This window comes from Pseudorca crassidens, chromosome 12 (genome assembly GCF_039906515.1).
Source record: "Pseudorca crassidens isolate mPseCra1 chromosome 12, mPseCra1.hap1, whole genome shotgun sequence".
Classification (NCBI taxonomy): domain Eukaryota; kingdom Metazoa; phylum Chordata; class Mammalia; order Artiodactyla; family Delphinidae; genus Pseudorca; species Pseudorca crassidens.
The window spans coordinates 1,844,980-2,133,337 of NC_090307.1; positions in this window are offsets into that span (position 1 = coordinate 1,844,980).

The following is a 288,358-nucleotide window of genomic DNA, read 5'->3' on the forward strand; positions in this document are numbered from 1 at the left end:
AGAAAGAAAAATAGTTCCGATTACGTCTCCTTTTGCACTAAAAAGACCTTTTACATTTGTATAAAAATACACAAATTCAGCGTCTCAGGCAGAATTGTATCAGAAAGAAAGTTCTTGAACGTCATGACTCTACACGTGGCTGATTTTACTTCCTAAGATGAAAAGAAACAGATTCTCATACCCGAGGAGATAGAGACGGTTCACCTCCTCGAACATGGAATAAATTCTGTATGTTTTCCTGTGGAAGTTTCCACACTGAAATAATAATTGTTAATATACTTGAGTGAGAACATGCTCTTTCTCGGTAGGCGACGGTCTTTGCAACCCCAAACATTTGAGCAAAGCGATTATCAGCAATGTCCTCTTCAAATTCCTCCACCTTTTGGCAGCAGGGTAAGAACACATGAGAGACAGAAACGGTGTGCGTCTTGCTCTATCTCAGTCGTTCTTCTTGTATCTGAGTGGGGCGCCTTCAGAATTAGAGACACCAGTTTTATTCCACTTCTTAAGGTCGGTTTAATAAATTAACTGACCTGAAATGAACATCTGATCTGATCTGAAATGGACTTTACTTGTGTGAATTGAGGCTGAAACCTGTGCCAGTGTTCTTGGAAACATCTAGAGTACTGACAGCTTGAGAAACTAAATTTTAAACTTAAAGGTTAGAAACCCCTTTTTTCTTTTCCTTCAGTTTTCCAGAGTCTGTACTGGGGCCCTAAGGTCCGCAGTGGAACAGGGGCCCTTCCGCATTTTGCCCACGTGGATGGAGCCTGTCCCCGGTGTTGGGTGTGGCTGCCCACACGCTGTACACTTGACTCCATCCTGTTGGATGCACATTCGATTCACGTGGTCTGCAGGTTTTCCGTGTGTTGCTTGTGTGTCCTGCTTCCCTCTGAGGGCAGCGTGGCTTTGGGGGCCCTACTCCTGTCCCCTCAGGGGACGGCCCAGCCAGAGAGTCTTGGATCGGAGTGTAGAATGGTGTCTAGTACCCAGTAAACACTTCATTAGTGTTACTTATTGCTTTAATTTACTATTATTACTTAACTACAGGTACTCAGGTCTTCCAAACTGAAAACTGAAAACCCTGAAGCTTCCCTAACAGGCAGCACGCAAAATTAATTTTTTACACTTTCTAATATTTTATTCCTTTTATTTTCAGCGATGTTCACCTGGGTCCAACCCTTGATTCCTGGCGTGAGCTCCGTCCGACCAGCAGGATGTGTGTTGGTGTGAAGCCGTCCTGCCCTTCCCAGAACGGGCCCCTATTCAGCTTCTTGCAGGTACGAGGCTAATGGTTCAATTACTTGTGGGGCGAGATCAAAGGACAGGAAATGGCTGTCATGGCCCAGAGGAAATATTTGTAGAAAAAGGGGCCCAGCAGCAAATAAAGCCCTAATTAATGTCCAAGTCCCGCGCTGATAAACGGACCACAGTCAGAGGCAGGGCAAGCATGTGTCCAGGCTGCAGTGGATTTTGTGAATTAGAAGCTCCCTGTTTCCGGGGATTAAGGGCGGGAAGGAGGGGTGGGGTCTCCAGGGGCTGCTGACAAAACCTTCGGAGTTTGCGTTTCACCCTCAGGGAGGATCTTGGAACTCCCTGCCTCCTGGGGGGCTCCTGACCCCTCCAGGAAATGGCACTGTCATTGCTGCTTTCAATTCTGCCTGGGCCCCAGAGCCTGCTGCTTGGGTGGGAAGGATGGCTGTGGTTTTGAACCAAAGGACTCTCACCTTTATTTTACACTTAGCTTAGCGCTTCCTGGAATTTACACGCGAAGAAAAGTTTGCATTTTAAGGGAAAACACAGAACAAGTTGGTGTTTTGCTCTGCTCTGTGTCTTCATTTTATATGGAGGTGGGATGGGCGTGTGGCTGGGATGAGGTCACCAGGAGGTAAGGTGAAGCCTCCTCTTCTATATAATACGCGTTCTGCTTTGCATTCAGATGACCATAAATCAATGCACTTAAATTCAAGCGAAAAGTGGAAAAGATACAGAGTCTGAAAAGCCTGTATTCTTTAAAACCAGGAGATTAATGTGGAAGTTGTCATAGCCGTTCCTGCAGAGCACGGCGACTCCTGCCTTGCAGGAAAGTACACAACCCAGAGAGAAAAAGTGCTGGATGCCGGGCTGTGTCGTGCGCGACCCTTTAATCTGATGCCGTTCCAGGCGGGGTCAGCATAGACCCTGTGAGGAGGACAGGCACCAGTTTGGAATTGGGGAGGGGGAGGTCACACTGGGAAAAGCATCTACGGAGCACAGACTGGAAGGCGGAAAAGATGGTGTCAGCTTCATATCTTTAACTGAGAACTCCTTCCCCCTGTTCGGTGAGAACACACTTCCAGCTCAGTGGAAACACTCACAGCCGTGTCATCACACAGTTGGTACCCGGATCTGACTGAACGTGCTGCTGAAAGAACGGGAAAGTCTCCATTAACCAGGGAATGTCACAGGATCAATTACTTCTGGTGCAGGATCCGGGACTCACATCCTGAGGTGGATTTTTGGGGAGGTACTGATGAGTGAGTGCCAGAAATAATAATCTGACATTAAGCTCTCGTGAATCTGACCAAATGCATGTCTAAGAAGAGAATTTATGGGAAGTCAGATTGTGTGCGAGTTCATGAACGCATTTCTTTTTGAATGTGACAGAAAAACGATTCGTTATACCTTTAATCAAACTGTGAATTGAACAGGTATTGAAAATGCACACAAAATCTATTAAAATGACACCAGAAATATGGCTTCGGTGAACAAGGGGAAAGATGTGCAAAGTGACCCTTGAAAACTTGGACAAAAAGTCTTCCACCGTCGTGCGTCAGGAGGCTCTTAACCACAGAGCGGTTTCGTGTCTGGAGCCCTGGACGTGCCCCAGACCCTCCTGATAGAAAATTACGCCTCGGGAAAGCTATTTTCAGGTAGGGTTTTTCCCGTGATCTGAGTCTTGCAGTGGATTTTGCAGAATAACGTAGGAATAAAGTCTCAGCAAAGACTGTGAAAGCAAATGAGTCAGTGGGTTGCTCAGAGAAGTCTAGGGTGGGAGGGGTCTTTGTGGAGGGGTGGGTGGGAGTGGGGTGCTTTCGTGGAGGGGTGGGGTTCAGTCCTCCCCAGCCCCGAGTGGCTCTCCGTTGGAGCTTCATCACATCTCTGACTTTTTGGGTGAAAGGCATCTCCAGCCCATCTCCCCGCAAGTGCGTCCTGCCTGGAAGGGCCTTTCTCTCTCTCCCGCTGGGAGGCCTCTGTGGCCCAGTGACACTGTGCGGGGGCTTGTCTGTGTGGTCTTCACTGCGGATGCCGGGTAAGGAGCTGCCGTCCCCTCCGCCCGACAGTAGGTGACATTCCTTTCGCTCTGGTTGTTCGTAACCCTAGGTTCCCATCTTGCCAGGCCATCACCAGGTCTGTCCTCATGCTCTTGGTGTTTCAGCAGCTCTGGAGGCGGTGATTGCTCCCCTTCCCGAAACACTTTCCTCCTGGTTTTCCCTCGCGTCCCCTCTCCAGGCCCCGCCCACTCCTCGGCCCCGTCCTCACCAACGGGAGCATCACTTATCAACCCCTTGGCTTTAAACGCTGTGTGTGCACGAGCGTGCGTGTGCGTGCACATAATTTCTCCGGCTCTGCAGATGCAGAAGCAAGGCCCAGAAGCGCTGTGAGTTTTCCGAGGCCACATTCACAGGTCAGCGAGAGGCTGGCCGGGAACCCAGGACCCCTGACTCCTGCCTCAGCCTCTGTCCCCCCTCGCGAGCTTCTCAGATGGGACTTGAGCTGGGGGCGGGAGAGGACAGACAGGGGGCCAACACACCTGGCACTCGGGGCCTGGGCTTCATGGTCTCCGAGGTGGGACAAGGGTGCATGTAGTCCCGGAGACCTTGCCCCGGGGACCTACCTCACCAGCCTCAGGGTCGGTTTGGCAAGTCAGGGGTGGGAGCTCAGGGCCAGTTCTGTGGAATCCTGGGCCTTTATCAGCTCCAGCCGGAACGGGATGGGCTGCACCGCCCCCTAGTTGAACATCCATGGTCCCTGACTTTGATATTTCTCTGTGCAAGGATGCTGCAGCTTCTGCTTGTGGCCCTGCTGGGCCGGGCTTAGGCGGGGGGCAGCCCTGAAGGCCTCTGCCTGCATCTTCCGTCTCGAGCTGGAAGACAGGGCGCTGTGACCTCGTTCCTCTTTCTCTGGGTTCTATGTTCCCTGACTTGCGTTATGTGGCGTTCGGGGCTGTTTGCACCATTTGCTGTGACTGTGGGGCATTTTTCGCAGGGATCTGCCATTCCCGTTTTCTCTGGTGAACTCAGCGTGTGCTCTGAATGGACCAGCATCCTGGACATTATCCACACAGACCCATGACGTGGATGCTGTGAGCTCTCAGCTCAGCGTTGGTGGAAGTCCCCGTGCTGCCTTCCCTCACCGTCCTCTGCATCTCCTAAGATAAAATCTTGTCTAAAGTGTACTTCTCTGTGCCTTCTTTGTCAGTGGTCCCAGCCTCTAAATTTACAGATAATAGATCAACATGACCTCACAGTGTACTTAATTGATAAGAAATAACATTAGAGAATCAAATGGAAATGATTATTGCTTAGATATGTGACGCTGACAGAAGCACAGGACATTTTAAAAAGGACCCTCATGGGTCCTTCTTGGTCGTGGTGAAAACTCATTTGGCTCCAGAAGACGTGTCTGCTGGGGGCTGTGAAGGAGGGTGACGGAGCTGCTCTGGGCAGAAGGAAACCTACGGGAAAGACTTGGGTCCAAGGGACTCCTCTCTGGGAGCGGGGTGGGCGTTCACAGAGAGAAGTGAGAAGATGCGTTCCTGATGTGAAACAGGCAAGTGAACGGAGTGCATTGTAAATAAAGGCAAGCAGGACAAGAATACAAAGAAACCTTCTGCTGGCCTCCAATCAGCTCTGGCACTGTTACGGTTTTTGGAAACTTTCCTCATAAGAGAAGTGGAAAAATAAATTGCATAGGCACCATTTTAAATTGCCACAAAATTTCCCCAGGACGTGGATGAGATGCAGAGGTTACTTTTGTCCTGCGCTGAGTAGGGAGGGCTAAGGCTGAGAGAGGTGCCCCTGGGCCACCGCCAGTCACTCTCTTTGATTTTCAAAACGGGGAGCCCTGTGGAGTCAGGAGACAGCCTCACCTCTAGAGGTCCTGTGGGTTCAGGGTGCTCCATCCCCACGGTGTGTATGGCCTGGTGGGCTCCGAGCACTGGCTTCTGGAGCGGCCCTGAGAGGAGGCCCGAGGACGTGGCCGTAGATGCCTAAAGGCAGCAGTGCCACCACCTGGCCCCAGGAGGACCCGGCACTCGTGCCCCCTTGGGGAGGGAAGCCCATTCTCCAGCCACTGACCACTGCTGTTCAGACCAGTCCTGCGGGCGTCAGGTGACCAGGGACCAGTCCCACTCCCGGGGAGGGTGGCACACGTGAGGACTGTGCCAGATGGCGGCAGTGGGCAGGCTCTTGGGGAGGGGAGCCCGCGGCTGTCTGCCAGGGTCACTGAGGGAGGGGGTGGTCCACCCTGGGCAGTCTGAGTGCAGGTGTCCTGGCGATGCCCTTCGGAAAGTCTAACGGGCTCAGGACACATGATGAGCTGTCCACAGGCCAACCTCCAGCCTGGGGGAGCTGGAGAAGCCAGGCCAACAGACCCACAGGGACAGAGTGACCTCCCCATGACGTCCAGAGGAGCCCGCCAGGCCCCATGCTTGTAACGCCGGGCGCTGCCCCCTGCCCGGAGCCCCTCCCTTTGCACGCTGAGAGCTCAGGCTTCAGGACTTGCTGTCTGTGGGTGAAGAGTACAGCGTGGCCCTCACTTCCTGTTCTCTCAGTGACTGAGCAGACGGGCACGGTTGGTTTTGGTACCGTTTCTACAGAGCCCGGCGATGCTCTCTGCCCGCGTGGGACGAGGACACGCTTGCTCTGAGGCTGAGGAACGGCGAGCTGCTGAGCCTCGACGTTCAGCCTGCTGTCCAGCCTCCCTTAGGCGACGTGTGACGTTGCGAGTCCCTTCCCTGGGGTGTGTCTGCCCGGCCCGGCCCTGGCCCAGATGGAAACGCTCTTGCTGCGGCGCTGGTGCCCTGGGGCCAGGCCGTGCCTGCATAAGGGCCCCTCGCTTTTCCCACCTGCTGGTCGTCTGCTTCCGCGACGCTGAGCACAGTGGGGTCCTGGGTGTGCCCGGGGCGTGTGGCGGGTGCCCCCTGCCCCCCCGAGGCCGCAGCTTCGCACAGGTTGCCTGGCCCCTTCCCTCTTCTCTTTCCTCCTCCTGCTTTCTCTCCCCCAGCTGCCACCCTCTGCAAAGGAAGCTGGCATTTCCCACGTATTCAGCCACTCAGAAAGGCCAGCTCTGTGAATATAAGCTGTGGGCGAGGAGGGCGTTCCGTGTACGCCGGCCATTCGAACCTCGTTCTCCCAGCAGCATAAGGAAACCAGGGGAAATGCCGCGGCTCTTCCGTCTGTTACCAGGGAGCTGGTGCTGTCGTCACGAAGCGCAGGTCAGGGGCTGGTGCAGAAGATAACTAGATGCCACTCAGGGTTAACGGTCGCCGCAAGAGGCCGGAGTCCGCAGCAGCGTGGCCAGGCCGGGGGCCGTCGGAAGGGGGACCGCGTGCAGAGCACAGACTCCACTTATTGATGAAACGGCTCTGAGCTGGGCAGAGTCCTCTGTCTCCTGGTATCTCCTCTTTTACCCGTGAAGCCCTTTTTCCTACCAGATGAGCAACTTTGCAAAACAGCTTTACTGGGGTGTAACTGACATTAATCAACTACACATATTTTAAATGTGCAACTGAGTCAATTTGATCTAAGAATCTGTCTGTGAAGTCATCACCACAGTGAAGACAGGGAAGGTGTTCATTCATCCCAGAGTTTCCTTGTGTCTCTTTGCGATCCCTTTTCCCTGAACCTCCCCCCACGTTCCCGACTCCTGTCCCCAGGCAGTTGCTAATCTAGTTTTAACTTCCTTGAATTTTCTATCAATGGAGTCAGAAAGTATGCACTTTTCATTTTGGCCCTGGATCCCTTTATTTGGCGAGTTATTTAGGTTGGTCGTGCTGTAACCTGCACCCAGACTTACGCCTTTCGTTGGGAGTGGCTTTCCACCCTGCGGATGCACCAGTTTATCTTTCCACCTTCTGATGGACTTGCTGGCTGTTACTGATAAAACTGAAAAGAACATTTGTGTACACGTCTTCGTCTGTACGTGCTTCCACTGCTCTCGGGTGAATACCTAAGGTGCAGAGGACGGGGCATGTGGCAGCTGCACCTTTAACTTCTGAGGATACTGCCAAGCTCTTTTCCAAAGAAGTTGTACTCTTTGATATTCCCATCAGCAAGGAATGAAAGTCCCTTTTTCTCCCTAACCTCAGAAATGGTTTGTTTTTTTTTGTTTTTTTTTTTTTTTTGCTGTGCGCGGGCCTCTCACCGCTGTGGCCTCTCCCGTTGCGGAGCACAGGCTCCGGACGCGCAGGCTCAGCGGCCATGGCTCACGGGCCCAGCCGCTCCGCGGCATGTGGGATCTTCCCAGACCAGGGCACGAACCCGTGTCCCCTGCATCGGCAGGCGGACTCTCAACCACTGTGCCACCAGGGAAGCCCAGCAATGGGGTCTTTTAATTTCCTCATTGCCCAGGTGACACAGGACAGGTGTGAAAAGTGTCTCTTACCTGCTGTCCATGAATAAATGTGGTCACAAGAGCACAATGCTTGGGGGGCACCTGAGACATCCCTGGTGATTCCAGGACTTCAGTCCCCACCCCCAGGTCTCTCTCCCAGTTACTACTGGGGCTTCCAAGGGACGTCTCCACACTTGTGGTCCCCATGGCTGTGGTCCTCGGGACTGTGGTCCTCAGGGGCTGTGGTCCTCGGGACTGTGGTCTCCAGGGCTGTGGTCCTCGGGACTGTGGTCTCCAGGGCTGTGGTCCTCGGGACTGTGGTCTCCAGGGCTGTGGTCCTCAGGACTGTGTTCTCCAGGACTGTGGTCCTCAGGGGCTGTGGTCCTCGGGACTGTGGTCTCCAGGGCTGTGGTCCTCGGGACTGTGGTCCTCGGGACTGTGGTCCTCAGGGGCTGTGTTCTCCAGGGCTGTGTTCTCCAGGACTGTGGTCCTCAGGGGCTGTGTTCTCCAGGGCTGTGTTCTCCAGGGCTGTGGTCCTCGGGACTGTGGTCTCCAGGGCTGTGGTCCTCGGGACTGTGTTCTCCAGGGCTGTGGTCCTCGGGACTGTGGTCTCCATGGCTGTGGTCTCCAGGACTGTGGTCTCCATGGCTGTGGTCTCCAGGACTGTGGTCTTCATGGCTGTGGTCTCCAGGGCTGTGGTCTCCAGGGCTGTGGTCTCTAGGGCTGTGTTCTCCATGGCTATGGTCTCCAGGGCTGTGCTCTCCAGGGCTGTGGTCCTCGGGACTGTGGTCTCCAGGGCTGTGGTCTCCAGGGCTATGGTCTTCATGGCTGTGGTCATCATGGCTGTGGTCTCCGTGGCTGTGGTCTCCAGGAAGCCACATTCTCCTCTTCCTTCTTTGTGTAGACATATTTCCTTCCACTGTTTTCCCCACCCCCGCCAGAAGTACTGTTGGCCAGTAACTCCCCAGCCGCCAATCTGTAGGGAACTAATGGGGTGGTGGCTGAGCCCCTAAATAGAGAAGGCTCCTTCCTTAACAGTGTACCTCACACTATCGCTGGGCCCCCAACCCGACCTCGGATCAGACGACTGAAGATCCAGGTGCCTTAGACTCAGCCTAGGTGGCTCCGTGGCGACTAAGGGCTCCTGCTCTGAAGTTGAACAGCTTGGCCTCAACTCTTGGCTCTGCTGACACACGTGTCTGGCTTTGGCAAGTTAGCCGACCCCCTTCCTCAAGTGTTTCTTATCTCTGATGGGGTTAAAGGGAGAAACAAGCTCTGGGGCGTCATGAGATGATGTTAGCTGCTCAGCACCATTGGCACAGAAATGTTCCATGTGCCGGGGCTCTCAGCCTTTCCAGAGTGACAGCTCCTGGACCCCAGCTCTTCTGCCCCCACCTGGGGACCCCAACCTGGTTCAGGCTGGACAGATGGAGACATAGTGCTGGGCGTCCGGTGTCGAATTCTCTGCTCTTTTATTTCAGCATTCTTGAAACAAACAAGCAAATAAAAAGTGTCCTTCCCCAATAAACAATTTTTAAAAAAGAAATCTATCTGTCCTGTGCATCTGTTCCTCCATATGATGCCGGGAAGTTCTCGGGGTGGCGAGCTGGCATCTTCAGTCCCCCTTGTTCTGGGGGGGGAGCCCGGGATGAGTCAGGGTCAAGGCCACACCAGAGAGTCTGCCAAGGAGATGGAGGACGACAGAGCAGCCTGAGCTGCCGCCCGTGCAGGGGCTGCGGGGAAGGATGGGGACCCTTGCTAACCCACATATAAAACTTAGAACGACAGAGGTGGTCCCTGCAATTGGGGTCCCTGTCCTGGGTTCCAGCCTGTTGAGCCTCCAGGTGTCGGAGTGTTGATTAGAACAACATGTCAAGTGGAAAGGAGCTTGAGGCTTTGCGGGGATGGGAACCACCGGCTTCCAGCCATGTTTTGAGTGCGGGACGCTCAGTAGCTACTGAAACTGGTTAATACTTGCAATGTTCCTTATCTTCTTAGCTGGATCTGCTCAGTCTTTTAAACTCTAGAGCCATTTGGGAGGAGAAAGTGCTGGGCAGAAAAAACATGGCAAAAATGAATGAGCTAGGTCATTCTCTTCAGCAAATTCAAATCGGTGACTCAAAATATATTTCAGCAAAGATGTTTAGGGTCATCCTTCAAAATTGCCTTGCCTTACAAAATGCTGCAAGGTCACATTTTATTGGGCAACTTCCATTGCTGGCTATTGGTCCAAAACTCATGATATAGCAGAATATTACCTGTACAGTAACATCATTCCTCAAAATAAAAGAAGCTAATTATCTTAATTTGGGTATGGACTTAAATTCATTCATCCAGAATGTCCCTAAATGTCAGACTGTTGATTTGAAAATTCATCTACACTCTTACATAACGCAGATTATATCGTATGTAAAGTCTATTGATTAGAGTTGAAAATATGATATTCCAGACCCCACGTAACATATTATTATCATGTATAGACTCCAGGCACTCAAGGGAGGGGTGCAAATCTCCATGATTCGCTTTAATGAAAGAGTGTACGTTCATTTCTTTAAATTAACTGACAGATGTGAAAAAACCATGTAGCCAGACAACTCCCTGATGACTCCACAGCTGCGGGTGCTGAAATGAGTTATTTCCACTGAGGTTGACGTTGACCTTCACTTACAGTAGTTCCTTCTGGACTGAGTTTTTCCTGGGTTATGTAACATACAGCTTTCAAAAGAACATTCCTAGTTATGATCAAAGTTTCAATTTGCACGTGGGGAAAGACGGCACATAGATCGAGGAATTCAGCTTTCTCAGTGGAGGTTCAGGAAGCGGGGCTGAGCATTGGGGCTTCAGGAGGGAGCAGGGAGGGGGAGAACTTGTGCCCTTGGACCGACCTCAGGTGGGGTCAGAGTGGCGGCAGGGGCTGGAGGGGCACTCAGCGTCCCCAGGGCCTCCGGGCACTGGGATTTGGCTCTGTTTGAGGAAAGGAAACCGGACTCCGCCTGGACCCACCCAGACCCACGACCATTCTGGGAATCCTTATTTTCAAACCAGAGTGTGGGTCTCTAGATTGGATCAGAAAGTATTTTGTGTTTTTATGATTTCACATCTAATTGGCGAGTTGTTATGGGAAAAACTCGTTTTTCTGATGCTGCGCATGGAGACAAGTCAGGAAAGAGGGCAGCTATCAAGGAAGATATAAAGTGTTTGAAGCCAGGCATATTTCCAGCGCATGTACAGACTCTGGAGTTGGACTTCCCTCGTATCTTTGCTTCTTCTCCCAGACCCCCAGCCTGCGCGACTGCGGCCAAAGTCTACGAAGACTCAATACTTATTTTAGCCCGAATCCCCTGTCCAGCAGGCTTCGTGCCGAGCCTGCGAGGCCTGGGTCAGGGTGCCGGCGCTCCTGGCTCCGGATGCCCGTGTCCTGTCCTCTGGACTCCGCCCCTGGGTGCCTGGATGGGCAACACCTGTCTCTCTCCATTCGATGTTCCATCATCCCTTCGACAGGTACAGACGGGGGCCCACAGGCCTGCAGCCACGTCCACGGCATCATGTGTGACAGAGATGATGATGATGTGCTGCTCTGGCTAGAGCCCTCCCAGAGCCCAGTGCTCCCCAGCTGATGCGTCCCCGCCGCCCACCTCTCCTTAATCGTCAGCCTTGGCTCTCCCGCCACTTCCCAGCATCTGTCCCATCCGAGATGGGACATCACGTGTCCTGGCACCTGCCCCTGGCTCTTCCTTGCCTGCCCTGCCTTGAGGAACAATGAATTCTTACACTTGAAGCTTGAATTAGGACACAAAGGGTGATATTATTTTTCATTTTGTGAGATTCATGCGGCACTAGGCATCTAATTCATTCACACTTATTGGATGAAGATAATAGGAATTTAGAAGCAGAGATAATATTGATCCTCTGCAAGATGTCTTACCCGAGAATTTTGGAAATAGAAGATTCCGACATGACAGGATGGCTAAGGTGATTGCCTGTAAATATAACCTATATTCGGGATTAATGACACAATATGTAATTTGGAGCAAGTAGTTAATTTGATTGAATCATTTTGTCAGAATTTCTAGGAAAATAATGCTTGAAGTCTTCTTAAACGATCAAAACACTGTAAACTATTTGAGAAGCGGGTTTGCTTTCCTCCATTCCTTTCGTGTGTATACACATGCCGTCGAGTTCGCACTAACCTTGTGAGCGCTATTAAAAACTTAAGTGGAAAGTGAATTATGTAATAGCTATTACTGTCAAACATCACACTTGTTTTGTCAGTCCTAAAAGGTCAAATATGCTTTTTTACCGTCGTTATCATCCCTGCTTTCAGACAAGTAGAAAACTAGAAACTCACTAGTGGAATGTCTACTTTCTCTTATTCTAACTTCCCTGGTATTTCTAAATTCCATTAGAACACCCACTATGATTTCTGCAGCTCATACACCTCTGAAAGGTAGCTTTTCTTTTAACCAGTGATTTATGAAATTGGTTATCTTGTCATTTAATGGAAAGAAGGTGGCCAAGTGCGGTGGGAGCCAGATTCTTGATACGGGAAGTGTACCTGCTGTTTCTTTCCGAGGTGACCAGTGGATGCAGAGGTTGCTGTGTGGTAGCCTGGTGGTCACTCCATGTCCATAACCTGCATTTCTTCAGGTGGGAAGACCAGCTCCTCAAAGGCAGCCTCTCCAGGGGGCTTCCTTGCTCCGCTGATTGTGATGCTACGTTGTTTATACCAGCATCACATTTCAGCGGTGAGTCCGTCGGGCTAAGCTTCAGTTTAAGAGGAGATAGAGTACCTGTTTCTGCAAAGGGCAAGAAAGCTGAGCATTTAGATCAGCGCTGTTTTCCCTTTCAACTTTTCAATGGCTCCTAAGGTCATAAACCGCCTTTGAAACCTTTGTGATTGGTTAATGAATGCTGTGTGGTCAACAGAAAACTTTGTTAATGTCTCACTCATAATTTATAAACAAATTCAGCTACGAGACATATTTTGTTTAACACATGGATGCCAGATACTTGAAGGGTTCTCAGGGATTCTGAACTGGGAACACTTGCTGTGGCTGCTGTGAATGTCAGATCTGTGTGACACTTAGGGTCGGTCCAAACTCTGAAAGTAGGTTTGGCAAGTCCCCTGAGTATCCGCCAGGTGGATTTTTCATGCATGGCAAAAAATTACTCTTCTGTTCTAGCGTTCATCTTCCCCAACTAGTCACCCTGTTATAATCCAGCCCCTCCACATCTGTACCGCCTTCCTGATGGAAACGGACACATTATCTACAGATAGACTAACTGTCTATCTGTCCAGTGCTTGTTAATCACAATAGAAAGAGAAAACAAAACTCTATTTCTGGTCAAAGCTCTCGGACAGAGAGTGGTAATATGAGAAATGATATAGTTCCTCAAATTCCAGTGATATCTGCCTTGTCCACACTTCTGCCAGTCGCCCTGCTTCAGGTCACATCTGGGTGTCCGGCTCAATCAGGGTATATCATTTTGGGGGCAAGGTTGTCCCTTTGGAGGCTGGAACAACATAGAGAAAACAAAGGTGGCACCTGCACGCCATGGTTGGACGAGGCCTAATCATTTACAGACCCACAACTCTCTCATTGGTTGCCAAGTTATCAAATTTCACTGCTGTAGGTAAAGCCGTTACTCCTGAAGACCCTGTTTAAAAACATAACGACTAATTAGTAGAAGCGATAGATTAATCCGCTGGTATCCATCATTACATTAGCATGAAACAGCCCCGAGATCATGAGACTTTGAAGCTTAGGTTTTGCTACAGTTTTATGATGATGATGACAGAATATGAAAGTTTATATCCATTGCTTCCTTGAGATTAAAAACTACAGTGTGTCATTTAGAAATTGTGTTTGGCTATAGCAGAGCAGTAGAGACCCTAAATAACCATGGCTTAGAGAAATTAGGGGTTTGTTTTTCTGGGGATAAGCAGCTCGGGGCTGGCGTGGTAGGTCCATGACGTCCCATGCTCCATTTATCTTTCCGTTCTGCTGTTCTTAGCACATGCGTGCCTCCATTCTCCAAGTTGCCTCATGCTCACAAGATGGCTGCTGATTTCTAGGCATTATTTTTATATCCTAGCTCAGAAGAACGATGTATAGAAAAGCAAAAGAGGCATGAGTCGTTTCCTTTTCTGGAAATTCTACCCAATGACCACAAATTACGTATTGAAAATTCCTCCCTGGGTGCAAGAGAGGCTGGAAATAAAATATAAGGCTGGGCATGTTGCCACTCCAAATGAAATCTGGTGAGAAAGAGGAGATGGGTATTGGGAGCATTTTCTGCCAGGACAGACACATCAACCAAATGGATTTTCAAATGCTTGTAACGACTGGGGGAGGCATCCTATGCAGAGCAGGAGCCGGTGTGGTTCTTCAAAGTGAGTTTATTGAGACCATCACAAAGGACCCTGTGAAAGGAGGCCCTCACGTCTCCTGGAAGATCAGAGGGCTTCCTCTCCTCCGAAGACCAGGAGAGGTGTGCCTAATTCAGCACAACTCACTTCCACTGAAGTTGACATGAGAACGTCGTGAACATCAGCTTGTTGCGGGCCTTGAGGAGGTCGGAACTGACCCGCACCCTCCCTGTGCCCTGGAGCTCTGCCGTTACCATGTGCGCACGATTCTTCCTATCATCTTGCTTTTGATCCTTAGCATTTTGGAATTCTCTCCTTTGCGACCGTCACCGTAGCTTATAAATTCACTGGGAAAACATCCCCGCGACAAAGAGCAGAGAAGAAAAGTCCTCTTAGGCTGAGTTGCTGTGGCCCCGGCCTGCCTTTCCTCTCACAGGCCAACCTCACCCCAGATTTGATGCGCAGGGTGACCCACAATGACACTACCCAGAAGCTTGGATCGCTCAAGACTACTGGAAACGATCAAGTTTTACCCATGAACGCTGCGAGACTACTGCATTTTTTCATTTTAAAATAAAAATGCTGAAGTGAGATTTGGTCTGTCTTTTAAATAGAGTCTGAATGTTCTCAACTGTCTACACTGCACATCTTGCCTTATTAGCCTTGCCAACTGTCTACACTGCAGAGCTCACCCTATTACCCTTGCCAACTGTCTACACTGCACATCTCGCCTTATTAGCCTTGCCAACTGTCTACACTGCAGAGCTCACCCTATTACCCTTGCCAACTGTCTACACTGCAGAGCTCACCCTATTACCCTTGCCAACTGTCTACACTGCAGAGCTCACCCTATTACCCTTGCCAACTGTCTACACTGCAGAGCTCACCCTATTACCCTTGCCAACTGTCTACACTGCAGAGCTCACCCTATTACCCTTGCCAACTGTCTACACTGCAGAGCTCACCCTATTACCCTTGCCAACTGTCTACACTGCAGAGCTCACCCTATTACCCTTGCCAACTGTCTACACTGCAGAGCTCACCCTATTACCCTTGCCAACTGTCTACACTGCAGAGCTCACCCTATTACCCTTGCCAACTGTCTACACTGCAGAGCTCACCCTATTACCCTTGCCAGCTGTCTACACTGCAGAGCTCACCCTATTACCCTTGCCAGCTGTCTACACTGCAGAGCTCACCCTATTACCCTTGCCAGCTGTCTACACTGCAGAGCTCACCCTATTACCCTTGCCAGCTGTCTACACTGCAGAGCTCACCCTATTACCCTTGCCAGCTGTCTACACTGCAGAGCTCACCCTATTACCCTTGCCAGCTGTCTACACTGCAGAGCTCACCCTATTACCCTTGCCAACTGTCTACACTGCAGAGCTCACCCTATTACCCTTGCCAGCTGTCTACACTGCAGAGCTCACCCTATTACCCTTGCCAACTGTCTACACTGCAGAGCTCACCCTATTACCCTTGCCAACTGTCTACACTGCAGAGCTCACCCTATTACCCTTGCCAGCTGTCTACACTGCAGAGCTCACCCTATTACCCTTGCCAGCTGTCTACACTGCAGAGCTCACCCTATTACCCTTGCCAGCTGTCTACACTGCAGAGCTCACCCTATTACCCTTGCCAGCTGTCTACACTGCAGAGCTCACCCTATTACCCTTGCCAGCTGTCTACACTGCAGAGCTCACCCTATTACCCTTGTCAGCTGTCTACACTGCAGGGCTTGCCTTACTACCCAGCAGCCATGCACCCCGACGCACAGGTGAGGTGGTACCTAGGACAACGGCAGGGATGTTCCTGTAAACTAGCTCCCAGGTGGGGTCGAACTCTCTGGAACCATGCAGGTAATCCCTCCCATTTTCCTCCGGACACAGCAAAGTGGGGACTGAAGCAGGGAGTGTGGACTGTGACAGTTGTAGGGGCGTCTGCATAGCAAACCTGGGAAGCCTGCCGGAAGCGGGGGAGGGAGGAGGGGGTGACTGGTGGGAATGAGGGCGGAGAGAACGCAGGGGTCAGGGAAAGCATTCCTGGCGGCTTGTGGCGGCTGCTGCTTGGACCTGTGTGTCCTGGAAAGTGGCCTGTGTCGCTAGCTAGGAGCTTGTCCACGACTCCAAGACTTGAACCGGAGGAGAAGCGGCTCATTGGTCAAGACCAGCCCAGCGACTGGAGGGAGGGCCCTCCAGCTCAGCACCAGGGGCACGGCCCTCTAGCCCTTCAGAACACGTCTGCTCCCCCTCCCAGAGCCAAACCACCTTCCGTCCCCCTCCTTTTGTCAATATCTCATGCCTTACAGCACGTCACATGATTAAAAAGAGAGGAGGAACGTGCAGTGCAAGAGCCCTCTGTGTGGTCTCATAAAATATTAATGGATTCAGAAAGGAAATGCGAAATCAAAATACCCTTGCAAGCTCGGGCCTGGCTGGGCCGGTGTTTGCTGTGAGATCTGCTTTCAGATTTCAGTGTGGGCTGGCCACGTGTGCTCGGGGGCGGAGGGCCCAGAGCTGGTCTGTTACTCAGCTAGGGGACCCGCCCCGCAGAGGATGGGCAGAGAATGTAGCTGGGCGTCATCTCAGATTCGGAAAATTCTCCTGCTCAGTAAGCCCTTCAGTTTCCTGACAGAGACACAGACACCGGGAGTTTCCATCCGCCCGCAGGACGAAGTGGGCGCGTGTCTGGGGACGCTGAGATCTTGCGTCTCATACTCGGAAGGGATTCCCAGAGGCCTTACTGTAGCCCCCGCTCGGTTGAGGGACCCCCGCGAGCACCTCGGGTCCAGCCTCCTCCAGAGCAGATGAGTTTGTTCACTTTCGCTCTGTTCTTTCAGCAGCTATTTGTCTGGTGCCCACGTGGTGTTGGGACGGGAGAAATCACAGGTGAACAGGAACGTTCCTTTCATCCTCATCCCAGACCTCTCTCACTTCAGGTGCCCTCTTGGCTGTTGTCCGTGAGGCCACACGCAGGGAACATGCTGCCTCTTCCTCGGCACGTAGCGTGTTCCCGATTCCGGGGCCCTGACCGCGCTCTCGCTAACTGTCCTCCTAAGGTGATGTTTTAACAGACAGCGCGTTTCTGACACTCGGTAGACACTTAAAATACATTTAAAGGAACCCCAACGGGACTTTTCTTAAAGCCCTTGAAGTAGCAGTTCCTATTTGAGGGTAGTTAGGAAAAACCAACTGAACCTAAAGGAAAAGGTAACCTTCCCCCAGTGAAGACGTGTAGGTTTAGCTCCGGCCCATAGTCGGGGAGAAGCGCACCGACACTTGAAGTGGAACATTTGCGGGCAAAGTGGCCATCCGGGGTGATTACTGAACACCTTGCAAGACGGCAAATTGTGGACTCGAGGTCTCTCCTTATGTTTTGGAGCCAGGCCAGTTTCTGTTGACATGGTGGCCGTGTCAGCCCCTCTGTGGGCGTTTGCAGCAAGGCCGTGATGTGAGATGGACAACCGAACCCTTCATCAATCCCTGCCGCGGCCAACGCGCTGCCTGGTGATTGGTGGAAAATTCCAGTCACCCATCTTACCCCATCGCCTGCTCTCTGCGCTGTCCAGGTAGCTCCAATGTTCCCTCTTACTTGTTCAGTTTGCCCGTCCAGGCAGTAGGGCAGCTGGCCGGCGAGAGGGGCCGGCAGGGACCCCCTGGCCCCTGGAGCTCCCGGGCTGGCCCTTGCAGGACGAGCTCCCTGCCAGGAGCCGAAGCTTCAACACCACCAGAAATGGAGCAAAGCGCCAAGCAAGGTGGGGCGTGAGCTGTCGCCCTAAGCAGAACCTTTAACCAGCAGAAGGAGGTTTGCTTACCCAACGGCAGAAGTCGTTGTTTTGAAGGAAATCATAAATTCCACAACTGAAACAGGGGTCTGCAAGGGGGAGGGAAACTGTTGATTCAGAGATTAAGGAAAAACAAAAGCCACGCAAGTCTTTATTGTCTGCTTTGGGACCAAGGAACTGTACGATGACCTGAAAGTAGTGATGCAATTATAACCTCGACTTTCCAGGCTTCCTCCTTCCTCACACAAAAATCCGCAGCGTCCGTGTCCCTTCAGGGCTAACCTCTGACTCAACGAGGTCAGAGACAGAGTCACTTACGCTAGGAGCTGTGAGTTTCAGGCCTTGCTGACATGACGCCGAGCTGGGGTAGCCCGTGCTCCAGACGGGCTGCTCCAAGGGCAGGTGCGCAGGCGCTGAGCCGGTGGGGATGCTCCTTAGCGAGGGTTTCCGGAGGCCGCGCTCAGCCCCCAGTCCATTCAGCACGGCCCAGCAGGCTCTTTCTTAGGGGGCCTCAAGCAGAGATGTCTGAGCTGTGAAAGGGAGGAAACCCTGAATGCAGAGGAAAGAGCCAGGATGCATCGTGATGTCAAGAAAGAAGCTATGACCTCAAAAAATCTTTATTCTTTTATAGACAGCTTTTCCTTAAAATGTTCCAAGTACTGAACCCTAAGCTGGGTTTCCCTCAGGTGTCAAAGCCTGCCAGCTCTGTGGTTTCCAGTGAGCGAGGCCACTCCACCCCGTGCTGAGGCCCCGACTGTCAGTGCCGCAGGATTCCCGTAGGATTTAGTGCTTCTCTGGCACCGGGGACCACAGGGCCTGGGGGCCGTGGGCGCATCTTTCTGCCGCCACTTGGCCTTTGCCGGGTGTGGACGGGGCGGAGTGGGGAGGACAGAGCTCCCCTCCCGTTCCCCCACCCCCCCCCCCCCCCCGCCGCTGGGGTGTTGCCTCCATCACTGGGAAGGACAGGCTGCCGCTTGGAGGGAAGCCCTCACCTTCCCTGGAACGTCGATAAACCGTCGGGAGGGACAGAGTCATCACTTCCGGTTCAGGAAAAAGATGAGGTTTGTAAAAAGTAATTGAACTGCCATTCCTTCCTTTATGGATGTCCGGGGATCCCGTGGATATGGGCGGATGTGGCCTCCACGGGGCTCTGGGGTCCACGCAGGCGCTGCTGCAGTGGGTCAGCTCCGGGCCTGAGGGAGGAAGACGTGGGCATGGTCCACCCCGGACAGGGCACCGAGGGCTCTGCTCCCTGTGGACAAAGCAGCTTCTTATTTCACATTAAGGGCCACTTCAGGACGCTGCGACACAAAATAAGTCCTAGGATTTAATCAGTAACAGTGTGGAAGGCACACGTGGTCGGCTTGGTCAGACACGGGTGTCGACTTTATCAAAGCTCCACGCCAGCCCCGTCCACTGCGTTTGGGACAGTGAGTCGTGGCAGCCCTGGGTTCTGCGGGTTGGGTCATAGCTGTGCGTGGAGGAGTCCTTCAGCAGCTGAGACGTTTCTGCTTCACTCAGCAAACCTTGCCCTCCTGCGCCTGGGGCACCAGAGCCAGAGCTGCAGACCGAGACCCCGGATTCGGGGCTTCCTGGCCCCCCGTGTGGTTCGTTGGCAGGTTTTCGAGGCTCTGGGGAGTGTGCGGACCCCCGTCCGTAAGTGCTATGTGTTGACTGGACGCTCCAAGGTTGGTTTGCGTCTCGGGTTCCCTGTGAGCCGCCCGTGTCCCTGCCGTGGGGACCTGTGCAGAGAGGGACGCACGTTCCCAGCCAGCTCTCTGATGTGCGGGCCGTGCCCACAAATGTTCACTGACTGGGCGTTTGAAGGGATGACGGAGCCTGAATCACAGAATATGATGATGCGGAAACATGAAGGAAAATACTTTTTATTTTACCAACATTTATTTACAAGCATTCCCGTCAGCCTTTTATGAAAGGGCTAATGCTCCTTTTTATATAACAGTAAAATGTACAAAACGTTCATCTGCTGTCTTACAATCTGATAAGGCCAGTGTCTCGCCCTTCAGGGGCGGGGAAGGAACACGACAAACATTCTGGGACGCGGCCTGAACTTGTGAGGGCAAGAAACTGAACTGTGGAAATTTCCTCCCTAACCTGACCAGAGAATAAAACAGTGCTTCCGAGGTCCCAGGGCTTACTTAAGGATGCACTCATTTAATTAGGGCATTTTAATAATGACATTTATGTTATTATTGGCGTTTTAAGTCGATTTTGGGGAGAGAGTTAAGAAGGGTGGGATGAGAGGACAGCTCTTCCAGCCCCTGGAGAAACATACATATACAGACTTTCCCCGGAAGAGGGGCTCTAGACCCCCTAAGCCTCACCTGGTGGGCACCTACTGCTCCCACTTCACTGCCCTGCCCCTGGGTTGAGGAGGGGCCAGGGTTCGCATAATTGTCCACTAAAAAGGTAAGTCTGTTTGATCATGGTTGGAAATGTCAAATTTGAGCTGCTAGAAACTCGGTCACATCAACAGAGAAATTACACGTTTTGGTCAATACATTTGAATAAAATAATGGGATGATTTATGAAAAATCTGTTAGGCTATGTGGACTTCAGTTGCCTAAAGTATAGAAAGAAGGAGTTGGATACTAAATCAACGTCTAAGTTCCTTTAAACTAAATAATTCTATTCTGTTCTCTTCTATTCCATTCTATTCATGGCCCGGCGCTAAAACCAGAAATACTTTCATGACATGCAGGTCTGCCTTACTGGCATTTCCACAGCACATAAAACGGCATATTTAATGCTTTAGAATTATAGCAAAAATAATCGAAAACGTTCACAGGGAACGGATTCAATTTCCATCAATCTTATTAGAAAGAATCTCCAAGCTGTGGCCACATGTTTACTACTTAATAATTGGTTAGTAATTACTCATTGGGTTCAAAATGGTCAACACACTTGTGCATGTATATATAGCCACATTGATATTTAGGGAAGAATTAGGACAAATGACGTTTCCAGGGAGGGTCATTTTTCCTGCATTGATTTTAGTCCAACATATGCGATAGTTTCCTATATGATGATGATTAATAACACACGTTTGTTCAAAGTGCTGCTGGCTTTAATATTCATGGTCAGATTTGACCCTCACCGTCCCTGGGGGTGTGGACCTGGATCTCCATCTCACGGGCGGCCCCGATGGCCCGCAGACCCAGGAAGCACAGGCTTGGACCAGGCCTCCAGGCGGGCTTCTTAATCTGATGGGCTCCCAATGAAACCGGCAAATACCTGTACTTCTCAGCATTTCTGTTTTACTGGAAGGTGCGGAATGTAGACGTCCCGTGTATTTGGTGGTGACCGCAGTGCTGGTGGCTGTGAGCTGGTGGTCAGTGCTGTGAACTGGCTTAGGTTCCTCCAAACGCCTGTGGCCTTCGAGAAGCCTCCTGGTCTTTCTGAGCCCAGCTTCTTCATTTTCCTTTTAGTTACTATGGAAATGGACGTGCTGTGATTATGAATAAACAGCAAAAACGCCCTTTGCCAGACTCCTTGGTACAAACTTTTGGGTATGTGGGGAAAAATACCCATGAAAATGCCGTAAGGTCTTTGACAGCAAAGAGGTATGTGAGGCAAGGTGGTGGTATCATTATTTCCAGAAAGATGTGATTTTTCAAGCTCCTGTTAGACCAGTGATGATTCCTGCTCAGAGGCGGGCCCTGTGGCCGAGCCCGCGGGGACGATGTGATGTCGTAAGAGGCTGTCCTGAGACAGGTGCAGCCAGGAACAGCTCCTAATGTTAAGGCGGACACGACACTTCCCGAGCTTCATCAGCGTCTAATGGGGGTCATCAGTCCTGTAACTGCCGACGTGGCGTCTGCGTCTCAGTGTCCGTCAGTGTCTTCCTCCGCCAGGGAGCCAGGATTTCAATTTTTATTTATTGTTTCAGGAACCCCCAGGATCAGTCTGAGAGCCTGTTTTTTTTTTTTAGCACTATAGACAACTATACGGACCGTGCCCCCCTCCACAGGAGGGGCGTGGGCGGGAGCCCGGTCGGGCCCTCCGTGGGGCAGCCTGGCCCCCGGGCCGCCTCCGTTGCGCGGTGCGGCTTCACCTCTGTCCCCTGCTCTGTCTGCTGCCCACTCTCGCCTGAGCCCCGACCTCTGGCACTGCCCACCCGCATGACTGCGAGTCTGGACAGCTGGTCTCCCTGCCTCAGGCTGCCTGCTCCGCCTGCCTTGGGGTGTGCTGCTGTGGCCGCGGCGTGCCCCCGATGTCTGTCCGCAAGCTCCTGGAGGCTCTTCATGCCTGGCGCTGGTGCCCTGCACCCCTCCCACCGGGCATCTTCTCACAAGGCGCTCCAGCCCCCTGAGGGACCACGGTCCTCGATGGAAGGATCCCTTCACACCCTGCTGACCTCGAGCTGCCTCTCACTGCTTCCTTGTTAAGAGTGTCTGGGGTCTCCGGAAGGCTTCCTGGGATGCCCTTGGACTCATCCGTCCTCAGCTCCCCTTTGACAGCTGTGGCTCTTGTTCCTGTCCGAGAGCTTCAATCAACAAACCAGAATCTCTGTGCCGGCTTGGGTCCACGACCGCGTTAAAATCCAGCGTCACCGCTGCCTTGTCGGTTCCAAACTATCCAGCGTGGGCGCCTCCCTCGTACCTTCAGGACACGGCCCTGGTCCCCATCACCCCTCGTCTAGGCGTCTCCAAAGTTCAGTTTCTTTCCACCTGCTTGTTTTCTACTCTAGACTGTACACTGTGGTCACGGCTTCCCCGAAACACCCTTGAATCATGTCAGGCTCCAGCTCAAGAACCTTCCGTGGCTCCCTACTGCTACAAAAAGTGGGCCTGGTGTCTGAGGACGTCCACAGCCGGCCTCAGTGCTCACCAGCACGCATCTCCCATTATTCTCCAATTAAACTAGTTTGTGTAATGGGGCTGGCCTTACTGTTCCCCGAGCTCCTGGACAGTTTCACCGAGCCCAGCTCGGAAGGAGGCGTGAGGACAGTTGAAGTCTGTAGCAGAAGGGCTAACAGCGGGACACGTGCCAGGGTGCGCATCCCCGTGTGAGAGTGTGAGGTGGGGGCTTCCGGAGGACGTGGTGTCCACGGCGACGGCCTCACGTGATCCTCGGATGAGGGCAGGTCTAGAGCAAGCAGGGGCTCCTGGGCCCCCAGGTGGAGCGGACCCACGCTGGCAGCCGGCCTGGGACGCCGCTGGGACCCGGCCTGGGACGCCTGGCAGCTGCAGTATGAAGGACGCGGTTTCTTGATGGCCGTCGGACCCCTTCGAGGACCGTCACCGAGGGAAGCTCGGGACTGGTGATGTTTTTCTTGCTGCCTCAGCCATGATCCCTGGGGGACTGGAGGCAACTCCCACCTCCGCCCTACGCAACATCATATTTGTACCCAAATCGGCCGCCATGGGAAGAGTCCCACCATGGGAACCAGCAAACAGTACACATAAGTTTGTGTGTGCACGTGTGACTCTGGGGGATTAGGTCCTAACTAGTCTGGCACGCTAGGTGGAGGACTCGTTTCTAACCTGTTACCAGCACACCAGGGCTCGACACTGTCAGAGGGTCCTGACTGACGATGTCCCAGCTCTAGTCAAGGCATGTGGAGAAGTTCCGGTGAGGGAACCTCCGGGTGACTGAGTTTTCCCCCCCTCATCCCAGGCTCCCGGAGACCCTCCGGGGTGTCCACCCCCAGCAGTACAAATTCCAGCGTCACACTCTGCTGTTTCCTTGGAATATCGTTTCTCGCCAAGTGTGTTTTCCCAGCTGCAGAGTTGAGCCGTTGACTCAAATATGAGCCTTTGTTGCTCGTGAAGGACAGTCCTCACGCGGAAGGTGGAAGGTGGAAGGTGACCAGCTCATCTCTCAGATGGGAAGCTGCCCACGGGGCGTTGAAGATTCAGTGGCCTGATGGACCAGGGCACACGTGTCCCAGGGGCCATGGCTGGAGGATGCCCCCTCCGGGAGCTAACCCCCCATCTGCTTTCCTTCCTCTGTGCTAACTGAGCATCTGTTGCTAGCAAATTTCCCAGAATATTTCCTTCTCCTTTCAAAATATTATCCTATATCGAACCTCAGAAAAGTAACAATAAACGACCAGAAAATGACATTAGAAAAAAACAACACTTTTTGCTGTTGCTTGGGTTCATTTTTGCTTTAGTTTCACCATGTTTAGCAGCCAACCGTGTAATTGCTAATTTTAACAGTTAAATTTACAGTTTTAAACAGTTTTTATGATGCCCAGCTCTGTCAACTTGACAAGTCTACTGTTAAAATAACTGCTTGAACACTGCATTTATAGTCGAAAGCGTTCTTTGTCGCTGCTAAATTGACTCATTTCAACGGCTATTTTTGTCAAAATCATTTTTTCAAATTACAGCATGAGAACAGCAGTTTCTGTAACTTTGAAATCAAGTCGCTCAAACTGCTCGGGATACATAGAAATATGGCATTTTAAACTGCTTCTTTTAAAAAGTGGGAAAATCATATATTGCACTTACAGTGCAAACTATCCAATTGATTTATGGTGAGAATGAAAATGTACTGCATGTGGCGGTCCATCCGGGTGTGAGGGACTGACCTGAAGCTTCCGTGTGGTTTTCCTTCTGTTCCAAACAGTTTCTGGAGAATGTGATGTCTTTATTTTTCTTAAAGATAAGTGGATTTATCTTCAGAGGGGAAAATTCATTATAAAAATTAGCATCGTTGACAGTGACTGTTAAACATTAAGCGTTATGGTGTCATTGAAAATGTTCACATTTAATTCACAGTGATTTACATTATTTGTCTATGTAGGAGGTGAGCAATTTGGAAATTAAAAAATACATATATTTTGTGTGCTCTAAGAAAAATTCAGGATAGTAGCGTCTTTGGTTTTATAACCTATGTTATATAACCTATAATAATATGTTGTATTATTTTATTGCATATGTATAAATATATATAAAACACAAGTTCCAAAATATATATATATTTCTGACACAATATCATTTGTGTGTATACATGTGATTTTCCCTGATCAAGTTTCTTCTAAGAGCTTTTAAAACTTCGAATTACAAAATTATCATTTCATTTCATTTCTTCCCCTGCTTGTCATTTGGTTTTCATTAACCTGTATCTTTGGGGGAGATTCAAAGCAATTATATAGTCTTAACAGCAGAAAATCATTGTTATTGAACAGTATCTTAAATTAATGTGTAATTGATCAAGATGCAAATCATTCTTTTTAGCATTGAAAAGAGGAAATCAGTGTGCTCCTAACTCAGAGCACCCTGATAATCTCAGGGAGAAATAAAAATAAAACAATGTCTGGTGTGGACTGTGGGCATCTGCTGGGTACGCAGAGATGCTCTGAGCACCCTGACAGCGTAGTTTACGCTTGTGTTGGGTTTCTCACCAGCTTAGGTGACCTCTGCCGCTCTGGAATTCAGGGCCTAGGGAACCCTGCAGAGGAGAGAAGGGTGCTAGCCCTTTGTCACCATCTCCCTTGTCATCTCTTTCATAAGGTCTGTGTTAGGCGCTTGGGATTTAACCAGACTGTAACGCACAAAACTCTGAAAGTTTATGTGGTGGAGCTGCAAGCGTGTAGACCAAACTGAGTTAGATGAAGGAGGAAACACACCAGTCCCACGATGAGGCTAAGTTCACTGCAGAAGGGAAGGATGAATCGACATGTAGTGGACAGAAGAGTGGAAAATAGGGATGAGGAAAGTTTCAGAAATTTTTATGGGTGAAACTGGAGCAACTCCTCTAAAGAAAAGTAAGCTTTTTTAGGAAAAGCTGTTGCTTTTTGGTTTTTCTTTTTTTGTTTTTTTTTTTTTGCATTAGAAAGTGGAGAAGTAAGCTTTGAGCGAGTGGCAATTTGTGGATAGTCACACGAACCAATGTGTTTATAGCATGTAGGTGTTCACAATGGTTCTGGAATAGGACACATGTACTCGAGGATGCGTCCCCAGCTGGATCCAATCTCACTGTTAAACACGAAGCACCATACTAGCTTTGCCGTCGGTCTGGCTGCAGGTGTGGACACAGGTGAGGGTGATTATCACTATCACTTCACCAGAAGCGACCGTGAAACTCAGGAGGGTCCCTGTCCTGATGGACGCCCTCCCCACGGTCTGTTCCGAGAGCTGGGACACTTTCCTTAAGCCCTGCCTGGACCCTTTATCAGCGATGCTTCCCTGGGCATCTTCCATCAGACGGTCCTCTCCTCCCCCGAGGCCCCTTGTCACGTGGCCGCCCAGGGCGGGAACCAGGCGGGGATTCTCCCAGCTGGCAGCGCACAGAGTTCGGCCTCGAATGCCAAGGGAGTCCCCATCCCTGGGACACAGCTCGTGGACCTTCCAGACGGGCCTTGGGAGGATTTTAACACTGACCGGCCCTTCTTCCTGTAACACTGGGAGTGTTATTCACACGCATCCCGGGCCTTCCACTCCACCTGCACTGACGCAGTCACCTCCAGGGACACATCAGCAGTCAGAGCAGACTCTCCGCCGGGGCTGCCCACCCACTCATTTCAGAAACAGGAGTTCTGCTTCCCTCGCCCACAGACATACGGCCACTTCAGTGCCTTCTGTCTGACGGTAGCGTTTACTTATTTCATTGGGCCTGGCTGTGTAAAATCTACAGATAAACTCCATTTACGGGTGTATTTTTGAACAAGTATTGGATCGTTACGAACTTTTCAATGCGAGCTAAAACAAAGCAACTCACTAAATATTTCAATTTGCCCACCTGTTCAAATTACTCCCCACAATGGGGTTGCCATTCACACTGATCCCTTCCGCTCCTTCCACGCTATTGTCTCAGTTTAACAATAGATGCGAGTTAATAAAATCCAATGAAAGATGAGGGGAAGCAGTTTGCAATGGTTCAGATAGAGTGTCTGCTCACGAATAATTAGCATAAAGATGCAGACGTTGTTGGGTGAAGAATTTCCAGAAGCATCTGTACCACCGGTGTCTCAAAGGCCGTCCTCAGTCTGGGTGGCCATGGCCTCAGCACAGAAACAGCCGCTTAAAATGTGTCCCTGGACAGAGTCAAATAAAAGTATTAGCCTAGATCCGTATTGCGGTTCACCGTACTTGCTGTGGTTCCCATTTCTCAACCCGTGGACCAATCACTAGCTAGCCGTTTAGCGATCAGGCGGACCCCACCCACGCCCTCCTCAGAATCGATGGCCTTTTTGGTCAGACACCTGGCTGGTGACAAGCCAATTAGTCCAAACGGTGGAATCAGTCAGAGTGTGTAGACACAGCCCGACTCCAGCCGGCAGGATTGGCATTCAGAATTTAGATAATTTCAGACAGACCCGTACACTCTGCCCCTTTGAAGAAATGCCTTCCCCAAACACTTACAGAACTAATTGACCAATTAAAAAATATTCGGAAAGAGTGAGCGGCTGATCTGAAACTTTCTGACAAGTTGCCCGCACTCTCGTTTAATAGGTTTCCAGACATATGCTCGGCACACGTGGTGCGGGGTCTCGGGCCCCTCCAGGGCTCTCCCCACATGCTTGTTTCCGTCCAGCTGCAGAGCTGAGGCCTGCTTCTCGCGTGCCTCGCTGCGCATCCCGCTGGGGGCCCAGATACTTGTGTAATCGGAAGAACCAATATTGTCAAGTGCATGTTTTTCCAATACACACAGTCACGCTCAAAAGTTCTTTCCTGTGAGGTCAGCCCGGGTGACCTCTGCAGGGGGGCCCTCTGTGAAGAATGGCTCCCAGGGGCTTAGTCTGGGAGCTCTGCTTTCCTTCTCACCCCATCCGGGGCAGTGGGCATCCTCTGCGTGAAGCCCGTCTCCTCAGCTGGTTGGCCTAATCCTCCTGCAGTCGGGGGTGGTAATTTAGCTGTTTCATTGCGGCACAAGGGAAACAGAGGTCACCACGATGGGCGTGAGGACCCTGAGCTCGAAGGTCACACCCCAAAGGCCACTTTGGCGGCCCTTCCTCACTTGGCCACACTGCCTCTCCCCCTGGGCGGGGTACGGGCTGCCCTGGGCACACCCTGCTCCGTTGCCACGGTGGGTGCGGCCTGTAGTGAGCGGAATGGCTGAAGGTCACACCCCCTGCGCCCACATGTCATCCTGTCATCTGTGTCCACGCGTGTCCCCTGTTTCCAGGGACGGCCCCGCAGGGGCAGTGACACAGACGAATCCCAGAGTGAAGCCAGCAAAGAAACTGAAAGAAATCCTAGCAAAGACTGCAAGAAAAGAGAGCAAATCAAAGCCAAAAGAGTCGGGCGGGTGAATACCCAGGGCGGCTTGTGGAATTCATTGTCTCTAAAGCAGCAGGGCGTGGGGTGGGGCTCACTGTCCTCCAGTCTTTTCAAGTCCTGGTCCCAGCACCGGACGTCCACCAGGTGCCTTAGATTTGATGAGAGCCTTGACCCCTGAGGTCGTGTCTCGCTGCTGGAACGTTGCCCACCACGATACGCCCTGCGCTCATCTTTCCCGTGGGATAGACTTGGATCCTCTGAGTATTCACTGTTTGGCTGACAGATCCTGTGTCCCTCCCCCCGGGGCCCTGTGTCTGGCGTAACCGCAGCTGGGGATGCGCTGCTTCCTGAGCTCTGTTCACCTGCAGTTCCTCAGAATCACGTCTCTGCCACTCGAGGGGCCCTGTTTGCCCAGGACCAGGGCGCTGGCCGTGGAGCCAGTCGAGGGTCGCCTCCTCCCTGGGGGGCAGCCCGAGCGGCCACTGCTTCCTGCGGGTCCTTCTCCAGGCGACTGGCCCCAGGGCTCGCAGCTTGCTTTAGCTGCTCACAGGGGTCACAGAGCTCTCAGAGGCCTGACTAACCGAGTCCTTCAACGTGTTTAAGTGGATTTTCGAGGTTTATTCCAAACTCCACGTAAATCTTTCTTTAGCACCTGAAAGGCGACCACAGAAGTCCAGCGTCTGAGAAGAAGACGACAGCCATGGCAGCTGCAGACCCCGCCTCCAGGCCTGTCCCTCCCGGCCCACGGTCCACATGCTGGGTCCTTTCCCAGGACCCGTTAGGTAAGGGTCGTACTCTTGTAAATGTTGCTGAGGACGGGATGTTGCTGAGGGTGGGAGGCTCCTGGTGGCCGTCAGAGCACAGGCCGAGGTGCTGCGGGTCAGCAGGCAGCCCAATGGCCCGCGACGTGGTGCTGACTGCCGGCCAGGGCTTCCTTCAGAGGTGATGGCCGCATCCTGGGCTAAACAAGCCCCGTCGGTGGCGGGGGGGGGGGGGGGTGTTAATTGGCGTGGGCACCGCGACGCGCGGGGGGACAGGAAATGCCCCTGAGTTACCGTGTTGTCATTGCTTGGGCCCCTAACAAGGGGCCACGTGTTTCTCTCTCTGAGGCTGGATTTTAGTATTTCGCAAACGTCCTGCAGTGACATGTACACACTACTATATATAAAACAGCTAACCAACAAGGACCTGCTGCACAGCACAGGGAACGCTGCTCAATGTTCTGTAATAACCTAAACGGGAAAAGAATTTGAAAAAGAATAGATACGTGCGTATGTATAACTGAATCGCTGTGCTGTGCACCTGAAACTAACACAACGTTTTTATTCCAATATACTCCAATATAAAGTAAAAATTAAAAAATAAAGAAGGGGCTGAGTCGAACTGAGCTGCTCCTTCCTTCCTGGTTAAACGTCGGCTTTGGTCCGCGTCGCTGTCCCTGGAGACTGGTTCCCAGGGTGAGAAGCAGGCTTCTGTTTAGGTCTTTCTCTTAAGCCCCGTGGCTGCTGGCCTTGGGCGTCAGAGGCTGTGATGGAGGGCTGCGCGTTCCCGCCCCAAGCTGCTTGGGAAAGTGACCCCGAGGTGGAAACCGAGTCCCTCTTCCTGTCCTCCAGACCCTGCTGCCTGACACCCCTCGAATGGGTCCCCTGGGAGCTGAGACCTCCGGGTGAGGGTCCCCTCTCCTTCCTTTCCTTCATCAAGACTTGTATGAGGTTCCGGACCTTTGATTCGTGCTATCGGAGGTGATGAGGACGCAATTCCTGAAGACTCACTTAAAAACATACAATGACCGAACACGGACATGCCCATCAATCACCCGCTAAGAACGCACAGCACGTACTTGGGGTGACGCGGTGACCCGCAGGTGACGCCCTGAGGGCAGGGCTGGCACCTCGTTCACCGTCACAGAAAAGCAAGGACAGGCGAGCCTGGGCTGCTTGCTGTTCTGTGGGGAGGCTGTGAGTGTTTGAAGAAGGATGTTCTCTTTCACCGATGGCGCAAGCGAAATACCAGAGGACTCGCGGCTCCTGTCCCGGCCCTGGAGCGGCACCGGGTCCAAGGTCGAGCAGGGGTCAAGGCTGGGAGGGGACGAGCACCTGCCTGGGCCCTGCTGTCCCGTCCGACCCACCTGGTCACCTAGTCCTGAGTGATGCTGTCCACTCCTGCAGGGACCCATTGAGATGGCTCGCTTCGGGCAGACAGACGAGGCGGCCGCTGGAATGCGCGTCGGGGGAGGAGGGGCGCGCCGCGGGCCCTCACGGAGGACACCTGGACCAGGGGCTCAGGCGGCCCTGAGCCTGGGGCAGGGGCGGTAGAAATACCTCAGGCAGTGAGAGGACTTGGACTTGCACAAAGGGTCACATGTGACCAGGGAAGACATGGGCTATAAGACAAAGGTAGGAATCTCGGCCTCGGGGAGAATGTCAGGCTGCTGAGTGAGGGTTGGGGGACCCGAGGCGTTTCTCAGCACTCCCGGGTGTGACGCGTAGCGCAGAACCTGGGCTGGAGCCGGCCTGCTCTGAGAAGCCTGGAGCCGGGGGCACCAGGCTGAGAAAGGGAGAGCCCTGGGCTCCTGCAGACGGGGGGGGGAGGAGGGATAATGCTCGCGAAGTGGGCGTGCTCAGAAGTGGGTCTCAGAAGACCCCCCGGACTGCGCTCTATAGGTGGGCCGGAGACCCCCGTTCCCCGAGGCCGAGCCTGAGTCACAAGCGTGCACAGCTGGGGACGGAGCCCGCACGGCCGGAGTGGCCAATGGACGCTGTCCTTGCAGCCGGGGCTGGCGCCAGAGCCGGGCGATGAAGAGCTTGGGGTGCTGGCTGCCTTAAGAGCAGACGGTGCTGAGCTACCAGCCAGGGGTCCAGGTTTCCATGACCTTCAAGGAAGTCGGGGCAGCCGAGGGGTCTGCCTGCAGGGAGATGATGGAACATGACGGCCCGGGAGCAAAGAGATGGGTGGCGTGGGGGTGAGGCGTCCTGCTGGCGTGCTCAGTGAGAGGTAAACAGGAGGAGTTGGGGCCGAGTGTGGCCACCCAACAGAAAGTCCAGACCTGCGCCACGTATCAGCTCTGGGACGTGTGGAAGGAAGGGGGGGAAGGTCCCTGCTGCTGGGGCCAGACTCTGTGCTGGGGTGGCAGGGCTCGAGTAGGGACCCGCAGCAGAGGATTACCTGCCGCCTGAGTGCCAGCCCTGGGCGCTGGGGAGCCCTGGGGGTGAGGGGTGGTCGCCACACTGCCCACCACCAGCAGGGAAGGCCTGGACAGTCCAGCAACCCATCACAAGATGGGATGGGATTGAACAGGACTGCGGGGCTCTGGGAGCTCCATGGTCAGGGAACTGACGCCTGTGTCGCTGCACACAACTGGGTCAGCTTGTGTGCAGCACACGTGTGTATCACATGTCAGCATCTACCAGAACGCCTCGCCCACACCAGGGGCTCTAAGCAACACGTGGACCGAAGGACCAGCCCCTGTCCTGGCCACCCCAGAGCTTGTGTGACGGGCACCAGAATGGAGGGCCCAAATTGGGGCCCCTATTTCTCCCCTAAAATGCCCCTCAGGGGTCCCTGTATTCTGAGCTTGGGTACCTTCCTGCATTCATTCAAGAGTTATTTGATGCAGTGCTACGGATCCTGCAGTCACTGTGTGCACTCAGAGAAACATGACTGAGTGAAAGAGCGAACCAATGCATTTGTACGGAATTAGATAAGAGCAAAAGAATTAGGAAAACAACCCATAATATAGACCATGCTCACGTTTATATTATTTTTTAACTCACCTTGTTTTCTTTTCTTGCAGACTAAACCTTGATTTTGGAAAAACTCAGAAGTCCACAACAGTAAACGTGGAAGGTAAGTTTGATAAACTCTCTTACTTAGCATTTCAAACTTGAATACTTAAAAGAAGGCATCTTTTACTGTTGGGAGTTTGCACTTGAAAGGGAATAGAAAAACGCATATGCAGAGTAAGGTCTGTTGTTGCCTGGGGCTGGTTCAAGTGCACTATTTGATTTGCATTTTCCGAGGGCTTGTTTAGTGTCTGTGATTAAAATAGTAACGAGAAATGATCGTTAAGGATGAAACGTATTTTTCCCGAGTGGAAAGTCTTGCACGGACTGATCAGAATGTTTGAAGAGTGAGAAATAACTATTATTCTGTAAAATCATGTGTTACAGAAGGTGGAAACGAGAATGCTCCTCTGTAAAGTTGACTTTGACAGAGATTGATTATGAAAAATCAAATAATACTTGTTAAAATTTGCGGATTATCTTTTGGTCTTATTAGCCCAGGATGAGCTTCTAGGATTTGTTTTGAATCAGATTTTGTCTGTGGGAAGAAGTTACACGTTGGCTCCCAGAGTGAATCCCCTTCTGTCTTCCTTGCTTTTTGTCTTGGTTGTTTGCTGCCTGGAAATGGACAAGCTTCAATAGATGCTGAATATTATTAGCACATTTTTCTTGATTGAGATATAATTCACACACTTAAGGTACACATCTGAGTGAATTTACGGAGTTTTGCAACCATTGCCACTGTTTAACGGCAGAATATTTTCATCACCCCACGAAGAAGCCCTGCTCCATTAGCTGTCACTCCCCACTTCTAGACCTAAACTTTGCCATTGCTTCTTGGAAATTTGCTGAACTTTCTTATTAACTCTAACAGTTATTTTTCTTTCCAGTCTGGATGGCTTTTATTTCTTTTTCCTGCCTTATTTCCCTGGCCAGAACCACTAGTACAATATTGATTAGAAGTGGTGAGTGTGGGCATCCTTGTCTTGTTACAAACTCTTTCACCGTTAAGGATGGTGTTAGCTGTGGGTGTGTTGCAGATGCCTTTATTAAATTGAGAAAATTCCCTTCAATCTCTAGTTTGTTGCATTTTTTTTTTTAAATCATGAAAGGGTGTTAGATTTTGTCAAATGCTTTTTTGTGCCTATTAAGATGATCATGTGTTTTTTGACTTTTATTCTACAAATATGGTATATTGGGTTGGCCAAAAAGTTCATTTGCGTTTTCCATAACATCTTATGGAAAAACCCGAATGAACTTTTTGGTCAACCTGATAATTCATTGATTAGTTTTTGAATGTTGAACCATCCTTGCATTGCTAACACTATTCTGGACGGGTCCTTTTTCAGTAAGTATATTATGACATTGCTGTCGTAGCCTCCCTCTCTCCCACGCCGTTTAACACACTAGTCAAATGCAGTCAGTAAAACAGAGAAAACTACCCATGGATAGATTAATACTAGCTCAGGAAGCAGGTACGTGAGAAGTATACTAACTTCCCACTGGGTTATGAATTTCAGTTGCTCGTGGTTAATTAAAAATTTCACGTCAGCCAGAGTCTCCTTCTGATTTAGAAGCAAATTCTTCCTGGTTGCACAAAATGGAATTAGGAATGAAAATGCAATTTAAAAAATAACATTCAAACATTTATGGAAGTTTTTAATTCATTAAAGAAATCAGTCACTTTGAGATCATGATTTTAATGTTGATTTGACTTTTTCCCCAAAGAACGTATAGGGAATTTTATGATTTTCCCATTATTCATTTTATATGACTGAATGATTAGAATGTTTTTAATGGCAAGTTATAGAAAAACCCAGCTCTAACTGGTTCAAAACATGCAGGGAAGTCCTTGGCTTGTGGGACGTGTCGAGCGCAGTGGTACTCAGTCTAACACGTGGTTTCTTACGGCTCCAACAGCCTCTCTTGACCACTCTTTTCTCAACCCCCCCAGTGTATGTTTGCTTCTTCCCCAGGCGGGCCTTCTGAGTCACTGACCCCTCACTGAGACAAAGGGGCTGAGATGGCCCAGCTAAGGGCCAGCTCTGGGAATGCGATGAAGTCGATCCCACCCAAACCCATAATGGTCTCAACAGAAGCCCCCCGAGCTAGAACATCCAAGTGGAGGGAAGTGCCGTGCCCTGGGGCGTGTCAGTGCAAGAAGACCCCAGACGACCACACCACCTCTGCAGGACTCTCTCACGATCCCTACTCTCGAAAGCAGCCAGGGTCAGGCCTGCGGGGTGTGGCGTCCTCTTCACGCTGCCATTGCTTTTCGGGCAGTGTGCTCAAGTCCTTGGATAGCTAGGTGAATTCTAACTTAGAAGATGCACGCTCTCTTCCTAAGTATCACAATTCGGCCATCCATTTCCTAACGACCCTCTTCAGATGTACGATGATATGAGAAACTTCCTTTGCTCTCCTTTGTCATTACAGTAAAAATCAACTTTTCTTACTCATTTTGTACAAGTTCATGTATTCAAGTGATCAGATGCACACTCTGTGCCAGGGATTATGCCAGGCATGGGAAAATTCAATAAGATATAGACAGTTTCTGTCCTAGCCGATGGATGGGCGTACACTCACATCATTGCTGAAAAATAATTAACCTGGGAAATGGAGATACACGGACGTCAGGTACAGTGTGATGTAAACGTAAAGATGATTTCTCAGCGTGGAGTTCTGGGTGGAGAGCCGGGGTGAGGAAAGGTCTCCCAGGAGAGAAAACCTGGGCAGTTGTTCTGGGCTCATCACCCGATCTGCAGATTTTAAAATCCTTTTGATTCTCCTACTCTGCTCTCTATTTCCTGATGATTAAATTCCTACTAGACATAGGCTGAAAGCATGCAAGAAGCTGAAATACAAATGAAGCACTTGGACGCTGAGTTAAAATGCTGGCTGGATGCTTTCAGAAAATCTGTGGCCTTGATTGGTCTGTGGTCTCCGTCCAGGGACCCCAAGCCTCGTCTTGACCTTGCTTTCCGCTGGGACCTCACATTACCTGCGGGACAGAGAGCCAGTATCCCAGATAACTGTGCTTATTTGGTCTCTGAAACAAAGCCCTTGAGCGGCAAGGGCTGCTTTGTCAGACGCAGGTTGGCTCTGCAGGGGGATCCCGGGTCCTCACGGTGAGCTGATAGGAGAGAAGCTTTGGCAGACGTGGGTTTTCTGTCCCCCCTCCGCCCGCCCCGCGTCCTAGCTTTAGCTGCCCCTTGGTGGCCTCTACCAGTAGGGGGTGTCGAGGGAGGTTTTCCTCTGTATCCCGGGCTGGGTGGTGGTCCTGAGGAGACACCTCTGAAGAGTAATAGGGCCTGGCGGGGTCAGACCCCGCAACTCTGAATTCACGGCACTCCTGGCTCTGCCGTCCAGCTCGTAATAAGCCAGCAGCTTAGCTGCCTCTTTTAAATTGGCTGGGAAGGCAAGCGAGCTTTACAACCCAAACAATCAATTTCAAACTGCCGAACCCAATCAGGCCGGATGGAGAGCGACCCTTTAAATTGCGTGTGAAGTTGGGGGAGGGCTCCCCCGTCCCCCTCAGGGGGTGCGGGCCATCGCTTCCCCTCCGAAGTGGGAACTAGGGTAGTGGCTCGGACCCCACTCAGGCCCTGTGTGCCCAGCCCCGGGCCTGGTCCTGCCGTGGGTCCGAGGAGCAGGGCCCGGGCCGTGGGACCCACAGGGGCACGTGTGACGTCCAGACAGCGCACTTCACGCCCTTAGAAAAGTACGTTGTGTCTCTCGCACGGTCTGATTTTAATTTGGGTAATATTCCCGTTAATAATAACATCTAATTACAGCGTCCATTAAAAGTTAGTAACATTAATTTAGCAGGGAGAAAATCTAATAGAGTTCTTGGAGTGATATTGGCATTTTTCCATTAAATTAATGTTATCAGCTTTTAACAGGATGTCTTAAATGGGCATCGTTAGTGTGGGGTATATTGAACAAATTAAATTCAGGCCCGTAATATGAATCCAGAAAAGATGTCTGTTGGGCTCTTTCATCCACTTGAAATATTCTGCAGCAAGTGTGGGAGGCTGTGCAGGACTTCTGGAAAATTCCTCCAGGGATGGACAAGCCATCTGCCCAGAGTCTGGGCACCTCTGCAGTGAGCAGGGCCTAGAGGGGCCGCAGGGTAACCTTGACACCCTAAAACCCCTCTCGGGACCGCTCCCTTTCCCCGAGTTCTGTGTCCTGGGTCTCGTTGGACAAGCGGTTCACTGGAAGCCAGGACGTTCTCCAGCCAGCGGTGGGTGAGCTCCGCTTCCGGGCAGGGCTCCCGCCGTGTGGTGTCCCTGGCGGAATGGGTGCAGCACGGCCGTTTCAAAACCCAGCTGGATAGGGACGCAGAAGCTCACACGTGCAGATGGAAGGTTCTGGAGAGGGGGTGCAGGGGGCCAGCGGTGGTCGGCCCCCATGGTTGCAGCTCTGCCCGTTCCTGGGAAGTCCGTGCTGTTGCTTGGAGCAGGAAGCTCCGGGTGCCGGTCCTCCTCGAGGAGATGGGATGGAGCTGGGATGCCGGCATTACCGAGTATCGGGGGACTGATGCTGTCTGACATTTACAGATGCAGAGATTTGTGACTGAGATACAATTTCACCGAGACAGTCCCATAAAAGCATACATTACATACATGCTTAAAGGGAGTTTCTCAGACTTCTATAAAAGTTCCGGTGAGAGATGATGCCGTGGAAATGAGCCTTGACGCTTGGCGTGGGATCAGGCGGCCACGTCCTCGTGCTGGTTTCCAGGCTGCCTCTGCCCCTTCCCGTTCACGTGACCAGCAGTCCTCTCCCTCCTTGTTCTTGTCTGGGGGACTCGAGGATGAGGGAAAGTGGTGGTGACTCTTGGGCAGGGGCTGCCCGTGCACCGCCTGTCTGTGATAAGTGTCTTCACCCTTTATGTGTCAGAAGCACAGGCTTTGGGGAGGGAGGGAGGCAGGGAGGGAGGCAGGGTTATGCATCTTCAGGCCCTTATGTGCAGCTGTGGCCACGGGAGCTCTGGGGGGTGAGCTCTGGAGCTGGACATGCCTGGGGTCTACGCCTCAGGGGCTGGAAAGTTTTGAGCAAATCATTCCGCTTCGGTTTCCTCATCTACAGAGCAGGAGGAAAACAGGAGCATCTTGGAGAGGAAGGATCTGCTGTGAAAGTTATAGGAGGGCTTGCTATTCGTTTGGTCTGAGAGCCAGAGAAAGAAAATCAAACCCCAGCCACCTCTGGAGGTCAGGCAGAAGCCCACAGGGCTCGAGGCTTGTGTCCCCAGAGGGCTCTGACTGGCATGTCCCGAAAGGGTGGGGAGGTGGGGGGAGGGTGAGTTTAGGACAGAGGACGGGGAGACCACGGCACAGGGCACCAGACTTGAAGCCAGGAGCACAGGCGTGCGCCCGGCCCTGCCGAGCGGCGGCCACGGGCAGGGGACGGTGGACCGAGGGGGAGGGGCTGCGTGCCCGAGTCCTGTGGCCACGGAGCCGGTCACGACCCCGCTCAGGCCTCACCAGGTACAGACAGGCATCCTCACGTCTGGTGGCCGAGGCAGCGGACGGGCCCTGATGAGGGCTGAAATGAGTTTTTATGGAAAACACATCTTACACAGCAGATACAGAGCCTGGATAGACTGTCCAGTTCATATATGTAAACAGTGTGTACAGTAAGGCTCCACACACCTGGCTACGTTCAGGTGAATCCGGAAAACCAAGGGAAGGGGCACCTTTCCCGGGTGGGACGTGCCCTGCGTGGCATGGGGTTCGGGTGATCATGAGAGTGTGAGGGGCTGTCCTCTGCCGATGTCCTCAGACCTGTTTCCAGTTATTGGAACGGGAGAATGTCAACCAGAAAATACTGCAGCTTCTTACTTACAGGATATGTTATCTTCAAGAAAATGACTGTATTAGTTGAGACTTTTTCTCTATAGAAAGTCTGGTGCAAGGCTCACTGCTGCTTAGGTGACGTGATTCATTTTTATTAGAAGCTCACTATGCACCGCTCAGATGTGACGCAGCTTCTCTGAAAGTCATTCAGCCTTCTGCGCGTCTTCATCATATTTGACTAAATCCAGTGCAAACTGCTTACATGCAGAGATCCTGAATTCTCTTCGAAGGCTTGCCTGTTTTCCAGAGCGATGATTTTATATGCTATATGTGTGCATGCATCCGTGCATGACGTATACATAAATATGCACTTTGTATATATTTTAAGTGACACACGCCTGCAATGGGAACCGTCTATGTCTGGTTTTATGTGTGCCCAACAGTGAAGTCACAGGTTAAGTTATTTTGCTTTAAAAGTGTAGACGTCAGCATAGATTGACTGACCGAGTTCAAATCCACGTCTGCGTCCACCAGCTGTGTGGTTACGTGTTCTCACTTTTTCCGCAGCCTCAGTCTTCTGATCTGTAACGTGGGGGTTATAATAGCCACCCGTAGGGCTAGTCTAGGGATTAGAAATAAAGTCTAAGGCACTTAGCCCACGCCTGCACAGAGGACTTACTAGATACGGAAGCTATTATTTTATGTTTTCCAATATCAACTTAGAAGTAGAGAAATGAGTTGAATGCCTTCTTAAAGGTATTTCTAGATCTAAGGTTTAATGAAATAATACATATTATTGCAACAGAAGAGATCTGTAGTAATTCCTTTGCTGGTCATGTCACAGTTGTTTCTGAGAGACTGAATGAATATTGGACCTACATGCCTACAAAAACGCCGATTGGAGTTAATGTGTTACAAACTGCTCTCCTGTTTTAGGGCTCAGAAATGTAAAATGGGGCCCTTCCCATAGGAAGCTTACACTGCGATGGACAGAGAAGAATTTCACTTGAACAGCAAATGTCGCCCCATATAAAGGGTAAATTTGGTGCCACAAATACGAAATGATTCTGCAACCCAGAGCTGAGTAGTTTGGTGTACCTGCCATTGAATTTGGATTTGGAGAAAAGTTGTTCTCCCAACTAGGTTATGAAGTAAGACTACAGACAGGACAAAATGTGAAAAAGACAAATTAACTTAAGCATCTGTTTCTGAACGGGTTTCGGGAGAACAAACCGTTTCTCTGTCCCTCCTCTGGACAGTGGAGAGAGGGCACCTCTTGGGGCAAAGCCCTGATCTGAGCCTCACCCACCTCCTGGTCAGTTCCCTCCGTGGTGCTAAGCTACTGTTCATGATTTTCATCTGCTTAAATAACTTTGTCCAGAAGGAGTAGGGCTGGCTTAGCTTTTCCTGATCTCAGAAACACTCCCTCTAGCTGGGGGACCTGTCAGCGTTCAGAGGGAAGGTGAATTCCTCCTTCCCAGGAATTCACCCCTTCTTTTGCATCAAACTGACTGCAGTTTGGATTAATACCTGTAAATCTTCTATTATGAAGTGAGAGTATAAAAGTGCTGCTTAAACAAACTACCCCCTCCCAGGCTGAACAAAGGAAGTCTCTAATGCAAATTAGATTAGCTCTAGATTAAATGCCAGGAACTTGGCTGTATCTGGAGTCACCCTTCAGCCCCCTTCCCGACCTGGGAGACTGACTCTTCCTTACATAGCTCATTACAAAGGAAAAATCACTCCTAAGCCCCTAACAATTAAAAATTTAATGAGCAAACATGTGCATAGAAGATACTTCAAGCTCATTCTGTCAAATGCATTTTAATTTCCTTTTTTTTTGTTATGCTCAGTTATTCCAAGATAAGTTTAAGTTTTTAGCTCCCTAGGAGGTAAGATCTAAACATAATGACCACATGTAAGCATCTGGAACTATGGGATCATCTTTCACAGCCTGAACCACATTAATTGTCCAGTTAGGAGGACATGCTGCTCTTCCTGGTACCAAAGTTGATAGAAGTTGTGCCTGAGAGGAGAGGGGTCACTGAATTACGAAAGCCGTGAACTCTCATCTCCATGATATTTCACTAACTCTTATGCCCATGGGGACACTTCTGTCTGTTACGTTTTCTAAAAGCTGCACCTGCAAGTCGGATGTCTTGAGACTCGTCTAAGACGCAGCTCAGATAAACACACAGATTAGGACGTCCTTCAAAGCTCCCTGACTGTTCGTCCTCGGGAAGGAGGGGATTAAGTGATATGGAGACACCCCCAGACGCTTCATGGAACAAAATTCTGACGGAGACTTGCTGGTGGGGTTGGGACCCCTGAACTGTGAGAAGAAGCGATCTTAAAGCAGGTCAGTGAACACTTCACATTTCCAGGTAGCTTTACGGGGTCTGTTTCAGCTTTGAACCACTGTCCAACCTAGGCAGTCATGACGGGTGTGTGTGTGTCCGCATGTGCGTGTCCATTGTGTGTGTGTGTGCCCACATGTGCGTGCCTGTGTGTGTCCACATGATGCGTGTCCGTGTGTGTCCATGTGTGTGTGCACATGTGTGTGTCCGCGTGTGTGTGGACAGAAGAGGACACACCGTGAGGACGCACGGGGACGTGGCGGAGAACGTCACTGTCACTGAACACAGCCCCGGCTCTCCCTTGAGATTCGGACTGGAGTACAATCTCCTTATTAATGCAAGAGAGGGCCTGCCTATTAAGACCAAACAAACAGTACAGGGAAAAACAACTAGTCCCCACCCAACTCACGTGGTAGGATTTACCGTCGCTGTAAATGAATTAAATTATTAGGTATTGAATGCCAGCCATTCACCCAGCAGCAGCAGCAAACGCATCCGAGTGTAGTTTTTAATATAGCTTTTAGTTTGTCTGGGTGTTTCCGTGAGCCATGGCCGCTGAGCCTGCGCATCCGGAGCCTGTGCTCCGCAACGGGAGAGGCCACGGCAGTGAGAGGCCCGCGTACTGCAAAAAAACAAAAAAAACAAAAAAAAAGGTGGTCCGTGAAGAGCCAGCCTCGTTGAGTAACTAACTGGCCTGAGGTCCTAGTGGACCAGAGGAAACACACAGGGATGTGCTTTGTGGCTTCCCTGCGCGGAAGATACAAAGGACAAAATGCATGGCCTTTTTAAGTCAAAAACCATGAAAACAGTATGTTTTGAATTTTCCATTCGGGCTTATCTAAATTCAACTTTCTTTTAAAATATGTAGACAGTAACGAATACTTACGTATCCGTCTACACTTTGGAAATATTGGTCATCGTTACCAGTATCTGGCTTTTTACATTTCCTCCTGGTGGATGTCAGCAGCGTGGTGAACAAGCTACGACCACTAGGAGAACATTATGAGGAACTGGATACATCCACAGCAAACTGGTTGTGCTCAAAATGTATTTTCAGTTTCCTTCTGTGTATATCTTAACATCCAGCATGACACGCTGTGTGCTATAAATAAAAGATCGTGGAATGAATTATATGCCTTAAATTATACCCCTTATAAATGACGACACCGAAAAGAATAGTAGCCAAGCTCATCATTGAATATCCTTTAGGATGTAATGGTATGTTTTGTTTAACTGGTCAGATCAGGCCATCAGTATAACATAAAACATAAATTAGCATCAAGCTCAAACAAATACAGATATTTGTGCATCTTGTTGTGTAATCGGGGCAGGCGGAGCTAGAATGTTGCTCTGCAGAGCTTGTTTTTAATTAAAAGAGCCCCAGATAGAACCATCATGCTTAACATCAGAGAAAAACCTCAACGCAGTCTGCCAAGCAGTCCCCTTGCAACACAACGTTTGCTGTTCCTGTGGGTGGTAACACTCTAGGTCCGGGTAATGCGACTTACTGATTAGCGCTCTAAGCGCTTTCAGCGCTCTTGATAGTTTGGGGAGCACAAACCTCCCGCACCTCTGACCTCCCCTATGTCCTGGGAAATGGGCACACCTGGTTCCTCTCGGCGCGGAAACACTCCTTAGGGAACGGTTGCGGAGAGTAAAGCCTAGTCTTCTAGGAAGTGACTTAATTAGGAGGCGGTTTTACGCTTTTCATGGGTTTCTTGGCAATCTTTACACTTCTGTGAAGATGACTAGGAATTGCTCCTTCCCTGTTCGGCCCTCCGGAGCCGTGGAGACGGCTGTCCTCAGAGCAGTGGTCTTTGCAAGGTCATCAGGGCTCGCTGGGGCTGGGGTGATGGACACGGAGCTCAGAAATCAATCACAATTAGCATGGGCGTGAGCTTCCTGTGTGCAAATGTCGGCGGGAAGGACCCCAGGGCAACGCGCGGTCAGAGAAGCCGGTAGGTTTCAGGACTCGGTCCCTCTGTGGGGCAATCAGAGTCTGATCTCATCATGGTCAACACTGACGTTCCTGGAGACCAGCTTTGGTTGTTTTGGCGGGAAGGGTCGTGGCAGGGAAGTATTTTGCGATCCCTGTAGGTGCAGTCGGCTCTGTAAGAACTGAAATTTGCTTTACACGAAGGCTCGGGGAAAACATCTGGGTAAGATGAAGCTTCACACCAAGTGGTCCCCATCCTAACACATCCCCATCACTGGAGCCCGGCTGCTGTCCTTGCATCCTTTCTCCCCCCAGTACAAACCAGTACCGTCTCCTCTTTTTCTCTGGTTGTTCCCCCACCCCCTGGCCCTGCTTCAATCTCATGACGCCTGGGTCCGTCTCTCCAAATTAATCTCATCCTCTCATCCTTCCTGGTCTAACTCCGAAGTTATTTCTTCCATGAAGGCTGCCCTCCCCGCCCTGTGTATATATCCCTCCTTAGAATTTCTATAGAAGAGATCATGCAGTTTGCTGTCACTTGTTTGTTACAAACGTTAGGTTGGGATTCTCCACTATGCTAGAGAATTCTTTGAGTCCAGGAAACTTACAGTGCCTTGTAGAATTCAAGGGGTAGAGTGGACTGTCCTCAAATACTTGTGGATTGATTGGTAATGTGAGTCCTTCCTGTATTGGACTATAGAGTCCAATATTGACATAAAATTTTTATGAAGGTCAACGGTGATGGCAGACGTCATGATTATGTGAGACAAATCCACACAAAGAAGCCTGTAATGTCACGTACCTGTGAGTGTGTGTGTGTAAACCTTGCCTTTTGTGTGTCAGTCAGAACATGCTAAGTGTAGTGACAGATAGAGGTCATTAAAAGCAAAGGAAAGAGAAATAAGAAAAGAATGAAAACAATAATATTCAGTGACACCAACGTCATGAGAACATGGTCTGTTTACGTTCATACATGTAAGAGTGTGTTAAGTGAAACTGGAAAAAGAAAATTTAAGAATAGACTTTTCAAGCGTCTTAGAGTAGTGGAAGCAGGAAAGAAACGACCAGTGGTGGATGAAGATGCCTTTCACCAGAGAGTGAGGACCGACCAGGGTACAAGGTGGCGTGGGGAGCAGAGGAAGCCTGAAAAGAGGAAATCGTAACAGAATCTTGTGCCAAAGAAATTTATTTTCATTAAGAAATAGGCTTTGTTTCCATAAAGAAATTTATTAGCCAGCTTCAGAAAGAGAGCAGGGTCCCCAGAGAGCGTTTCTCTGCATTGGGAAGACCTGGGAGGCTGTAGGAACTCCCTGACACCACGCGGACCACAGGGACAGCGATCCCCGGTTCCGTGGCCTAAGGGTCCTCTGGAGCCCCAGGGGCTTGCGCCCTAAAATCTGGCCTCGAGGGTTGGGTTGTGGAAGACAGTAAGGACTCCTTGCCGGTGTCAAGGGGAGCGTGTGAAGAAGACAGCGCGCAGTGTGAGGCCGCCCAGTGTGGGGGACGTTTGCCACTTTGCTGTCTGCCCAGTTCACCAGCCAAAGGAAACACGAATATTTACTGTGATTGTTCGAGAGGGACGTGTAAATGGTGGTGCTACGAGAGGACATCCAGGATCATTCCCTGCCTGTGTGCCCGAATGGCTATGAATGTGTGTGTGTGCGCGCACGTGGGTGTGCGCACTTGTGGTGCATTTCTGTGCACGCGTGGTGGCGTGTCTGTGCATGACTGTGCATGCACGTTGCCCTCACCCCAGGCCTCAGCGACGAGCCTGGAAGATTTAAGTGTCCGGTGGGGCAGGCCTCGTGTTTGGAGGAGGCTGACTGACTTGGCGGACAGAGCTTTAGTTGGAGTGTCCTGGCGTGAATTCGCCTGAGCAGGGATTTGCAGTGGGAATTTCTCTGTCCGCCAAGGACGGCAACCTTGCCAGCTCACTGCGTCTGATGGGGCCTCTGTCAGCAACGGCCCCAGCAGAGCTGTGCTGCAGCTGAGTGCTGGCTCTGAGGGCCAGGGGGAGCACAGGGGACCCAGAGCCGGGGCAGCTTGGGCAGACCTGTGGATCAAACGTCCCTCCTGCAGGTACACCCTCACCAACGTGGGGAAGCGGATCAGGGGCCCGAGGAGCTCAGGGCAGCCGTCCTCCGTCCCAGCAGGGAAAAGGAAGGAGCAGAGGGGCCCAGTGCCCAGGGCCCCCCAGCAGGGAAAAGGAGGGAGCAGAGGGGTCCAGTGCCCGGGGCCCCCAGCAGGGAAAAGGAGGGAGCAGAGGGGCCCAGTGCCTGGGGCCCCCCAGCAGGGAAAAGGAGGGAGCAGAGGGGCCCAGTGCCCGGGGCCCCCGAGCGACGGCACAGCCAGGGCCTGCTTGACAGATGCTCGTGGCAGCTCCAATCGCCTGGGCCCACGGCTCAGGGTGACCAGGAAGAGGGAACGTGGCGTCTGGAGGATCCCACCGTGACACGGCCTCGTGGGTGGGCGGAGTCGTCAGCCGGCCTTTGCTGGGCCCAGCTGCTCGGTTCTCTGTAGCCTGTTAGGCACAGAGCTGCGTTTGTCCTGCGCAGCCTCTGGGTGAGTTGGGGTTTGAGCTAATGGGACGGTCAGCAGCTGTGACGTCCAGCCACGTGACTGTGAGCGGCAGGTCCACGTTGGGAACCAGAATGACCTGTCTGCTCTTTAACAGGGTCCCCGAGCGCTCGGGGTTGAAGGCAGGGTTCCCCTTCTTTCTTCCGGGCCTCTGGAGAGCTGAACACAGCTGTTCTCTTCCTTCAGTCCCCGTGCTTCTCACTCGCAGACTGACCCGTCTCTGGGATGCAGGCTCTGAGCAGACTTGTGGGAGACCTTCTCCTTCACCATCTTCTTCATCACCATCAGCATCACCGTCACCACGACTGTCATGACCCATCAGCACCATCGTCATCATCTCCACCATCTTCATCATCATCACCACCTTCATCAATATTATTGCCTCAAAGCACTTTGGAGATAGACTGTCTCAGCATGGACCAGGAGATCGACACCTACCCCTGGTCTTTCACAGGCTCTGCCGTCATCTTCGTGAACTGTGCTGATGGTCTGAGTTTTCTCTAATAGTTCCAGTCGCCTAAATACCAGACGTGAGATTTATCAGCAGGTTTCACGTGTGCTCACTAACAGCAGCCCCAGCTGGAGGTAACGCATCTGTGTTCCGCTCACCGGGTGGTCACAGGGGTGGGCCCAGGATGGAGAGGCGGGCTCTGCAGGCTCTGGGAAATCCATATTTGGAGTCTTCCTGTGAGTCTGGGACACGTGGTGTCTGGAATTAGACATGTTTGCATCTATGACCCTGCTTTGGCCCGAGGTTCAGGGGTCTGATGAGATGCTGGATGGAGGCGGTATCCCTAGCAAGTGTCAGCATCGGTGTTCCCGTGTCCACAGAGGTGACACTCTGGACAGACGCACTGACACAGCTCCAGCGAGGTTCTCCCTTCAGGAGGCAAGGTTTGCTGGGTGAGCAACCCAAGCTGAGGATAATATACTCAATGAGTGGTTTCTTGGAGTTTTAGGGGAGGAGATTTTGATTCAAGCTTTATTTTCACTTTCTCACTCTCTCAGTCACAGAAGAAGTGTTCAGAGGGCCTCCGTTAGTCTCCGCTTCCGTTTGTTGGAGCCCGTGAATCAAAAAGTGAAGAATCCAACCCAGAGAAAGAAGGGAACAAAGCCATGTTCCTAGTGTTTGTACTGTCTTGACATTCTCCACTCTGCTCCCTCCTGTTGGCTGGAGTCTGGGTTTTGAAAGAATACACCTCCTCATTTTCTCAGTTTCTGCTCTGTAAATTTTCAGGTTACATCATGAGACCTTAAAGCCCCAAATCTGGTTGAAAAAAAAAAGGCAAAGGAAAAGAAAGTTATTTTAACCTGTACTGAGTGTACCGAGACCTGTATTTCTTGGTGAGCGGTTCATATAAGCTGTTCAAACACTTAAGCATAGTAACTTCATCCCCACCGCAGACACGGCTATTGTGCTATGATCAGCGTGATTAAACCCTTACGCAGCCCCCATGTGCCCTGGTCCAGGACACGGGAAAGCATCCTTCCTCGTGGGGAATTAACTTCAGATGAAGGTCGGGAGGAGAAGCGGCCAAGGGGAAATGCTGGGGAGAACACAGGCTGATCTGGGAGCAGGAAACCTCTCTGGTCTCCCCTCTTCCCTGGATAGACCTTCTTTTCCAGTGTTTCCTCTGCCCTGAAGACGTGGTCCTACCATAGCTTGAGGGGGTCACAGTCCAACTTGCTGATGCTTTTCTTCCCCTCCTCACAAAGTTTAGCGTTAGAAATGATCCTCTTATCCCAGAAGATGCGTACAGTACAGATGAACGCTGGGTCGTGCGCCTGGTCCCCGAGTTTCGGGAGAATCCTGTCTCGGCCCCTCCCTGCCCCATATCCTGCTCTTTGTCGCTGGTGATGCAGCTGGAGACTTTGCTCCTCACCTGATTTTGTTGTCAGCAGCTTTAAAGATGAACATCATTGCTTCCGTTTTCTGTGTTGCTCTGGCGATGGACCCGGGGGTTGGAATGAAGCAGAGGGACGGGACTCTGGTTTCCAGTTCATTGGTTTGTTTAGTAAATATTTGCAACATTCCAACTGTCAGCAAGGCTGTGTTCTAGGCCTTGTGAATTTAAATAAAGAGAACATGGTCCTTACTCTCCAAGCGGGCTCCGTCTCCTGGAGGAAGAAACCCAGAGACGAAGATGCTACGATCTGCATTAATAAGAGGGGAGGTTTCTAGGGCAGGTAGGGGTGTGTGTGTGTGTGTGTGTGTGTGTGTGTGTGTGTGTGTAGCTGTGCAGATAACAAATGGTTTACAGGTGGCAGCACACCTCCGGTGGACGCATACCTGCGCTGGTATGGATTTGGGGACATTTCATGTGTCTGGGAAGCTGAGACTTCTCTGACTTCCCCACCCCTGCAGCTGTGACCCACCAGTGGGATCTGGACTCCAGAAGTGGAAAAGGAGGGCCTTGGCCACAAGGAAACCTTCAGAAAAGGGGTGGCCCGCTAATGTCCTCGGAGTGACGGTGTCTTTCCTATCATCTCAGGAGCAACGTAGATCGAAGCCTTGGAAAGACATAGTCTCAGGCTGGTTGGCCTTAAGGCACAAGGTTCATGGGAACCTCGGCCACCACCCTCCCACCTGTAAGGATGTGGGAAGGAATGCGACCCACCACCAGCTTCTATTGGCATAAGGACGCTTCTCAATGAGCAAGTTTATCTGGGCCATATTCATCTTCTCCTGGCTGAGGGCAGCAGGTGAAGGGATTTTCCCATCTCTTCATAAACGACTCCCCCATATGGGTCCATATTTAAGGCGTTTCATCAAATCAACATGACATTTTCTTTCCTTTTCAGTAGTTTTCATAATTTTTCCCTTAAACGTATATAGAAAAAAATTCTTAAGTCTGAACTTCTACTTAAACTTTGGGAACATTTTCTGTAGATTGTCTAGTGGTTATGACTTGCAGTTGAGATTGAACTCTATTTTCTAATTCTATTTAAAGTTGTTTTATCCTAACATTTTTTGATACCTTAAGGTTTACAATATATTTATTTAGCAAAATACAAAGGTGAGAGAGTGATGGTGCGATTACTTTTAGCAAGATTGTTTAAAAATTCAAAACCCGCCCCAGAACGCCAATGACGGAGGCTGCCCTGCACACTTAAGTCTCCTCCTGCATATCTTTGCAAACTCATCCTGGAACCCAGAGATCGCACTGAGCGCTTTCATGGCCAGGCTCAGCACAACCCGGGGTAAAAATACATTTTCTATCTGACAAATCCAATGAATGAATAAGCAATTTAAATGCAATTTAAATACTATTATGAGTGAAGCATAATTAAGTGAAAAATCATATTTAAGTGTTTCAAGTCTGTGATCTCCTGGCTCATTTAATGTTAAAAGAGCATCACTAAATCACGGGCTCTGCACGTATGGACACTTTCTCAGTATTTGCGTTTTTAATTTCCTTTCTCTTTTTGAGACCAGAAGATTCTCTGCGTTCACTGTGATCACATCATAAACTATTTAAACACTCCTGTTCACAAAAGCATCTTGCAGAAATGCCAAGATTCTGACTCACTTCTCAGTGGCTTTGTCAAATTCTGTAACTTCAATCCTGACAGACACCGGAAGTTCTTTCTCTCTCTCGTTTTTTCTTCTCTCGTGCTCTCCTCTCATGGAACACCTCCTAATTTTGTTTCATGGAGCTCCTTAAATATAGCACTTGCCATGATGTCTTTATATTTATCCTTGAAAAAAGCTAACGATAAATATAAAAACTTAAATCATTTCATGGAAAAAATATGTAGAGCTACAGTGATGAGTTATCGTTACTCTGTGCACTTATACGGTGCTTCTGTTTAAAAAAAGTTTCCTTGTGGAAAGTGTCAACTTCTGCAGTGAAACCAGGGTAGGAAGACGTTATCTCCATGTTTCTAAATTTGAAAACTGAGACACAGTCTGAACAAGAGATCTGATTATGCAACTTATTATGATGAAATGAGCCCCACTGGAAGATAAAAAATATTTATTGCTTTGAATTTTAGCTCCTAGAATCACTGTGAGTACCAGACATTCAATGCCCATTTTCCAGAGGAGGAAACAGGTTTGGAGAGATTAAGTCACTTAACCGACAGCTGGCAACCAGTACAGGTGCTTATCACCACTAACTCCTCTGGCTTGGTTAACGAGAGAGCGTGTCCCCATTAGAGACGATACAAAGTCTTTTTGTCTTTGTCTAAAGAAAGGGGGATAGTGAATATATACAGTAGTATTCTTCCGCGCCACTCTTTTCTCCTTTGTTCCCCTCATCAGCTCTGTGGAAACACCTGCCACGTGCGCATAACCAGGGGACACTCTCCCTGGTCAGCACCCTTGGGAGAATGGACAGGTGCCACGCTCCCATCCTGGGAATCCAGCTCAGCTCCACAGCGGAGCCGTGCACGGGACAGCCTGCGCTCCTCAGGAGCGGGTCTCAGATGAGCTGATCCGTAGGACTCATCCAGGCTGTGGCCGTGATGCTCGGCCACCGGAAACACACGCCATGCGGACTGCCATCACTGGTCAGCAAGAAGCTGATGACTGGATTTTTAAAAGTATTATGGGAATTCCATTGGAGGTAAAACCTTAGACTCCCATCCCTTACAGGTGAAGAGTCTTCTAGATAGTGGAGGGGACTTGCATAGCGACCCTTAGGAGTCGATTGCTAAAGGAAGCCCATGACGTGTAGATTCGCGGAAAGTCATCCCTTGGCCGTCGTCACTTGGCACAGACCATGATTTCCGAGTGTTTATTAGGGGTCAGGACTCAGCGCACATGCCTCCCAGCGCCCTTCCTAACGAACAGCGGTGACCTCAATTTGTGTCCTTCCGGATTCTCAAGGAAGCAACATGTGCTATTTAGATGCCCCCCCCCGCCCCCCCGCGAGAAGGCGCCTTTCTCCGGGCTCTGTCTGAGCGGGTCCGCGGGTGACTGACGGTCCCCTGCCGCAGGAGTGGTGGCTCGGGCGTCTCCACCCCGTGCCTGGCGCAATGCATTCAGGATACGCGGTGAGATGTTGGTTTAAGGCACACATCTAGTTCAATGTTTGTTTTCTAATCTTTTAGTTGAGGGAATGTTCCGTGCGAGAGCTCTGGGCTCACTCACCAGCTCATCCTACAAATGGAACTTGCTCCTTTGAGCATCAATGCCCTCATCTGAACATTGGGGCTATTAATAGAATCTACCTCCTAGGGTTGTGGAAGGAAAAGAGATAAGCTAAAGTACTCAGTACGTAACTCAATAAACATTTGTCATTTTTTAGTCACGTTTTTCCCGATCACATCTATCTATACACTTTCATTTGATATCAAAACACAGACATGGTGTGTTAGAAGAGCTGTCCCAGTAGCCCCCACACCTGCCCTCTAGTTTGCATTTCTTTTTTAAAATTTTCAAAAATTCAAGTATAGTTGATTTACAATGTTGTGTGAGTTTCTGCTGTACAGCAAAGTGACGCAGTTATACATAGGTATACATTCTTTTTCAGATTCTTTTCCATTATCACAGGGTATTGAATATAGTTCCCTGTGCTATACAGGAGGACTTTATTGTTTATCCATCCTGTATATAATAGTTTGCATTGCATTTCTTAACTGAACACTCTTTTATTATTTCAGAGGTCACGGAAGAACTAACATTTATTGAGAATTTACTAGAAGCCTGTGCATTGTGTTGTCTGATTTAATACACATGAATATCATAAGATGTGATTAGTGTTTTCACTTGTGGATAAGAAAATGATGACTAAGAGATCGAGCACTTTTGTAATGCGATTCAAGGGCCCTTATTTGCCAGCCTCCCTGATGTCACCGGTCCTTGTGGCTTTTGTGTGGCTGACCCCACCGCCCCAGTTCCAGGAAGGAGCACAGAACCCGGCATAGACGGCACAGGTTAACAGCGATGCATTCAGAGGAAGTAAGAGGCCACACAGCACGACTTAACCTAAAGGAGCAAGTTAGCCCCGGGCTTTGTTAAAACCCCTGGGAAACAGACGCTCTTTCTGCTTAAGTCATTAAGCTGATAAAAATGTAAGCTTCCAGGGAATGGGCAGATGCCGTCTGGGAGGAAGGCAGCATAGAGAAGGCTGAGACCAGGCTTGTGGAAGGAGGAGCTCCTGAGGACATGAGCCGTGGTCCAGCGGTGCCTGTGCTTCCGTCTCCTGCATGAACCACAGCTGCACCGTAATTCTTCTGTGATGAGTAGCAGGTCCGGCTCCCTGCGACTTACTGCTACAAGCTTGAAGTTCTCACTCCTGTCTGCTTTCATGGGACCCCACCCACAAGGGAGAGATGGTCTGGACCATCCCTACAGCCTTTGGAGCTGGCCTGGCTCCCATTCAAACCAGCAAGTTCAACCCGAGTGGGTCCACCTTCTCATTTCACTTCCTGCGCCCCCAGGTTTATGCTACAGGGATTTGGTGAGAATGACTGTATGTCGGATCAAAGTCTGCAGTGGCCATTTATTGCTTCCATTACAAATGACAAAAATATTAGTAGTTTCATTCACTAATCTTCATATGGTTTGGGACTTTGGAATCTTATTACCTGAAAGGGAAATGCTTCTCTTAACTTCAGATGTCTACACACATGAGGTCTAGCCCCAATGCGAGCTACTTCATTCTTACAAGAAAGTAAACTTTATAGCAGGAATAACAGACCTGCATCCCTGTGCGTTAACCATATGTAGAATTTTTACTGTGGTGGAACATAGCCCGGGTGAAAATTATGACTTAAATAATTTCTCATAACACGCCACCACAGCCACGTAACTGTTTAGATTCTCCTATTAATCTTCCCTCCCTAATGCGTCTTTTATTTGTTTATTTCCATGTTGGGTTGTTATTTTTATTACCTGACCACTCTGTGTGGCCTCTTGTAGAAAGCAGTTGAAAGACTCTAATTTTAGAATGAATGGCTAGAAGAACTGGCTCTGTGTTCACTTACTTTTCAGTAAACTCTGATTATCCGGGTTGGCGACACCACCAGCATCCCTGTGAATGGGGCCCTTTTGTATAACTTTTATGATGCTTCCTGCCAAGTAAGGTCATGCTTCAGCGTAACCTGATCCTCTTGTGTTAAAACGCCCAAATTAACAAATTCCTGAAAGCTAAGCAAGGAATCCATTTTCAAATGGTTCCTTAGGCATGAAGAGGGTGCACACAAGTTACTAATGAATAGGAAGCGTGTGTTTTAGATCTCGTTGCAAATTTACCACGGGGTCTTCGTAAACGCTTATGACAGTGAAAATAAGGTAAAGGTATTTATAGGTACAGCGACTCTGCGTATTCATACTCAGGGAATGTTACAGGAGAGACATCACCCCGAAGCATCTTCATCTAAAGAACGGGGGTATGTGCACCATGATAAATCTTTACACATCTCTCTCATGAGATTCTTATAGATTCTTTCCAAATCTTTCTTATGGGACATCGCTAATTTGAGAACACGCATAAATGTTGGATTTTTTTCACTTTAAAGAAGAAATGGAGTGTGTTGGCTTGTGTGTCTGATTGGAGCACAGGAATGTCATTGTTTGCTTCATTCACTGGCACAGGGAGCTCTGTGTCCTGTGTCCGGCTGGGGAGAGTCCATGGGAGCCCAGCGGGACCAGACTGTGGTGAGCAGTACCCACTGCCCTCAGAGATGCTGGCTGAAAATCCTTCCACAGCTACTACAAAAGACTTCCCACCGCTCTTCTTGAGAAGAATATATGTATTTAACCTTCTGAGATAAAAAGGTGAGAGGCTAGGCTAAGGGAAATTGCCCGAGAGGCTGGTGACCGAGGTCACGGAGAGTCCCTCACAGGTGCTCTCAGCATAAATATTTAATCTGCTTTGGTCACCCTCCTGCGAACATGTCTTTCCTCTTTAAAGCATCAACCCAGAGTTATTGAAATGCATATCACTCTGATATTTGATCCCTGGTGTCTGGGATCAATTGTTAGCTGACCAGGCTGCTATAGTCCCAGACCTCTCAGGTGGTCTTTGCACCCACCCCAGCTCATCAGTCAAGTGCTAAGGGCAGCACAGAGAAGGAAAGAAACCAGAACTGCTGGCTCCAGAGGCGGACAGCTGGTCTACCTCGGGGGTGTTCTTTCTGCATTGTGGCCTTTCTTTCTTCTGCTTTAAAGGAATGAGAAGCCCTTGCTGGTCCCAGTAGCATTTCCTGGTCCTGCTCTCTACAAATCTGCTGCAGCCTTTCGGCCCCACGTGTCACCTGCTCACCACACTAGAAGAATCTCCAGCCTTAAAATAAAGATAACTCAACGAGGGTCTAATTTGTTCAGGTTTCCTTATTTCAGCCATCCTGGGGGGAGAAGGGGCGAGAAGCCTTTTAGCGTCTGTGTGCTGTTGGATTAGGGTGTTTGTATGAGGGTAACCGGCTTCCTCTCTGGGCTGTGTGTATTTCAGAGCTTGAGGGAAAGTCCTGCCCCGGGAAGTTCAGAAGACTTTTCTGAAAACCTTCTCTGAATGCGAGTTCCATGACTGCCTCTCTTTGAAAAAGTCAGTAGCAGCCGGTCCTAAAACATTAATCCCTCCTGTTGATTTTTGTTATTTTGATGATTATTCTTAGCTTTGCTGAAGAATAGGACGACTTGGCTGGCAGGAGAAATTAGAATCATTTTGTTTCTCACCACGGGCCGAGTAACACTGACAATCTCCTCCATTCGCAGGAAGTCATAATTAGAAATTAGAGCTGCACCAAACTGTTCACTACAGCTGTAAACGCTGGCAGAAGAATGGACGAACACCTCAAAAACCCTGTCAGCGACTGAACTCACTACGTTTTTTAAAATTGTACTTTTGTCTACTGTAAGAACAGTAATCCAAGTGGAATTTTAGATAGGTCTTGAAGCATTTCAGAACGGCCGTCTTTTTAACGGGGAAAAAATTAGTGTCAACTTGCTCTTGAAATCTTTGTTTTTTAGATGTAGACACTCATTGGTTCTTTTATGGTCAAAGCAATGTGTGCTTACAAAATTATGAAGGGTGAAATTTTGAACCAGGCCGCAAGTGTCTCCAGTGCAATCACGCATCTCACGTAGGGGCAGGTAACTAGAACACACTGGGTTTACTAACAGAAAGCTACGCTGTAGCTGATTTGAACTGTCGCCAACAACTTTCTGAATGTGTGTGCAATTTGTCAAAACAGCTCTGAGCCTTGCATGAATACTCGGAGTATGAATGTTCCATGTTCCCAGTCGTCTATTGTTTGACACGTGGCATTTGGGTAGAAGTTTAGTTCATTGTGAGTTTTTAAATTATAGGCTTAGGAAGGTTTTGGATTATTTTTCACCAAGAATTATGTGACTGTAAGCACAGCTTTATAAAGCACCCTACATTTTAAGCATTTATTTGAAAACTCTGTATTTAGTCAAAATAGCTATTTTGGGGTCTGATTTGGAAGATTGCTAAGGCTACAGTAAAACTGTGCTCAGAAGCCGCGTTAGAAAGGACAGTAGGAAAAAGTGCCACAGGTTTCCCAGCCTTCGGAGTCACCCTAGGATTTGAGCCGTTTGGGCCCTGCTCCGGGTCCACCGAGACATGAGGACTTCTGTGCCCTGGATGCCCCGGACCAGCAACCGTCCGCTGGGCACGACGCCCATCCCTTCTGCCTGTTGATTCTTCTCTACTCACAAGACCATCACTCAGGCACAGTCTCCATTTTACAGGTAGGAACACAGGTGTAGACAGAGGAGGGGACTTGCTACTTTCGGGGAGGGATTTCAGAGATGCATCGACCAGGACTCCCAGAGTGCTGGAACTCTCAACCACCAAGAAACGAGTCTATCAACATGGACAGTCCTTGAGAAATAGAATTCCAGTGTCGCATGCCCGATGCAACATCCAACAATCAGAGCTGGGTGGAAGACTGGACCCGCCTGAGGGGACGCAGAACTGCACTTGACCAAGTGCACTTATTCTCCTTAAGACCGAGCATGACCCAGAAACCGGGATCGGGCTGAGCCTACCAGCGTGCAGAGGAGAGCTGGGGGCCCCACTGTGGGAAGGAAAAGGTCAGGCAGCTGGGAAGACTGCTCCTCGTTCCTGAAGAGCCACCTTTAAATTCCTCTTTAGTGACACACAGCTACGATGTCACTGATCCCTTCGGAAGGGGGTGTGGGTGTGAAGGGAGCATCAGGGACTCCTCCTCTAACCAGACGGAGACTGCACGCTGGCTTTGTCTTCATCTCCGAGGGCCTGAGATCATCGGCGTCTTGTTCCAAGTGTCAATTCTTAGGTAGACACCAGGGAGAAAAGGTCATCGTAGGTCCGGGCTAGAACGAGTATCTGAATAGTTACCAAGTGTCTGAGGATGACTTCAGCTGTGGGTTCCCAGCTGTGGTGGGCGTGGCCTGCAAAGGCCTGGGCACTGCCCCCCTCGCCCCCCATCAGTTGGGCTGGGACTGAGATTGGCTCCGGAAGCCTCGGGCATCCATGTGGTCTCCACACTGCCCCGTCTGTTCTCCCGGACGCACTGGTTTCTGCAGCGCAACCTGCACCCAGACTCCATGCCCGCGCGCCCTCATTAACGCCCGTCCCAGGACTGAATCTTGGTCTCTGTCGCCAGCGACTGGCTGGCACCCTGACTTAAGAGGGCAGATAGCAGGAGGCCATCTCTCTCAGCAGCCTGGTACCCCCTACCTCTGCCTCCCGGCCTCCCTCAGGGGTACACCCCTGTTCCTACGCACTCTCTGCCTGCAGCTGAGCAGCTGAGACCCCCAGATCCCCAGTGTCCTCGGCTGGCCTCTCAGTCCAGCGTCCTTGGCTCACCCATCCCCCGCCTTGCTGGGACCTGAGCCCACACCCGGATCACGGGCCTACTGCCCTAGAAAAGCTCTCTGACTTTAATAGAAAGGGTCTTGGGAGATAAGCGGCCACCCCTGGGGCCCAACGTGGGTGCCCCCCTACCGCGCGCCCCCCTTCTGTGCGCCCCCCTACCGAACTCCCCCCCCGCGGCCCCTTGACCAGCCACCCTCGCCGCCTCCACCCTCCTCTCTCCCAGGGCAGCGCCGCTCAGGGCCTCTCGGGCCGTGGGGAGCTAAGCTGGTGGTAAATGACCAGCGCGGCCAGAGATGCTCACACAGGCGGGCAGCGGGGACGGGCTCCCTTTAAATCGGTCTCCTGCGCGTTGCGCAAGAGTGGGTGCCCTGGCTCATCACGCGGGGGTAAGTCCCGATGCACACCCCCTCAGCCCAGCCCAGCAGTGTCACTCTGCACCGCGGCTATTCCAGGAGGGGCGGGGGTGTTTATTGAGCAGCAGCTATGCATAGGGCCCCCTGGCTTCGGTGGGCCTTCCCTGGAACTCACAAAGCAGGCTTTCATGGAGTACTTCAATCTGGGGGTCATTATCCCCATTTGTACAGTAGGAAGAAGACTCTGGAAGGTGGGATGATTTCCCCAAGTTCACACCGTAAGTAAGAGGAGGATTCAGGACCCACACATCGTTATTCTTGCCTGTTTCCCGTGTGTGATGGGTGACCTGATGGGAGGAGCGTTTCTGAGGGAACAAAGTTGACATCTGAGCCACCACACTATTGATTTCACATGGGAGTCCAGTTAATTATTTTCGCTCCTTTCTTTTCTTTATGAATTGAGAGTTATAGCCCTCGTCTGTCAACATCAAGGAACTCCACCCCGATGAGGACACTGCGTGTTAGAGGGACGGGGGTTTGTGGACAGAGAGCAAATCCATATTTTGCGGTCACATTATCGCCTGATCACTGCTCCCATATTCCTCTGTACCTGAGATTCCGAGTGACCAGAGCTGGTGCATGATTTCTCTCCACCCAGGCTGGTTCTTGCCACTGAGCCAGGGCAGAGGCAGGTGCCCGGCAGACCAACGCCAGGCAGAGCCAACCCCGTCCTGGCACCGTCCCGAGTCCGTGACACGGAACGGATGTTTTGTGGATGATGACGTTTGAAAGTTTTACACTAAGATGGTGTGTATTATGGAACAATACCAAACAGGACTGAGCGCCCACGTTGATTCCTTAGGTTGAAGATAATATGCTTTTTCATTGTCTCATGATTAAGCTCAATTTGGAATCTCAGTCAATATGCTATTTAAACTTCAAAACAGAGATCCCCTTGCAGCAAATAATGGGGATTTAGAAGTTCATTGAAAGTCTTGTAGAAATAGAAGGAGGGAGAGATGATATTCCTTACACTGGGTAATATCCCAGCAATGAAAATAAGTAAAAGTCTGATTTGACAAAGGTGCAGAGGGTGCATAATTATTCATTCAACCCACACTGAACACTAGCTGGGTGCCCGGGACCAAAGGTTCTGTACATACTATTTGGACCAGACTCCGCAGGAGGGCAACCCCAGCTTCAACTGAGGGAAAGGGAAGTTTGGTCTCTCAGAGCTTCTTTAACAATATTTCCTGTCTGTACAAATCAGCCTGCTGGAAAGGATGGAGTTGTCCCGCCGGACGCATGACGGTTGGTTCTGATGAAAGGAACGCTGAGGATGTACCCGGGGCATCGCGTGTTGGTTACTCTCTGCCAGGTGGGGACAGAGTCCACGCCCGGGGACGAAGTTGATGCTCCCAGGTCCTGACAGCCAGGAAGCCCTTCTCTTTGTAACTTTGCAAGTAGACAGCACAGGGCAGGCTTGTGAAGAGCCCGGGACGGCCAGCCGGGTTGGCTAGTGGTGGGGGGCAGCCACGTGGGGCACCCCTCTCCGCCGGGCGCTTTCACTACAAACCAGCCACCCTCAAGCTGCAGAGGAGCGTAAACTCACCCGGGCCGCCGACTCTGACCCGCCACCAGCCAGCGGAACTGCTTCCAGAGGCTCCAAAATCAGCCGTGTACATCGCAGGCTTGTTATAACGCGCCTCGGCCATGCTGCCGGTTTACAGGCGCTGCTGGGGTCTGAAGCCTGTGACTGGAAACGTGCAAACTTCCCACATGCAGAACTGGGGTCAGCGTTCAGTCTCCTCCTGAACTGTCACCAGGGGACTGGTCTTCCTGGGAAGGGACCTGGGCCCTGGGCTCACGGGGGAGGACGGGGTGGAGGTCTCGGTGTTTACAAGGTCCCTCTGCTGTGGAGACCGGCATAACTTCACTCGGCGGCTGTCGCCTTCAATAACAGAAGATCACCCACTTCCTGCCGTGTTTTTGAATGTGACACACAGAAAATTCAGGGCATCCAGGAAGCGCTGTACGGAGATGCGGCATCCATCCCAGGCAGGGCTCACAGCGTCCTCGCCCCTTTACCACTGGTAATACAGGTGCTTCCGAACGTGCAGCTTCTTGCTTTGATCTTTGATGTACTGCTTTCAAATGGTCAGACAGAAGCCTTTATGTGTTTAAAGCACTTGATTTTACTTTACTGAGGCGGCGCCTGTCCCAGCAAACAGAGACAGTGAGAGTCACAGACCCCACTCCCCACTTCCCCTTTCTGAGCCGTCTATTCGAACTGTCTCTGTTCTTTCTGACCGTGTGGGCTGTGGCTACGCATGCGCCATTCTGAAAAGTGATTCAGTGACGAGCAGCTAGAAAGTCAACCAGATTGCTTACCTGACTGACTGGACCAGGCCTCATAGACACAGCTGGGTCACCACTAGAAGCACTGGTGTCCACGGGAATCACGAGGCCGTCATCGACACTTAGCCAGAAGGCCGGGTCCGACGTCTACGGAGTCATCTTCGTGCTCCGCACCATTAGGGCTCCTCCCTTGGACGCCCAGCCCGGCCAGGTTCAGGCCTGAAGATGCCGTGAAGCGCTCCAAGGCCTTTTGCTCCTGAAGCTCTGAGGACTGACCGTCTGGCCAGGAGCTGGTAAGACAGCCGTGCGAGGCTGGGTGGCCACTGCCCACCTGAAGCCCACGCTGAGCCCACGAGCTCTGAGCCCCCAGGAGGAGGGGCCGGGCCGCTGGGGGTGAACAGGTCTGCTTCCCTGGCCCCTCACGGATCTGGGGTCCACAGAGGAGCCCATATCTCTGCCCGTATCCTGTTCTAACAGCCCCCATCCTCTTCCCCTGCTCAGTTCATAAAGGCAGAAAAGAAAAGAGTTTAGACACCATATAAACACACATAGGCCTGTTCTGGGGGCAGGGGCAGGTGGTGGTGGGAAGCTGAAAACTGCTCTGCAACAAGTAGAACCGCCACATAAAACGTCACAAGGGAAAGGGAGGCATGCCTACATTTCTAGTGCTTAACTTGCTATGAACACGGCAGAATTTCATGCAATGTTGTGATTTAGAAACGTGTCATTTCTGCCTGAGATATAACGCAAATACACATTTCTACGGCAGCGGACAACTTCCTCCAAAGTAAAGTTTCCAACTTCGGAGGTAGTGATTCACGTCCAGCGTCAAGTTTCCAGACGCAGCTTGGTGGGTTTGGAGGGTAAGAAGGGAGCCTGGCGGTGTTGTCGCCGTGGAGACGGTGTCACGGGGCCCCGCCCAGGCTCCGCCCTGTGCCCCTCCCCCCAGCTTCTCCATGCATCGCCTTCCTTCTCCTGGGTTCAGCTGTTGTCCCTCTCGGTTTTGCTTTGGTCTTGGCTTCTTTCCTCTGCTTAGGTTTCCTCTGCTGCCCCAAAGCAACAGCACTGCCTGGAAGGGTCTTTCCCCAGGCTCCTGACTTGCTGACTGTTTCCTGTGCTACTGTAACAAATATCACATATTTTGTGGCTTTAAAACAGCACAGATTTATTAGCGTCCGGTGAGATTTGCTAGCCTGTGGTCAAGGTGTCTGCGGGCTGGTTTCCCTGGAGGAGAACCCATCTTCTTCCCCTTTCCAGCCCCGGTGGGCACCCACGTTCCTTGCTGCGTGGCCCCTCCTCCATCTGCGAAGCCAGCAGTGGGTGGGGGGCTCTTTGTTACCCGGCGTCTCTCTGACCATGACTCTCCCTCCTCTCCTCCCACATTAGGGGGGACCTTTGCCATTACGTTGGGCCACCCAGGTAATCCAGGCTGTCTCCCTATTTTAAGGTCATCTGGTGAGATGCTTAATTCCATCTGCAGCCTTAATCCCCTTGCTCTGCAACCTAACCTATTCACAGGTTCCACAGATTCAGACATGGACATCTTTGGGACCAATATTCTGCAACTTTGCTCAAAGCAGACAGGCTTTCCATGGTGTGATGGGCGTGGCTCATTCATTCCCAGTTCTCTCCTCCTTCTGGGCGCTGTAGCAGGGGGTGAAGAATCGTGCATTTATAGAGCACCTAATTATCACTTAAATCTTGGTACCTTGCGTATGTTGTTCCAGGATACTCACACTCAGGTACATCATTTTATACATTTTGGAATGGAAGAAAGTAGCTTGTAGGGATTAAGCAGCTGGCTGGTGCTCTCCCAGTTAGGACTGGTAAGAAGCTGGACCCACGCAGAGCTGTTTCTGACCCCAAATCCTGTACTTTGCACAATACCCATTGAAGAAACATCGACATTTCACCAGGAATTAAAACTGTGAAGTGAGCAGAGTAGATGAATCTTTCTTTGATGATGGGGCGTTGGTGATAACTTCCGGGTGGAGGCTGGTCCTTCTCTGATCTGCTTGGAGTCACAGCATCTATGGGTTGAAAGGAACAGCTGAGATCCACCACTCAGCTCTCACGACCAATTCCCTTCCCATTTCCTAGAGGCTGTCATTAAAAATCTAGTTGGAAATTATTTTAAGGCTAATCCCAGCTAACATTACTGAGACCAGGTGTCTGCTGGGTGCTCTACATGCAGGAACTCATTAAATGCCCCCTGAAAGTCCGGAAGGAAGGGCGTGGGCCCCTCCCTGCAGGTGAGGGAACTGGCCTCAGGGAGATGAGTGACCCGCCCGAGCCGGTCAGTGACCGCGGAGGGGATGTTCCTGGAACCAGGCTCCCATTTGTGGGGCCTCTGCCGGTTACTTGCTGGGGGATTTTCCTGGCGGTGCACCACCTGAACAGGTGCATGCCCTTGCTGGACTGCTTATCAAGGAAGCCTACGGCACATACATGTGATCTCTTCCCAACCCGAAAACGCATCCTTTGTTCTAAAAAATGCATGCTTGCCAGTAGCTGCTGCAGCTCAGTTTTGGGAGAAGTTCTCATGAAAATGATGGAAATCTCATCTATGGTAGATAAACGTCACGAGTTAGTAACCGAGGCTAGTTATGGTTACGGAGACCTTGGGAATGAAAATCTCAAGAGTATAGCAGACGTCCTTTCTGCCACAGCTACAACCTTCTCCGTCACACAATCTCCCAGGGCACGGCCAGAGGGGACTTGGGCTTTGTCTACACCCCGTGCTCTGTCCACATTCATGTACAGCATTGTGGTCGAGCATGGCCTCACGGTGGCCACAGATCAAGGGCAGCAGGAAGGAGGTATGGGGGTAGGTAATTAACAAATAATACATGTGTTCCCCAACAACTAACATTCAGTTCATTACATTTCTATTTCCCATATTATTGTCATGACTTCTATTATTGTTTTACTACATATTAAACCATTTTGAAGTGAAAATAGAATTGTAAGTTAATAACAGTTTTTCAAATGGTGTATAGATTCTTCCAGTAATTGATTTTAATGATGTTACAGTTTTTTTTAAAGCATGTATTAAGTTGTAGGTCTTGACTTTTTATGTGCTGGCTGGAGAAAAAAAGAGAGCGGAAACATTAATTTCAGATGCACAATTTGAGTTAATTGCAAAAAGTATTGGGGTTTTTTGAACTTGTATTGCATTAAATACCTACCTACAAGTTACGTTCTCCGAGGCCACCCACAAAGGAGACAGACCACCCGACTTCGTGCTGGGCCAGCTTGCTGGCCCTGGTCGGGTGACTCATACACACACCAACAGTCCAAGACAGACTCTGTTCCCCAGTCACTGTCCCCTGGAACATTGCTTACAAGCTGATTTCATGTTGCAAATCAGTCATTTATTAGGAAAAAGATCCTCACTGAGTGGCAGGAGCATTTAAGGAAAGTCTGTTCATTCTGAACAGATACTACTTACTGTTTTGAGTGGAACGAAACACAAACTCCCTTTAATTTTCTGTTTGGTTGTCATGGTTTACTAACTACTGGCCTTGCCGCTGGTTGGATGGAAAGGTGTGAATGCGATATCTTGCAGAACCTGGTCTTTGCGGATTGGGTTGATTTATGCCACGGAAAAGAAGCCAGTTACTTGCTTTATGTGCTTCTGACGTTTATCTGTTCCTGGTTGTCCAAGTTAAGCTGCCACTTCCTCTGCAGTGTGTTGTGTGGAACAGGTGTCTCTGACTTCAAGTTATTATCTGCCTGTTAATATCAATCCATGAGATGCACAGGTCCACATGCTCTGCATCACCACCAAACTCAGTCTGATGGTGGGAGCAAACCTGTGCACATGCATCTAAAGGGGAGGGAAGCGGGGGACCCCTCAACAGTGCAGAGGATCCCACACTTTGAGTGTGGGAGCATTACTGGACCGTTTCCACCGTGAGAAGCTATGCACGGAGAAGAGTAATCTCTGAGGGGTTTGCATACGCATATTTGTTGATAAAAGTCAGCACGGCTCACGTGGCTGTCAGGGACACACAGCAAAAAGGAGCTAAATCTTGTTTTGGGAGAGCCTGTGGTCAGCACATCATTTCTTTAGCAGGGCACTGATCGCAAACCAATTAGATCGCAAACCTATCGATTGCTTTTGACAGGCACATGCAGCCTGCTCTCCAGACACCTTACCCTGGTCAGGGAATCTGGGAATTCCCAAAGTTATTCACCCATTTCAAGATGATTTCTTAGCATATGCCACGTCCTGCACTGACTGTCTTGTCCCGAATATCACTGTACTGATAAAGTCTTAGCCTCAGGTTATGGGAGGGACTTTGCTGTTACTCAGAAGTTGTACCTGCACCGGCAGATGCGCTTTGAAAAATCTGAATGAGGTGTATTGTCTTTGTCACCAAATACTGAGCTTGGAGTCCCTGGAATTATCTCTGTCTGGGATAAATGTTGATGGTGATAGTTGAAGCTGTCAAAGCTACTGAAGCTGCTGGAGACTTTCAGGCTGGGTAATGATTAGACCAAGGTCACGTCACCACAGATATTTCATGGAGAAACAGAAATCACTCTCTCAAGGTTGGTACCCTGCTAACGCCCTGTGATCCACCACATTCTGAGAAGTGAACAGGAAGTGGCAATGAAGCGGGGTTGAAAGTTTCTGGTTACGTTCTAGTTCTTGATTTTTCTAACATGAAATAAAATCCAGGCTTTATGGTATGACATTATTATTGAAATTGGACCTCACTTTATAATGATGTTTTTATAATTTTTAGTTTTTATAATCACTTTATAATTATATTTCAGAACTTCAAAATCCACCTTTGACTTTCTTAGAGTTTTTTCCTTTCTTTCAGCCCTCTCTAGTCCTACCATGCCTTGAGGTGTTGTCCCCAGAGGGCAACGGGTGTCCAGTCTTTAACCTGCAAGGAAGGAAGGACTGTCTTTGGAAGTGGTAAAACTATTACCTTATCTAGCTTCTATTTTCAACAAAAAATAGAAATTGTATGCCTATCAAAATTATACCAAACCTTAAGCAGAAGGTAGTAATTCTTTATACTCATATATTAAAAGGTAAATATCTACGTAAAATCTGGCGCCATTGTACAAAAAGACTTAATCATATATTTCAACATTTTCATCTTTAATGGTGACATTTCTTTCTTCAATCCCAGCAAATAATTCACCCAGTCAAAACTCTGTTTTGTGTTTTATAGAAATACACAGTTGTTAGGTTTCATTATGTTAAAATCTTTGTGACTCATCCAGCAAATGGAATTTTATAAGAAAAGCCTATAACACATAATTATTTAATCAATTATAGCTTAAAGATGGTTTTAATTCACAACTTACAAAAAATGCACTACTTTGCAAACTTGTTATTTTGAGATAATTGTGCAGTTGTAAGAAATACTACAGAGAGGCCCGGTGTACCCTGCACTCCAGTTACCCCCATGGTCACATCTTGCATGATTACAGAGCAGTGTAACAGCCAGGAAATGGTCGTGGATGCAATCCACCAACCTTAGATTCCACCACTTTTACACACACCATGTGTTTATTGAGTTCCATGCAATTTTGTCACACGTGTGGACGTGTGTGACCACTGCTGCAATGGACAGACAGAAAGTTTCCAGCACAAGGGTCCTTGCTTGTCCCCTTTCACAGCACAGCTCACTCCACACTGCTGACCACTGATCTTTCACACATCTTTATGATCTTGTCATTTCAAAATGATGAATACATGGACTTATACCGTATGCTTATCTTGAGATTGGCTTTTTCCGTGTAACATGATTCCCTTGAGAGCCATCCAGGTTGCCATGTGTATCAACAGTCAGTAGTGTTCCGTGGTATGGAGGGACCCCCATTTGTTTAACTATCCACCCTTTGAAGGACATCTAGGTAGTTTCCAGTTATTGCTTATTACAAATGAAGCTGCTATGAATATTCGTGTACAGATTTAAAAAAAATAGATTTCATTTATTTATTTATTTTTGGCTGCATTGGATCTTTGTTGTGGTGCGTAGGCTTCTCACTGTGGTGGCTTCTCTTGTTGCAGAGCACGGGCTGTAGGCACTCGGGCTTCAGTAGTTGTGACTCATGGGCTGTAGAGCACAGGCTAAGTAGTTGCCATGCATGGGCTTAGCTGCTCCGCGGCATGTGGGATCTTCCCGGACCAGGGATCAAACCCGTGTCCCCTGCATTGGCAGGAGGGTTCTTAACCTCTACACCACCAGGGAAGCCCCATGTACAGACTTTGTGTGAATATAAGTTTTCATATCTCAGCAATTCCTGGGCATAGAGGAAGTCCAGCTTCATATTTTTAAGGAACTTCCAGATTGCTTTCAAGAGTAGCTGCACTATTTCACATTCCCACCAGCAATGTATAGTGATCCTGTTTTTTTCACATCCCACCAGCATTTGATGCTGTCATTGATTTTATTTTATTTTTTCTTAACATGTCTGTAGGGATGTCGCATTGTGGCTTTAATTTGTGTTTCCCTAATGGGTAGCAACATTGCACATCTTTTCACGTGCTTATTTGCTCTCTGAATATCCTCTTCAGTGAAATGACTATTCATGTCTTTTGCCCATTTTCTAATCGGGTTGTTTGGTTTTTTACTATTGCACTTTGAGAATTTTAAAATATTCTAGGTATGGACATTTGTCGGACAAGTGTTTGCAAATATTTCCTCTCAGTCTGCTGCTGGTCTTCATCCTATTCACAAGATCTTTCAAAGAGCAAAAGTTTACAATTTTTTTTTTTTTTACATCCTGATAGAATTAATTTTTCCAGCTTTATTGAGATATAATTGATATAATATTTTGTAAGTTTAAGGTGTACAGTGTGATGATTTGATACACGCATATAATGTGAAATGATTACCATAATAGGGTTAGTTAACACTTCAATCACCTCATGTAATTACTTTTGTGTGTGCGTGTGTGGTGAGAACATTTAAGATGTATTTTCTTAGCAACTTTCAAGTATATAAAGCAGTATTGTTAACTGTAATCTCCATGTTGTATATTAGATCCCCAGAACTTATTTATCCTATAACTGGAAGTTTGTATTCTTTGACCAATAACTGTTTCCCCCACCCCCCAGCCCTGAAAACCACCATTCTCCTGTTTCTACAAGTTCGACAGTTTTTAGGTTCCGCATTTTGATGATGCACAATTCTTCAATTTCTCTTCGATAGATGGTGTTTGATGTTGGGTCAAATAACTCTTTGCCGAGCCATAGATTCAGAATATTTTCTTCTATTTTTTTCCTAAAAGTTTTATAGTTTTACATCTTACATGTAAGTCTGCAATAACCTTTGAGTTAATTTTTGTATAACGTGTGAGGTTTAGATTGGGGTTCATTTGCTTTTGTCCTTTTTGTTCAATTGCTTCAAGCCATTTTGCACCTTTGTCAAAAATCACTTGGCCTATTTATGCAGGAGTATCTGGGTTCTCTGTTCTGTTCCACTAATCAATGTGTCTCTGCTTCTGCTTCAGTGTAAGGCAAGGATGAACATGGGTAATGTGTTCTTCTCACTCTTTGCTTCTTTTTTAAAAAATTGTTTGGTCTATTCTAGGTTCTAGCCCTTTCCATATAAATTTTAGAATATACTTGTCTATGTCTTATCTATAAGAATACCTCATAGGGATTTTTAAAGGGATGACATTAAATATATAGATCAATCTTAGGGCTGTTGACATCTTTGCTGTGTTAACTTTTTCAGCCCATGGACACAAAGCATCCGTCTTTTTATGTAGGTCTCTGGTTTACTTCATCAACATTTTGTAAATATTAGGATATCAATACTGTGCGTGTTGTGTTAGATTTAAGCCTAAGTATTTCCTTTTCTTTGGAGCAATTGTATCTGAATTGCAGTGTCTGTGTTCTCACTTTTGGTTTACAAATGTACAATTGACTTTTGAGCGCTCACCTTGTTTCTATGTCCTGTGAGCTTGCTGAACTCACATGCTAGTTCTCAGAATTTTCTTGCAGTGTCTTTGAGACTTTTTCTGTGTGTAAACAATCATGTCCCTGAAAATGAAGACAGGTGTAATTCTTTCTTTCCCATTCATATGTCTTTTTCCTTTTTCTTGTGTTATTGCATTGGCCAGGACTTATCATACAATGTTGACTAGGAGTGGTGACACAGGACATCCATGTCTTGTTCCCAGTCTGAGGGGAAGAATTTAGTCTGTCACTGTCAGTGTGATGTTAGCAGTAGGTGTTTTTCTAGGTGATCTTTATCAGCTTGGGGAAGTTCCCCTCTATTCCCTAGGAGGGTAAGTGTGTCTAACGTAAATGGTGGATTTTTAAATTTCAAACAAGCCAGGAATATCTGCAATAATATCCATTAGATCATGGTGAATAATTCTTTAAAGCATTATTTGAATCCATTTGCTAATATTATGATGAGGATTTTTATGTCCATATTCATGAGATATATTGGTTTATAGTCGGTGTCCTAGGGCTGGAAGCAGGACCAGGGAGGCTGCAGAGCAGGTGAGGACAGTGCGACCAAGCAGGAGAGGAGAGGGGCGTTCACACCAGTGCATCACCTCCATTTGCAAAACTCCAGGACACAGCAAATCATGCAGAAAGAAGATGAAACAAAAACGCTTCTGGCAACAGCCAGGGAGGACTCGCATTGGGAGAAGCAGGTTAATTCTTGTGGTCTTTTAACAGGTTAGTTACCTTGTTTACCAGCCTAGAGGAGATGGGGAAGCAGTGAACTAGCACAGCAGCAAGTATTAGTGTTATAGAACTAGTTATTACCAGTAGCCTCCCCAACCCCTGTTCCACGACACCACTCCCACCCCCGCCACCCAAAAAAAGAAAAATGAAAGCTGGCAGACAAAAACTGTAAATTGCAAGGCTAGGCTTACTGACGTTATCACTTCGTAACAGCACAATTAAACTACGTTCGGGAGCACCTATTTCGGAAGGCAGGAAAGCACACACCTCATTTTAGATATTCTTCCACAAAGCACCTTTGGGAAAATAAACCCTTAAAGGAATAAATTTAAGCTATCCGGAAAATCGATTTATATCCAGAAACTCATTCTGCTGCAAATAAACGAGTCCTCCTGAGCACACATGCATGAGTACATGTGCAGCCCTGTGTACACATGCACACAGGTGTGCACGACTGCTCAGGGCCATGAGTCATAGAGTACAGCCTGCGGTTCAGGGCTTAATGAGGGGCTGGGAGGGTTACTCACGCAGTGCACACATGCCCGGACCTCTGGGCTTCCATTCAGGGATCGCATTATGCGTCCAGTCTCCCCTGGTCCCCGCTCCTCGAGGAAGCAGGCTTCTTCTGAGATTTGGATGAGGACAAAGTGTTCCTAACAAAGAGCGGAACAGCTCTTCCCTGAGTCAACCCCACAGCGTGGAAGCAGCAGAAACAGCGACGATGCTTCCCGAGGAGCAGAGGGGAAGCCACGTGGCCTCTGGGCCAGCAAGAGCCTGAGGGTGAGACAATTCTAGCTGCTCGAGAAAGAGATGGGAAAGCAATTCATCATGTTAAATCCAGATGCGAGCTTGTCGGGGTGCAACCTCTCTTTGGGGCCTTGGATGTGTTTCCTCCCACCTCTAAGTGAGTACAGATGCTGGCTTAGAAGGAAAATTACGTGATTTTGCTCAAAATGCATTTATTATGAGGGCAAAACCAGGGAAATCGTTACTTATCATCATCATAAAACCAAATGGAAAGGAGAAGTGGAGCCTGGGTCCCGGACAGCGACCATCCTTCTTTTAAGTTTCTGTTTCTTTCCAAGTCGGGGTCCTGGACCAAGAGGCGTCAGCTGATTGGCTGGAGGGACTGAGGGTGGAGGTGGACAGCCAAGGAGCTGTCCAGACATCTGGGGACCACGAGCACACCTCCATCTTTTTTCAGCACCGCTTGTATCATATTTTGGGTCTCAGTCGATGACACGCAGCTTGCCATGGGCTCACTAAGTTGGAGTCAAGCTGCCCTGGACAGCTAGCCATGCATCTCCCTAGGACCTGGGACAGGTCACCTTGTACCAGACGCCTGGCCACCTCGCCTCGGAGGCTCTCATGGTGCCGTGTCCAGTGTGTCGCATCACTGAGTTAATTACTCTCCCTGGGGTGCTCTAAAATCAGATAAAAGGCCCTTCAGATGCCAGTCGTTATCGTTATTATTTAAAAAGTGAGCCTTTCTGCCAAGAAGGTGCCCCAAGCTCGCCCCACTCTGACTAGGGTGCCAATCAGAGCGATTCTGAAGAAGAGGGGCGTGTGCTGCCTCCCTGTCCGCACGGGCCCTCACACAATCGCAGGGACCAGGGGCCCGTGCGCCACGTGGGCACCCTGACTCGCTCCATCCCCGGTCAGCGGGACGTGGCTCCGCCATCTTTGCGTCCACCTTCTCATCTGTCTCGGTGCTGCCAGCGAGGTCGGAGGTCAAACATGAGCCGTGTGGCTGCGGGTGGGTGGATGCGCCGGGGTCGCCACGGGGCCAGGCCTTTGTGGCCGCCGCTCTGTGCACGAACTGCTCTCAATGCACCAGCGTGACACCTACTGGGTTTTTGTTTTCTCCTTGCAGCTGGAACGCGCTGCACAATTTTTCCTTCCTCTCTCCGTGTGGTGCAGGGGGAGCGGAGGATGGTGATGCTTCCAGGTTCCTTTTCTGACCTTGCCAGGCTGACAGCACAGCTGGGAGGTGTGCCCTCCTCCGTGTCCCCTCACCTGCCCAGAGCCCTGGCCGCTGTGGTGCCGGCGGTCTGGAGGGTCCGCCGCCTCTGCCACCTCCCCGTTTGCCAGGGCAGCCTCTGAAGACCGATGCTGGCGGGCCGGTGCCAGTGGAAATGAGCCCCATTCATTTCCTGCCGCTGGCATATGGCATGCCATTGTCCTCGGTCACCGAGGCAGAAGTGATGCAATTTGTTGGCATGTCTTGCCCCAGCACAGCCTACCTACCCCACTGAGCCCCCAAGAAAACAACAGAAGCCGTGAAAGGGCAGCCAAAACCTTCACAGCTTCTTGGTGCACGCACACGCGGCTGGGAGGGAGAAGCTGGCCACCCGACCGCTGCGGCTGCAGAGGAGCGGGGGCGGGGTGGGGGTGGGGGAGGGGAGCGGGGTCCCAGAGCTTCTCCCTCGCTGGCTGCATCTCTGTGTCTCCGTGTGTCCGTCTCTCTAACTACAAAGAACGTCTGGGTCATTGGCACCTAAGGGGAACATTCTCAGAGGTCATCGGATGGCATTCACATGCAGCTCTTCTATTTGTTTCCCGTTCCTTTCGCCAAAACTGGAAAACAAACAAATGATGGGAATTTAAATGCACCCTCAATGATAGGAAGCAAAATCCACCTGAAGTGACTCATATCCAGAAAGGATGGAGGCTTATAAGAGGATCCAGCGACTGTTTCACTAGCCAAGACGTGCGATTGCATCGTGTCGGGCAAACACATCTAGGAAGAGTCGCGATAGAATGCCCCCCCGCAGGGTTTAGGCTCGCATCCCTTTGGAGTGCGGGTTTTACAGAACAAACCACTGCGAGTGTCTGAAGCCAATTTGAAAACAGGGAGAAGTATTTTGCTCTGTATGGTTTGAATTTTCACAACAGAGATAATAACACCCTAAAATTCAGGGCACACGTGATCTGTCGCACAATGGGTCTGAGCAGGGCCTAATGACTCCTGTGCTGTGATGCCACGGATTACCCTGTGTATGTTGCTCTGTTACTGAAGAGGGGGGCTCTTCAGGGGGGCTGGGGCCGGGCTTGACCTGCACGTGGCTTGACGTGGTCCCTCCATGTGAAGGCTGAGTCGGGCCGGGAGGCAGCTGGAAACACAGGCTCAGTAAGGGTCCAGTATTTGCAAATACTGTAAATTTGTCAGGGTTCGATCAAAAGTCACCCAGCACACCCAGGGCCTGTAATGAACAGCCCTGCTAGTCTGACAGAGAGGTTAGGTTATCTCCTGCAGGTGAACAGTTAGGCAGACCTCGGGGCATCCTCACCACGAAACTACGTGGCGGTAAAGAGGGGCAAACACAGCGTCAGCCTGGGTGGATCCCAGGGAACCTGATGCGTGGAAGAGGCATCTCCCAAAGGTTCCATGCATGGGAGTGATTCTGTCTACACACCGTCCTTGGGATGACAGGGGTACCGAGACGGAGACTGACCAGCGGTGGCTGGGTCAGGTCAGGGGGTGGGCCGGGGAGGGATGGAGATGGGCCAGGGAGCCCTGAGGGGGAAGGATGCTCTGTGTCTGGACCGTGTCTGCATGCTGTTTGGGAATTTGGTCTGTGGTTTTGTAAGGAGTCGCCACAGGGGAAGCTGTGTAAAGTGTATTCAGAATCTCTCTGTGCTGTTATTGCAGCTGCATGTAAGTCTACAGGGGTCTCAGCCTAAGCAGGTTCGGGGACCCTGCAGGCTGTCAGATACAGTCGGGCACAGAACAGACACTTCCCTGCCTTCGTAGAGTTTGCTGTCTTGTGGGGATGCAGGTACCACATACGAGGCACATGAATGTGGAACCATGAATTGTGATACGAGCTCTACAAGCCAGCGTTTATAAGGAAGAATAATACTTCAGATGGATGTTCTCGGAGTGGGAGGATGGGAAGGACCAGCAGGGGGACCACGGGTTCAGGAAGTGGTGTAGGCGCCTCAGGTAGAAAGTCCTGAAGGGCAAGGAGGTGGCTGGTCCCGGGTGTGGCGGGATAGTGGCCTGCGGTGTTTGGGGAAGAGGGTCACGAAGGCTTTGTGGACACAGTGAGGGGTTTAATTGGTCAGGGAACCCTTGAAAGGTATAAAGCTTCAGAGTGGCAAGCCCAGATTTATATGTAAGTCAAAATTATGCCAGGGTCTCTTGGGAAGTTGGGTTGAAGAGGGGCAAGCTTGGAAGCTTAATCAGAGGCGTGTCGGTGTGGAGACACAGCAGGGCGTGGGCACGGGTGGGGCGGCAGAGATGCTTAGGTGCGGGACCGATGGAGAAGTGTTGGAGTGGAGATGGGGACGAACGGGATGTGAAGAGGGATTTGCTCGGGGCCCAGCCTCCCAGAAGCTGGAGCACGTCAGACGGGGCGCCGGCCAAGTTCGCTTGGATATTAAAGTGGTGTTGGGACCAGAGTGTTTGGTGACCCGTGTGCTCCTATGTGCTTACAGATGACGCCTAAATATGTTATTCATTTGTCTGTCATGTGATTCGTACATTTATTTTCATCCTGAGGATGGGGTTGGTCTAGTTCTAAAGAATTACCCAAATATAATGAAGTTTGTCGGTATCATATAATTGTATAAAGGTGTATTTTTAGATATATGGTGCTGTTTTGAAGTATTTACCTGAATTATTTTACTGCCTAGAGAATGTCCCCCCTCCCTGAGAGTCTACTCCCTCCCACCCAGACAGGAAGACATAGACCAGCCCCTGTAGAACCAGAAAAAGGCCTGGACACTTGGTTCTCCAGATCAAGGGCCATGGTCCAAGTGTAAGAAGAGCAAATTGGACATATATCCACGGAGAATGTTTCCTCTCCTGCACATCAAAGAAATGATGCTGTTTTTTAGAGAAGAGAGCAGGTGGGCATGGGACCACAGATATGGTTAGGTTGAGCGCCTCCAGCTCCTAGTAACCCAGTGCCAGTTCAGCCCCTGTCGACCCCTATCTGACACCAGTGTCCCATAGCCTGAGACCCTTGTAAGACCTTCTAGTCCTGGAAATATGGCCGGGACACCTGTGAATAGGGGGATCTCATGTCCTGCTCGCCCAGAGCCCAGCCTTACACCTGCTGTTCTGGTGCAATTACTAATAGAATGCCATTCACTCTCAAAAATGTCATGACGGAGGTAACGCTTTACATGGTCACCCTGCAAGGCCACGAAAGGAAAGCGTCTTGCTCTTAATCTGGTGGGAACCAGATCTGGGACAGAGGGGCAACCCTCACGTCCCGCTCTGGGGAATAGCGTAATAATGTACAGATCAGCATTTCCGAGAACTGCAAAACCTTCCTTTTGAGACAATATGCTCCTAATGATTTCTTTTCCCGTTTGTGGAAGTTGACTCAGAAAGTCCAGTGGTGCATCTATTAGGAATACTCTGCCGCCTTGCTTCCTAGCCCACACAAGGCAGCCTTAGATCTTGGTGCCTAGCGGTATACAATAGCGCATCGAAATCCATCCTTTTTTAAAAAAAAGTACACATCGAGTTCTATTTTTCCAGGCAGTGTACTAGGTGCTAGAGACAGCAAGCTGCCTGAGAGTAAATGAGAAACGGGATCTGGGGCAGGAGGTTCAGAGTTAGAACTTGACGACCAAGTGTCTGGTCTGAGAGGCCAGGTCCTGACACACTGGAGGGTGAGAGAGCTGGGTTTGCATCTTGACCGTTCTATTGACTAATGATTTGACCTTCGGCTGTCTTGTTAATATTCTCTGACTCATTTCTCCAACTGTAAACTAGGGACAGTAACAGTCGTTATCTAATCAGTTGTGAAGGACACAGCAGGCCATGCCTCTAAGGTACTTACAGCACAGATAATAGATATGACTATGGTAAGTCTTTAATAAATAACAGCGAGTATTACTATCACTTCTCCCACTCACTTGTTCTTCAACTTTCCTGGGCCTCTATTTCCCAGATTCCTTTACTTTCTCCTTAAATTTTTGTCTCTGTGGCCTTCAGTCCCCTTCAAACTGCACCAAGATTGCAGCACTCAGACCAGTCCTGCCACGGTGCAGCTCTCGACAAGACTCACCCCCGGATCAACTCGTCTACCTGCTCCACGCCTACGCAGGAGCCTCCGGGAGCATCGTGTTAACTACACTGAGGATAGGTTCACAGCTGCCCGGCTCAGTGGGGCCTGGAACTGACCCGGAATCTTCCCATGTTTCTCCAGTCACTTCCCTCCCACCTTTCACTCTTCACCCCACTCCTCACACCTGAGCCTGCCTGGTCGATTGTCACCTGTGCAGACACGACCTCTCCTCACACAGAGGACAGAAAGGACCCAACTTCCAGAGGCACAAACCCATGGCACTGAGGAACTCCATCTGCCCCAGTGCCCCCCTCCATCTTCCCCTGCATCCCCCCCGTATCCCCCCTCCCCCCTCCCCTCCATCCTCCCCTGCATGCCCCCTGATCCCCCCTCCACCCTCCCCTCCACCCTCTCCTCCACCCACCCTGCACCCTCCATCCTCCCCTGCATTCTCCCCTGAATCCTACCCTGCATTCCCCCCCACCCTCCCCTCCATCTTCCCCTCAACCCTCCCCTCCGTCCTCCCCTGCATCCTCTGGGAGAGGAGCTCCTGTCTGAGCCCGACCCAGTCCCTCCATCTCCGCAGGAGCTCATCCCCTCTCTCTGCCTTTATCTTTATTTCTTCCTTTCTGCTGGATTTTCCCCCAGCCCCCCCACCAACAATTAAACATGAACACATCTTTTCTACCTGAAAAATAAATAAATTCAAGATGGAATACCAGGGACCCGGTTTTCCCTCTTGCTGAAACAACTAAAAAAAATGACAAAATATGTGGAAAAAAATGGTACTGAAGACATTGGATGACATGCAACAAAGACAGTGATTCTTTAAAGATGGGAGATGAAAGACGTGGGTGCTGGGATACCCCAGTCTATTGCCTGGAGGAAGTCTCGGAGCCACTGCCCGGGGAGGGGACACCCAGGCACGGCCCTGTGGTCACCCTGGATGGAAGAGGCAGCGCTGGGCATCTAGCCAGACAGGAGCTGGAGCTGCAGGTGGAGCTGAGGTCTCCCTCGAGGGTGCTCTCCGAGGGCCAGAGGACCACGAGTAGTCAGCTCAGCGGTCGTCAGCATCAGCGTGTGCACTTGGAGATCCCTGGGGCTGGAGACAGAGCCACCTGAGAGGGTTCGAGGAGTGACGTCACACCTCCCACGGGGCTGGCAGAGGTCACAGATCGGGGCCTCAGTTCGGCTTCTGAGAAGGGTCTTCCTCAGATGCAGGGAAGCATTACCTGTATACTAATCACAGCTCCGGGACCACCTAACAAATCCATAGCTCATTCTTGATAAAATCCTCATTAACTGCAAGAGGAGCCCTCGACCCGATAAAGGGCATCTGGAAACACCTCAGTGGGTGGGAGACTGAAAGCTTTCCCACGAAGAACGGGTACAATGCAAGGGCATCTCTCTCCGTCGTGCTGGGGTTCTGGCCAGGCCAGGTAGCTTGCAAGGGAGCTAGAAGGCATCTGGACTGGGGAAAAAAAGACGTAAACTATGTCCATTTGCAGATGACATCCTCTTGCACATGGAAAAACCTAAGGAATCCACAAAAACTATAAAAGCTAGTAAACGGTTCAGCAAGGTTGCCAGATACAAGATCAATGTACCAAAATTATCTGTATTTCTGTACATTAACATGAGAATCCAAAAAGGAAGTGAAAACAAGTCCATTTTCCCTGGCAGCAGGGTGTGTGCTGGGGTTAGAGTGTAAGCCCAGGGGCTCCTGGACACAGGGGGAAGTCAGGGAGGGAGGGGCCGGCAGCAGGGGCGGGGGTATGGGGGCTTTGCGGATGTGAGGAGACAGGGGCCCAGGGCACCCACCGCCCAGCATCCAGCATATCTGGTAAGGTGCCATGGAGAAATAAAGCAACGTTTTCCCAGAAAAATACACAGGAAGTGGGAGCTGCTGAGTTATCACGTCAAAACAGTTGCCTCACTTGGTTTTTTAAAGTTTAAGAAAATATTTGAATGATCTTTATCATAGTGAAAAAAAAAAAACAAGTGAAAACTCTCAGCCAGAGTCCAGGGTTCATGTGTTCTTTCGTTGTCTAGATTCTGCTTATCCTTCCTGCTGTTTCACTGAAATTTCCACTTACTAATTATCCTTAACGTAAGTTATTTTCAGTACAATTACTCTATATTCATCATAGAAAAATTTTTTGAAAAACAAAGAAAAAGGAAGAAAAATGACTGGGAATACGCCCTATGCCCTTCAGATACACATTCATGTGTTGAAAAATTACACACTAAGCTTGTCAGTGAGAGGAGCAGGGCTTTTGCTTTTAGTTGAGGGAGATGAAAAATGAAAGGAAAATGAAAAATAAGATATCCAAATAAATAAATAGAAAATGCATATTCAATGTGCCTGTCAATAAATGGACATTTCTTAATTGCCATCCTGTTGCTAAGGGGTTTCGTTTTCTCCTGTCAGTTTGACGCTTTTCAATGTTCACTCACATAAAAAATGCGCCACGGTCCCGACAATATATCAGAAAATGAAGTCGTAATTGCAGTAAAATTCTAAGGGACTGACTGCAAAAGTCCGTTTCTCCAGGGAGGAGAGTAAGTGGCGTCGCGGTCACGCTGGAACGTTCTGGATGATCGTCTTGGTCGGTCCCGCCTGTTTCCGCCTCTTGCCGCTTCTGACACAGGCGCCTCCTCGCGGGGCCCGACCGCGCCCTCAGCTGGCCCTGCCCGCCCTCGGCCCCCCGCCCCCCCGCCCCCGGCTGAGGCCGGCCCCGCGGAGCCTGGAGCACGTGGGCCGGGAAGGAGGAGATTCTGCGGTCGCTGCCGGGGCGGGAGGGAGAGACACGGGTCCGCGCAGCCCATCGGCTGGGTTAGTCGGTCCCTCTGGGTCACAGAGCTGGACGTCAGCTTAGAGACAGAGCACCGGCCACGCTGAGGATGGGGGCACGATGCCGTCAAGGATAATTTTGCTAAATTCTCATCTCTGCGTGGGAAGATGCTTGTGAGCGTCTGCTGCCGTGGGAATCGGGGCCCTTCTCTCCTGGAAGCAAAGGGACCCAATCCCCACCCTCTGAAGGGCTGCACGTCTCCTGTTTGGTGACGTGAAAATACATCCTTCTGGAATCATCACAGGCATGAAACAGAAAGCACCTGGCAGAAGCAACTAGAAGTTTTCTCCCAGTGTCCTCCTGCTGTTCTAGAATAGAACTCAGAGGACGTGCCGTCTGTGCTGTCACAGTGAACGAGAGAAGATCTGATCCCCACTTGTTTGGTGACTCAGGTGTCCGCTCCCTGGCCAGCGTTCTGAAGCCTTCCTTTCCACACATGCAGCAGCTGTCCGGGGCCTGGAAACCCGACAGACTCAGGGCCCAGGGGCACCGTTTCGGTCCATAGAAGGATGCAACGCTCCACGCTCAATACGACACAATAAAAACCCTTTGATTTCTTCTCTGAAACTGTCCCTTTGCCTTTCTTTTAAAGAGAGAAAATGCAAGTAATTAGTCCCTGTTATGTCCAGTTGCATTCTTAACAGCAGGAACTCACCTGAACTCATTCTTTTTCAATATGATGGGAACAGTGCAAAACAGGGCCCCACTTAAATACTAATAATTTAGAAAGGAACAGTTTATACCAAGACAATTATACATTTTAATTACATCTCATAGATAAGGTGGAGTAGCTTATATAAGATACATTTTATTTATTCAAAAGAATTTACAGGGATGAGATTTCTGGAGAATAACCACAACCTGCTCTCAAATTGTATTTTCTCGACCTTTCACAACATTGCACACTTAAAACACTGTTAATAGAACAAAGAAAAGAATAGAACTCCTACTTTCTTTTGTCAGAGAGAGTTTCTCAATAAGAAAAGACCAAATCTGTAAGCACAGACACTGCTCTATCCTAAGTACCCAAGACCAGAAATTTTGCAGGAAAAGTTCTAATATTCAAGTGTGCGTTTTAATATTTATTATTTTTGAACAGAAATTAAAGGTAATTTGAATATGTTTGCCTGAGGTTGTTCCTGACTTTGTGCATTAGTCTAAACTGAAGTTTACTTTGAGTTAAATTTGTGTCTTTTATGTCACCTTAATAATTTCTAAAACCTAAATATTAGGCTGGTAAGAAATTTGCAGTTTCCAAGCATAATTATTGCCCTTTAGCTAAAATATATAAAAAGTGGTATTTACTTAAATGAGGAAAGTATGAAGTTTTATCATGAAAATTGCTTTTACATTTTATCTTTTAATAAAAAAGCCACTAACGGAGCAGAAAAATCTCAAATCTTCCCTCACCCATAAACCTCTCTTTACATATTTTTCTGAATGCCCATTTCAGTGCTTTCCACAGAGAAGTCTCAATAATATTTCTGAGTAAACTTTAGTTTTAGAATAATTTTAGATTTATGGAAAAAAGGGTATGTGAAGGTAGTTCATAGAGTTCCCATATACGCCACACGTGTTTCCCCTATTGGTAGTGTTATATGTTAGTGTAACAACAAATGAGGCAATATCGGTACAGGGTCATTAACTAAAGTCCGTGCTTTAGTCACATTTCCTCAGTTTTTACCTAGTGTCCCTTTTCAGTCCCAGGGCCCCATCCAGGACATCACAATATATTTAGTTATCATGTTTCCCTAGGCTCCTTGAGGCGGTGGCGTTTTCTCAGAATGCCCTTATTTTTGGTGACCTTGACAGTTTTGAGAACAGTGGCCAAGCATTTTGTAGTATATCCCTCAATTTGAGTTTGTCTCATGTTCTTCCTCATGATTAGACTGGGGTTGTGGGTTTTGGGAGGAAGACCAGCAGAGCAAAGTTCCCTTCTCATCAGATCCTATCTACACGACCTATCACTGCCAGTGTGGACCTTGATTGGCACCTGAGCGATTTTTTGGTGCTGTTATAAACGGTGTTTTAGTGTTGTGACTTCCAGGTGCCTTTTGCTTGTTTATGTGACAGACTCGACTTTACCATATTGATCTGGCAGCTTTCTACCTTGCTATTCTTGTTTATTTGTTCTAAGAGTTTTGATTTGTTTTTGCATCTTTGGGATTTTCTACATAGACATGCATGCCATCTGCAAAGGCAACTTTGTTTCTTCCTTCCCAACACATGCCTTTTATTTCTTTGTCTTGTCTTATTGCACTGACCAGGACTTCCACTGTGATGTTGAACAGCTGTGGTGAGAGAGGACATCCTTACCTTCTGCCCAGTCTTAGGGGGAAATCATTACGAATTGTCTTAACTGTGGGTTTTTTGTTCCTGTTTCTTACTAAGTTGAGGAAATTCCCCTCTTGACCTTGTTTTCTAAGAGTTTTTAGCGTGAATGTGTGTTGGATTTTGTCAGATGCTTTTTCTGCTTTAATTGATATGATCGTATGAGCTAAGCTTGCATCCTACCATGAAACATTATTTGTTATCAGACTCTGCAATGATGACAGCTTTGAATTCACTTGCCAGTCTATAGCCAAGTAGACTTTTTGAAAAGTCTTGGCACCAAATATAGTTTAATTTGGATGCCAGGTCTATTTAGGCTGGGTCTATTCTAAAGCTATATTTCTGTTACCAGCTGGAGCTTTGCCAGCTGGAATTCTCCTAGCTGGCACTTTCCAAAGTACACCTCGATGAAAATTTTGCCTCAGTGACATTGTCTATGTGCATACACCAGTGAACAGCAGATGATTAAATTATAGCCAATAGTTTACTCTGCTGGCATCACATCTCTGGTGATACATGGCTTTATGTCTATGGTGCTTCACCAGTTATGTAACTTGACATCTATGATGTTACATTTCTTTGAAAAATTGTCATCCATCTACATTATGTGTGATAATTCACCATAATTTTTGATTCATCAAATGAATTTCTTTTCCCACAAATAGCAAAAAATATATATATAGCAACTTCCTCAGTATGTTAAGTATCTTCTTACCTTTCCTACTATTTTCCCTGCTTTCTTTTGTCCCCTGCAAACATCTGTTCACTGCATTTTTGGTGTTTCTTACAAATGGAAATGAATAATTCAGCTTGACAGTACAGTAGTCAAATGACACCTTTAGGCACTATTTACATCCAGTAAGTAATTCCTTTGGCAAGGTAGATGGTGGAGACAAAACAGCAACTCCGTGGGTCCAAAAATGACTTACAGGTTTCCTATCAGACTAGATCCTAAGGCTAAATTTGACACATGGAAGGAAAGAGGCTGATTAGTTCTATAGACCTTACTTCAGTTCTCAGGAATTTGAACAGTGATCTGATTGTTTCGTGAAATATAGACGTATTGGTGACAGCCACGTGCTTGTCTGTTCTTTTTAATTCCTGGGAACATTGTAAAAGAAAATATATTAAAATAGTTCCTAACAGAGAAATCTTTTAAAACTATTACTGGAGTTGTAAACACGCAAAGAATCCTGTAAGGAACTTACAGCAGGACACATCAAACAAGAATCCAGTTCTCCATCCTTCTCCAGTCGTTTTCTCACGTTGCTTTTTGTCACAGAGTGGAGGACTCACAGAGGCAATAATGCTGTCGACTGATTTCTGGCTCATTCTGTACTTCTGCTTGAAAGTAGAATTTTGAGTAAATCTCTACAGATACCTACGCAGTTTCTAAGTGTATACTTACAGTTTTAATATACCATTGAAAGGAAGTACTGATGACAAGTACCTGTGAATACTTCCTAATTTTAAATGAAATGAACTCCAATCTTTCTGGCATAATTCAAGTTTCCTGAAAGAATAAAACCAGCTTCCAAAGGTGCTGAAGGACACTTTGAGAACAGTGGGTCAGAGAGTTGAGTCATTCTCACCTGCCCCCTCGAAGTTTTGGATTTAATGACAAAGTAGAGTAAAAAATTTAAAAGAAGATTGATGTAGATTCAACAAGTTGTCAAGTCTTTTCGATGAAAAACATTAGATACACATTGAAAAGAGAAATGTGATCTATTATCACCAGGTTTTTGAAAAACAAACAATATTTAAACATTTTTGTTCTTATGGTTCTTATGTCTCTAATGATCAGTGAAAACTTGGTCAGGGGCTGGCTGCAGCATCTCAGGATCAACACAGTTACTTTGTGATTCGTCCTGATAAGTGTGGAGAGAAGGAATCCACAGTGTGCCGAACGACTGGTCTGTGCTGGGAGCTTTGGTGTGTGTGTGTGTCTGTGTGTATCTGTGTGTGTGTCTGTGTGTGTGTGTCTGTGTGTGTCTGTGTGTGTGTGTCTGTGTGTGTGTGTCTGTGTGTGTGTGTCTGTGTGTGAGTGTCTGTGTGTGTGTGTCTGTGTGTGTCTGTGTGTGTGTCTGTGTGTGTCTGTGTGTGTGTCTGTGTGTGTGTCTGTGTGTGTCTGTGTGTGTCTGTGTGTGTCTGTGTGTGTGTCTGTGTGTGTCTGTGTGTGTGTGTCTGTGTATGTGTGTGTCTGTGTGTGTCTGTGTGTCTGTGTCTGTGTGTGTCTGTGTGTGTCTGTGTGTGTGTGTCTGTGTGTGTGTATGTCTGTGTGTGTCTGTGTGTGTGTATGTGTGTGTCTGTGTGTGTCTGTGTGTGTGTGTCTGTGTATGTGTGTGTCTGTGTGTGTCTGTGTGTCTGTGTGTGTGTCTGTGTGTGTGTGTCTGTGTGTGTCTGTGTGTGTGTATGTGTGTGTGTGTGTGTGTGTGTCTGTGTATGTATGTGTGTGTCTGTGTGTGTGTATGTGTGTGTCTGTGTGTCTGTGTGTATGTGTGTGTGTGTGTGTGTGGTCTCATGCAATCCTCTTAGTGCTGACAAGTAAAGAAACCAACTTTCCGAGAGGTTTAGTAACAAGCCCATGTGTGTCTGACTCCAAAGCCTCTGGATTCCACACTCCTGGTGAAGCTTGGATGGTCTGTGCTCTGCAGTGTGGTCCAAAGACAACAGGACCTCAGGGGTTGGGGACTGGCTGGATACACCAGCCACACCAAGTAGAGCGAGCATCAGAATGGTGTACTAGGTTTCAACAGAAACTACACTTTCGAAGTTCAAATTGGAAATAAAATTCCAAGAGTTTAGGGAGGAAAAGGTTGGAAAAAATATGTCTATGGATATATTCTGTGATAACTTTTTGTCAGGAAGCAAAGAGGAGAAGCAGGGTATGTGCTTTAATGGAGATGGGAAAGCGCTTTAGGACGAGAATCCACGGACCAAGGAATCAACTTAGTAACTGGTCTCCCTGCCCCAGTCATTCCCACTCAGACCCACCAAGACACTGACCCAAGGTTTAAGACTCATTCCCAGTTCTTCCCCATCCCTTCTTCCCTATTCCCAATGGATAAAGTCAGAAAGTCCTTACCTAGAATGCAACGTCCCAGCCCCCTCCGTCCAGGCGCCTGTTCCACCTTCTCCCCGTACCTCTCACACCAGCACATCTGAGATCTTTGTGGAGTCACAGCACACGTTCTTAATCACCTCTCCTTCTCTCTGCCTTTATACGTGTGCCTCCTCGCGTTTCTCCAAGCAATGCTAACCCACCCTTCAAATGGCGTCCAGTCACTCCCTACCCAGGACTGTCCTCGGTTTCCCAGGTGCACAGGGGACTTTCTACTGTGCCCCCTGCCCCCACTGTGTGTCCCTCCAGCACTGTAAACTCCCTGAGAGTAATGACACTTACGTACCCCTTCACACAGCTTGACGCTGGTGCAGGGAGTTCCAGAGAAATCGTGTGAGGCCGTGAGTGACTGTCCCTCTGCGGTTGCAGCCAAGAGCAGGGATAATAGGACTTACTTGGTGGAGGAGGAAGACCTTTTGCTTCCTCTCAAAAGGATGGGAAAGAAGAGCCATTCATTCTAGAGAGAAGCGTTCCCCATGAGCTCAGTGACTTCCTATGATACTGAAGTCGCAACATGCACTTCGCATCAGTGCCTTGTATAAGGAAAACGGTGTAAGTGTGAGTGACTGCTGAGCAAGAAGCCGCAAAGCTCAGTGACGTGGGGAACGTGACGGGTGATGCTGGCTTTCCCTGGGATAGAACACCTGCCCCCTGTGCGTTCATGGCCTTCAGACTGAGTGGCAATCCTGGTCGAGAGGGTCAGCAGTGTGCTAGGTTGGGCTGGGTCTTCCAGAGCCAGGGACGGGAAGTTGGGTGGATCTGACTTGTGCCTAAGGGGTGGGGAAAATGAAGACTGAATTTGTATCTAGGGGTTAAATGTGGTCAAGAACCATGAAGAAAGAGCCACAGAGAGTCACCAGGACCCTGCAGTGAGGCAAAGCCCGGGTCCAAGGCAAACTGAGGCTGGGTTCAGCAGGGGGCGGGGCTGGGGCCCAGTGGAGGCTGGAGGTGACGCTTGAACGGACTCCATGAAGGTCAGGGGTGCAGTCACACCCCGTGTGTGTGGGGAGGGAGATGCCTTCAGACCAAGCCCTTAGCGTTGGCAGAGCTGGGACTGGGCTCCAGGGCTGCTGCAATGGCCAGGGGTCCACTGTGTGCTGCCCACCACCCCTGCACCACACTGATTGCGGGTCTGTTGCAGGCTCTCTGACCCTAGCTTCCCCTTGTCTTCATTTCTGTGTGACCTCGGGAGAGCGGAAACCATCACAGTGATTTCATCTCCTTGGGTCTAACTCACTGAACCGTAATTGCAGACCTGGTTTACCTCGACATGCAGGGGGCCTCCCTTCTTAACTTCCTGCATTTACTTGTCCCTTCTTGACTGCAGTGGGAACCGATTGTGTGTAGATCAGGAGAAGCTCGCGTCCTGCCGCGTGGAGTTGACTTTAATGCCCAAGGTCAGGAGCAAGTTTGGAAATACCATTGAGCCAAACTTTCCAGTCCAGTTCAACTTTCTCCCCAAAGGATTGGGAATGAAATTAACAGAATTATAGCTGATCCCTGAAAGGGAAAGGCGTAACTCAGAAAATAAAGCCAACTGTTATCAGTTTCCATAACACTTGAAAATCGTCTCAGAGGGGAAACTCCAAGCTTCCTCGCTTCATGCAAATTAGCGCTGGGACTTCTTCCTTTCGTAGCTGCGTTAGCCTCTTCGTAAAACACCAGGGACTGTTAAAGTAGAGACTATGGCTTTATCAACCTTTTCTTATCCATAAATGTGTTGCAGTTATTTTCCCTGCAATACCTGCATTTTTCTAAGTTTAGTAAGTACAGATTCACATGTATTGCTCTCAGCTATTGGAGAATTAGAAAATTAGGGCTCAATTTCATAAATATATTTTTTGATGAATACGATTATTTCTTAGGCAAGTGGTCAATGTGAAAAGGAGGGGTAGGGCTTCCCTGGTGGTGCAGTGGTTGAGAGTCCGCCTGCCGATGCAGGGGACACGGGTTCGTGCCCCGGTCCGGGAGGATCCCACATGCCGCGGAGCGGCTGGGCCCGTGAGCCATGGCCGCTGAGCCTGCGCGTCCGAAGGCTGTGCTCCGCAACGGGAGAGGCCACAACAGTGAGAGGCCCGCGTACCGCAAAAAACAAACAAAACAAAAAAACACCTGAGGCCAGTGTTTGTTTATTGACACAGGATACCTGCACCATATATTGCTGAACGAACAAGTCAGGTGTAGAGTGTCCACTCTGCATGTGTGTAGGTTGTGTGTCTGTGCATCTGAGCATCTGTCCATGTGTCTAGCGATCATCTCTCTATCATCTATCTCCTACACATTACAGGCAAATAGAAAAAAAATCTGAAGACTATACAACCAAATGCTCAAAATGGTAACAGTATACACCTCTGGTGACACAAAATCATTTTTAATAACTTTCCCACGGCTTGGCTTTTTACCCGGCTCATTTGTAAATAAGCAACGATGATGATTTTGTTCAGGATGTTTTCCTGTTTCCTCAGAAGTCCGAGGCCACACTTGTCTCATGCCCCTGCTCCTGCCTCAGGGTCCACCACTGTGCCCTTCACAGCCCGACCTGGCCCGGGCGCCCGTCTGGAAACGTCTGTGCTATTGACCACGTCTGCTGGTTATAGCACAAGGGGGAAGAACCAGAGGGGACAAGTCACCCAACTGTACTGTCTAGACTTTCCCAGCAAGAACCCATGATCCAATGAAGGTATGGAGGTGGCACTAGGAACACGTTTGTAAACACACGTGTTGCACAGATTTACGTCACTTAGTTTTAACTTGGCACAGCGCGGGGGCATAATGAATATTATAACATATTGCGAGGAGTACATACAGCCATATGTTCATATCCAGAGAACGACGACGCGAACCTAAGTGTGCAAAGAACGGCCCCAGCAGAGACAGCTCAGATGAGAAGCAGCCACACTCGGGGCCTCGTCCCAGCCCTGACAACGGTCCAGTTGCCCACCCCCCGTCCAGCTTCCCTGGCCCCTCGCACACAACAGCTCTGGTCAAGCTTCCTGCAGCTCAGCTTTGGAGGGAACTGAGGAACCCCAGGAGCTGAACGGGTAAATCATCTGTTACTCAGTGTCCTGAACCCAGAGGAAACTGTACTTCTTGAAAACATGAAGCTTGTTTTCCAACATAAACCCTGGAAGTCCTCTACTCCATATTACACAAATAAGAAGCTTCACTGCCAGAGAGGACAAGGAAGGATGTTGAAAGGGGTAGTTTTTTGTCAAGCCGTCAAAGATTTCCTCTAAGCTGAACTGAGCTGCCAATTCCTTGGCTGTGATGGGTCTCCCACCGCCTCCATCTCCCCCTCTCCTCATATTCAATTTAGCAAAACTCTCCAGCAGAACCATTCTTTGCTTGGCTTTGCAGAAAATCGAGGAAGACACTGTGTTGCTAGACGGTGCTCAGCTCACTAATAATAGATGGTCACCTTTCACATCACCTGACCTTATTTTGCTTGCGTTTTATCTTCTCGAAACAATTCTTTTTAGATTAGCAGTCACTCAGATGAACAATCACAAGCTCGCAGTGCAGTTTATCAAACTTGGAAAAGGTTTCCCCACGAACAGACTTGTTTTTGTAGAGCCAGACTCCATTTAGAGAAGCACCTTCCCTGCCCCCACCCCCGCCCGTGAACTTGGGTCATCTGGTCCTGGCTCCTGTCGTGACCACCAGGAACGTGCTGGGCGGCCCAGGCTGATCTTGGGACCCTGCCTGCAAGCTGGGCTGTTGGGATTAAGGATCTTCTGGTGTTTCTAGGTATAAACTCCTTGAGTAATAATACAAAAAAAGCCCCATCTTGCCCTGTAACTTCTGTGTGGTTCTCCATCTCAGTAAATCACAGAGTTTTGGTTCCTATGATAATTGCTTCATTGACCTGTGAAAAGTCTTGAAGGAAACTTGGCATTTGTATCTGAAGTGGATGTATCAGATCTAGGCTAATCTTTTAGATTTCCCAGCTGTCTAGTGTTAAAAAACAATTTCTAAAAAAAAAAAAAATTAAGAGTTAACAGTATTATTTCAGAGCTCAGTGTCAAAATAAGGAAACAAAAACGTTTCCAAGTCCTGCCACATGGGGTTTTCATTTGGAAGTGAAGCAGCCAGTATCTGTACTTTTAGAGAAAAACCTCTAGCGTTTGTGTTTTGACATTCATTTTTACGCTTTTTCAAACTTTTTTTCCTTGCTTTGAAAGCCGACCACAGGCTCCCTTAGTGGTGCCAGGGCAGGGGGCCTGGGACAGCTGATCCCATCTCAGAGGACACATCATCTGAGTCTGAAGAATTTCAGGGTGAGAAGCCACTGGACTGGCTCTTTTTTTTTTTTTTTTTGCGATACGCGGCCTCTCACTGTTGTGGCCTCTCCCGTTGCGGAGCACAGGCTCCGGATGCGCAGGCTCAGCGGCCATGGCTCACGAGCCTAGCCGCTCCGCGGCATGTGGGATCCTCCCGGACCGGGACACGAACCTGCGTCCCCTGCATCGGCAGGCGGACTCTCAACCACTGCGCCACCAGGGAAGCCCTATTGGACAGTTTTGAGCAGAGGAGTGAAAGGAGTGAAATTACAGAATTCTCCAGGTTGTGGTGTTTTGGTGCTATGAATAGTCTGAGGAGGGTTAAGGGCAGAATCAGAGAGACAAATTAGGAGTCTACGGCAAAAGATGATGTTGGGGGGCTTCCCTGCTGGCACAGCAGTTGAGAGTCCGCCTGCCGATGCAGGGGACACGGGTTCGTGCCCCGGTCCGGGAGGATCCCACATGCCGTGGAGCGGCTGGGCCCGTGAGCCATGGCTGCTGAGCCTGCGCATCCGGAGCCTGTGCTCCGCAATGGGAGAGGCCACAGCAGTGAGAGGCCCGCGTACCGCAAAAAATAAAGGGGGGGGGGCTCTGTTTCTTGTAGTAGGTATTTTGTGGGGATATGTTTGATCTCATCCTTCAAAAGAATTACTGCAAGAAATCCTGCAGGAAAAGTATTTATTTGTTTTTTGTTTTTTTAGACTAAATATGTCCCTACGGAATAGTTACTGCAAGAACCAGGAACACACCTGACGATGTATACTCATCTCACCCACACACGATATAAAGCAAGCTCAAGCCAGCTTCTTCTAGGATGTTCACGAGCTTTAACAGTGACTGGACAAGTGCCCAAGGAAACTAGGTGAAGCCAGTGACAGTGGGATGGGCACCGGCCAGAACCCAAGCGCTGATTTGCTGCGTCACTTTGCTTAAGGGTGAAACCCAGGAGAGATACCTATGCTAAGAGGCTACAGGTTAGAAGAACCAAGAAATGGCTTAAGTAAATGCTCCCTGTCTACTAACTAAAAAGTTTTTTAAGTATCGAAAATAATTTTCACGCTTTGGCTATTTCTTCCGAGTCGATAGCAATCAACACTGAAATCAGCAGAAGCTGATGACGTGGAGATCCACGCAAAGACTTCCTTTTCCCTCTGCAGCTGTGACTACAGCCTCCGGCCAAGACACTTATAAGTGGAATCTAAAAAGAAATTATACAAACAAACGTACTTACAAAACAGAAACAGATTCACAGACTTAGAGAAAGAACTTATGGTTACGGGGGGAAAGGTTGAGGGGAGGCATAAGTAGGGAGTTTGGGATTGACATGTACACACTGCTGTATTTGAAATGGATAACCAGCAAGGACCTACTGTATAGCACAGGGAACTCTACTCAATATTATACAAAAAGAATTTGAAAAAGAATAGATACGTGTGTATGTATAACTGAATCACTTTGCTGTATACCTGAAGCTCTCACAACATTGTTAATCAATGATACTCCAGTATAAAATAAAAAAAGTTTAAAAAAATGCTTGGGCCATAATTCCCTGTGCTATACAATATATCCTTGTTGCTTTTTAAATGGAGTGTAATCTGTAAACATAATCTATGAATCACTATGCTGTACACCTGAAATTAATATAATATTGAAAATCAACTCTACTTCAATTAAAAAATGCTTGGGCTAATTAAAAAACAGAGTTTACTAAAAACCACTTTTCAATCCATTGGGTGGTCTCCTTTCACTGTGAACTCAGTGGTGGCCCACAGCTCAGCTCCGCACTTCTAGCTTCAGATTTTCAAATTTTTTAATAGTTTGGGATTTACATTTTAAATCAAATTTTGTTTTATTATCATATAAAATATTCACTCAGTTCGAAAGTAATATTGATAATTCAAAGTACAGTTCCTCGACCCAGCCAGGGTTAGGGGTGCTGACCCTCAAGGTCAAAAATCTACATATAAACTTGGGGTTGGCCCTCCGTGTCTACGGTTCTGCAGCTGCAGATACAACCAAGTGCGGGCCGTGTACACATGCACATTCACTGAGAAAAAAACACTTAGAAGTGGACCCACACAGTTCAAACCCATTGTGTTCAAGAGTCTGCTGTGTATCCCCCTTACTGTTTCTATTTTGTGGTCCATCCTTCCATTTTTGTTTTATGAATAAAAGTATTTATTAACATATACCTGTTTTCTTAGACAAACAACAATACACTATATGCACTTTTTCCATTTTTGTGGAAACTAAGTGCATTGTTTCAATTTTGGCTAAGCATGTGAAATAATTTGCATAGTGATGACATAATATTATTGAGACTATTTGATTAAATCAATAATTGTTCTTATTTCTTCATGAATACGGACTTAAATGGATCAGTAGTTTGTCTCATTAAATTCTAACAAAGCTGACATAGATATTGTGTCTTGGTAACACAATTTTCATTTATATTTACTCTGAAATTGGGCTTTCCAGAGTCAACATTTAAATTTTGATTTAAAAACTGCAAAAGATTGTTTTATCAACCACATCTCATTCTGTTAACATGAAGGAGGGACTGTAATCAGTTTTTGGAGCTCTGAGTTTTTATTTTTTATGATTTATTTATTTATTTTTTTTTTTGCGGTACGCAGGCCTCTCACTGCTGTGGCCTCTCCCGTTGCGGAGCACAGGCTCCGGACGCGCAGGCTCAGCGGCCATGGCTCACGGGCCCAGCCGCTCCGTGGCATGTGGGATCTTCCCGGACTGGGGCACGAACCCATGTCCCCTGCATCGGCAGGCGGACTCTCAACCACTGCGCCACCAGGGAAGCCCTCTGATTTTTTTAAAATTCTGTGTTCAACTTGGGAATCTTTTTTTCTGTTGTTTTTTTTTAAAATCAGCATGCCGTTTAGTAAATAAATATACAGAGGATGCATGAATCAGTTCGTGACAGTAAAGGGACTTTCAACAGGCCAATGACAGGTTGTTAATTCGCGTCCTGCGCTCTTCGGGAAGTTGTCCAATGAGATGCGTGTTACGATTAAGACTCTGATGCGCTTGGTGATCAAATGAGGCTTCAGCACCAAACAGCGTCACCCTTGCAGCAGTTGTAGCTGATCCATCACGAAGGGGAAGAAGCATCTCTGAGACCTTGTTGGTGAACATATGGCAGGCTCTGATTCCCTCACTAAATCAGATGGTATTACTAGAAGTGGGTCATTATGCACACATTGTAATCTATCGTTAAGCCCAACAAAGTAATATTTAGCTAGTGCTTTAATTATGCTACTGGGATTTATCTGTGCTTTTCAAAGAAAAAAAAAAAAAGACAAGCAGAAGGAAATAGGGAGAAGCAGTGAATTGTCCATTTTGAGAAGAGAGATAGTCATTTCTGACAAACGACTCTGAGCAGTCACTCAGTCCAATGAGGGTGGAATCCCAGTGTTGCTGGGTTGCCACCTGCAGGAATATCTATTCGGAAGGGCTGCCTTTGCAGCCCCCACTGTAGTTTCTGTACGTCAGGTTACACAGCAAAGCGTGACTCAGGTCAGCCTAACGGGGTTGGAGTCTATACCACCTTTTCTATTGAAAATAAATGTGTTCAACGTATATTCCAGTCAATCGTTCATTCTTCAGCCCTTTCCTGTAAGCACTCTTTTCCCTCCAATAGTTTGTCAGTCGTCCTTTCCTCATTATTTGTAGTTGGGAATAAAGTCATTACAAATTTGTAGACTATGGTGACACATTGTGCTCTGCGTTGGTGACCATCACCTCATGCTTACCCCTGCCTACTTTAGGATTCCTTCCCCCACACTGGAAGGTCAACGGTGCTGTAGAAATAGCAAGCTTCTTAGACTGAACAATCCTATGCTTTTCTTTGGAATTAGCCTGCATCAGACATTATCACCTGCTCCCTGGAAGCTTGTACCAAGTTGTCACCCCCCACAGGCCAGCAGGGGTGAGCCAGGAGTGGTTACCATCTCTCAGGTATCTTTCAGGTACGGTGGGACATGCTCTGCTGCCAGAGGGGCACACGGAGAAGTCGTGACCTTCATGCTGGCAGACCCACTAGACAGGTTCCTTTGCAACGTGTTAGGAGAAGTATCCATACCAATTCAGGCTCCGTCTCCAACAGCTGGAGATAAAGAACCTGTTTTCTATTCTGTCTGGGTTAATAAAACAAACAACTTAATAAATAGCATTTTGACAAACACAGTGAATCTCGCAGTGATGTGGAAGGACCCCTGAGGAGGACACTGCATGACTGACTTTGGATTCCCAGCTGAGCTAGATGCGACATCCTTTCTCCCACTGCCCAGCCCCAGCTCTGGTGCAGGCCCAGGGCCCCGGGTCCATCTCATGACTCAGGCTGGTCACCATGGGGAGGTGCTGACTACCATGGGGAGCCCAGGTGAGTCCAGGACATAATCAGACTGCCTTGTCACAGGGCGCGCCCCAGATGGACAGAGGGGCATGCACACCCAGATACATCTGCTCAAACATTCAAAGTCATACTTTAAAGAACCTTAAGTACATATACTATGCTGCTATCTTTTGAATACGTGATATGAAAAGAAAAGAAAAAAGAGATAGCTGTGGAAAAAGTAGGAAGTGATTTACATTTGCCAGAGGTTAAGGATGGAGCAAAGGAAGAATGGAAGCTGGTCTGCTACCCAAGGCTATGGTAGGACCGGGTCTGTGCTGAGAAGAAACCAGACAAAACGTTTACATCCTTTACGAAGGAAACATGCTCCACAGTGTAATCTAGACCCAGCATTTCACCTCCTCAGGATGCACTGGGATTGGTTCCTATGTTAACAGATCGTTAATGACTCCAAGAGGGCTGGTAAGCACAGAAATATTTTCAGGGTAAGGGCTTCTCTAGTTTAGCTGGAAAGTAGACATCAGGTTCTGATGACACAGATTATGGAATATTTCCAGAATTCTCGAAGCTCTGTCAAGAGGGTCGCTCTGCAGCTTACTTTTGTTTGGAAGGTTTTAGGAACATAAACTCAAGGAAATGAGATTGATGGCCTGTTGGATCCATCGTGCCTTAGCTTTGAGCAGGACAGGGATGTAGAAGTGCACATAGGACCTTCCGCCTGGACTCCTGTGTGGTGAGAAGCGGGTGTTACATGCTGTTTGCCAACAGGCTCATCATTAGTGACGGGCTCTGTTACGATTATCTCGGGATTTTTGTGTGGAGCAAAGGTGGATGCACCACAAGCTGCTCACTCACCTGGGACAGTTTCTCCGTGGTCCTCAGATAGTCATGGCAGCACTTCTCTGATGCCTGAAAGCTTTAACAGAGCATAATGTGTACTAAGAGAAGAAACTTAGTCTCCAGTAAATGATATCATTCACGATTTATCATTTTTAGGAAATCTCCAGCTCTACTGAAGCCTTTCCCACAGTTCTTTCTTAAATTCAAACCACATTAGTTTATATTTGAGAGTTTCAGAAGTTTCATTTATTGTCACCAGCTATGGAACAGGTTCTAATCTTGGTGATTTATATGTGTCATTTCATTTAACCCCGAGAACAGTCCTGAGAAGTGGGTATTAGGTATGTCTTGATATATAGAGAGTTAGGTTAACGTTTAATTGAGAATTAAACCTAAATTTTTAACTCTGCTGCTCCTAGAAATAAATTTGAAATAGGCATATAATCCTATTCATATTATATTTCTTATTATTCATCTTATTTCTTCTTGGAAATCTGTTTCAGTTTTCCCATCCATTTCCAGAGAATACAGCCTTTATCTATTGATATATTTCTAAACTTTTGCAATTTCTGTCTGTTCAGTAACACAAATCTCTTTGAAGAATTCAGCCCTGTAAAAGGCTAACCATTTTCCCCCAAGAAAATAGCTTTTCATTTGCTTTGGGACACAGACAAACTCTGGTTGATTTTTTTTTTTTTTTTTGCTTTGAAACCAAGTTTGAAATTTAAAGAAAAGGAAAAAAAAGAAAGGCTGAAACCACCTCTCTTTGTTGCTAACCTCTTATGTGTCAAGATGAGCATATTTTCCAGAAGGTGACTTGCTGATTCTAGTTTAATCTATACTTAATTAAGAGGAATAGATCTTGTTTTCTCCTTCTGAGCAATCACAGCCTGCTTCCCAGGCTGCCCGGACTCCGAGTTAGGACTCGTCAACCTGCTCCCGACTCCAGTCACCGTCACCGTGCGGGCGGAGGCGTGGCGGATACTTGCTACATTGCGTTCTGCGCTCCTGGGCCTCTCTGCACTTGCACAGTTGGGCTGAAGAAACATCCACATTTACCAAAGTCACCTCCTCCAAAAGGAAACCTGGCAGTGACGTGTTAATAGCACCGTTTTATACGGCCCAGCAAATGTTGATGTATTCTGCTTCTCCTACACGATGCTCATCGGCTTGGCGTTTAATTTGCAGCTTGTTAGCCATTACTCATGTTGTTTGCCAATTTCTCTTCTGTGTTTCACACCATTGTCAGATTAACTTTTTACTGGAATATGCCTGGAAAAGGTAGATGCAGCTCAGAATAAACTGGTTTATCATTTGAATTTCTCTTTGCCTGAGTGGTTTCCAGAACTTTGGCATTTTATAGACTGTAAGTCAAATGAATGTGTAGGAAGATTTACTGCCGCAGCTATGAAGCAGTCTTTCTATCGATCTATCATCTATCTATCATCTATTATCTATCTATCTATGATCTCTATCATCTACTTAATCTTTGTATATACATACACATACTTAAACACACAAATAGTAATTGATAGAAAGGGTCTTCTATGCTTCAGAGCAATAATTAATTATCCAAATATCCTTTTATTTTAGCAGGGAAGAGAAAGTGAGGGGCAAGGACAAAGTAGATGTCATGATTCTATTTAATTTTAAACTAATATTAGATCTTGGTCAAAGGGTACAAACTTTTAGTTATGATCCAGTTCTGGAAATATAATGTATAGCATGGTGATTGTAGTTAATAATAATGTATAGTGTACTTGAAATGTGCTAAGAGAGTAGATCTCAAATGTTCTCACAACACACACACACACACGGTAACTATGTGAGGTGATGAATGTGTTAGTTCATTGTGGTAATCATTTCAGAATGTATACACAAAACATCATGTTGTACACATAAATATGCATAATTTTTTATTTGTCAATTGTATCTCAGTTAATCTGGAAAAAATTAAGAAGATAAAAACTGTGTGAAACTATGGTATTTGAAAAGTTCCTTTAGTGGCAAAATTAAAATGCATAGCCCTCATCCGTATGCATTTTTTTAACTTACTGGTCTCTAAGTTCAGAGATGGTAACCACACAGATATTTCGCATTTTTTAGAGAAGCTGCTAAATGTGTGTGCGTTCGTGTGTTTTGTGTGTGTATTTATGTGTGTTTGCGTGTGCATCTGGTGTGTGTGTTTGGTGGTGCGTGTGTGTGTGCATGTCTGGAGGGGCTGGTGGTGGCAGGGGAAAGGAAGGAAGTGGAGTGCGGGGGGATTTGCACACGTCACCCTGTACACTGTAGCTGCTGTCCAACTGCAGACGTTCTGAGCGGAGTGTATGAAGGCGCACAGCGGGTGACGAGGAGGTGATTTCGAGGGAGGTGGGCACCTGGCGGGCAGGCTGATGGACTCCACTCTCAGCTGATCCCTGGACGGGACCCGCTTAGGTTATGCCACCCCCTCCGTGAAGCGAAGGTGTTCGTGCTCCCTCATCTTCTCTCGTTCCTCTCTGGGACTCTCTGAAAATTTGTGAACAAAAAAGGGATTCCTATTTTTCTAGCTTTTCTTCCAGATGAATACAGCAGGGCAGCGGCTGGCTGCATTGGCCTCCTGGTGTTGCCACCTGCTGTGGCTCTAGGAGACCATCCTGGGATGCCTGGGGCTCCCTTTCCCCAGAGGAGTGGCCTTCTTTATTGGACTTGAGGGTTGTGTGAGAATGACTTGCTGGGTTTTAATGTTGCAGAGACAGATGGTCAGAGGCAGCCCAGAGTAGAGGGAAAGGAAAAATAGCTGTGTGTTCAGGTGTCACAACAGTGACAACCCTTAGGGACAGCAGTTCTTCTTGGTGGGCTTTGTAAAATTTACAGATACTGTTCAGAGTTGCATAGCTACCTGCATCTCTCTGTCCATAGCCACGTGTTTATCTACATCTCTACCTCTATCACCTGAGCTTATGTCTACATGTATCTATACCATCCATATCAGCTACACCTGTATGTACATCGATCATTTGTGTCTCTGTGTCATCTATACATATATCCATATCATCTATGCATATTATCTCTATGACTACTTCTGTATCTATATCTGAATCATCTATACTTATAGCTACATCTATACTTACACCCATACCCATATCCGTACGTATATATATTTTTCAGACAGGAGCGTGACTTTATTTCCACTCTTAATAATAAACTTCAATTGACAACAACACAAGAGACTGCGCAGGTCAACTTTTTTTTTTTTTTTTTTTTGTGGTACGCCAGCCTCTCACTGCTGTGGCCTCTCCTGTTTCAGAGCACAGGCTCCGGACGCGCAGGCTCAGCGGCCATGGCTCACGGGCCCAGCCGCTCCGCGGCATGTGGGATCTTCCCAGACCGGGGCACGAACCCGTGCCCCCTGCATCGGCAGGTGGACTCTCAACCACTGAGCCACCAGGGAAGCCCAGGTCAACTTTTTATTAAAAACAAAACAAAACAAAACAAAACAGAATACGCGCAGTGCATGCCGCGATTGCCTCTGAACTAATACAACAAGCAATGACTAAAGCTGCAGAGAGGTTCAGTCTTTACATTGAGCAAGTGTGAATCCACTCTTACGTGATTTTTGGAACTTGTTGATGGAAAATATTGCCAGGAAGCCCTGCTAAGTGTTGTTCCTGAATGGGCAAGTCACCGAATAGGCCAATTCAGCAAAAACAAGCACCTATTTGAGGGTTGCAGTGGCCAGAATTCGCCGAAAATCTGTCTCTACGTCTGTATCTGTGTTTATTCATAGCATCTCTACCTGCATCTATACGTATATCTACACCCAGACCCAAACCTCCCTCCCCATCTCCATCTCCATCCCCAAACCCACCCCACCCCGACCCCCATCCCCACCCCTACCTCCACCCGCATCCGCATCTTCATCTCCATCTCCATCTCTATCATGTGTACCCAGACCCTAACCCAAACCCAAACCTCCATCTCCGTCCCCCTCCCCACCCACACCCCCACCTCCATCCTCATCTTCATCTCCATCTCTGTCTCCATCATCTAGTCCCATACCCTAACCCAAATCTAAACTCATACCCATATCCGTCTTCCGGCTCACCTGGGAGATATTTCTGGTCTACTTCCAGACCACCACAATAAAGTGAACATTGAAATAGTGAATCACACAGTTTTTTTGGTTTTCCAGGGCATATAAAAGTTATGTTTACACTATACTATGGTCTATTAAGTGTGTAATAGCTTTATGTCTGAAGAAACAATGTACATGCCTTCATTAGAAATACTTTGTTACTCAAAAGTGTTAACCATCATCTGAGCCTTCGGTGAGTTTTAATCTTCGTGCAATAGTTAACATCAAAATCACTGATCACAGATCCCCAGAACAATTATAATAATGGTGAGCAAGTGTGAACATTGCGAGAATTACCAAAATGTGACACAGAGACATGGAGTGACCAGATGCTGTTGGGAAAATGGCGCTGGTGGGCTTGCTGGACACAAGGCTGCCACAGACCTTCAGTTTGTAACAGATGCAGTATCTGCAAAGTGCAAAAGCAAATTGCAGTAAAATGAGGTGTGCCTGTGTCTTCATCTCTACCGACATCACTATGCACACCTACACCTATATCTGCACCTGCGTCCACATCTGTATCTGTCTATGTCATCTCTCTTCATGTTTATGTCTAATCCTCTGCATCTATGCTATATGGATATCTATAAAACCAGCTTATGCTGGAACCAACAGGCATCCACTCAGCCTGAATTCTCTCTATCAGCTGCCACTGTGTTACGAGCTGGTTGCAATTAAGAAATCTATTAATAACCATGGGAGAATTTTACTCAGGTGCAGAGACAAATAAATTGAGGGTGAAATTAGATTATAGATGACAGATTATGATGGGTAAGATATTTCTCTTCTTACCAAAGAGAAGTACATTAAATGAATACTTTGGGAACAGAGAAGCCCAATTCATTAAAATGTTCAGCCCCCATTTTTAGGCTGCCTCTACGACACCCCATGAGATGTTCACTATAGAATATTTCTTAGGCTTTCAGACACTGGAAGGACTGTTTTATATGTTTTCTTTTCTGTATGGATTGAAATGCCAGACTAAAATTGGTCATTCGTAGTTTGTTTTTTCCCTGACTTTGATATTTTAATTGAAACCTGTTGTCTTCAACACATGAGATTTCAGAGGCGACCACTAAATTCAACAAAGCCCACTAATTGGTTATTTAAACTGAAAATTTCTTAAGGAACATTAGAACTGGTTCAGTCCAGTTTTGCATCCTCATCACAGCTTTATGCATCCTTGACATGGAGAAGCAATTGTAGCAGCATTCTCCCAGCATTCTAGAACTTTCTGGAGATTGTCACCTCTTGCTTTCTGGTTTCCTCCCACGGTCCTCCTGCAGGTGCAGTGTGCTCAGCCTGAAACCCCCCCCCTCTGGAGCCTCCGTCTGCCCCGTTTCTTTGCCTGCAGAAGCTCCCTCATTTTCTTCTGGTAAAGGGCAGGTATTCCAGACAGGAGTTAACACTTACGAAGAACCTTCTCTGTACCCAGCTCTTTGATCCTTGTCAACCATGTCATAGCTCCCCGGGAAGTATTGTTCCCTGTTTGTTAGCTGCGTTTCAGGCACATTCAGGGTGGTCCCCCTGGGAGGCTCTTTCCTGGGATGACTCCGCTCCCGGGAGAGTTGCTGCCCCAAACCTGAAGCTGGTGGGAGCCTCGGCCCGGGAACACTGATGGGGCAGCACCGGGCGTCCTCCAGCGTTCGCTTATTCTGGAGTCAAAAATGACTCTGATGTAGTTTTATCTGAGCAAAGGCATGTGCCTCTGATGGCTTTAGACATTTCTACAGCTTTGAACCCACAGGAAATTCTCCAGCATTTACCGCTTTCCCTTTCCCTCACCCCAACACAGCCAGTCCAAGCCTGGCCATTCACTCCTCTGTCCCCAGCCACCTCCCCGTCCCCACAGCTATTTTATGTCCCAGGAAAGAGCCTCCCAGGGGGCCGCCCACTGAATATGCCTGAAATGTGCCTCCAGCCCTGGGGTCTCTGGCCTCCTCCCCAGGCTGATCTCTCGTATTTGTCCTTAAAATGTTTTTCTGTGAATAGGTAACCCATGGCCATGGTACAAATTTAAAGATGGAATGAAAATAAGTCTTCCATCGTGGCCCCCAGTACCCTTTCAGCTTCCCAAAGTCAAAACCTGTTAGCCCTCTTGTGTGTCCTTCGGGAGATATTCTGCGCCTCTGCCAGCCTTGAATGGTTGCATTCATTCGTGACACATCCCCCTGCGATGCGTTATTTAGAGTGTTTCCCCGTCTTGTGCTGCTGGATAGCAAAACTACCTCGGAGATCTTCCTACATGTTCCCTGGAGTCATACACAAGTAGGTGACCGTAGGAAGCTCTTCTGCAGGTAGGATTGTTGGGTCCAAGAGCTTGTAGGTTTTAAATATTGAAGCACATTCCAAAGTCTGATAGCTTTACTAGGTTACCTGTAGAGCTTCTATCGATAACCTCATTATTTGAGTGACTGATGACAGACCGTCGTCCTCAAGTCTGACATCTGAGTGTGAGCAAACGTCATGTGTTTGTCAATCTGATAGATGAAAAACTGTATCCCCGCTGTTTTAGTTTGCATTTCTCATAATGAGTAAGGTAGAGCGTCGTCCACACGTTTGGGGGCTATTTCTACCTCTTTCGCATTTCCCGTTTCTTCACACATTCTGCCCATATTGCTATCATGTCATCGCTCTTTCTCGTATCGATTTGTAGAAGCTCTTTAAATTAAGGGAAGCAGTTTTCTCTGTGATGCATGTTGTAAACAGGCTGCCTGTTTATTTCCTTTTTTGCCTGTTTGGTGGAGCTCTGCCATCGGAAAACTCCTATTTTTACACAGTTAAATTCATCACCTGTCTTCTACAGCCTCTGGATTTTTGTTTCTCCCAGAGAGGAGCTCTCCCTCACTCAGTGACTAGGAACATTTTCCAGTATTTTCTTCTAGTATTCTATTTTGTTTTTATTTTGTGGTTAACACTTCATTCGATATGGAACTCATTCTGATGTCGGTAGAAAGATAGGAATTAAACTTTGTGTTTTTCAGGTTGCCGCTTGTCCCTGGAGCACTTATTGGACCTTCCTTTTCTCCGTGATATGAAATGACACCTTTATTATATACTAAATCCCTGATGTAGGTATTTGGACCTATCTCTGGGTTCCTTATTCTATCCCATTGATTCATCTGTCCGCTCGGTTCAACTGCTGTGACACTGACGTCATGGTATGTTTTGGCATCAGCTATGAATAGTCCCTCTAATCACTTTTTTTCCCACAGCAATATTATTGGTATTATTTATATGGTTTTTCCCTTATGGATGTTTTATCAGGATCTCATGATATTTTAAAAGCAGAATTGATATCTTCACGATATGGACTTATATCTAAAAGTAAAGTGTGACTTTTAATACAGAAAACTTTTCTTTTGGAGCACTCAGTTATTCCAAAGGTGTCTTTGTACGTATCCTGTAGGTATCTTGTTAACTTTATTTTTCCCATCATATTGCTCATGTGATCATTGATCCCATATGGAATGGTCATGATCTGGTGTTTTCCTTTTTACCTAGATACCTTCCTGAATTATTTTATAATTCATAACACTTTCAGGTGATTTTTTGTATTTTCCAGATGTACGATCCTCTCACCTGCAAATGATGCGTGATGCTCCGTGGTCTTGGTTCTGTACCATCTGTACCACCAGCCCTTCCCTGTCTATAGATGTGCTTCAGTCAGCACCAAACTCTTATAAGATCTTCCCTAACTTACTTCAATTCCATCTTTCCTTTCTTATCATAATCAACACGTTTCTACTTTCTCAGCATCTTAGACTTGTAGTTTCCTTCGCTGTTTGTACATTAATATAAATTAACTATATTAATTTATATTAATTAATTAGAGGTAATTAATATAAATACCTTAGAGCAGCTGATGGGAGTCAGGGACCACACTGGGCCCTAGGGACAGAAAGGAGAGGGCAGGGTCCTCATACCCGGTGAGGTCCTCCCATGGCCTCAAGTCCACATACCATCTGCCCATCGAATGGCTGTTCTCTGCTGCCTCACAGTCCTCCACTTCTCTCCTTTTTCTTCCACTTCTCAACTTGACTCGTCACATTTGCTCACCCGGACTTGGCCCTCACCCCAGTGCAAGGCCTGTCCCATCGACTTTCCGGTAAAACTCCTTCTGCCCTGACTCCAGACCTATTGCCCACCGGCAGCTCCCCAGAAACCCCACGGCATCTGCAGACCCTCTCCTTCCCTCCCTCAGTTCTCCTGCCCACTGCCCACCTGGCTGCCCAGCCGGAGACAGGAGGAGCTTAAACCCTTCTCTTTCCAACATCCTACCTTCGACCTCCTATCAAGGCTACTCATTCCAATCCCAGCCGCTGTCGTCTCAGTGCTGACTTCGTGCCAGGCTTTGCCTGGACGTTTTGTGTCTGGCCCAGTCGTGACAAAAATCCGCACACAATACTTAGTGTTAAATTTACTTTACTTCACTGTTTCTTAATTATTTGCCTACAGAGCTGTGCCCTGACACCTGAGCTTCAGTTTTTCGAGCAAAGACTAAGGATTACAGTATCTGGCTTGTTCTTAAGTACTCAGTAAGTGTTTTATTATTAAATGAAAACGTTAGGTATTACTTTGCTGCCGGTCCTTGCAAAGCATAACTGAGAGCTCTGGATAGAACACAGTGCTATATCTGTTTCGCTTATTCACGGTGGATCTAATCCTCACGTAATTTTCAGATTTCTTTCCCTCCTCTTCCAGAGCACTGACTCGCTGTTTTGGTGGTGGGCATTCCACGTTCTACAACGGCAGTTAACTCTGTGCTCTCAGATCACTGTTGAGGACATAGAGTGACAACTCAGTGTCATCAGTTTCCAGTAACTCATTGTGGACTCTTGGGGGGAAGATCTCAGGGAGAACCACCATGGTAATGACTTTAATGAATATGCTTAATTCTACAAATGTAAACTGAAACGTTCATGTGTCCCAGACGCTGTGGTAGGCGCTAAGGTTCTAATCACAATGACAGTCATGAAAGGTTCACGTGAGTTTGGGCTTATGCTAAGTACTTGAAAGCTTAACATCCTGTAGATCTCAAAATGACCCTCTGAGATAGGTACTTGTCTGGCATCAGTTTTCTGAGGATGACGCCCTGTTGCCAGGGTGCCCATTGCAGGGTGAGCGTGGAGGCTGCTGGCTCTCAGGGCTGTGTCCATCTTGCTGCAGAACCCCGTCCGTGGGCCGTGGATTCCATATCCATGGGGCCCGGGGGATGCTCCCAGATGGCAGGTCCCTGCTCTGTGGAGCTTACGCGGTCCTTGGAAGATTATGTGCCCTGTTATGTGCTCTGACCGTCTCCTCCACAGAGGTTCTCTGAAGCTGGAACCCATATCTGTCATTTTTATCATTGCAGCTCAGTTGTCTAGCAGATACCCTGGTGTATACTGTAGGGGTGAAAACTGTTTTGCTGAATTGATTTAAGTCACAGTAAAATCCTGACTCAGAAAAATTAAAGTATTGGTCTACAAACATTACCTACTATCCCATGGGATAGAGGTACTTTTTTTTTGAGTGCTAATTTTGGAAAAGTTTTCGTCACTCATAGCTCACTGCTGTGAAGTGGTGAGTCTATGTTTGTGTGTGTGTGTGTGTGTGTGTGTGTGTGTGTGGTGTTATTTCCTTTTGTGGCGAGAGGTGAACATTTCTTCGCTCTATAAAAGCCCGTCCATTTCTACCGTGTGCTTGGAACACTGCAGTCTAGGACTTTACTGGAAAATCAATTGGTGGCAACAGAGATGAATTTAAGACCTTGCTTGAGTAGATGATGAACCACTGACCGTGGGACTGTCCACCCAAGAGTAACCGACGGGAGGAAATTCTAACTGCAGAGAGATGGCCTAAAACCAAAGACAATATCCTGATAATTTTATCTTTCAGTGTGGGGACTGGATAGTCAAGAAAACCAGTGACCTCATAGCCCATTTCCTGTGGTGGATTTATGTAAATAGCGGCAACCGGGAGCTTACTCTGTCCTCCTGGCCTGGGGGATATTTATCTTAGGTCCAGACCTAGGCCTGTTGAGCACAAGCTTCGTCTGAACCGAGTACCCAACAAAAGCAGGACTTTCCCATGTTCATGAGCTACTGTCTCTAAAGGGAAACAATGTCAATGCAAGCGAATGGACCTCGAGACAAAAACTGTTTTCAAATGTCGTTTTCAACGTGTCAAAATGCTGCCACAGGGGCACCAACTCCTTTAGGATTTGAACCTGGAGGTTGTCACATGGCCATTCCTGCACCTCATACTGAGTCCCAGAAAACAGAATTGGGTCAACAGTCTCTGGAGACGGTGTATCCCTTCCACTAAATGGCATTAAATTAGAGGAGGAGTGTCTCAGCCTGACTCTGAAGAGTGGGCTCCACTGACGCAGCCGCTGTAATTTGTTCATCCCCGAGACGCCCGTGACACTGGCATGTAGATTTGGTACAAAGCTCTGGGGCCTGGCTTGACTGTACAATGCGTTAATACGTTTGAGAATCAAGAGCTTCTCTGGAGAGAATTTTATAAGAAATTTTGATTCCACATGTAAGCGATGTCACATGATATTCGTCTTTCTCTGTCTGACTGACTTCACTTAGTACGATCATCTCCAGGTCCATCCATGTTGCTGCAAATGCAAATGAATTTATTTCCAAAACAGAAAGAGACTCACTGACATAGAAAACAAACTTAATAGTTACCAAGGGGGAAAAGGGGAAGGGATAAATTAGGAAGTTGGGATTAACAGATACACACTACTATATATAAAATAGATAACCAACAAGGACTTACTGTGTAGCACAGGGAACTCTACTTAATATTTTGTAATAACCTAGAAGGGAAAATAATCTGAAAAAGAATATATATATATACATATATATATATATACACACACACACACACACACACACACATATATATATATAAATAACCGAATCACTGTGTTGTACACCTGAAACTAATCCATTGTAAGTCAACTATACTTCAATAAAAAATAAGAAATAAATAAAATTTTAAAAAGAAATATCAGTATTGGAAAACTTCCTTGAGAAGAAGGAAGCGTCCACATTTGAGCAGTTATATCCACTCCAGAGGAAGTCTGTCTTGCAGCACCCATGTGTCAACGTGTGTTAGAGGCCGCAGGTCACAGAGGCAGCTGCACAAACACCTTGGGCAGCGTGCTGTGAGGGAGGTGGCCAGGGAGCGATGGGGCTGTGTCGCGGGACCCTCCTCACGGCCCCCTGTGTCCTCGCGCTCTGTCCTAATCAGCTCCCAACGACTCTTCCAGACTCTCCCCTCACCCTCACAGCTCAGCTCTGTACCAGCCAACCTATCCTTATTTTCTTTTTCTAATAGATTGCTTTGCTCATTTTCTGCTGAGAAGAGATGACTTCCAACAGTTAGGTGGTGTGAATATGAAGGGAAAATGGCCAACTTACTGAGAACCCAAAGGTCACTCAACCGCAGTGACCAGGAGCCGGTGATGCCACCTGTGCCTGACTCTGAAGGGGAGGAGGTGCTTGTTCTCTGCCTCAGAAGGTGATGGGTTTTCTTCTCAAAGGGGCCGGGTGTGTGCTTGGACAAAGGGGCTGGGGTGCACTGACCTCCCCTGCAAAGCAGAGGCAGAGGATGGGGGATTTTTGCAGCCGTGAGGGAAGAGGTTAAGTCTCCCTCCAGGAGGGAGGTGGCTGAAGGTGAGATGGTGCAGAAAAGGTGCTGAAGGGCATGCGGGAGGGATGGGCAGGAAACAAGATGCTTCCCGGAGGAAAGCAGTTGCTGAAAACCCCAATCGATCTGAGGAGCATCTCGTATTCCACCTGCTTCAGCTGGATCCCTGCGACCCAGCTCCCCGCCCCTCCAATCCCCATGCGGGTCTGGCACACCCTCGCCCTTTGGAGGTTTCTGTCCTTGGTGTGGTGGCTCTGCTCTGCGGTGTCACTGGAGAGATGAGCGTGATGGGGCCGGTGAGAGATGTGCTCCTGCCTGGAACCAGGGTGCCAGCTGAGAGGAGACCCCGCTGGCCTCCTCATCCAGGACGATGGGCTTTGGGTCGCTCTGCTGCCCACGTGTTCCAGCTCATCTCACGAGACGAGGGTCACAGCGCCCAGCTGACCCCAGCTTGCTTGGGGTTTCAAGGGAAGGCAGCTCTAGAAGTAATGTTTACTGGTTGCCATTTAAAAAGCAGGAAGGAGAGAAGCCAGGCTGCCCCAGTGGGCTGAGGGACCAGCCTGTCTCAGAGCCGCCTGGACAGTGAAATGTGTGAGAAAGCAATTCGCGGGAAATTCTCATATGCATATGAAAAATCACGGGATGAAAGGGGTGCGGGATTAGGACAAGATAAATTTATACCAGCTTTGCACATTCCATTGACAAATCTGCTGTTTTTGCGTTGTTGCCCCCGACCTCCCGGTTACCGAGGGGATGACATTAAAGTGGAGAAAATGGCTTATTCTGTGCGATAAATTCAAACAGAGATGACGCACGTTGCCCACCAAGTATATCTAAGAAATTGTGGGGAAATGTCAAGCGTTTCAAGGGAAAGCTGCTGTAAATTCTGAGGCCGGAGACTTTTCACAATTTCTGCCGAGGAGAAAAGGCTCTTTGTTTGTGCTGGGCTGACACTCAGCGTGTGGAATATTACGAGATGGGGTCACAGGGAAGCTGATGGGGAAGAAAGAGAAGTAGGGGTGTGACCAGACTCAGGCCCCAGAGGCTGAGCTGCAGAGGTCAGGGTGTTTGGGGTGGACAGAGCAGATGCCCCCAGGCTCTGCCCCCTGCCCACCCTCCCAGCTCCTTCCTCCTGCTGGGCACCCTACCCAGACCTGGGGGAACACCCACCGCAGGGGCCCCGGGGCCTCTCCAGAGCGCTGTCACTGCGCCACCGCTGCACATGGACCGTTTTCTGTGGGACGCATGCAGCGTAAGTTCTGTTATTCTAGAAACCGGGAATCAGAGGAGAGGAAAGAACTCCATCCTGCAGGTTCTGGGAATTTGTCCGGTTTGGATTACATTTCATTTGGGGAAATAAAGGAAAGAAAAAGAAAAAGAAATACGAAAAACACCCCAACTTGAAAACACAGTAAACCCACACCCTGGCGCTGAGGACACGTGCAGGACGAGAAGTGGTCTCAGTCACGGTCACCCTGATGCGAGTCGGGTGAGGGGTATGGGTGGCGGGCGAGGGGAGAACGGAGCCTGCCCCCCGACTGGGGGGTCCACACTGGACAGTGCTTTCCTCACCGTCTGGGCCTCTGAAGGGAGGGGGGCTAGTGACCGCAGAGACTGTTTCTCCAGTCGGTGGGCAGGACCTCAGCCTCACAGGCAGGTGAGGGGCAGACCGCTGCCCTCTGTGCCCCATGCCCTGCAGCCTCTGCACCCATCTTTCTGGCCACTGGCCCCATGCGTGGCCCCTGTCCCGCCAGGGAATCCGCCGGCAGGCAGGCCAGTGCTGCTGCAGACCTGTAAGTCGGCTTCAACTTTAAGCCCTTCCCCAGTCTCCCCGTCTGCACCTGCGCTTCATCTCTGGGTCCAGATGCCGGATCACCCACCCGTCGGAAGAGGTTGCTGATAATCACTGTGACACAGGTGCTACTGGCCTTTTTTAATGAGAGATAAAGATTCTCCCGTGTGATGACAGAAAGACAATGAGCGCGTCCAGCTGGACCACGGTCAATACGCTCTCCTTCGAGGGCAGCGGCATCAAAGTTTCATTACGCAGCCGGGGTTGGGGGGTGCTTACGAGGAACCCGAATATCGTGTCGTTCACCTCAGGTCTGCAGAGGAGGACACTGGGTGCCCGACGGTGAGGGGCCCACCTCGGGAGGCAGTTCAAGGTGTCCACGCAGCTCCCGTCCTAGGGGCGCTGTGCCCCCTGCTAGTCTCACAGTCGAGGAAACGCCAGTTCCACGGAACAGAATTACTACCAGGTGATCTGAAGGCAAACGGTCAGCTTAGGGTCAGCGCTGGGGCATCTCTGGGAACCCAGCGGTGTGGGGACCATGTCAGCTGGGCTGCTCCAGGAAGCTTCTCGGAAAGACGTCTCGTGCTGCTGCTTCGTAGGAAGGACACCCGGTCTCGGTGGGGCGGAACAAGTGAGGAGTAGATGGGGAGTTGTGTCCCTGAGACCCTCACACGAGGGGGTGCCGGGACATGGCTGAGAGGACAGGATGCCCGGTGGGGGGATGGTTCTGCACCGTGGTGACCCTCGGGTTACCTTGGGAGCCTTTAAAACTGATGCTAGGACGCTGCACCCGCACAGATGGAGTGAGAGTCTCTGGTCTCTTCCAAGGTGGAATTAGTGGGTTTGGGTGGCAGGAACCTGGTGGAAAGAAGGCTGGGACGGGACTAAGGATGCTGTGGGAGGTGGTGGTGGGGCTTCTGATCCCTGGCGACCTCTCCAATGGGGAACGGAGGTCAAGACTCAGGTCCTAGTGATGGAACTTCCCGTCTCATGAAATCCCTACCAGAGCCAGGAGCTCCCCTGGACCTTCTGCGCCGCCCTTGGAGCCCCCCCGCTTCCCGTAGAACACGTCCCCACTGCTGTCTGCTCGGCCGAGATGGTGAGACCCATCTGCCATCTCTCTGGATGCAATTTCCCTGAAAACCTTCTGGCTGGGCCGAACCCTTGTATGGTATTTGTGCCCTGTGGCCACTGTAACAAAAATGTCACAAACGTGATGGCTTGAAACAGCAAATCGTACTGTCTTACCGTTCACGGCTCGGAAGTTTCCCTGGGCTGAGGTCCAGGTGCTAGCAGGGCCTTGCTGCTCCAGGAGATTCCGGGGGAAAAGAGGTTTCATTGTGTGTTTGGCTTCCGGTGGCTGCTGGTGACCCTTGACAGCACCACTCCGACCTCGGCCTCTGTGGCCACGTGGCCGTTTCCTCTTTCGTACGCTCCCCTGCAAGAGAGCCTGCATAGAGCCCCCCAGAGGAGCCATGTAGTCCCCCTTCTGAAAGCCCTTGATCTGATCAAACCCGCAAGACCCTTTTCCATAGACGTCACCGTTTACAGATTCCAGGATCGGGACCTGACACTCTGGGGGCTGCCGCGGCGCTGAGCTCAGCCCACATCCGTCTCTGCTCCTTTCTGAGCCCCGTTTCCTCTGGGGGACATTCCCCGCCCCCTGGGCCTCTCAGTGGAGCCTGGCCCAGTGCTCTCAGCTCTTGTGCCGGGACCCCTGTGGCCCCTGCCCTGGCTCGCTGGGCCATGCACTGGCCTCGACAGGGATGAACTCAGGGGAGCTCGCTCTGATACTTGCACAGCAGCCCTTGAGCTCTGCCCTGCGGGCTCTGTGGCCTTGAATCGATTTCCGGAACTTCCTGCATTTTGCCTTCTTACCTGCAGGGCGGGTGTGCTTTACAGCCTTCCTCGTGAGGTTCCACGAGGCTGAGCGTGTGGGTTCCTTGCATCACGCCTGGAGCCCAGGGGAGATGCACACGTATCAGCTGCAGACGGTGGTCAGGGCCGTGCGATTCTAGATTCCACGGGTTTCTGGAGGGAAGCGCTCTCTCTGAGGACGACGCATGTGCTCCTAAGATAGATACAAATACGGTCGGGCAGCTCGTCCTTCAAGACCGCCCCCCCCCCCCGCCCCAACGGGAGCTGGTGTCTCGCGGAGACTCAGGGTGAGTCCCCGCGGCTGAAGGACGAGCTGACCAAGGTCGGCACTCTCAGCCCGGCCGACACCCCCGGCACCTGGACTGACAGCCGCCGTCTGTCCAGCCCGACGGTGCCCCAGCCAGATGCAGGGCGGCCACCTCCGTACTTGCCGCCTGGTGTCCGCGCACCTCCCGTCCCGTGGGTCTGGACGTAATTTGTTGAGCTTTAACGCGCATCCCTTTGTTTACCTGAGGCCAGCGACACGGGGGTCTGAGGACCGGGCTCTGCGGGGCCTCAGCGGGGCCTTTGGGGGTCTGGTGGCGGGTGTGCAGGGCGTGAAGGTCGGGCCAGGCTCCGTCCTCCGGGCCCAGGTGTGAGCCGCGGAAAGGGGCCTCCTCCCGCCTTCGTGGGACCAGGCAGGGCCGGGGCTGTGTGGCAGGGCGTGAGAGGTCTTCCTCCAGAAACCATCTGGCCTTTTCTTCAGGCAGCCTCTCGCTGCCTTTCAGCGAGGCAGAAACAGCGCTTTGAGAAAGCTGACCGCACAGGCTTCCCTGGAGGAGCGGCAGCCCTGCCACGGGCGCCAGGGGCATCCAGGCCTCTGCGTGCAGCCCCGCGGCCCACGGGCTGAGCGCACAGACCCGTCCCCGGCAGCTCTGGCCCTGCCCCCACGAAGCCGCAGCCAGTCCCTCCTCTGTCCTCTTGGCCACGCGGGCTGAGGCCGCAGGGACCCACCGGGGCGAGGCTGGGAGACGCAGGACCCCCGCCCCGTGCTGCACAGTGAAAATGGAGCCCCACTGTGTCCGCCCGAGGAAGGGGAGGTCATAGAATTAAGGTCTGTGCTCCGCCAGCTTGGTGTCCCACCCCTCGACGGCAGCGCCTCAGAGAGACAGGGCCGGGGATGCGGACTCACAGGCTGCGGGAGCCTGGCCGACGCTGGTGATGAGAACTGTAGCCGTTCGGAAGCTCTGCTGGAGGCCGGACTCGGGCTTCACCTGTGAGGCTCTGAGCCAACGCCCGGTCACGGCGGTGTCCGCAGCCCCGGCCGCCGCGGCCTTGAAGCCCCTGACAGCCTGTCTATGGGAGACCCCACTTGCGAGGGATTTATAACTCAGCCACAAAAATCCACTCTGAGCTTACGGTTGGTGATGAGACCTGGGCTCAGGAGTAAATTAATTCACGAACTTGTCCTTTCTTCGCCCATTTGACCGCCGCCGTCAAACAGGCCTCCCCGGAGACGCGGTCTCAGCAGGTCCCATAAACGGCAAGCTTGAGGCCCAGCCAAGCCTCCGAGGGAGAACGTGGGGCCCCAGGACGCGGGACACGTGCGGGCGGCAGGCAGAGTTCTGGGGCCGCCGGAGGCCGGGACGGCGCTGCCCGAGGGCAGGAGGCCTGCGAGTGGGCCCCCGACCTCCGCAAGGCCCGCCTGCACCCCACAGCCTGTTCTGTCTCATGAAACGAGTATCAGCCTTGCCGGGCTCCTCCCTGCCGTCCAACGGGAGCAGCTGCCATCTCTGGAGCAGGAGAGGGACCTGCCCCTGCTTCCCCTGTTCCCTCCGCGGCGGAGCTGCCGTCGGCCAGCAGGGCAGCTGCGGGGACACCGGCCTAGGCTCCCCTGGCACTGAGGCCCTGGACCCAGCTCTCCCCGGCAGCAGCCCAGGGTCATGAGAATTTGTCCCTGAGTCCAGGGTGCATTTCCAGCCCCGCTGGCCTCGAGCGTGTAGAGAAACTGGGGGCAGGGCCGAGTGGTCAGACTCGTGCAAACCCTGCCCAGGTGGGATGACACCCTGATCGCTTGACCTGCTTAGATGAGGGAAACTCGAATGCAGGCTCAGTGCCCCCGGGAGAGGCCAGTCGTCAGGAAGTGCAGTGCTGGTCTGGGGCCTGGAGACATCTTCACAGCCGGGTGGCCGCTGGATCCCTCAGGGCCCCATGCCATCCAGCTGCACCTTCGTGAGGGAGCACAGCAGGCCTGCAGTCTCCCTGATCTGCTGGCCACCTGAGGACAAGGCTGGGGAAAGGGCGAGAAGGTCTGGTCAGAGGCCCTCGATGAGGGTAACTGCATCAGGAGAGCTACAGGCAGGAAGGGGAGTCGGGCCCCAGGGGCAGCGGCGCATGTCCCACGGCCCAGAGCCGAGGTGCTGCTCGTCCCATCCCCCAAACGTGGGCCAGCCTCAGCGCTGAAGGGAGTGGAGGGCGTCCTGCAGGGGCTCCCTGAGGACAGCTGCACCGGATATGGGAGGGGAACCGGACCACCCTGTGGACAACCCCCACCCCCCCGGGGTCGCTGCCCCTGAGGCAGCGGTTGGGAAAGGGCCATGGCTTCCTGCTGGGATCTGGGATTAGAGGAGATAAATATGACCAGAGTCCGACAGTCGGGGCGGAGGTTTGTCCTGAGGAGCTGACAGCATCCTCCGTGGGGCACGGACGGGGATCTGGTCAGCAGTTCCCTCCAGAAGCAGTGAGGGGCGTGCACCGCCCACCCTTAGGGAAGTGGCCCATCTCATCCCTCTGTCCACCTCCCCTCGCGGGCTAGGGAAGGGTGTGGGTCGGGGGGCGTGAATGCCCATCGGGGGTAGGCGGGGGGGAGGGGTCTTGGCACATTCCCCGGAGCTCCGCCGCTTGGTTCTGCACCCCGGCTCTGCACCTACCGACCTAACATTAAAGTGTTACCCACCCAGATTGGTCTCATGTGTCACGTATTCCGTGGTCAGGGGTGTCCACTGTTGGGCCGAGGCCTCCCTGGCCAAGCCCCACAGTCGTGTCCTGATATCGGAGGAGAGGACTTGACAGCATCTCCTTTCGGCTGCTGTGAAAGTTCACCCTGATGGTCTGGGGCTCCGGCCGCCCACTGCGCAGTGCTGTAGAGACAAGGCTGTCCCCCCACCCCTCCCACGGTGAGTAGATTTTCCTGAAAATCCCTGGGACACGGAGGACAAAGACGTGTTCTCCTCATATGATAAATCTCTACAACAATCACTACCCTCTTTGCTCTGTCAGCTGATTCAGACAACGGAACAGGAGCCCTTTAGAGGGGAAAATGAAGCAGCTAAGCATCTGAGTGTCTGAAACCCTGGTCTCTGCACAGTGTCTGAGGCCACCGCCCAGGGCTGGAGATGGCGTCCTTGTCTTCTCTCTAAATGAAAATCTTCTTTTTCTAATGAAATTTACCTTCAATTAGGGCACACCAAAAGATGATTACTTTTGCATCTTGTGTTTGGATAACTAAAAAAAGAAACCCAAACACAAACGAAATCAAACCAAAGTGAAAAGCAACCAAGGAACAAAACAAGCAACTAAAACTAAAAAGGAAAAAAAAAACAAACACATTCAAGAAGCCAAGAAGCTGGGGCTTCCCTGGTGGCGCAGTGGTTGGGAGTCCGCCTGCCGATGCAGGGGACACGGGTTTTTGCCCCGATCCGGGAAGATCCCACATGCCGTGGAGTGGCTGGGCCCGTGAGCCATGGCCGCTGAGCCTGCGCGTCCGGAGCCTGTGCTCCGCAACGGGAGAGGCCACAACAGTGAGAGGCCCGCGTACCGCAAAAAAAAAAAAAGAAGCCAAGAAGTCATGGCTTAAAAACAACCCCGAAGTTCATTCGTACTATATGGTTACTTATGACCCATGTTTCTCACCAGGTGACTTGTCACTGTAATCGTCAATGATTAAAGTAGAGCTCAGATCCTGAGTCAAGACCACAGTTCCTATTCGAGCCAACGGCAGAGACTGCAGAGGTCCCTGCAGTGGTCAGTGATCTCCAACCTCATCAGAGCCAGCCTGTTGGCCTGTTGGGTGAGATCATGAAACACGTGAGAGGAAAAGCAACCACGTGACGCAGGAAGATGCAAGCAGAAGCCACGAGACAAGAGGAACCAGAGTCCACAGGCTCCTGAGGTAGAGCGGAGAGAGGTGGGAAAGACAGAGACAGAGAGATGGAGAAACAGGGACAGAGAGAGAGAGAGAGAGAGAGAGAGAGAGACTAAAAGTTTATTGTTGGGTGAAATGGAAACCACTAAGAGAAACTCACACGGAGGCCACAGTTTGGCTGCACCCTGGACCAGACACCCATAGTCATGTAACCAAAACTTAAACCTGTCCTGACTCCCTCGAAATGCTGACTCTGACTTCAAACAAAACTAAAGCTTTCTTCACGTCGGTGTAAACTTACAGCCTCCTAGCCGATCAACTATAAGCAAATAAGCTTATCCAGTGCTACCTAAAAAAACGTACGTTTCTGGCAGCCAATTGAGATTAAAATCCATGTACCCCTCATTCGTGCTTTATAAACTGAGCCGTGAAGTCCGAGAACCAAGATTCTCACCACTTCTGGTCTGAAATCTCTCTGTTAGCAAACATTTTGTTTCCTGCTCAAAAAAAATTTCATATCATAGCTCTCTGAATTTACGTTGGGTGAAAAATTTAACCCAGGCAATTGCCTTGCCAGTGAGTCTTTTTCAAGCCAAGTTCTCTCTGAACTCAGCAGGGTAGTTTTCCCTTTTGGCATGAAATTATACTTGTTCACATCTGTAAGTCAAAAGTACTACCAGTGACTATACTTTCACAGTGAGTTCATCTCACTCCTGGTCATTTTCAGCTTCATGTTGGATGATCTTGCTGGCTGTGCCTTTTTATCCATCCAGCTGGACAACCACGGGACAGACCAGCCCACGTTACCTCGTCTCAAGTCTGAGGATGTTCTGGGTGGAGGAGGGGCCATCCCGCGATCGTTGTGGCTGAGGCCAGCCCATGGGAAAGCCATTAGAGGGTCACAGGGGGGTTTTAGGGACCAGGGTGAAGCCTTCGCTTACTCTCCACGTCTAGACCACCAGCGAGGGGGGCTGAGAACCTGGGGTGACCAGCTGACAGCTTCGTCTTGTAAATCATGGGTGTTCTGAGGGGTATGACAGCCTCAAACATAATACAGAAACAGGGAGGTGAGAGTGGGATCAACCGTTACAGTGATGTGCAGAGCAAATTCAAATCCAAACTTTAATAAGGATTCTTTAAATTAAGAATAAGAAGAACACTGTGATCCTTGGACTCAGTTCTAGGTACTAGGATTTGCATCCAGGAAGGGTACGTTTCGGCTGGTATATCCGCTCGTTCACTCCTGCATTCTGGTGTTTGATGCACAGTAATATTTAATAAACATCTGTTAGCACAGTGACCGGAAACTGTGAGCAAAGAAGATTAAGAAAAGTGAAATGTTTGCCCATTTTATTTGATAAAATTTTCCTAATGTTGTGAAATACTATTTTTTTGTTTCCTTTTTTTCCCTTTCTTTTTCCTAAATAATTGTTTATATAGGGACCTGTTTTACGAGCCAGGAGAAAGATGCAACACTTTCAGACCAGATCCAGAAAGTCAAAGTCATATTAAAAGAAAGTAGATAGCAAGTGAAGATTACGTCACAGCACTTGATAAAATTCGTAACAACTTCCAGACAAATCCTAAGAAAAAAGGAAACTCAAGCAACAGAGCTTCAGATAAAGAACAGACACAATCAATAATATATTTACCAACGTCACACTAGATAAAATCACATCTTAAAAATTGTTTTTAAGTAACTTCTTATAGCTTACAATCTTTTATTTACAATAGTAAGTACAGACCATACAAAGAGCAGGTGTGTAACAATAGTCAGCTTTTCACAATTTATATTTTATTTCAGCCTTATGTTTTAGACCAGTAAGCTTTGCACCATATTTTAGCATCAAGATGGTCTCTGGTATTTTTTCCATAGCATCTCATCGTTAGATTCCCTTGAAAACTGTATATCAACGGATGCAAATCTTTGTATTTGGGGAAATTGTTTTCTGTTTGAATGTCAAATAGGAAGTATGTTTATGATGAAATGATGTTATTGGGTAGGGTTATGACTATGAGAAGCGCTTCTAATCTGTTTTGTTCAGAGAATGTTACCAGATCCCTCAAAGTGCTCCCAGGGGACTGGCATTTTCTCACCCAGAAGGTATATTGCAAAACAAAAGGAAGCGCTCAATTAGCCATTTATCTATTGTTCCATTCATTCAACACCTGCCTCCTCTGGGCCAAAGGGGGCTTAGAAAGCTTGCAGAGGAGGGAAAATGCGGCTTAGCCTGAAAATAGAGGTGGGGGGTGGCGAAGAGGAGGGCTCTGGACCAGAATGACACGTGCTTGAGCCTTGAAGTGTGTCCAGGAGATCCTAAGTGTGTGGTTACTGCGCAGGTGCCAATTGGGTGTTCAGGGAAGTTGTACACGTGATGAGGTGAGACCCGGGCAGCTGGGTGTACATGTGGCTTTGGGACGTGAAGGACATTCCAGCTGCAGCTGGAAAGACGGAAAGATTTGTGGGACCGCTGTGCTTGTCCCCAAAGAAGTAAGGACGGGAGGCAGTGATAATGACTTTGGGCCCAGGAGGCTGTATTTCAAAACAGTATGACAGAACATATCGAGCCAGCAAGACTCGAGGTTGCTGGGAGAAGGCGTGTGATGGGGAAAGGCAAACACAGGATGACGGCGTGGTCTTGGCTTTGGAGACTGGGTAGGAAGTGTTGGTGTCATCAATTGGGATAAAGATAGCGGGTAGAAAAGGAGATTAGAGACACAGTGGAAGGGGGACGAGAGAACAGAATCTGCAGTTCCAAACATGTCGGGTTTTAGGGGTTTTAGGGGTTTTAGGGTCTGCAGGGGTCTGCAGGGGTCTGCAGGCTTTCCAGTAGAAGCAGGAGTTCACACAACGGCAAGTCACACGAAGACACGTCACCTGTGATTATTCTCACGATGACGGATAAATCACAGTAGAATAGATAGCGCTGTAATAGTTCACACCACAATAGCTCACCCTACGGTAAACCACACCAGATGGTTCACACCAAGACAGACCACACCAGGACAGACCACAGTAGGATGGACCACACCAGGAAAGACCACATCAGTACAGATCACACCTGGACAGATCACACCAGGACAGACCACACCAGAGAGTTTGCACCAGGACAGACCACGCCAGGACATCACGCCAGGACAGACCACGCCAGGACAGACCACAGTAGGATGGACCACACCAGGAAAGACCACATCAGTACAGATCACACCTGGACAGATCACACCAGGACAGACCACACCAGATAGTTTGCACCAGGACAGACCACGCCAGGACAGACCACAGTAGGATGGACCACATGCAGCAGTTAACACTCTGCTAGAACGCCCTAGGAGAGTCACACTAGGGTGTTTTACTCCAGGGCAGCTCACACTGTGGTGGCTCCCACCATGACTGTTTATACTAGGACAGTTCACACCGTAATTCGGTCTTTGTTTTCACTTCTTGGTTTGTTTTTGCATTAACCCTTGAAATTACGAAGACCGACATTTACCTTGGTCACTGATGACACTGGTGCGTTTTTTTGCTGTTGGTGAAAACAATGACATGCACGGGCACACACATGTGCATGGGAGGCCCCCTCCACTAGCGGCTCCTCTTCCTCTGGTGCTTCTGACTCCTCATACAAAGATCCTGCTCTTCCCCCTTTCTTCTCAACCCGTTTTCTTCCTGTCGCTGTTACCTGGCAGGTCCCTGCCCTCCCCTCTCTGCCGGGTGTGGCCTCAGGACTGAAGGACTCACAGACAGACCCTGCTGTAAGGGGCCCATTCCCCCCAGGTGTTCGGAACAGTGACTTTATCAAATCCCACGGCCTCCACTCCCGTCTATGTGCTGACACCCCCAAATCTACCCACAGTAGAACCAGGTATCTGTGGGATGAATGGACAAAGAGTCATGCACAGGAGCAATTGTTGCCGAATATATTTGTGTGTATCGTTATGGGCCAATTGGGTCTCCCCCGAATTCATACTTTGGGGCCCTAAGGCCCAGGACCCCAGAATGCAGCTGCATTTGGGGAGAGGACCTTTACAGAGGCGATTAAGGTGAAATGAGGTCAGGAGGGTGGGCCCTGACCCAGTATGACTGTGTCCTCATAAGATCAGGACCTAGCGGCCCACAGAAGGGAGAAAACTGCATCCACACTCCAGTGAGAGGGGCCTCGGGAGAAACCGACCTGCCGACCCCTGGATCTTGAACTCCCAGCCTCCGGGACCTAGAGGTGAACTGTCTGCTGTGTAAGCCCTGCCTGCGGTACTTGGTTACTGCAGCCCCAGCAAACTAGTCGAGACACAGGTGGGTAAGCTGTGGAGAAGAGTTTCCAAACTCTGGAACCCTCATCTCTGTGGAGTGACAGCACCCTTTGGGTGAGCTGAGAGTTTGGGGAGCTTGCAAATCAGTCACTGGATCACTACGGACTCAGCTCAGCAGGCGTCAAGGTCACGTTCGCCTCTGCGGTTGTTCAAGGTGGTGTTGAGCGTTTGCTGAGTGGGAGGAACGACCAGGTTTTTGGCACATGGGACAAGCAGCTGGTCCCCGGGAGGCTGGCGGCCACGGACAGGCTGCCCGGCGCCCTCCTTCCTCCACAGTCCTCACTGTTCAGGACCTGGTTCCTGGAGCCCAAAAGACTTGGGTTTGTGCAGACACCACAAGGCTGCCCTCTGGGTTCCGTTCCTGCTCCGGTATTCCTTGCTATCCCTCCAGCCAAGAACACAGGACACCCTCTGTGTCTCACTCTCTGGGCATCACTGAGGTCTGTGCTCAGCAGGTGTGGGACGGGATGGGCTGTGTCCTGTGTCCAGGGACCTTGTCACACCACGTGGATGGAGGCCACCCCATTGTCCTGTCGGCGTCCACGAGGCCACTCGGCAGGCCCGTGCTTCTTCCCTCCCCTCCTGGGTCTCCAGCACCCAACACTGGGCAGGCAGGGTCAGGGCCAAGGCTGGGCCGCCTGGGGCCTTCCCCGGCATCTCCCAGGGAGTGGGCGGCAGGGTCCTCCTCGCCTTGCCCCGGCGTCCGCAGCAACTCCCGTGCCAGCACGCTTCTCCTCCAAGTGCAGGGCTGAGCTGTCGTCCGCTTCCCAGAGCCCCTGGTTCCCAGGAAGGGGACATTCAGCTGCCCCCCCTCCGAGGCACCCACTCTTCCCGAGGCGTCCGAATGGCCCATGTGGCCTGTTCTCAGATTCTATGAGTGTATCCTATTACATTCTCCTTCCGAATTATTTCATAGAAAATCAGAGGCAATGGGTCCTACAAATATATTTCTCTTACGACCAATCATGAGTGAAATATATTTAAAAAGGGAACATTTAAAAAATAAGACTACTTTGGGGAAAAAAATGTTTACATTAACCTCTTTTGAAGGATTAAAAAAAATAGCATCGTACGGATATCATTCTAACATATTTGCAATCTTTCTCTCCACGTAGATTTATAATCAGCTGAAGTATGTCCCAGAAATAAAGTAAAATTCATGTGTAGAGGTTCCTACCCCTACCTTCCGCATTATCCATTAGTCTAAGAAATTGTCTTAAAAGCAGCATGTCATTATTTTAGAGTTAAACAGTTTAACGTTTTACGCAGGAACATCAAAACCATATATGCTTCAAACACCAAACCTTTTTTTAATGGCTTTCAGATAAAACAATTTATTTATGCAATTAACAACAACATGCAATTTCTAATAATTAGCAGATAATAGTTATCTGCAAAGTACTTTATAAAATTGCCTTTGAACTGCATTCGTTCTGTAGGGAATCACTGAAAATTGGACTATAAAATTACCGGAAAATGTACTGCATTAACAAGAATTCTCTGTATTCAGTTTCTCTTCAAATTTACGGGCCTGAATATTTGTAAACATTTGGTTTCACAGACAGAAACCCTATCACCTCACCTCTCTGAAAGGGGAAAAAACACATTTTAGTATATTTGGTTATTACAGGATTTTTATTTTCTTTATTTTAACTTTGCTTTCTCCTCTTTCCCACCCACCCCCATAATGAGGACGTTATTTTGTTATTATTTCTTCTTTGAGAATTAAAAAAATAAATCCCTCATATGCCATTTTTATTGGTATACATCAGTTCTTTCTAATTCCCTCTTATAAACAATATTATACATTCAGCAATTGTAAAACATCTCTATTACTCTGAGCTGTCTTTGAAGAAAGGACAATAAAAAACATTAAAGAAATATGTTGAACACACATCAAGAGACAGTGAATGTGCAAAGGGTATTTTCTGCCCCTTCTTAGTTCTTTAGGAGAAATTCCGATTTTGTCATCCACGAGCCGCTCAACATCGTTCCATGGTGTTGGAAAATGTCATTATTTAGAGGCATATTTTCATCTTGTTTCCAACAGAACGTTCTTTGTTAATGCGCTGCCGTAACCATTAAAGCCACAAATCCAGGTTCGTTTGTGCCAAGAGGAGAACATAAAGCCTGGAAGGTTTGTCGCCGCGGCTGGTGGCCTGAGCTGGCTGAGACCCCCAGGGGCCACGCGGCCATCGAGACGCCCAGACCCAGGCAGCTCGGTGTGGCCCCTGGGCACCTGGCAGCCTGGACGCAGAGCAGAGCCCCAGGCCGGGCCTCTGAGGGGCGGCCGTTCTCATGTCCCATCTGCCAAGGCCAGTTGCCGACTTGAATCAGGAAAATGACCCCTGTGTGACAAGGGAGGTGGCATTCGGGAGGGGGGCTAGCAGGGGGTGGTTCTCGGGGGCCCCTCCCTGGTGATGTGGCACCTTCGTGCCCTCCAGGGAAGCAGCTGGGAGAGACGGGAGGGGATGCGGGATGCGATTCAAAGAGAAAAATAAAGGAGATGAGTTCTCAGAGCTCAGGACGGTGGTTTCTTCTTGGAGGAGGGGAGGGAGCTGCCCAGCGGCCCCCCTCTCCCCGTGGCCGTGCCCTCGTACACCCAGAACGTCCCAGCCTCCAACGCCCACCGGGTTCCAGATGCGCGAGAAGTGACCAGAGCGGCTTGTTCACTTCCTGCCACGAGCTGAGCCCAGAGGCAAAGGGCAGAGAAAGGAGGTCAGCAGGTACCGCAGCGTGAGAGCGGCAGTGCAGGCCCCTCTGTGCCCAGGAGCTTCCCCTCCTGGACAGCTGGCCGCCCGGTTCCCCTGCACGGGATCCTGTCCTTGTGTCTCCGATGAGGTCGCACGGGCGGGGGACTGGCTGGAAGGCTGGGTGACATCAGGGATGACCCCCAGGTTCCTGCCGGCCTTGTGGCCTGGGCTGGCCATTCCCCCTGCCCAGCCCTTGGACGCTGGGTGAACAGTGTCTCCCTCCAAGTCCCCATCTACCCAGAACCTCAGCATGCGACCTTGCGTGGAAAGAGGTCCAAACGTGCAATGCAGTTAGTGAAGAGCAGGCAGACTGTGCTGGGTGGGCCCAGGCCGATGGCTGCATCCACGTGGGGTCAGACACACAGGGATAGAGACCCGAGACCCGCAGCTGCCAACCAGCAAAGACCAGGATGGCGGCCACTGCAGGGGGCCGGCAGGGGCAGGAAGGACCCTCCCCGGAGCCTCTGCAGGGAGCAAGCCCTGCCGGCACCTGACCTTGGACTTCTGGCCTCAGGACGGTGAGCGGACGCATTTCTGTTGTCTGAGCCCCAGTTGGCGGTGCTGCGATGGGCCCAGGACTCCCGCAGCCTGCTCCCCCTGCCCTGCTGCCTCCGCTTTCTAACTCGGAGCGGTTCCAGCTGCCCCCCTCCGTCCTCCCTCCCCTCTGTGACCGAGGCGGGGATGGGCCCGGTCTTCCCAGCTCCAGGGTCTTGTGATTTCCGAGGGTCCCCGCATCGACGGTCCTGATTCTGCGGTCGCCGTCTGTTTCCTGTCGGCCCTCTCTTTTCCTTGCCTTTTCTTCTAATCTTCTCCTAAACACTCCCCCATTGTTATTTTCATTGTCCTGATTTTCCTCACCTGTCACTATGACCTCTAGTCTCCTTGAATGTATCTATCTTTGTATGCCCCCCCACCCCCGACTCGGGACCACCAGAGCGAGGACCTCAGGGGGCTCCCTGCTGATTTGGGGACACTGTGCAGAAATGGCTTCCATTACCCCCTCGTAGGCAGGCAGGAACTGGGGTTCTGCTGAGGACTTAATATTTAAAGCGTGAGACGTGTGTGTGTGTTAATTTATTCAGCATTTTGAGCTTTATAAGTAATCAATGAAATCAACAAGCCAGGACAGAACGTCCAAGGAAGCAGAAATTGATGGTGACAATAAGAGGTCATTGTGCAGAACCACAGCTTTTCCATGTCCTGCTGTCCTGCTGTCCAGCACACTCCCGTAATGCCCGGCTCTGAAGCCAGCACCTCCCAGAGACCCAACCCTCCCCTTGCTCAGCACCAGTATTTAGATGGGGGGGCATTTTGCCTGCCTCAGTTTCCCTTGCTAAGTAAGGGGTGGGGCAGGACAACTTTGAGACTGCCCCCAATACATGAGGGGGCAGACCACAGATTTGGGGGATCACATTGAAGGCAGAGGGAAGGAAAGTGGGGAAAATATGTCCATGCTTAAGTGTGCTGGCCATGCGCAGACATGTGGGAACACCCCCAGGATTCTCAGGCAGAAATCTCAATGCCCTTTTCTCTTCCCAGACCCCCAAATAAAATCCTGAATTAATAGTGATGAGAAAAGCAGCAGACTGAATTCAAAATGGCTTGGAAGAGACTAACCTGCTCTTTAAAAACATATATAAAATCCTTTATGTTTGTGAAATACTCAAGCTAGAAATTTAAAATTTTGCATAAAATGCAAGATATCGCTCGGCAGTTTCAGTAAAACTCCATGCTGTATATTTTGCAAGTTCTTCATAGCAATGAGCTTTGGTGAAGACGTCGTTTGGCAAAATGGTCCATCAGTAAATCTGTTCTGCTAGCTGGCTTTCCGAGGTGGGTTTGGATCTATGAATTTGCGTGTCAGTGGGTTGATATTCCCCAAATTGATTTGTGATGAATTGACCCAAAGTTCAGTCTTTTACTAGAATTTTTTAAATTCAACTTTTCATTTTGAGACAATTTACAGGCAGTTGTAAGAAATAACACAGGGAGATCCCGCAGACACTTCGACCTCGTTCTCTCAATGGCAGCATCTCACAAAACTGCAGCTAATCTTGAGCCAGGATGCCGACACTGACATGGTCCTGACGCAGAGCTTCCATCCTCGCCAGGGCCCCCCGACCTGTCTCTAACCCTCCCAGCCCCACCTTTAAACCTAACGCAGCAACCACTGGTCTGTTCTCTGTCCCTGTACCCCTGTCATTCCACAAATGGTGTATAAGTAAGATCCTATACTATTTAACCTTTTGGCATTGACATTTTGTTTTTTCTTTCAGTGCATAATTCTCTGGATACCTGTTCAAGTTGTTGCATACATCAACAGTTCCTTCTTTTTCATTGCCAAGCAGTATTCCATGAGATTCCATAGTTTATCCATTCACCTGTTAAAATACGTCTGCGCTGATTCCAGTTTTTGGCTGTAACATTTCTGGAAACATTCACGTACAGATTTTTGCATGAGAATAACCTTCTCTTTCTCTGGGATAAATGCCCACAAGTGCAATTGCTGGATTGTACGATAGTTTCACGTTTAGTTTTAGAAGAAACTGCCACTTTTCCAGAGTAGCTGAACCATTTTACCTTCCCAACAGCATGTGTGAGGGATCCAGTCTCTCTGATTCTCCTCAGCATTTGATGTTGTCCTGGTTTTTGTTTTAATCATTTTGATGTGTGTGTCATGGTACTTTACTGCAATTGAACTTGCATCTCCCTAATGGATGATGTTGAAAATATTTTCATGGGCTTATTTGCCATCTGAGCATCTTCTTTAGTAGAGTGTCTGCTCATGACTTTCGCGCATTTTCTAGTTGGCTTTTTTAAAATGTAGCGTTTTGAGAGTTCTTGGAATATTCTGCATACTAGTGCTGAGGTAGCTGTGTGGTTTGCAAACATTTTATCCCAGTGTGTGGTTTGGATTTTTCCTACATTTAATAGGATCACTCACAAACAAAACTTTTAAAAAAACTTTGAAGAGTACAATTTACCAAATTTTCCTTTTATGGGTCATGCTTTTGGTATCAAGTCTATGAAATCTTTGCTCAGTTCTAGGTCATGAAGATTTCCTTTGATCTTTTTTCTTAAAGTTTCATAGCTTTACACTTGAGTCTCATGATCCATTTTGAGTACACTTTTGTACAAAGTGTGAGGTTTGGGTTGAGGTTTATTTTTTTGTCTGTGGATGTTCAATTGCTCCAATACTGTTTTGTAGAAAGGCTGTCCTTCCATTAAATTGCCTTTTCATCTTTGTCAATAATTAATTGGGCATATTTGTGTGAGTCTGTTTCCTTGTTCTCTATTCTATTTCATTGATCTGTATGTCAAACTCAATATCACAATGCCAATACTCAAACCAAAATCACACAGTCAAAATTATTCTAGTTATAGAGTAAGCCTCAATGTTAAAGTTGAATGATTGCCCACTCTTTAGTCTCCTTTAGAGAGATTGTTTTCACTCTTCCAGTGTTTGTGCCTTCCCATACAAATTTTAGGAAAAGCTCATCTATGTCTACAAAAGCTTGCAGCTTTTAATAGGAACTGTATTAAACCTATAGGTCAACATCTATGGGAAGATGAATATCTTTTCTGTGTTAGACCTTCCAATCCAAGGACGTGATCTGTCTCTCTATTTATTCAGACCTTTGATTTATTTAATAAACATATTGAATTTTCAGCTTACAGATACTGTACACCTCTTAAGTTTTTATCTAAGTGATTAATTTTCTTTAGCGTGATTATAAATGGCATTGTGTTTTTGCTTTTAATTTCTACATATTCATTGTTAGTATATAGACCTGTGTTTGATTTTTGTGTGTTGACCTTGTGCCCTGCAACTTTGCTGGACTCACTTATTAATTTTAGTGTTTTTTTTTCTTTAGAGATTTCTTGGGAACTCTACACAGACAGCTGTAAATGGGCAAAGTTGTATTTCCTCCTTTTAATTTGTGCACTTTTTACTTCTCTGTCTTCCTTAATCGCATTGGCTAGATTTTCCAGTATTCTATTGAATAGGAATGGTGAAGGCAGCTATCCTGGTCTTGCTCCCAGTCTCAGAGAAAGTGTTCATTTGTGCAACATTCAGTGTGCTGCTAGCTGTAGGATTTTTGTAAATACTCTTTATCAAATTTACTTAGTTCCCCTCTATTCCTCAATTCCTGAAAAATTTTTTTATCCTGAATGAGCGTTAGATTGCGTGAAATGTTTTTTCTGCATAAATTGATACGATCAATCATATGCTTTTTCATCTTTAGTCTGTTGATATGGTGCATTACATAGACCTATTTTCAAATATTGAATACCTGGAGTAAATCTCACATGGTCATGGTATCAAATTCTTTTCATACACTGTTGGATCAGATTTGCTAATATTTTGTTGAGGATTTTTGTGTGTAATTCATGAGTGATAGGGCTCTGTAGTCTTCCTTTGTGTGCTTTTTTGTCTAGTTTTGGTATCGGCACAACAGTGCATTCATAAAATGTGTTGGGAAGTGCTTCATTCACTTCTAATTTCTGAAAACCATTGAGCAAACTAGTTAATTCTTTAAAAAAAATGTTTGGTAGTACTCTTCAGTAAAACCATTCACACCTAGAGACTTCTTTTTTGGGGGAGGTTTTACGTTATGAATTCAGTGTTTGTAATGCTTAGATTATTCAGATTAGCTCTCTTATCTTGACTGAGTTTGGTAGCTTCTGGTTTTCAAAGAATGTCTCTTACTTCTAAAATGATGAATTCATGAGTCTAAAGTGCTCATAATTTTCCCTTATTTTTTTTTTAAGTATGCTGGATCTGTAATTATATCTTTTGTTTCATTCCTGATATTGGTGATTTATGTCTTCTCTTTTGTATTTTCATCAATCTTGTTAGAGTCTTATGAATTTTATTGATTTTTTTCAAGTTATGAGCTTTTTGTTTGGTTGATTTTCTCTACTGCTTTCCTGTTTTAAATTCTATTGGTTTCTGTTCTTATCTTTATTATTTCCTTACTTCTGCCTGTTCAGAATTTATTTTGCTCAACTTTTGTCCCAGTTTTTTTGAGGTAGAACTTATTGATTTGAGAACTCTCCTCTTTATTCTGCCTTTCTAATATATAGTGTTATAAATTTTCCTCTTTTAGCTGCATCCATATATTTTGATATATTTTTTAATTTTTATAAATTCTATATATTTTTTATTTACTTCAAGGCATCTTCTTAGATCCATTGATTATTTAGAAGTATATTATTAATTTCCAAGTGTTTGAGACTTTCCTATTGTCTTTCTCTTATTGGTTTTTAATTTGATTCCATTGTGGTCAGAAAACTTAGTATGGCATTGATTCTCTTGTACTGGTTGAGGTTTGATTCTGGTCTAGGATATGTTCAATCTTGGTGAATATTCCATGAATGCTTGGACAAAACCTATGTATCCTACTGTTGTTGTAAATGCTTTATAGATGCAATTAGATCCTGCTGGTTAATTGTATTGTTTGGCTTTTCTATATTCTTACTGATTTTGTGTCTAATAGTTCTATCAGTTGCTTATGGGGGGCAGGAAGCACTGAAGTATCCTAATATAATTGTGGATTTGTCTCTTTCTAATTTCAGGTCTACCATTTTACTTCTTGTATTTTGAAGCTGTGGATACATTTAGGATCATTATGTCTTCCTGCTGGGTTGATCCTTTTATCATTATGTAATGTCTTTCTTTGTCTCTAGTAATTTTCTTGGCTCTGAAGTCTCCTTTTTTGGATATTAATATAGGAACTCATGCTTTGTTGCTGTTGTTTTTAATATTTGTATGGTTTTTCTTTTTTCATCCTTTCATTTTCACCATAACTGCAATGCTGAATTTGAAGTGAAATTTTTGGAAACAACATATAGTTGGGGTATGTTTTTTAAATCTACTCTGCCAATCTCTGCATTTTAATTGGTGTATTTGTATCATTTACATTTAAGATAATAATTGATATGTTAGGGCTTAAGTCTACCATTTTACTATTTTATGTTTTGTATGTTTCTTGTTCTTCTCATTCTCTTTTTGTGGGTCACCTGACCACTTTGAAGGATTTTATTTTGATTTATTTATAGGATTTTTGGTAATATTTCTTTGTATATTGTCTCACTGGTTGCTCTGCCATTAGACTATACCTATGTGCCTTGTCACACTTTAACTGATATCAACTGAAGTGTAGAAAACTTACTTCCATTTAGTTCCATTTATTCTTCCCACTCTTAAACATGGGGGTTGGATCCCAGAGCTTCAGTATAATTGATTATGGCTATCTAGGACAAGGGGTCAGATGTGGCTGGAAAGAGATCTATGGGCCAGACCATGTACCTACGCATAGGTATGCCTGATAAGGAAGTCAAATGTTTACATCATGCTTTAGAATCTCTTGCTTTGTTTGTTGTTTTTATCTAGGAGACAGGAGGGCTTGAGGCAAGGAAGATGCACTGGAGTGTGTTTGACCAGTTATGGAAAGAAAATATACAAGGAATAATAAGAAATACATATTTTGGGTCACTGAACTAAATCATGACCTTTTAATTCATGTCCAGTTGTATAATTTCACATAGTTGCAAGACATTTCAAGATCCTACAGAGTTAACTGCATGGAGAAAGCATGTTGAAAAAACACTTGCCCAAAGATACTGAAAAACCCCAAGAAAACAAAAAAATGTATTTATACCACATCAATCATTTATATCTTCTGCATTAGAGGATATCCCTTTTCTATGTCATTTCACTGGTGGCTGGAGGAGTGAACCTTGGTTCTGAAACATCACCGCCCCCACTATCCCCACTGAGATGACAGCTCTATGACCTGTCCCCTCTCCTTTCTCTCCCCCCTGGTTGTCCTCCCACGGAGAACGGAAGGCAGCCCTCGGGCTTTGGGCACAGGGGGTGAGTACTTGACACGTATGAAAACTAAACAAGGTACGCTTTTTCTTGTTATCACCTTCTGATGTCACCCTTTTCTCATAGTAACACAAGTAGTTGTTTGAAAAGGGATCTGGACACTGCACATTAGAGTATTTCAAATAATAGAATTTAAATCACAAAGACGAATTAATACAGTGCATGCTGATGGAGAAGAGGACGTGGAAAAATAAAGCTGTAGAATTCCCTTATAAAGTAATAGGTAGCAAGCGAATCTGTTCTAAGACTGCGGGCTACTCGTTTATGCTTTTTTTTTTTTTTTTTTTTTTTTTTTGCGTTACGCGGGCCTCTTTCTATTGTGGTCTCCCCTGTTGCGGAGCACAGGCTCCAGACGCGCAGGCTCAGCAGCCATGGCTCACGGGCCCAGCCGCTCCGCGGCATATGGTATCTTCCCGGACCGGGGCACGAACCCGTGTCCCCTGCATTGGCAGGCGGACTCTCAACCACTGTGCCACCAGGGAAGCCCTCGTTTATGTGTTTTTAATGGTTCTGCATGTGCACTGCCACTGCGTGATTGTAAGGAGCGGGCTGGACAGATAAGGATGTGGACCGACTTTCAGAATTGCCTCTCGCTGGGACCGGGCTTGGGGAAGAAGGTTAGAGGTGGGAGATGTGGGTGTGAGGGCGCCTTCCTCACATGGGCTGTTCAACTCTGGCCATGATACTTAGCCTCTCAGAGCTTCTTTTTCATCATCTTTAAAGCATCTGCCTGCTAACCTCACAGAACTGCACACGTTACCTTTAAGCTGTATATCTCTGTATCTACATATATCTGCATGTATTACATTTAAAATGTAAAACTGCATAAGGGGGGCTTTCATGGTGGCGCAGTGGTTAAGTACCTGCCTGCCATGGCAGGGGACACGGGTATGAGCTGTGGTCTGGGAAGATCCCACATGCCATGGAGCAAGTAAACCTGTGCGCCACAACTACTGAGCCCATGTGTCACAACTACTTACACCAGTGCACCCTAGAGCCCCATGCTTTGCAGCAAGAGAAGCCGCCACAACGAGAAGCCTGCGCACCACAATGAAGAGCAGCCTCTGCTCGCTGCAACTAGAGAAAGCCCACGCGAAGCAACAAAGACCCAACGCAGCCAAAACTAAATAAATAATTGCATATGGGTATGAATATTAATATCATCCTTGAACATTACATAACAATCAACATAATACAGGACTAAGCACCAACATGGAATCTGTATGTTTTGGAAGCAACAATGAACTGGACTAACAGAAGACTGAGTGACTTTAGGCCAGTTTTGTGATCTTAGGCAAATAGCGAACCACCTGAACCCTCAGTTCCCTTGTTTGTAATGTGAAGGTTTTGGGTTATACGTTCCTTTCATGTCAGTGACCCTCTGAATGGTGAGGGCTGTAAGCTGTGTGGGAGTTCAAAGAAAAAGAAATTAATAATGTGAGAATAATATGAGGAAAAAGGGGATAAAAACTGTCGTGCAGAAAATAGAAAATAAAAGAACGCAATGAAGTGCATTAGAACACAAAGAAGGAGAACCAAATCAGGCTGAAAGAAAGGTGATATCCAGGTTAAGACGGTGAAGGCTCGGCCTGTTTGCAACCTCCCTTTATACTGATGGAACACACGCCAAAAGGCCCGGCGGATTCTCAGGACCGCCAACTGGAACAGGGTGGGCTCTGAAACCCCACATCAGCGTCGGAGGGAAAACAGACAGTTGGAGAACTTCAAACTCTTCTCTCCCTCACAAGCAGTGTTCTCACTGACAAAAGGCTGCCAAGGTGAGGATGCTGCTTCCTCCTCATGGCCGCCCAGCAGCCCTTACTCCTGGGCCTTATTCTCCCACGTACGTCCAGAGATACCCCAGCATCAAAGCCTGCTCTGTGATGGAGTTGGCCAGGTGGCATGTTCCATCCTGGAAGTTTTATTGGACATCTATACAGGCAATTATGTTACATTTCAAGAAACACATCTTTCTATTTTTTCCAGAGAAGACAAAATATGAGTTTTTTTAGTCCTAATTCATTTTGCAAAGCCTACATAACCCCGATTGCAAAATCTGACAAAACACACGCAGGAAAAGGAATTCAAAGACCAATTTCAATCACGGACTGCAAAACTTAAACAGGAGAAAATAAAAACCTAGAGTATACGGAATGAGAAAATCTACTATGGTCCATTTTTATTTCGGGAATGTAAGGGCTTTTGAAAATGAAGAAATGGGTTAATGTGATTTGCACATCAAAAGTTTGGCTTGAAACACCCTGCGACCCTCTCCATAGAAGTTAAAAAAATTCAGCGTCTGATTCGTGGTAAACTAGGAATAGAAGGGCATGTAGGAGCGGAAGGATACTGGGGACAGAAGGAACGATGTTTTTAAAGCCAAAGCAATCTTTGACGCTACAGCGCTGGTAAGTTTGGACACATTGGCGGTGTCAGTGAAGGACACTTTTCTGAAAGCAGGGTCTCCAACCCCGGCGCTATGGGGTACTTTGGGCTGGAAAATCCTTTGTAGCTGGGGGCTGTGATGTGCATTGCGGGACCCTGAGCAGCCCTCCCCCCCGCCCGGCCCCCATCAGGTGCCAGCAGCAGCCCCCGCCCCGGTGTGGCAGTCCAAATGCCTCCAGACATGGCAAGTGGGCCCAGGCAAATCATCCCAGGGGCACCCCCAGCAGGGCAATACCTGTGAGTGTGTGAAACCGTAAAGGGTCTAGAGCAGCAATGACAGAAACCTTGAGCGCTGAAATGAATCCAGTGTGACTGGGACCAAAGGTCAACAGTATTTAATTTTGATTAATTTAGATTCCGGTGACGCCCCTGTGGCTCATGGTCACCCTATGGGGCAGAGTGAGTTTATGATGTTTGACCCAGGGCTCCACTTAGAATATTATACTAAAGCGACGATCGGAGGTTTGTCCAAAGACCTGTGTCTCTGGCGCTGTGACCTTTAGTAATGACAAAATAAAACTGATTTCAGGACAGCAGCAGGACCTAGTGTGGTTCTCATCAAGGTGTTGTTACAAATATGTCAGTTTTGAGGGGTGTTGGGGAAGCAGGGGCGTTTGTGCGTCTCACGTCTGCCGAGTACCACCACCAGGCAGGGTCCACATCCGGGAAAGGGCGTGATGAGCTTTTCTTGACTTTATCTGTTTTGTGCTGGTTTTAAGCTTCCCACGACGACACCCCTTTGCTCAGAATGGCAAACATCCCACTGCATAAAATCAATTGCATATTTTTTAAGTGCTTCTGTGAATTTAATTTAATTTAACATCACATTATTCCAAATGAATCGAAACTAGACTGAGAATTGGGTGAGCAGAATAAAGGTAAAAATGTTTAGAGAAAGGATTACTTCCCATTCTTCTAGGACGCAACCTTTATGTTCCATGAGCAAACGTTATCTGAGAACCACTCAAAGGTAACAAATAACTTATTTACTCTGCTGATACTTTTCTGGGAGCGTTGACAGGTGTATCTGTGGACTCTGGAGGACGTCCCAATTCTGAGATTCCTCTTTAGAATATGTTTCCCAAACCATCATCATCCACTGTCACCATTCTACCTTCTGTAAGAAGTAGCGTAAACCACAGTGCAATCCTGAGTGTCCCTGGGTCACAGAAAACAGAGGTAGACGGTCAGGATCAACACCCTCTGGCCCCCTCCTGTCTACCAACTCCACCAGCTGGATGACACAAGTGATCCATCTTAGGGGGACAGGAAGTCATCCCGGGAGAACCAAGTGCAGGTGTGTCCTCCACTGGAAGGACCACATAACGGATTAGGTCCATCTGATAGGCTACTTGTGGAAGTCCCCACTTCTCTGGGACACAGTGCGTGCGAAGGCAATGGCTCAGAATCCATTCTAATAACAGAATCTCAATCAGCCCTTGAGTTAAGAATCTTAAGCACAGAAATATTTTCCCAAAGCAGCGTGCTTCTTCTTCTGCATATAACATACCTTGTTATTTATGACGGTCTTCCCAAATAAGGGAAAAATATAGGAAAGGGGATCTGAGTGACAGAACTCTACAGAAGGGGACAATTACAAGATAATGGCCTTGGTGTTGCCGCCTCGTGAATTTGCAAACTTTTCAGAGCTGGTATTTGTTTCAGACTTCTTTGTACCATCTCAGAGATGGATGGCTACAAGGCACGTTGATCTGTTTAATCACTTTTTCTTCATATTATTTAGAAAAAAGCAGTTCGTTTTTCTGGTCTGTTTTAAAAACTCTTAGGTACTTAAATCGAGCAAATGGGCCCGGGAGCGTTCATGAGAGATTTAGTTCTGTCTGCTTTCTTCTCCTTTCCTCCCTCCCTTCTTTCCTGCCTCCCTCCCTTATTCCTGCTTTCTGATTTTCCTTTTATCCTAAACTTCTCATACCTGAGCTTTAAAAATCAGTGTCCTTCTTCCTTTCATAGGAAAAATTCACAATACAGTGAAGGATTCGGTTGGATAGGTTTTCTCTTAAGACATGTAGAATAGTCTGCACTGAAAGCTGTGGTTTACTGCATGTTCCATTAAGGAGTCAAATCAATAGATGCAACCTTGACTATGTACACAATGGCTTGACTTCAAGATTCAAGTAAAAATTTTGAATATCGGTCTTGCCACCTTGTTTGCCCGTTTTAATGGCTATTGGATTTTTATAAAAATTAGGCAACTAGACAAAAGTGTATTTTAAAAAGCTTTATGTAGATTCATTTTGTATTAATTAATTACAGATTAGAAATTGAAACAAAAATCATCAAACTACAAACAGTGATAAGACGATTCTTGCTAGAATAGGAAGAGATAACTACAACGATGGTTCAAATATAGTGCTAGATATAATTTCAATTTTTCTACCAATGTTTTGAGAGAAATTCTAAGAAAAGAACCATCTCTTACTTTTGAATGTGCATTATGTCCCATCCGAATTAGAGCTTTGATTTATTAAATAATGGGGTCGTCATATAACCTTTTGTTTCACTGAAGGCATTCAATTACTAACTGTTCTCCCAAATAATGTCATTTTAACATTTAACATTTTTTCCCTATTTCTACCAAATTCTCCAACTGTACTTACAGCTTGTTATAAAACATTTTCTGTCCAACTCTGAAATTAAACCCTGATGTCATCACGCCTCACGTGATCAATTGCGTGGCGCACCCACCTCTCCGTCGGAATCAGAATCAGTCCTCGTGGACGCAGGAGTTTGCCTGATGGTGCTTTTGAGGAAAGGTCCTCTTTCCATTTTTGTTTTTAATTTTTATTGGAGTATAGTTGCTTTACAATGTTGTGTTAGCCTCCACTGCACAACAAAATGAATCAGCCGTACACATACAGATATCCCCTCCCTTTTGGACTTCCCTCCCATTTAGGTCACCACAGTGCATTAGGTAGAGTTCCCTGTGCTCTGCAGTGTGTTCCCATCAGTTGCCTATTTTATACATAGTAGAAAGGTCCTCTTTCTTCACTCACTCCAGACTCGTGTGAGCACGCCCTTGAGGGGAGGCCAAGAGGGTGTGAAAACAATGGTATTTCCTGTTAATTGTTCACCACTGCTCTCATCCTCCAGCTCCGATGTCCTTCTAAGTTTAAGACAATGAAGAGGAAAGTTGTGGGATCTGTTCTATGTGCAGAGGAGAGCTGCTCTCTGTTGGGTGGACTCCTTGCCAAGTGCAAGTTAGCCGTGTGTAGGTTTCAAGGAGATGGAAGGGTTTCCTGTGCTCTTTACACATGAGCATTTCCTGGTGATGGGAGAGAATTCGTCTTACAGTTACTTGTATCAATACCTTCCAATGTCTCTTAAATTTGAATATGTGAACTGACCCATCTTTAACAAAGCCTTTAGAGTATGTTTTACTTTGCTAAGAAATTTTCTCATCTGTTGCTCAAGTCATAAGACAGCCTCCTATACTCTTAGTAAAGCAGTCATCAAGCAGTGCTTTCTTTCTCCTCCTCAGAGCTTCTCCTCCTCATTTTCACCCCTTTGGCACAAATATTTTTCGTTAGAGCAGTTGCTTTACCGTGAGGGATCTTTTCTCATTTATCTTTGTTGTCATTTAGTCATATCACTTTTTCTTAGTTTTCTGTATAGACTTATGCTTCTTTTTTTAAAAAAGCTGTCCCTAAGTGTACAATGAGGTAAGCAGAGGGATTTGATTGAACACGATGCCTCAGTGAAGTTCCCAAAGAGAATCCTGGCTGGACACCACGGGCCTCCCAGGTCAGGAGGCAATGACCTGGGCGAGAAGAGACCGCAGGACCAGGAAATGAAACACACTCTCTCCAGGGACCAGAAGAAACCTCGAATCATTCACTCACTCATTCAACAATATTTTATGCTTCCACTGTCGCCAGGCAGTGGAAAGAGAATGGAAGACATCAGCTTCCTCAGGGGAGCGCGTTGGCCAGTCAGATGGGAGGCAACTGATCTCATCTCTGAAAAGTCAAACTTGCCATTTTAGCCATTTGAGTACAGAAGCCAAATACTCTTCTCCTGAGAGGTCATTTGAATAGTTCAAAACCTGTAACACATTCATTTATCCAGGTGGGAAGTGTTTGTAAAACTCAGCTTTTAAACATATTTGAGAAAAGTGAATGATTTGGCAGGTAAACAATAAAATTATCTGTGTGTTTAATTTCCAATGTCTTTAGGAGATGAAAGAAGACAGAGCAATGCCCCTTCAGTGGGTTAGTCTTACGGCTTAATCATCTTTAAAAAATACACTGGCCCAACATCGAATGTTTGTTTAAAAAAATACAATCGTATGGAATGTTTGTTTGTTGTTTTGAGGTTTGGTGAGTACAAACCAAAATTCATTTTTAAATTGATGTTTTATCTCATGTTCATACACATAAAGGTACATACAAACAGCGTTTTGGAGAAAGGCAAAGACGATGCCAGTAATGGGACGCAGATAACAAGCAGCGTTTGTGTGGCAGTTGATCATTTATAAAGTGGTTTTACATGCAGTGGTCAGTATGTACATAACAAATATTACTACTGTTTCCACTCTATGTATGAAGGAACTGAAAACCAGGGAGTTGAAATAATTTTAAGAAAGAGGTTGAAAGACTTAAATACAAAGAGAAAGAGTAGGGGAAGCAAACAAACATTTCTGGAAGGTGGGCTGTTAGGTGTGTTGGACACTCTTCCTTTTCACCTTCATGGCCACCTAACAAGAGGCAGTGATCACCCAGACCCCAAAGTCATGTCCTGGGGACCTAGTTCAGGTGCAGCCCATGTCCAAGGTCAGCCATTCCTGACACCCCCAGCCTCATCTCCCACTGGCCCACGATGACCGAATGTCTGTGATGGAAATTGTGCGATGATTACCAGCGTGGCTATTGCCTGTGGTCCTGAGATTTATAGTTTCCCCAAATCAGGGCACACACTGGGAAAACATACATCCATTGTATGTGCTAATGGGCAGTACAGATGAAAACTCCCCATCACACTGGCTAATCACGGGCCGTAGAGAACGCGCACAGAAATGCACGGAAGACATGAGGGAGTTGGATGTGCGAGCACTAATTTTGTTTTCTTCCCCATTCTACTGCTTGATCTGTGGAGGTAGTCACCCAACACAGGTAAGGCAGCTAAACCGCATCAGCAACGTGCTTGAGTTTGCCTGGTGTATTAGCTACTTCTCAGGACTGTGCTCCGTGAGATGCTGGGCTCCTCTCTCCGCAGGTTATTGACATGTGTTCTTAGGATTGTGGGATGTTTTATTGACTTCATAATTATTCTGTGTGTGTGGCTAGTTTGGTTTATATCTATGTGTAAGATTATTTTATGCTCTTTAAAATGTAATAAAACTAAATTATATATGATTCTCCGAGAGTAGAGAGGGTCTTGGCGAAGAGGGAAGAATTCTGACTCCCGTTGTCTTGAGTTATTCGGTAAAAAGAAAAAGGTGAGTCCCCTCTGTATGCCGGATGCTGTATTAAGAACGCAGCAGACAAGCCCTGCCTTCAGATAGTCTACGGTTTGGTAGGAAAGGTGAGGAACATAAATGATCTATATTTCATCAGTCAAGAGCAGTGCCAGAAGGAGGTGCACTAGCACAGAAGTTCAGGGGCAAGACCAGAATTTTCTGATTCAGATTCAGGAAGTTTTTAGGAAAGTGGTATTTAACCAGATTTTGAAGGATATGAACAATTTTGAGAAGCAGAAAAAAAGCGAATATTCCTGAGGAAAGGAAAAAAAAAAGGAGAAAGGAACTTTTCTTTGTGGTGGGGGGTTGCTGTGCTATGCGATGAATTAATGAAGGAACAAAGTTAGAGCCCCAGGCAGAGGAGGGTGGAGACGGAGGCCAACTGCCTTCACCAGGAAGGCTTCCATCTCCCCGGAGTCACAAAACCCCGGTCTGAATGCTTATTCTCCTGTGGAGAGAGTGGTCTCTTCTATTCCTGATGCAAACCTCAGCCCCCTGATCTGTGAAGTGGGGTGAAGATGGCTGCCATCGCAGAGGGTCGTTGAGAGAACTGAGTACAAACACGTACGTGAGGTGCCCAGCATACTTCCCGGCATCCAGTAAGTGGTCGCTGAGTGTGAACTGTGTTCATTAAAGATGAAAACATCACAGAAATGGGGAGTTGTTGAGGTCACCAACGGGGGGTGTGGGGGGGGGAGAAAATAGGGGGACACAGAGCACGGAGAAATGAAAGGGGAAGAAAGGGAGACCAGTGAAGAATACAGCGGATAACCCGTCATGGACAGGAAGGAACGAAAGCGGTGTGTAGGCTCCTTGGGTCCAGGACAGCTGAACATTCCAAGGGACGCCGCTTAGGAATGTCAACCACTGTGGGAGAGTCAAGACGGGGGCGGACTGAGAAAATTTCCCTAGGTTGGCATTCAGAAGTGGCTTTTAAGAGGGTAGATTTTATAGAAATAGGAGAAGAAGAGCCAATTGTAAACAGGTCAGTGAGTTGGTGGCAGGGAAGTAACGTCCAGGAGGGAGGATGCTTGAGAACTTGGGTCGTTAGTGGCAAACAAACCAACCACAGCATGAAATGGTGGAAACAGCAAAGTCCAGAGGGAATGTCTGTAATGAAGGGGACCCCGGGGGACTGAGATAAGGTGAAAGGCAGCCAGGCCAGTCCAGGAGGAGGCCGTTGTCAAGCCAGAAGTTATGGAGGGGGGAGGGGCAGGAGAGGCCTGGACGGGCAGAGGTTAGGGACATGGGCAGAGGAGGGAGAGTCGGGGAAGGAGGAGAGAAGCGCTGCAGACACAGCAATTCTGAGGGGCAGGGAGTTTCACCCAGCGGCAGATGGACTGCGCAGGGGCCCGGAGAACCGAGTTTTAATCGCAGAGGCTCGACCACCTTCCTGGCCTTGGACACAGCTCTCGTGTTCTTACTGGAAAATACAGAATTTAAACAATCTTCAAGACCCTTTCTAACGTGAACTCGCTATGTTTCTTGACAGACAGTTTTTCATTTTCCTGTAACTGTGGTTGGAGGGATGATTGTTTCATACACAGTTTTGAATTTTTCTTAATGCTGTAGTTGAATAAGTATTACCTTGATGTGCAGGGGTAGAGGCTTGTGTTTTCAAGTTTATGACTTGGGTTTTCAAAGCAAGCCATTTCAAATTTGCAATAACGTTACAGAAAGCAGGAAGCGGCCAGCAGAGCTCTTTTGACCGTTCTCTGGCCTCTCCTCAGCCGTGGGCTTCTCCTGCCTGCCTCTGATGTCTGCAGATGCTGGGATGCTCTGGGCCGCGCCTCTGCCTGCAGAGCCCCTGCTGCCCCCAGGCTGCTGGAGTGGGGACCCCCAGGAGGGAAAGGGGCCAGATGTGCTGGCTGGCAGGAAGGGTGCCCAGGAGTGTGTCTGAAAGTGGGCGTCCATCTGGGAAGTCTCTTGACCCTGTTGGTCAACACCTACTTTGCAACAAGACCAAGGTGTGTTTCCAGAGTCCCCTCCTGAGTTTGGCGGAGTGACTGGGGAGCTGGTGAGGGGAGGGGACGTGCCAGGAGAGAGGCTGCCCCACTGCTGCTCCCCAGGGGCTGGGTTCTTTCCGCGGAGCTGGAAGGGCTGCCCCTCAGGGACAGGGGTGCTGGGACCAGCCTTCTGGTGAGTAAGGACTGTGTGTCCTCAAGAAGCCACACTGCTCCACCAGCAGCCAGCATGGGGTTTGATGTTTTGTTTCATTCTTTTAAAAAGTTTTCTAACACAAGATATTTTTTATTAAGGAGAATTTAAGGTCTGTAAGGTAGAGAAAATGACCAATTGTGCCACCCACACATGCCAACTGTCAACATCTTATTGTGAGATCCCTCTAGTCATTTCTGAGCGTGGATTTTTGGTATGTTTCTGTCCTTATAATCCTACCACATTAATGCTTTTGTTTCCCGTTTTGTACGTAACACACGCACATTCTTCTGTGTCATCGGTGATCTAACGTGTCCTCAGCAGAGAACTCACTGCGTGGTGGGTGATGACGTCCAGCAGAGGATGAAGGAGGCATTCCCTGTCCAGCAGGGACCGTGCAGGGGGCCGGGGGTGGGGGTGGGGGTGCGCAGGGTGTGGGCCCAGAGCACTCAGCTACTGTCAGAACTTCCAAAGCACAGAGCCGGCAGCTGGCAGATTGAAATTGGCTCTTGGACATTCGATCAAAGTCAGTTAAAAATGAGTTGATCTGAGAAACCGGAAAGTACCTAGAAATGAAGAGCCACTTAGGTGTAAATTTGGGTCGTGTGGATGTAAATGCACCGGCAGAAAAGCCATTGCAGAAACTAAATGGAGAAGGTCGAGCCAGCTCTGGAGTTTCCATTGCCCCCGTTGTCTAAACACTTAGTAAATGAAATCGATGGGTCTGAACAACGAAATCGATGTCTGGATGGACCAACAAATTGAAGCCCAGCACGAGGCTGAATTCCACACCAGACCCACAAGAGGACCTTGGACGATCCTGCAAGAGAACAGGAATCTTGTCTTCCCTGTAGTAGCGCATTAACGTTTTCATAAAAATAAGATTATCCCATACACTGGGGATAAAATAGCCTTTAAATGAAAGTTGCATAAGACTTCACAGAAGACAAACAAAATGATATATTTCATATTTGGGGGGCATTGCAAAGTTAAATAGGTACATATTCATGGATTAAGTATATTCTAAAGTTTTTCTAAAATGCAATCTAAATTTGATATTTTAAGAAATTAGAGAATTATTCTGATAGAACCATAAACACTTTGTGATGGAGGAAGAAGAACAATTCATTATATGACTTGCAGTATCATACATTCAGCATAATTTTTTGTAGAAAACAAAATCATCCTTTTAGTCTGCTCAAATATGGTTTCCAAAAGGAATGGGGTTGATTCTACAGAGGTACCTACAGAACCTATGGGTGCGGGACCGCCAGCGAATTCGCTAATGGGAGTTATTTATAAAGGTTCATGAAGGTGCTGCTTCCAGCTGCCACCTGGCCTTGTCCGGGTGGAGGTCGGGGGCGTTGTGTGCTACTGCGAGGACCTCCCTCACTTCGCACAAAAGCTTCAAGTTTGGGGTCCCCAGCTGGACCCCGGACCAGCTGGCTGCCCATCCGGGGGGTTCTCACAGTTCCCCTCAGGATTGACAATTCTCCAGAACAATTCACAGAGCTCAGGAAAGAGCTGGCGTATAACCACGGTTCCATTAAAGCAAAAAGAAGCAAGTCTGGACTGGCCAAAGGGAGAGAGTCACAGGGCAGAATCTGGGAAGGTTCCTGACGAGAAGGTTTTGTCACCTTCAGGATCGAGATACCCTCCCGGCACCATGTGTGGCTTCATGCTCAGTGTCTGCGTTCTGGGACGTCTCTGTCCAGAGTTTTTACTGGTGTTTTGTTACGTAGCCGTGGTCGATCGAATCATTGGCCACTTGTTTGGACTCCGTCTCCAGCCTCAACCAATTAGTCGAATTCATTAAGGGCAAAGGCTGAGGCTTCCTGGAGAAGAAGGACTCTCCTCAGGACCGCAGTACTGACCTCTGAGTCTCCAGCTGGACGGTCTGACCTACATAATCTGGACTCTTGCCAGACTCCACAATCACATAAGCCGATTCCTCATATATATGTATACACCCTTATATACATTTTATAAGGACGCATATATATTTACATAATATACCTATATACACACACGTATCCCATGGATAGCTATGTATATAAAATATAATCCCATATAGGTTCATGGAGGTATATTTCAAATATATATATTCCAGAGAAATAGAACCAACAGAAGGTTATGTATAATTGGCACAGACGGACTCTTATGCCTAGACTACTTAGAGGATAACCAAGATCTTTGCCTGCAAATGGGGTGGTGCTGTCACAAACACCTGAAAACACGGAGGTGGATTTGGAATCGGACCGTTATGGGAGGCTGGAAGAATGCTGGGGGGCGGGCACAGTAGAACAAGTGTAGATGTGCTGAGCAGACTATCTGTAGAAACATGGACTTTGAGGACATGGCCAGTCAGGGCTCCCAGATCACTTGTAGAGATCTGAAGAGGAGAGGGGTGTCCGGGAGGGCTTAGGAGGAGGTCAGGGAGGAAGGGAGGGCTTTGCCATACAGGGGCCAAAGCCCAGCGGAATTGTGTCCTGCCGCTACGTGGCACACACAGCTTGTAAACCGTAAAACTGGTCCCTTAGCTGAAGAGACTTCCAAGCAAAGTGTTGAGTGTACAGCCTAGTGTCTCCTTGGTGCTTATTGTAAAATGCAAGAAGAAAAAGATAAGTTGAGGGAAGAACTGTGTAATAAAAAGATGCTTTGGGGAATTCTCAGCCTATCCAGATTACAAAACACGCTAAATTAAGAGATTTACTAACAGGAAGGTGTGCTCTAGAGGAAAAGCTGAGGGTATGGCTGTACCATCGTTTGTTAATACCCTGGAAAGATCAAAAGGTCAGAGTAGGCAGTCACGCAGAGAAACCTCTTCGAAGAGATGAAGGATGTAGCTTAGAGATGCCTTCAATAGCACCGAGAACACCTAGGAAGCCTAAAGCAAAAGCAAAAGCCAGAAGTAGGGATGGGGCTATGTAGGAAACTCTGTGGATGACCTTCTGGTCTAATGCAGTGAGTCCCTGTGACATACATGGGCGACCCACAGGGTCTCAAGAATTTTGTATCAGCAGAAACACTGCCAGCTTGGTCCAAAAGGAACAGAGAGCGTATGAAATGAAAGCAGGCTGTCAGGTCCCCCAAATTCGACAGACAGGAAGCAGACTAATCCAGCTGCTCAGTAGAAAGCAAGTGCTGTCTTTCATGAGAAAAGAAAAATGGCTCAGAAGGCAGAGCCTTCTAAAGAGGTAGAGGAGGGCTTCCCTGGTGGCGCAGTGGTTGGGAGTCCGCCTGCCGATGCAGGGGACACGGGTTCGTGCCCCGGTCCGGGAGGATCCCGCGTGCCGCGGAGCGCCTGGGCCCGTGAGCCATGGCCGCTGAGCCTGCGCGTCCGGAGCCTGTGCTCCGCAAAGGGAGAGGCCGCGGCAGTGAGAGGCCCGCGTACCGCAAAAAATAAAATAAAAAAATAAAGAGGTAGAGGATTGGCCCCAGACCTTGCAATTTTGAAACTGAAGTGTTGACATTGCTTGGGATCAGTGGCTCCTTTTTTTCCTTTCATTTTCTCCCTTTTGAACCAAAATGTCTATAATACTCATCACATCATTGTATGCATCATGTCATGGTATTTTGAGGGTGGATAACTTGCTTTCTAGTTTCACAGGTCCACATATCAGGGGGATTTTGCCCCAGATTCCCATCCATATCTGATTTAGATTATGATTAATAGAAAACTGATACAATATTTTAGGAAAAGAAAATGCAACCTAGGATCATGAACTGCCATTTCTGTTCAATAGACACTCAACAGACTTTCTTATATGCTTATTCAAAACACTGTACTTAATTACACAGCTATGTTATTTATTTATAGGTAGTAGCGGCCACTATGACTTTTAAAGGCCAATATAGATGCAAGTCCAACATGACAATCTTTATGAAGTTTCATTTTCTTTTTGGAATAAAAATGAGAATCATGATAATTCTTTCCATAAAAGATAATGTCATAATCCCACATTTTACTAAAGTTATTCTTATCACCAATTAGCAGAAAGTCATTTACATATAAATTTTAGACTAGTAAAGTCCCATAGGGGCTTTGGGAGGTAAAATGAATCAAGCAATATTATCTCATTTCATAGAAGAGAAGATACGTGGAGGAGAGAAAAGCTTTCGTAAGGAAACACTGCAAGTTAGTGACCGGCTCGGGAGCAGAACACAAGTTTGCTGAGTTTGAGCTCTTGCCTTGCGTATCAGCTATGGCCAGATTTTTCTCTCATGACCTTGAGTGACACTGTGACGGGTCCCCACCCTCCAGGGAATCGGCACTGAAATGTTGGAAATTTTTCATTACACAGAACATCTCCATTAGGTACTGAAACAATAAAACTCTAGACTTATTATATGATACTGTACCCACAGATGGCATAATTACAAACCAATCCCTAATTTGAGAATTCCAGAGAGTTCAAAGGGGTCGAATGTTTAACTGAAATGGAAGATTAAACTAAATTGCTAGGGCACTGCTTCAATATTATGAAGTACTAATAAATACATTCAAAGACTGTTAGCAAGAGTACTTCCTGCTGAAGAATGATCATCCCAGGAAGACCGTTAGCTCGTTTTGTAATATACAGAGAACGTTGTTTTTAGCTAATTAAATGCCATGCATTTTTGATAGCACTTAACAATATGTGGTTAATTATTATTATGCAGGGTTTTTTCTATAGTATTGATTATGATGAACTCATTTGGCTTTTATAAGGATGGGAAATGTGTTGGTTTGGGGGAGGTACAGCACTTATGGTGTTCTATTGTAATTTAGATTTAAATTAATAAACTTTGGAAATTGATATGAAAGACAAAGTTTTCTAAATAGGGTCTAACATTGAGACAAAATAATAGTTAAGGGAAGAATCTTTGTAGGTTTGACATCTTGATAAAGCTGAGTTTATTCTACACTAAAAAGCATCATCTTTATGCAAATCACTGTAAGAACTGCATAAATGAATTGATCTCACCACCTGGACTCAAGGACCCTGTTAACAGAGTCATTTGAAGAATTTCTGATTCCTGAATCATGCTCCCACGACTTAGTCACCCTGGGACTTGGCTCTTATGTCTCTAAGTGGTCTCAGGGCTTCCTCTCCCATCAGGATGGTTCCCCAAATGGGGTCCAGCTCAAGTTCCCTGCGGAGGTGTTAGAACACACCGTGTCAGGATCCAGCCCCACACACCATGACTCCGGTCCTCCAAGTGGGCCTGGACGGCGTACTTTTCCAAGTGGCCGAGTGCCTGGGCTGGCGGTGGGGCTGGGGAGTGATGGCAGACGAGCTCGGGGTCTCTTTTCGGGGCTGAGGTCGTCCTGGGCTTGGGCGGCAGTGACTGCATGCCTCTGTGCATTTAGTGAGAGTCATTGACTTGGACGCTTGGAAAGGGCACAGGTGGTGGTTTGTGAATTGCCCCCGGACACGGGGCTTAGAAGAAGATCCGGCAGTGGGGCCTGGCCTCGCACGTGTGTCTCCTCTCAGGCCGGGAAGGGGACCCTTCAGACCTGACGGGACACACCGGACTGTGAGGGCGCCAGGCTCCCTGGCTGCAGGTGTGCACACCTGCGCTGACAGGCTGGCTGCAGGTGGAAAGGTGGTGGATTTCACCCAGTCCTCGTTCGTGTATCTTTCACACGGTGCACACGTGTCATTAAAGCTAGCATTTCCGGCAAAGTGCAGAGCACGCGTCTCAACCAAATGCAGCCTGGATACTGAGCAGGGACTCTCCCAGGAGCCTCGGGTCGGGCCAGCTCGCCGCCCCTGCGCAGCCAGTGTGAGCAGACACACCAGGACAGGCCCTAAGTCTAAAGGAACCACGTCTCTGACGGGCCCCCGACTACTGGGAGAAACGTGCCCTGGGTGGCGGGGAGGGCGCACGGTCAGCTCCTGGGTCACCAGGCCTCACACCTCCGTCTGCAGCTTAGGCTGAGGAAAGACGCCTGCCCTCTTCACTCCGGTGTGAGGCTCTGGGGCCGCGAGGGGTCTTGCATGGGGGACAGGGGGACTTAAGGTTCCAGGGTCATTTCCGAACGTCTTAACTCACAGTGATTTTAATGAAGTGTGCCGAAGAAGCTACTCTGTAGGTAATAGGAGGGCATTTTATTAGAAGGAAGACTTGTTTTAACTCAAAACACTTAAAATAATATCTTCTGTGAACTTGGATCTGAGGCCATCTGCAGGTTGGGGTCTTACCTCACCATGTGTTGGCAAAAGCAGGAGGATGGGACGGGGACCTGGCCGTGCAGGGCTGGAGCCTCTGCCCTGGTGCAGCCAGAGGAGCTGGACGGGCGGTCGGGCAGGGCAGGTCCCAGAGCAGGACGATGACACCACCTGTGTCCTGTGCTTTCATTTCCTTGTTTGCAGCCCTTGTCACCTGCTCTTTGAACGTCCCTCTGACAGCTTCCAGGCAAGCGTTGTTTGCCCCATTTTATGGATTTGGAACGAGGGCTGGGTGGGTCGTATGTGAAGGTTAAAGTCAGGGTCACGGTGAGGGTTCGGGACAGGAAACTGCACCCAGCAGCCGGGGTGTCCAGAGGGCAGGGCTCAAACTCCTCCTTCCCTGCAGGAGGGGTTATTGCAAAGTGAAGGGGACGGCACACGTAGGAGCATCTCGGTGCCGGAGCCCTCTCCTCGCTCACCCTTCACCTCTCAGAAGCCTCCTTATTGTTTATCAATTGTACGCACTTCTACGTTATTTTAAGGCAGAATAAAGAAAGGAGGGAAGGAAGATAAATAGGGTATGAGGTGAGGATTGCCATCCCACGTGGCTCCCAGGAACGTGAAGATCACCGGGTTTGAGGTCTGATTCACCTGATTCCACCAGTTCCCAGTCCTGGGACGTTGAGAAGTCAATCTCTCTGAGTTTAAGTTTTCACATCTGGGACAGGGTTCATTATTGCCCGGTTGAGTTTTTGCGATGATCAAACATGGTAAAGTGTAAAATGCTTGGCCACAATGCAAAAAGGGGACCTGAGCTGCCGGGGAGGTGCTGTCCTGACCCCCCTGCGCCGCATCGTCTGCCTTTCTTCCTCCAAGCTTGGCCTGGCTGACTTGTTCACGTGGCAATGAGGTCGGTTCCTCTTGTTGCATAAATTGGGTTTGCTTTGTGTTAATCCCTGTGTTCAGCAGCAGTACTTCACTTAAACGGGAGCCGCGCTAAAACAGCTTATGTGAGCGTAGACTGTTTCCTGATGGCTCAGGGATATCACGGAAAGTTCTTTTTCTGTACCCGGTATGGTTAGAAGAAATTAACGCCATCAGACAGCGGCGCAGGTACACAGCAGCGTGCGGCAGAAATGAACATCAGCTGGGAAAACACGATCATTCAATAGTCTGACACAGTTGGAAATTTCCATTCATGGATAAGTTCTTAAAATTAGCAGAAGAATCAGGTTTTTACTGTGTCTGATAATGTGATGTTGTTACTCAAATTCAGATTTACTTCTCAACTATTAATAGCTAACTCAGACCCATCCCCTCTAGTGCTAATTACCAGCAGAGAAAGGAGGAAAAAAACCAATTTAGATGAGTATATTAGTCTTTCTGAATACGTTAGTAGAACAAAGGCGTCTCCCGCGAACATTTTATGAAATGTCCAGTGTTCTTCTCGTCTCTGCTCTGTAGATGTGGACTCTGGGAAAGAGAGCAAAGGACGCTAGTTTTTAAAAATGTTTAAAATTCTAATGACTATAGGTAATATAATTTTATATTAGAGTTAGAATGGCAATTAAGAGTATATTCTTTTTAAACGTTTCAAGAAAAATATCACACGAGTTGCACTGTCATTGTTTTCATAGAGAGCCGGTGATATAAGATATTAATTAAGATAAAGCGCAAATACGGCTTGAGATTTGAGCTTTCCATTTGAGATGGAAGTGAAGCACTACAAAAGCTCAAAAGGCTTTGTTTGATGACTTTCTGAGTGAGAACTGTTTCCATTATTTTGCTCTTTCTCAGAATGTATCAGCCAGAAGCAGCTTTGTCACCGCGGCCTGAAAACATGCAAACACCTTCAGACGTGGGTCAGCATGTTGTTTAGATTTAAGCAAAACTTGCTGAGGCACAGACACAGTTTCATACCCTTTGGTGTTTGAATAAAAAGCATCTGGGCGATCACAGAGCCATCTATATTTTGTGTTTTCGTTGCTTCGAAATAGTAATTCACGATACCTCTCGGGGGGCTTGAGGATACAAGCTCAAGGGAGAGGTTACGCAACAGCACTGGGGAGCCTCCTTTCTGAGCCCCTGCATTTCAGGCTGCAGAGGGAACCAATGGCCTTCATTATTACAACCGATGGCTTCTCAGCACAAGCGTGGGAAGTACCTACGTTTACATGCCGCTTATTGTGAATGATCAGAAGCGGAGGAGACTGTGAGAGGCCACAGTGGACGTTTGGAGCCTAAAGGCAGAGGAGGTGAGAGCGATTCTTTTGGAACAACATGAGCCTGGCCAGGTCCCTGCGAACCATCTCCAGGGATGCTTTGCCCCACGTGTCCACCCGGTGGGTGGAGCCACACGCACCTGCCTTTCCTAATGAGTGAATGATGATGGTGTCTGTTCAGTAGGACATGGCCTTTGTCGGGATGACGACTGATGTGTCCCTATTTAGAGCTGCCATAACAAAACACCACCAATCTCTCACTGTTCTGGAGGCCAGAGGTGTGGAATCAAGGCGTCAGGGGCGCCCACGTGGGAGTCCCGCCTCGTCCCACCCCAGCCTCTGGCCCGTTTGCTGGTGATGCTGTGTCCTCCGGCCCGCAGCTGCCTGACGCCAACCTTTGTTTCCAGCACAGTTGGCTCTTTCCCTGCCTGTGTCTTCTAAAAGGAGACCAGCCATGTTGTATCGGGGACCCGCCCATCTCCACCATGACCTCACCTTAACAGATTACATCTGCGATGACCCTATTTCCAAATAAGGTCATGTTCTGAGGTATTTGAGTTTAGGACTTCCACCGGTCTCTCTTCTGGGACAATTCAACTCCTAAAACATAGGAAAGTGACAATTAGCTCTCAAATGAGTGGCTAAACATTCAACTAAGGAAAGTCCTCCCAAATATTTTTTTCTGAGATGCCATAAGCTAACTATCTGGATGGGGAAGTCGTGGGTTGACTTAACAGCTGGTTACAGAAAACAAATCCTTTTCCAGGGAAAGAAAACAGCAAAGAAAGAGGTAAATTGGGACAGGCATGTATTTGGAAAGCATGCTTGACATATGAGAAAGACTTCTGGGAACAAACAGACGCTCAGTTTATGGAAGAGAAGACGCAAGGAGTGCGAGCTCCAGCCTTGAAAGGGCGTGCTAGGGGAGAGGAATCAGACTCGTGTTCTCACAGGGGGCGGCATGGGGGCAAAGCAGGGGGCGTATGCATTCTGGCTGAAGGTAGAAGCTTTACTGACCCTGGAAGGAAGGCCCGTCCCTGCTGGCAACTCCCCAGGCCAGCCTCAGCTGATTCTCCAGGCAGACGAGCGCACCTGGGCTTTCTCTTTCCAGCAGCATCCTGGGTCCCAGCATGTTCTGGCTTCTCCACATTGGAAATACATTTGCTTTGCTGGTCAACTCACGGCACACCTGGTACAAGCCTGAGATCAGTGAGAATCATTGCTTTACCTGTGGGCATGGAACGACACGGCCACCGCATCCTGTGGGTACCTGGTGGTCTGGTACGCGGGCGTGCGATTCCTGATGTCCACCCCTGATCCCGTGTGGTTGGATTGCATCCCCCAAAGCTATGTCCGCATCCTGACTCCCCAGTGCCTGCGGACGTGGCCTTGCTTGGAAATAGGGTCTCTGTCGATGCTGGCAAGCTACATGAGTTCCTACTGGGTTATGGTGGGCATAACCATAACCGGTCACTGTTCATGTCAGGAGGCAAGTCTGGACCCAGACACAAGGGAGAGCGCTCCCTGGAGGAGAAGGAGAGGGACTGCACCCCCTGAGGACACGTGTTCAGGGCCTGGGCTTGCAGAGACCCTGCACTTTCAATGTGCTGCTGTCAGGTCTCCAAACTCTTAATAGCCTTGGTAGAGGGGCCCCCAATTCTGCATCCAAGCCCGGGGTGGGGTGTCAAACTCTTCCCATTCCTGAGGCATTTCCCTCTGTCCCTGCTCTGTGGCTATCCTGCCACCAAGCCCGGGGGCCCAGCTGACGTCTTCTCTTGGCCTTGGCTGCCCCGTAGCTGCTGGCCCATCGTCAGCATGGCTGCTGCAGCTCGTGTCCTGCTCTCCCTTCCCTGCTCTGCGTCTCTTCACATTCTGTGGCGACCACGAATCCCTGTGTCTCTCGGCATCTGACACCGGAACATCCTCTGTGCCTGTGGCCTGTTGGAGAGGTTAGTTAAACTCTGTCTGCCTTCGGGGACAGATGCCCCCTGGGTCCACAGTGGCTGGGCGGGTGGCTCAGGGCTCCCCGAAGGCCGATCGGAGACCTGGCACTCACCCTGGCCGCTGCCCCAGCCTGGATATCTGACCCTGGTGAAGACTCGCCCTCTGCGGACGAGACTGTCCTGAGCTGGCCTGGCCCTGGTGTTCATTCACACTCCAGCCCCTGTCAGCATCCTTCCGCCTCCGTGGTTCCATGCTATCACTATTATCTCCTATTCGGAGAAAGTGACTTCTTTTAGTTTTGAAAGTTTTGTTTTGTTGCTGAAAAGAAGCAACACACGTATATAAATTAGAACATTCTGTCTTTATTATCCAGGCATAAAACATCTTGTATGGCCTGTTTGGGTTGGCATCAAAAATATTATTTTTCCCTGAGTATCGGGGCATTATATCTTCTTACCATATAATCCTTCACAGATAATCCAACCACTTCTTTTTAATTGTCAAACAGAAAATATGAATGACATTATTTCCTTTTATCTGCTGGCACAACAGAAAACCGCAGGATTTTTTCCTTCCCTCTTAGGAAAATACAAGTGTCTGCAGACTATCTCTTAGGAGATGCTTGGGTTGTTTTCAGGGCTCCTTAATTTTCATCTGTTGCAAGTAGTTTTCCCCAGCCACCGTACCCACTTTTTTTTCCATATGAGCCTGTTTATAGGTAGACACTTGAAGCGGTATCTACAATTGCAATCATTAGAATGTAGCACTTCATAAATATCCCTTTAAGATGCTATTTGATACCTTCTATAGTCTTGGAGGAAACAGGCTGGATACTCCTGTTTCCAAAGCAGCTAAATGTATTACAATAAATTTGCTTTCTCTGTGCTGTGGAATTGGAAACCTATAAGATGTTGAGTAAGAAAACTGATACCACTGCTTATCTGTCCAAAAGCTAGTGGTGTTAGGAAGCCCAGTAATTGAAAAATGGATAGCATTGATATTTGAACCTTTTTATATAACCTTTGAAGTGTAAGCCTTTTGGGGAATAAATTGCTTTTTGTAACAAGAACAATGTCAGATCCCATATTTAGAAACCGTGCACTTAATTCATTTTCAGACAGAGAAACTCATGTTGTCTTGTTGGGAAAAACATTGCAAAATGGATTAAGCTTCACCCTGGAGAGATGATAACCTAATATAAATAACTGTGGGCTGATCTTTATTAGTTACTGAGCAAATATTGCCAGATAGGACAGGCGACCTTCAATGGTGATTGATCTGGGATAAGTCATCGGCTTCCTGGTCTTTGGAGAATAACTTTGGGGCATTTGGGGATCTTTAGTCTCTTCTTATTTGAGGGGATGCAGTGAAGCTGATGGTCAGGAAGGGTAAATTCGTCTTCTTTCATGGAGAGGATTAGCGTTCGTGCCAGGTAATGACATCCGATTCCAGGTTGGGCCAAGGGCTCGATGTTGGGTGAACTGGTCAGACCTGCGGGACAAGGCACACACTCGGTTGAGGACCCATAGCTGACAGGCCTCTGAACTCCAGGGCGTCCACCTGAGCTCCTCATCTCCTCAGTTCCGTAAATGATGAATAATTCACTCAACGCGCATCGGGTAACGGGACCATCACACTATGGACGTGTATCACAGCTCAGAAAGAGGGAAGGGGGGAAGGGTGGGGGAGGTGTCAGTCATGTCCACATTATACCGAGAAGTCCGTCCATTCAAAGAGGAGGGAAGACCAGTCAAAGACATTGTTATTATAAGAATAAAATATAATTAAAAGGAAGCAGTTATGGACTCAGAGGTGTCCCCGATTTTCACTTCTCAGACACTTGACTCATGAAAAGAACAGCTACATTCTTCCATTTTCCATCCATCCTCTTAAAACTTGTGTTTGAAACATAAAATGTCCACATTTCAGGAGCTTTGGTGATGCCTTCCTGTTCCTCAGTCTTACTCACTCAAAACGGTTGGACCAAAATGACACATTGTTACACATTATGTGTGTAACCTACATGGACGCCTGTCCTGTTTTATAAGCTGCACCCCACGCACACCCCAGAGCGGGCATCTGGGGAGCAGGGAGGGCCCTGGGTCAGCACACAGGATTTCCACAGAGGCTACTTTTCTGAGATAGTGATGGTTGTTTGTCATCCTAAAATGCTTCCTTCTTCTGCACTTTCATCAGACGACCCAGCTGCCCAAGTCTCCCCCATCCACGCCAGGGCGGCAGGGACTGAGGATGCAGAGGTGGGCTGAGCAGGGATGCACGCTCTTGTTTGGAAGGAAGAGGCCTTGATCAAGGGCTCCCCAGGCCCCCGTCCTAGCCCCACCTCCAGCCGAACCTGAACACAAGGCAGTCTCGCAGACAAGACCCCTCCTGGGGGCATGAGGAGTGGTGTGTGCAGGACGGCCTGGAGGCTTGTTCAGGTGCCTGGGCAGGTCTGTGTTCTGCTCATCTCTTCATGTGGAAGCAGGTCATTTTTAGGTAAAGTGGAAAGCTCACCTTTCTCCATTACCAATTAAAAATGTGGGTCATCCTGGAGACTCCATTAGTTCAGGGTGAAATTCAGTATTTAAGTTTATAAAAATAACCTTTTTATTTTAGAATATTCTTAGTCACAGAAGAATTGCAAAGATGGGACAGAGAGTTCCTGTTGTTAACAGTTACGTCATCAGGGCACATCGGCTAGGGTTGGTGAACCAATAGTGACACAGTTACTAACTAGAGTCTGTACTTTACTTACAGCTCCATGGCTGTTACCTGAAATCTTTTCTTCTGTCCCAGGGTCCCATGCAGGACCCCCCAGGACAGTTAGTTTTCACACCTCCTCAGGCTCCCCTGGGCTGAGACAAGTTCTCAGGTTTCCTTGTGTTTGATGACCCTGATGGTTTTGAAAGGGACGGGCCAGGTCGTTGGCGAATGTCCCCCTCTTGGGATTTGCCTGCTGGTCCCCTCACGATGAGACAGAGGTAAAGTGCCCCGTTCTCCTCTCACATCAAGGGTGATGTTCTCAACACGACGATCCTGTTGGTGTCGACCTTGGTCACCTGGCTGCGGTGTCTGTCGGGCTCCCGGCTGTAGAGTCGCCCTGATTCTCCCCGATTTCCGTACCGTGTTCTTTGGAAGGAAGTTGTGTGCTGCCCGCGTGGAGGAGTGAAGAAATGAGTCTCCGGCGCCTCGAGGACAGAGCACCTAGAGACATGGTTTGGGATTCTGCACGGATTTGCTGTTCTCTCCACCAGCGCCCTCATTCCGTCATCTGTTTCTATCAGAATGGATCCGTGGGTATCTAGTACATGTGTTAGCCTATAACCCAGGACTCTGTTTATTTTGTTACTCAGGTTGTTCCAGCTCTTTCCCTTGGTTCCTTTGCCCCTTTGACGTCTCCTACCCACAGCATTTTGTAAACACGTCCCTGTTTTCTTTTTTTACAATTTATTTTATTTATTTATTTTTGGCTGCGTTGGGTCTTCGTTGCTGCGTGCCGGCTTTCTCTAGTGGCGGCGAGCGGGGGCTACTCTTCGTTGCGGTGCGCGGGCTTCTCACTGCGGTGGCTTCTCTTGTCGCGGAGCACGGGCTCTAGGCGCACGGGCTTCAGTAGTTGTGGCGCATAGGCTTAGTTGCTCCGCAGCATGCGGGATCTTCCCGGACCAGGGCTCGAACCCGTGTCCCCTGCATCGGCAGGCAGATTCTTAACCACTGCGCCACCAGGGAAGCCCCCACTTCCCTGTGTTCTAATACTCCAGCTCATCTCGCCCCGGCCCTACTACCAGCCATTTCTCCCCGGAGTCCTGGTTCGTTTTGTTGGAGAATACTATCAGAACCCAAGATCCGGTGCCAGGTGAACGGTTCTGTTTTAACTGGAAAACAAAGAAACAAACACGTAGGGGCGGGCGGCTGGTGGTGCGCTTCAGCCGTGTGCGCGGGTGTGACTGCAGCTTTGTGACTCAGCTTCCTCGTCGCTAGACTGGAAATAGCAGCAGCACGGGCTCCCGGGGCTGCTTTGAGGGCGGAAGGAAATCAAGCCCGTGCTGCTCTCGCCACAGGGGCAGGCGCTCAGCGAGCGCCTAACAGATGCCAGCTCATCCCCTGTCGTGTCTCAGCCCCACGCCCGCCCCGGCTGTCCTGCCCGCCGCTGCTGGCTGGGGGCCGGAAATTCCCTCACCTGGTTCTTGCCACGTGGCTGCTTTTCAGGAGGCCACTCAAGAGGAGCCGCTGGTGGGAGCCCAGGGGGCAGGAGGAGGGGAGGGGCTTCCTGCCTCTGCCACCGGTGGGCAGGGCCGGCCGTGCGCACGGCCGTACAGGGGTGGTGGGAATCCAGAGTCCACAGGGAGGGCGGTGGCAGGGGATGTTTTCAGTGCCCGGTGGTTGGAAGTCGCTCCTCTTCTGGCACAAAGCGCTTAGCGGGCAGCGTGCCCAGCAGCAGGTGCCGGCGGAGCCCATGCAGGGCAACCGCATTCTCTGCAGCCCGTTCATTACAGACATTGTAACTCCCGGCAGACGGCCTCCTGTGTCATATCCCGTGTCTCTCATGTAGCTAGAGAAGTGCTTGTTTCCCTGGCTCGTACATCATCATCATTATTATTTTTTACTTTATTGTTACTACTAATAGATAATTAAGAGAGAAAAGCAGTTTTTGCATCTGTCCACTTGTGTTGGCATACTGTCCATCCAGTTTAGCCATCTTACACCTGGCCCCCAGGGCTGTCTCCAGGGTGGCAGAACATTTCTGAATTTTTTGGATGTCCCCAGATTAGAAGTCACCTAACAAGATGTAAATGACAGTAAAATGCCAAGAAGACAGATCCATCACCCCTTGTATAAAATCCAAGGTGCACACATGTTCTCTTACAAGGCTGGTGTTTCGGGAATCCGGAGAGCTGCCCACCACCGGCTCTGCCTCTGAGGGCAGCTGTGGGTTTGAGAAGCCTGTGCCGTCGCTGGAACTACCTCTTGGCCTGTGCCACTTTCCTTAGGAAGCATCCAGGAAGCTCCTTTGCCCAGCAGCTGTGTCCAGCTACTTGAAGGTCCTTCCAGAAGAAAGAGTGTGTCTTACACAGAGAAAGACACTGGGTGGGAGAGTAACTATGGGGCACAGCTCATCTTTCTGAGTTTGGCAAAGATCCATGATGCTCCTTCTATCTTTTTATGCCTCGGAAATAAATCTCACTGAGGTCTTCCAGACGGTGCTGAGGATAAATCCTACGTGAACACTTTTCTGTGTGTGTTCCAGGCTGTCTCGACATCACTATCACAACCAGTTAAAACTTGCCTTGGTTTTTCTTTTTATTGGATTGTACAATGCCAAAAAAGTTTGATTTTTTTACCTCATTGAGACTTTTGTCGAACTGGTGAAATAAATCCATCATTTCAGTTCTGTCAACTTACAGTATTTGTTCCTCAAAATACATTCCAGGGTTTTCATTTCCATGAAAAGAAAAGGAAATGACTTTAGTGTAAGGAAGCTGAAGGGTAAATACTCCCAGTGCATCCGGATTTGAATCCCAGCCTTACCGCTTGCAGAAACGTCTAGGAGTTTCCTCATCTGCAAAAACGAGGAGGAAGCAGAGTCCGCTTCACATACTGTTTGAGGACTAAACTGGTCAGTAATGTAAAGATAGAACATGCCCCGGAGGCTGGGTGCTGTGGACGTGGTAAGTCTCCCTCTTGTCTCCAAGTTTCCTTATTTTGTGAATCACATCATCTCTCTATGCCTCAGTTTCTCCATCTGAAAACTGGGGTAGATGAGCAGCTCCCTCCAGAGTTAAGATTTTGCTGAAGTTCTAAAAACATTGTTCGGTGAACCCACCTAATTACGATTTAATCCCATTTTTCTTTTCAATATATATATATCTTGGCCACGGCATGTAGGATCTTAGTTCCCCGACCAGTGATTGAACCCACGCCCCCTGCATTGGGAGTGCGGAGTCTTAACCACTGGACCACCAGGGAAGTCCCTCAATATTTTTTAAATTGCAGTATAGTTGATTTACAATGTTGTGTTAATTTCTGCTGTACCACAAAGAGATTCAATTATACATATGTATACATTCTTTTTCATTTTCTTTTCCATTATGGTTTATCAAGGATATTGAATAAAGTTCCATGTGCTATACGGGAGGACCTTGTTGTTTATCCATCCTATATATAATAGTTTGCATCTGCTAATCCCAAACTCCCAATCTTTCCCTCCCCCACTCCCTTCCCCCTTGGCAACCACAAGTCTGTTCTCTATGCCGGTGAGTCTGTTTCTGTTTCATAGATAAGTTCATTTGTATCATATTTTAGATTCCACATACAAGTGACATCATATGGTATTTGTCTTTCTCTGACTTACTTCACTTAGTGTGACAATCTCTAGTTGCATCTAGGTAGCTTCAAACGACATTATTTCATTCTTTTTTATGGCTGAGTAGTATCCTATTGTTTATATGTACCACATCTTCTTCATCCATTCATCTGTCGATGGACGTTTAGGTTGTTTCCATGTCTTGGCTATAGTGAATAGTGCTGCTATGAACTTAGTGGGTGCATGTATCTTTTGGAATCAGAGTTTTGTCTAGATATATGCCCAGGAGTGGGATTGCTGGATACATGATCAGTTTTATAAGTATTCTGTATGTGCCTGAAAAGAATGTGTATTTTTCCAAGTATTGTGGACAGTGTTCTAGGTATGCCCATCAAATCAAGTTTGATAAATGTGTTTATATCTTCTCGATAAATTCCATTTTTTGGTCTATTGCATCTATCAATTATCAACAAAAAAGTGTTAAATTATGCCACTATGATTACAGATTTTTCAATGGTTTCTTGTAATTCTATTGTTTTTCTTTATATATTTGAAGTTATTATGTAATTGAAACTTTAAAATTATGTCATCTTTCTAGTGAAGTGTTTCATTATCGTTAGATTGTGACCATTTAAAAAAGTTTTCTTCCTCCCCTAGCTTTATTGAGATATAACATACACATAACATTGTGTAAGTTTAAGGTGTACAAACATGTTGCTTTGATACACTTATCAAGTACAAAACGATTATCATCAAAGCATTAGCTACCACCATTTTTTAATATCAATATCTGTTGCCTATTAATACAGTCCACAAGCTTTTTTTAAAATTAGAATTTCTTGTCCATGATCTCTTTCTCCATTATATTTCCAAGATAATATAGTGTATAAAGATGTATTATCTTTATACATTATGTTTTTATTTGTTTAGTGGTGTACCATAAATGTTTCAGAAGCACTCCTGACTCAACCGCTTCAGTATTAGCAATACTTCCACTTCCTCTCATCAATGTGAATCCTCAGAATTCTTTAACTCTGATCAGCCCTCTGGCGCTAGACCTTATTACTGACTAGTATTTTAGTTCTTATGCTCTGAAATTAGTCATCATGATTGTCATATTGTTTCATAGTTAGAGCTTACCAAGATGAACCCGTACATTTATGAATATTTTTTGATCACCATTCTATTTTTAAACCTTATTTTATTACCTTGGAATCAATTTTTTTTTCCATAAAATATATCCTTTGGGAGTTTTCTCCTTTGGGAGTGTGTTACTGGTAAACTGTCTCAGTCCTACCAGGCATACGAACTTTGGGCAATTATTTAAGGCCTTTGTAGTTAAATTTTGTTGTCTGTAGGGTGGGGACATGAATAATGCCTCTCTCATTGGGGTTCTTGTGAGGATTAAAAGATTTCATATGTGTGAACACTTGGGACAGTGTCTGCACATTCAAAGCATATTGTAAATGTTGTAAGTATTAATATTGTCATGATTCACCCTTGCTTGTGAATGGTAATTCAGCAGGTAATTCCAGGTGCATGATGGTACATTTTTCTCAGCATTTTGAAAATGCCGTCCACCCGTTTTCTGCTTTTATCGTTGCCGTTGAGAACTCAGCCCTATGTCAAATATTGTTCCTGTGCAGGACATCCTCTTTTTCTCATGTTGCTTTGAGGACCATCTCTTGGTCTTTGGTGTCCTGTGGCATCACTGTGACAAGCTCAGTGTAGACTTATTTTCAGGGAATGTCCCTCCAAATTCTCAACCAGTGTAACTGGCGAGGTACCCTGATTCATATAAATTAATATACCCTGATTAATATAAATTAATATAAGTTCATTAGCTTATATATGTATGTATTATGTATGTATAAATTCATACACTCCATGTGACGTGAACTCGGTCCCCAAGGAACATGTGCTGCAGTTACAAGTTCCAAACAAAAGCTCTCTACCAGTGCTGGATGGCTGGATTTCTTTTGTACACACAAATATTAAGGAATTAGTCCTTTTTGAACCGTAGTTCCACCTGTACCTCCTGACCCACCTGTACCTCCTGACCCACCTGTACATGTCCTGTCACTCCCAAGCCTCTCTTCCCTTGCCTGCCACCCCCCTGACACACGCAGAGCTCATTGCATGCTTACCCTCGAGGGTCCAGTAGACTCTTTATCTCCTGATATCACCACCTTGCATGCAGGTGGGTCATTTGTGCACAGGCAGGTTGGCCCTTTTATCCGGCGTGCTTAGATGTTTGTGGAGGTGTATCTTCACCTTACCTGGTGCCGCGCCGTGGGAAGGGGAGGTCCACCTCCCACTCCGCAGGTGACTGTAGGTGAGATGCAGGCAACGTGCTAAACGCACTCAATCTAAGTAACCTGAGGACATAAAAGAATGATCAGAGGTTCTTTTTCAAACAAGGAAAAGTACCTTTGATAGCGAGAAATGTCCCCTGAGTAGTTAATGATTTTTTAGACAATGAAACACTTCAGACACTTCTCTCTTCCCTGAGAAGGTACAGTAAAGCTTAAACCCACTGTGTAAACACAACCAGACACGCAGTTCTGTTCCACCTGAAGTAAATAGCTGAGTGTCGTAGGCAAAACGTAACGGGACACGATGTAAGTCTGAAAAGGAAAATATACTTCAAAATAAGGCAGCACCCGAGCAGCTGTTGGAGTCCCTGCAGCAACTGACACGGCAACATGGTGTCAGCGTGGCCGGTAGGGGGTGGACAGCCTTTCTGCCCTCACTGACCCTTAGAGTTTGATAACAGTGTCCAGAGAAGAACCTGGGAATGACCAGTCCATGTCACTTTTACCTTAACTCGGTGGTTTAAATTATGTGAAGGATGAGAATATGGACTGTGGCTTTCTTTGTTCTGCGAAAAAAAAAAAAAAAAGAAAATTACATTAGCCACTGAACTGCATGGACACAGTTGTGACTCCAAGGAAAAAATATTACCTCGTCCAAAATCACATGACTGTCTCTCAGGGGCAGAGTACTTTACATGCACTTTGCAGGAAACGATGGAGTGATGTTTGCAGTGACGTTTGCTCTGGTGGCACAAAGCCCAAGGGAAGACAAAGCCAGAACAGGAATCCCACAGAAGCTTTTGCCAGAATGTCTCCTTTTCCAGTGAATAGTCAAAACTAGCCGTCACAAAGGCCATTGCTGTCAAAGTAGTGCTGCCTGGTGGTACTTGTATTATGGTGTAACGTTCAAACTGCCCATCTGTCAGAATAACTGGCCACATACCGGCCTGGTGATTTTATCATTTAGTTTTTCATACCAAAGTTGGTCGATTTTCTCAGTGCTAAAAATGATGTGACTAGTTCAAGTAGGAGGAAACATTACTAAGGTTTTTGTCCTGATTCGAGTGTCCCCTTGATGACCATCCCAGTGCCCACCACATGCAGGGGAGACGGGTCGCCTGAGCTGGCGGCGCTCAGGCAGGCACCCTTCGTGGGGAGGTCCGGCGAGCTGGGCTCTGCAAGGCACCGTCCACGTCTTCAGCTGCAGACAAGGTGCTGTGAATAAAACTAAAGCTGTGATTTCAGATTCAATCTGTAAACCGGTTTTCACTTATGTTGGTGACTATCTCATAATTTTACAAGATGCATTTGAAAAGTACTGCCCTTCAAACACGACTTAAGTTCATTTGGGCTTCCCTCTAGTTCTCTCTAAATGGACCGACCAGCACTTATTCTGGAAGGTGTATAGTCAGTCCTGAAACATCACCAAGTAATGAAGGAGAAGTTCAAAGATGCTTTTCAGATTTAGTAATGTTAGTTGAAGACTGATTTGAGATTGTAAACCAAGCTGGCGAAACAACATAAAATACTTTTGCCACTAGCAAGGACTTATCTTTATGGACCTCAGTTTATTTTTGTTATTGCTTTTGTCTTTGTGCACTAAAGACAAAATCCAGCAAGTCTGAGGAAGACATAAGACTGCAATTGTGTCTCCATGGCTTCAATTCAAATTTTATATTTACCGTGATAGTCACGTTCTTTTTGTAATAAACATAGCAGACAATAATGATTACAAAATTAAACACAAAATATAAAGTAAAATAAAAACTAAAAATACAAAGTACGACTCGCTTGGAAAGTTGATTGTCTGCTTTTAAAAAAAAGCTGCAGGTCTCTTTAAGTCTCTCCCTCCCACGTGTCTCCAGACGGGACAATGGAAAGGTGAGCATTTTGTTCCTGGGTGACGAGTTCACATGCCTTGAACTAAGCATTGAGGACTTTGAGTTTTCTCTTGTAAGAACACTTATTTATTTGGTCACTAAATCTGGAAGTTCCTGACAGTTCTTCTAACAGCCATTGAATTTTCAAATGTTTCAGATACTTCATGTTACATATACATACTGCATGCGCACGCGCACACGCACACGTACACACACATGCATGTGAAACCACACAGTCCTGTGTGTGCTCGTGCTATACCCCATAGAGTAACTACAGAAGTAGAAGCTGCCTGGTCGGCTGCGGTTAAACTATCGGCTTAGGAGGCCTGGGGTGAAGCTACGAGCAGGACTTTTCACACACTTTTACCCTGAATCCAGGTGGACGCACTCTCTCCATAAGAGTGATGGGCTGGCCATAAAGACCTGTCAGAGCCAGGATGAATATGAGGTTCCTTTGTGCTAACAGAGACCCCAGTGCTTCAGGAGGAGGCCGGCTTAGTGAGAGCTCATCACCCGGCCAGCCTTGAGCATCACACAGGGGTCAGGAGGCTGCACGTGTGCCTCCTGCGTGTGTGTGCACACGTGTGCATGCGTGTGCACAGGGGCTTGGCAGTGTGGGTGTGGTGGCCGTAAGTCCACTTGCGGAGAATAGATAAAAACTTGTCTTACTAGATACACTGGTGGCCACCTAATGATGAAAAAAATGAACAATCCCCGGTCCTTATAAGACGCCTGCATCACCTAAGTGTCCACAATCAGGATCGCCGGCTCTTCCCAGCCCCATCTGAGACATAGGCTGCGATTCACCTTCAAGAACGGACTCATTTCACTGTTTCTTCAAGACCGGCATTTCATTTTTTAGGAGGTTGACGTTGCCGGAAAAAGTCAGGGTGACTGTTTAGTGGGGGAAGTTGTATTTGCTAGGACCTCATTGGTTCTCTTGCAGAAATCTGCCTTGTTTACGACATAAGGCCTTTTAGGCCGTTGATAGGAGCTAGTTCTCTTCTACGACGCTTCTTCCTTGGAGTAAAATTGTGCCATGAATGACACTGACAGTGTCACGCAGCACTACTGTATTTTTTGTATGTTGTAAAACTTTGCTACTTTACGGTCAAACAAAGTAAACTTGTGACTGTCGGCTTCTCAGAAAAATGCATCAGGGCCTTTCAAGTCCTGAAGAACGTGTTTAACGGAGTAATATATGGAGGAGGGGGTCCCATAAAAAAAGGAGTAACCCAAGCTCTTATTTTTATGTTTCCTTCTAGATATGGAATGAGTTTGGGGTCAGATTCCATGTTCCAGGCTGTGAACATCCAGGGTCGTCCCAGTTTCCTTTCTGCTCTCAGTTATGGTTCACGGCGTCCAGACTCGGAGTCGTCCAGGCCTCCCCTTGGCGTGAGGTCTGAGCTAACTAGTTTCTCAATCCACTCAGTCAGATGTAGTGCCACCCTCGGCTGGACAGCGGCTACCGGAAAGGCCTGTGGCTTCTGACTCAAGGAGGGGACATGGCTTCTTAAGCTCCCCTGGGCTTTTCCCATCAATACCTGCACTTTGGGTCCACAGGGGCCAGGCTTCCCTCCAAGGTCAACATCGGCCCAGGATGGCACTCGTGCCGATCGGAGCAGGTCCTGCAGGCCCGACGGGGCCTCTCGGACTCAGCTTTCGTCTGTTTACCAGCACACAAGGAGCTCCTTTCAGTAAATAGCTTTGTGCTGGTTCGTGCGTTCTCAGCTTCCTGGTCTGAGGTGAACACGAAACGGGCACGGGGACGAGAAGCCCAGTAACGACCAGCAGTCATCGTAGCAGTGATTGCATTCGCGTCGCAGCTAATGCTTTTCACAGGGGTTCAAATAATCGTGTCTACACTTCAAAATCTTCACCACAAATTCGGGAAAAAGACAGACGGGGAAGGTGTGATCGTCTCCATGTTTTAGTTGAGTAAACAGCCTTACGGGTTGCGGGGCATCCCCGGGACCATGTCGGAGCAGGACAGAGGCCGGGGGACCTGGGCCTGAGTCCACCTGTTGCCGCCCGGCCACGGTCGGCGGCGCCTGCTGTTTGAGCTTCCGAAGGGTGCGGGCCTGCCCGCAAACTGCCCTGGGGGCTGTGGCTGGCGGCCTCTAACCTTTAACCTGCGGGGAACTACGGCAACGCGCAGATGACGAGGTGGGCAGTGGGAAGGTACTTCTTTCCTTTGTGTTTGGAACAAATAAGGTGACTTCTCTGAGCCAATAAAAAATCTGAGGATATCACTCAGCCGTAGAAAAGAACGAAAGAATGCCGTCTGCAGCGACATGGCTGGGCCTGGAGATTACCACACTAAGTGTGGTAGGTCCGACAGAGAAAGACAGATACCATATGACATCACTCATAGGTGGAATCTAATAAAATGGTACAAATGAACCTATTTACAAAACAGAAATAGAGTCACAGGTGTAGGAAACAAACTTATGGTTACCAAAGAGGAAAGTGGGGGGGGAGGGATAAATTGGGAGATTGGGATTGACATATAGACACCATTATATATAAAATAGATAATCAACAAGGACCTACTGTATAGCACAGGGAACTCGACTCAATACGCTGTAATTGTAATGGCCTATATAGGAAAGGAATCTAAAAAGGAGTGGATATATGTATTTGTATGACTGAATCACTTTGCTTTACAACTGAAACTAACACAACATGGTAAATTAACTCTACTTTAATATAAAATAAAAATTAAATTTAAAAAATCTGAGGCAGATTGGACATCACAGCCATAACTGATACTTGCACATCCTCTGTGTGAGGAATGGGGCGTCTATCATGTTAGAGACATCACCGTGCGTGGAGCTCCTCACAGCCCTGCGAGACTGTTACCACTCAGGGACCCATTTTGCTGTGGAAAAAACTGAGATCCAGAGAAACCGGGTGGCCAGGTTAGGAGGTTTCTTGGTGGCTGGACTCAGGAGAAGCTATATGGTTTGGAGAGGTGTCTGCAAGACACCTGGAAAGACTGCCACCTCTGCAAATCCATGAATGAATAATTTGACACGTTAGCGTCATGGTCGGTCACCTTCTGGCCTTTATTCACACATGGCTTCATCCTGGAGGCGTGTGCATGTGTGGTCCTTCTAGGCAGGAATTGGTTCTGTCTGGGCCTAGACTATTCGTTTTGAAGCTCCCTGAGAACCCTTGTCTCTCTGTGAGTACAGCCTTGGTGACGTCCTTCCAACCGGCCAGGGCTCCCCCGTCAAAACCTCCTCTCCGATGGGTCAGTTCTGAGTACCTGGCCTGATGCCCGCGGTCCTGAGAGGCTCCCTGATGATGCAGATGTGCACCAAAGTGACACCTTACTTTTCTCAAAGAAGGAATGGAAGTTTGCATTCATAGTCTCGGAGAGCTTACTGAGGTAGTAATGTCTTGGTTTTAATTGTAATGATAACTCAAAATGGCAATCTCTGGTCTCTTGCTGGTAGTAAGAGAGCATCCGCAATTGTACATCTTTGCTTCATAGAATGGAGAAACCGAATGAAATTTTCGTTAATAAATATGGTTGGTTGGGTAGACAAAGTTTCCAAAATTGTGAAAACCTCTGTGGGTTGCAGCGTTTTGAACCTACCAGCATTCAGATTTCTTAGAACATATGCAGTCAGAGTTTGAACGCAGTTTCTTCTGGAAGGAAACTTACTCAGAACTGAGTGCCCTGATTTCTACCCAGGAAGGACGTGAGGTTGGCCATGGGCTTGTTCCCAAGCTGCCCTCTGCCACCAAGGAGCAGGTTCGAGCTGCTGGTTGGCTTCCCTTCCTGAGTCTCACTTTCCACGGGAGTTTCATGGAAATACATGACTGCATGTTTTTGAAGAGGATTAAATGAAACGATGGATGTAAAAGCCATGATTGGCTGAAGCAAGGCGGTCCCCTTCCCCTCCTGGGAGGGCCCCACCGCAGATGTATACAGCTGGCGTATACAGCAGGTGCTCGGAGGCGCAGAGGTGTGTTCACACCCAGCCCTTCCGCAAGCTCTTAAGCATCTGGGGGAGTTAGGGGACACCTGTGTTGCTGTGTCTGCCCACCTGTGCGTCAGGGCAGTGACACTGCCCACCTGTGGGGGGCCGGTCAGGCCTCAGGAGCTGATCTCAGCGGTACGTCTGGAACCGTGTCTGGCACATAATTAAACCTCGGTGAACGTCAGCTGTTATTCTCTGCAGTCAATAGGGAATCTTTACACTGATTTTCCTCTGCCATGAATTTACAGGCAGAAGCTTTAGTCTTGTTCTGCTAAGGAATAGTATGAATTTATTTTCCTAGGAATTTCTGTTGGATCAGCGTTTCCACTTGTCCCTTATCATCCATTTAATAACGTAGCCCAAAAAATGTATGTAGCAGGCATAGGTGTGCAGACCGTGAACTGTGTGAGAGAGACATGGTGGGGATGGACAAAAACTAAATAAACCTTGGAAGAGTGCATGGCCAACGTTTATACCCATGGAGGTACTCGCAGCAGGTCCTCAGTGACACGCATCCATGGGGACAGGGACGTGGGTGGGGAAGGGAGGGCAGAGGGGACCTGGGAGCCCTCAGCCACGCTCCGGCTGCGGTTCCTCAGGGGCCCGACTGGGGCTGCTGCGTCCTCCTGCATCTGTTTACACTCCTGCTCTACGCTGAGTCCTTGCTTAGAAGAAGCCTTCATCTCAAAGGTTCCCAAAACCTTTCCAGGAAAGGTACCACTGCACATCAGAGTAAGGCTCTTTGCCTGTGCGATTTGCTTCCCCTCCCAGAGAGCCGACACTTTGGGGAGCCCCGGGGTGCGCACTGCCGACATTGGGACACCTTTCCCACCTCTGTCCCTTCGCTGTGTGTCTCTGGCTCCCCTAGTCTCGTGGCGCAGGAAGGACCTGCTGGAACTCTGCACCCAGGCTCCTTCTGATTTTTTATTTCCTGTGTTTCAGTGCATTTTTAAATGGTGACGTCAGCTTTTTAAGTAAAACGGTATTTCCAATTCTAAAAAGTCACATGTGGGGTTAGGGGACATTTTGTAATACAAAATGCTAAGGCTTTTTTAGCTATGAAAAATAAAACAGTGACAGAGCTTCTGCATGCCCATTGCTTGTCAATATTTTCGAAATGGACATTATTGTCTAAATTTAATATGCAGCAATACATAAGTTCTCGCTTTGCAAATGTCTTCAGGTGTTTGTTCCAACATAGCTCAGGGGATAGACTGCGTGATGTAGGTTTGCTGAAGTTGGGGAGAGATGAGCTCTTATCCCACACGCCATCGCTCAGCACACGACAGGGTAGATTGCTTGGCAGGAGTCTTTCCACCAGAAGGTGATGATACCGAGCCTGGTATGACCAGGCACAGTCCATGGAAAAATGATGTTTTTGCCTCCCAGGCCTGGATAGCGGAGATGTTGGCCCTGCCTTCTCCAGCAGTGACATATGCGTGTGTGTGTGTGTGTGTGTGTGCGCACACACACGTCTGGGTCCCAGGGACTCCAGGGCAGGAGTGCTTTTTGAGTTCTTCCAGTTAGCCCTGCTGAGATGACCTGGGTACCAAGTAAAGCTGAGGCGGGAGCTGTGTGTCCCTCAAGAAGCAGATGGGGTGAGGCAGCGTCCCCGGACAGAAAGAAGGAGGCTGATGAAGAGAAGAGAGACAGAGATGGAGACAGGGGGGTGGAGAGAGACAGAGATGGAGATGGGGGGGTGGAGAGAGACAGAGATGGAGATGGGGGGTGGAGAGAGACAGAGATGGAGATGGGGAGGTGGAGAGAGACAGAGATGGAGATGGCGGGTGGAGAGAGACAGCGGTAACCCCCACCACCACTGGCTCCCTCTCCTCCAGGGCGGGAAGAGAACACAGAGAGAAGCTTCCACAGGAGGTGGCGTCTCTCTTCTAGAACCTGCCCTCTCTCCCTGAGGAGGCCAGCTCCACTTTCCTCTTCCACTGCTCGGTTTCACCCTCCCCTCCTTGGTGTAGACAGGGCCTCGACGTTGCGGCTGGGTGCCCGTGGTGTGGGGATGCTGGGATGCGGGGATGCTGGGATGCAGGGATGCTGGGATGAGGGGATGCGGGGATGAGGGGTTGCAGGGATGTGGGGATGCTGGGATGAGGGGATGTGGGGATGCCAGGATGCTGGGATGAGGAGATGAAGGGATGCTGGGATGCTGGAATGAGGGGATGCAGGGATGCCGGGATGCTGGGATGAGGGGATGCGGGGATGCTGGGATGAGGGGATGCAGGGATGCCGGGATGCTGGGATGAGGGGATGCAGGGATGCCGGGATGCTGGGATGCGGGGATGCTGGGATGTGGGGATGTGGGGATGTGGGGATGCTGGTATGAGGAAATGTGGAGATGTGGGGATGCTGGGATGCAGGGATGCGGGGATGAGGGGATGCCGGGATGCGGGGATGCTGGTATAAGGAAATGTGGAGATGTGGGGATGCTGGGGTGTGGGGATGTGGGGATGCTGGTATGAGGAAATGTGGAGATGTGGGGATGCTGGGATGCGGGGATGCGGGGATGAGGGGATGCCGGGATGCAGGGATGCGGGGGTGCCGGGATGCGGGGATGCCGGCCGGGCACTGCTGTGGAGCCAGGCGGTGGCGGTGCAATGCGCTAATGGCTGCTGCTCATTTCCAGCCTCCCTGAGAGACCCAGTGGCAGATTGCAGACTCAATTACTCTCCTGTCAGGTGATTATCCCAGGTCTTAATGTAATCTTCTGCTCACACACACCATATTTCAATTACGGCGGCGATGAAACAAGCTGTGTATTCAAATCGCCAATCACCTTATCACTGCTGAGCAATGTCAACTGTAAAAAACGCCAGCTGAAGGCAATTACACATGTGTTGAGAACCGATTATGATGACTCTCTGTGGTATTTGTGATGAGCTGGGGAATGTTCTGAAAATTTAATTTAATGACAATATGCTTGCTGTACAATCCATAATACCTCCTGAATCCAGCATGGGGCTATTAAAACTGATAGGAGCGTATTATCCCTGCGCTGAGAGGCTGGGCCGGGACGGCGGCTGGATGCCTCTACAGGGAACGTGCGGTAATTTCTCCACACGTTTCTAACGGCCGGGCCGACAAGCTTCCCGTTCCAGCTGCACTCTGAAGGGGGTCCCGCGCTGAGTTAAGGTGTTTTCTCTGTCACCGCAGCTCCCGGGCACGGAGGAGATTCCCTGCCCGACATGCGCCCCAAGAAGCCCCCGGGTTGGCTGCCTTGCCCCCCGGGGGGACAGGCGGGCCACGTGGAAGAGGCCCAGACTGCCACCCTCCCACTGCCCCGGTGCAGGGTCTCGGGACGCCCCCTTCTTCCTGTCAAGCCCACCCCACAATGGTGTTTGCGGTCCGCATGCCACACCTGGGACAACCACACAGAGCAATTGCCCGGCCGGGGGTCCCTGGCAGTGGTGGCCAGAGAATGGCTTCCACGGCCTACGTTTATGTGGCCGATCGCAAAGGCCCATCAGAGGTGTCCACATAGGGGGAGGGACATCCTGTCTGGGAACCAACCAGGCTGGGGCCTTCTCTCTGATCAGATCCGGCGTTACCTGCAGACAGGTTTGGTTCCAGAGCCTCAGGACCGTGCGCTGCAGGGCTGGGCGAGGGGAGCGGGGGTGAGCAGAGGGGACCAGCTGGGGTGGGAGGAGCGGGGAGGGGAAGATGGACCCCAGGGCTAGGGCGGCAGAGCCATAGGGCCACAGCGAAGGGGATCGCCTGCCTTCTGAGGTTCCCGTGAGGCGGCCGGCCTGCCAGCGAGCAGGGCTGTGCCCGTGACCCCGCGAAGATACTGAACGGGGCTGCCGGGGGCCACCTCCCCGGGGGCCTGCAGGCCTTGCTCCTGACTGCATGCAAAGCCCCAGTCTTCTGTGTCCTTTGCAGCCAGGCGAGCGTCCCACCTGAGTCGGGCTATTGATGGAGGGCACAGAGAAGGTGGAGACACAAAGGGTTTGTGTGAAGTTGAAGATTCTTGAAAGTGAGGTTATTAATTGAAGAATAAACCTATTACCTGTCTCTGTTCCGTTGTCAGCGTGACTCATCAGGCCAGTTTTAGTTACGTGCTATTATAAATGGGTGAACACCTTTTCAACACTTGTACTTCTTTAACGGGAAGTACACTTCAATTCGAGGGTTCTATTATTTCGTTCCTCTAATGAGACCCTCGCTGTGACAACCGACAGGCCCAATCTCTAACTCTCTTCCCTGCCCGGGATTTCTCTAAGTATTGACAGTATTATCTCCATCTAATATTGTAAATATTTTCCTTATTTATTCTGTTTATCATTTGTCTCCTTTTATCAGAATTTAAGCAGCATGAAGACAGGTATTTTTGTCTGTTTTTTATTATTGAGCTATAGACATTCAATGAAAGTTTGGAGAAAGGACTGTGAATCTTAACCTTTAAGTACCTGTTGTTTACTTAGCACTATCTTTGTATTTTGGCGTATGCCATGAAAACTGGCCTGGTATTAGATTTTCCAATTACTAACTGTTCTTGGTAATATACAAGTCATTCTGACTGTAGTTCTATTCAAACAAACTCACTCCCATTCTAAAACCTGCTGGGATGGAAGTAACTAGTACTCCAGTTCCTCACTGAGTTCATCTGCAGAGCTGGGAATGGAGGCGCCGGGGACCCACAGACGGGGATGGACTCTGATCTTAGGGTCACGATCTGAGCCGCGGAGGCTGGCCAGCCTCCCAAGGGGGTGCAGGTGGCAAGGGTGCCGGTTCCGGGGCTGCTTGTGCTCCGGGCTCCTTGGTTCCGAGTCAGGCATTTCTCACTCCCCAGCATCAACTAGGGAGCAACCTGATTGCACGGCACTGCCGCTGTTCGCTGGCCCTCAGCCCGACCCCCTGGCCGCTGTCCGTGTTGAGTGACATCAAGGGAGGCCCGGCTGCTTCACACAGCGTCGGGGGTGAAAGGTCAGACACTTGGCGGAAGGCGTTTCTTAGATTGAGGGACCTGTCACTGAGCTTCACCGGGATGAGTGTGGTCTGCTGCTGTTAGAACAGTTTCATAGCAATTAATAGAGTGAGGGATGTTCTCCTTTTTGAAATTCTGTAACAGGTTCCTTGGACAGATCAACTGAACACAAGCCAACCTGGATCGATTGGGCTGTATTTGAAGTTTATAAAGTATAAGTGAAATCATTCATGCAGACCTAGAGGGGACGCTAGGAAAGCGTTACGGAACTGCAGGCTTCCTTCTTAAACGCCACTGGCAACAGTCCTTGCCCTGCACGGGGGGCACGGGTTTTTTGGGGAGCAGGACTGCTGAGCTGGTAAGTCCAAAGGGCTTCCTGTAGAGCAGAGGCCCCAGTGGGGCGATTCCCCGCCCCGGGACGCTGGCGGCTGCTAGAGCTTTTCGGTTGTTAGCGCTCGGGAAGGGTGTGCTTCTGGCATCTGGGGCGTGGAGGGCGGGGACACTGCCGAGCACCCGTGTTGCACACGACAGCCCCCTAAAATGTGCCCAGGCTGATAAACCTGGCCAGAGAGACAGGTGAGCCTGGCTATCAGGAGAGGAAACGCCTAGAGGATATTGAGTCGACAGAGCTGCTTCCAGGAAAAGTGGAAAAGATCTTCATCCTCCCCAGGCTTCAGAATTTTCCTTCAGTGACTTATATTTGCTCATCTGTTGCCCACTTTCCTTGCCTTCCGTGCTGTCACACAGGCAGGCAGGGGGCCCTTCGTCTTATTTGTCACAAACGTGGTCGGTGCGGCCTCCCGCCATGTGACCCTTCTCCAAGGGCCCCTGCTCATCAGAGAGCTTTCTCATCACGACGGGGGGATGAGTGCTGACGCGTGATGTTTCCCCCGTTATCCCCAGCTCAGGGGAAAGTGGAGCCCGAAGGCCACGAAGGGAGCCTCTGATGGCGTGAAAGTTGACATCAGTGCTACTGAAACGTGTCTCCCCCAGGGGAGCCCAGCGGGTGGGGCGCCCAGCCTCCTGGTGGCCTCACTCTGCTGACGCTGGCCCCCTCGCACCGGTCAGCCACCGGCCACAGGGATCTGTGGGCCGATGTCTGCAGAACAAGCCGCCGGGGCTCAAACGTCCATTACACTTCAACCTGAGAGTAACTTCGGGTGTCTAAACACTTATCACTAATTCACCGTGCAGTATTCCGTGGAGAATATGTAAACAGTGTTCTTTTTTAAACCTATGTATTAATGAACATTGCCCTGGCTTATTGCTGACCTAAAATTAATCACAGGACATTTTATACTACTTTTCAGTAATATTCTTGAGAATACTTTGATAGAAAAAAAAGCAGAACCCAACGAATTCAAGAAAGTGTGCTTCCTGGACACTGTATTCTTTTTCTTTTTCTTTAAAAAAATGCATCATATAAAGATACCAAGGACTTCCCTGGTGGCACAGTAGTTAGAAATCCGCCCGCCAATGCAGGGGACACAGGTTTGAGCCCTGATCCGGGAAGATCCCAGTTGCTGCGGAGTAACAGCCTGCGCACCACAGCTACTGAGCTTGTGCTCTAGAGCCCGCGAACCACAACTATTGAGCCCATGAGCCACAACTACTGAAGCCCGTGCACCTAGAGCCCGTGCTCCGCAACAGGAGAAGCCACCGCACTGAGAAGCCTGCACACCGCAACGAAGAGTAGCCCCTGCTCACTCCAACTAGAGAAAGCCCACGCCCAGCAAGGAAGACCCAATGTAGCCAAAAATAAATAAATAAATAAACCAAAAGCAAGCACTTGATTTCTGCATCATTTGGATTTGCCAATTTTATTGTCTTCAAAATTTTGTTGCAAGCATTAACTCTACTGTTTATATATTTTTACAGATGTAAAAGAAAAAGCATGCTGTCTTCATATCTATGTTAGGTTAGCTATTAACCTTTTTGAATAAAATACATAAACTGTGTTAATGACATGTATATGGAGTGCAATAACTGTCCTTATTTGTGTGTCTTTCAATCACATATAAAGAAAACAGGCGTTTGCACTCAAGTATGATTATATTTTCAAAGACAAGCAGTTGAACCGCCAAATAAATGTGGGACCTTCAGACCAGGCTGTACTGCTGGCTGTTTTTCTTCCTGTATAATTCTTCACTGGGAAAAAATGCTATCTGATTACAAATTGTGTACCTATTCTTACTTCTTTTACCCCAGGCGGCAGTTAATTTTTGCCATAGGTCATAGAGGATAAAGCCCCAAAGATCTGGGCGCTTCTTAATTGCATTGCATGCAACTAGCTGTCGCCAGGCATCTCAAAGGAGTTATTGCACCTTGTAGATAATGCCCTTTCCCTGCAAGCAATGAAATAGATTCTTCCTCTTGCTATATTAATTAGACTTCAAGGATGTTAGAAAAATTATAGCTTAAGCTCCTGCTCAAAAAATTTAGGCAATATTATAGGAGAAACCGTGCCAGAACTTACAGGGAAACGAATTAACCTTGAGGCTTTTTTGTTTGTTTGCTTCAGGAAGAAAAGGAGAAAAAGAATGCCGACAGCTCCCAGCCCGAGGCTGCTCACAACCATAGGTAAGTTTTGATAGAATTCCAGGTTAAGCCTGTCAATTCTGATGTTGTAAAAACAGAATGAATTGGCACGCCCTGTGGAAATCCCAGGAAGCACTGGACCTTTCCTCTGCGGGCTGCAGACCAAGCATACGGTGAGGAAGGGAAGACAGAGAGCAGCAGAAGGGCGAAAGGCGAAATGGTTCGTGTCCATTTAAGAAAAAATCAATAATAGCATAAAATTGATTTAGTGCTTGTCATAAAACATAAGGAAGTGCTAGAAAATAGAGAAAATTGAGTCTCGGTTTAATCTGCACAAAAGCCGCACTGTACAGATGAAGTGGCCCGGTTGGGGTGAGGGTTACATAAGCCTAAAGACAGATACTTAATTGTCATATTAAAGGCTCTTTGCTGGCTGCAGCGTGGAGGGTAGGGCCCATTAATCATGTGGATAAGGGGCATTGAAATCAAATCTCAATTAAAATCTGTTCAATAATGTCTCTAATATGTTTTTCAAGCATTAATTTTTTCCCATCGATTCCACACCCCATAAATCAGATATGTTGCCGTGCGTGTAATAGTTTATGGGGGAGAGGATTATGGCTTTATGAAGTTAATGCAGCAGAACCGTTTAATTTACACAGGCTAAAGTTTTATGTCTGTTGTTCATTTCTATTATTTTCTTCAGCTAAAAATTATTTGGGCTATAAAACTAAAATCCAAGTTCATCTTTTTCTCCCAAATGTCTATATATTTAGCAATCAGATTCCAGGTCCTTTTGGCCAAATTTAGCCTGAGAAATGACACTTGGAAATGCAGAAAGCTGAGTTCTCTGTGGGCAGAGGTTTGACAAGGAGATGGTTATGCGGAGGAGAAGGGTTTTCTGTGCACATACCTACAGTGCATGCTTCAAAGAGATTTCGTAGAAACTCCTGAAAACACAAGCTTCTTCATCTTTGCTTTTGAATGTTCTCAGGAATCTGTGAAAACTTTATACCTTCTGAGCAAAAAGCCATACTGACTTCCATAGCAGTTCTATTGCCAGGTGGTTGGTGATTGAGAGTAGAAACAAAGGTGATTTTGTTTTGAAACCAATTACGTAGATTCCTCGTGGTCACCAACAGATTCATGGAGGAGGTGGAGCTCTTCAGAAAGCAAGGTGATGATTTCTTAATTTTCTGTAACCTTGGTATCATATTAAAACCCTATTCAAAATTACAAGTGGCGGGCTTCCCTGGTGGCGCAGTGGTTGAGAGTCCGCCTGCCGATGCAGGGGACATGGGTTCGTGCCCCGGTCCGGGAAGATCCCACATGCCGCAGAGCGGTTGGGCCCGTGAACCATGGCCGCTGAGCCTGCGCATCCGGAACCTGTGCTCCGCAACGGGAGAGGCCACAACGGTGAGAGGCCCGCGTACCGCAAAAAAAAAAAAAAAAAAAAAATTACAAGTGGCTTAAAGAATATGAAAAAAAGGAAGGGATTTCCGAGATGTTGGATGTTGGGACATGAGAGGGGAGCGTGTCCAGACTGTGAGCGTTCAGCTCCCCCTACCTGGCCGTGTAACAATGAACCACAGTCTTCTCACCTGTAAGTCAGGGGTTTGAGCTAATTAATGGTCTCCAAGGGGGCTCCGGGCACACGGCATCTGAGAAATGATTCCATGAATTCTTACCACCATACCTTCCTGAAGACATCCAAAAATTCATTCTGAACGTTTGCATTTTTGCTTGATCTTATCCCTACATTTTATACCACGGTGATTTTGCATTTAAGTCATACCGTCCTGAACAAGGAAGCATATGCACCCGAATGGTTTTCTTCTAAATCCTTCTTCAGACCGTTTGCCGAGATGGGAACCTGAGGCGCGGAGGGCTTCAGCCTTGTCCGCTGAAAGCCCCTGACACAAGCTGGTGCCAGTTCAGGGTCTGACAGTGCAGCCTGAGAGGGGGTCCTGGCTTCTACCCACCTGAGCCCCAATCCATCCCGCACTCCACTGTCAGGGCTTCCTGGTGGGTTATTTTTATCATGTTGATCTGCTCAAAATTCCTACTGCCCAAACCTCTTTACCTAGTATAGGAGGCCCTCCATGTGTCCTAGAGCTAACTTAAATTTTTTTTTTTTTTATTTTTAGAATAATTCTAGCTTGACAGAAACAGTGGGAGAAGTGCAGAGTACAGCCCTGCATGTTGTTACCATCTTACATTATGTGGTTCATCGGTCCCAGTTAAGGCATCAATGTTGATACGTTATTGTGAACTAAAGACCATGCTTTATTCAAATTTCCATATTTTTTACCTAATATCCTTTCTTTCTGTCCCAGGATCCTGCCCAGAACTCCACACTCTTTTGCTCTGTGACAGTTTCTCAGAATTTCCTTATTTTTGCTGTTGACGGTAACATCAAATAATAGTGGTCAGGAATTTGGTACAGTATTTTTCTCATGATTAGGCTGGGGATTCTGGGTAGAAGACACAGAGGTCAAGTGTCATTCAAGCCACATCATGCCCGGGCACATCCTGCCAAGGTGACCTTCACTGTTGCTGTGCCATTGACTGCCGCTGGAGGTGGTGTGAAAGCAGAGCAAACCTGCTTGAGGCCTGAGGCTGGGCCCTTCCTCCTGAGAGCAGAGTGTCTGCGTCAGTTACACGGAGTTCTTCTGCCTGGGACATCTGTCTCTTCTCCTCCATTTTTTTAAATTCAATCATTTATTTTAATCAGTATGACTCACGGGTATTTATTTGTTGAGTGGTAATCCAACAGTATTTTATTTATTTTCTAGTTCAAATTGTTCTGGCTTTGAAAGGAGACATGCAGAAGGCCAACAGGCACATAAAAAGATGCTTAACATTGCTAATGATTAGAGAGAAACGCAAATCAAAACTACAACGAGGTATCGCCTCACACCGGTCAGAACGGCCATCACCAAAAAACTACAAATAACAAACGCTGGAGAGGGTGTGGAGGAAAGGGTACCCTCCTGCACTGTTGGTGGGAATGTAAATTGATACAGCTACTATGGAAAACAGTATGGAGGTTCCTTAAAAACTAAAAATAGAGTTACCCTATGATCCAGCAATCCCACTCCTGGGATATATCCAGAGAAAACCATAATTTGGAAAGGTACATGCACCTCTTTGTTCATAGCAGCACTATTCACAATAGCCAGGACATGGAAGCAACCTAAATGTCCATCAACAGATGAATGGATAAAGAAGATGTGGTCCATATATACAACGGAATATTACTCAGCCATAAAAAGAGTGAAATAATGCCACTTGCAGCAACACAGATGGACCAAGAGATTGTCATACTAAATGAAGTAAGTCAGAACGAGAAAGACAAATACCATATCACTTACATGAGGCATCTAAAAATACAACAGAAATGAACATACCTAAGAAAGAGAAGCAGACTCACAGACATAGAAAACAGATGGTGGTTGCCAAGGGGGAGGGAAGGATTGGGAGTTTGGGGATAGTAGATGCAAACTATTACACATAGGTTCTGTGCACAATAAACTATTACACAGGATGTGCCCAGGCATGATGTGGCTTGAATGACACTTTACCCCTGTGTCTTCTACCCAGAATCCCCAGCCTAATCTATGTGTAAAATATTCCATGTGTAAACTATTACACATAGAATAAACAACAAGGTTAGTAGATGCAAACTATTACACACAGAATAAACAACAATAACAACAAGGTCCATAGAATAAACAACAAGGTCTCTGTATATCACAGAGAAGTACATTCAGCATCCTGTAATAAACCATAAGGAAAAAGAATATATATATATATATATATATATATATATATATATATATCTGAATCACTTTGCTGTAAAACGGAAACTAATACAACGTTGTAAATCAACTATAATAAAATAAATTTTAAAAATTGTTGCGCTTTGGCCGTTGGGATTCCCTTCAGTCACTCCTCGTGCCCTTGACGTACCCTATGGTGGGCTTTGGTTTTGAGCACATCTGTACTTTGTGGTCTTACAAGCTGCTCCAGGACGTCCTGAGCTTTTCCTGCCCCAGTTCTGGGATGAGCCACGTCTCGACAACACTGGTGCCTTTTGCTGGATAATCCTATCAGAAAGCCAGGTCTGGCACCTGGTGTGTCATCGCTTCCAGGCCCTCTCAGGGACGACTCTGGTGCTGCCATACGGTATACGGGGCTGGGGGGTGGCTGGGGCCAGGTCCCCATGTTGGAGTGACGGTGCGGTGGCAGATCAAGTTTCAGACACGGGTGTGAAGCCCGTGGACGCAGATGGACACACACAGAAGTGGTCACGGATACCGACACGCATGGGTCCTTGTATGTCAGCTGACCCTACGTCCGGTGACTGGTTCCTCTTCTGCACCAAATTAACCCGAGAAGCCAAGGGTCTCATGGTGGGACATGCGAAGCCAGTGGATATGAAGGAAATATGGCAATGTTTACTGCTGGACGAGGGGCGGAGAGGGGCTGGGAGACGGACAGCGCCAGGGCCAGCCATCACGCGAAGGCACCTGAGGTGCCCGGAGCGCCCTCAGCCGGCAGCCTGGCCCCGCGCATGGGGCTGCCTTCTTGTGGCTTCGACAGTTTTCCAGGTGACCTCCCTCCTGCTCAGCGTCTCCACATCCCTCAGAGCCCCCAAAGCAAAGACGAGATGGCTTCATCCCAACATTTGAAGGAGCATTTGAAGGTGCAATCATTTCACCAAGAATTCTGTACTGAATCCTTTGCTTGTCACACTCCATCTACTGAGCTACTCCCGTGTGCTATTTCACCGTCCTCACAAAGAGCGTCAAGGTGGGTCTGCACCCGCCCTGGGAGCTTGACAACAGGGAGGGCCTGCCCTGTATCACGGGGTGGTGGCGGGGCCCTTCACCCGCACGGGCCAGATGACTGCGGACAAGAGGAGGCATAGAACCTGGCTTTGCCCAAGTCAGGCGCACTCGTGGGACGGGGGGTGGGCACAGTGACAAGGCCTCAGCACAGCGGTCCTGCAGCTCAGGCGTCCTGGAGACAGTGGGCACAGGGGAATGAGTTCTGTGTCTACGGCTGGGACCCTGGTAGACAATGACTCCAGGCCCACCTGCAGTGAAGACACCGGATCAGAATCCCACTTATGTGGCCCAGGGCCATCCATCGCTGACTGGGAGCCTGGGAACCTAAACTTAGTAGGAAAAAGAGAATTCAGCGATCCAGGTCAACATTTGGGCATTTGGGTCAAGGCAGTCTGGTTCTGGGTCCCCGGGAACGGCTCAAACACCTCATGGGCACCCCTTCGCTCCCATAACCGGCCCAGCTGAGCCAAGCACGTAGCCCGCAGCCCACTTCTCGCTGCTCCTTCAATAAAGCTCCACTGTCCTGGCGTCATCGCAATAAAACCAATCACAATGGAATCGTTTGATGTGTGTGTGACTCACAAATATAGTTCCCCAGGCCACTGTTCTAAATTAGTAGTAGTTAAGCACCCATTGATGGGAGCTTAAAATAAAGTGGTACCCAGCGGGTCCCCCCCTTGAGCCCCGCATTAGCCCAGAAAGCTGGGAGACATTCAGAGAACGAGGTGTGCACTGCATCAATTGGGAGCTTTGCCAGAAATATTTGGGGGACCTATTCATCTTTTTCCTTCCTGCAATGATATAATGATGTCTGTCACAAGGGCATTTTTATGCCAACAAATCCCAGTGTCACACGCGGGCCTTATAGAAGCTGGAGGTTTTTTTTTTTTTTTCTTCCTTCTTTCTTTTCTTCTCTGAGTCTTTTCAGACTGGAATACTGAAGTCTGAATTAGATGCAAACGGATTCTTTCAGACCTTCTCCGTGACAATGGGAGCTTGAAAGGAACATATCTGAAAGCTTGAACTGCTCCAGTTTTCTTGCAAAAAGACTTAGGTCCCCTGAGTCGGCCAATTATAAATTATAGTGTAGGTGAACCCTTTCTCTCCCATTCACTGGAGCTGATTCTGTGTCATTAATGTTACTATGCTGATACCTTGCAAGTAGAGAAAAGGCTTTTCATATCTCATTAACATTACAGAGAACCGAGATGAATTATGTGATGGATGAGAGCTACGTCGTAGGTAGAGCTAATTCGGTTCCTACATTTTAATAAGCGCCGTGCCAGACCTCTCCTGTTCCAAAGAGCCTGCTAATCCTCTGCGCTGCTTTGCACTGACCTCATTGGCACAAAGATGCCATTGGCCGAGATTCCGGCACCGTTACACTTGAATCAGCTGGTGTGAAATTCTAGCAGTGCTCTCTCTGTGCCAAAATCAGGCTTCGTGCTCTCACCCTTTCATCACCCAAATGGTGAACAGCATCATGGAAATTGCTGGTAGACTCGGAAGCTACAGGCAGAACGTCGGAAATCTTCGAGGGAAACATGAAGATCTACACCTAGCACGGCGTCAGATCTGTTTCTATAACTTCTTTCCAAAAACACATAATAAGTAATAAATAAGCCAAAACAACACCCATTCATCTCAAAGATAATTTATTTCCAAGATTTTAGAAATTCGATGGCCACCTACCAGTACCCCATCCTTAGGCTGGAAATACATAAATTGTCACAACTAGAAAGAGAGTCAGACTAACTTTGAGACTGACCTTGAAAACAGTTAAATCTGCCCTCCTTTTAGGATGAGAATGCAGTTGTTGTGTACTATTTTGTAAATTATTAGCTGGATTAATCACTCTCAGTGAATACTATTTGCTTCCATTAGGTGTGGCTAGTTATTAATTATTTTTTATTTATTTATTTATTTTTGTGGTATGTGGGTCTCTCACTGTTGTGGCCTCTCCCGTTGCGGAGCACAGGCTCCAGACGCACAGGCCCAGCAGCCATGGCTCACGGGCCCAGCCGCTCCACGGCATGTGGGATCTTCCCAGACCGGGGCACGAACCCGTGTCCCCTGCATCGGCAGGTGGACTCTTAACCAATTGTGCCACTAGGGAAGCCCTAGTTATTAATTATTTACTGTGAATGAATCAAAGAGGCTGAGAGGTGGATGTTTAAGCCTTAAATTAAAATTCATATCACAATAGTACCCACAATTGTTCAGCTAATTAGATAAGAAATGATCAAACGAACCCCCCCCCCCAAAAAAATAAACCAAATAAACCTTATGACTCTCCAGTAAGCAATAATCATAGCTTTTGAATCCAGGTAATTTTAAAAGGTCATCGTTTACTTCACGTGATTAGTGCCAAGATGTCATCGCTTGGAAACCAGCAGGGGAAATATGTCCCTAAGATCTCACGGCAGCTGTCCTATCAGGACGGGGGCCTGTCTTGTCATGGCTGTACCCACAGATGCCAAGCGGTTTCTCTCTGTTGAGGTTTGATTAGTTAAATCAGAGGTGTGCCCCCTCTACACTCGCGTCAGCCTGTTGCGTCAGCGACGTCTCCTCGGTCTCGGGTCCCCAGCCTGCCCGCCGCCCTGCCCCCTGCAGCCCACACGGCCTGGGCTCCTTCTGCAAGGGGACCCTTGCTCCACACACATCCATACGCTGTGGCCAAACACACCACATGCCAAGGAAGCGCTGAGGTGCAGACATCACTGATGGGACGTCAAACTCGTGTCTTCTCAACAGAGCGTCAAAACAGAAACTTGTTTTTAAGGTTTTGATTATCAGACAGATTTGTTATAGAATCTAAATTCTGCCTTACTGGAACCTTCTGCTCCACCAAACAGAATTTCTTCAGCATTAACTTGAATGTTTTGTTTATACATGGGAGTCACAGGAATTTTTTTTAAGCTACATTGTCTTCTCTGTGCAGGAAGAGGATTAACAATGATCTTGAAGTCATCCAGTTCCCAAAATACATTTTGAGGTCGGCAGTTCCACAGGAGGGGTGAGGTTTTGAAAATCTTCTATTCACAGCTAACACTTTCCTTTAATAAATCCTTACAGGAACCCAGAACATCACAAACGAGTAAAGGCTGTTATTTACCAGTGTAAGTTGTACAGCCGCTTGGACTTCTTACTGTTTGAACGAGTAGGAAGATCGGGCCTGTTGTCAGCAGGGCGGTGGGGGGATGCGGGAAAGAAGCCACTTTCTGGTACAGAAGTTCAAACATGTAATGGTGACTGAAGTCGAGGCAGGGCTGGCAGCATGGTAGCCCTGCTACGTTACTGCTAAAAACTCCAGATCTTAACAGTCTTTTTAAATGCATGGTTGGGGGATCAGAAAAGGGAAATCCTCAGAGGCCAGAAATGAGAAGAAAGAGGAAATCCACAGGGATGAGAGACCTTGATTCCCTGCCCGCAGGGTTGGATGTTGAACCACGCGGAGGCTGTGCGGGGAAAACTCTGCCGCTGCTGAGCGGGGCGGCCCCACTGGGGTCTGGGATAAAATCCACAGAACTGTGGGACAAATTTCAAGCTAAAAATTTTGTTTTTAATTGTCTTGGTGTGGTAGTGAGAAGAAGTGGACATTTTCTCGGGGAATAAACTTGGACTGAGGCTTCCGTAACTTTGCACAGAAGTAGTTCTGAGAAACACGGATCCAGAACCAAAGTCACTCTGCACCGTAGAACTCGGCACTGTGGGCAACAGCCAGCAGAACCGTGAAGGTGAAGACCCAGCAAGAACACAGGTATTGGAATTATCAAGTACAGACTACAAAGTGAGTGCGGTTAGTACGTTTAAAAAAAAAAAATTGAGTCCTAAAAAAAAAAGAAGCAACGAGAGGCTGATGAAATGGACAAAGCAGTTTTGAAAAAAAATCAGATAAAACTCATAAGATAGAATTTAAATTAGAAACTCATTCGTGGATTAAATGAATGAGCAATTAAAGAGCAAGTAACCAAATCTGAAGAGAGAAGTGAGCTGGAAGATGGAGCTGAAAGCAACAGAAAGGGAAAAAGAAATTTTAAAAAAATAGAGAATATGCAAGACAGATTTAAAAACATGGACTAGCATAGAGTGAGAAAGTTAAATACATGCCTGATGAAAATTCCAGGAGGAGAATACAGAGAAAACGAGAGAGAGGCAATAATCCGAGAGACACAGCTAAAATTTCCCTGAATTAATGAAAGACACCAATCCTCAGATTTGAGAGGCCCAGTGAATTCCAAACAGGACATATCAGAAGAAACATGCATTTACCTGTATTGTAATCAAAGTGCAGAAGCTTTGAAAAGCAGCTGCAGAGAAGAGAAAGCTTTCATACTTTGAACTAAGACGTTCAGCCCAGAGCTGAACCACAGCACAGAAGAGAGCGGAAACTTCTGGGGGCAGAGAGCTGTCCTCACCTGCTGTCTGCCAGGATGAAGGGCGGAATGATGATGATGTTTGCAGAAAGATAAAAACTGAAATCCTCTACTACCTTCGGATACTCACAAATACTAAGTTATTTTCTTTTTTCCTGGAGGAACCCAGGAAAAAATCCTAAGCGTTTTGTTTTGTTTTGTTTTGTTTTTGGTAAAAATCGAAAAGCTTATTCTTAAATTCATATGAAAATGCAAGGGACCTAGAATAACCAACCAAACCATTTTTTAAAAAAGACCAACAAAGTTGGAGAACTTTGATACTACCTGATTTCAAGATGTGTTGTAAAACTACCATAATCAAGATAGTATTGCACTGCATAGAGAAAGAAATTCAGATCCTTGGAACAGAATAGTACAGAATAAACTGACATGTGTAGGACCAACTGATCTTTGCCAAAGGTACCCAGTCAATTTAATGAGAAAAGGATGCTCTTTTGGTCAAATGGTACTGCAGCAATTGGTTATCTTTATAAAAATATATACTAATAGGTAATATACATTACATATAATATAAATGTAACATATATTTTTTGTATACAATATGTGTGTAATATATTATGTATACTATATATTACATATTTGATCCTTACCTCATATTATACAAAAGTATACTGAAAATGCTCACAATGGGTCCAGAACCTAATATTAAAGATAAAAATGTAAAGTTCTAGAAAAAATTAGGAGAAAATCTTAAAAACTTTAAGCAAAGATTAGACACAACTTTCTTAAATAAGGCACACAGTTCACAAATTATGAAAGAAAAAAAGAAATTGGATTTTATCCAAATTAAAAACTTTAAAAAAAAAAAAACAGTTAAGAAAACCAAAAGGCAATTTGAAGTCTAGGAGAAAATGTTTTTCAAAAATGGATCTGAAAAAGCACTTGGACCTAGAATTATAAAAGAACAAAACCAAAAAGCCAATGAAAGCACGAGTAAACAATGTAACATAAGCAACAACGTGATAGAAGTACATGAAAAGATGTTTAGCATCACGAGATATCAGGGGAAGGCAAATCAAAACCACAAGGACACCACCACACAGCCTCCAGAATGGTGAGTACAAAAGACTGACCCTACCAAGCGCTGGTGAGAACACGGGGCCACCACTGCTCTCGCACTGCTGGTGAGGGTGCAAGATGGTGTCTCCGTTTGGGAAGATGGCTTGTTATTAACTGAAATAGATACTTTCACATGATACAGAAATGCCATTCTTAGGTATTTACCCCAAAGAAATAAACATATTTGGCCACAAAGCCCAAATAGTCATCAAACAACGAGTGTGTCAACTAGAAAACTGATGAGCAAAGTTTGGTATACCCATACCATGGAATACTATTTGGCAACAAAGAGGAAAGAAAATCCCTGACATATGCAACAGCGTGCATCATGTTTAGTGAAAGAGGCCAGAAAGATTACTTATCATGAAATTCCAGTAAAGACAAAGCTTCGGCCTAGGCAGTGAGGACCCCAGGATCGAGGGGGTTTGGGGGGAGGGGTGGACATTTTCTCTGCTTGGGAGGGAGGGCTGCATAGCCCTTTCCACTTGTCAGAAATCATCGGATTCTATGCTTTAAATTCGTGCTTTTATGGTCTTATTGCACGCAACTTATACATCCATAAAACTGAGTAAAACTAAGGGGCACCACATCCAGAGACACTGGAGTGAGAGCGAGAAGAGAGAGGATGAAGCCAATTCCTCTTAAAAGTCTCAGTGTGAGGAAAAGCAGAGGCGGGAGCACATCCCTGGGAGCTACGCAGCGTGTGAGCGTGTGTGCGCGCGTGTGTGCACACGCGTGTGTGTGAGCCTGGGCGTCTCCCGGCCGCGTCCTGGTTCACGTGCTAACCCTCCTGTTTCTGGTCCTTCCTCCTCCACATCTGCAGACCACGGCCCACGGGGTCTCCTAACCGCCCGCGTCCATCGCCCCACTCTCCCACAAAAGGCAAGGTCTGCTGTGTTCGGGAATACGGCGGCTACAGGGACGGGGACCTCCGCCCTCTGAGGCTCCAGCCTGAAGTCACACACCAGCCCTGCCCAATGCAGGGCTACGTGCCCCAGGGCCTGGGCCTCAGAGGATGCCCGGGGCTGCCGTGAGTGTGTGTGAGGCCGACCCCCTGAGTTCAGGAGGCAATTGTCGGCACCGTGACCAGGTGGGCGAAACTCTGGTCATGAGGACAGCAGGGCAGGAAGGGGACCATCCATCCATCAAAGGTGAGCACTTAGAATGGGACCTCGTTTTGTTGTCATCGAAGGGCAGGAATCACAAAAACAGCATCGCAGGGGCTGCGTGCAGAAGCCTGGACGTTGTTTGGAATCATCTGTCCACATTCTGAATAAGACGGGTTAGGCTGATAAACATAAGACCGAAGGGAAGTCAAACACCCAGCCAGGGACCACGGAACGCATTCTGTGAGCCAGGGAAACAGTCTCTGAAAATTAAGGGTTTGAGATGAAAAGGGCTTCTTTTCAGAAGCTGATGCTAATATTAAGACTGCCAGAGAGACTGATTCGGGGGCCACTGAAGAGTCCAAGGTAGACGGTTCTAGAAAGGCACAGACGTCCTGTGAGCGCGTGTTGTGTATCACGAGCCCTCCAAGATCACCACACTGCTTACGCTGTGTTGAAGGGCGTGTTGCAGGTTCACACCTTGAGTTCAAATTTCAACGAAGGGTAAAATAAATCCTTAGAGCTTTAATGCTCTGCATGTCGTCTTTAAGGAGAGCAGTGCACGGACAGCCATGAAAGTGGCAGGCTGTTGACACAAGGGTGAATTCCGGTTACAACAAGAGCAACCAGAAAGCTCGCTTCTGCCGTGACACCTGCATGAACCCACACATACGTGATTAGACGCTGGACCTGTTGCCGGAGGTGACGCAGACGTCTCGTTCCGGCAATGATGTGCAAACGGACATTTGAGTCCAGCTTGTAGGCAGTCCCCACCTGCCTCCACCACAGCCATCATGCTAGCTCTTCAGAAATCTGTATTTATAAATCATGTGTGATGATAAAAATAAAGAGTTCTGATTCAGCTGGGAAGACTATTTGCGGACATGAGATGCAGAGGGTTCCATTAGGACGATTCACTCTTAGATTATTATTTTCTGTAAGCTTTAGTGTTCTAAAAAGATTTTATTTTCATGTAAAGTGCCTGATTCTGCAGTCTTCAGTCAGGCAATAAATTTTCATTAACTTCATTTTTCATTTTTATCTTTCTTTGAGTGTTGCAGAACACAGCGTATGATTTTGAATGTCATGTAATAACAACTCTCTAAAATTATCTGCCCTTACTTCCATTTGACACTAATATTGATATGTTAAGTTAAGCAGATCTGCAAATGTGGGTCTATATCATTTTGCCTCGGGTGACAGTAACTGTCAGTTTTACATTTTCTCATTGAATTCGTGTGGATAATGACCTACTGATTTTTTTAATTAAAAAAGTTTGTGTGTGTGTGTTGAGAGAGAGACGGAGAAGGGGAGAGAAAGAATTTCAACTGGCACCAAAAAAAGAAAAAGCAGTGTTTCATATTTTTGATTTGTTTAAATGATTTAGATTTTGAAGATGGGATTAAAAGTGGCTTCCAATTTAAAACAGTCTGCTGACTTACTTCCATTGTAAAAATTAGTGTGGCTTCAAAATAAAAGTTTCATGCATTTAAAAATGTGTATATTGTTTAATCGTGTTGAAGCAATGTCTGTACATGGCTTGGTAGATTAAATAGTAAGAGAAGGACATAATGAGAAAAAGAGCCCCAACTCCTTCTATGCCTCGTCTGCTCCCGAAGGAGCCACTCTGAAGCTTACGTTAAGATTTTAATATATGACGTATGGAATTACTGGTTGATTTGCCCTTTTTGACGTTGGGGATGGTTTTTCTGCTATGACCTTCCCACCGTGGTTACAGCACTTCCTTTGTAACCCTGTGGAATGCGTGTCTTCATCCATTTCCTGTTTTCTCAGTGATGGACTGCCTACTTCATAAGAAAGGGGTCTCAGAACCCTTGTTCTTCTCTGTCATCCATCCCTACTTCTGCTCCCTAACTTCTATCCTCTGTTAGTTTACCTTTAAGTTGTAAGGGTTGACAACATTCATTTACGCTTTTCCCTCTGACTGCATTTGAAGTTTCTAATCTTTGTTGATAGATGGGTTCTAAAGGTTGAAATCGGTGGAAAGCTTTCATGCTGTGGATGTGCAGTGCCGCTCTGGGCAGCGTGAGGCGGCACCCACCCCAGCTCGGTGGGTTTCCTGGAGTTGCAGCTGCTCTGGTCACGTGTCTGCTCTGGTTACCCGTGCACAGACCACCCTTGGCCTGGGACCCCCAGAGCAATGGGCTCTCTACCTAATTGCCTTCCTTCTTTTGAATTCACTTTGTACTGTCACGTGAGCCTCTTTCCCCTCTCCCTCTTTCTTTCCAAAGTCTCCATCGGCATCCCCCGCTCCTCTGAGCACACCTCTGTTGTTCAAGGTTCTCCTCAAAGGCTCTGGCCCCTGCCCTGATCCGGCCCGTTCTCTGGGCCTGTGACGATGCCATCCTGGGCCAGATCCATCCTTAGCGACCGTCTGAGTGTTCTTCTTTGTTTCTCCGTTGCCCTGTTTTCCTGGCGCGGGAAGGTGTACACTCCTGGATGTCCTCCTGAGGAGTCGCCTTACAGAGTTTTCCTCTTTGTTTCTCTGTTGCCCTGTTTTCCTGGAGCGGGAAGGTGTGCACTCCTGGGTGTCCTTTCTCCATTGCCCTGTTTTCCTGGAGCGGGAAGGTGTGCACTCCTGGATGTCCCTTCTCCGTTGCCCTGTTTTCCTGGAGCGGGAAGGTGTGCACTCCTGGGTGTCCTTTCTCCATTGCCCTGTTTTCCTGGAGCGGGAAGGTGTGCACTCCTGGATGTCCCTTCTCCGTTGCCCTGTTTTCCTGGAGCGGGAAGGTGTGCACTCCTGGGTATCCTTTCTCCATTGCCCTGTTTTCCTGGAGCGGGAAGGTGTGCACCCCTGGATGTCCTTTCTCCATTGCCCTGTTTTCCTGGAGCGGGAAGGTGTGCACTCCTGGGTGTCCTTTCTCCATTGCCCTGTTTTCCTGGAGCGGGAAGGTGTGCACTCCTGGGTGTCCTTTCTCCATTGCCCTGTTTTCCCAGAGCGGGAAGGTGTGCACTCCTGGATGTCCTCCTGAGGAGTCGCCTTACCCTGGATGGATAGTTCAGCTGGGTATGAGGCTCTCGGTTGAAAGCACGTCTCTTCTAGAATTTTGAAAGCAGTTACCTAAGATTTTGTTTATGAAGAGAAATTGAATGATGGTCTGATTCATTCCTTTGTAGAGACCATTTTCTCTTTTTCTTGAGGAGCTCTTGGACTCTATTCTTGTACTGAATTTCGAAATATTTTGATTACTTGTTTCTTTGAACACCCACATGGAGGGCCAACACGTCACAGTCCCTTTCCAAATAGGGGTACACATACATCAGCTGGAGGAGTTATTCCCACTACTCTCTGATTATTTCCTTTCCTCTACAAATACGTGGTAATGCTTTCCTGCCTGTTCATTAAGAGCACAGAGCAAGTGGAAAAGCGGGCTGAGGGCTCTATGTACATGCACGGGCGTCCCCACTGGGAATCTTCGCTTCCATGCTTTAGAACTTCTAGATGCCGGAAGTGCATCTCCAGACAGAGTGTGTTCTATTTATTTGAAGGTTTTTTCCCCTGGGGAGTAGATGCCTGGCTACTGAGTGGGTGTGTGAGGCCCCTTAGAGCTCTTCCTGCGAATCCTGGAGCCTGGGATAGTATTCCTGTTAATCCTGGGACCTACTATAGTGTCCCCACTAATCTTGGAGCTGGGAGGAGTGGCGTTATGTGCAAAGGGATGCAGAGGTGTGACTAGGGATCTGGACTTCCAGATGCTGAGCTGTCTGGATGAGCCGGGGTGGGGGGCCCAATGGAGTCCCCTGGGCCCTTACAAGTGGCAGGGGGTGGAGGGGTCAGCCAGGTGAGGGGGAGGGGGAGGCAGGAGAGGTGCTTGGTTTCAGCAGGACTCACCTGCTGTCACCAGATTTCAGGAGTAAGGGGGCCACGCACCAGGGGCACAGGTGAGAGTGACCCCCAGAGACAGGCGGCAAGGAAACAGAACCCCCAGTCCTACACCCACAACGCGCATCCTGCTGACAGCCTGCATCAGCCGGGAAGCCGACTCCCCAGGAGCCTCCAGGTGGAAGCAGACCCCTGGCTATGGGCCCACGGGGACCCGGAGCAGCTCCAAAGAAGCAGGACTGCCGGTCTTCTGAGCGGTGACCTTGAGCTGATAACTGAGCACAACGGAAAGGGGCTGGGTGTGTGCAGAGCTGCTGCGCTGGGTGTGAGAAGCGGATGGGATGCCAGAGAGAAACCCCACCTGCAGACATTGTGTCTCCCTCCTCCTTGGGAGCCGGGGCCACTCCGGAGCTCGGGTGGCTCCCCGCCTGCTGCCGCCCTGCTTGCGCCCCTGTGTCCTCCACCCAAGCCCCGCTTCCTGAGCTCCTGGGGACTCTTTCAACACCCAGGTCTCCTGTTCTCTCTGAGGGAGCTTGAAATGCACTTTTATGTGCTTTCGACCAATTTAATACGGGTTTCCGGAGGGAAGGGAGTAAATGCCTGTGCTCACGCCATCTTCTCGACCCCAAGTCCAAACGACACGTTTTAAAATTTTGCCAATGAGGCTAAGTGTGCCGGGTTGGAATAATCCTGTTATACTCAAAAAATAATAGGGTGCAGGGTGAGATCTCTGTCCTTAGAATTCAATGTGAATTTCTCAGCTCTGCACACTCTCAGCTCTGGGACTCGCTTTGTGGTCCACATGGGGCGGACAGACGTTTAGTCCGCAGGGCTCTGTGGGGAGTAACGTGCCCTGATGTCAGCTGAGAGGTGAACAGAAAATAAGCATGTGATGGGCCAGCCCTCCCTGGCCACTGGCATCGCCCTGCAGGTGGCCCAGGCGCCAAGGGACGCCTGTTTACTTGGCTGGATCGGTGTTGGCGTGACACCGCGTCACGTAGATCTGACATCAGAATGGCTGTGTGTCACTCTGGAGACGCTCTCGTCTCGAACACAAAACAAGGTATTTGAGGAGATAAGCGTGTGTTTCCAAGGGCTCCCTCCTTCTCTCCCTGGGGGGGAGGGGAGGAAGGAGATTCCAACCAGATAAGACTGTCTCAGGAGGAGGCCGGCCCCACCCCTCCTCCCAGCTGTGAGCTCTCTGTCTGTCTGTCTTCTCTGTCTGTCTGTCTCTCTCATACACACACACACACACACACACACACACACACACACACACACACATGCCTCTTGTGAAGATGTCACAGGGCCCCAGCCGCCTTCTTTGTGGTGATAACAGGAGTCTGGCCCAGGCTGGGACCCAGGGCTGGCTTCTGTGCCCGTGACGCACACACACTTGGTGGTACTTAGTACGACAGCCGTAGGAGTTGGGTGTGAGCGTCACCTCTGGGCCGACGGGAGGGGACGCTGGCCAGTGCCCTTCACTAGGAGGGGCTGGAGCTGAGCTCCGCAGCCTGGCCGCCACTCTGCGCCCCGCCCTGCCCTCGGCCGCAGGGTGTGCGGCCAAGCTGGCAGCTGGCGGTCACCCCACAGCCAGTGTCCGCTGCTGGTCTGCTTTCCTCACGCCTGCGGCCCTGTGCGCCTTGGTGGCATCCTTACCCTCGGGGACCTCAGATTCTTCACGTGCAGAAGTGGGACAAGACCCCCATAACGCCTGGTCCAGTCGACAGCCAGCGAAGGCAACTCCATCCCCTCTCCCCACCTGCGCTCCTGACTCGCCAAGCAGGGCCGCTGCCCGCCCGAGCCGCATGTGCCCCACCCTCTGGCTCCATCCTGCTTCCCTTCCTGGTCCCTGAAGGGGCTTGGGAGCAAAGGTTGACATTAGAATAGGCTCAGGTCTGTTTAGAGTTCATGGCTTCAAATCCCTGGGGGTGCTGCTGGTACCCAGAGTCAGTTCACACTCCCTGCTCCAGAAAGGAGCCGGGCAATAAGCCTATAAACACGCACAAACATCCGAGCAATCACGTGCGTGTGTGCATGTATATGTGTGTACGTATATGCACGTGTATGTACATCTGTGTATATATGTGTGTATATGCAGGTGTACATACATGTATGTTTATGTGTATGTGTGTATGAGTATGTGCATATGTGTGTATTTATGTGTGTATGTGTGTAAGTATATGTGTGTACCTCTGTGTATGTATATCTCTGTGTGTGTATGTGGCATATGTACGTGTGTGTAGGCATTTGTGTGTGTGTACATGTGTCTGTGTACACGCGTCTGTTTATAAATGTATATATGTAGGCACCTCTATTTCAGTGAGTTTTTTCCTCCGTATAGATTTCAAGGTTTTGGTTTTGGTGTGGAGAAAGGCACCAGGCGTGATAAACCCCTTTCACTAACAGACAGAAATAAATACTTCCCACAAAGCGAATCATGAAGTATATTTTTCCCAGGGAGCTCCATTATTTTAAAAACAGTTGTTTTTTTTTTTCATTTTTATTCCAAGGGCCAGGCCAGCCAAGCTCCCGCCACAGGCTCAGCTGTGTGTGACGGCCGTCCCGTGCCATCACTCATTCCCAGCGGGTGAGGGGGAGCGACCGGGAGCACCACATCATCGTCAAGCCACGCAGCCCGGACGCTGTAAAGGGGAGGTGGGTAGGCGGTTGTCTCCCACGGAAAATATCCGCCCAGCGGCTTCCCTTCATACCAGATTGCTTCTGTTTCTTTCCTTTTTCTTCTTTTTTCTTTTCTGTCTTAAATGGGAATGGTGCAATGGCCCATATTTCTTGAGAGTCACCATTTGGTGGCAGGTTTCCCCGAGAGGGGTCCAACGCGGAGGTCGAAGGACTCTCATTCAGTACTTAAACCTGCAGGGGTATAGCTGCAAGAAGCTGCCGTGATCCCACATGGATACGTGTTTGTTAGGTCATGTGGTGTGAGGTCAAGGACACAGATGAGTCCGATCGGCCTCTAGTCCTGATGTTCTGATGTGAATCTCGCCCAAGGGGACACGGAGTCAAGTTACTTGCTGGCCGTGGTAAGGGGTGCTGCCTCTGCACTAATCCTGTGAAATGGGTGCATCGATCCTTTAAAAGAAACAGGAAACAGCCTGGCGCCTTCTGAAGAAACAGGCTGATGGTGGAGCTCCCTTCACGCACTCCGTGCAGGACGTCGTGATACATTACCGCAAACCAAGGGGCTTCACCCCACAGACGTCTTTTCTCTTGCAGCTCCGTAGGCCAGAAGTCTGAGATCAAGGCACTGATGGGGCTGCCTCCCTCCAAGTTTCTAGGGGAGGATCCTCCAGGCTCTCCAGCTTCCAGGGCTCCCGACATCCTTTGCCTTGTGGCGGCGTGGCTGCAACACCTCCCTCCCTCATCACACCGTCACGTGTATGTCTCCAAATTTCCTGCTTCTAATAAAGACTCAGACATTGGATTTAGGGCCCTAGGAACCCAAAAGGATCTCAGCTTCACTCGATTATTTGCAAAAACCCTATTCCAAATAAACTCACATTCATAAGAACTGGGGTTGAGACATCAACATGCTTTTTTTGGGGACACACTTCAACCCACTGCACCCGCAATCCTGAGCAAACACAATTCTCTGTCTTGACTCACATGTTCAAGTATTGACTGATGCATACGCTTCCTCTGCACCCACTCTTTCAGCCACACGGATCTTTACAGTCCTGAGTTCTCTCAGAAACATGCACCCTGCCTGGTGCCCAGTGCCAGGGGCTCGAGCCTCCTCCGGGACTTCCCAATTAGCTGTAATCAGCTGAAAAAATGACACTCCTCCGTCTGCTTTAGATCAATACCTGTCTTGTTTCCCTTGCTTAGCAAAGCTTCTCTGTTCTTTGACATCATTTCTAGTTACCCCAGACCCGGTCCAATACCTCTTTGGTACATATGTGCAGAACCCAGCACTATTACTTTGGGAAACCCACTGCTGACACCCATCTGATTCTTAATAGTCTTGTTAGTTTCCCATCCCGGAATCAATGAAATTCACCTAAACCCAGGGTTGGCTCATACCTGTTTCTGTAACATCTGTGCTCTGCTGCGACAAAGCTGGCCACTGGTCACTCACGTCCACTCCCAGGGCTGCACTGAAACTGTGTCCCACGAGTGTGGAGGAAACCAGCCGGACAGGTAGCAGCGATGGGAAGGGGAAACTGTATTTATCGTATAGAATAGTGCAAGTCTGACACAAAATTGGTCACTTACACTTACTCTTTCCTCAAGTCTTACCAGAAAATGACCGACCCCAGTTCAGGTTTCTTCTGGATGGAGAACAGCAGCGTGTCCTTGAAGCTTCCGTTTTCATTTGCATCCAGGCATCCTCACCACCCAGCACGAGGCCAGCACGAAAGGGTGCTCACTAAAGGCCAGTGTAACTTATGGATTAATTTTTGTGTTGCAAAGACCAAGATGAGGCCCTTCTCATGAGTCTTAAAGTCCCCGATATTCCCAGACAGCCACATTTCTCCCTGGAGGCTGGTTTGGGAAGTACCCTTCCATGAGGTGGCAGATATCAGGCAGAAGTCCTGCTGACTCGCTTCCTGTTCTGATGCAAACACGGTGATTCCCCGAGGGTCCTGTCTGGGCGGCAGCTGGTTACTGACCCGCTGGTGACGAGTCCGTCCTGTCTCTGTGGTCAATGGTATCCCTGTGACCAGCCTGGGTCTGAAGTGAGGACGGTCATCACTGGTTGCCAGGGTGCATTCTCCTCTGAGGGCTTTGAGGGTCATGCTTTTAGTGAGGCTGTGATGCTATTTATTCTATAGGTTCTGGGAAGCTTAAAACAATGTAAAGGGAGGACAGGACAGCCGGTTGCCCCCTGTGTCATGCACTGTACCCTGAGCTCTGCAGGCTCCTCCCTCCATCTTCCCCTCAGAAGACCCTGAGGTTGAGGATGGAGGCTTGGACAAGCCCACCACCCGCTCCAGGGCCAAGCGGTAGGATGAACCGTATCGGAGCTGGGCTTCCAGGGTGCCCTGCCCTGGGGGCTCGGCACACAGTGGCTTCACAAGAAATGCTACTTCCCATCTTTATTTCCACTGTAACTGTGCCCTGTGGATTCTGACTCCGCCTGCAAATCAGCTCTTTTCTGGGTCTCCAACCTGCCGGCCTGTCCCACAGATTGCAGGCTTCCAGCCTCCACGGTCTTCTCCCTCTCCATCTCTGTCTATCTAGCTGTCTCTCCTTTTATATATGTAGCTTTTATACACACACGTACGTACGTACACCCTACTGGTTCTCTTTCTCTGGACAACACTGGCTGATACAGGAATCCCAGGGGCTCAGAGGATGGGAGAGCTGCTCCCACCTCTGTGAGGTCAGTGACTGCACCCCGGGCCAAGCCAACCAGAGCTCAAGGGGCAGGTAGGGGATCCACCTGGGTCCAGCTAAGCCCAAGGCTGCAGAAAAGGGACGAGGACCCCATGCTGGCTGACAGCTGGACACTCCCTGCGCAGGACCCTGTGAAGTGCTCTCCATCTGCCAGGCACTCAGGGGACATAGGGGTTTGGGGGAGTGAGGCAGACCCGGCCCTGCCTCGAGGGGACCCTGTGCATCTCCCCCAAGAGCTCCTGGGTTGCAGAGAGCCATGTAGCCAGGAGACCCGGGCGGGTTGCGGCGGGCAGGGAAGTGTTGCCATCTTGACATCCCCTAGAGCGAGCGCTGCTGGCTGCGTGTGAGCTCCATCGTGGCAGCTCAGGAAAGCCCACAGGAAAGCCAGGGCTTAATCTTCAGGTTTTGGACCTGTAAGTCCATTCCCAGAGCGCAGGGCATGTCCAAAATCCTACCTGACTCCAGAAGGGTGAAGAGGACGCGAAACGTTAAGATCCAGCTCCTCGGGAGTTCACTCCGCCTCTTCCTCAGTCTTTCTATAATTCAAGTCAGCACAACTTTCCCACGTCCGACGTTCGCATCTGACTGGTTCTCTTGCGATCAAGTCTCCCTGCCCGGTGAGCGGCCGTAGGAGCCGGGCACCTCAGCCTTCTCTTGGTAGCATCACCCAGGGTGGACACAGGTGGCTGCACCCTCCCGCCCGGGGCCCGTGAAGTCACCTAGGAGTTGACTCGCTCCCACGTGCCCGGCAGAGAGGGTCTGGGTGGCCAGGAGCCCTGGCAGCGCGGCCTCGGTCAGAAACTGTAATCCAGGTCTCCAGCCCGGGACTCTCTTGCGGCGCGATTCCATGGAGGCGCTGAGCCATCGGCCCCTGCCTTTGCGCCTTGTACCTTCCCTGCCCCGGGATGAGCCCTGCTCGCTCCTGGAGGATGTGGCGCTTTTCCTGCCAGGGTCTCTTGCATAGCTCTGAATGTTAAATACAACAAATAAACCTGCCTTAGGTAAGTCGATGGGGATTATTTCATCACCGTGGGGACCACAAGGGGGATCAGCAAAGGCAGTTCCCCAAATCTGCTGATTTCTTCCACGTTTTCCTGTCCCCTGGAGAGGCGCTGGGGACGCAGCTGGTGACAGCCCAGCTCTATGCATCGCTGACTTTTTCTGCTCTGTCCTTTCGCCAGGGTTTCCTGCTCAAGCTCAGTGAGGACCGCTCCAGGCCTTTGCTGTGACTGCGGAGTACCAGAGGCCGGAAGGCGGCGGACGCGGGTGGAGAACTTGGGAGCCACCGGCCCTGCTCCTGCTGTGGGCCTGGCTTCCTGGGCGGTGCCGACTGTGCTGGAGCCGGGATCCTGTTTCATCCACAGACGATGCTTCTCTGATGATGCCTGGTTCCTTCCAGGGACGTCCCGCAGTCAGTGATTTTCCCGGGAGCCCCACTCCTCCCGGGTCCCCTGTGAGTGCCCACCAGCCGCCCTGCCGGAGTAAGAAGGGCTGCAGGGTCCCCACCCCGTGCTCCTGTGGCCGTTCTGTCCCGGTGCTGGTCTCAGGCTGCTGGCAGTGCCACCCTGACGAGCCCACCTTTCCACTGCCCTGGAGTCGTGCGGAGCCCCTACACCCCGGCCTCCTGGTGCCAGATTCTCGGGACCTGGGGAGCGTCCATGCTTCGGTGCCTCATTCTTCTCGTGGAAAGCTTGCTGGGTTTTCTTTAGGACTTGGGTGCATGGGGCGGGGCTGGGGGGCCCAGTCACCTTCCTTTCCTTAAAATGTCTACCCCCTTTACGTGGTGCATTGCTAAAGAGACCCCTCTTCTCTCAGGACACAAGACACCTTCCGTAAACAGACTCTCAAAGGGGCGATTAGACGACACCCCAGACACAATGAGACAGACCCAGGCTTTAGCAGTCCTCAGTTTGGTGTGTCTTTCAAAGCTCCGTAATGCGTGGCCCTTCCCTGACTCAGCCAGAGAAGTATTATAAAAAGAAGGCAAAGAGCAAACAGGATAAACTTCTAGCTGATTTTTCCTAGAGCTACAGTCATCTCTTTAAATGAAAAGGGACGCTTCTGAGGAAAAGGAAGACTAAGCATGAGGCCATAACCTTGACGGGAAGAGATGACTTCTCTCTGTCCCAGGAGCCTGGAGAGAAGTCTGCCCCTGGGTTTTGGGGGGAGAGGAACAGAGTGTTCATGGCAAGGATGCGGATTCAAGAGGACAGGGTCTCATGTTGGGGGAAGGATGGGGCCACACGGCTGGGGACCATCCCTTCTGGGTCCAGCCGATGCCTGAGCCCGTCCACCGTGGCTTAAGAAACGAACACTACATCCCTTGTGAACTGTGACCAGGTGTCCCATTCCTGTGCTCTCGTTTCTGTCAAATCATGACCTTCGATTGCAGGCTGACCCCATGCGGCTTGTGGGTCACAGGGTCACTCCTTGCCTCACCTTGACACTCTGTTGAGTCCCATCTTAAACCCCACCTCTCCAGCTGGGGGGGGGGGCTTCCATCGCCCTAGCCTGCCACCTGTCACCTGCAGAGACCTTGTGGAATTGTCTAATTACCCCTCTGTCCCCATGTGCTCTGAGTTCCCTGGGGGCAGGGACAATGTCTTACGCATCACCACATGCCGGTCCTAATGGGGTCGCACACAACAGGTGCCCGGGGGGTGTTTATGGGGTGAAAGAGTGCACGGCCGCCCACAGCTAATGGGACAGCTGAGGTGCAGGTACTTCTTGGACATAATTCTTGGGACATTAACTCAACATGAAAGAAAAGTGTTTATTATATGATTGGACCTAGGTGTGGAATTTCTATTTTTCCCTGCACTTTGGTTTTTCTTTTAATCCTATGAGATCAAACAAACTCTCTTTTAAAATAAAATTAACAACAGGGTGCAGAGAGCTTGGTTTGTCCTTGTTGGTTCCTCTTGATCTCAGCACCCCTCGGATGTGGAAAGCTGGAATCACCACAGAACAAGAATAGTTGCTTGGTCCACGTGGCCTTTGACTAGTAAGCAAACCCCATGTTGAGGGAACAGAGCCGGATGTAAGATGCAGCGTGAAGACTCGTGCTGGTGAATTCATCATTGCCATGAAACTATATGACTACCTTGGTATTTAACAAACTCACTTGGTAAATTTCAGTATATGCCTCCGTTAAAAAAATAACTCTATAGGTTGTGAATAGAAAAATACTCCCTTAAAATGAGTTTTAGAAATCAGTATCAAACTAAATCACAGATGTCAGATTATAAAGGACATTAGGTCAGGTGCCCATGTACTGTAGCATCACACAGAAAAACGACCACCATGGTTTAAAATCAGACTCACCTGCTTTGCCTCAGAGACCACACTTCATTTGTTCTCGAAATCAAATCTCTTTAAAAATATTTATTATACAGTATTGGCTGTATGAATGCAAACCTAACTTTGGAAAATCTTTGAAGAAGAAGCCATCTGTATTTTTGTTGGTATGTGAAGTGTTTTGCTGTATTCCAGAGGCAAGCCATACTTTCTAGTCAAAAGTACATTGTAGTACTCTACAAGGGCATAGGGACAAAAAAGATATTTTTGCAGAAATTAATGGATATACACAACTGAATTTCCATGAAAGGAATTAATTATATAATGGAAATATTGCTAAAACTTAAAGGAAATAGAGGACTTTTTCCTTTTTTTAAAAGCAGTAATAATTTAAAGAATGTTTAATGAAACCAAATCACATCTTAAACCCGAAGAGAATGTTGTCTTTTTAAATTAAATACCACCCAGAAAATTTTAAGGCATGAATGAAAATATTGACACAGTTCACCAAATTTATACCAAACATGATTAGAATCCTACAGCTTCTCATGCCATCTGAACAACCATCTCTTTGTCAAAAATGTGCCAGAGAACTGGAAGATAATTTCCCAATTATTTGGAAGTCTGTTCTTGATTTCCATTCAATGTCAAAAGTCTCTTCTTATAATAATTATGTCCTTTAATTATTCAATTTTAGAAGTATGCTGCACAATTGATTTTCCATGTTTTAACATATGGAAATTAGTTGGAAATGCCAGCTCAGGGAGCTTAGTTCCATCACATATACTAATTGGTGGCTGAAAGTTTAGACTTGATTGGAACAAAAATTGGATTTCAGTTTGTCAGAAAGTACACAACTTGTCCTGTTTACCAAACCTGGAGCATCAGGTAGGGAGTTGTACATTTTGCTTGGCTGTGCGTGTTTTCTTTTTTTTAATATACTTTTTAAACTTTTTATTTTATGTTGGAGTATAGTTGATTAACAATGTTGTGTTAGTTTCAGGTGTACAGCAAAGTGATTCAGTTATACATATTCATATACAAATATCTATTCTTTTTCAAGTTCTTTTCCCATGTAGGTTGTTACCAAATATCGAGGTGCTCCCTGTGCTATACAGTAGGTCCTTGTTGTATCCATTTCAGATACAACAGTGTGTACATGTCAATCCCAAACTCCCTAACCATCCCTCTGCCCTCCCTTCCCCCCTGGTAACCAGAAGTTGGTTCTCTAAGTCTGTGAGTCTGTTTCTGTTTTGTAAATAAGTTCATTTGTATCATTTTTTTTTAGATTCTGCATATAAGTGATATCATACGATATTTCTGTTTCTCTGTCTGACTTACTTCACTCAGTATGACAGTCTCTAGGATGTGCATTTATTCTTAGATGGTAGAGGCGGGCGTGTCGCCTCTGGGGTCTAGTGGATGCTGCCTGGGCTGCCCTGGGCCCCCTGTGTGTAACGGGCCCTCCATCTGCAGAAGGAATGTGTCCATGACAAGCGATGCCCCCTGTTGGAGGTGACCCTTTCCCTCCTACGGACTGTGGTTGGTGCTCCCAGGTATCCCAGGGCAGGTAGGATGTGTACAATTGAAATAAAAAGGCAGCATAAAATAGCAGTAGCTGTTTAAAAGTGGGCAGATTAAGGGCTCTCTGTGTCCTCTAATGTCCAGAGCTCAGAGAGCTCTTTAGGGCATGATGTATTTACAGACATCAAGGTTATTTTTCAAGTGTGATCTCTTCCAAGCGCAGTCATGTCATCTTTAATGAATGCATTTTGGGTTTGATTTTGAAACATAGATTTACAACTGAATATAGACTTACGGCCAACCTCAGGTGTTACACACTTGCGTGGTCAGGACCCCACTGAGATCAAGGCCCAGAGGGAAGCTGTGGGGCAGAGGCCAGACTCAGCTCCGTACTGGTTCCAGCCTGGAATTAAGGTTGCTCCCAGGAACCACATCTTTTGATAGAATTTGTCCACCAGACAGCATATGCTAAATAATAGTCTAGTTTTATGAATAGCATACAAATATATAATATTACAGAAGTGTGTGTATTCACCATCTTCCCATCAACCTGAAATAACTGTGCGATAAAACGGAGTTGGTGAAATCCTGGTGGAGGCGTTTCCTTTTCCCCTTCTCATGCCCTTCCTTCCTTCCGGGACTTTTCACTCCAAAGTCCAAAGTTGAGCGCAAGCGTGGTAGGAGTCTGAGCAGGGTCGGGGATGGGCTGAGGCGGTCCAGCTTGGGGTCCGGCTTGGTGGTTCTGTGCTTGGCGGGTTGAGGGGTTGAGGGAGCATCCCCAAGGGCAGGGGGGTGCCTCACAGTTGCTTCATGCAGCAGCTCACACTGCACATCCAGGCGACTGTCTAGGGCAACTGTCCTCCAAGTGGGACCCAGCGTAGACGGCTTGGTCCTGGGGTTTCCCCTCTCCACGTGCACTGTCCCTTCCACAGAGGGACTAGACAAGCAGGATACTGCCCTGACTTTTCAATGCCTCTGCCTGCTAGTGACACGTCATTTCTGCCTGCCTTTCATTGGCCAAAGCAGGTCGTACCTGCCCTCAATTCCAGGAGGGATATAGCCAAACATACCTGTGCACCCAGAAGGGAGCAAAGGACCAGAGAAGCTGACGAACTCTAGCAGCACCCACCTTGTGCTCCAGGGTGTGTAGGAGACGATATGAGACAATCACCTGACAGCAGAGGGAAATCGTCGTTTACGCGGACGAGTAAACTAGCGTGTGCTCGATCAAATAACTAGAAAATTCCAGAGTCAGCCCTCAAAAACAGTCTTTTTACCCCCAAGGTCAACACTCCTGTCATAAAGGATGCTGCCTCTCGTGGTGGTTAGATGCCAGCACAGCACCGTGGAGAAGAACCCGGGGGCACGGCACGGAGCAAAGTCAGCAGAGTCAGGGCATGAGAACACCAGGTCACAGTGAAGGTAGGTGGAAACCTCAAGGAAACACTGCTTTTTCGGGAAGAGCTGGCCTGATAAAGCAAGGAGAGGGTAAAGCGTAAATAGATGGGGAGGTAAGGTAGTGGGAGGTTTGCTTTATTTGGTTTCATTATGTTTTTAACATGGCAGACAGTTGGACTTGTGTATATTGAGAATGATAGCCTGTGGTTCTGAGGTCTTTTTAGCTCTGAAACGTTAATAGTGAGGAGAAGTGATCAGCCGTCTGTAATGACACGGGAAGTGTGGGGCTTCATCAGTTCTGCTAGCCTTTTGTCTTTGGGCGAACAGCAGAGTAATAACCCTGTCCCCTGGGAGTGGCTGACTCTGCAGAGTGAGTCAGGGATGTTAGACCGGCACCTTGAGCTGAAAAGCTCGAATACGATCCCAGGATGCAGCCTGAACCTGGTACCCCAGGGCCTGGCGATCAGCAAGGAGATGAATACACAGATGAAGGAATGACACCTCTGCACAGTGACAAACATATGCACAAGCCACAGGAAGCCAGAGGGGAGAAGCAGCTCCTCTTCCCTGCCTTGCACGGCGACCATAGTGTGAGGAAGCTCAAGCAGCGGTGGAGAGGCTCCCACAGGGGGGGATTGAGGCCGCCAGCCAGGACCCCCTTTCCAGCCGCGTGCAGAGGCTGCCTTGCAGATGCAGGCGGGCAGCCCCTCCCGACGCCCTCAGAGAGCATATGCCTCTGGGCTGTGCCGAATTACAAAATCGTGAGCAAAGTAATGATTATTATGGTTTGAGGGCACTAAGTTTGGAAGGGATCCGACTTGCAGTCATAAGTGACCAAAACAGACCTCACTCGTCTTTTCTTTCCTACAACAAATGGGTACTGAGTAATTCCTATGGAAAGGCAAGCGTGTAGGCATCAGGGCTCGGTCTCTCCTCTTGCAGATTTTCCGTCTGGTTGCGAGGACAGGGAGAAGGCAGAGCTAAGGCTGTTACTAATAGTTGAATTTGTGCACCAAGAGTCTGCCCCCCTTCACTCTGCCTTCCTGCGTCCCATTGCCCCACGGGCTTCACCAAGAGGGCAACTCGATCCTCACTCCCGACCCCTTGTTGGCCCAGGTCCCCTGTTCATCTCCAGGACCGTCTTCCCCGCACGTCCTGCTGAGCTCTGGTCCGGCATCAGCCGCTCAGGCCACAGTCCCTTTACTGATGCATCCGCTCTCCCCCCGCCTGGAACTGGAGTGCAGGGCAGACCCTCTGGACAAATAAAGTGCTCTGCCGTCTCCGAGTCTGGCTCTCCTTCTTGGTCTGGCCGCTTCCTCTTCCTTCACAAAGCTGTCCCTCGGGCCGAAATGCCATCGTTTGGGAACGGCTTGCAGTGTACACAGCCAGCTTGTCTCATCCAGGTACACATTCATCTGAAAGCCTCGTGGCCAGTTCAGAAGGAGTCCAGTCAAAATGGCAACCCTCGGATTCTGGCCCGTAAGCCCACAAGCGCCTCTCTGTCCCCCAGTTATTGCCCAGAATTCCAGCAGCCCCTTGCTCAGTCCCTGGTCACCTCGGCCTTGCCCTCCCCTCATCCCTGTCATCCAGTCCCTCCGCAGGTCTGGCCGATTCCACCCAAAAGCCCGGCTGGAGCCCCCGCCTCATGCCTTCCGTCCACAGGGTCCGAGTCTGCCCGGCGCATCCCCACTCACGATACTCTGCTTTGGCTGCCCTGCAATCTCGAGTCCACGTGGCAGGCAGTAGGGCTCCGTTTCTCAACACGCATCGGATGAGGGACGTGGCCCCCTGGGACCATCTCAGCAGCTCCGCACACTTCTCTCTGCGGCGCGAAGGGACCCGGCCCTGTGATCAGCCTCCCCCTGCGTTCTTGACGCCTCCTCCACGCGGACCACCAGCGTTTCCTTGATCTCGCCCTGGGAAATAATGATTGACTCAGCTAGTGTTGGTCGTGCATGTGGGTCTGCTCTACGTGTTGGGGACTCACAGGACTGCTGTCCTGGGTGTTTCCAGGAAGAGTTTTCTCCCTGCGCCCACACTTTCTTGGAAAACAGAAAAGATGATGACATGCCTGGCCACAGCGGTTCGGTAGCATCAGGATCCCTGCCGTCACATTGTTTCATTGTGGGGTGACACAGACCACGCACTGCCTGCTTTCCTTGGGGGGTTCTGCCTCTCACAAGGGTTAGGAGGTGAAAATGAAAGAATGACTGTTCGGCGTCAGAAATGGGAATCGGGGCCTGGCTGGTTAGGATATGGGGCAGGGACAGGCCTCGAGGGGCCCCAGTCACGCCACGTGGGGAATGACCACCTTACCCCGCCCCCAGCGGGCGTCAGAGGCAACGTGTCCCCCTGTGCCCTGAGCTGCTCCGTGAGCCTCAGTTTTCCATTCACAGTGAAGGGGCGTTAATTTCTTGCGCGCTCACGTGTGTGTATGAGCGTGTTCACCCACGTGTGTGAAGAATGAATGAAACGCAACAGTAAGGGGTCAATCCATCATAGCCGTCTTTCAGAATAGACGCGATTCCTCCTCCCCCCCCCCAACCCCCGCAGACGACCACTCTGACCGCACCGAGTTCTTCTCACCCGGCAAGTACCTGTCAGAGAACTAAACACGCAGAGGCCCCTGCCCCTGGGATCCAGCTACACGTGTTCTATGTAAATGCATTCAAGCTTCCTGCGGATTGCAAATCACCAGCCTGGTCCTCTGCCCTTTTATCTATCGGGGGCTCCTTTCTGGGGGCTGGGCTTACAGGCAGCCTGTCCTTTTCTCACACATAGAGATTTTCTGGCCCAGTAGCCTGCCCGCGACATTGCACTACTAAATTTGCGTGACAGTCATGAAACGTTCCTATAATCAGTGACGCGGGATGATTTTCCGCTCCTGACAAGCCTGTGTATTGAGTATGATGACGGTTACTCTGTCTTCATCCTCCACTGGAGAATAATATCAATCCATTTGATGGTCCAGCCAAGGAAGCCCCGCACTTCTGTATCAATCTTCATAGAGCGCTGCCTGTTAAGAAAAAGGCTGAAATGAAATCATTCCATCACTCTCTGTGGCCATGATGCTCTCCTGCAGGACCCTGGCTCCCTGTCACTTTCCTGCCTCGGCACTGAGAAGCGGGGATGCAAATCACAACATAAACGCCTAAATGCCCTCAGAACGGAGCCAACTGACACACCATACACAGGAAGAAAGAAGAAGCACAGTCCATTCATGGTACTCACTAGTTAAAAATAAAAACTAGGGGGTGTTTTTCATTTACTAACATTCTCCAAATAGCTTCTGCTGGGGACATATTATGCTGTTTCTTGGATGGATGTTTACTGTCATACAGCGCTTCTCAGAAGTGTTTAAATAGGGAACCCATTTCTGGGCTGGATGAGCAACTGCCCTGTGAGTATCTTCTTGAGTTTCCCCTAAATTAAAACCAAAATAAAAATGCTTTATAAATCTGGAAACAAAATAAGAAGAAATGCATCGTATCTGAAGTCTGCAGCGGTTGTGTCGGAGGGGCCCAATGCATCTGTACATGTGCTGTGGCACCTGCGTATTTAAATCATCCTAACAGTCGGAAGAGAGAGAAAAAAGCCAGTGTCTGTGCCACACCCTTCCTGCTCCATCTTGAGAAGTTTTACCTCCCATGAGGGTGAGTTTCTCTGTGTAGTCAAAGAAAACCATGACCAAAATGATACCTGAACCATCTAGACACTTTTTCTCCAACAAGACTGGGGGAGATGGGGTTCTGCACAGAGACGTGGAAATCAATTTCAGGACCATGGTTGTAAATCTACCGAAAGTGTCTGAGGGACGTCTCCATGTTGTTCAAAATGGAAATCTTTTCAGCTTTTAGATTTACTGAAAAATTTCAGTTTCCTATGAATGCAACAGGATTGGTTTTAAGAACTAAGAGAGTCCCAGGTGATGGTTAGTTTACGACTGGGATTTCCACTGACCTCCAGCGCCCTTGGGTCCAGCTCCACACCAGCTGCATGGGAAATTGCTACGTCATCCCTATGCCTACATCACAGCTCTGCCTTTGAGAGGAAGGGCATATTATTACAGCCATTCTTCTGAAGTACTCCAGGCATCGCTCATGATGACGTGGGATATGAAGAAACTTCGTCATTTTCAGGTGATGTCCTGTCCCTGCTGGCCAGGTGCCAAGAAACATGTTAATTATTTCCCTTAATACCAAACCCTTAGGTTTTAAATCCAGTCTCTCAGAACCCTGGAAATAGATGTTCGGCAGTATAATGCACGTGAAGAGCCCAATCTGATATTATTTAGGTGTGCCGATGGGAATTCCGATATTATTTAGGTGTGCCGATGGGAATTCCGGTATTATTTAGGTGTGCCGATAGGAATTCCGATATCATTTAGGTGTGCCTATGGGAATTCCGGGGGTGCCAGTTGTGCGTAACAGGGCCTTTTGGCACATCTGTGGCTTAGGATTGACCCCTACTTGGCTTTTCATGCATTTGTTTGTCTCTTACTTGTAAGCAGCACAGGAAAAACAATGTTCCGAATTATTTCTTCCTGATTGAATTGGCTACAGTTTTTACACACACACACACACAGACACACACACAAGTTCTTGGTGCAATATAAGAAAGACAGAAAGTGATATTAAAACTCACAGAATGTATACCGTCTAGGTGTAAGTCAGAGAGAAGACGCAGGAATCATTTTCCTGTTTTCAAGAATTACTTGCATTTTTGATGACATTAGAACCAAGGTGCGTGTCAGTCCATCAGGTTTTTTTAAAAGGTAAGAGACCACGAGTAGCAAATACATTAACAATGGATTCGTAAAGCACTTCTGCTTTCTATAAAAGATACGTGAACCAAACTAACGTTGCTTCTAATCCATGCTGTTCCTTTAGGTCCCTGAGGAGTAAGCGTCCCTCCGCTCCTGAAAATCTGATGACCAGTTTTTCAATGTCACCAATTTTTTTCAATCATCCAAATACCACCAATTTAGTTAAGCTCATAAACTCGTGGCCCCAGTCCTTCTGGACGTGCAGCTCCATCCGGGCAGAGGGGATGAAGCTGAGCTGTCCCCGTGAGATATGGTTCAATCAACAGCCAAAGTTTTACGTGTCAGTTTTGATATATCCCATAATAGCTGCAGGTTGTTTTGCAATGTCCAGTGTTCTGTGAAGATGGGCTTTTCATATTCTTTATTGTGTTTTACTGACAAAACGTTGCCTGGACTTTTGCAGTTTTGTGAAATGGAACAACAGAAAAAAACAGTATATAATTTTGCCCCCATACACCTAAGTGGGCTTCCCTTCCCGTGGCTAGTTTTGGTCAGGATGTAATGAGTTCCTGTTCATTGATCTGTCATAAGCAGGCTTGGTGATTGAACACAACCCTCCAACCCAAACACCACAACTCACTCAGGCAGCACGCGGATGCGCACGCAACATCCCATGCAGCTGGGCCTCCGTAATTATCCCTCACTGCCTCTCAGGGTGAGCGGACAGAAGAAGAATAAAAATGGGTCTTTCCAAACGGGGTAAAGTCTGCTGTGGCTTTTACTCATCTGGTGGACGGTGTGTTTATACTGCAGGAGACTTGTTTCTTCAGTACGAAGCCTAATTCCTTCCTTTTTCAGTCTTTTCTTTTTCTCCCCTTTTATCTGGAGACGTTATCACACAAGGTGTTGGTACACAAGTTAGCAAGTTCAGGTACTCGTGAGCCAGCCCTCACCACCACTTCCCGAGGGACACACACACGGGTGTGCACACAGGTAGACACGTGCGCACAGACACACACAGGTACACACACAGACATAGACACAGACTCAGTATGTGGCACAGACATATACATGTAGACACACACACATTGACATGTGCACACACAGACACAGATGCACACACCGACGTGCACACAGTTGTTTATGTGCTCCGATGGAAGAAGTGTGCGTGCACATTTGTACGCTTGTGTGTCTATCACATTTGTGATCGTGCATTCACCATCATTACACACACACTCTGTTTATTGTCTTAGTTTTTTGGTAAATGACATGGTTCCATGACTGTGACAATTATTTAAGACCTAGAGTCACTCCAGCACACTGCAAGGACTATAATCAGTGGGTAAATGGCTTCCCGCTGGTGCAAAGGCCCTACAACGGGCATTACTGATGTTTTTGTCTGTCGTTTCCCCTAGCAGCTCACAGATGTGAATTGGTGTTTGTGAGTGCAGAAGTCCCTCCCTGTGGCCCTTCATTCTAGACCCATCTCACTTCATCATATCAGATTTCCTGGAAATTCTTCCCTCTGTGCATATTGAAAATTTTGTGACATAAAAAATACTTCTTTTGGAATGGATTTTATGTACAAAGATATTCCAGGTTGCTAATTAGGAACATGTATAATTCCTCAGAAGTAAGAAAAATATTCTTAGATATTCCACTCTCTTTTTGGTGGAGGGGGGTAAACCAAAATTTTGACGGTAATGAAGAAAGGCAAGGATGATGTGAGAAGGTTTTCTAGGGGGAAGAGGATGCAGTCGCTGATAAGGGTGGGGTATGGGCAGCAGAAGCCACTGAGGTACCTCTGAGGTTGCGACCCCAGATGTGGGACACGGGGCGTCAGTAACGACCAGGGGCTGGTGAGGGCAGAGGGCAGCTTTGACCTGGGGCTTGTTTGAGGCCCCTGCACCAGGGGTGTTGACCAAAATATTTACACTCTGTCCTTGGGTAGAAATTAGAGATGGAGAAATAGGGAGTCACTGGCATAAACTGTGAGCTAAGAACACCAGTAGAGATCTTTCAGAAAGAGAGGAAGAAGGCTCAGAGAAAACCTTTGAGGAAACCCTCCAGATAAGGGCGGAGGGGAAGAGAAACCAGTAAGTGACTAAAGCAGGTTGGGGGAGAGAGGACGGGGGAGGGGAGAGCCGCTCCCCTGCCGGGCGGGTCTGAGGCTCTTCAGTGCTTTCCAGCTCGTGGTTCCCATGCGTTCATTTCTTTTCTCATTCTGTTAGTTCCAGATGCTTCTGCACTTGGACTTGCACCATGTCGGCTGTCTGGAACATTCTCCCCCGTCTCTCTAACCCTCCCATCCTGCGGGCTCTTCCATCTCCTCTAACCAGCACGTGGGAAATCTGTAGTCAGGTCCAGGGAACATTTACCCTGTGCACAGGGCTGTTCACTGCAAATAGCCTGTATTTCCCCGATTTCAAGAACTCACAGAACTTTGCAAGATCTATGTTCAGAGAAGAGACAAACCGTTTTCTGGGTAAATGACGAAATGATTGAATGAATGACCCTTAGATGGAAATACTTCCATGTGCCGTCATAGTTGGCTGAGGGCGGAAGGGCCTGTCTTCAGCGCTGGACATCCACCAACTGGACTTGGTGTATCCACACCTGTTTACAGACGATGGATGGTGAATAGCCCAGAACTGCCACCCCTGAGGGCGACACGCAAACTGCCCCACGCTGCCTGGAGTCTATCTGAGCCTCAGCACAGTGAAGGGAAACCGAGCAAAGCAGATTCTGCTCAGCGTTGAGGAGGCAGAGCCCTGAGTTCGCAGGGCTGAGGACTGTGGAACTGGCAGGGCCAGGGCTTGGAGAGAGCAGAGTTACGCAGAGAAAGAGCTTGAGAAATTGTATGGGGCCCCTTGAGATTCTGCTGACAACCACTGCTTCATACGCCCAGGAATGAGCCCCGTGAGGCTGGGGTGGGGACACTGGACATTCCCAGCGTTTACACAGGGCAGGAGGGACTCTGGGTCCAACCAGCATGGTAGAAACTACTTGCTGATCACTAGGACGTACAGTAGACACCCAAGGACACTCTCACCTTAGCATTAAGGGTACACTATGCCCAGAACAAGGGCTGCTCTAACAAATCCACAGGTAATTAGCTGCCCAACTAAGTAGAAGCAAAGCTGACCATCTTTTAAAGAGCTGGCAAACTGTGGCCCCATGGCTAAATCTGGCCCACCACCTGGCTTTGTAAATAAAGCTTTATTAGCACACACAACACCCATTTGTGTGCCCATCGTCCGTGGCTGATTTTCCACAATGAGACTGAGACCACCTGGCCCACAGAGTCTAAAATATTTACCATCTGACCCCTTTACAGGAAAGGTCAGCTTCAAAGGAAGAAAACAAACCCAGACACCCAAAAACAACATTCACAAGTTCCAGGATCTAAACAAAATGATCAACAAAGAAGCAGGAAATGTGATAGGAAGTAGGAAAAACAGGAGTAACCCATAAAAACAGACTCAAAAATGTTTCTGATGAAATTGGTAGTGATATTAATAAATGTAATATTTTCATATTGAATGGGGTCTATGTTTGGAAAATAACATAAAATCATGGGGAGAAAATCCATTCCAAGCGCAAGAGAGACCAGCAGTGTTCAATGTATGAGGCGTTCATCGCTCTGGTTTTAGATTCCATCTTCCAAGCAATCTTTAAGAAATTAACATTTACTGAGTTTTGGCATATTATCAAAGAAAGATATGCACAATTATCTGAAAAGTTATTAAAATATTTCTCTCTTTCCAACTGCATATCTGTGAGTCTGCCAAAAAACATATTAAAAGCAGAAGCCAAGATGTACCTCCTATTAAGCCAGATATTAGATTTGCAAAAATGTAAAACAAGGTCACTCTTGTAATCATTTATTCTTTGTTTTTGAGAAATAATTTTTTTCTTTTTTTTTTGCGGTACGTGGGCCTCTCACTGTTGTGGCCCCTCCCGTTGTGGAGCACAGGCTCCGGACGCGCAGGCTCAGCGGCCATGGCTCACGGGCCCAGCCGCTCCGCAGCATGTGGGATCCTCCCGGACCGGGGCACGAACCCGTGTCCCCTGCATCGGCAGGCGGACTCCCAACCACTGCGCCACCAGGGAAGCCCGAGAAATAATTATTTTTATAAAGATGGTAATTATGGTAACAGCTAATAGGTTCATTGTTGTTATTTTAAAATGAGTTACTAAGTACTTAAAATGTATGAGTTTTAATTTCTAGCATGGCAAATATAGATACATGAAGCATAATACAATCCCTTTGAAGTACTCAGTAACTGTCAAGAGTGCAAAGGGAGGTCAAGACCAAAAAGTTTAAGAGCCATTGAATTGCAAGAAGAGTGACCAGAAGGTGAGGAGGTTGAAGACTTAAATTCATTACCTCTGGCTCTTGGGAAATTTGTCTGAGGGGATGAGAGAAACAGGTGGATATCAGGAGATGCAGGATCAAGGAACTATTTATTCTTTTTTCCTCTACTGGGGGATTTCAACATGTACATGATCTCTCTGTTTAATGAGGAGGTGCCGTTGAGGCATGCGATTGGGTTGTGTGATGAATCTCACAGTAGGAGCAGCAGTGAAGTGCTGGAGGACCAGAGGCAGGACCCTTCATGCGTGAGATGCCTGAAGGCCTCCTACAGGCAGTACTGCATTTACTAGGGTCTCATAATATGTGGAGGTGAACACTCACACCAAGTTCACACCTGATGTGCATACTAGTTGGTAAGATGCTATGAAAATATTATATTATTTGTCTTGCTTAAAGTTTCATGGGTGCTCCCTTTATTATTACTTGTTATATAAAACATATGTTTATGCACCTTTTTAATATAAATGTCATCTTTCCCAATTAAATAATATAAAATGCCAGTCTTTTGATCACTGGACTTCAATGCAAGAATTACTGTCAGAGATGAAAAGAACAATGAAGTCACCAACACATTTTCTTTTGGAGGGGAGATAGTAGGATGATCTTTATAAACTAACATTTCTTATGTTGTCAAAACAAGATTTTCTCATTTTTGAAAATACAGAAATGCCATAAAAGTGAAAAAAAGCCGAAAAAAATCCATAATTACGTTATCTTGACAAATCTACTCTTACCATTTGAAGTGTTCCTTTTTGTCTTTTCTATGCAGTTGTTTTTACTCACATTTTGCTCTTTTCAAGTAGTATTATGTACTGTAACAAACATTGTCTTATGCCAATAAGAACTGTCATAAATGTGTCTACAATGGTTTCTAATAACTTTTCACAAGAACATATATAATTTATGTTATTATCTCTGGAAAAGTGCAATTTTCACTTTTTTACAATTATCAATTTTGTTGAAGTGAATATCTATCTCTATGTATCATCTATCTACCCATCTACCTATCTGCCTACCTACCTATCATCCCTCCATTCATCCATCCACCCACCCCTCCATCAACCCACTCATCCATCCATCCCTCCACCCATCCATCCATCCATCCATCCCTCCCTCCATCCATCCCCCCTTCCTCCTTCCCTCTCTCCCTCCATTCATTCATCACCTCTATCTCTATTTATTAATCTATCTCTCTACTCCTCAGTATAGCTGCATAACTAGAATGTGAATCACTTTTTTAAAAGCCTTATTCAAATCCCTAGCATGCCTGTTTTCTTAAACTTTACTGATTAAGTGTTAGATTAGTTTTTAATCCAATAGGTGAAAAATGCTTTCTTAAAAAATTTTAGCTGTCATTTCTTTCACTATTTGTGAGAATGAACACTTTTCAGATATTTTATTCCAGTTAACTTTTCACTTCATCTAATTATCTGTTTATATCTTTAGAATTTAGTTTTAAGTGTTTTTATTTGTGAATCATTTGTCATGTTTGTAATAAGTATCAATGTATTCTTTAGTCTCTTTTTATTTTTTGGTCTATAAATGTTTCATAACCTTTTTAGTAGATTAGTTCCTACAAATCAGAAAAATAGAGGATATTCTGGTTCTATTTGAAAAACTGGTGACAGCTGTACTTGTGTTTTTTATGAAATTTTGGAACCTTCAGTCAAGTGGCTAACTTATTGTAATAAATTATTATTGTGCTAGAAATGTGCTTTCAATTTATATGTTATTCTGAAGAAATATGGAAAGCTCATAAGGAGTTTCAAGGATTATATTAAACTAAAAAAAAAAAAAAAAAAAAACTAAGGGAAAATTCTGTCACAAAGTGGTACTGCAGGGTATTCCCAATGCAGCACTATTCAAAATATTTTTAAAATGTCCAAGGGTAGAGCAATAGTTAGGCAAATAATAATATACCCAAAAAATAGATGTGTAGAGCAGCTATAAAATAAAGTCTGCATACTTGTACTATTAGTTTTCAACTGCGCAATATTACACATTGCATTAGTGAAGATAGGAAGGAAACATGAGAATAGAAAAATGGGTGATTTTCTAGGATATGGGCATATTTTTTCTAATTCCATTTATTTTTCTAATCCCATGACTAGTGTTCTAAATTTTTCCTAATAAAATCTAAATAAAAAATAACTCAAAAAACAAAACAAACAGGAATTAAAACTGAAACTAAAATTATTTTGGAAGAGATTTTTTAGACTGTTGAAGGCTGGTCTCCTTAGTACATGTGGAGGTGTAGACGTTTTCGAGTTGCGTTCGTCAGTGTGTGGTGGGGCAGCTGTGTTGTTACAGACGTCGCCATGTGGTTACTGTGAGAGCGCTGATCTGGCCAAACTGAGTGTATTCCTAGAGTTATTACTTTCGTTAGATCGACACCATCTGGTTGATACCACACCCACAGTGAATTAAAGGAAAATCCCTACTTTCAAGGAGCTTACTACTTCAAGGTGTAAAGCTGTAAGAAATAAACGTACTCAAAATAAAAGAATCCGTCCATATCACCCAAAGTAGCTGAAAGTTCTGATTAGACCTTTAAACAGAGAGTCAATGTGACCGGGATGTGAAGTGCGTTTCAGTTACTGTTACAATTAGAACATTGGCATTTGCATTTACTGACTGCTTTGTGCTCAAATTTGTAATCTTTACTTTAACGAGCTTTTGTGTTTCATTTCTTCTCCAATTTTTGAAATAACAGAAAGAAACAGACGGTACTTAATAGCGTTTGCATTTAAATCACCTGTGTGGGCTGGGAAGTTACCACCTCACGGGGTGGAGTAGAGGGAGGGAGGGAACACACACTTTTGCTGCTGGAGGTGTCTTTCTACCTTCACAGCAGCAGATTGGATTTTGTTCTGTTGTCTGAAAATCTGCAACAGAAAACCAACCAGGAGACATAAATTTCTAAAACGTTTTGTACTTGACAAGAAAGGGACGAGACTGCAAACACTGGAGTGAAAATATTAAAATAGTACTTCTTCTCTCGATCAAAAAACACTTTTAGAAATTGTAGAGGTGTTTTATTGTTGAGCTACCGATGGTGATGGAATTGGATTGGACCAAGATATTCCAGCCCACGTGCACCTGGTATTACGAGAATCTCAACCACAGCGTCCGACCGACCAGTCTCCAGGAAGGGCCAGTGGACCAGATCAGGCTGAGTTGATAGCTGGGCTGCTCTGGCTCTACGGATCTCGAGAGCCTCAGCCCAGGAGTGCGACCTGGCTGGCGGCACTGACACCAGAGTCCAACAGGGGGCTCCTGGGTCAAGCCGCCCCGAGGATGTGGATCTGGGGCAGGCGGGGCCTCGCCAGGTGAAGGGTGAAGCCTCTCATTTGAGTCTCCACTTTCGGCCCTCCCTCCTTTCTCCACTTAACCCTACATTCTCTTGGGCATCACAGAGCCTAGAGGGGTAGGGGGCAGCCCCACTCCTGTGTTGATGCTGCTTCTCGAAATTTGGTCCCTAACAGAGCTAACGTGACAGCTGCCACTCACAGCAGTGGACACATTCGGGGTCCCATCGGGCCAGCCCAGGGGCCAGGGCTCACCGTAGAGTGTGGGACATGGCCTCTGCTGGCCGGACCTCGGGCTCTAACGTGATAGGGATTTGGCAGGAGAATCAGGCAGAAAGATGGGGGAGGAGACGTGTGTGCCGCGTGAGATCCTTACTGTGCTTGGTCTAGTAATGCAGATGGTCCCACACAGAGTTAGTGAGCTCTAGTTAAGGTCTTAGAAAGGCTACTAGTTTCTGAATGTGTGAGACGGAAATGCTTCTGCCAGAACCTGTCTCTGGGAAGGATGATCCCGGGCTTCACGCTGCACGAATGGGTGTCAGCCCCGGGGCTCCTACTGCTGGGGATTTGCTTCTGCCACTATCCTGTGATGGGCTCATTTGTCTGGTAGCGTCTAAGGTGGTTTCCATTGGTGCTTTTCGGGAGAGCTCAAGCAGGCCCTGGGTGGATTCCTGCAAAGAAGAGGGGCGTTGACTCCTCAGGCACAAGCCCAGGTCGGCCCTCTGTGGTTCCTTAAGGGCCCGGCCTTGGAGAAGGGTCAGTTCCAGGACCTTCACGCCTCTTCCTTGTGAAAATAATGGTGGTTCCTGCCCTTGCATGAGGCTCTGCAGAGGTACAACATTAAAAGAGCTTTAGAAAATATAACCTATTACTACTCTATGCCATCAGATGAACTTACAGAGCTGTTGTGTGGGATGGTTGGGCCCTGCCGGGACAGCTTCGGGAAGTACCGACTGGTCTGGTTTTGCACAACCCAGAGCACGGAGCTGGGACGTGAGCCCAGGGCTCCGGCACCTGGCCCTTCCTGCCTCCTGCTTCAGATCCTGCAACGTTTTAACTGATAGAAGAGACAGAGTGATTTACTGTATTTTGTTCTAAATTAAGCAAAAGTAGGTTTTTAAGAGGAGTAGAGGTTTCAGGGGAATATTAGGTTTTCATTTTAGAAGGGGACCTTGAACCGTATTAAATTTCAGGTTAGATACTTTTGTATCTAATCTGAAGTATCTATTCTAATCTAAGCTGAAGTATCGTATCTGTATGTGTATGTGTATATGTACACTCCATCATGCTTACAATTTTTGGTGTTTTAGATTTTTAGTATGCAACTTCTGTACCTAACTGTAATCTTAACATGCTGCATCCACACAGCTTTCGATATTAGATATTACATTTTCCAGTAATGTCACCTAATTGCTCTCGTCTGGCTACACTGTCTTCATAACCATCGTTTTTAAGAACACATACCATTTTGTAGCTCTATCATTGTCCAGCTTTTTTGGTATTTAAGTTGATCACCATTTGGAACTAATATAATTAATGCTTCAAACAACTTTTATATATTTTATACTAAATTTGAAAAACTGATTTTGTAAGTTAGATTAGATTTTAAGTAAAAAATTTTAAATCGGACCTAAGGATGATTTTTAAATATCTAGGTGTTCAGTTGAGACAATCTCAGCTTCTTAACGGTGGTGTTTAATCAACTGTGTTTAACAAATATTCATCCAGTTTTGAATGGATTGGCTTTAAATATTGATGCTTGTTTCACTATTTTTTTTTTTAATCAACTCAGCACAGATTATGAGACACTGAAATCCCATGAAATCCCTGCAGTAGCCAGAAGACGCATCACCATGAAAACACTGATGGTCGCTGGTCAACTTTCTCGCTCAGGCATCCAGTTGTCACTTAGGCATCAAGTTGTCACTTAGGCATCAACGTTGTCCCTGACCGTTTCCCAAAAGTTCCTGGGTCAAGGCTGTCGTTGGAAAATAGCCAGGTCTGATTTATCACTTTCTTCTGGGATCTTCAATCGGTACTTAATGTGAACTAATGCGAGATGCGTGTGAAGACACCTTACCCAGGGTGGCAGATCTCTGGGTAAATTATCCGTGGTATTGGGAACTCACAGGCCGTTGACTATCCCAACTTAATTTGGGCAGGACAGGACATTTCTAATAATTAATACTGTAATAACACTTAATGATCTGCACTCATGCAATCTGAAAATCCAGCTAATGGTGCAGTTTTTAGTGATTGCACAAACAGCAAGTTTTAAATGTGTCAGATGCTGCTATTTCAGCATCCCAGTGCCATGCAGGAGACCCTGCCCGTGGGGCTCCCACTGACCCCCGACCCAGAGCCTAGACACAGATGTGACAAGAGATGGGCTTGGGCTCCAGGGAGGGGCTGCTTGTTTGGAATTAGATCTGAGACAGAAGAATTCGAGGGAGCCATTGTTTCCTCCAGACGGAAGTACATTTCAAAGCTCTGATGAGTCGCTGGAAATACGAACAAGATTGCGAAGAGTCTTCTACCAACTTCATTACAGAGGAATTAATATCTTGGAGGCCTGCCCAGCAGATAGTGATGCATTCATTACCCTTCGCCAATCTCACTGATCTGTCTGGCACGATACAAACCTCCCTTCTGAAAGCCCTTGTATGGACACAGACGCTCAAGATTTTTCTGGAAACTCCCCCTTTCTGGATCTAAAGTTGATAACTTTATGTTTTGTTGAGGGCTGTGGTGTTGTTTTGTTTTCATTTTCTTTTTTTTGTTGTTGTTGGGGAAGATACTAAATGGTATACCACCCATTATTTTCATAAGAACAGAAAATAGTAAAATGGAATTTTTTAAAACGTAGTTGAAATAATTATGGTAGTTGTTAGCACCGTAATAATTAAATTTTGCTCTTCTATTTTGCACACCCTTACTAATGCCTCCATTTCGGGATTCTCATCACCAATCGTTATTAAAAACTTAGGAAAGCAATCATAAAGGAATGTGTGAGGAAACGTCACTGTAACTCCAGACCACTTAAAGTCCTCTTTCCCTGCTTTGCAATGACCCTGGGATGCAGGAGATCTGATAATTCCCAGGCTGAGTTTCTCTTCTCATTATACCACGTAGATGGGATTCTATCCGTTATCAGCCAGTGGTGTGGCTCTACCGGCAAAGATGTGTTGATTCATGTAGTGTTTTAAAGCCTCAAGTATTTAAAACACTCATTGACGAATATCACTCATTCAAAACTTCATTTAAGTATTTTAAAATTCACTTTAGTTTATATTCTGCTTGTACACAAAAGGAGCACGAGATCTTTTCAGGAGAGAATGATTTGTAGTTACGACTAATGCTGTGAATTTTCAGATTTCGCTTTTTGTTTCTACTTTAACTCCAGAATATTTATGCTGCATTTTTGTCGTTGTTTGGTTGGAATTGGATCAGTTCCTGGACTAGAAACTTTTGCACAGTGATTGGCATGAGTAGAGTCCATTAAAGAAGTCTGTGGGCTCAGAACATGAGGAAGACACAGACGAGGCCTCACTCACTGAGTGAAGTAACGGAGAAGGGAGAATCGAAAAATCCATGCTCTGGCGCAGACGCCCCAAGTGGTACCAGTTCTAACTTTTCCAGAAAGTTCTGTCCCTCTCTTGGAAGTCCCTTTGCCTCCTCATCCTCTGCCTCAGGCCTGCACACTTGGCTTGCATAAGAGGCAGGATTTCATGAACAGCAAGAATTAAATTAACTCCTTAAAAAAGTCAACTCCACTAAAATAACATTAAAGTTGGTTCCACACCCAGGAGCTTAGAAATTCAGTGCCAGGGCTCAAACCCTAAACTTGCCTTCAGGTGATCAGACGTGGCACTCCAATGCCAGCTTTGTCTACGTAGGGCTTTCCAGAAACATCGCCTAAAGGATTCCACACGACCCTACAGTGACTTGGGTGAGATTAACCCCATTTTACAGATGGCTAAACCAAGTTAACAGAAATAGTTATGCATTCACACAGCCCCAAAAGGGAACCAGCATCTGGGAACTATCCCAATGCAGCCCTGAATCTTCAATGTTCACACCCCAGCTGGGAAAAGGGGCTATTCCAGGATCACAAACACAATCACAGCAGCAGTATGCACAGTCCTGGGGGGATTGATAAGGACCAGCATCAAGAATTCTGTGCAAAGCAAATCTTCAACACCTAGCCACTGAGTATTGCATCTAAACTGGTTTCCTAGGTGTTAAATATATGTCTGGGGAGAAACACCGGGACCTCTATGCCATGCAGAGGATCGTGGACTTCCCTGCAACATCACTGGTGATGAGGCTCACTGAGGATAAGCACCCCTGAGGGGAGCATCACTGGTGCACTTCAGGGCTTTTCCCTCTCAAGGACCACCAGGTGGTCCCTCCACCACAGATCAAGCTGGTAGAAGTCAATGTAGGAAACGTGATGAGTTTTTCTGTCCTTTAAGGGAATGTGCCCTTCCAAATGCATACGTGTACATGTAAGGAAACTACCAAAGTGGCCCAGAGATCAACCCTTTGCGGTGTAGATACATTGATGACTTAAATTAATTCAAGATGCTAAGAACACACTGTGTGTGAGGCCTGTACGGGGGCAGGAGGGAGAGGCAGAGATGAGTAGAGCATGACATTGCTCCTGGGAGGTTTGCAAGCTTCCCAGTGACTGCATCATAGACCTGAGACAGCGACGGGCATAGGACAGACAGCACGGGAGGAAAGTGTGAGATGAGGCCCTTTGTCCAGCGTGATGAGCCCAGAAACCTGTCAGATGGACTCAGCTCTCCTCCGTGGCTCCGAAGCTTCCCCCCTCCGCCACCCGCAGTCTCCGCCCACGAAGGGGCTTCCTAGTGTGTGGAAACCTTTCCTCCTTCACGACTCCCTCCCACTGGTGCAGGTCCCATCCCTATTCTTTTGCCTCTGTTTATTCTTTTTTCTTTTGCCCTACCCAGGTACGTGGGGACTTTCTTGCCTTTTGGGAGGTCTGAGGTCTTCCGCCAGCGTTCAATAGGTGTTCTCTAGGAGCTGTTCCTCGTGTAGATGTATTTCTGATGTGTTTGTGGGGAGGAAGGTGATCTCCACGTCTTACTCCTCCACCATCTTGAAGGTTCCCCCTTCTTTTTTTTTAATTGAAGTATAGTTGATTTACAATGTGTGCCAGTCTCTTCTGTACAGCAAAGTGAGTCAGTTATACACGTACATACATTCTTTTTTCCTATTCTTTTCCATTATGGTTTATCCCAGGAAATTGGATATAGTTCCCTGATATCCTTCTGTGTTGGCAAAACTTACTGTCTGCCATCAGAGATGGAATACCGCTGTGCCTGAATTAACTGGCCCACAGATGGAGGGGCCGCAAGCAGGCTGTTAGGGAGCACGTGTAGGCAGGTCAAGGGCAGACATCCACCAGGTCTAATGCAACGCCTTCTAGACAATGTGGTTTAGTGACCCTAACGGCCAATGCTTTGAGCGTGTGCAGCTGCAGACTCCATTTGGCCCATCGATCACAGAGCCGTCCCACTAGGCAGGCATCCCATCATCCAATGCTACAGATGGGGAAAAGTGAGGCTGGGACAGCTAAGTAGGTCAGCAAGGAGCAAACTGGTTATGGCCTACCTGAACCAAGGACCTGCTCTTGACCCCTCCACCCCTTTAGAAATGGAACAAAAATTCATAAACCTGAACAAAAGCAACAACGATAACGAAAACATCAGAACCGTTGGTTTCCCCTCTGTCCGGACCCTGACAGCTAACGTTGAGAGTTACTCTGGCCCAGAAACAGTGGGATTCCGTTTACTTACACAAGACACCTTTGCTAACTTTTAGTGTTAATGTTCAGTTCTGCTATATAGTTAAGTACACACATGGCCCATCCAGCTACTTTCCTCTGCTTCCAGCTGATGCTGGGCACCCGGGGAGGGGACCCTGCTGGCTTCCCGCTGACTGTGCCCCCAGGGAGAGTGAGGGACTGGCCTTGGAGTCAGAGGACCATGGTTTTCCCACTCACATCCCAAGGCTGTAAAGGATGTGTTCACAAGAGACAGAAAAGTGGCTCTGTGTTTGTGGATTTCAGTTTTAAATGGAAACACTAGACAATTGAAAATGAATTTTGAAAAGGTTGACCTTGAAAACAAGCAACTGAGTTGCTCTTTATAGACAGTTGTCCCAACACCAATACCTTTTCTAGAAATTCATGGCTCTGCACTCGTGGCTTTCTCTGCCTTGGCCCAAACTTTCCATCTGAAAGAGGATAATGGACCCACTTCTGCCCAGTCTGGACCACGGTTGTGATCTCTGTCATCAACAGCCTACGCTCGCTGCCTGGACAGTCCTGAAGGTTCTTCCAGCCTGAGGGCTGCACAGGGTGCCCTGGGGCGTAAATGAGGAAGGCTCTTCCCAGCTCTCATCTCGTAGAAGAGATGTCCAACTCTAGCAAAAAATCGATGAGCTGAAGTCCTACGAATACATATCTTGAGCCTCAATTTGCAGACCAGAGAACTGGGCCGTGTCATAAGTTTTGGAAGCGTGTTTCAGTTGACATCCCAGGTCTGTGTCAATTGCAGTAAAGAATTTAAAGCATCTGAATGATTGACTGATGTGCTGCTTCACCAGAATCACGAGCAGATGTTTTGCTAAAACACAGAACACATTCGTGGCTGAGGTGTCCAGGTGGCTGTCCCGGGAAGGTTGTCACTGTATAAAATGGGTCCAAAATGAAAGCACAGAGACATGCTTCATGAAATGAGAGGATGCGTTTATAGGTTTCAGGCATACAGGAGAATACTTTTATAGATTTCTAAAAGAAGTAGATACTGGTTTTCTTTTGCTGTTAAAATACAAATACAATATTTGAAACGGTGTACCTACTTTAAATCTCAGAATTAGCTCATTTACAAAATAAGCTACTCTGCTTTGACAAAACATAATATCTTTAGATCCCAGAAAACTGAGAGAAATCATAATGCATTTCTAGTATAGGTATCTTTTCATAGATAGTATAATTTAAAATTTTAAATTTGCAACTCTAGAGTCTAACCAATTAAATATCAATATGTTTCATAGAATTTCTTGCATTAAGAAGCTCATTGATTTGTGTTAACATTTCCGTAATGTATTGATATCTTTAAAATTCTTCCTTTAAGTAGATTTATTTACACACAAATTGATATTGTCATGCCCACTACGCTCACACATTTGTATCACTGCAGCCTCAAAGAGCTGTATTAAAAACGTTAGTTCATGCTATTCTAGTTAGGCTATTTTCTTTCTCTTCTTAAGGGTGATTTATCCATGGTTTTATTAGAATAGAGCGTGAAATGTTCAGTAACTGTAAAATCTGAGAGCAAAGAAGTAATTCTCATCAGAAGCAACATGCCCAGGACAGATTCTTCTCTCTTTTTCTTGTTTTTTCCTTTTCTGAAAAATTCCTTTCATATCCTACCTCTCCCAAACATGAGATTCTGTATGCCAAAGAGAAGTATACTCATCAAAAATAACACATAAATGGAAGATAAGAAGCCTCGTGGACAAATAAACGTGTAGACTGGCTGGTTCGTCAATCTGGTTTCTGAGAATAAACAATAACTATTTCTATAGAATAAACTATCGGCACAGGCATGGATTTAGTATTCTTTGGATTAAAAGATCTACTTGTCACCCTATTGATTTTCCATGCATTTATAAGCTGTTTCCCATTTTATCTTAACATTAAAATACAAAGTTTCAAATGCTTGCTGGAGTTAATTTATTTGGGAGAACTATATTTTGCAGACCTCATGCGCAAACAAAAAAGGTGCAAGAGTCTTCCGGCTTTCACATTAGGAGCCGCTTATAACGATTGCCTTCATGTAAGCTTATTTTTAGGTAACACTTTAAGCATTTTTAAGGGAAGTTCAGTCTTGGATGAATTCCCCTGCCTGGGGGAGCCACGTTACAAAGAAGAAAGTTATCCTTAAAAGACCGACAAACTCAGCTACGGGGCTTTAGGAATAATCTCTCTTCTAAAAAGGACTTCAGTTCACGTCAAGCCTCTTTTCCATTGTTTTCAGATTCTTTTCAAGGTTAGGTCAGAACATTAGTAATTATAGTTAAAACTAATAACGGGAACGTGTCAGATTCTGTCGAAGAGACCCTTGGAAGTGGATAATTTCAGAGCTCCTTTGTAGAAAAGATTAAACAACAGTGGTTTTTCCCCGTAGTGTTTACCTGCTAAAAACAATGTCTTGAGAACCAATGAAAGATTCATAATGTAAACATAATGAACCTCAATATTGTTGGGGAGTGTCCACAGGAAGTTGGTGATTCTGACTGTCCTTTAGACCACGTGCTGGCTTTTTCTTTGAACGTTGACATTTTGCCCCATATTTTCTCCACGTAGACTTTCATTCCTTGCTGTTTACCAACACAGACATCTTTACAGTTTCAAATTTCTCAGATTAAGATTTTGGTGCATGTTCAATACAAAATTTCTGTGAATGTATACTGGGGGCCTAGCTTAGCCTGGGAAAGCGATTGTGATTTACTTGTAATTTACAATTAAATTATTAGTTAATTTGTTTTAGCTAATTCTGGGCTTTTCGCGGCCGTGATTTTTCGCCTGGTGTGTTGACCAGCTTTGACACCCCCGTTTGCAAGTGAGAAGGTTTGTATTAAGCTGTGTGTAGGGTGTCAGGCTCGTTAAACTGGCCACACTGACTGCACAGGAGGGACACGCAGACGCGCCGGGAGGCAGCCCTAGGTCTCAGGGTCCTGGTGGTGTGCCTTCCCATTGATGATGCACAGCCCACTCTCCCAGGCCTCCTGGGGCCCGTCCCTCACGCCAGAGAGGAAGAGCCAGGGTTCCCTGCCACGGGCACAGAGGAGAGTGTGCCTGTCCTTGACCATCACCTGGCCAGTGCCCGCTGCTCCCACACCATGGAGCATGGGAATGACGGTGCCATGACCACTCCTCCAGGCAGGTGTAGGGGACTCGGTCAGGTCCCCTATCTAGGTACCTGTGGGGCCCTTGCCCTTGGGACTCTGGGGACCCGTGTTTCTGAGACAAACATATCCTTGCTCATCTGTCTACACCCCGGGGCTGAGGAGCTAACAAGGAACCCCGGGATGATGGTTCCATTTTACGTGAGAGAGAAAAAGGGGTGAATCTCCCCATTGATTGATAGACCGGAGAACAAAGGTATCTCCGGATTGGTGTGTTCTGATCTCTAGAAGCACTGTGCCCTTGAGAGGTACAGCTTGTATCAGAGTTTGGCCTCAGGGTTGCTTAATCCGGACGATGCTGAATCTGGCTCATTTTTCCGATGAGAAAACTTGAGGCCCCACAGGCCCTTGGTCCTGCTTTGCCCTTTAGTCTCGGAGTGAAGACTATGATGCAAGTTTCCTGCCTTGCAGCAGGATCTGTGACTGCTTTACAGCTGGCTTTGCTCACCAAAACGCAGGACCGCAGGAACTGCGGGAAACCTTTCTTCCTTGGCCTCTTCGCTTCTTTCCTCATGTTTCCATCACAGATACTGATTTCTTGTTTTACCTTGTAGTTTGGGGAAAACCACACTGTGATCGTAACTGGGGTGTTTCTCAGGAGGATTCTGCCACCGTGTGTGTAGGTGTCAGACTGTCTCTGTTTGAACGTGTGCGTCCTGGGCAAGGCCTGGCTGGGATGTGCGCACACAGCACATGAAGTTAGCTCCCGATGCCGCGGCCGCCATCACGGGCAGGGTCTAGGGAGGCTGAGACCCACGCGAGAGCTGGGCTGCCCGTGACCTTTGGTCAAGGTGAGCCCTCTGTCTTCAGGATCCGTTAGCTTCTTATTTTTACGTCATCTAAGATCTCTGACTGTGATTAATCTTCCCTTCAAACTGGGCAACGTTCAAAAGTAATGTCTCCATCAGTTCTGTTCGCAGGCGTCCTCATGACTCTAATGAGTTTAGGGTCCGTTACCGTATTCCTCGTTTTCCATACCAATCACTGACGTCGGCCCAGAACCCCAGAAGCCCAAACCCTTGACATCCATAGGTTTCGCTGCGTAGAGGCTGATCATTTTTCATAACCCTTGTTTCCTTGACAGCGTGTCACGGCCAGTAAACAGCTGCTGGCTCTGTGTGCGCGTGTAAATCTCTTCTCGGCTTCACCTCGCTGCTATTTAAGGCCACATTGCTCGGGCACTGCACGCAGGAGCTAAAACACCTCGTGTTGCAGGGAACGCAGGCTTATTATGATTATAGAGGAGTTTGTGTGAGATTTCCCCCAGCACGGGCTGACAAGCCGCCTGGCACATTGTCATTTGTCATTGTACACCAGCTCTGTCAACGAGAGAAACAAGTTCAATAAAAAAATTCTGCATGAAATGACTTTGCCGGAGAACAAACTGCTTCTGCCTTTTGTGTGTACTGCTCTGTGTCTCTGTGTCATTTTGTGTGTGTGTTCTTTTTTTCTTCTTGTTCTTTTTTCTTTTTTAATTTTGGCTGTGAAAGGTACTTAATGTACCAAAAACAATTTGTACAGACATTATTTTACCAATTGAAAGTGTGTACGCCTTGCTGAGGTCCCCTTATCTAACTGTTGCTAATACATTTTCATGCTGTGCTCTTACGGCTTCATTTTACAGTTGAGGAGATCACCCACTCCATGCTGTGTTGGAAATGGGACCCTCGTCACTCGGGTCCACAGAGTGCAGTGAACACGGGAACAACAAGCGGCCGGAAGACGGAGCGTGAGAGCATCTTCATTCCCTCATGCTTCTCGCTGCAGGCATGGCTTGTTTGATCTCTGGTGTCTCTGGAGTGCGAGGTGCAGTCACTGTGAGCAACAGGGATGCTGCATGTTTGGGAAAGGCTGGGATGCTGGCTGCACGGCAGCCTCTACACAGCCAGCGTCACGCAGGTGCTCGGGCCTGAGCTCGCTGCCCTCTCTGCTCTGCAGAGAAGACACAGGTAATTTCTGCAGTTCACCGACAAGCCCTACTCGCCCTTACGTGGGTTTGGTTTCTCGTGTGAGGCCAGTAACGAGGGAAGGCCGCGAGGCCCACAGTCGGTAGAACCAGCTGCAGCAATAATTGCTGTGAAATGACGTCCTGGACGGCTGAGTGGGAGAGACCAGCCTCCGTGGCCCTTGTTTTCCACCCTGTCAGGTTTTTACCCAGCTATGGATTTGCTGTCATGGGCTCCTGACGCTGCTGGTGACACCCCTGTCAGAAAATGAATTTCTCACTCCCCACTTGGTTGGTTCCATTCTTAGGGTGGAACTCTGTCAATGAGTGTTGCTCTCAAGCCCTCTCACTCATTCGCTTGCGGTCCCTAGACCTTCTGGAACCATCCTGCTGGGTCCGCATCCCTCTGTTCATGCCATGAGTGGTCTTCCATGCGGAGCCAGTGAGAGGGGTTGATCCCCCTGTGCTTCTAATTCAATTAGAATTAAAAACAGCCACGGCAACCATCAGAATCCCTGCAGAATGCAAAATATTTATATAAAAGAACAATCAAGCCTTGACCAAAAGATGGAGTTGGATATCAATCTTATTTCTGTGCACCTGGAATGGTTTTTAAGTCTGTGAAATACATTTGCCTCACCTATAACATCTAATTGACTCCTCATGCAAAACTAACGGAGGCCAAGCAGCAAGGCCACGGTAGAAACCCATCAATAGTAAAGACCAGGAAACATACTTCACGATATACAGTCCCCACGCGTTTTCTGGATTTATACAACGGGAACAAAAACCTTAGCCTGTAATCGCTGTATATAATCGCTTGTTATCAAACAAATTTGCTGCTCTACAGTATGTGTTGGGTGTAGTGATAGGTCCATCAATGCATAGAGACTGGGAACGCAGTTATAAACAGTCAAAATAGCCCAGGGGCGAGCAGACTTTATGTTGCGTCTGATTTAACACTGAGCCACGTGGGAGGACAGCGGTGAAGGCTCACGAGAGACGGATGTCATGGGAGATGCCCCGTGCAGGATGCAGAGAGCTGCGTCACTCATCCCAAAGATGCCTGCAGAGGGACCACTACATGCCAGGTGACGTCAAGGCTGGAGGATGAGAAGCAACCAGGACAGAGTCCCTACAACAAGGGGCTGATGGCCGCCAACAACCAGAGCCCAGGCTGAGGTTTCCCAAACATCAGCACACCTACGGACCACCTGCAGATGTTGAAATGAGACTTCTAACTCGGCAGGTCTGGACTCCAGGCTGGGATTTTGCTTTTCTCCACAATCTTCCAGGTCATGATGATGCTTTCTCTCCATGAGCCCCCGTTAAATTGGCAAGAGTTTAGGTACTGCCATTCCAAAATTATGCATTTTATTTTCAGTTGGTCTGGCTGGGCACTGATTAGATATCTTAGATATAAGCTTTATCCAATGGTCAGTCATTTAAAAATAAGACAAGATCAAAACAAGATAATTCTGGAGCTTGTTAAGAACGCTGACGCCTCTCTCTTGCCTGCTTTCTTTCCAGACCCCACTTGCAATAGTCTGGTATTTCGTGAACTGTCATCTGTAGAAGTTCCACAGGGTGTTAATTATATTCTTCCTTAATTATTTCATTCTACAATGCAACGGGTGTCTACTGAACAGAGACCCTGTACCAGCCTCGTGCAAGATCCTGAGGATTGGATGATGAACAACATAGACAACGTCCTTATGTTGTGGACAAATATGACAAAAGTTTAAAAGGATTTTAAGTTTCAGCAAGTGCATGAACCAGAACGTGGGCCGAGAGCACAGAATGAGAGGACCCGTGTGGTCTGGGTGAGCCATGCTAGAAGAAGCGACATTGGAATGTCCTCCTCGAGGTGGTCCCAAGACTACCTCTTTCTTGTCCTTTCTAGTTACTGTTTATAAGAACCTTTTCTGGAGTCACATGTGGTGCTTTGTGGCTGCTAGAGCCCAGTCTGCCGCCTGCATGGTTGGCACCATCCCTCACTACCATTCTCAGGCTCTTCATCCCAGAGGTCTGGTCTGCTCACCCCTCAGCTCAGGGCCACGGAAACCAAGCAGCTTGCCCACCATCCCTGGGAATCGTGCTAACAAGACTCGGGGGAGGTTCAAGCACTAACACCCGAGGATGATTTCTGAAGCTGGAGCAGCACAGGGTTTAAGATCTGAATCCAGCACAGGGTTTAAGAACAACGCCAAGTCCAAATGCAAAATAGTCCATGCAGACATTGAGCTGATGAACTCCATAACCTGGAGGCAGCACTGAATCCAGCAGGGTAGCGGCTGTGGACTGGGCTGCGTGCACAGGCAGGGGTTCCAGAGTTGGCAGGAAGACGGGCCCCACGCTGGAGGTTGTGTGTTTGTCTGTTTGTGCCATGAACCTAGTTCCTATGCAGACCTGCAGGCCCGAAAACCATGTTCTACTTACCCAGCGTTTGGCTCGGGGCATAACCGATTCTGTGACGTGAACGTAGAATGATGAGTCAAAACCCAAGATGAAAATATCTGGGCTTGAAATCAGATCTGGGCAGAAGGATGGAACTTAGTAATGAGCCAACCTTCATAAAAAGCTCCTTTACGCATTCCTTTTATGATCAGAATTGGTCTCAGAATCTAGAAGGTTCTAATATGTAACTTGAACCGGTTATACGCAGATAGGGCGGGAATAAAGGCACAAGGATTCAGCTTCTCTCTAACAGCTATTCTGGTCTCTGCTAAGCTGTTTGCTCAAATTACATCTACCAGATGCAGAATAACATATAATTAAAGGACTTGTATAGACTCTGCTGTCCTGAAAATTCAATAGATTTCTTTTTACAGTTTTCTCATTAAAATTTGTGAAAAAAATAATGCTGAAAGTATAAAATAATAAGAAAAAAGAAAATAACAATCATTCAATCCCTACCATCCAGAACTAACTACTGTTTATATATGTATATATTTACTTCCAGTCTTCTGTTTCCTTAAGGAAAACACCCTATTGTTTTTATAGAAAGCATGCACGCACGTAGTTATAAACAGTTCAAATAAGGCATACCAGCATATAAGTGTAACAAAATGCTTAAAATTGTAATCAGAAGTAAACTTTATAAACACTCGTGATGATTCCAGATATCATTCCCTGGATACAAAGAGAAAGATGAATGGTGATGCTTTTATGAAAGTAAGACGATACCATAGGTATTTTAATAAATGAAAAAATTAATTTTATTTGAATAAATTTAAATAAATGGAAGTAAGACAAAGAATATAGTAGATTCATATAAATATTTTCACTACAAGAAAGGATTAAAAAAAAGGAGAAAACAAACTACAAAACACAGTAAAACAAAATGATACAGAACATTGATTGCCTTGTTTTGAAGTAAAGAAACAAGCATTTTTTTTTTTTTTTTTTTTTTTTGCGGTACGCGGGCCTCTCACTGTTGTGGCCTCTCCCGTCGCGGAGCACAGGCTCCGGACGTGCAGGCTCAGCGGCCATGGCTCACGGGCCCAGCCGCTCCGCGGCATGTGGGATCTTCCCAGACCGGGGCACAAACCCACGTCCCCTGCATCGGCAGGCAGACTCTCCACCACTGCGCCACCAGGGAAGCCCCGAAACAAGCATTTTTAGATGACTTCCCATTCAAATTTCTCCTATCTTCTAACTTCAGGGGTTATAATATTATATTATATTATACAATATATTATATTATTACATTATCTTGTTATGTTAGATTATATCATATTATATTACATTATGCGATATATTACGTTTTGTTACATTACATTACGTACATTGTATTCTATTATGTTATGCAGATCTCACTCACATTCTATTCTGTGTGTGTCCATTCTCATCATTTTATATTGGCTTTTTAAGTGCACTCATTCACTGTTCATCTCCGTCTGTCCTTTAACAGCCGTTTCCAGTCTCAATCACCTCTACATTGAACCCCACGTTTACTGCTGGACAGACTGTTCTGTGTCCACCTCCTTCCATCACACTGTCAGGTTCTCGCTCTTCCCCAGAAAATCTCATGTCTGCTGCAGCAGCCTCATGGCCTGTGGTGCCATTCCTACTCTCCTTCTTCCCAGAGCTTGGTAGAGGTTGCTGCATCCTCTTCTGGTACTTGAGGCATCTGGGGAGCCCCGAGCCCCAGTGGGGTCCCCGGTGACCATGATTTGCTGCTGTCTGGTCTGGGGCTTGCAGAAATCTTTGCTTTTCCTCGGCCCTCCTGGCTTAAGTAAGGTGTGTCCACTGACTGCACATTGGGTGTCCTTTAAATCCAAAATATTCTTTTCCTTCAGTCCAAGCAAAGAAAAATATCTCATATGAATTTTAAAAAATGAATTTAGATTTTATTTGTTCTCCAAGGAATACATATGCATGTTATTAAAATTCTGACAGTTTTAAAGATCGATAATAAAAACAGAGCAGACCCCACAGCCTCCTTTCCCCACGCCTCTCACGGCTATCGGGGGAAGGGTCAGCAAACTCTCCCGAGGGCCAAGTCCAGACCACTGTCTGATTTTGCAAACAGTGTTCTCTGGGAAAGCAGAGATGGCCGTTCTTTTTTGTATTAGCTACGGCTGCTTTCGTGCTCTAGGGCCAGAATCGACTGCTTGGCACAAAGTCTACAACATTTACTATCTCGCTCTTCACAGAAAAGTTTGCCAACCTCTGAGCTAAAGGAAACCACTTGCAAATAGTGTAGTAGCTGTTTCATCTCATCTTTACCTCCTTATATTTAAATGATATTCTTATACTGTCCTGTGTTCGTAGTTTAGATATTATCAATCGACACTCTATGAAGGAAGAAACTCTAGTTGTCTTAAATCTTCCCACAAACACAAAAGCACATATGCCTTCCCTTCAGCCTCCAAACACATTTCTATGATATTTTTGTTACATCAGAATCAACGTGAACATCGTAATGCAGTTCTACATGTTTATTCCCTCCCGAATCACCCGGTACTGCTGCTTTTCTGTGCAACTATCTTTTACTCCTGGAAATTGTAATTATCTTTTCGTTACCTCAGTTTTCCACGTACTTATCAATAACGCAGCGCTCGCATTCTGACAAGCCCGTGTGTCTTCTCGATATGGTCAAACTGGTAGTGGCACATCAGTGCCTTTGAAATAAAATTTTTTTAATTATTTACTCCTCTGACCTCTGACCTCCGGCACCAGGCTTGTTGCACTGCAGCCATCCTGATTCTGGAACTCTCTCGTACCGTTTTGTTGAGAATTCTCTTTGCCTCTCTTCTGGGTTCAGAGCCCTATTTCATTCCCTTTTGGGTTTACCCTGAAGGTGCACAGAAGTTTAGTGAAGCATCCTATGCTCGTTTGAGCTGGGTATAAAATTCTAAGCTTTCAATCATTTTTCTTTGAGAATTCTGAAGGATCGCTCCACGTTCTTTTAGCTTCTGCTCTTCCCTTAGAGACATTTGACTTCATGGCAGCCCTTCATCCTTCTTCCTCTGGATGTCTCCTCTTGTCACCCCTGGTGACAGGCACTCTGTGATGGTGTGCGTTGCTGTGCATCTTTTATACTTCATTCTCCTGGGTGGCCCATGTGATCTCTTCAGTTCTAGGAGATTCCCTTACCCTTTTTTTTGGTGAATTTTCACTATTTTACTGCCCTTCCTCTCTTGATTTTAAAAGTTGCAAGCTTTTGCATTTTCACAGAACACGCAAGCTCTGCTTTTATTGCACACTTTTCAGGACACTGAGGTGGAGGTGCTTGGTGACGTGGGGGCCAGGGGCACACGCAGCCTCCGGGGCCACACCGTCCTGCCGCTCCCCCAGGCGTGCGGCTCTCAGATGCCGCTGGGGCCTCCACTGGGAGCGTTCTGCCTGGGCGGCTTTACTGTGGCTTCTTGCAGTGCCCACAGCTGGGGTTTTGCTTCACTCTTGGTCTCTCGCCTTGGCCCCAGGCCCTGAGCCCACACCCCCGCCCCGGGCACCCTGCTTCCGGCCAGTTTTCTGGGCATCCTCGTGATAAAAACAGGTGCTGAAGAGCAAGAGGCACAGACTGTGTGGCTGGCAGGACCCCAAGGGAAGGGGTCCCATGAAGAAAATAACTGTTTTTTAAATTACCCTAAAAATATTCCGCTTAGAGAAACATCATTTCATTAAAAGCTCAGGAAGATGAACACTACTGTGTTCTATATTATTTTATTTTGAAAAGGCATTTTCTTTTCTGTTTTCCTACGTTCTTCTTAAACTTCAAAGCAACTATGGGGTGACATTCATCATAAATAAAAAACAGAGCTGAATATAAAATGCAGTTTACAAGCCTTAAGTGAAGCAAGTGTTTTAATTCTCTTGTTTTAACTCAATTACTCTGCTCTTTCGCTTTCAATAATACATGAATTAAGCTTCATTTCCTTTTCCTTTTTATTGTGCAGTGAAATCTGTATTTGGAGAGATGGGAGGTGTAATGGAGAAAGACCGGGAGTCGTGTCTCTCCTGGCTGCTCACGTCTCTGGACTATCTTTGCCGTGTCCCTTGTTGGTTGTTCTGAACAGTGGGTCCCTGGTTGTTAAACCCACCCAAAGTGTGTTAATTAATGGTTTTTGGCTAACTTAGAAGGAAGGCTCTAATTTTGTCCTTTTGAGCTCTATCCTCAGCCCTGACTTATTAAAAATATATACAAATTTATTAGAAATCAAAAGATGTGTTCATCAGATTTGTAGACGGTGCCCAGACTGGAGGTGGCTAGTATCACAAACAATGATTTCAGTTTTTTAAATTGTCTCCACAGACCATAACAGTGTATTGAGGGTGAAAATGAAAATACCTGAAATAGATAAAATAATACTTAAAACGAACAAATTTGGGAGATTGAAACTACCTGACATTAAGACTTATGGTAAGACACACACGTTAGAGCAGGATGAAATTACCTGACATTAAGACTTACGGTAAGACACACACGTTAGAGTAGGATGGTAGGTGGGAAACCGGCCACAGCAGCAGCTGTTACTGGAGGGCTAACTCGGCCCCATCACAGCGGCAATGCCACGTTCCGCTTTATCGCTAGGCTCCTCCGCTCTGCCTGGCGGGACAGCTAACTCTTCCAGCCCTGTGTTTGCTACAGTCCCTGTTCCCCCTGCTCTCTGGGGGGCTTTCTCAGTCCTGGGAATTTTCCTTCCATGCACGCTGTGCTCAGCCCTCAGGTGAGGATGAGTGGTACCCTCTCAGTGAAACGGAACAACCAAAGAACTTTTAAATTCTTATGTAAAGGCAGCTTTCTATCTGGAGTGCTTACCAGGGTTTTTTTGGCATCAATAGATGAGTTTCAGAGAGTCTGTAAACTTTCTGAAATTATACACAAGATTTGCATATGTGGTCATAAATGTAGTTTTCCAGGTTTGAGGCTCCAAAGATTTTTATTATATTCTTATAAGGCATGTGGACCCAGTGATGTTAAACACTAGTCCCCTCTGTCCTACGTGTTTATTTCTCTGGTTCCATACATTGACTCTCTTCCAATATTTGTAAACCCATGACTCTGGATCCTACCGGCACTGCTGCTCAGATGCTGTAACTGGATCTGAAAAGCAACCCTATGTGGCATTTGAGAAGGAAACATTTTACCCCCAAACATGAGAAGACCTCCCTTCTCAGTGTGGATTTAGGTACAACTTCCCTTCTAGACCACACATGAATAATTTCAAAGACGCAAACAACCGTAAAAAATACGTTTCTTCAGGGCTTGAAACTCCAGTCTTATCCTCAAATATTGAGTCAGGTCTGTGGAATTATTCTCTTTATAAGTGCAAATATTGTCTTATGCCTGCAGAAGTGTCTTGTACTTCATTAGCCCAGAAAAATGTACCATAAACAAGCATTTAAGGAATAAGGGAGAATTCCGCGGGTTAGAAAAAAGTCTTTAATATGAACAATATATGTGTCATTACAGTGCATCTGTTAGGACAAGAAGCATCATGATCATCTTACCAGCCTTCTCTGGAATTATCTTTTGAATGATTTCATATAAAAGACAGTTTCTGATAAATCTGGCTCAACAATTAATACGCAGTGCAAGTTGTGATTAGAGGGGTTGAATTGGAAGTAATGAAGGTTTAAAAATAGAAAACAGATGTAATACTTTAAATGACATTTTCTTGGTACTGTATTTATTTCCCCCTTTCAGTAATTAGTAAAATGTTTTCAGTTTTTTTAAAACAGCTTATCACTGTGAACACAATAAACCCATATGTGTGAAAAACAAATAAAAACCTGTGAGAAACAGATGATACATACTTTGGGTTGTGTGGATAAAGAGAAATAGTGGAAAAATAGAGTATCACAAAAATATAGGGCTGAAAATATAAATAATTCAAACCAAAAGAACCAATATTCAAGCAATTCTGTGAATCTGTCATTTGAGCAGTTTTAATTTAATGAGCATAAATAATTTATGTTATGGAGAGGAAGGTTATAAATCAGTAAATAAATTTTATTAGGCATTTAAAAAAATGTGTACAATTTAAATTTTGAAAAAAATCATCTACGCTCTTGTCCCTTCTCTCCCATGATGGCGTTCCTTAAAGAGTCCAACACGGATGGCTGGAAACTCAAAGCCAGCAAACAGAGTGTGTTTGGAACTATTTAGAGCCGTTGGAAGTGGAAACCTACTTCTTTATCCCTGGAGGCACCTGTGGTGACCGGAGGGTGTTCAGATTGACGACGGTTACAGAGGTCACTGGGCTGGCCGGAAGCCCTCGAGCTTCGAGATGTCTGTAAGAACAAAAGAGCCTCCGTGTATCTTCTGAGTCCGAGACTTTTCTGGAACTCTCCACTGGGTAAATTTCAGAGCCAAGTTATTGATATGTTTAAAAAATAAACGACATCGCTAACTTTGCTGTAAGATGTCAGCTTGAATTGTTTTGTTTTTTGGTTTCATCTGTGAGTTTTGGTTCCAGCAAGCGAGGTTTTGCTTCAAGCCAATTATAGCCCTAAAAACCAATGAAAGGTAATTACCTTTTTATTGACACATTAAAGGAAAATAAATAGTAGAGTCAGTAGTTATACTCTTTTCTAAAGGTGTTAGTATTACCAGGCAAACCTGGGGCTGGTGTGGACAGGAATGTGTGTGGTGGGAGGGCTGGCCCGGCTGAAGCAAGGGACAGAGCACAGGAGAAGCAAAGGTATCCCCAACACAAATTATTTACAAAATTAGAGAAGTGCAGGTCCTTGACTGAAACATGTTTGGGGGTAAAATGTTTCCTTCTCAAATGCCACATAGGGTTGCTTTTCAGATCCAGTTACAGCATCTGAGCAGCAGTGACACGGCTGCCCAGGCGTCACCACGAGTCCCCGCGTGTTACAATCTTCATCACGATGTAGAACCAGGGTGCTCCCTGGATCTGGGCCCACGGGAGAGGCGTCACACAGCAGGCAGAGCTTGGGCCGTGGGGACACATGTGCCATGCAAACCCAGGGGCAGGTGACTCCCATCCTCACGGGGCATAACTGGGGGTGAGGAGACAGGACGGGTCCCCCACGCTGACGCTCTGTGACCCGGGACTGAAGGGGGACAGAGCAGTGAGGCCCCTGCAGTCACCACGCCCGGCGATGGGGCCGCCATTCCCGAGGATCCCCCCTTACGGCACTGAGTGACGCTCGTGTAATTGTCACCCCCATGTCTGGGGCAGGTGCTCTGGCCCAGGCCACAGGGGAGCAGACAGCCGGAACAGGACACGGACAGAGCCCTGTGTGGTGGTCACGAGCTGGGCACCAAGAGCAAGACTTGTGGTCTGTGCTCCCTCACTGCAGTCCCTGTCACAGGAAGACTGTGACGAAGGGCTGCCCAAGAGGCCCCTTCTTCAGGAGATCTCTGTTCCATGACGGACAGGTACCGATGACTTAAGGCAAAAGACTCAGTTTGCCCATGGCCGACAGAGAAGACAGAGACACCTGGCCTCAGCTGGGCCGGGCGGGGCCTCCTGCATCCCCTCCCCCTACACGCCAGCCTGCAAGTCACAGCGCACATCTTATTCCTTGGAGCAGTTTTGGTTGCCCATAAATCTCACTGAACAGGCAGATGATGTTGGTAGTATTGGCCGCAGATTTTTCTGATAAAACTTCCCTTTTGTGCTCTCCTTCCTGGAGAGGGTGTAAAAAGCTTAGGACAGGGGCTGGCAATGAGGGTGACCACAGGACAGTGCCCTGAAGAGAACAGTACATGGCAGCACAAGCCTGGAATCTCATACTGGACAGAGACAACCTACCAGCCCCTAACTGGGGTGGGGAGCACAGCACGTCTAGAAATGAGGTACGACAGTGCTTTAGAGTGAAACACTGAAGTTCTTAGAAAGTGTTTTTTCCTTTAAAACCTTATATTTATTTAAAATTAAGTCAGGACCAATATCTTTGCTGTGCTGACTTTGAGGCTCTGTCTGGTAATTACAGTAAAATGATCTTAATCGAAGCATGAAATGTGGATTTCATGACAATTCAAATTCACATCGAGAGGGAATCTTGTTTAATTCCTTTAAAAACGTGTTTGATAAGAATCTCCTGGGTACAAGCTCCCGCCAAGCGCTGAGGGGCTGCGAGAGAATGGACACGTGGCTTCTGGTCTCGTCTACCTAAAAAATTCAGAGAAACTGAAATAATTAGAAATTTAAAATTTGTGATACATTATTAAGTGTTTAATTTCCAGTAATTGAGCTCATATTTAATCTTATTAACAGCTATACTCTATAGTTATATATCTTTTAATATCCAAGAATAAAGCAGCTCGTCACCGTTTTATATGATGTTAGGTGTATAAGTTGTAATTGATGGTTTTCACTCTCATTTCCACTAGATATCAGTGTGGACCTTAATGATAAGGATCATACTACTTGAGGTATTCATGATTAAACACAATTAATATTAGTGGTTATCCCAAAAGTTGTCTTAAAAATCCTGCCCATTCATTTTAGGAGATAAAGTTTCATACATATAATGCCAATAGCTCTGGAATTTTCATGAATATGACAATCTATTTGATAAGCTCTATAAAGTCACAGCGATACATCAGTTAGATCGCTCATGTTTCCAAAAAAAAGTATTGTGGGGTTTTGAGAAATGTAGTGAAGTCTACAGTAACTGGTTACTACCAGGAATTAGGAATCAAGTAGGAACCATTTCAAGTTTATCAGCAAATATGAATAATCTGACCAAATTTAGAGGGTCCAGAAAGTGTATCAAATAGTAATAATGTAACAAAGGATGTATATCAAATACTTACTAGGTGCGAGTCACTGTTCTTAACACTTCATTTTTATTAATGCATATATTCTTATTAATGATCCTAAGATGTAGGTACTGTTAAAATCACCATGTCAAGGCTAGGATCCTGAGGAAAAGGCCATGGAGTATCCCCCATGGTCACATAGCAGTAAAGGGAGGAGCCTGGATTCAAACCCAGGATCATCTGTCTCCTGACAGGTGCTCTTAGACTCTGTCTATACTTGCTTATAACAAATAATCTATCCAGTTTTTGATATATTACTGTATGAAGTTTTAAGTTAAAACGTGCCATGAGGGACTTCCCTGGTAGCACGGTGGTTAAGAATCTGCCTGCCAGGGCTTCCCTGGTGGCGCAGTGGTTGAGAGTCTGCCTGCCGATGCAGGGGACACGGGTTCATGCCCCGGTCTGGGAAGATCTCACATGCCGCGGAGCGGCTAGGCCCATGAGCCATGGCCGCTGAGCCTGCACGTCCGGAGCCTGTGCTCCACAACGGGAGAGGCCACAACAGTGAGAGGCCTGTGTACCGAGAAAAAAAAACAACCCCCTCCAAAACCCCCCAAAAACAAACAAACAAACAAAATCTGCCTGCCAATGCGGGGGACACGGGTTCAATCCCTGGTCTGGGAAGATCCCACATGCCGCGGAGCAAATAAGCCCGTGCACCACAACTACTGAGCTTGTGCTTTAGAGCCCACGAGCCACAAGTACTGAGCCTGCATGCCACAACTACTGAAGCCCATGTGCCTAGAGCCCATGCTCCGCAACAAGAGAAGCCACCACAATGAGAAGCCCATGCGCAGCAACAAAGGGTAGCCCCTGCTCGCTGCAACTAGAGAAAGCCCGCACGTAGCAACGAAGACACAATGCAGCCAAAAATAAATAAATTTATTTAAAAACAAAAATGTGCCATGAAACCTTTTGGAAAAGAATGTACCAAGGATTTTAAAACTATAACATTAAGCTATTGCTGAATTCAAAACCATCAAAAATGCACACATTAATATGTATACTAACAGGATTAAATGAATATATAAGAAAAAAATAAAGATCTAAAATTGCTAACACTATCTTCCCCCTTTAGGAAACTAGACAAAAAGGAGCAATAAGGCTGAAACCAAGCAGAGGAGAATAAATAATAAAAGTTAAAACAGATAACAATGAAATTAAAAACAAAAATACAGTGGAGAAAATCAATGGAAAAAAGACAAAAGTCAGGTCTAGGCAAAAATCTATAAAATTGATAAACCTCTGGCCAGGCTCACCTAGAAAGACAGAGAGAGAGAGAGAGAGAGAGAGAGAGGGAGAGAGAGAAAGAACACGAATTACCAATATCAGAAACCAAGAGGACACCACTAGTGATCTCATGGACATTAACAAGATAGCAAAAGAATAATGTGGGGCTTCCCTGGTGGCGCAGTGGTTGAGAGTCCGCCTGCCGATGCAGGGGACACGGGTTCGTGCCCCGGTCCAGGAGGATCCCACGTGCCGCGGAGCGGCTGGGCCCATGAGCCATGGCTGCTGAGCCTGTGCGTCCGGAGCCTGTGCTCCGCAACAGGAGAGGCCACAGCAGTGAGAGTCCCGCGTACCGCAAAAACAAAACAACAACAACAACAACAAAAAATGAATGATATGAACTACTCTATGCCCACACATTTGTTAATACAGATGAAATCAACCAATTGTTTAAAGAAAAAAACTACCAGCTACCAAAATTCACACTGGGAGAAATAAATAACCTGAATGGCCTTATATTTATTATAAAATTAAATCAAAAATTACATTAAAAAAGAAGGTACCAAGACCTATGATTTCATGGGTGAATTCTATGGAATATTTAAGGGAAAATGATGCCTATTTCCCATAATCTTTCCCAGAAAGTAGAAGCAGAGGAAGCATTCCCTCCTCATTGTATGAGGCCCCCAATACCAAAACCGGGTAAAGACATTAAAGAAATGAAAACCATAGACCAATATTTGTAAGGAATATAGATGTAAAAATCCTCAGCAAAATATTATCAACATTGTATAAAGAGAACTTTACGCCATGACCATGTGGGATTTATTCCAGGTGTTCAGGGCAGATTATAATTTAGAAATCAACCACATCAAGAGACAAAAAGTAGAAAAAACATGTGATCACATCCATTGAGGTAGAAAAAGTGTTTGACACCATTTAACAATTATTCATGATAAAGTGTCTCAGAAAGCTAGAAAGAGATGGGAACTCTCCTAGGTTAATAATGGATATTCACAAAAACCCCACAGCTGACATCACACTACATGGTAAGTTTTGAGTGTGTTATGGGCATTAAAAGGTATACAGAGTGTGTACTCTGGATTCCATTATATTCCTCTGAAGAGTATTGTTTTAAGTACCTAGGTCAACTACTGACTGAACGCTATGCACTTGTGTAGGCTTGGTCTTAGGACTTGTTAGGGCAGAGCTGTAGAAAGCCCAAGGTTTCCCAAACCCCTCTGATTTGTCATTTCTCAACCAACTCTGAGCCTTTTGTGGTTCTTGTCAGAATGTTCTTTTATTCTAGTGAGTTAGGGTAGAATAAAATAGGCCTTTCTCTAAGACACGATCCGTACTTTCAAGGCTCAGCATTTCCCAGCTGGAAGCTGCTGTTACAGGGGTTGAGGAGGGCTCCCCGTTCTAAACGGACCAGGGTTTCAGCACCTCCACACCTTCTCATCTCCAGAATCTCTGCTTCTCTCTACTCCAGAGCAGCTGCTCAGTCCAGGCTCTGGAGCAAATGCAGCCACCTCCCCTCCGTGGTCCCACCTGAAGACGCCGGCCCATTCACCCACCCCCAGTTGTGGCCCCTTGCTTCTCGGCTCAGTGGTCAGTGTGCTGTCCCGGGTCTCCAGCTCACAGCGGGTCAAAGCATTCACTAGGCTCACGTTGAGGTTTCTCTCTTCTCTCGTTCATGTTGTCTGACCCCTGAACACCGAACATATCCAGTTTTCCTGCTGCTTGCAGGCAGGTCTCCAGCAACCTTGTCATGGCTGCAAACCGTATCTGGAAGTTGCTGAAACAGAATAAAATCTGTCTTTCAGATGCAAAAGTGAGGGAAGAGATGGTTTCAGACACAGACAAGCTGAAAAAAACTTGTCGCTACAGAACTGCACTGTGAAAAGTAAGAAAGGAATAAAATGATCCCCGCTGGAAACATAAGACCTGAAAGAAGGAATAGCGATCACTGAAAAGACAGAATTTATAGAAATTTTGACACACTTACTCCAGATTCTACAGGAATACTTATAGACTTACTTCCTCAAAAGCTCTTCGTACCTTTCATGTGTAATTACATTATGGACCTATTGTTAACTACACTGAAGCAATAAAAATTTAGAGTTTCACGCACCTGCACTTGCCACAGTGGAGGTGGTCTCATCAGCAGCTTTGAACAAACACTTGGTACTCTGCAACCTTCACAGAAGTTAGAAACTTCAACCTTCAAAGACCTGGAACTGTCATGAAGTCATCGACTGTATCCCGCTGCTAAAGCAGTAACAGAGAGAATGATTTTACTCCACAAATAAATCAGAATTGGAGGGGAGCGGCGGCTTGAACTCACGTGCACTTGGCCGACTCTCTGAGTGATTAACACCCTTCATCTCTCTGTGATCCGTCCTGCCTTGGACTCATGACACATGGATTCTTGAGCTAGTTGGCTTTCCTTCTTGTGCGACCCTTTTCCACGGGGGAGGAACCTAGGGAGCTGCCCTGTAGCTGGGGTTGAAGCAGTGAACTCGTTGAAAGGTGCTTGTTTGGAAAAGGAAGCCCCCGATACTACAGCAGAAGATATGTACTGGGTGTTAATATTACTGCAACATTATTTAGTAATATTTTCAAGTTAAGATGAACAGTTAACAGTAATTTATATTTGTTTCACATTTGACGTTTTCTTTCAAATATGACTTACTTAAAGCAAAGTTAACTTACAAAATCAATTTTTGAAAACTATCAAATAACATATAGCAATTTAACAATGCAGCATTTTCATTGATGGTTGAGAGAACACCCCGTCTTCTTCTGTTTATGTTATAATAAGACTGACTGCAGACAAGGAGGACAGTGCATTTGTGAAACTGTGTGGTGCTTTGGAAGAATGAAAACCCTTGAGCTAAGATGTTATATTTCCAGATAACTGGAAGTTTGGCTTAATCACCGCTATATATCTCTTCTACTCACCCTAGGCGTCCTGGGGTCCCCAGGTTCTTGGAAATTAAATGTTAAGCAGTGGTAACAAGAGGTGTACTAGACTTACAATACAGGTTCAATCTCAGTACTCTCTGGTTCTGTTCAAATCCCAGTGGGAAATCAGGTAATCTTCCCCACAAGCTATGGGGGGCGCAGTTCAGGTGTTCAATTCATGAGGACGTTGCTTGAAAATGATAGTCTGGAATTCACTCAACACCAAATTATCAACCTGCAGCCCAAGGACCATAATGTGGGTAGAGGCTGGAGGTGGGATGGCAGCATCTCACCAAAGTGATGGATAGGGAGGAAAGAAATGGACCAATTGTTCCATCTTTTCTAAAAGTAATGCTCTTTGCAAATGTGAAAACGGGATATGAGTAAAATGTAACAGGACAGAGCGATGTGGGAATACACTTGCAGAGAGCCCTGCAGCCAGTGGCTGGGCTTGTTTTTTTTTCCTGCATCACAATGTACTAACACGAGGTCCACATGCCATAGGCACAGGTGGAAGTGTGAGCATGAGGGCCATTGGGCCGTGAATTTTCCCAACCAACTACAATTACGGAACCGTGCTGCATAATTTGAGGCAGATTCATAGCTAAAGAATTCTTGAAGGAATGCCTACAATTACACCTGTGCCTCATTAGCTAAATTGATATTTGCCACATTGGAAGGAGAGCAAAATAGACTTGAAAGTTTCTTCCCTTAGAATCCAAAAAGAGCACAGAGAACACTAGTCAGACTGGGGGAAACGTTCCAAATTCTCTCAAGCAGCATAAAACCGAAGAACAAAGACACAGGCTAGTTTGAACCCGGGAGTCTCCGAATCACAAACAATTGAATTTTATTAAAAGTCATGTGCGTGCCCTTCCCGTGCGAGTGAGCGTGATTGTGAGAAACGATGATCCATGTGGTTTCCATCATTTCACACCCAAGATACGTTTGCACATCTTTTTTTTTTTTTTTGCGGTACGCGGGCCTCTCACTGTTGTGGCCTCTCCCGCTGCGGAGCACAGGCTCCGGACGCGCAGGCTCAGCGGCCATGGCTCACGGGCCCAGCCGCTCCACGGCATGTGGGATCTTCCCGGACCGGGGCACGAACCCGCGTCCCCTGCATCGGCAGGCGGACTCTCAACCACGGCACCACCAGGGAAGCCCACGTTTGCACATCTTAAACCTCTGTGTGTGTAAGTGTATTCACTCTTTGTTTTCAAGTACCAAAAATCATGTCCCTTTTCTAAATTTGAAAGTTTAATAGCAGACTGGCTGAGGTTTGACAAAGGCTAATAAAAAGAGCCCAGTAGTCCACTAGGGATTAAAAAACAAATATCGTATATTAATGCATATATGTGGACTCTAGAAAAATGGTAGAGATGGACTTATTTGCAGGGCAGGAATAGAAAGGCAGACATAGAGAACGAATGTGTGGACATGGGGGGGAAGGAGAGGGTGGGATGAACTGGGAGATTAGATTTAACATAAATACACTACCGTGTGTAAAATAGAGAGCTAGTGGGAACCTGCTGTGTAGCACAGGGGGCTCAGCTCGGTGCTCTGTGGTGACCTAGAAGGGTGGGATGGTGGGGGGGGAAGAGAGGCTTAAGAGGGAGGGGATATATGTATACATATAGCTGACTCGCTTCACTGTACAGCAGAAACGAACACAACATTGTAAAGCAATTATACTCCAAAAACAAAAATGGTCATTAGAGATTAGTTGGTAGCTCCTTATACTACTAACTTTTGCTATCACCTTTTCAGGTAAGTGTCATGCAGAAGGGATGAAAACATACTTCCTGAGCTGGGACCTTTCAAAAACTGAAGGAACTCCATCTCTCAGAATATTATATGTAGAAAACTTTTACTTTCCTTCAAATACATTATTGCATCATTGCTTAAACATGCCATCTGCTGTCTTTCACGAATACTAGATTTACTCATTTTGTGTATGGAGAACAGAACTGTTGAGAAGTCATTTCTGTAGTTAGTCTTAGTCTGTTCAGGCTGCTGTAACGAGTTACCATAGATCAGGGGGCTTACAAACAACAGACGTTCACTGCTCACAGCTCTGGAGGCAGGAAGTCAAGGAGCTTCTGGATTTGGTGTTGGTGAGAGCCCTCCTCCTGGTCGTATGCAGCGTCTTCTCGCCGTGTCCTCACGTGGAGGAGGGGAGAGGGAGCTCTCTGGGGTCTCTGTTATGAGGACACTAGTCCCATCATGGCGGCTCCACCCTCATGACCTCATCTCCTCCCACAGGCCCTACCCTCTTAACACCATCCCATTGGGCGTTATGGTTTTAATATATGAATTTCGTGGAGAGACATTTAGTCTATAGAAATCATTAAAATAAATTGTGTTATTTGGGGACTTCCCTGGCGGTCCAGTGATTAAGACTCAGTGCTTCCACTGCAGGGGACATGGGTTCCATCCCTGGTCGTGGAACTAGGGTCCCACATGCCACGAGGTGCAGCCAAAAAACTAAAAAAAAAAAAAAAAAAATTATATTATTTAGAAAACATTTAAAAACTACGTAGTAAATGGCGTCTGCTGTGTACGTAGCAAACTGAAGCTAGGTCTGTTAATATAACAGTGTAAAATGTGATTTTATCTTTTGGCAGCTGTGACCCACTGGGTTAGTTTCCATAGGCAGCCCATCCTGTCAAGGTGGTGGCAATGTAAGCTACGACAACAGGGGTTTGGGCAGAAGCGGTGACAAGAGGAGGGCTCGGTGCTGACCCACCCGGCCCCACCTCCTGCCGGTCTCTGAGCTCTGTCCCTGCTGTCTGGGCTTCGGCGTGATTTCCCCACTGGACACGCTGGCCCCTGCCCTGACTGTTGTCTCTGCCACAGTGCCCGGCCCACCTTGCGCTTTGCTCCGCTGTGTCCAGGCAGCACTTGAGGGAAGAGTCACATCTTGCTGCTCCTGAGCTCTGTGAGCGTGGAGGTGACTGAACCTCCTTGCCTGTTTATGGTCCATCTTCCTAGAGGCCAAGACAGCAGCCCTTCCCTGGCAGCCTCCTCGTTTCTTTGTCCTTCATCCACAGCCAGCCCATCTCTAGCCAGAGGGAAGCCCATCTCTTGGGTCTGCTTCTTCCAGACCTTGGCCTCCCTGGTTCTCTAGATCCTCCTCGGCGGTCTCTGTAACGAGAAACCATCCTGAGGACTTGCCTGCCATCTGTGGTAGGGGTCCTGCCCTGGGCAGTGCCCGCAAACACATACCTCCTCACCTAGGAGAAAAGACAGGGGACAATGACAAAATCAGTATTTCCCTGCCGGGTCTGCACAGTCCTTGGCAGTCTCTACACTGGGCCCACGACAGTGCAGGGGCCGCTTCCCCCTGCCTGAGGCCGGGCTGCCCCACTTACCCTGCAGCCTGGCCTTAGCGAGCAGCAGGTGGGGAAAGGCAGTGGGCTTAAAGAGAAGCAATACGAAATAGAAGGACACGTGGCTCACGTTTCGAAAAAGAAAATAGGGCCACTCCATTTGCGTGCCCCCTTATGACTTCTATTTTAAGGGATGGCTGTATTTTTAAACTGAGATATGATTGACATATAATACTGTATTAACTCTCGGTGTATAGCATAATGATTTGCGGAGATTGTTATATCTTTAACAGCTTGGTTGAGGTATAGTTGACATAGCGTCCACTTTGTGATACATGTACACACTGGTGAAACCGTCATCACAGTGAACAAGTGGACACAGCCCTGTAGCCACTGTCCCCCAGAACTTCCTGTCTCTGCTGTCACCCCTCCTCCACTCCCCGTCTGTCTTCATCCCTATCACCAGGGAACTTTCTCTTACCATAGATTAGTTTTTAATTTTCTGGAAACTTATATACATGGAATCACACTAAAGGTACTCCTTTCTGTCTGGCTTCTTACCTGACTGTGCTCTCAACATAATTATTTTGAGATTCCTTCATGCTGTCGCACTTACCAACAGGTGATGCATTTTTATTGCTGAGCAGTGTTTCATGGTAAGGATGTATCCACTAGGCTTTCCATTCCCTTTTGGACTGGGCTGTCTCCAATTCTGTCCATAACAACAAATCATCTACAAACATGGGTAGGGGCACATGTTTTTCTCTCTTGGATAAGTAGAAATTAGTTCTGCAGAGAAGATCCATGGATGGCAAATAAACACATGAAAAGATACTCAAAATCACTAGTCATTATGGAAACAAAAGTCACAGTGAGTCACCACTACACGTTTATGAAAATGTGTAAAGTTAGAAAGGCTGACCAGCCTAAGTGCTGTTGAGGAGATCATCTCTGGATGAGAAAACAGTTGACAAAGAGACACGCCTGCTTCTTTATCTGGAACCATCAGATCCTCGCAAGCCCCTGAGTGTGAGTGCATTTGCAGGTGAAGGCAGGTGGGGGGCAATGCAAGAGGAGGTGGGAAGGAGGCCACTCATCAAGGTGGCTGTAAAATGACCTTCCCCCTTTCTATGTGGTAATAATTCAAATTAATCAGCTTATGAGTATTTCTTGATCAAGTCCAGGTGGGAGCAAGATAAGAAAAAGTGGAATCACAAATGGGAAAAGGGAGAGAAAACTAATGTTTATTGATCCTGTGAAGCAAGAAATGAGTCAAGATCTAGGTGGGGTGTAAAAGATAATGAGACATGACAGATCCAGGAAATCTTAAAGACCTTAAAATGGACCAGTCCTGTTACAGACACACGCCATTGTTGCATGATTGCAATGTGCAGGCCCCTGAGCTAAGCATTTTCCATGTAGAATTTAACCCTCATAATAACCCTGAACTGTTGAAGCTGTGGTACAAGCTACTGTGGGTAACTCAGTATTTCTTCCTCATTTCCCCACCGTAAGGACAAAAGTTTACTCATTGCTGCCATCCTACAAGGTAGACACGTAACTAGCCACAACCAAGAGGCAAATAAGCGTGCCCGGTCCTAATAACATCACTCAGAATGAGAATACCTCTGGGTAGAAGCAGCACCTGAAGAGGAGGTGGGGTCAGGTGAGCCCAAGAGGGCAGGGCCCTGTGATCTATCAATATTTTATAGGATGCTTGGGGTTCAGTCTTCATATCTGTGCTACAAATGTCTATCTGTTGAGTTATTTTTATGGAGAATGGAAAGACAAAAGAAAATGATGCCAGCAATGAATGACCCAGAGAGTAGAGGAATGATAAGAATTTACATGAGTTGTTGGCAACCTGCAACTTGTTTCTGGGGATGCTGTGTAAAAGGAGATAATCTCTTTAAAGCATCAGCTGGGACAAAGCAAGAAATTCTTTCTGATTTCTAGTTTGTTCTCAAACTGTGAGGTAAATTCTTCATCTCCACTGGAAAAGAGGGAGCCTGATCTTACATCAAGCTCTCTTCCCTTTTTGCTTTTCATTCTCAGCTGGAAATGAAAAGGGAAAAGGAGTTTCCTGACTGGAAATTGGTAAAGAACACACAAACAGAATCATCTGGAAGGTTCAGCCCTGACTGCATCCTTTCGACATTTTTGAATATGTGGAAAAAAATTCACTGTCAAAAATGTCTCAGTCTCACAACACTGACAAAAACCAGACTATCTGGTCAACATCCCAAACTTCCTCCTGGGAAGTGAGGTCTTACAATTAGATAGCAAAAAGGAAAACCCATTTTTCCCAAGTCTGAGATAGCACTGAGAAGCTGGAGAGTGGCTGCACGTTCATCTCACTCTCCTCCGTGTCACGCTTGTTGGGCGTCTGTGCTGGGAGTGGTCCCAGGATTACAGTTAACTGTGGTGCACAGGATACAGAGATGGACCAGATTGCGTTTCCTGGGACCCATTCTTCTTTCTGACTGCTGCTCAGATACAAGAGTGACAGCTGGACTCCATCACTTGGATGAATGGGTTAAAACTTGACATCTTTTTAGTATTTTAGGTTTTATTTTCTTTATCAGCTTGACTCTCATGCTCAGAGCGCTCTTGCCACAATATTCCCTTAAAAGTACACTTGTCAGGCTCCATTTGCCACCAGCCCCTTTGATGGTGACATCGGCTGTGCCTGTGGTTTACCTTTTGACCTTCTAGAGGCAGCAGATGGGTCCAGTAATAAATTCCGATTATTAGTGAAGGAGCCAATAGCTTGGAAAGGCAGAAATAAAAGTCGGGCAGGTTTACACTGCGATTCTTGTTATCTGCCCTGACATGGAGTTGTGAGCCCTGTTGGGGGGGCTGATGGGAGACTCAGACTGCTAGTCCTTTTTCCCTCCACCGCCCTCCCCCACTCCCCTTCCCCCTCCTATCTTTTTCCTGTCCCCTCCCCCTCCCCCTCCCTCTACTGCTTTCTTCCTTCCTTAGTTACACATTTGACAGGTGCCTGATATCTTCGCACGACTTTACAAATCCACCTGGAATTCAGTTCCTACCAAACTTCTACTGCTGTGCTGTGTGACCTTGCCAAATCCCATGACTTCTCTGTGCCTTCTGCCTGCATGTATTACGTTGTTTTAAGAAACGTAAGAAGCCTTTCTTGCTATTTCCCTTTTGTGGGTGGGGCACCAAGAGGATCCTGAAATGGTTTAAAAGTCAGAAGCTGGGGCTTCACGCCTGTAGCTGACAGCTCTTCAGACAGTAGTATGTGGAAAGGAGAAGGTCTGGACTTCAGCTAGCAGACAGGATTCTTATCTAAACATTTCTAGATATGAACATTCTACACTTCCAGGAAATAGTAAATATGTTGCTATGCATGTTTATGAATTTTGAAATTCAATATTTTATATAAAAGTTCAGAAGTCTCAAATTTCCTTTGACAAATGAACAACAGGTGGCGAAACATTAAGACATATTACTGACGTGTCAGATTTTTTTTTCCTGAAGAGGGTTCCAGATTGTCCTGACTTCATAGGGAAATTCAGTCTGTGTTCTTCCTTTTGAAACTTTCATTTAAAGGATTACCCAAAAAAGTATATTTTCAGAGGATTTTGGAAATGCGTGAAATAAGCACCGTTTCTGTGAAAGTCTTTTCACTGTTGAACTCCTTACTGGGCCAAGATAAAAGCTTTGCTGTCATATTTATAAAACTATTTTTATTTTAGCAATCTAGGCTTTGAAAGGTACATCGCAAATATAATAATAAGTCTATGTAAGAACGGGCCTTTTGGGAGTAAAATGGCAAATGATGAGTTTACTACTGTTCTTTAGTAAAGCGATAAATATATCCCTAGGACAAGAAAATGTCATTTTGCAAGTACAAACTGGAATCATACCTAGAAAAAAGGTGCCTGTCACAAAATTAAAGTTAGTTTTCCTCCTTAATAGAAAGTTTACTTCTAGATTAAAAAATAAACAAAACAGGTAGAGTATTATCTTTAGTGTCACAAGTTGTCTTGTGATTTGTTCACAAAATATTTTTTGCAGTGCATCGTCATCACCCTCTTCCTTTCCTGGTTCTAAAAGGTAGCCAGGGGTCACATTGTTTCCTTCATGATCACATCAAGAAGCCTTGTTATAAGACCTGGTGTGAATATTAAGTTAATAAATCAATAGATGCAGTTGAGCCAATGAATAATCCCACGATGATGCTTCATAACTGAAACAGTGGCAGAAACTTGTCATTGTGAGATGGAAGGAGCGGGTCCTAATAAAGTGAAACATGAAAACAGAAAACTTGGTTATGTATTATTAAGTGTGTGTGAGAGCTGTTTCAGTGGGAAATTGATACAGTGTAAAATTACTGTTTTTACTTTACCAGTATAGAGTTGCATAAATTATTTCAGTTCCCCTGTAGAAGTCAGGCGTTGGCTGGTTGGAACAAAGGAGTGTGTGTATGTGTGTTGGTGCATTGTGTTAACATGACAGTGTGTGTGTGTGTGTGTTTAAATTGTGTGTGCTTTTGGTGTAAATACCAAGGTTTTAGTTTCATTAAAAAAAATATATCCAGGTGTTTCGTTTTGTTTTTGACCCTTTGCAGAAACAAAAATAGCAAACAACCCGGGGGCTAATGCACTAATTATCAGTGGCTGCACAAGCCTCCCCAAAGCATCGCCTCTATCACCTCTGGAAAAATTCTGACATATTATAAACTGTTTGAATTAGCGTCAATCAGTAAACAGAGAATTGGTGTCACCGGATCACAGAGAAGCGAGACGCATTCTAAGTGACTTGGTGTAGTGACACCCCGAGCACACAGCATCGTGCGTTCCAGTCACCTTGAAAACATCCAGGAGCTCCCAGGGTGTGGGGCACCGAGAAGTGGTTCGGGGGTGATGGGTAAAGCAAGGTGCCTCCCGGGTCCCATGTCTAGTCTGTGTATGTGCAGACGTATGTGCCTCAGATCTAACAAAAATGCATGAATAAGCACAAAGACAGACAACTACAAGGGGTACAAACAAAGCCATCGTGTTTCACTTATTTTTTTTTATCATGTTTAGGAATAAGCGTTCTGACTAAAGCACACATATGGTCAAGCTACAGTTACTTACAATAAACAACCTTCTGCCTTATACAGGGCAATTAGTAACTAAATAAACATTCATATTCATAAAACACACCTACATTTCTCTCTAAAAACATTTTTCCTCAAAATTTAAACCTACTTTGATGCTGAAACTTTCTCTTACTAGTAACAAAAGCATTCGAAGGAATATCCATTTTTTATGCCCCCCAGCCTCACATACATTTCAAATTATTTCTGATAAATGCAATTTGGTTTAAATATCTCTTGAAAGATTCAACTATGTGATAACCTACGATAGTTTTAATATCACTCACCAAGTTTTGTTCATAATTAGGTTGCCATTGTCTAAAACACGGTGGCTGCTTGATCAGTTGCATGGTATAGTCATATTTTTAATTTTGGGGATGAAATATGGAAAAGGAAAGAAATATTTTCTAACTCTCAGATAAGTTTACAGGGAGGATAATTCAATGCTCTTGATCATTTCAGGCCTCTTCTAAATGTAAAACTCTTTGATGTCAACAGAAACTGTTCTGATTTTTTTGTCTTTTCTATTAAATTAGCACAATGCTGGACAATGGGAAAAGTTCAGAAAAATGTTCACTAAGTGAGAATTTACAAATGAATGGGTAAGTATCCCAAGCCTTAAATGAACATAATCTGCAAAAAAAAAAAAAAAAAAAAAGATGGGAGAATGTTTCTTAAGATAAAATCATTAAGTTCCTTTGTTAAAAGAATTTTGATATTTATAAAATAAAACCTTTTCTCTTTTAAAAGACTTGGAAAACTGTGACTGTCACAGAAGAGAAAGAATCCACTGGTTCTCTGGAATCCACAGGGTCTGTACCTCTGTAAAGATTTGTGGTACTTAAGAGATGATGGTGCCAGACATATGGTTTAATCATGATGTATTCAAGCTTTTGCTTATCTGCTTAAGAATTGATTTTGCCTCTAAATCCATTCATTGTTATTCTAATTTGAGTCATAGTTTGTTTTTCCTAAAAGGAAAAAAATATATATATTAATATTAATATAGCAAATGGAATTTTTTAAAGGCCCCAAATGAGAGCATAGACTGTCTGATGGGCTTTGAGCAGAGATTGTCCATTTTTGACACCGTGTTGACACTGGTGTCCGTGGGCAGAGCCTCCACAGTAATCCGTAAAGGAAGATAATGAAACGGCAGAAGGACTCTGTGATTTATATCTTGACGTTATTATGTTTGTGTCAGTTCAGTTCTCTTCATTTCTCTAAAACTCTGCCTTTATCATCAGTCCTGACAAGTCTCTTATTTTTAGAATAGATTGAGGTGAGTGATAAGAGCTTGGAGGGACAGGGTCGTAAGCTGTTTCACCACATTCCTATTGTTTTGAGTATTAGCAGGATCTCTTTCATAAATGTAAACTCTGTGGATACAGATGGTGACAACCCCAGCCAGGAGCAGAGATGGAAAAGCATCTCGAAAACCAACACAGCTCAGCGCAAGGAACCAGGTTCACCTGCTAACAAAATTGTGCACCTTCAAGGAAAGAAGCCAAAGGTTGTTTTATTCCCAAGTGTAATGACTGTCTGCAAACAGGACAACTAACTGGGTAATCCCACGGGAAAGGCAGTTTCCTACGTGGGTGTCAGTTAGAAGACCCAAAGCAGTGGTGTTGCTGGGGAGTGGACTGTCGCTTCTAAGAGCTGCAACTTGTGAAACTGCTGATACTCTGATACGATATTGCTGACCATCTCCAACCTGAAAAAGCAGCTGTTTCTGTGGTTCAGCCTAACAGGTGAAAAAACTTACAGTTCAGCAGTGCAGGGTTTTCTAGCTCAAAAATACAATGTCAAGCACTGTTTCCCTCCTTCTGGTGCTTGCCAGCTTTGGAGGGAAGGGACCAGGCGGGGTTTCCTTTGAGGCGCAGAGTGTGTGATGCCGGTGAGAGGTTCTCCAGAGCGGCTCTCTGGTTTCTGCCTTGGGATTGAGGCCCTGGCACAAGCCATCAGGTTCTGGAAACGCTGAGGGAAGGGGGCCTGCAGGGAGGAGACACTGGGGGACCTTCGGCCGGGGTTGGCCACAGAGCCAGGGACCCTTGGCAAGACAGTGGCTGTGAAACCGGGGCGGGGGTGTCCCTGGGGCAGCCCGAGGCAGCTGTGTTGGCAGGAAGAGCCATGGACTGAGGATGGATATTTAGGGACCGGCGTTTATAACACAGGAGGAAGAATGGTCCTAACTGGAGACTGTGAGGGGAGCACGCCTTCCCTGTCCACCAGCCTCGCCACTGGCCCTCACGTACGAAGTCTGCATAAGCTAGAGGTTTGATCAAAAGATTCCAAGGCTAAAAATACAAATGTTGAAGACGGTTGGGCCTCCACCATTAAACGTCAACCATTGCGGTACTGGCCCTGCCCTTGTCCTGACCGGCCTGCCTCCTGCCCTCTCCAGGCTGCCCTTGACCCCCAACCCCGCTGCCCTTCCTGAGTGCGACCCCTCTGTCTGGCTGATTGCAGAGGCCCATCGAGAAGGTCCTGCATCTCTGCACGGTCTTACCTGACTTCCAGACTGATTTAGGAATTCTCCATGCTCCTTTATCAATAGTATTATTCTATAACTACGAGTTGCTTGTACTGGTCCCACAAGCCAAGAGTTTGTGGGACCCACATCTTTCAAGTGACACGCCCTTCAAATGGCCATGGTAGTGTCAACAGCAGCTCAGGCTACCTCTTCTCGCTGTTCTGGGACTGAGCAAAGGGCTTCACTCATATTAATGCCCTTAATCAATACCTGATTAATTTCAGCACTTGGTAAATGCAGTACCTGAGGCTAGAGGATATTCAGGGCATTTATTTTTCAAGTGAGGTGTAATTGACATATAACAGTATCTTAGTTTCAAGTGTACAACGTAACAACTTAGTGTTTGTATATACGGATCTTCCTTGACTTATGATGAAGCTCTGTCCAAATCAACCCACCATACGTTGAAAATACACTAAGTTGAAAATGTATTTTGACACCTGACCACGGTTTAGCCTCGCCCACCTGAAACCTGCTCAGAACACAGCAGGACGGAGTCATCTGACACAAAGCCTCTCTTATAATGAAGTGTTGCTACTTCACATAATCTGTTGAATTCTGCACTGAAAGTGAAAAACAGAACGTCTGTCGAGTGCAGAGTGGTTGTCAGTGTATCGGTGGTTCACCCTTGTGATCACGGGGTGCCTGGGAGTGCTGTCCACCCCCAGCATCACTAGCCCAAGAGATCAAAATGCCAAAGGCTAAGTGCGGTTACTACTCACTAGGTAGCACTTTCACACTATCCCGAAGTCCAAAAATCTAAATTGAACTATTGTTAAGTCAGGAACCTTTTGTGTCGCAAGATGATCACAATAGGTCTAGTTAACATCCATTACCATACACAGTTACAACTTTTTTCTGTAAAATGATTATTGAATGAATGCTGGCACAAAATAATTAGATCCAAGAAGGGCTTGTGAAATTTAAAGGTGCTAGCTCTTGGGTTTACATGAAGAAAGAAAGAAACAAAAACACCTGCAAAATAGATACCGTCTCATTTCACAAAAGTTAAATATATAAAAATGGAAGTCCAAACAATTTCAGGCAGAATTAGCAGACATTGGAAATCACCCCCTAGCATGAAACACCTAGAATATGTGTGTGCGTACCTGTGTGGGGGTTGTGTGCAGGCAGGTAGGTAGTTGCACACACATGCACACACACATTAAGAAACACATAGTAGAAGTAAGAAAAGGGTACTTACCCAGAGACAATCAGTAGGGATGCTGAGCTCTAGAGGCCCACACGGTACCAGGACAGGATGGGTACCCAGGACTGGGCTGATGGTACCACTGCTGCCCAGGTGGCCCTTGAGGTTGCATCTCCTGCAGGACAGATGCGAGGAAGCCAGAGAGGGGACAGAAATGCACCTAAATAAACAGACCCTATAACAGGCATTAACGAGGGGGACGACCTGAGTAAGAATAAAATAGCTATTTCTAAATTAAAACTGTTGTGGATGTTTCAGCAACGTGAGCTTCACTTAGCTATTAATCCTGGCAGAAACTTTTCTTCTCTAAAATAGCATAAATGTCTTCAACATTTACGCTTTCATAAAGAAGCAAGTTAAAGTGTTATAAAGAGACCCATGAGGTGAGGCCAGCTCAGGAGATGCGGACAATCACAGGTCAGTCAAGAATTAGAAGCAAATCTAACCAAGTGTTTATTCATCTCTCCCCCAGCTCAGAGCATCTCCTTACTATGCAAATACATTATGGACTGGATGTATTATTTATATCTTTCACCATCAACGTTTTCAATAAATTTCCTCCCTTTTACAAAGAGCTCTAGAGTTTATGAGGCAAAATAGATGTAATGAAAATATCTGACACGTTGGCCTTTCCTCGCGGACAAAGTAGCTTAAAGAAAATATGTGTGCCTGTTCGCAAAGAGGGAAGGGAAGGGAAGTAGGAAGGGAAGTTCAAGTGGCTCAGCTGTGCAGCTCAGCAGACAATCCCTGAGTTCAAAGCCAGGGCTTCCGCAGATGGGTGACAGACAGGAGCCCCCTGCTGGCCAAGTAGGACCCTGGACCCTGGGGGCACCACCAGCCCCCTGCATTCAGCTCCACAGGTACCAAAGTGTCCTCTGGAGGGACAGCTATGACCAAGGTATTGTCTGAACCCTCTGAATTCTAAGAGAGAAAGAAATAACTCTTGACGACAGTGGCTTGAGAAACTCCAGACGATACAGACTGTTGAGTCCATAATAGAAGGCAAGCAGTGTGCCCTCTGTCTCCTTCAGCTGAATCACAGTTTATCATACTTACATCTTCTTAAGTGGTTTCAGTATTGACCGATTGATTTCAAACTCATTTTATGGAAATCTTGCTGTTTAATTAGATTGCTTTCTAGTGCCTGACAGTCCTGCTTTTCATTAATAACAAGTGCTGTCCTGGTCATCGGAGAGGCTGTTATAAGTTTTAAAAGCCTACTTCATATATAGTCGATCAAAAGCTGGAGACAGCCCATCCCAGGGCCGCTGGATCCGCACGCATGGCCACCTCATCAATTAAGAGCAAATGGCCGAGAAAAGATGTATTCTTAGCATCTGAGTAAATAATGGAGAGGGATAAATGAAATTTACTAAATCAAGATGAAATACATTTCTGAGCCTGTGTCAGCCTTGCTCTCAATTGGAGGATGGAAACACAATTGATCTCTGACCACGACGCAGGAGCAGAGGTCTCTATCGGAGGCTACTTATACTTTCGTTAATGGCATGTTTTAAAATGACGGGACTAGAGCAGTATTATCTCCTCTGTATCACTCGAGTTATTTTCAGCTCTTGACTGGTTCCCCTCTCTCTCTCTCTCTCTCTCTCTCTCTCTCTCTCTCTGTCTCTCTCTCTCTGTCTCTCTCTCTCTCTCCTTCTCTTTCTTCTGACAATATGCTGAAAGTCAGGCTGGACTCAAGTTCAAGGTTTTTTTAAAGTTCCCTAAGACATCTCACAAATAATCTTGGATGGGCTCAAAACAAAAAATTCTTCTCCTCCTGCAGTGCTTGCCTTCTGCACCCATGATCTGACGTGTGGACACGTGCCCATCTCCAGAGACGTGAGCACACAGGCGGAGAACAAAGACCGACTGCAGGGCTGCCTCGGCGTGGCAACTCCAACTCCAAAAACCCCAGAGGCTCTGAAGCTTCATGCGCACTTTCCAGCAAAAAATTGTTTTCTGTATCTCCCTAAATTGAGATCTCTTGATGGCAAGAAAAAGAGCAAATGAGGGCAACCCTCTGAACACTTTGAGGAAGCCTGAGTGTGGGCTAGTGGCTCCTGGTGTGTATTTCTGCTGACACTCAAGACAGGGCATCACGTAAGCGCTGCAGGTTGTTTATTTATTCCACGCCCCAATCCGGGGCATAACCACCCCAGCTCTGCAGATGAGGAAACCGAGGTGATAACTGTCCAAATCCTCCTGCTTTGTCATTTTTATTGTTACACTCGTTTTCAGGATCATCGTCATCTTCTAAGTTGGTGTGGAAGGGTGAGGGGAAGGTGGAGTCCAAAGGATTCTTGATGAAGAAGCCGGCTCTGCGGAGGATATTACAGAAGCAGCTGGCACGTCTGTGCCCAAGATGACCGACCCCACCATCTTGCCAGCCCTGCGAGCGGTGCAGGGGCCGGCAGGCGTTCTAGAAGGAAGCAAGGTGGGGGAGGGGGGGAGGGAGGATGGAGAGTAAATGCATGATGTCCGCGTAGAAATGACCTTCAAAACCTTGTTCCTCCATTGACCGGCTGTGACCTTGGAGAGCTATGAACTTCTAAAAATCTTAGTTTCATGTCACAAAGATCAGAACAGCATTTCACTCATTCCGATGGGACCGGTAAACCAAAGGATGACTGTCCAGTTCATATACCCTCATGCGCCTTTCCCCTTCCTTCTCCACCTATCTTTTCCCGTTGATGTGTTGAACAGGGGCTCGCGACCAGCACCTGTAGGATGAGGATGGACCCACCTTCCCTGGGAGGCAGGGATGACAGCCTAGACCTCGTCGCTAAGTAAGCTGTTCTGCCGCTGCGAAGGTCTAACCCCAACTCTTGATTGTTGGCGACGGGAGATCATAGAAATTGGTGTCATGAGTACATCCCTCAAATTAGCTGCAGGGTGAATGCCTTGGGATGCGTGCCCTGGGATACGTGCCACTACGGGGACGCAGACACTTAGGCTGAAAACACCTGAAGTTCTAGGTGGCAAGTTAATAAAACACAGTGCTTAAGATAGCTGGTTTCCTTTAAATATTATTTAAACAAAAATACACCTTTCCATATACTGGGCGGTGTCTCTATTTAGAAAACAATTGAACCCTTTAGCAGCCCCACTCTGGGTAACATTTTCATGCCCCAAATATCAGAGAACTAAGCCTTATGCCATTTTCTGATGTTACATTCAGCTTCCAACATGTAAAAGGCAAAAAGAAAGAGTGTTTTCAACTTATCTGAACTTCTTTAATCCAGACTTTGGACACAGTCTTCTCAGAAGGTGTGGATGTAGAAAATAAGCCATATCCATGGGGAGAAACGTGCATGGCTTTTATGAGGTGGCCTAGGGACACTTCCCGAGTTTACCCCAGTGTGTCAAAGGGAGCTGGGAAAGCCGTACGAGGCTAAGAGCCTGCTCTGCCCCTCACAGCCCTGCTGGCCACGCCCAGTGACGCCCAGGCCACAGCGAGTGACAGAAAGAAGCCCTCCGGAAGCAGGTAGTAGCACCCATCGCCAGGTTGCCCTGCCACTTATTAAATGTTTTAACCAGAAAGGAACTTTAAAGGGGACTTCAGTTTAGGAACACAACTGAAAAACCTCTAAGAGAAGAAATGTCTTACTAATTCATTAAGTCAGACGGCTGGTATCTACACTCGTATGACTGGAATTATGCTTCATTAACTTCATTTCTTTATATGAGTTAATTAGCTCAGAGGAGGCCAGAAATTAATTACCAGCTTATATAGTTTGTGCAGAATGGCATTCTGTTTATTTAGTTTCTCCTATTAACTTTTAATCTCTTCAAACAATAAAAGAGGTAATTAGTATTTTATAAACAAAAATGAACGCCACAAAGGCAACTAATTTCCCCAATACTGAAGCTCCTGTGAGGACCCTGAGAGTTGGGTGGTTGAAGTTAGAGACCTTTTCAGCATTAAGTACGGGCAGAAGGAGAAAGGGCGGGTGGGGAGTCCTGAGGTGGACGCCCATCACCCACCAGGAGACAAGGGACCCTCAGAGACGCGTCCTGGAGCCCAAACGCAAGCCTTCAAGTGGCTCCTGCTGTTGGAAAATAATCGCCCATGTTCTCAACTACAGTCTCTGTGTAAACTCTCCGAAGACATTCAGACGCTTACAGGAGAGAAAAGGCACGCAGCTGCACTCTGCTTAAATATGGGATGCTCTTAACAATGTCTTTACTCTGTTGCCATCGAGACTTAAAAATCACAGGCTGTGCATCTCATTACCTGGAATATATTAGTTAATCTAATTGCCTGAGACGTATCATAGAGTGTGTGATGTCTCGAAAAAGCCAAAATGACCCCAAAGTAAAATTGTGACATATTGAAACTGATCTTTCGCAACGAGTAAGAGTTGTCGGCATTTCATAAGAACAAACGTACAGGACTGACAAAAATTAATTTTCAGTGAAATGTGTTCTCTGAATTTACAATTATCCTATCATTTTGAAACTTCCAAGGGGATTTTCACGGTATGTATGTTGAGCTACTTTCTAGCAAGATGTTTAATGAACTACAGGAGTTATTGCATCAGTGTATTTTGTTAGCGCAACATTAATAGTAATTAAATGTTCATTAAAAACATTGTATCCTGAAGAGCCTCAAACCAAGAGCTCCGAGTGCACTGCTGCTGACGCCTCCCTTAAAGCGGGAGCTTCCTCCCTGGGAAGCTTTGTCAGACAAACTTATGCTAGTAGAAAATATCCTACAAGTTCTTTGAACAAACATGATTTCCTACAAAATAATAACTTGAACTGAAAAGGTCTACTGCGTTTGACTTCCCCTACGCTGAAAATGTTCACATTTCCTCCATCTCAGGAGATCAGCTTTGCTGGATTGTACATATGTCTACTAAATCCCGTCAGATAATGGAAGGAAGAAAAAAAATCAGTGTATCACATCTTTTCAGTCTATAAATAATGTCAAAAAGAAAACCCTGACTCTATCCTTTCACCCCCCGCCCGGGAGGAACAAAAAACAAAATCAGGACTTAATAAAGGAAAATGTTAACTTAGAGGAATACTGTAAGGGTTTTCCCCTTTTATTGGTTGAAGAATCCCAGAAGAAAAGGGTTTGCAAAGACAGTCAATGTATGCACTGAATCGCAGAGCCGATTGCATCAATACCTCTGGCCTGAAACATTGTATTTTTCACCGGCTATGTGGGGAGCATTAAATTCTTCATTGGAAGGGTTTGAATCATCAGAATTGATTTTAACCTGGGACAAAATGGAATTTTCCTCCCCGAGCTCTGCCCTGCACCTTCCTCCGTTCTTGTCTGTGATGTGAAACAGCTGCCGTCTTCCCCCGATTCACAGACAGGGGTGGGGACTTTATTGGCCACATTAGTCTCCGAGCAGAAACCACGGAGCGCCGAGGAGGCGACAGAGCACCTGTCTGCTCGCCGTCACCTCGGTTTCCAGCAGCCGGGGACCTGAGAGAGGACGGGCTTCCGGATGCGTAGGGCCCAAACCCTGGGGGGACCCCGCGTGAACATCGTGGAAACTCCACAGCGCAGTATTTTCTTACATTAAAACAAAATAAAAACTTCCCAAGCGTGTGTGTGTTGGGAGGGCCAGACTGAGGGAGCCGGGTTCTGTCTGGATGAGACCTGGTCCCTGTCCAGAGAAAGAGCTAATACCTCCCTACATGGAATAAGAAAAAGTGCCACTGTGCCCTTGTCCCTAAGGTGACTGTGTCAGCCGCGTCCCCTGTGCAGACAAGCATTAAAGGCAAAGGAAGGTGCGCACAGATACCCCAGGGACGCCTCCTCACGCCGTGTCATCACTTTGCAGGTAACGGCTCCACCCCCGCAGTTTCCGTGCAAGGTGGGCACGCCCCCCGTCTTGAAGCCTCCTTCCTTTCCCACTGTTCTCAGCTTTGGGGCGTGAAGGGAAGTCTTGGGGACTTGCACTTCCTTTGCTGGGTCTGTCGTTCGGTGGCTGAAAGAGCCACACGTGTCCCTACGCTGTCCACCGCCTTCTCAGCTCTTTTTTTTTTTTTTTTTTTGTCTTTCTTATTTATTCTTCTGAAAAAATAATGGTGTTTTCTCACTATTTCTTAAATTTATTCATCCTTAAGGTAAACGTGCCCTCATGCTTCAGTTATCTGAGGGGCCCTGTCCCTCCTTTTCTTGTCTGGGCCTTCAAGACAGACAGACGTCACAGAATGAGATCAAAGAAAGAAGAAAACAGAATTTCTCCTAGAACCACTTTACGTCTGTGCGGATTTATTCCCTCTGGAGAGGAAAACACCTGGTGACTAGTCATTGTTCCTGGGTTATTCCACGTAAGGCCACTTTCAAAGGTGAAAACATTTTTAACTTGAAAACCTCAGTCCAGCATGGAAGCAACCTAAGTGTCCATTGACAGATGAATGGATAAAGAAGATGTGGCACATATATACAATGGAATATTACTCAGCCACGGAAAGAAACGAAACTGAGTTATTTGTAGTGAGGTGGATGGACCTAGAGTCTGTCATACAGAGTGAAGTAAGTCAGAAAGAGAAAAACAAATACCGTATGATAACACATATATATGGAATCTAAAAAAAAAAAAAATGGTTCTGAAGAACCTGGGGCAGGACAGGAATAAAGACACAGACGTAGAGAATGGACTTGAGGACACAGGGAGGGGGAAGGGTAAGCTGGGACGAAGTGAGAGAGTAGCATGGACTTATATATACTAGCAAATGTAAAATAGAGAGCTAGTGGGAAGCAGCCGCATAGCACAGGGAGATCAGCTCCGTGCTTTGTGACCACCTAGAGGGGTGGGATAGGGAGGGTGGGAGGGAGATGCAAGAGGGAGGGGATATGGGGATATATGTATATGTATAGCTGGTTCACTTTGTTATAAAACAGAAACTAACACACCATTGTAAAGCAATTATACTCCAGTAAAGTCGTTAAAAAAAAAAAAACACCTCAGTCCAGGAGAGGTGATGAAAAATAAGGCCATGTGGATACAGGTGTGTTTCAATCGAATTCCCTCTGAGTCACTGTAATTTTGGGGTGAAGTAGTAAATCAATAATTTTGTGTGATAATTTATGCTCTGAGATTTTTCCAAATTCACAAATACCCCTAAAGCATAGTCTGTTCCCCGAGTAGAGAAGGGGTTGGGAGTCAGACCAGGTTTATTTGCTGCTGAGGGAGATGGTCTTGTAGCCCTGGTCCCGGCCCCTCATTCCTGCCCAGAACACTCCATCCAACTGCCTGATGCACCCCTGGGCCACCAGACACCAGGGGAAACTGTCGAGTGAACTCACCAGGCCTAGTGACCCCACAAAACAGAACCAAATGGCCAAAGACCTGTGCCTGGGACTGACACACAGCGGGGTGTACCAGAAGGACTCTGTCATCCCAACCTGAGCAGCCTGGGGTCCCCCAGCTGGGACTTCTTGGACTGACAACAAGCCTTCCTGACGGCCCTTGGTTTTCCCAGGAGACCTTGCTACACACACACCTCTTAGTGACGGCACCATCGTCACCCACATACCTCTACAAACAGGTGTAGTTCAGGGTCCCCTGGTCACCACATGCAGGTCACAGAGCAGTTCCAGGTCTTTGGGCCCTGACAGCCTAATGCTGCCTAGGGTGGTCACCCTAGAAGGGTGTCAGTGGGGAGGACCCAGAGGCCTGTGTGTTCCCCAAACCCTAGTTATTCTGGCCTTGCAGTCAGGAGACAGTGGGATTCCTGTGGGCACTTTGTAGGCAGATGGTTAGTCCAGCTGCTCTGACTTTTGGAAATACCCATGGTTTTTACATGTAGCAAAGAGGTTTTGAGCAATGGTGTAAATGTCAACTTTTCTCCCCACCTTGAGGTTTCAAAAGAATGATATTTTCTTAGGAATATTGGAAAATCAGTAATTCAGTGAGCATAAGTCACTGTGATATTCATATTCATTTGAAGCTCACTATTAGAAAAAACCCAAAGCGGACAAAAATTAACGAGGGCCTGAAACTGCACGTCTTGCTGACACGAAGTCTTTATATTTTCCTACAGAAGTAACTCCAGGAACCTCTCTGTGAAGGTCAAGAAGGCGAAGACGGAGGGAGGGGACATCCAGGTCTGAGCACATCCCAGGTAAGGAGACAAAGGGGTTTTAAGACAATTCCACTGTTGTGAAATTTTAATTTATCCCAAGCCTTAAAAGAGGTTACAATCCACAACAGCACATTCTGAATGCTTCTCCTAAGATGACGGACAGTGCTCTCAGGCAGAACCCGAAGAGGATGACCTGAGTGGCCTCAAGTCACGAGACCCGATCTACTTGCTACACTCAAGTGAATATAGGATCAATTGAGGGTGTACAGGAGTGAAAAAAAGTGTCGCATGGAGCACACTTCGCTTAGCCGTTTCCAATTACGTAGACCTTGATGCGTATTTTAAATGAAATTGAACGAGATGGTGTATTTCTTTACACGGATATGGTGGCACGTGGTGGGCACTCGGTCAGTGCTGTCCCGCATTATCCTTATAGTGAAATAGATCGGTCCCTTCTCTGACCTCCGACCTTCCATTTCTCCCAGTTGTCACACGGCTCATCCTACTGTGCATCTTGGAATCTTGAGTTTCCTTCATTGACTTATGAAATTATTCCTTTCAAGGAAAACACCATTTTTCCGTGTGTTCTACTTTGAGTTTTGTGCTTTTCTATTCTCTCTCCCTGTGGTCTGCAGAATAATGACTTTCAAAGATGTCCATGTCTGAATCCGTGGAACCTGTGAATAGGTTACGTTGCTGGGCAAGGGGATTAAGGCTGCAGATGGAACTAAGCAACTCACCAGATGACCTTAAAATAGGGAGAGAGCCTGGATTACCTGGATGGCCCAACGCAATGGCAAAGGTCCCCCCTAATGTGGGAGGAGAGGAGGGAGAATCATGGTCAGAGAGACGCCGGGTAACAAAGAGCCCCCCACCCACTGCTGGCTTCGCAGATGGAGGAGGGGCCACGCAGCAAGGAACGTGACGTTGCCTCTAGAAGCTGGAAGGTAAGGAGTGGATTCTCCCCTGACATCTACAGAAGGGGCCCAGCACTTCATACACCTTGACAGCAGCCCAGCGAGACCCACATGGGGCCTCTGAGCTGCAGAACTGCTTATTAAGTGCTTGCTACCGGAAACCACCAAGTGTGGTGTTGATGGCAGTATTAGGCTATGAAGGCACCGCCTCTATGTCAGCTGTTTCTGGATTACCTGTAATCATTTTCACTACTCTAATTCTTTTTCAGGCTCAATTCTCTTGAATCCGTCTGTATATATTTAAGTTAATATTTTAAAACACTTTGCTAATATGCAATGTTCACAGACCGGCAGTGACCTCCCGTGGACTCTCAGTACGGTGAAAACGTCTTTTTTCGTAAGAGGCGCCTGCTTAACTTAACGTGAACCCCTATGGCTCCACCGAAAAGTCTATTCTTGTCCATAGACACACTTCGCCCTCTGCCTCGCCCTCATCGGTGAGTCCGGACCATGGGATCCCTGCTCCGCGATAACTAACTCACCTGTCAAGTCCCGTTTAAACCCCTTGCTCTTCCATGAAGCATCTCTGACTTCTCCGACCCAAAGAGTTGGGCTATTTGTGCATCCACATGTATAGGCACACTTGTAAGTAGTTGGGAAAAAAACACGTTTTCTAGGGTCTAAGCCCAAACTGCATTGATAGTAAGATTCATTTAATTGAGTCAAACGCTATGACTTCAGTTGAATGTGTTTTGCATCCTTTGGTGACCACAATTTTGAAAACATAACGATAACCAAGTGCATCTGATTTATTTCACTCTGTTTCACTTTACCATATTATACACACATCACTTTAGGTACACAGACTTGTACGGCATAGCAATAGTATATATTTTGTATATCCAGCTGGTGACCAGAGCAATCAGGCACCTCAATAGGGCAGAACTGTCCACGCCTCCCATAACGAGGCTGTCCTCACGGGTCCCCATCCGGTGCTCGGCCATCCTCATTCCCTCCTCGCGACGTAACGGTGTGCACACCAAGGCAATGGACACCGGTAGGTCCCTACCTGCGAATGCAGGAAATGATCCCTTTTCTTTAGTCTCACTCTTGACCAAGGTTACTCTCTTTATCATGTGCAGATTTTATTGAGTGGTACCACGTGAGATGAATAGAAGCGAATAATGACAGTGCCGCGGCGACGCAGCGCGGGACCGGGGTCGCCCAGGCTTTACACGGAGCAAATTGAGTCCCATCTACCGCTCATCCATTATTTAGGGGTGATTGGCCAGGCTTGGCTTCTATAGGTTTGATCATCATTCAGATGTCCATATTTAATATGGAACATAAATTTCTCATTTGGATGTCAATGGCTTGTCACCACAGAACAACAATGCATAAAAGGAGAGGTAATGTATGGATTCTCAGAAATATTTGACATGAATAAATATGTAAAAGGGAGATAATAAAATCTGTTTCTGTCTGCCTGCCAGCGAGCCTTCATGTCAGACTGGACAGCTCCATCTAATACGGTGGTTTTATGCAGCTGGATCCTATGAATATTGGCCTGCACACTGGAGATTAAGGCACAGCAGATGTTTCTCTGCAGGCTAACAAATATATCACCCCTGATAACGGATGACAAATGTTGTTCCGTATTGTGTCAGACAAAACCAGGGCTCTTGTAAAACAAGTGTTACAGCTGGAATAGGGTCTTGTAACGCAGTTACCGAAGGAGAAGGCGCACAGACCGTCGCCTATTCCAAAGGTACCTGCACACCCAGCGGCAGTGATGGCCTCTCCGCCAGGCCGGAGGAAGGACGTGTAGCTCTGAAAGTGCTGGTAATTGAGAGCAGGGCTCTGTTCCGAGTCCCCCCCACCCCACCCAGAGCCGACAGGCCCGAGTTCGGAGCGAGCTCCCCATGAGTCACCAGTGTTTTTCTTTCCACGAGGGCCCAACAGCACAGACAGAAAGTGCACGAGGCAAGGTGGGGAGGGGCGTGAGGACAGTAGCCCAGAGATGCTCAGAGCTGCTCATCTCTTATTCACTCTGCCGGTCCCGTGGCAGCGGCTAGATTTACGAGCGACCGGCGGAGAGTTAAATGTCACCGGGAGACGACAGAAAAAGTAATGCCGCCTGTTTATGAAATATGACACCAGGGTAATTAGCAAACTTCGTGGTTCCTTCCTGCCATTTCCTTTCGGTCACTTCTCCATCGGAGGCTGTGCTAGTGTCATGTCCTCCACCACATCGCGGCAAAGTTGGGGAAATTGTTAATTCCTCCCTCTTTACCCATTTGTTTATTAATTCTATGTCTTTTCTCTCTTCCCTCCCAGCAAAAAAATAAATTCTCTCCTGTAACCTTCACAACCAGCAGGCTTCCAAGACAACTCAGCAAAGATGGAGTTTGGCTTGAAATGTTTATTCTTTGCCTTTCTTGGGTCGGGGCTGTTCACATCGCCTGGGACTCTTGGACCATCCAGTGCACTGTGCCCGGAGGGCGGTCCCCTCCTCTTTCACCAACCAAGATGCTGAGAAGGAGGTGAATCAGGCAGTACGGCCACTTCCAGCCGCTCCCCGACTTGATGATGAACTTTCCCACCTCCCTCACCTCCTGACGGAAACTCTGCTTTCCAGGCAATTTTCCCCAAGCAATTCCACACAACGAGATGGTAACAGTTGTTTGTCTGATAAAGTACGTACTATTTAGAACACAGATGTTTGATTATTATTTATTTCTCTCTGAAGTCCACTAATTCAGTCCCCAATGATCCCTTTTTCCCTTTTGCTTAAATTTAATTTGGAGTGTATGTTGTTGGTAAGTGACAGACAGTTTAATTATTAATAGGATGCTGGGATGTGATGCACCATCGTTTTAAATTCTTTGGGGGCCCAAACACCACCACCTCCTTCCTCCCGTGTGCTACTGGGACTCCTGGATGAATACAAAGGTAATTACCAAACGCGAGACAAAGCTGCACGCCTCTTCTTCTTTCTTCACCATTTGTGCCTGCCTGTGATTTTATCAAGAGCCACTCAAACTGCAGCGCGGCTGTGCGTCAGGGAGGCCTTTGGCGTGCTCCTCTCTCGGGGAGCAGGGTATTTATCAATTTGCGCTTGTGTATCTAAGCGGGTTCCACAGGCAGGTGCCTGGCTATCTCATCTGGGGTCACAGAAGACTTCAAGGAAAACCGCCACTTGCCTGTGGTCCCTCCTAAAACATCGGCAAGGAAATCGCAGTGCAGCAGGTACTTAAAGAAAAAAGTAACACAAGAGAAGGCGAGAAAAAGCAAGCGGTTGAGAGTGTCCTATAGAATAAAGCCGTCAGCTGGTTTTCCATGGTGATAAAGCGCCTCTGGTCTGATCCCTGTATGGCCGGTTAGTCTCACAGATCCCCTCTCTAATCACAGCCAGCGGCTTCGCAAACGTTCGTTCACCACTGGTCAGCGGAGGCCGGGCCCCAGCAGTGGTTAAGAGGCAGCCTAGCTCATCCCCCAAACAGGGTGAGGGCAGTGGAACCCTGTTCTACTTGCGATGGGCGGGGTCTGGCCGTGGGCGGGGAGGGCCAGGGCTCCCGAGGTGGGTAGGCAGAGGGTTTTAGTCCCTGGCTCATCACAGAACTACTGTTCTTATTTATTTTTTATTTGTATTGAAATACAGCTGATGCACAACGTTGTGTTAGTTTCAGGTGTACAGCAAAGTGCCTCAGTGATACATGTATGTATATCTATTCTTTTTTAGATTCTTTTCCATTATCGGTTATCACAAGATATCGCGTATCTGCTCTGTGCTGTACAGTAGGTCCTTGTTGGCTAGCTGGTTTATATATAGTAGTGTGTATATGTCGACCCCAAACTCCTAATCTATCTCTTCCCTCCCCAGCAACTACTGGTCTGACCACTTACATGACCTTACTTTGTACACATTTTCAGAAATATAGATGTTCTGTTTTCTTCTTTATGGAAACAGGAGCCCCTGAGAGAGCCTGGTTGCTCCTCTCTGGGTCCTGAGAACACCCATCTCCGTGCCTGGGCTGCTCTGGGTTCCTGATAAAGGCTGTGACATGAATGAGCACCCTGCTGATTTAACAGAAACCTGGAAAAGTCATCCTTGTCTCCACAATGGACCTCAGGGCTTACAGCTGCCCGTTCGCCTGCCTGCTCCCTTGCTTTGTCCTTGAAAGCCAAGGGTGTCTTACTCACTAGGACTCCAGCCTAAAGCAAAGCCTAGTACATAGTAGCTGCTCGACTAAAACAGGCCATTTGAAATCAAGGTGTGGAGTTGCGTTTTGGATAGAAGTTACCTGAAAATGCTGTGTGTGTCTTGAGGATGGTGGGGTCGCCGGTGAGGAAAAGGGCGTGAAGGGAAGACCAGGGAAGAGATACTCAGAATGTTTAGTCTGGTTTAGACTGGACAGCAGAGGACACGCTCAGGAAGATGCACTGGGGGACAGTGCCGCGTCATTCAGCCAGGAGCACGAGCGGCTCTTTGCAGGCTCGGGCTCCAGAAGAGACAGAAAAAGCAGAGAGGAAGCCCCGAGGCAGGGCCCTGACCGCAGGCCTGCCTGGGCACGAGCAGAAGGCGGGAAGCCGCCAGTGAAAGCAGCCAGCCCTCTGTCTGGCGATAAGTGCCGGGGGCCCCGTCCCAGAGGTCAGTGTCAGCAAGGGGCGAGCACGTTTGCTTCTGCACCAGCCGGCCCCTCCGGTTCTGCCCCGCTGGGTGAGGTGGGCTTCGTGATCTGCTAAATTAAACACTGTGCACAGATGTTTCACAATTTAAGACATCACAAGAGTTGCAGCCACCCTTTGCAGATGAGGACTCAAAACTTTACTAATATTTGGACTCTCTAGATCTTGGTATGATGTCTTTGTACCACTAGGTCTTCCTTACTTGGTATTTCCTAAATTACTCATCTTTTCATTTAGGAAATATGAAATCGGAGAGTGAGTTTTTCTAAGGATTCCCACTGAAAAGTGGCCTGGTATGTACAAAGTGAGGAAGAAATGGCAGAACACTACAAAAACGCCGTATTTGAATAACTGGAATCCCCCTGTCCGCAGGAAAGTCATTCATGACTCTAGTTCATATCCAGTTTTAAAAATCTTGCTTTGACTTCTAGCCTTCAAAGCTCAGATGTGCTGCTCCTTTTCTGATTCTTCTCCTCCGTGGGAATGCCTTATACAATTTTTGAAAAGTGAGCGGCTTTGAAAAATGGAACAGTATTAACATAATAATTAGAGAACTCACAAAGCGGGAGGTGGGCAGGGACGCAGAGGGGAGGACAGGGCAGGCTTCTCAAAAGCTGGTCCTCGCCCCACAGCTTGAAGGGGGCCCCCGGGGTTCCTGAGCTGGGGATTTTCAACTGAGCAGAAAGACGTCGTGTTTACCAGGAAGGAGAAGCATCTGTAGGAACCTGAGTCTAAAGTCTCCTTGCTGTGACCCTGGTCTCAGAAGGCAAGGTCGGCATGTTCTGATGCGTTCGTTGTTTTTTGCCACCAGTAGTTTGATTCAATATATTTTTCCTAATGCTGCTTATTTTTTTCTTTACTGCTACTGGCAAACCCAACCCCCCCAAAAAAACAAAAAAAGGACAAACAAAAAGCAATCCTCCTTAATGAGAGCCTTCTTATCAAGTAATGGTTGATTATGGAAAAAACAAAAGACAGCAACTGAATAATAGATCCAGAGTGCCCCGACTTCGAACACAACCCTCACAAAACTATTGTGAGTTTGATTATAATATAGCCACATGAGAATATTTACCTTTATTTTTTGGCTATTATATCTGAGTTTACAAATATCAAATTATTTTTAAGCCCCACCTAGATTTTCAATGTAGCTGGGAAAAGATAAGGTATTCCTTACTCAAAAGTCTGGGATCCACACCCTTTTGAATACCAAAACCTCTGTTAGCAGAGATGGAAGGTAAGGGCTAACTGAATAGAGGTGATTTTTATAGGGTACACTGGAAGCCGCCAAAGCTTTTGGGACACGTGTTGTTCCAACCGCTTGCTGAGACATTTGCCCAAGAGCCAGTCTCTTCCCGAAGGGAAATGTGAAGAGGAAGGGGCCCCTGTGGGAGCACAGAGCTGTGAGGGGGGACCATTTAGGTGCAGCATGGTTCGGAGACACCACCTGTTCTTCAGCTAGGTGCACTCGTAGACGGATGCAGCAAATACCACCAGAAGAAAATTTCCCTCAAAGAGTCACTGCATGAATTGAAAAAAAAAAAAAGGTCGTGAGGAACCTAGGGGCAGGACAGAAATAAAGATGCAGACCGCAGATGTAGAGAGTGGAGTTGAGGACACAGGGAGGGGGAAGGGTAAGCTGGGACAAAGTGAGAGAGTGGCATGGACATATATACACTACCAAACGTAAAATAGGTAGCTAGTGGGAAGCAGCCACATAGCACAGGGAGATCAGCTCGGTGCTTTGTGACCGCCTAGAGGGGTGGGATAGGGAGGGTGGGAGGGAGGGAGACGCAAGAGGGAGGGGATATGGGAACATATGTATATGTATAGCTGGTTCACTTTGTTATACAGCAGAAACTAACACACCATTGTAAAGCAATTATACTCCAATGAAAATGTTAAAAAGAAAAGTGATACTGAAGAAAACATTCATGTCAATAAAATCAAGACTATTTTTACTTAAAAAAAAATCACTGCAAATGATTAGAGAACAGAGAGCAGATTTTAAAAGTTCAATGAACACGATAAATGGATAAAAACGTGTAATATTACGTTTCTAAAATCTCCACATCTTTTACTCTCGTTTGACTACTTTACATAATCTTATAAACTTCCATAATCCCACAGATATTGTACCTCATATACAGTCACGCTTGTAACGTTATTCGAAACCTGATTTGACATATGATGCATTAAAGTATGTGTTAGTTTGCTTCTCTTCAGATGAAATTGACAACTGAAATTTTAGTGCTGTCTACAGAGTCTGAAGAGTATCCTTGTCCGGGACTTGTATTCCCTTGGGCAAATGTCTGGGATCATTTGGGGGAGCTGTCGAGTCACAAGTTTCCAGCAGAATCAGTCCTCAGAATGATAGGCTGTTAACTTGAGCTTTTGCCTGCCATCTAAAACCATTCCTCCACGAGAGACACTGGGGGGGCAGCAGGGACCCGCAGAACACATTCAGAGACCCTGCGGTGTGTGAGTCCTCTCTGTAGGGAGAGTCAGCACGAGCAGTAACGCTCAGGCTAATTCAGAACGTGGTACTCGTGAAAGTTGTGTTCATCTCACAGCAATAACTGAAACGTCACTGTGGCCAAGGTAAGGCTCTTCAATCCCCAGTTCCCCTCATCCTCTCAACATACCCGTAAACAGGGGTCCCCGCAGAGATACACGTATTTGGTAAATGATTACCAGTTCCTCATTCGTCAGATCTGTTTACTAAGGATTCATATTCACCTAACTATTGGAAAGGCAATTTTACTTTTCACAGACTACTATGAACATAGCTAATATAACATCGTATCTGTGCCATCAAAGCTATTTTCCATGAAATTGAAACAGTGTTTTACTACCTCAAGGTTTTCTCACTAAAATAATCTAAGAATTACGGCTGTGTAAAATTTCTTGTATACAGTATGAAAGAGCTCTTTTTCACTTCTATACCATTTTGAGTGCCGTCTCTTAAGCTTTGTGTTTTCTTATGAACTTTTTTACTTCATTGGACAAACTTAAAAATCAAAGGAATTGAACTTCAGTACTGTGAGTAAAAGCAGAAAGTCATGATTCTACCCCAAAACATGACTATGCCAATGAAAAGACTATACTATATTTTAAGAGTACCCTTTCTCACATAATGCATCCGTTTGGGCAGATTATAAATAACTCACTGCAGACATATACACTGCTTGCAGGTACCACGCTAGCCTTTGCTGAAGGGGTTGATTTTTCCAGAGAATCGTTAAAACAAATATTATCTGGGAGGTAAGTTCCAATTCTGCTGCTCACAAGCTGATGTGATCACACTTTCTCCAACTGGACCTCAGAGCCTACATTTCTGCTGGAAGAAATAACACATTTCAAGTGTGTCATGTGTATGAAAACAAAATGTGTGAACATACTTTTAGCCCTGAAATGTCCAGAATTAAGGTATGCCTTTCCATTGGTAAAAAGAGCTTCCCAGATAATCTTTGGTCAGTTTTGATGAAATCAAGATGCGGAAGGATCATCCTCTCTAAAGATCTCCTTATTCTCCAGTGGAAAACACTGAAGTGACACATTAAATCATTAGGTTATATTAGTTTTCCAAATTTGATTTCCAGTTTCCAATTCACTGGTAATGGGAAATCTTAAGCCGTGTAGAGGGAATGAACTCGTAAATGATTATCTGATCCTACTTTACTGATTTTGCAGTTTTCATTAAACAGTGGAACTATTAGCTTCTTTTCATGATGAAGGGCCTGATTTCTGGGAACGAAAGCACCCTGCATCACTTGCATTACCGTGACCATGGGGAAGATGAGTCCCTTCTCCAGATGGGGTGGCCAGGACATGGCTCTCCAAGTGCGAGAAGCACCACGTTCACATATCAGGATGTGTTGTGTTGTCTGCTTTAGACAAAAATGTTTAACGTCAAAATGAAGGAGATATTGATCCGGAATTAGAACGCAAATTCCAGTAGTGTATTGCTGTGTGATCTCGGGCCAGCCCCCTGGACCTTCCAGACTTCAAGCTCCCACCTGAGTGAAGCTTTTGCATCGAGTGTCGTCTATGCTTCGTGCCCCCTGATCAGGGGGTGACCCCCAGATGTAAGGCCTTTGTCAAATGTCCATTTAGGGTCCAGCCCATGGCCGCTTTCCAGTTAACATCACAAGACTTGAAAAGGACACTGTTTCAACCCTCATTTCTGTCTGATGCCTTAATGCACAGAGTTCTGTTTGCTGATTGTTTAGTCCTTGACATCTTTAAAGATATGTGGTCTTCACGATGCTATTTTATGATATTCACCTCTGCCACGACAGCACGTGATGAAGAGGAAACCTATAAGGGGAACGACATGAGGAGAAAGACATGCTATTCTTAATTAAGCAGACGATGAGGGGGAAGCTGAGGACACCTACGGCAGAGGTAATTAGAGCTGAAGAGAACTGGTCAATTACCTCATGTGGGTTAGATGACATTTTGGAAGATTTTTGTTCACATGGTCCCACACCCCTTGAACTTCCTTCCTGTTTTATTTGCTTGGAATGTCAAGTGTAGGTAAACTCAGAGGGAAACCAGTGTTGTTTTCTCTGCCAGCCTGGGATGGTTATTTTTATTGTTTCATGATGTAAGGCATGAGGATGACTTTGCAGGTTCTCACAGTCCAACTGACTCTGCCAGAATGTCAGGCAAGATGACAGAGTCCCAGAGTCCTCCTGGAAATCTCATATCTTTTAGTAAAATTAAATCTCACGCCAACAGTTCCTGGATCTCAGAAGATAAAAGTATGCCTCCAACAAATCATAGTCCAGTTGTGTAGCCATCTCTTGAAGGCATCCACGGTCATTTCTGTGTTCTATCACACCTCTTTCCATTTTTCTCTTTGCATCTTTCCTCCTACACTTTGCCTCTGATGGACTCCCCAATGCAGCTGACCCTTGAACAACACTGGTTTGAACTGCACAGGCTCACTTACATGGAGATTCTTTCAGTAAATGCTAAGAACGACATGATGATTGACTGCACCTGAGGATAAGAAGCTCCAATATGGAGGGGCCAGGGATAAGGGAGGAATGGCATATATGGAGGGTTGACTGTAAAGTTAAACATGGATTTTCACCTGCACAGAGGGTCCACGCCCCCAACCCCTATGATGTTCAAGGGTCGACTGTACTTAATAACCTGGAGTCTCTTCCATCCAGAGTGGCTCCTTATGCAACCAGACTGTGTCCCACAGCCAATCCATCCCATCCAACAAGGGATCTGAAGAGAAAGGTCGGGGAGTCACTAAAGATCATGTTTTCATAGGAAAACAGGAGCTGTGGCTTCTCTCCTCCTTGAAGAGAAGAGAGAAATCTCCTGTGCTGATTTTCTCTCTCTTTTGCCAAGGCAAGATAAAGAAAACTAGGGTAGCAAGAGAATCACAGACTCCTTCTCAGGAAAGGGCTGAGGTGAAGTCAGTGGTGTGAATCGTGCCCAGTGGTGGGGAGTGTGGATGGGAAGCGCGGTGTAGACACCCAGGGCCAGGTCAGTGTGCACAAAACACACTTTCACAGCTGGCATCGCAGGGCAGGGAGCACGTCCTGACAAGGTAAGCACTCCCAAGGCCCCATGGCTGGGTGACCGCAACTGTGGACAGGAGGGGGTCGGGCCCACTGTCAGGGTGGATCCAGTGGGTCCGGTTGACGGACAGGTCCCTGCCTACCCCTCCTGACCTCAAGTGCACGCTCAGACAAAGAGGTGTCAGAAGAGCTGTCCTGGAGCCCAGGAGCGCTGCCCTAAGATGCTAATGATGCCCTTGGGGCTCTGTAGAGGTGAAAGCAGGTGCCACTACACCCTCTGTTGAGGAAATTGGTGCCTCTGTTACTTGGACTGGAGGTAAAGCAAGGCGCATGGTGGGTCTCCCACGTGTGATCATATGGAGGAAATCAATACTTTAAGGTATTGCGAGACAAACGGTGGTGGAGAACAAGACATATGACTATTGGAGAACTTCTGATAACTGACAGTAACTGGAATTGAGGGTCTAAAGCACACGCTTAAAGAGTTAGACAATTTTAGAAATTTTATCCCAAGAATGTGCATCTAAATTTCTAATATATATTTATAATACAAATCTCCTCCAAAAACAATCAGTTAGATGAACACTTTGCTGTTTTCTCCCGTCTTTTGTGTCATCTTAATTCTTAAAACAGTAGACGTAAAAGGAATGTTACTAAAATAAAAATATACTCAGGAAAGACTAGACTCCAAAAATCGCGCAGAAGGCTTATGGTCTATGCACCTGAATCTTTTCTTCAAATCACAGATTTGCAATTGTGGGGTGCAAATTGCTAGACACTGGCTGGTGGGGGTAGGACAGGAGACGTGGGGCAAACACAGAAAACCTTACACCCGTTATCCCCCCGGTGCCCTGTGGTCATGAGGATCACATGAGTAAAGACATTTTTTTAAAAAATCCCTTTCTCTTCCTGCAAGGATAGGGTCCCTGAGGGTGATGTCTCAGAGTTTCCTCCACCTCCTACCACTTGGATCAAGTGCCTTCAGTTTCTCAAAGTAGTTCAATTTTATGACACTCCTATGTGTTTATTAGGTCCTATGCAGAATTCTTCCCTGTGTATCCTCATTTCATATTAAACTATTCATAATGATGACAATAAGATACACAAAGATATTAAGCTTCAGTGGAGAAGAGGGGGCGAAGCAGGAACGGTCTTTTTTCTAAAAACAACTTCAAATATTACAGAGCAAACGTATTTTTTATCTATATGAAAGACAACGAAACTGTGCATTCCAAAGTGTTCACTATTTGAATTTAAACATTTCTGTTAGAATTTTAGTTTGGGGCACTAAACAAGTGACTTTCTTTTTCCCCTTCTGATTAGACAGACCAAGAAATAAGCAGTGCCTCCTTCCATAAACACAGAGAGAACATCGATCCCTCCAGCCAAGAGGTCTTCACGATCGGTGCCAGGCTTTGTCTTTAAATTGGTTATACTGTTGTTTGACAGGCTGTAGAGAATGTGAGTTGATCTGTTTATTTTTCATATTTTAAACCAGCTGCTCGTGTCTCCCAGGTCAGCGATGTTACTGAGCAGTGTTCTTAGGAACTGTGCATAAGCACACAGAGCGGCTGGGCTCATGAGCAAATCTGTAGCAAATGCTATGTCTAATTTTCGTGGGTGGACTTAGATTGGACAGTTTATTCTCAGGCAAATTCCAAATGCAAATTGCATTATAATCTCCCCCAAGGATTTTGTGTCTTAATAGTTCTTCATTCTTCCTACGCCACCCACTGTCAGTGACCCAGATCTCTTCATCTAAAATGAGCTGTCCTCCGCAGAGGAGGGGGGACATCACTGGTACTGAGTTTATGCCGAGCTGTCTACACAGCCTGCTTCATCTCGCTCAGGAACACGGAGGTGCCTTTACCTAGGGGCTAGTTGGGGTTGAAGCCCGACTCCTGATTTGTGGACCCCAATTTTCCCAGCTTGGAACTAACAGGCGTGGGGACTATGACCCGTGACCTCATTGGGTCATATTATGAGACACGGTTTAGCACGCCCAGCCCCTGAGTCACGTGACCATCAGGAGACAGACACATCAAAAATAAAAATTGCTTGGAACAAGGGGAGGCAGGGAGGACATCAGAGCTGAATTCTCTCTCTGCAAAACCCTGAACACTGCATTGGAAGATGATCAACTTAGGATAAAGCAGAGAGGTGAATTCTACTTAGGGGGCAGAAAAGTCCCACTATGACAGTTTTGCTGAATTTTACTGATGCTAAGTCAGCCGCATATTGATGTTAAAAAAAAATCAGATTAGCTATTAAATTATCATGCCTTATTCTTCAGGCGGATGCTCTAATGGTGGACAAGCATTAAGGAACACGGCTGACGTCTCCACGAAGTTGTTCCAGATAGTCTAGGGTGAGGAGAGGTTCCTCCTGAACGGGGAAGTGGGGGGAGCTTTTCTTGATTTCTACAAATACGTGAACCAGAGTCTCACCTGGATCAATTCAAAACAATAGAACACACTTGCTGGGATGCCTTGTGTAGCTGGAAAGAAGTCAAGGTCCACAGCTGACCTCTCAGCATTTGAATGTAAGCAGATTTAAGCTGAGCTCAGGATGGAGTGAGGAGGGTGTTCATGCAGCACCTCCCTCTCTCCGCTGAGGTCCACGATGCACAGAAGACCAGGGTGGGTTTTGGGGGCGAATCTCCTCTTGAACAGTTGTGATGATCAGCGCCTCCTCTTCTTCCTACCCCTTCCTTTTCTGATCAGATCATCTTGGCACAAACAAACTTTGTTAACAGCTTTAAACTTGGAAGCCTCCCTTTTTAAATATTTGCCGCTACATAATTGAAACAGCTGTTTTAATGAGGTACCTACTGTCATCATTTTACCCCGGCTGAGCTGGGTGACAACAAAGCGGTAATAACGAATTCAATAATAATTAACTCGGGTCATCTGCTCATCTGTCACGGCCCATCAGCTTTAGGGAGAAAAATCCCCGTGAACTTCTCTCTTTTGTGAGCTTTCCAAAACTCTGCAATAAAATGCTTAGAGAGGACTCTAGGTAGCCCTTCAAAAGTTCTAAGCAAACTGGTAAGTAGGTTAATTAAATTTTATGCATGTCTAAATGCTAACGGTTACATTCCTGACATTACAGTGTAAGCTGTTATGGAATGATGTCATGCAAGCAGTGGTTTTAGTGCCGGAACGCATTTCTTGCCCATGTAGAGCGGCGGCTCTGGATCACGTATCGAAGGGCAGGAAGTGGACAGATTTGGAAAGCCAGGTTTCACTCCGGTCCCTTAACTTGCCTGATGCATGCTAATCAGGGGTGGCGCAGCAAACAACTGCTCTAAACCCAGCAGCAAACCTGGAGGGTCATCAAGACGTCGGTGTTTTTTGTGCCCTGCTTCTCAATTCATACTCCTGGCTCTGTGGGATGGAGAAGCACCCTGCTTGCTGGTCAGGATTCTGAAAATGAAAGTCAGGTCAAATTTCCTGCTTCCTCCAAAGCATTTACCTTCTGCTCTGCCCCCAACCTCCCATTTCTTCTTTTACAGAATTTCACAAGACTGTCATGTTTTTGAGTACAAGCTTTTGCTTATCTGTAAGGTATGATGGACGACAGGTCCACTTTATAGACAAGTGGTTCCAGCCTCACTAGTAATGCAGGGCAGCACTTCCCAAAGTGTCCTGGGCACAGGAACCATCTAGGGATGTGTGAAGAGGAAAATCAAGACTCTGTAGGTCTGGGTTCCAGCCCGAGAGTCAGCATTTATAACAAGCTCCCAGCTGAGGCTGATCTGCTGGAAGGGGGACCATGTTTTGAGTAAAACTTTGGTTGGTTCTGGACAAAAAGAAGCAGAAACATGAGACAGTTATGCCAAAGCTTGGGGCCACCTTTCTCAGCTCAGTTCATTGTTCATTAATTATCTTCATACTTTTGGACAAAGATATTCAAGACTCCTATTGTCTGGACAGCGTTCTTGGTTCTACACGTGTTATTCAGCCTGACGAGCCACAATCTGACCAGAAACAGGAGTCTTTTCAGTCCCACCACGAAGCTAAATTGTATAGTTTCGGCTTTTTCCTCTAAATGACACTTAGCTGACGGAGCACTTCGCTCTTTGGAATCATGTAACGTGGGGGTACGGCATATTTAAAACGTTAGACATTCAGTCAGAGAATAGCAATACTACTATTACAATTATAATAATAAAAGAGCACTAGTGGCCATATCTTGAGGAGCTCAATTTTGATCCCCATTTGAGAGAATTGAAACTGATAGCACAAACACAACACCTTCCCATGTGTATATATATATATATATATATATACACATATATATGTATATATATATATATATATATATATATATATATAACGGAATCACTTTGCTATACAGCAGAAATTAATACACCATAAATCAACTATACTTCATTTAAAAATAAAGTTTATATTCAAGTAAAAAAACAACAACCAAACAGCCCATGTACTGCTAAAAATTGCTGAAAATCTGTAATTTTCCCCAAATTAGGCATTATTGCAATGTAGGTGTTTTTCTTCTTTTTCTTTTTCTATTTTCTGTCCTGAAGAACAGTCATCTGAAGCCTTCTGTGTATGGGATTTGAACAATGACATTTAAGACAAACGGCACCAGCAGGGAAAACGTATGGCAAAATCCCAAGTCGCTAGTAAATAACACTCTCTGTCCCCATAGCTCTTCTTCCTGATACACCAGGAAGACCTTTGAAATGCACCGTGCATCTCAGGGAGCATGAAGCGTGGGACGCAGCAGTGAGGCACCGCACTCACCTTGGCTGGGAGTTTATCTTCCGTCACCGCCTGCTGACTTCACCAGCTTTTTGAAGAGGTTCAGAAGAGTAACTAGTTTTGCATTTCAACGCTAGCTCAGAAAAGAAGTGGCAAGTGACAAGCGTTGTTCTCCTTGTTCTGCACATAAACAGAGGAAGGCATCCTCAGCTACAAGAGTGAGATAGTCTGAGATTACTGGCTATTTATCTAGCACTTGGGCAGATTATAGAAAATACAGGATCACTGCAGGGAAGCTATGAGAATAAACGCAGCCTCACTCTCAAGAAGAATCCTGATCAAATCTCTGAGCATAAGAATTAAACCATAAAATGCCTTGAAGAAGATAGGAGAGCGCCACAGCATTGGACATGGCAACGATTTCTTGCGTGTGACACCAAAGTCACAGGCAGTAAAAGGAAAGCAGACAAACTGGACTTCATCAAAATTATAAACTTCTGTGCATAATCCAAGAGAGGAAAAAGGTAACCCACGGGGGGGATGGGGCAGAGCTGGGGGGGTGGGGGTGGGGGTGGGAAATATTTGCAAACATGTATCTGATAAAGGATGAGTATCTAGAATATATATAGTGCTCCTGCAACTCAACAACAAACAATCATAATAAAAAATGAGCAAAAGATATGAATAGATATTTCTCCAAAAAGATGTGCAGATGACCGATCACCACATGAAAAGATGCTCAATATTACTAATCATTAGAGAAATGCAAACAAAACCACGAGGTACCACTTCACACCAATTAGGATGGGCATTATCACCAAAAAAACCCCAAAAAACAAGTGTTGCAGAGGATGTGGAGAAATTGGAATCCCTGCATTGATGGTGGGAATGTAAAACAGTGCAGCTTCTATGGAAGACAGTATGGTGGTTCCTCAAAAAATGAAATAGAGTGTTACCATTTTTGATGACCCAGCAATTCCACTTCTGAGTATATACTTAAAAGAATTGAAGCAGGGACCCCAACAAATATTTGCACACCTATGTTCACAGCAGTATTATTCATAATATCCCAAGTGGAAACAATCCAAACGTCCGCCACCTGACGAATGGATAGACAAAATGTGAAGTAACCGTTTAATGGAATATTACTCTGCCATAAAAAGAAATGAAGCACTGCTACATGCTACAATGTGGATGAATATTTATACATATTTATCCAATCAACTCATGTTCCTTGATCTCCTGCAATGTGTCAGGCGCTCTCTGATGGACTCATGAAATAGAGACAGACACAACCCTTGTCCTTAAAAAGTTCCATGTTAGTTGAAAGACCAGTCATATCAGCAAAGAAATACAACACGGTGCTGCAAGAGTACGCCGGGTCACAGAGGAAAGACCTCTACCATTGAACCCGTGCGTATAAATTCATGCCTGCGTTCAACACACATTGGAGTGCTCACTACATCCCAGGTACTACCCTGGGTCTAAAAACAGGACTCTTCTTATGGAGCTTCCAGAGAGCAGTGGAAATAGATATTTTAAACATGTAATCACAGTGCCCACAATGTCTTATGAAATAAGCATAAGAGTTGCATGCTTAGATACCTGTTTAAACATATGTACTATGTAATAGCTATGTAATAGCTATTAAAGACATGGTGTAACATGGGCTACTTTGTTACACATCAGGGTCACCATGGTGATGGCCATTTCTTCCACCCCTTTGATGTTGGCGAGTGTCCGTGTCAGGTGAGGGCTCCTGGCCCAGTGGCCATGCCATCATCTCTGCAGTAAGTGAAGAGGTGAACAAGTAAGCACACACCTCAACTCAAACGCCTTTGGAGTGAAGGGAAGGTGATAAGAAGGTCAGGGAAGGATGGAACAGAGCACTCAGGTATTTTTTTTCATGCCAGTTGCAAAAATCAAGTAAGATTATCCTCACTGAACAAAGGTGTCAGCCCCGAGGGCAATGGCTATGCCGTTGATCTGTACCAGTCCGGCAGAGCAGGCTTTTATCACACATAAAGTCGGAAAATAGGTGACATTGACTGGATGTGAGCCAGGTTAAAACTGTACATATACTTTATTATTTTTTTTTGAATTTTATTTAATTTTATTTTTTACACAGCATGTTCTTATTAGTTATCTATTTTAAACATATTAGTGTCTACATGTCAATCCCAATCTCCCAGTTCATCCTACCACCCACCCCTCCCCCCGCTTCCCCACTTGGTGTCCATACGTTTTTTCTCTACATCTGTGTCTCTATTTCTGCCCTGCAAACTTTAAATTTCTAAAGACAGAGTGAGCCGTGAAGCTGACATACTTGTTCATATAAACCAGGACTATTTAGGACATTCTGAGCTAAGTAGGTGGAAGTGAGGGTTTTCCCTAGGTGTGATGATACACATAGAAAAAATGAAACAATTCCAAAGGTAAGGGTGCCTACTTTCCTATCTCGCCTTTTGCTCTCACAGGGATGACAGTCTATCTTTCAAAGAGAAACATATATATCTATATATAAAATATTTGATATATTGTACACGTGTTCTTTGTTTTTGCAAAAGGAAAAAAGCATATACACACTCTTCTGTCATTTGCATTTTCTTTTCACCCTAGACCCTGTCTTTTCAACAGCTCTGCATACAGGAAGTTTTGAAAATTAAAATGTACTTCTTCCCTCTAGAAGCTTCCAACCAAATGTGAGAAGCAAAACAGTAAAGAAATAAAAATAAGCATGCCCGTACCTCCACGATAACGTTAAATCAACCTGATTCCTTGTCACGTTCGAGTCCTAGGGTCTGGCTCCATCTGTGCCGGCAGCAAAACCAAACCACTGCAGACCCCAAGAGCGTGTATTATAAACCTTCAGAGCTCTTGAGCAGAATACTCTTATGTCCCTTGAATCTAATAATAAGAAAACACACCTGGCTTACATTTCATATGCTTTTAGTTTGATTTCTCTAGTAGTTCATTTTATGGAGATACTGGTCAGTGATGGGGGAAAATTGTCCTCCAGGGAAGTGTGAGAAGCTCTTCACTCACCCCCTTTCCACGGGGTGTTATGGCTTCAGCAAAGTGAAACTTCCACCCAAACCACCTGCTGCCCTAAATGCAGTTTGCACAGTCCAGCCCCCTCCCCTCTTCCTTGTTCCTGCTGCACAGAAAGACTTCCCCGCCACTTACTCCATCCTCACAGCGAGATTTCAGCTTCTGCATCAGGGTGTGCTGTGGCCAGTTATAAGGGCCACACGCTAATTTGTGTCATTTTAAAGTTTCCACATATACGTGATATCACACGATACTTGCCTTTCTCCGTAGGACTTATTTCACTTTGTATGATCATCTCTAGGCCCCTCCATGTTGCTGCAAATGGCATCATTTCATTCTTTTTTATGGCTGAGTAGCATTCCATTGTATATATGAACTTATTTACAAAACAGACTCACGGACTTCAAAAACAAACTTATGGTTACCAAAGGGGAAAGGGGGGGGGAGGGATAAATTAGGAGTTTGGGATTAATGTATATACACTACTATATATAAAGTAGATAAACAACAAGGACTTACTGTATAACACAGGGAACTCTATTCAATACTCTGTAATAACCTAAATGGGAAACGAATCTGAAAAAGAATAGCTATACGTATGTGTACAGCTGAGTCGCTTTGCTGTACACCTGAAACTAACACAACATTGGAAATCAACTATACTCCAATATAAAATAAAAATTAAATTAAACACTTTAAAAAAAGAAATAAAGAGGGCCACATGCTCTGTAACACTCTTCCCACTGGACGGTGTCCTCCTCTCAAATCTGGGTATTCCCCAGCTTCAGTGGCAATAGAATAGGGAACTTTCTGCTTCCTGCTTCCTGGCCCATGAGCTCTTAGAACTGCAGCCTTAGAACTGCAACCCTGTGAGAAACCCACAGGGAGAGGCAGTGCAGGTGCTGCGTTGACAGCGCCACCTGAGCCCACCACCGAAAGGCAGCGTCGCTGCCGGCCACGTGAGCAGGCCACCTTGGACCACAGGCCCAGCCCAGCATTCAGATGAATCCAGACCCTGCCACTGCAAGACCAAATGCATTAGAGACTGAGGCTCGAGTCCACAGCTCGGCAAACTGTGCGCTCCAAAGCTTGGGGGCGGCTCCCTACACCGCCGGGGACACCCGTCCTCCTTAGAAGTCTTTTCTGTTCCTCCTTATCTCACAGCGGACACTCCATCTCTGAACTCCAGTGTTTGCTGCTGGTAGGATTCACTTGGGATTTAAATTCCAGCTGGATCTTTTCCCTGAAAGTCCTATATGGGCTCCTCCACATTAAAAACAACTTCAGAGGAGAAATCTTACTTTTTCTTTGTCTTCTCACATTTCTTAGCATACTAATCTTTAGCAGTTTGTCAATTAATTACTTAAAATTACATCACAATCATAGATGTTAGGGATGAATCGTAAACCTTTGTAAAAAGGAGGAAAGTCCTCCCAAACATGGAAAGTCCCAACTCTGAGCAACAGATAACATCTGCGAAGCTCAAAGGCATTGGGAGGTGTTACGTTAGGGGGCCTTGATGGACCATCCTTGTGAGAGGCAAAAATATGGGCAACTTAAGGAACACATGGCGTGTTTTCCTCCTAACTATACACACTGACGGTTACCGTACTGGGTTCCTCCATGGGACACTTCACTGAGGATTAAAATAGACTAAGTAAGATGCCTGTAGTCATTCATATAACAGCCGGAGGATGAAAATGCAGGTCATCGAGCTCTGAATGGCCTGTTACTCTGGGGAAACGAGACGTCTGGGTACTAAGGGGACACTTTAGCCTCTAAGACCCTTTTCGGAGTGTTAAATGAGGGAGTTTGTCTAGTGGGTCTGTAAATACCTCTCCCAACTTATCACCTGGGGTAACTTTGAAAATGCCATGATCTTTGCTATCAAGCATTGGCGAGAAATTATTTAGCTAAATTAAATATATCAGAGTCCGTGGTGATACAGTGCCCTAGTTACACTGAAAATGCAGAAATTGAAATGCGAGTTCAGCAAAGGAATTTGTGGTGACACAAATAAAGAATTTATATATGCAAACAAGGCGAGCTGTATAAGCAGTATTTTCTCAATTGTCATTAGTAGAGAGTCTAAATATTTTTAAAAGTAATGTTTTCGCGTTAAGTTCAAACAGTAACCCAAAATGAGGTGAGGTGTCATTATCTATTGGAAACCCTGCTGGAAGGAATAGGTAAAGGTTTAATTAGCATATGAATTGTTTGCATGGAAGTGTAATCACTAAATGACTAAAAATAGTTCGTACTCTTAAATAGGTGAAATGTTTGCTTTGAAAGTACCCTAATAATCAGCACAGTCTTCTTCTTAGATTGTACAAAAATGTCATTTCTAAAAGACCCACGGTTCCAGAGACCTCAGGCTCAGCACTGCCTCAGTTTGTACTGTGTGTTTCTCAGTTTCACTGCTTTCACCGTGGTCCTCAGCTCTTGCTGCATCTCAGAATCCCCGGAGCACTCTGATAAAACACACACGCAGGGGCCTCACTCCCAGCGATTTTAATGCAATTGTTCTGCCCTGAGGCCCTAGAACTCTTGTTTTTAAAGCTCCAAAGGTGAGTCTAATGTGTGGCTGAGAATGACACCTAATGGACTCTGAAGGGTCGAATATTCCTAATAATCAAGACTTCCAGCTGTTAACCCACAGGTCGGTTGGTTTGTTTTTCTCAGGTCACCCAGAAAATGTGATGAGCACTCTTGGTTCACTCGAGAATTTGAAGGTCTCCCCCCTCAATTTAGGATTTGTTTTTAAGAATTTTGACTACCTTTTCCTAAGAAGTTGAACCAGAGAAATTACGTTTTGGAGAATGTGACTAAGTAATTATTATTTCCAACAACGGGTGAAATTTATTTTCAGAAACAGATAGAAGAAGTAGAATACTGATCGACCCTGCCTGGCGAGTGAGGACGTTAGGACGGAAGGCATCTTACCTTGGATCGTATGAATGGGATGAACCCAAGGCAGTTCCATCAGAAGTGACTTTAGGGCTGGACCGGTGATGTAGAGCCGGGTCCCATACAGTGCAGCTGTTGTAACGCGGGGTTGGGTCGTCAGCCGGCAGCCTGGCAGAGCTGGCATCTCCTACCAGTGCTTCAGAGGAGCCAGAAGAGGGACCCAAGTTTTCCCACTGTTCTGATCTTCAGAGCTGTAAATTAGGGAACCAGATGCATCATCTGGGCACCAGTCCAAGATCATTTTTAGAAAAGGTGGAACAGAAGCAGCCGCACCAGGAGTACCGTTTTTTATTTCTGTAGCAGAACTGTCGGTGGCCCAGGAGGCAAGCCAGGTGAAGGCATTTGTCTGCTCCCTGAACAAAAGGGCCTTATGTTGTTGAGGCATCTGAGCGTGGAATCATCTGGCTCTCCCAGCCCAGGAATCCATGCTGACCCGCATTTCACAGCAGAGTGTTTTGGAAACATCACCCCTCGGGCTTCCAGAGGGACTCCTGGTCGCTGTCTCCTCACCATGGACAGTCCGTGGTGCTTCTTCATCCCTTATGGACATCATTCTAGCCCCTTAGGACTCCCCAACATTGACCCCAGAACCCTTGCCTGGCTCAGGGCCATGGACTAAATTGTGTTCCCTCAGAATTCTTATGGCGAAACCCTAACCTGCAATGTGTCTCTGCTGGAGATGGAAACGTTAAAAAGATCTTTAAGTTTCAACGAGGTTATAAGGGTGGGGCCCTAATCCTAGAAAACTGGTTAGAATATATGTATATGTGCTATAGTTTCTTTTTCAGACTCTTTTCCATCATAGTTTATTAAAAGATACTGAGTAGAGATCCCTGTGCTGTACAGTAGGTCCTTGTTGTTTACTTATTTTATACATAGTAGTGTGTATACGTTCATCCCAAACGCCTCATTTATCTCTCTCTCTCCCCTCTTTCGTAACCATAAGTTTGTTTTCTATGTCTGTGAGCCTAGTTCCGTTTTGTAAATAAGTTCATTGGTATCATTTTTATATTCTGCATAAGCGATATCATATGATATCTGTCTTTCTCTGTCTGACTTACTTAGTATGATATTCTCTTGGTCCATCCATGTTCCTGCAAATGACATCATTTCATTCTTTTTTATGGCTGAGTAATATTCCATTGTATATATGTACCACATCTTCTTTATCCATTCATCTCTTGATGGACATTTAGGTTGCTTCCATGTCTTGGCTATTGTAAACAGTGCTGCTATGAACATGGGGGTGCATGTGTCATATCATTCTTTCTTGGTGAGGAAATATTACTCCTCTTTTCCAGAATTAATCCCTCAACCCACTGATTCCATCTTTCCAGCCATTTCAAAGACCTTAATCTACTACCTTAGAGAGATGCATTTATCTCCTTTGTAATTTTTTAAATTTTCAAACTGAATACTTCCTTTTTACTCTTTGTGTAAAAATTTGTGAGACTTCCACTTTTAGCTCTGACATTTAAAGATCATGGAGATCGTCACTGCTCCCTTATAATAAGAATAAGCTGGAGAAAAACATAGATAATCAATATGTTTTACAAATGTACCAGAGAACTGAGGTCACAGGGAGAACTGCCACGCTGAAATCCTGAGAGAGGCAAAGCCAGAGTCCCAGTGGAGATCTGCCCACCTGAAGCTGAAGCTGCTGTGGGCATAAACTGCAGGGCATTTAAATATAATGTGGACGCATTGCTGGAGGCTGCGTGTGGACTAGCGGGAGAGTGAGAGTTTCCTGGGACCAAGGCCTCAGGTGGCCCCACATTTCAGTGGGCTTTGCCTCCAGGGACCCTCCTGAGGAAGATGCCCTAGAGCCTCTGGCAGGGCAGGGGCAGAGGAGTCATAATGAAACAGGCCAGAGTGCTCTCCTTCAAAGGCTGACTGCACAGGAATGAAGACTTCCTGTCCCACTTAACAGGGGTCAGATGGGGGAACCTTTATGAGGGTCATAGCATAATTGAGTGGTCTTTCTCCCTCACACCTCACCTCACACCAAAAGGGGTCCAGTGTAATAGCAGTGGCTTCCAGCTGAAAGGGCAGCAAGTTGCAGACTCTGTGAGAAGGAGTGTTTTGGGAAGCCCAAAGTAGGGGGATAGACAAGGGCACAAGAGGAGCTTGAAACTTCAACAAAGGAAAGCTGGAGGACGTATATTAAGGTCAGACAAAATAGTCTGGAGAAAGCAAAATTATCAGGGATAAAGTGGGACATTACATAATGATAATGGGCTAAATTCTCCAAAAGACCTACCTATCCTAAATGTGCATGCACCTAACAACAGAGCAGCAAAGTACGGGAGGCAAAAACCTGCAGAACTGCAAGGAGAAATGGAGAAATCCACTGTTACAGGTGGACACTTCAAAACCCCTTGTTCAGTAATTGATATTTCAAGCAGGCAGAAAATCAATCAGCATACGGTTTTCTTGAGTAGCACTATCAATCAATTTGATCTAATTGGAATTTATAGAACACTCCATCCAACAACAGCAGAATACACATTCTTTTCAAGCTAATACAGAACATTCACCAAGTCAGACCAACTTCTGGGACATAAAACAGACCTTAACATTTTAAAAAGAACAGAATGAGACAAAGTATGTTCATGGACCATAACAGAAACTAGAAATCCATAGCAAAAAGATGGCTGGAAAATGTGCAAATGTTTGGGGAAAAACAAAACATGTCTATATAACATGTGTCAATGAAAGAGGTCTCAAAAGAAAATTTTAAAAATACAATTAAATTAAAATAAAAATGAACCTTAACATTGTGAGATGCAGCAAAAGCAGTGCTTAAAGGACAATGTATAGCAATAAATGCATATAGGAGAAAATAAGAAAGCCCCCAAATCATGATCTAAGCCTTAGGAAACTAGAGAAAGAATAATTTAAACCCAAAAGCAAAAATAAGAAAACAAATACAAATTAAAGGATAAATTTTAAAATATTGAAAAAAGGTCAATAATATATAAAAGTCAGTTAAAAATAAAGTTCTTAAGAAGAGCAATAAAATTGATAACATCTATGTAGGCCAACCAAAAGTGGGGGGAGACAGACATTAAGAGAGGACTCAAGTGAACAATGTCTGAAATGCAGGATAAAGGTTAGTATACAAAAGGTAACAGCTTTCCCTTAAACCAACAATGAGCAATTGGAATTTTAAATAAAAATATCATTTAAAACAGCATCAAAAATGAAATTCTTAGGTAGAAATCTAACAAAATATGTACAGTATTTATATGTGGACAAATTCAAAACTGATGAAAGAAATCAAAGATCTAAATAAATGGAGAGATATTTTGTTTGGGATTGGAAGACTCAATATTGCTAAGATGTTAATTGTTTCCAATTTGATCTGTAGATTTAATATAATTCTTATTAAAATCCTAGCAACCTGTTTTGTAGATACCAACAAAATTATTCTAATTTTTCTGTGGAAAGATATCTCAATTTACTGGAGCAGAGATGCACAGTAGAAGCCACCATGGGAGCCGTTGCCAGGATAGAAAACCTTGAACAGTACTTGATGAATTGCTGGAAGGCTCTGAGTGGACACGTCGGAGATTTGGGGACTCTAAGAGGCCCCAGTCACAGGGTGGCTCCCATGCTTTTGTGAGGTTTTATTTCCGGGAGATAGACTAAGTTCCCACAGTAAATATCAGAGAAAAACCAGCAGGCTTCCTGTAGGGGGAGGAAAATAGGAACCATTTTTGTAATAATACATTTAAATAAATTTAAATGTCAGAGCACTCTGTTCAAGCCCTTACCACAGGGGAAAACAGTGAAGCTTTATCTGCTGGGGTTTTATCAGAGCCTAACAGACCTGGGGGGAGGGAAATACCCCACTCCAGACATATGGTCCCACCAGAGGGGGACGACAACTGAGAAACTCTTCTGAAGTTCACAGTCCAGAAGCCCAGGCACTGAAAAACTGAGATCTGATCACAGGACCATAGAACACGCCCCTCCCCCTCACCTCAGCAACACATGACAAAAGGCCTATTTACAGCAATTCCTTTTACCAAGTTCATCATGTCCTGCACTCAAGGATAAACTACAAGTCATACTAAATGGCAAACCCAAAATTCAGAGAAAACATCAGTATCAGACATAGCAGGGATAGTGGGGGTTTTCACACTGGGAATTTAAAACAACTAAGATTAGTGTGGTCAGGGCTCTAACAGATAAAGTAGACAGGAAGCAGAAATAAGACAGGCAAGGTCAGCACAGAGATGGAAAGAAAGAAAGAAAGAACCAAAAAGAAATGCTGGTAACGAAAAAGAAGAATGCCTTCCACGGGATTATTAGCAGACTGGACACACCTGAGGAAAGAATGCCTGACCTTGAGGATATGTCAACAGCATCCTTGAAAACCAAAAAGCAAAAAGAACAAGGACTGAAAAAAAACAGAGCAGAACATCCGGGGACTGAGGGATGACTGCTTCTCTCGGAAGGAGAAGACAGAGAGGAAGGAGCAGGAGGAACATTGGAAATGATAATGACTGAGAATTGTCCCAAAGTAAGTCAGACCCCAGACCCCAGACCCAGGGAGCTGCGGAAGTCCAAGCAGTGTCCATGTCCAAACACCACACTGAGGAATCTCATTCTCAAACTACAGAAAATCAAAGATTAAGGAAAAAAAAGTCACCTATAGGTAAACAAATGTAAGAATTACATCCAGCTTCTTTTCAGAAATCATGCAAGCAAGAAAAGAGTAGAGTGAAATATTTAAAGTATTTAGGAAAAAAAAAAAAAACAACCTAGAATTCTGTACCCTGAGAAATTGTCTTTCAAAAGTAAAGGAGAGGCTTCCCTGGTGGTGCAGTGGTTGAGAGTCCGCCTGCCGATGCAGGGGACACGGGTTCGTGTCCCGGTCCGGGAAGATCCCACATGCCACGGAGCGGCTGGGCCCGTGAGCCATGGCCGCTGAGCCTGCACGTCCAGAGCTGGTGCTCCGCAATGGGAGAGGCCACAGCAGTGAGAGGCCCACGTACCGCAAAAAAAAAAAAAAACCAAAAAAACAAACAAAAGAAAAAAAAAGTAAAGGAGAAATAAGTCTTTCTCAGACAAACAAGGATTGAGGGAATTTGTTGCCAGTAGCCCTTCCTTGCAAAAAATGTTAAAAGAAGTTTTTTGAAGAGGAAGAAAATAACATGGGTCAGAAACTCGTATCTCCATAAAGAAGGGAAGGGCACTGAAAAAGGAATAAATGCAGGTAAAATAAAAACTTATGTTTTTCTTATTCCTAATTGATCTAACACATAACAGTCTGTTCAAAACAATAATACCAACAATGAATACAATTTATGCATGCCTCTGTCTGTCTTGTGACTTTGTTAAATTAACATTTGTTAAGTAGGGTGTCAGAGGGTGAGCCTGGTTCAACAAGAGACCACAAGGGGATTGAAATAGAGAGGTTTATCACTCACAGGTCCTAGAGGAGGTTCATGGCGCACCTCGAGGGGCCACATAGGGAGGGCAAGGCAGGGTTCAGGAAGACGGTGCAGCAGGACCTGGGGCACACACCCTCATTAGGGTCCAAGGGTGGGATGATTTGGCGCTGGGACAACTGGACATCCACCTGCAAAATGAGGAAACTAGACATAGACCTTACACCCTCCACAAAAATTAGCTGAAAATGGATCATAGACTTAAATGTAAAATGTAAAACTATGAAACTCCAAGAGCAACTTTAGATGACCTTGGATATAACAATGACTTTTTAGATAAAACACCAAAGACTTGATCCATGACAGAAATAATTGGTAAGCTGGAGTTCATTAAAATTAAACATGTCTGCTCTGAGAAATACACTGTCAAGGGAATGAGAAGACAAGCCAAAGAGTGGGAGAGAAGCTTTGCAAAATGTATATCTGGTGAAGGACTGTTTTCTGAAACATACAAACTACCCTTAAAACTCAACATTAAGAAAACAATCTGTTTAAAAAAATGGGCCAAAGACTTGAACAGACATGTCACCAAAGAAGAGACGCAAATGACAGTCAAGTATGTGAAAAGATGCTCTGCATCACATGCTATCAGAGAAATGCAAATAAAAACAACAATGAGACAACACTACACACATATTAAGATGCCCCAAATCCAGCATTCCAACACCACCAAATACTGGCAAGGATGTGGAGCAATAGGACCCTCCTTCATTGCTGGTGGGATGAACAATAGTGCAGACACATTGGAGGGCAGCCTGGCAGTTCCCTACAGAACTAAACCTACTGTTACCATAGGATTCAGCAATGGTGCTCTTCCTTTACACCCAAATAATCTGAAAGCTTATGTCCACACGAAAACCTCTGCGTGGACGCTTAGAGCAGCTTGTTTCATAACTGCCAAAACGTGGCAGCAACCAAGATGCCCTTCAGCGGGTGAATGGAGAACTAAACTGTGGTCCATCCAGATAATGGAATATTATTTAGTGTTGAATAGAGAGGAGTTTTGAAGCCATGGAATGACGTGGAGGAACCTCAAATGTATATTTTACTAAGTGAAAAAAACAAATATAAAAATGGTGCATATTGTCTGATTCCAGCAATGTGACAGTCTGGAAAAGGCAAAACTATGGAGAAAGTAAAAAGATCAGTGGTTGGGGGGGAGAGGAGGGATAAACAGGTGAAACGCAGGGCATTTTTAAGGCAGTGAAGATACTCTGTATGACGTCATAACGGTGGTACACATCATTATGAATTTGTTCAAACTCACAGAATGTACGACACCAAGAGCGAACCCTAATGTCAACTGTGGACTTGGGTGATTATGACGTGGCCATGTAGGTTCATCAGTTGTAACAAATGGACCACGGAAGTGAGAGGGGCTGAAAATGGAGGTATCTGTGCGTGTGTGGGTTGAGGGGTATGTGGAAATATCTGTCTCTCTCCCTCAGTTTTGAGCACCCAAGATGGATGCTCCCTCCTCCTTGGCCTGCAGGCCACCTCCGGGCCAGGGCTGTCGTGTAAGAAGTTTCGTGGGAACAGCTACACTGACTTGTACACGTGTGGCCTGGTGCTTCCTCATACCAAGGACCCAGCTGAGGGACCATGACGTGCTCCCACCCTTGCCTACCACGCTGGATTTCTGCCCCACAGTGTCCTCTGCAGGGGAATCTCCAGACGATGCTAATTGACTGTGAAGATTCCTGGCCCCATCTGTACCCCCGGTGCCAGCGTTGCTGGGCAGGACTAAGGGTCTGCACTGTCAAGAATCCCCCTGTGATCTCAGTGCCTTTTGTAGTGCAGCACTTGAGACTCTGGACAGAAACAAACAGAGCAGCTGGTGCTTTGGTCTCTGGGTATCACGAAAATCCTCCAGCTGTGAAAGTCTTGTGAACACTGGATAAATATGTCTTAATATCTTTAGTGCAACATTGAGCTAGTAAAATGCTAAAGGCAACTCTTCATGGGATGAAACTGCTAACAAAGTTCAAATGCAGAGAGAGCCCCGCTCTGAAGTCAGAGGCTGCCCGAGGGCTGTCCTAGGGGATGTGGACAGCCCTAAGGCTGGTGCAGGTTTGGAACGGGAGAACCCAAAGGAAAGGGTGAACTGTTTTAAAAAGCACATTGACTAGGGCTACCAGACTTAGTAGTAAAGTACAGGATACCCAGGAGAATGTGAATTTCAGAAAAATGAATTAATTTTTAGTGTAAGGATGTCCTAGGAAATATGTGTATTAAAATTTATTCATTGTTTGGCTGAAATTCGAATTTAAAAGGGCATTCTGAATTTTATCTGGCAACTCTATAGCTGACTCATAGCACATGATAATAAAGAAAATTGTCTGTCTTAGCTTTACATAAAGACAACCAAAACTATTCCTGAAAATTCACCACCTCAAGCTGTCCTTCAGGCAGGAAGGGTCCCAAAAGCACCAAGAAAAAAATTCCTTACAAGTGGTCTTGTACTTCAACTTGTAGAATCAAACACAAATCTTTTCTGAAGGAAAAATCCTTAATGTTAGGCATCAAAAAATTTCAACAGAAAACGTGTAAGGAACATGAGCTCACCATTTTCAAAAATCACAGAATTAAACAAAAATCAGCAGCAACAACAACTAGAGAATGAGACTAGGATTTTCTACAGACTTTGAAATTTTTGTGTAAACATTTAAAAATATATACATGATTAATATATTTTAAAATATTAATGGAAGTACAAAATTAGAAGACTGACACTACCCAACTTCAAGTTATTCTAAAGCGGCAGTAAACGTGACAGTGAAATTGAAAGAACAGAGCAATAGATCAATGGAACAGTGGAGAGCCCAGAAACAGAGCCACATACACGTAATCAGCTGACCTTTGACAAAGGAGCAAAGGTAACACAAAGCAAAAAATACTGTCTTTTCAACCAGTGGCGCTGGAACAACTGGACATCCATGTGCAAAACAACTGAGTTAGACACAGATCTTACACCCTGCACAAAACTATTTCCAAGTGGATCATAGACCTAAATACAAAATGAAACTATAAAACTCCTAGAAGATAACACAGAAAATACAGATGACCTTGGGTTTGCCAATGACATTTTAGACACAATACCAAAGGCATGATTCATAATAAAATAAAATGATAATAAGTTCACACAATTAAAGTTAAAAACGTATGCTTTGTGAGAGACGTTATTAAAGAATAAAAGGACAAGCCACATGCTGGGAGAAAATCTCTGCAGAACACACTTATGATAAAGGACTGGTATCCAAAGTATATAAAGAACTCTTAAAATACAACAACAAGAAAACAATCTCATTTAAAAGCCATGTCACCAAGGAAGAAAGAGAGAAGACAAGTAAGCATATGAAAAGATGCTCCACATCACATGTCATCAGGGAAATGCCAATTAACACAACAATGAACTAACACTGCACATCCATGAGAATGGCCAAAATCCAGAGCAATGACCACACCAGATGCTGGGGAGGCTGCAGAGCAGCAGGAACTCTCATCGCTGCTGGTGGGAACAGAGAATGGTGCAGTCGCTTTGGAAGGCAGTGTGGTGGCTTCTTACAAAACGAAACATACTCTTCCCATAAGATCCAGCAAGTACACTTAGTATTTTCTTAAAGGAGTTGAAAACTATGTCCACACGAAAACCTGCACACAGGTGTTTATAGCAGTTTTATTCCTAATTACCAAAATGTGGAAAGTACCAAGATGCCCTTCAGTAGGTAAATGTAAAAATAAATAAATAACCAGGAGTCCATCCAGACAATGGAATATTATTCAGTGCTAAAAAGAAATGAGCTGTCAAGCCATGAAAAGACAGGGAGGAGGCTTAGATGTATATTACTAAGTAAAAGGAAGCCAGTCTTAAAATGCGATTTCAACTCTACGAGGTTCTGGAAAAGGCAAAATTATGGAGACAGTAAATGATCAGGGGTTGCCAGGGGCGGGGGGGAGGGAGGAATAAGTAAGTGGAATGCAGGGAATTTTGGGGGGGAGTGAAACCATTTTTTATGATATTATAATAGTGGATACATATCATTATAAATTTGTTATTATAAATGGGTCCATTTTTAATTTGTTGTACACTGAATGTATGACACCAAGAGGGAAACCTGATGGATGTTAGTTAATAATGATGTATCATTATTGACTTATCAACTGACAGAACCACACTACCAAGGGATGCAGATAATGGGGAAACCATGTGTGTATCTGGGGCCAAGGAAGACGGTACACGCTAACCCTCTGTAGTTCCTGCTCGAATGTTCCTGCATATCTAAAACTGCTTTACAAAATAAAGTCTACTAATTTTAAAAAATTACCTAGGGTAATGTCAAAGGGCATGACAAAGAAATAAGAGAATAACCAAAACAACAGATAGATTGGAAAAAACAATACAAATTTACATTTGAAATTATGTAATATTTGGAGTTAAAAACCATGAATGAATTGAACGGCATATTAGTTCAAGTCTGAGAACCACTAGCTCGCAGAGCCATCTCACAAGTCCGTCTCAGGAATCTCCTGGGGATTATCGTTTCCTTTGACTTCCTGATTCTCACTGACGAGTACTCAGACCCCATCAAGCGAGACGGGCACTTGTCAGAAACTGATACCATGTTGATGATTTTGTCCAGAAGTGGCAGTGATTTCTGTCCAGGACAGAAGGTGACTCCGAAGGTGAAGTCTGCGCCTCCCTATAAGGTGAGGACCAGTTTTGTATCGAATTTGACCCTCTGTCACGTGTCTGACTTTATACCCAACTGACTATATCAGTTCTTGTATCTTCCTTTGAACAAGCTCCACATCGTGGTGGTTCCCTCATGAAAGATTTACTACATCTTTGACAAATGCTCACTGTGTATATCAATATCTATAAAAAATGCTTTTAACTTTTTGAAAAGTGCACTTTGCCACAGGAGAGAGGTAGCATCACAAAGCAGTGAGTAGAATGAACTATTTAATAATAGGTGTTGGAAAATTTGTTATCCATGGGGGGAGGTGAAATTTTATCCCAGCCCATCCCTTCCACAAACTCTGACAAATCCTAGTGTATTATACTAATTTTCTCTCAAGAAAAATCAGTATAACTTTACAACCTTAAGGTGATGGAAAATTTATTAAACTAGTCACAGCAGACAAACCTCACAAGAAAAAAAAGAGAAAACCAAACAAGAAATTCAACTATATTAAGTTAAGAACTCCTGTGTCTCAAAATACACACCAAAACAGTGAAAAGACAAGTCATAAATTGGGAGTACAGATTTGCAACACATTTAACTAACAAAGGATTAATCATCAAAATATGTTTATAAAAAACTTCTCCAAATCAGTAATAAAAAGACAAACAACCTAATAGGTTCACAGCAGAGAAAAAAAAATATGGCGAATAAACACACGAACAGATGCTTAACCTCATTAGGATTCTGAGAAATGCAAATTAAAACAATAATGAGATGCCATTTGCACCCACCAGATTGGCGAAAGTTAAGAAGTCTGACAATACTACTTGTTGGGGAGGGTGGCTCTTGGGGACTCTGGCTCTGCTAGCGAGGATGTGGCTTTGGCACGATCACTCTGAAAGCAATTTTGATATTATCCAGCCGATTCCATGACCCTGCAACCCCATTTCTGGCCACTGATCCTAGAATACTTGCACAGGTGTCCAGCCAATGAGAACAGGAAGATACAGAATCACTGCTCACTTGTAACAAGCCAGGAGAAATGCGGACGTTGACCCACAGAAGCAGAGATTCAGAAACTGGGGGATTTTCATTCAAGGAACATCGCCCAGTGGTGACCATACATCTCCACCGCACGGTCCAAGCTGCATCCTTGGATCTGGATAACTGTAGCTGAATTAAGACAAGGAATCATCTTGCAGTAAAGGAAACATGAAGCAAGGTCACCTTACTCGGACACTGCTGGGGCAACTTTGCAGAGTGCGTTTTGGAAATCATTTAGTACCAAATTAAACTACATTTCTCCAACAAAAGTATTATTTCTTCTTACTCTTCATTTCCTGTTGATCCTTTTAATTTGATGTTTAAAGTCAATATTCAGTCCCTAGAAGGGGTTAATCATTCCCGGCTAGCTAGCACATTTTTTGAGCATTTTAACACATGCGCTGAAAGGTAAGGAAACTCAAATGTCAATTAAAGAAAACCCACCCGTGTGGGGTGTGGTCACTACACCACTTGTCCATATATTGAAGGGCCTTTGTGTCTGGTTCTCTATGTTTTAATTGCTAACCAGATACTGTTGGTATGATGGAGGGGGCAATAGGAATAAAACACACCTCATCCTTGCATGTAAAATTTGAAAGAATGATAAGAAAAGATGATGGTGAATTTCTATCTCACAAATGATAAGATGCTTAAGATACAGTAAAACAACTCATATAGAAACTTTCAAGGCAAGTTTGTATCCTTATCCTTGTTCTAGCTGGGCTTTTGTTTTAATTTCTGTGTTATTTGTATTTTATACTTTCACATTCATGCAACAGTCTTTGTTCCTCCCATCTTGTCATGGTTCTGACTGCCTGGAAAAGATGACTGTTATGTACATAAAAGGGAATGCTCTTTTTTACACTATATCCAAAATCCCACTTTGACTCAAAAAGATATTTGTTGAAAGGGCTCAGTTCAGGAGAAATATACTGTTCAATAAAATAGAAAGAAAAGTGGTGACTCTGAAAACCTTGCAAAACCTTTAGATGAGAATGTGGATAAGAGACTGAAACGCTTGCACATTAAATTTTCCCTTTCCTCTCCTCCATCCCTGCCCCCAAACCAGATTTAACTTGGCTTCTACTGCCTGATTTCTCTCAGTTAGGGAGACAAGACGACTTTACTGAAATAATGAAACACATGGATGGAAAATAACCCCGAAGATGGGAAAGCTGAAAATGCAAGATTGATAAAGTAATTTTAATTTGGCTCTACATATGTTAAGGTAGTTAGGGTGACTTTTGTGAAGGAGTCCAACTGTGTAAAGACAGATGTGCAGAAACTGATTAAAGACACACACACACCCCCTCCCAAGGCTGGTGCATGCTCCTTTCACTCCAAGGCAGTGTTGTTCTGATTCCGGAGCGTGCTGTGTTGTTTAGTTAGCCAGAGCACTGCGGATGAGGTTCCATGGAATTGCTCATTGCTCACTGGGGATGCCACAAAGCCACCCAACATCTCTTGGTCTGTTGCACTTCTGATATGAAAAATTATGGATCTGCTCTCAGCAATCTTCTCCTCGGCTCGATAAGTACCAGGGGCAAGTGGTCAGGGCTGGAAGCAGGTAAGGGATGGAGAGGGAAGAACACCCCAGAACCCACAGAAAATCATGTAGCCCTTCGCTTCTGAAGTTCAAGTCTTCTCTCCTTGCAGCTCCAGAATTTGTTTTTCCTCCTCAGTCCGCCCTTTACTGTTACTAATGTTCAAAAACATCACAGATAAAATGAAGACTCCTGCCTTTGCATTGATCTTCGCCACAGTCTGGGGCCTGAGATGCTCAGACAGCGCTCAGACGGCACTCACTCTAACTAGCACGACCCTGAGCTCCCGCTGCTGTGCCCTGAGAACAGTCTGGGCCAGGGATGCAGCCCTGGGCCACCTGGTGTCCAGGGAAACTGGCTGAGGATCAATATAGCAGCAAGAGCAGTGCGGGGGGCAGTGGGGGGCTCCTCTGAAACCTCAGGACCAAACAGAGGTGAAAACAAGACAGCAGCTCCAATCCAGTCCCATTGCAGGAAGATGTGGATTTCTCTAAACTCTTCAGGACACAAGAATCTGTAGGCAGCATTGCCTCTTTGGAGGTTACAAGGAAAAGGAGGCTGAGAGGTTCTCAGGAGAGAAAGCATCTGTCATACTATTCATTGTACTTCTCATGAAAGATCAGAGATTTGAGATTTTAAAGTAAATAGACCAAGGTCACATGGCCTCTGAGCTCTCCACATGAGCCATGTGCTATATCCAGATGTCAGGTGCAACTTTTAAGGCGTGTTGGCATTCCTGGCATCGTACTGGAGGTGTAGTTTTACCTGAAACCCTACAGGGATTATTGCCAAGGTGGGGTGTTCATATCCATTCAAACCTCTTCTTCACTTTAGTTTGAGCTCATTTCTTTCTCCTTAAGAGGAGGGATTCTCTGAGCAGCACGAGGCTTGACTGAAAAGAACCTTGACGCCCCCTCAGGCAATCTCAGTATTTTGAAGATTTCAGGGCCTGAGAGGTGAAATGATTTGTCCACAGTCAGAGAGCAGAGCCACAAACTAGGAAGCCCAGTTTCTTGGTGTGGTTTCCAGGGAAATGGTCTTCCTCGTGTTTCTTTCATCTGTAAACAGTAGAGAGGCTCCGAGGAAATCCAGTGCGTGAATTAGTCACGTGTACTGAGCACAGTTGTGTACAAGGCAGCAGGATTCAACAACAAATGAAGGAAAATTCTGCCCACTTCCAAATGCCAACTGTTGCGTCTTCGAAGAACAAATCGGTTTATCATGATTTTCACCAGCCCAAGCGTTTCTGCAATTTGTATTTCTGACAAGTACTAATGTACTTACAGAGGGAATTTTGAGGGGTTAAAAAATGTCTTCATCCAATTAGTCAGAAGGTGTCAGCCTGTGTGTAGGTTGACTGCTCTGAGTTCCCTCTGGTCAGAGCAGTGCCTGCCTAGGGCTCGGGTCTGCGTCCTCCCCTCCATGCCCCACCCTCCTGTCCTGTAGCCGTACAGGCTCCTGTGTGAGTGCTCACAGCACACCTTGCCTCTATCACTCCCTGGCTCAAGCACT